The 226,830-nt window shown below is 43.7% G+C and overlaps 2 protein-coding genes and 1 long non-coding RNA gene across 10 annotated transcripts; 2 read left to right on the top strand and 1 right to left on the bottom strand.

The window, feature by feature from the left end:
* The first annotated feature begins 9,207 nt into the window (after positions 1 to 9,207).
* Positions 9,208 to 13,897, top strand: LOC142830559 (uncharacterized). The gene is made up of 2 exons (XR_012905903.1): positions 9,208 to 9,481; positions 10,080 to 13,897. It is a non-coding gene; the product is annotated as an uncharacterized LOC142830559 (long non-coding RNA).
* Positions 13,898 to 38,444: 24,547 nt separating this feature from the next.
* On the top strand, positions 38,445 to 137,120 carry JAK1 (Janus kinase 1). 6 transcript variants are annotated; one of them, XM_075936159.1, is made up of 25 exons: positions 38,445 to 38,534; positions 95,492 to 95,571; positions 96,891 to 97,089; positions 99,481 to 99,604; positions 102,390 to 102,612; positions 105,153 to 105,316; positions 106,550 to 106,892; positions 111,095 to 111,283; positions 112,099 to 112,256; positions 114,448 to 114,571; positions 117,517 to 117,706; positions 120,411 to 120,517; positions 121,980 to 122,126; positions 124,271 to 124,358; positions 124,903 to 125,030; positions 125,414 to 125,549; positions 126,609 to 126,760; positions 128,141 to 128,291; positions 129,089 to 129,183; positions 129,672 to 129,864; positions 131,165 to 131,289; positions 132,536 to 132,708; positions 133,459 to 133,576; positions 134,268 to 134,378; positions 135,424 to 137,120. In XM_075936159.1, the coding sequence occupies exons 2-25, from the start codon at positions 95,566 to 95,568 to the stop codon at positions 135,523 to 135,525; spliced, it is 3,546 nt and encodes a 1,181-aa protein (XP_075792274.1). In that variant the 5' UTR covers positions 38,445 to 38,534; positions 95,492 to 95,565; the 3' UTR covers positions 135,526 to 137,120. The 6 variants fall into 6 exon arrangements, with proteins under 6 accessions (XP_075792274.1, XP_075792276.1, XP_075792273.1 ...); XM_075936161.1 differs by lacking the exon at positions 38,445 to 38,534 and adding an exon at positions 43,504 to 43,736 and having other exon boundaries at positions 95,496 to 95,571; XM_075936158.1 differs by lacking the exon at positions 38,445 to 38,534 and adding an exon at positions 43,504 to 43,736.
* On the bottom strand, positions 136,178 to 210,647 carry RAVER2 (ribonucleoprotein, PTB binding 2). 3 transcript variants are annotated; one of them, XM_075936162.1, is made up of 16 exons: positions 210,342 to 210,647; positions 198,356 to 198,422; positions 192,289 to 192,758; positions 180,866 to 181,057; positions 178,267 to 178,393; positions 174,177 to 174,262; positions 155,019 to 155,123; positions 154,710 to 154,821; positions 152,710 to 152,883; positions 150,695 to 150,945; positions 149,125 to 149,236; positions 143,755 to 143,897; positions 143,044 to 143,133; positions 142,503 to 142,628; positions 141,320 to 141,380; positions 136,178 to 139,483 (listed from the first exon to the last, which is right to left on the bottom strand). In XM_075936162.1, the coding sequence occupies exons 1-16, from the start codon at positions 210,513 to 210,515 to the stop codon at positions 139,464 to 139,466; spliced, it is 2,310 nt and encodes a 769-aa protein (XP_075792277.1). In that variant the 5' UTR covers positions 210,516 to 210,647; the 3' UTR covers positions 136,178 to 139,463. The 3 variants fall into 3 exon arrangements, with proteins under 3 accessions (XP_075792277.1, XP_075792279.1, XP_075792278.1); XM_075936164.1 differs by having other exon boundaries at positions 143,806 to 143,897; XM_075936163.1 differs by having other exon boundaries at positions 174,177 to 174,259; positions 210,342 to 210,646.
* Positions 210,648 to 226,830: the final 16,183 nt, after the last annotated feature.

The raw sequence follows: 226,830 nt of genomic DNA, 5'->3' as shown, positions 1-226,830 counted from the left end.
ACCTCCTTGGTATTCCTGATGTGAGCATAGAACTCTGTCTGCCTCATCCTGAATTCTGTTTGACCACACATGATTGGGGTGCAAAAGAAGATATGGGGTTGGAGAGGGAGTTTGGATGAAGGAGCGGGTTGTGACCTGGGGTAGGGATACTGATCGTACAACATTGAATGGGCCAGGCAAAATCAAGGATATGATGTTTCGTTTCCTGTAAATGAGCAGAACTTACATGTCTCAAGTTCATACTGCAAAAGAGTGCTAAAAAATTGTTAGAAACTATATTGGCATTGGGTAGTTTACCCAAATCAAATGACAAAGTGTTGGGTTTTTGTTGCAAAATATTTCACAAGAATGCCAAATTGCTGTTTGTGCAATTCCTGGCATAACTTAGCTAATGTTCTAAACCAGTATGAAAAGTCACCTGGCCATTTTATGGCCTATTCCAAATGGATGGAGATTGAATCAAAGTGGAAAGGAATTGGCCAGTCCCATGGGTTTCTCACCAGGTGAACACCTTTTATTGATTGTCCCCTCTTCCCCATACGCCAATCCAAACCCGAATGTGACAAAGTCCCTTCAGTCCTTGTAATGGGGAACCCACGCTTTATGGTCCCCATACACACCGTAACCGGATGTGTCTCGGGTTCCACGTCCCCGCCCTGAGCTGCATCCTACTCCGTCCCCCAGGCACCCCTTGACTCTTCCCTCCCAAGGAAGGTCCCACACTCACCCCTTACCCAATTCGGCTGTCCCACCCTTCTCTGGCGCCAGCTGGACGCTCCGTCTTTCCCGGGCAGCTCGCCCCAGTTCTCTGGAGTGCAGCATGGGAGCACCCCGTCACACCACTCCCCCCTCACTTCATCCCCTATACTCGCCCTCTCCCCAGTGTCAAGTTCCAGTATTCTTGAAAGGCAGTCTGCATTCTCAGGGCTCGCTAAGCGGCGGCGAGCCCCACTTCCCAGCCGCGCGGTTCTGCGCTCTGCGCATGCGCAGATCACTCTGCGCCGGCTCTTCCGGGTTGTAATCTACTCGCCATGGGTGAGTAGATTACATTATTTGTCGAGCCCTGCACTTTCTGGTGTTTCGTCCCTGGTCGGTGGACGATTGTAAATTGATAAGGCTGCAAGCTTAGGTACCACCGGAGTATCCTGGGGTTGGTGTCCTTCATGGTATTGAGCCACTGGAGAGGGGCATGGTCAGTTACGAACGTGAAGCTGTCTCCTGCAAGAAAATAGCATAAAGTGTCTATGGCCCACTTAATTGCTAAAGCCTCTTTTTCCATGGTAGTGTATCCCCTTTCCCGGGGAAAGAGCTTACGACTCGAGTACAAGACCGGGTGTTCGGCTCCCTCCATTTCTTGTGCTAAAAGGGCCCCTAACCCTGCCACTGAGGCATCAGTCTGTAACACAAACGGTTTAGAGAAGTCAGGCTGACTCACACCAGTGACTGAGTCTTTTCAGGCTCTTAAAAGCCTGGGCACATTGTCTTGTCCATCGCACCTTTTGGGATTATCCTTTACATGTGAGGTTAGTAAGCAGGGCAGCTAAAGAGGCGAAGTTCGCCATGAACCGCTGATAGTACCCCACGAGGCCCAAAAACTTTCTTACCTGTCTTTTTGTGTGGAGGTGGGATAGTCTTGGACGGCCTGGATTTTATCTATCAGTGGTCTTACCTTCCCCTTCCCCACTGTATATCCCAGGTAGAATACCTTGATTTTGCCAAAGTGACACTTCTTTGGATTGGCCGTTAGGACCGCTTGTTTTAAGGCTTCTAAGACTGCCGTCACCTGCTCCAGATGTCGTTCCCATGATTCACTGAAGATTATAATGTTATCTACATAGGCAGCAGCGTACTCTTGGTGATTTCTCAGGACCTGGTTCATAAGGCACTGGAAGGTTGCGGCAGCTCCATGTAGGCCGAACAGCACGGTCCGGAATTGATAGAGGCTGAAGGGCATGGCGAAGACTGTCTTTTCCCAGGAATCCCACGCCAGAAGGATCTGCCAATAGCCCTTCATCAGATCAATCGTGGACAGGTACCGGGCTCTTCTGAGACGTCCCAGGAGTTCGTTGATGCAGGGCATGGGGTAAGCATCGAACTGGGAGATCGCGTTCACTTTACAGAAGTCAATGCAGAATCTCAGTGATCCATCCGGTTTCAGGACCAACATGATGGGACTCCACCACCCACTGTGCAATTCTTCTATTACCCCCCAGTCCAGCATGGCCTGTAATTCCTTTTTCACCGTGTCCCACAATTTGCAGGGGAGAGGGCAGATGTTATCTAGCACCTGCTTCCCTGGTTCCGTCACGATCTCATGTTGAATCAGTTGCGTCTGTCCCGGCCTGTTGGTCAATACTTGCTGACACCTTTCCAGCCTTTGGCGAAGCTCCCCTCGCTGGGTGTCGGTGAGTTCGTCCCCCATTGGGGCCTCCGTGGCCAGTACCTCCGCGTCTCCCCAGGGTCCAAACTGCACGTCCATCACTTGAGGTTCTATAAGAAATGTCTCGTGGGGAATCCACCGCTTCAAGAGATTTACTTGGTATATTTGGGTGCCTCTTTGGCTTCCACTCAGCTGTATTTCATAGTCCAACTCCCCCACCCTCCTTAACACTCGGAAGGGGCCTTCCCGCCGGGCCAGCAACTTTGACTCCCCGGCTGGGAGCAGTAGGAGTACTTGGTCCCCCTGGTGTGAATTCTCGGACTTTAGCCCTTTGGTTATACTGGTGACACTGGGCCTTCTTTAGGTTCTCCCAGACCCACTCTGCTAGGGAACTCAGCCTTTTCTGAAGCTGCCAGGCTCACCTGAGCCTCCCAGCCTTCCTTGACTAGGTCTAGGATCCCTCTGGGCCAGCGCCTGTAGAGTAACTCAAAGGGGGAGTATCCCACCGAAGCTTGGGGCACCTCCCTGACCGCAAACATAAGTGTGGGCAATAATTTGTCCCAGTCCCGAGTGTCCTCTTGGACAAATTTCTGTAACACACCTTTCAACGTCCTGTTAAATCTTTTGACAAGACCGTCCATCTGCGGGTGGTACACAGAGGTCTGGAACTTTCGGATTTGTAAGAATTTACACAGATCTGTCATTATCCGGGAGGTTAAGTTCAGCCCTGGTCAATTAATAACTCCCTTGGCAACCCCACCCTCGAAAACACCTTTACCACTTCTTCAGCTATCACAGGGACGGTTGCTATCCGCAGGGGTATGGCCTCTGGGTACCAGGTAGCATAATTTAAAATGACCAGTATATATATGTGGCCCCTTCCCGACTTCTCCAAAGGTCCAACTAAGTCCATGGTGATTCATTCGAACAGGACCCACACTATGGGAAGAGGAACTAAGGGCACTGGGGGGTACTTTCTCGCCCCCCTCCCCCGACGTCTTCTGGCACTGAGGGCAAGAGGCGCAGAAGTTCTTAACCTCTTGGTACACCCCCGGCCAGTAAAATCACTGCAGAATGCGTTATTGGGTCTTTTCATTCCCTAGGTGTCCCGCCCAGGGGTGGTCGTGGGCCAGTTCCATGACTTTCCATCTATAGGGTTGGGGAATCAGTAGTTGTGTGTTCTCCTGTTCCCCTGTCCCCGTCGTGACCTTATAGAGATGCTCACCTCGGACCTCGAAGTGCGGCCCCTGCTGCCCAGAACCTGTGTTGTCTATTGACTCTCCCGCCATCGCTTGCACCTGTGCCCATGCCTGTTCCACAGCCCCGCCATGCCTGTTGGTGTGTCAGGAAGTCTCCCTTGTCTAGGTCTAGGTGGGCTGGGGCCTTGAGCTCATCTTGCGTCTCTTCCTCGGCATGTGTCGGTTGGGGGATTTCTTCTCCTTGCGCCACTACAGTGGGACTTCCCCGTACTCCTCGACCTGCAGTCTTGTTTACCTCCTCCCATTCCCGAAGTAAACGTGCCAGCCCAGGCCAGTTTCTCTCCAATAGGGTGGGGTAGGGGAGCTTGGGAGAAACCACCACCTCGCAGGTCACTACCTCCCGCCCATCACTGATCCACAGCTGGGCCGTGAGGTACGAATGTACGTCTCCATGCATGCATCTCATCCATATTTGGAGACCTCGGGGTAGATCGAGTGGGTGGGTGTCCATCCTCACCATTATCTGTCCACATCCGGAATCTACTGCCGCCATCACCGGCCTCCCATTGAGATATACCCATCTCATTACCTGTGCTCGATCCGTTCTCCACCGGACGCCCCCTCCGTCTTCCTTTGTCCGAAGGTGCAATCCATCATCAGACAATCTTTCTTGAAATGCCCCTCCTGGCCACATTGATAGCAGGCCCCCCTTGGGGCAGCTTCAACCTTTGGTTTTGGCTCCCGGGCTTCTCCCTGGATCCATGTCAGACTTCCCCCGTTCTCTGGTTGGTTCCCTATGGGCGCCAGCTTTCGCTCTGTCAGTGGTCCCAAATGTAGCCTGTGGTTGTGTCCTAGGCAGACTGTCTGTTCTGTCCTGAGGGTGGGAGCAGTCAGTTTCCGGGGGGGCGCTCCAGGTGGGGGCTGGGCCCTTCTCTTCTATCCCTTCAGCCGCTACCAAGTGCTCCATTAGTGTGATCGCCTCATCTAGGGAGTCCAGCAAGTGGCAGTGTACCCATTTTTGGCCTTCAGGGGAGAGGATCCTTATATATTGTTCCAGGATCACTTGCTCTGCAACTTGGAGCCCTGATTTGTTTTCGGGCTCCAATCACTTCATGCCGGCCTCCTTCACCCGTTGCCCTATCACCCTTGGCCATTCCTTTGGGTCATAACGGGTTTCTCGAAATCTCTGTTGATAAGTCTCTGGCGAGACGCCCAGCTGATCCAAGATCGCCTCTTTGACCTTGTAGTAACATAGGGCGTCCTTATTCGACATGCCTCTGTATGCCATCTGTGCTGGTCCGGTTAAGTAGGGCGCCACTGTGGCTACCCACTCAAATGTGACCAAGAACGCCTCTGCATCATCTTGGGGTCCTAATTTGGCCACGCGTATGGGGAGTTGAGCGCCCGGGTTCAATCCTCCTTCTCTGATCCCCAGATTGCTGGTTGCCCTGATCTGGGTCCCCGCTACCTGTGGGCTCGCCTCCCGAATTTCCCTTATTAGCTGACGTTGTTGCTCTTGGAATTGTGTCATTATTTGTTGCAACACTTGATTTTGTTGCTGCTATTGCTGCTTTTGGCTGTCCAGTACCTTGTTAACCTCCATCCTGTCCCTTGTGACAAATGAACAGTTATCTAATGACCCATAAACTTAGGGGCGCTAACCCCTCCTCAACCCCTTCCTCTCGGGGTCAGAATTGTACCCACATTCTCCAACATGTGTAAAGTAATTGGCCAGTCCCCTGGGTTTCTCACCAGGTGAATACCTTTTATTCATTGTCCCCTTGTCCCCGTACACCAATCCAAACCCGAGAGCGACAAAAAGTTTCTTCAGTCCTTGTAATGGGGAACCCACACTTTATGGTCCCCAGACACGCCGTAACCTTAATTCACTCCAGGTGGTGGAGTGGGGGGGCTCAGGCCCATCCTCTCTCCGAGCCCCGGCCCAGGGCCCTAAGGCAGGGATAGCGTATCCCTGCACAGCGGCTGGGGTAGTAACCTCTAAACCCACCCGCTCTCGGGTTCCACAGCCCCACCCTGGGCCACTTCCTACTCCATCCCCCGGGCACCCCTTGACACTTCCCTCCCAAGGAGGGTCCTACACTCACCCCTTATCCAATTTGGCTGCCCCCCCGCTTCTCCGGCACCAGTTGGACACTTTTGAATTAACCCGCCGCCCTAGTGGGTGACGTCATCAGCCCACATCCCGGCGGCGCCTCTGATGACGTCATCCTGCCTCACTCCCGGACGTGCACTCTCTCCCGGCTTGGCCTCACCGGCAGACCCCAGCACCCTCTCCGCTTTTCCCGGGCAGCTTGCCCTGGTTCTCCAGAGTGTGGGGCGGGAGCACCCTGTCACACAAAGCTCAAGCTGAATAAATGTGTAGCTGCAGAAAAACAGTGCATTATTAATGTAGAAATCCAGCATTAGAGGGTTGTGCTCAAGCATCTCATCATTACCCTCTTCCTTGCAAAGAATGATTTGGCTTTCCTGGGTTCATCGGATAAGTGGTTCTTTGAACATAACAATAATTTCCTTGGTTTGGTAGTGTTCCTTGGGAAATATGACAGTGTCGTGTGTGAACACCTATGCTGAATAGTTCATAAAGAAAACTATGAGCCATGATGACTGCAGCAAAACAATTCAAAATTAATTGATTGACCTTATGGTAAGGAAGGTGATTGATAACATAGCGATACAGCTTGGAAAAGTGAAATACTGTATTACACCAGCAGTTCTCAAACTGGGATCTGTGGACCCCTGGGGGTGTGCGAGGTACTCAAGGCAGTCCATGAGACACGTTTGGGGTCAGGGCCCTGCTAATCAACTCTTTCCCCTTCCTCACAGTGCCTTGGAACAGCTGTTCAGGGAGGAAGGGCAGGTGGCACCGGGAGGACAGGGAAGGAGGGGGGCATAACATGCTTGAGGGAGGGGGTGGAAAGAGGCACGGAAGAGGAGGAGCAGGGATGGAGAGGGGACAGGAAGAGATGAGGCAGTGGTGGGACCAGGGGAAAAGGAGCAAGGGAGGGCATGGGGCTGAGTGGGAGTTGAGCACTCCTGGGGGAAATTAGAAGCTGGCTTGGGGGCTCAGGATTTTTTTAATCAAATCAGGCCACTAAAGTTTGAGAACTGCTGCACAATACCATAATATTAGACTGCCTTCCTGACATTAGTCATGGTGAAAAGATGTAATTTACAGTAAGATTTGCTGATGAAGAAGATAGCTGTATCCAGGAAAACGAACACTTTATCTTCTTCTGGTCAGCAGACAACTCTCCTGGAAAAGGTCTAATAGACTTGTTTATAAAAGTTGTAAATGAAGATAAAATAAAGCTTCAGGACTGCCATGGCCAAGGCTATGGCAACAGTGAAAACATTAAGGGAAGAAACAGTAGGGTCTAGGCAAAGAACCTTGCATTGAATCCATGAGCTTTCTTGTGATTGCCATTCCCTGAACCTGGTTGTATCAGATGCAGTGTCATTTTCCTTAGATCGAGTATCTCTTGTTGGAGCACTGCAAAGGATGTATACTCTGTTTTCTGCATCAGCTATCAGGTTGAACACAGAAGATCTTCATGGACACTGTTACAAATCTGACCAGGATGCTAAGTGACATTCACATTGACAGCATAAGGCCAGGGAAGTACCCAAGAGACTGAGGTTTATAACACCTGATGGAACTGGCACAGACGAATAAAGCTAAGTCCAGAAACCAACACACGGTGCAAAGCCTGGCAAAGCAGATCACTGACTTCAAATTTCTGGTGTCAGTTGTGGTTTGGCACAATTATCCTTTTCCAAGTAAATCTTGTAAGTGAGGAATTACAAACACAGTTGGTGGATATAGTGGTTGGTATTACTTTAATGAGAAGCTGTCTTGACTTTGCTGTGGCCTACAGAGACAATGGATTTCAAGTTGCTGCGAAAGAAACAGCAAAAAACTTAGAAATTGAGCCTGTCTTCAAGAAGATCTGTATTCACTGGAAGAAGAGACAGTTTAGTTACAATGGCACAGATGCAGTGATGGGAAGCTCAGTATTAAAATTCAAGAGGGAGAGTTTTTGAATGGTCAAAATTTGGCACTGCTCAAGTGTCCACCGAAGAAAGGTTTGGACAAATGAAGTACCGTGAAAAGACAGGGTGAGGAGGGCAGGTAATGACTTTAGTAAGTTGCCCGCAGACAGGAAAATATTCTTGTATGACAACTGTACAGACTCTCACAGATGCTGATACATGGGGAATGTTTGGACATGATAAAGACTTTTATGTGGAACTGGACAACATCTGTCACATATGCAACATAGAAAGCACTCTCCTCCCCAACTTCTCCATTTAATTCATGATACAGGACACTTTTTCTAATGTGTAAGTAACTTTGAAGATTCTGCTGCTGGTCACAGTCATGAGTGGTGAGCACAGCTTTTAATGAGCAGGCTCAATAAAGCATATAGTTGTTCAACAATGGCTGACAAGAGACTGACCATTGCTTGGCATTTGATCAGTTCAAAATGCCAGTGGCCAGTCTTTGGATCTCTCTGACGCTGAGTTTCAGGTTGCAAGGGAAAATGCTTTTGAACTAAAGGACTAGGGTTAACATGCTAAGGTTGTTACATACAGAAACACTATTTAATACTGGTCCACCCAATAAACTGGTCCACCCAAGAAACTGGTGCACACAGTTCAGTTTCTGAAACTGGTGCATTTCAGTTATCCTTAATATTAAAATGGTTCTATAAGTGAAAAAGAACAATTTTATTTGATTATGAATAAATATAGATTTATAGATCCAAGTATGGAAATTTATTGCCATATGTGATAGGGATAAATCATGCATGTAAATTGTGCATCAAAGTCATGAAATGGGCTACAAATATGATAAAAATAAGGTATTCAATGTTTGACAAATTGGGGAAGGAGGCACCATTTGGAATTTGCTTCTTCCTATTGTTATAAATCCTGGTTTTACTAATGTAAATTGGTGCTAGTAAAAAATGGAACAGATTTTTTAATAATGTGATTCCTTGATATCAGTGCCAAACAAAAGACAAAATGGTGTTACCAATTTTAGTTTATAACTGTCTCCTTGGGATACTGTCATGGCTGGTTAGTAGATCCAAGGTTTTATCTACCTTTGCTATTATAGATTAATTTTCAGTCTGTATAATGCTTCCCAAATTAAACTATTTTAAAAAATGCTTTAATTTGTTTACCTCTGTCATAGCAACTTCTGTCAGTAGTTTATGAATAATCTACTATAACAAACCAATGTATGTGTGTATGTATGTATGTATGATTTCAGTTTCACTCGTTCAAATCTTTGCTGTCAATATGGAGCAGCCAAGTCATTTTAAGAATGATTAAAAATGCTTGTACATGGCTAACTTTTTTATTATTATGAAGCATGACCAGAACTCAACGTTGGTATAGCGCAGCAGAAAGCTCCGTGGAAATGGGAGGCATTCGATCAAGCAGAACAAGGAGTGGTCTCATTTTAACTGCTTCTCATCCCGATTATAAATCTGGGGCAGAATATGAGTGGGGGGTGACCCTCCCTACCAGACCATGTCATCCCACAATGCTAGAAGCGGGGCTATCTGGTTGCTTGGGAGTCTATTGCTGACAGCTGCGATGCCTTCCCGGCTCCAAGGAGAGACCAGACACCTGCGTGTGCGTGTGTGTGTGAAGTTGTGTCTTTCTTGCCTCCCTTTTTGTTTTGCTCTGTTCTGGTCATGAGACCCGGAAGTTTTTTTTTTTTTAATCACATGGCAGAGAGATATAATAAAAACAGAAAAATGGCGACAGTCACGTTGTGGCGAGTCTATGCTGCGTCATTAGATAATCTTCATGCAAAGATCGCTAAGAACAAAGACAAGAGGGGGAAAGGAGCCCCGGGCCGCAGAGAAGGGTGAGCAGCGGGCAGGGGAGAGGGGTGCCCGGGCTGTGGGTGAGGGCAGAGCAGGGAGGGGTGTGTGTGTGTGTAAGCATTACAGGGCGTTGCAATCTTTGGCATCACGAGTCCTGCGCTGCCCTCTCCTAATTTACCTTTAGGCAGCGGTGGGAAGGAAAGCCAGTGGTTTGTTTATGTTTGGGGGAGGGGCCTATTTGGAGCCGGGGTGCTGGGGCTGGGGGAACAGCAGGAGTTTTCTAGCTGCAGGGGTGGGGGCCGAAAGGAAGCGGAGTTTGGGTTGGGGAGGGGGTTGCGTTCACTTTACGGAGCCCTCCCTGGAGCGCGGGCAGCTGCCTGGAGCGAGGCTTGGTGGTGTCCGCACGCTGCGCCCCACAGCTGGGTGCGTGGTTAGCAGCTCCGCCTCGCAAGCTGACAGCCCTGCAGCCCGGGGGCAGATTTCGGTGCGGAGGACGGGGCACCGGCCGACTGCCTTTGCCGGATTGTTCTGCATGGGGCTGGGGAGCGGGGCTGGAGCCGGTAGGTCTCCCAGCCGCTGGCCTTTGGGGGGGGGGGGTGCGTGCGGGTTTCCATGTTGCGCACTGTTATTTTCCTTCAGGATCCTGGCACTGGCTCCTTTCCGTCCAGCGATTGTAAATATAGCCTGGATCTTGTTTACATGAAGCATCCAGCGGGAGGAGCCTGGGAAGAGGAGGAGGAAGATGGAGGAGACTCCACGGCTGGCTGGGGTGAGCTTCCCAAACGGGGAGGAGGAGCCAAGACGGGGCTGGAGTCTCTCGCTCAAGCAGCCTGGTAGGTGCGCCTGTCCTTTTCCTATCCGCCCCCCACCCTGGTCCCGGGCAGAGCTTCGCAGCAGCAGCCACCCTTAGGGGCTGGGTACCAAGCCATGGCCGCGCAGCCCTCCCCACTCCCAGACTCGCCACAAACACTTGTTTGATGGTGCATCGGTTCGCACAGTTCTAGTCTCTGCCAGCAGCGGATTCTTTAGTGTCCTCCTGCTCATCCACTTCCCTCTGTTTTGGGGCCACACCTACAGTTCCCTCTAGCTTTGACTTTCCTGCCACCAGTACTTATTTATTGCAAAGAGGACCTGGCAGGGGAAGTGTAGCTGGACAAACAGGGCAAGTCTAGGGCTAGATCACCCACTCGTTTCCTGACCTAGTAAGTTATACTTTAACAGAGCATAGGGGCATTTTCTCCCTGGTGGCTAATAAATGACAAGGGCCAAGGCCCTAGTTCCTGCCATGCCAGCATCTTTCATTTTTAGCAGATGGTTTCAGTGCAGCATGAGCTGAAAACAAAGAGCATCCCTTCCCCCTCCCCACCACCACTATCCTGAGCTCCCCTTACATAGGAGACGTTCTGTAATAAGGTGGTGGTGGTGGTGGTGGGGTAATGAGAAAAAGAATTCTGGGGGAGCCACTCAGGTGGCTGGTGTTATATTTGTTTGAATATTTTTGTGTATTTTTTCAGAAAGGGGCCTCTGGGAGCTCTTGTTTCCAGAAAAGTGACTGAATGCTTGCCCACAGACCGTAGCTGATGAATGATTAATAACATTTTAGAGATTTATTTATTTAATTATTCATACCTTTGGTGCACCAACAACAGCAGTTAGAATTCATCTATTAGACTGTTAACTCAACCACTAATAGATGTTTAAGATGTGAGAGGAATCAAAACAACTAAAAGGGTAAGTATTGGTGGGAGGAGTCAAGCAGAACACAAAGAAAGAAGATTTTATAATACCCATTACTGGAGGTCCCTTGATAGGAGAATCTCATCTTGTTGAATGTAATTGTCTCAAATGAAGATGCAAGTCTTTAAAAGCTAATAAAGAGGAGAAGTTTAAAGCCACAGAAAATATTGCATTGCTTTCATTGTCTTAGCCAACTAGAGCTTTTCACATCTAGGCACTGTAGACAGGACCTCCTGCCATATTAAAATTCCAGTAACTTTCTTGAGTAGCCTAAAAATCAATTATATCCCCATAATTGCTGTTTTCTGCTCTTAGGATCACACACACTGAGGAAAACTATTAATAAAGTTGGATTTTTTTCATTTTCATAGCTTTGATAAGACACACTCCTTCATATTTAGTGTAAGAGTTGGCCTATAGAAATCAGAACTATAATTCCTAATTGTGTGCTAGGAGAAAAGAAAGAAAAGTTACAAATAGCCAATTCAGTTTTTAAACTAATCAAAAAAGAGTGTTTAACTCAAAATGCTCAAGAGACATGGTAAGTTACCAGCCCCAAAAGAATAAAATAGTGGAAGGGAGAAATGGGAAAGCAAGCAAAAATAAAAACAATATGAATAGATTTTTTTTTTTGAAAAGCAAAATTTGACTGCAAAAAAATAGAACATGAAATTTAAAATCAAATTGAAGTATTTGCAGTGTTTTAGAGAGAAGCTAAACAAAAATACACAGAATAATGCATTTGAATAACATTTATGTGTTTCACAGCAAGATTAGAGGAACTACTCCTGTATGCTTTCAGGTTTGGGACCTATTTTATCTGACCATGGATAAAATATTTCTTTTTTATTCTAGAAAACCAGGTGAGTGTTAAAAGGTGAAAAGGCAGAGTAAATATCACTTAAGTGTCCAGCCTTTGTAATGTTAATAGAATGCTCTACTGACATTTTTGTACCTTTATACTGTTTTATTTTTACATTTTAGGAAACTTTTTTTTAAACACAAATCCTTAATAAATGTGTTTTCCGAGGTTACTTCAGGGTTACTTTTTCAGAAAATGTCAGATTATTCTAAGGATGCTTATAGATTTGCAGTTGATGGCAAATATCCTAACATTTTGCACGCATTTGCCTGTTAATATTTGCATTCTAGAACAGTGATGTATAACATATTGACTGGTCCTTGTTTATGTAACACATGTTTGTAATTTGTTTTTAAAATGCACAAATATTTTTGTCCAGGAAGCTTTGTTTCACATTTGTCTCTTTATTGCCCTCTGGTGTTAAAAATATGTAAGAGACCATTTTGGTAGTACTGTACTTGTGCCCAACTGAATGTTAAGCATTTCTGAATTTTAAAAGCATTTTATTTAACTTAAGGAAATATGGTATGTCAGTTTAGTTTGTTGTTATCCATAAAGTTCTTGCTCTGGCTTATTTAAATACTAACTGCACCAATTTAAGCCATCCACAAAGTCCTTACTGTATTTTAAGTACTAATTACACAATTGACACCATTAAATACTTAAATGGAACATCTATGTAACATTTATTCTTTTTTTTAATGGTGAAAACATTTATATTAGTATGCTATCACTACAGAATTGATTTACTAGATTACATGCCTTTATCCAAAGAGAAAGTGCCCTCTCTTTCACAAGTACCTCAAACATAATCCCAAGAAAATATTTTGATAAACTTCTGTCATTATTTGCAGTGTAATCCTTGATTTTTAGCAGTGTTTGCAAAATGGAAGCCTGAGATGATACTGTGAATCCCACAAGGCAAAAAACTTGTCTTATTTTTTCTCAAGATACTAGCACTTTCAGTGTGGAAGATAATACTTTGAACCTTAAAAGGGATTATATCAACATAGTTAACAAAACTATTAGATAACAGACCCAGATCTTCCACCAGTGTAAATTTGTGCAGCTTCATTGTCTTACGTGGAACTACATTAAATTATACTAATTGAGGATTTGGCCCAGTAGTTTATATACGGGAACAGCACTCCAAATGCTGAGTGCAACCAAAACAACCAATGTGAGGGGAAAATACCCTCACATTCCATCAATGATTGTCCCATAGAATGAGTAAATTACTTATCCCTTTGTTAAATACAGGATCAATAGATTTGGATTTTTAAGACTATTATTGATCAAAGATTGTACAGCTCTGAAAAATACTTTAAAGCTGCATTGAATATAACTGTAATGATACAACTTAACCAGGTAATGTTCAAACCGTGGATAAATTAACTAAAATTTCAGAATGCTTTCCACTTGTAATTTATTAAATGTGCCTTAAATCCCTCAATTGTGTCATTGAAGAGCTGGAAGTCAGTATTTTGTGATCTTTATTTTTGAAACGTGCACTAGCAGAAACACTATGTAAGCACACAGTAAATTAAGCACTATTCTCTAAGGATACTAACAGACATAATGACTGACAGGCTGCCCTGGCTCAGTTATCACAGTGCTGATGCTGTCTATTCTAAAGGTACAGTACTGTGATAACTGAAGGATGGCAGCCATCTTAGCTTCACAAGAACTCAACGAGCAGACACCAAAGAAGATGTCATTATTTTATGGATATGCTGTGTTAAAAGTAAAATGTGACTGGGACTAGAGTAGAAAGATGCTTGTGGTAAGAATACTTCTTAACTCATCTGAAGAAAAAAAATCTCTCGTTCTACTGAAATAAAATAGTCACATTTTATCATTTTTGAGTTTGCCTGTTAATTGACTGACATTTTCTACTCAGAAGTTCTTTCAAGAATTATAGCCTGTGAAAGAGTACTACAGACTTTGAAGGAGTGTGTTCTAGGGCTTGAAGAATTATTAATAAAGTACGAGTAAATAGAGGTTCCTATCAATTATGGAACTCATTGCCACAAGAATTAAGAATATATTCAGAGCCAAATAAAGACCATCTCTCTTGGATTAAAGACCACGCCTCTTCTAGGAAGGAGGAAAGAAACACTGTCATTTTAAGTAAAGGAAAGTGCTTGTGTACATACTCAGGGTATGTCTACACTACATAATTTTTTTCAGAAACACGGCCATTTTTCCGAAAAAACTTCACTTACATCCACACTGCAATCATGTTCTTTCAATCAAATCAAAAGAACAAGGGGGTTTTTCCAACATTGGTAAACCTATTTATACAGGGAAGAAGCCTTTTTCTGAAATAGTTCTTTTGGAAAAAGGCGCGTGTGGACAGGGAAGAGGGAGTTGTTTCAAAAGAAGAGGAAAGAGGAAAAAGCACAGGTGCCCTGGTGGCCACTCCATCCTTAGTAATCACAGCTTAAATGTGAGATAGCATCCAGTTAGCGTGGATGCTATCTTTCAAAAAAGCAGAATGCTTTTTTGATGCGCTTTTGCTGTGTAGATGCTCTCTTTTGGAAGTTGTTTTTTCGGAAGATCTCTTCCAAAAAAAGCTTCTTCTGAAAGAAGCCTGCAGTCTAGATGTAGCCCCAGATGGAACAACAGAATACAATAGAAGTTATTAATGCACGTAGTGGTTAGAACATTAATCCCTTCCTTTCTTCGTCGATCTATCATCTTCCCTGTTAAAAAAAATCAATATCTTAGGCCTTATAAATATTTACATTTTCAAAATACTCAGCCTCGGCATCTTTCTATTTAGATAAATAAGTGGTGGTGGGCCAGTGTCCTCATTTCTCAGATTGGGAACTGACCCATAATGCTATAGGAGTATATAGTGGACCCCCAAGCTAGCATTAGAACTCAAGAGCTCCTGGCCCTATCTCATGCTCAGTCAACTATTTCATACTTGCCTCTTCAAAATGTAATGAGATTAAGACTGAAAGACTACACACTGGTAGGTGATTTGATAAAAGGACCACAAAGGATCTATAGAAGAGGCAGTGGAGTAGCTGCTCTTGGTTGAAGCCACAGTCTGATATTTTTATGAGCATTAAAATAAAAATACATGTGGGCTTTTTTAAAGCTGAGATTTTCAATACTCTCATTTTTGGTGTTTTTACTCAGCAAAAACTAGTGTGGTGCCTGTGTCCTATCCAAATGTTATAGATTATGAAGCTGCAATTCTGGAAACTTAACACTAGATGGGGCTATTAGGCCAGTTCTCTTTTGGAAGTGGCGAAGTTTCAAAGTAACTTTTTGACAGATGAATAGACAGTTGCGCACTTGGGCTTTGTGTACACTAGTGTTGTCCTCAAGTCATCACTGTCAAGTCTAAGTTGAGTCTCAAGTCTTAATTTAAAAACTGTCAAGTCACTTTTGTACAAGCCATAATATCGGCATTTTTGGACAATTTTTTCACCAATTCGATTTAACAAAATTAGCAAGTCTCAAGTCGAGTCTCAAGTCACAAATAATGAACCCAAGTTGAGTCTCAAGTCGAGTCACCTAGGCAACTTAAGTCGGACTCGAGTTCAAGTCGTGGGTCTTGACTCAACAACTCTGGTCTGCACTGCAGGGCTTTTGCGCAAGAAGCTTTTTGTGGAAGAGATCTTTCACAAAAACCTCTTGTGCAAAAGCACATCCACACCTCAAAAGTGCATCGCAAAAGCAATGTGCTTTTGCACAAGACTGCATCCACACAGCATGGATGCTCTTGCACAAGAAAGCCCTGATTCCCATTAACAGAATGGCTATCAGAGCACCTGTGCTTTTTCTGATAGGCTCTTTTTGTGCAAGAAACCCCTGCGGAGCATCCACACATGCCTTTTTGCACAAGAGCTATAGCACAAAAAGGAGTTATTCCTCATGGAGAGGAATAACTACTGGCAAAAGCCCTCTGTCCTGTTGATTTACTGTTTTGGGTTTTTTTTTTTTGGTGCACAAAAACGCTTGAGGTGTGGACGCTCCACCAGTTTTTGTGCAAAAACCTTGTCATGTAGACATAGCCTTGATGTCCATTCCCAGCTCCGCATGCTTCCTAAGGAATCAGACATGGGAGACAGCACCCCTTCCCATTACCTATGAAGTTTCATTGGACAGGTGATAATCAACAGTGATGTTCCTTTGTTCTCTGTGCTGCTATTGTTACCTCAGACAGGGGTTAAAATATTTCTATATAGGCACCTTCCATCCAAAACACTGGATACTGCCCCTTTTTGGAAAAAGGACAGTAGGCTAGATGGACCCTGCTATGACCCAATATTGCAATTTCTGTTTTGTTTTACTCTAATCCTTTCTTTAATACAGTCACCACCACAGCTTCTGGTGCCGGACATAAATTTGAGTCTGCATTTACCTTACTACTAGATAGCTACTACAGAACATCTAGCTGGGTTTTATTGCTTACAGGAGAGGAAGGGGTGCAGTACTATTCAAGTAACACCACCTTAGCAGCACCAGGATGCCATCATAGTAGGTGCTGTATATGCATGGAATAAAGAGACAGTTTCCCCTCCCCCCCCCAGATTTTACTTTTTAAATAAAGATAATTAAGTATATTAACTGTCACCTTTCCTTTTCTCATTGGTGGGTGTAGATGTCATTTAATATTTGTGTATGTGTTTAGATATATACATTTTTATACAGGATAATTAAAGTGTTAAAATTGTGTTATAGTACTTTGACTCCAAGTAGGGAAGGATCATCATAGATGGTATTTATTAGCCTTTGTTACTAAATTAGGCCAGCATCAGAGGCGGTGCTGGGAGATGGGAAGAAACCAACGCTACCTCTACACTACGAGTTTTGCCGCAAGAGCCTATGCAAATGAAGCATGGATTACCATTTTCTCACGCTTCATTTGCATACTCTCTTCCAATCTGTTTTTGCGCAAAAACAAGCAGTGTGGATGTTTCCTTTTTGTGCAAAAAACCCTTTTTGCACAAGATCCTTATGCTTCAAAAAAGGAAGTATAAGAATCTTACACAAAAGGTTTTTTTTGAGCAAAACAGACCCGTCTACACGGCTTGTTTTTGCACAAAAACCTCTTGCGCAAAAAGCATCAGCAGAGAATATGCAAATGACAGCGTGACAAATCCTAATGAGCGCTTCATTAGTATACTCTCTGTTGGCAAAAGTCTGCAGCGTAGACATAGCCTTAGAGGCCTGATCCACAGCACAAGCCTCCCACTGACCTGAAGAAGCTTCAGATCAGGCATCAGCTGAGGATGCCACTATCACTGCATAAGCATCCATTTTATGATAGCCTATCAGGCCTTGGTAACTACAGTTAGTCATCAAAGCTTCAGGACGTGTTATGTGGCACATTTCACAGAGCGATGAAGACCCAGCAAAACTGCCCGTGTAAACTCAGAGGCGGGGGCACCACCACAGACACTGGTTTTCATTTCCTGTTTAGAAGATGATAGAGGAGGCTACCAGTGCAGGGCAGGAACTGAGAGCACAATGAGCACTGTTCAGTGGCAGAACTAACCCAGGGGTTATATTCCTTCTAGCTCACTAGAAGTAACCTTCAGATTGCCCTTTCCTCCCCTATCTGAATACTGATCCCATACATAACAGTTAATAGTATTCTAATAAAGCTGTATTGCCATAACTACTGCCATACACAAACACCACAAGTCACTTGGTTTTTTTTGGGGGGGGGGAAGGGAGAGAAACACTTCCTTTCTTCTGTGTGCTACATTTAGGGGGAAAAAAAACCCCCACCACATGCACACATATGTTGCTTTATCTTCCATGTGGAAACAAGCTCTCCAGCACTGCCAATATTGCCCTCAGCATGACCCTGACCTAACCATGCCTTTCTGACACAGTTTGGGTATAGTTCCAAGTTCCTATTCCATGTTGCTCTACTCGGGTGGGCTTTGGATCAGACTGTCTCTTTTTTTCACACTGTGGGCAGGGTAGACTCCTGGACCATTTCATTCAGTGGCAAAACTCCCATTGATTTCAATAGGACCAGTATTTCACCTAATATTTTCAAATGCATAAAGTGGGTCCAGGCCCCTGTGGTATTGGTACAGGTCCAGTTCTAGTACACAAGGAATTGAAGAAGGGGAGATTAATGACTCACGAACAGGTGAGTGCTAACAGGGAGTTTAGAGAGGGAGTTCTCCAGGTAAAGGAGAAGCAGATACAGAACTCTTGAGGAAAGTGTGTGGTGTTATTGGGGCTTTCTTACTGTGTGCTGAGCCTGTGTTTGTGAGTGAAGCTTGGTGTGTGGTACGTTTTTTTTCTCTTTTTTCTCTGTTTGTGAGTAGTGAGGCTTTAAAGAGGGCGTTCTCCAGGTAGAGGAGAAGCAGATACAGAACTCTTGAGGGAAGTATGTGTTGTGGTTGGGGCTTCTTGCTGTGTGCTGAGCTTGTGTTTGTGAGTGAGGGTTGGTGTGTGTTTTTTTGTTTGGTTGGTTTTTGTTTGTTTTTTTCCCCTATATTTGTGAGTGAGACTTTTTTTCCCCCTTCATTTCCCCTCCCCCTCCACTTCATGGAGTGTGTGCTGCGATTGGCAGGTGGAAACTGTTGGCTTCTAATTAAAGTTTGAATTCTAGAAGCCTCTGCTGATTGGCTGAGCGTTGGTAGAGGGCGGGACTTTCAGGCACTCCAGGGTTTTATAAGGCAGTGGGAAAGCCCTCAAGGAGCTTGGGAACAGGCGAGTGCTAACAGGGAGTTTAGAGAGGGCGTTTTGGCCTGGGTCCCTGGATTTTGTACTTACCCTGGATAAATGTACCACTCAGGATTTTGTCCAGAGATCTTTTTTTTTTTTAGACTCATGTTTCTAAACCAGCATATTATGAATATTGCTAAGATTGTATCTGTGAAAACCAAAGAAAGAAAGAAAGAACCAACCAACCAACCAACCTTATGTGGTATCCTTGACACAACAGGGAGCATTGTCAGTGCTATTAGATATCACACCATATACATCTTTAGAGACAATGTTCTGCACGTGCCACATCTCACCCTTTCATTGGGTCCCCTCAATTTTTAAATTCTGGTAGAAACTTTAATAATGTGCACTTAAATAACACTTTTCATCCAGAGATAGTGAAAAATACAAGGAAATTAAGGCATCACCCTCCCCATTTAACAGATGAGAAAATGGAGGCAGAGTGTTAAGCAACTTGACCAATGTTCAACAATTAGGGCTTGTCTATGCTAACCTCCCCATCAATTTAAGCTACGCAAATAGTGTAGCTGAAGTCGATATACTTCCTGAGGTGTCCTCTGTGCAGTAAAGTGGTCAGAGGCTGCTCTCCCATTAACTTCACCTACTCTTCTCATTCTGGTGGGGTACCAGACTCAATGAATCAGAAAATTCATTTATCATGTCTTCAGTAAGCAGTGGACTGACAGTGAAGACAAGCCCTAAGTCACAGAGCTGGGACTAAAATACAGATCCCCTATAGCACATTACTCAATAGATCAGTGGTGCACGACCTGTGGCCTGTAGGTTGTGTACAGCGCACTGGAGGAAGGGCAAATTACCTGATGTGTGCGCGGGCCCCACTCCTCCTTCCTCCAGCTTTGAGAGGATAGGGGAGGAGAGGGTTGGAGTGTGAATCACGGACTCTGAAAGTGCTGGGAGGAAAGGGGAGGAGCAAGTAAGAGAGGGGCTCCAGTGGCCCAGTGCACAAGAACTGTGCATGTGTGGGGGCAGGGGAGGGGGGCAGACAGGGCTGCAGGTAGGACCCCAGTGGGTTGCAGGCTGGTGTGGCCTACTGAGATGAAAGAGGGCCACATCCTATCCCTGCTATAGATTGTGTTCACATCTCTCTTGTTTTAAGAGACGGGTGGGTCATGAGTGAGAGGAGAGGGAGGAATCTTAAGTGACTTGCTCAAGAGGCTACTTAGAGAGCGGGTCAGACCAAGGTTAACGTTCAGGAGTTCTTTGCTTCTAGGCCCAGGCTTCTTCCATTAGGTCACACTCTTGTGCTTAGTTTGATTATGTTTGTAGAGTCCCCGTACTTTTCTAACATCCAGTGGCCAAAGACTGTAGACTTTTTAAGGCAGCCACCATGCCTGTTGATATACTTAAGCAGGGAAATAAATCTTGTATTTCTAATGACTTTGTGTATCTTTTAGACTACAAAATGTACCCTCCTGAGGCAAATCAACATGGGATGTGTCAGTTCTTTAAAGTGTACACAGAGTAGTCTCCTTGCATTAAGACAAGCTACTTATGATCTGGTTTGTAGCTTGTCAGCACTGCTAATAGAGCCCATCAATTACAATCCATCAAGCTAACAGCGTTTCTAGAAGGACAATAAAGGTCAGGTGATTTTCAGCTGTTTCTCTTTCTACAACTCATCCCTTCCCCAGGATGAAAGCTCATGCCCTCTGTTTTAATTAACTATAGAAGCAGGCAGAATATACTGAATAATTCAAAAGGAATGTATGTTTAAACATTTACACAAGCTTCAGATTCTTCCTATTTAAAAATAAGTCAGCACAAATATAAATGATTAATGACAGTTTGCCTTGCATATTTCCTGGCCTTCAGAAACAGGGGAGCTTTGAAGAATTTGAATTCATTCAGGTCACCTGCTTAAAGCAAGGTTAGTGCTTAGAATGTGACAACAGCAGCAAGAGAAACTCAAGTGTCCAATGTATCCATAAGAGGTCTACCAGACACCACCTCTGGGAGGAGCTCAGCCTAGGTATCTACATTAAGCTTTTTATCCCAAAGGGTTCCCACTGACACTGTCACTGGTAACGCAATGACAATGGTAACGCACTTTAGAGAAATAAGCCACGGCTCACACGTACCTTGGCCAACTAACAACTGTGGTGCTGTTTTATAGGACAATGGCATTAGAAATGGGATGGAAGCCACCAATTTGTTTCACTTAATCCACACAGTTATCAGATGCCAGCTATATTCCATTATCATCACTTAGGTTACCCAAACCACATTAGGTACCTTATCATAGCAGCTAATACAGCGCCCCTTATCCCAAGGAATTTACAATCCAATTTCAGACTTGGCATAACAAATTAAAGGAGGGTTGGTGGAGGACATGATCAGTAAAGTAATGCACTAGAATATCAGGGAGCATAAATCAGCAAAATTCAGTTGAAGTCCTACCATCACTTGAAGATCTGGCCCTATGAAGCTACGTAGTAAGAAATAACAGTGAACATTTTAAAATTAAAAATAATGTCAGTGCATTTGACAAGTACCATTTTGGGGTGATGCTTACAAAAAGATGACCACAGAATTGATCCTTAAGGAGGGATTTGAACAAAGAGGTTAGTGGCCTTGCAGATTACCTCTAGAAGGGGGGGTATTGCACATGTATTACAGACTAATTGCTCTAAAGATCTAGATTGGATGTGGACCAGTAAACAAGATCTGAAAGGTTCCATATTACTACAGGTTAAACCTCTCTAGTCTGGTACCTTCAAGACCTGATCAGTTCTGAACCAGAGAATTTTCCAGACCATGGCAGATCAATATTGTCTAGAAGCATTACCAATACTTCCACTGCTTACTGGGTTGTTAGAGGGACATTTATGGGTAAGTTAGATCTAAATAACAGTACAAGCACTGAGAGCTAGAACTGGTGGCTGTAAACAAACTTTATGGGACCGTGAGAAACTTGGCCACATCCATGGAAAGTGGACATCTGACTAACTAAAACCATTCTGGACAATGGATATTTCTGAACTAGGGTGTTCTGGACTAGAGAGGTTCAACCTGTATTTTGTTACCCACTCAGGTCTCACCACACTGCCTTCAGATTTCTGTATAGTTATTGCTTTATGTAGTGTGCCTATTGGAGTCCGGGAGGTGGGCAGGCGTTAGCCCGTCCACATCTAAAGGATCTCCCCACAGCCTATGGGGAGGGTCCACTGAGCCTAGGAAATCAAGTAATTACTTGGGACAAATGAAAAGAAAACAGGGACAGGTGTGAGGGTCAAAGGGTTAAAACAAGGGAACCGGATGGAAACACCGAGCAGAGAACCCTGGACAGCACCCACTGCTCCTCGAAGGTCTCGAGAGAGCCAGCGGACGCTGCGCAGTGGAACTCTGCCCGGATACGTGAGCGGATGCAGGAACGGAAATAGGCCCCACAGTCACAGACCCCTCCCTTGGCCAACCTCTGCTCCCTGGTCTTAAAAATTACCATCTTGGTGATAGCCAGGAGGAGGTTGACCAGGAGGTCCCGCGACTTTGTGGGGCCATGGATGGGGTGTGCGTAAATGAATAAGTGAGGGGAGAAGTGCAGCCAGAACCTCAACAAAAGGTTCTGGAGAAGCTGAAAGAGGGGCTGTAACCTGGCGCACTTGAGGTAGACATGCGCGCCAGGTCTTCCCTCTCGCCACAGAAGAGGCAAGTGTTGGGAATGGGGGTGAACCGTGCCAAATACACGCCAGTGCTCACAGCTCCATCACAGGATTCTCCAGCGGGCCATGGAACCAAGATGGAATAGAGACTGGTCCACCGAGGCTCCCCACCCTCTATTGGTGGTAGGAGGTCCCGCTATTTGGTGTCTGGGCGGGACATGAAGGTGGGGAATTGGAGCGTGTGAATCACGAGCGTGTACAGGTGACTCTTTGGCCCGGTTCAGAAGGGGACCAGCTGCAATGCATGCAGCCAGCTCGGGTGATGAGGGGGAGGCGGTCAGGGAGGTATGTGGGGCTTAGGACTGATGGATAGATCGAGTGGGCCGGGGGCGAGCGGGGTGCATCCTCTCGCAGGACCTTGTCGAGATAAACCCGAGTGGTGGGCGGCAAAGCGTCCTTCACCTCCTGAAGCACGCGCCGGGGAGTACATAGGGTGGAGAGCCTCATGCGCTGGACGAGCACCCGAGGATCCACCCAGTCTCCCCAGTCATAGTCCTGGAGGTCTCCAATTTTTGTGACTTCGGCCAGGACCAACCTCTGGCACACCGAGGGGGACTCCTCTGCCTGCACACATAGATGGGGATTGTGTAGCAGGGGCTCTGCGAGGAGGTCTGCCCCCACGGTGGCTCCCAAAGACCTGGTCATCTCTAGCAGCTTCCAGGCCCAGAGGAGGTCCTGGTAGAAGGCCGGCAGCTCAGAGAAGTCTCGCGGAAGACCGCTCAAATACAGGAGCTGCCAGTCATATCAGAGCCCTCAGAAGCAACAAAGGAAAGTGTGCCGTCCTTAGGCATACGCGGAGTACGCAGTTGCGTAGGGCACCACGCTTTCTGGGGCACCACTCAGCCGGCCTGGCATGGAGGGGAAGCATACGTGTGCTTTTTCGCCCTCCTCTTTTTCTCCCCGTAGAAGGTGCGGGAGCCGCGATCCATCTTCCTAAAGAGGAGGATGCGGGAACGAACAAAGGCACCCCGGGCTCGAAGGTCCTCGAGGGCCCGGAGTTCCTCCTGCTTCTCCCAGTATGCGCTGCAGAGGGATGGATCCTCGGGGCCGGTGGCCAGACGCCTCTCTAGCTCTAAAATCTCCTGTTCCAACTGCTCTATCGCCACATCCCTCCGCTAGCTGGCCCCCTGGGTGTAGTCCTGGCAGAAGAGCCGCGTGCATACCTTCCCCATAACCCACCACTGCCGTGCAGACGGAAAGGTGCACCGCCACCCGCGCCAGGCCAGCCAGAACTCCCGAAAGGACGCTACGAAGCCCACATCCTCCAGAAGGCTGTTATTAAAATGCCAGTAGGCCGGCCCCGGCCTCTCCGAAGAAAGAGAGGCCTTCACGGCCACTAAATGGTGGTCCAAGAACGGGATTGGCCGAATGCTGGAGGAGTGGGCCCGGAAGAGATGATGACGAGATAGATAAATGCGGTCCAACCGGGAGTGGAAAGACCGATGACCCACCACCTGGACGTAGGTAAATACAGTTTCCTCGCCTAGGTGGAGGTCACGCCAGACGTCCACCAGGGAGTGATGGTCTATTATCTCCCTGAGGACGTCCGCGGTGGCCGGGCACTGCTCGAGCCCTGTTCCAACTCCTCTAGGGTGAAATTGAAGTCCCTGCCCAGAACCAGGCACTCGCAAGGATCCAAAGAGCCGAGGAAGGCAGACGCCCGCTGATAAAAGCGGTGCCTCTCTGAGACGGATGACGGGGCGTAGATGTTGACAAGAATTAGTATCAGCCCCCCTTCTGAACCTGGAGATGCAGCAGGCGACCTTGCATGACCTCAGCGGTCCCCAGCACCTCGGGCTGCAGGTTCAGGGAGAACAGGGTAGCCACCCCGGCTTGACGGGCCGACAGGTGGCTGAAATAAACTTTGGGGCCAGACCCCTCCATGAGCCCCGCGACCCATTGACACAGAGATGCAGGGCGTCTGAGGTCCCTGCTGGGAGACCAGCCCCAGATGTGCTGGGAGCAGGAGAAACAAAAACCGCCTCCCGGACGCCAACGTCTGGGCTAAACGTGGCAACCTCAGGGGCGGCAGTAATTGAGTAAGGGGAGGAAAAGAGTTCAGGGAGGGGATCAGGAAAAGGAGGGAGACGAGGAAGGGGAGTAGGGGGAGGAAGAGGTGAGGGATTGGGGAAAAGACAAGGATGGGGGGGAGGGGGAGAAGGAGGAGGGGTGGGAATCTCAGTTGGGAGGGAGTTTCAACAGGGAGCAGGAGAAGGAACAGGGCGAGAAGCCCCAGCAGAGGAGGCACCGAGATGCGGTGCCTCCTTGCAGGGCAGAGAATTGGTGGCAACGGTAGGGTTAGTGAGACAGAAAGTCAGGAGACAGAGCAGGGGTGATACAGCCGGTAAAAGAGCTTGGTGGAAGGGGAAAGAGGCAGCTCTAGCAGAGGAAACAGCAGCAATCCTGGCTAATTAGGGGAAGCTGAGAAAGGGGGCTGCAAATTAACTAAGGGCCACGTGAAGCTGATTGGGGCTGCCCGGGGCCTCTTTAAAAACTCTCCCTGAGGGAGAGGGGAGAGAGAGAGAGAGAGAAGAAGAAGTGTGGAGAGGAGGAAAATGACCCAGTTCCATGGAGACTCAGCCTGGAGGAGCCGGAGGAACCACCAGCCTTGCTAAAGGCTACAGGGGGAGGTGAGGAGTTGAGCAGGGAGTGTTGGAGGGCTCCCTTATTCCCCTCCCTCCCTGTTCGGGGCAAGAAGAGGGCTTTCTGGACAGCTGTGACTAGCCCAGGGCTTCAGCCCAATACAACATCCTTTATGATAAGGGCCAGGAAGGCCCAGGGACAAAAACTCTGCAGGTGAGGGCCCTGCTGCAGCTCTCAAAGTGTGGGACAGTGGTCAGGGTCTCAGGAGGGAGACTGACCCTGCAACAGTAGTCACTTCCCTTAGCCTTAATGGCTTCACTTTCCCAAAAGCAGTGCAGAACACATTTGCTGGCAGAATTTACATGATGTGCAAGCTTTACTCTGGAGATGCCATACTCCTTCTGCACTCCAGTTCTTTTAGACATGCTGAGTTCTAATAGAAAGCACAATGCTCTGGGGAACTTGATTTAGAAATCAGAACTCTCCACAAGCCAATTAGTAAGAGACCTCATATTATCCACATTCATATTTAGATGCAAAATTGACACATTGCTGCTGTACCATTTGCATCCTGCAAAAAGAGGATGAAGCCCAGCTTAATTACAGTCAATAACTGACATTCCACTCAAGAAAAAGGGTAGAGGATCATATTTTCTACATAGCTTTTTCCTTAGTACAAAGGAACTTTCATGATCTCTTTCACAGCAGAACTGACTCCTTGTTCCAGGGGAAAGCAAATGGAATACACCACCATCTTTTCAAATAAGTGGGTGGAGTATGGCAGGCTCTTCCATTCACCAGACTTTAATAGAAGTTTTTTTTTAATATTTTGCACTAACTGAAGAATCCAAGAATTTGCTTTCTTTTAAAAATTTGGTGGAATAAAAACAACAAGGTTGCCTATATTGATAGGAATTTGGACTGTTACCTGGATATCATTAGTCCAATTTAAGTGACATAAAAATGGATCAAGATATATAGTATCAACTGAAATCCATTCACTTTTCATTCTTAACCATTAAATTCTAGAGATCATAGAACCATCCTCTGGGGTGGTCCTGGATTGGTACCTAGCTTATCAGAACAGAGTTTGTGACAGATTGACAAACCTTAGGGAATTAAAGAAAAGTTATTGAACCATATCCTTGGGGTAGATTGTATAAAAATGCAATTTTGTATGTGTTATTATGGAACTATATAACTTCCTCTAGGGTATGTCTATACAACAGGGCTATTTCAGGATATCAGAAGTATCCCAAATTAACTACCCTGTGTCTTTTGAACATGCCTGCTATTTCGAGAGATGTTTTGAAATAGCTCATGTGCTATTTTGACATCCCTGTAACCCTCGTTCTATGAGGGTTAAGCGATGTCTCGAAATAGCGTCACTGTTTCAAAATCTGGCATGGGGTATACATGCCAAATTTCAGTGTTATTTCAAAATTCAATTGAAATAAGATACACAATTTGCTTAGGGCAAACTGTGTATCTTATTTTGAGTTTAGGATGCTGTGTAGCTACACCTGTAGAGACTACATTAGTCAGTATCCAAAAAAGCATTAGGAACATCAAAGGACTTTACAGAGGTGAGTGACAGTAATGCAATCAGTGGAAGTACTTGCATGGGGGACATGATGTCTGAAGTGATTCTCCCCTCGAAAGCCAATCTTTTGAAGCAACACCCTGGGAAGGGGCTCCATTATCTATAATTACCAGTTCCTGAACACTTCAGATCAAGGGCCCTAAGTATATAAAGGGTTCATGAATAGTTCTTGGGGATTCTAGTTCTGAGCTGAAGCTGTTATGGGTTTGTGAACAAAGAAAGAGAGTTTTGGGTACCCGAAGGGGTCCCCGTCAGAATCCAGGGTTGAGACAGCTGAGGGAAGAAGGGGCAGTCTCTGATAAGATAATTAATGTTTTCTCTGTAAAAACTCATACCCTAAGGATAAATAGGCATGCATAGCAATTGAGGTATGGTAACTGATTGGCCTCTGAAGACAAAGCAAGAAGGTCCACTTAGGCAGACTGCTTTTTGATAGGAACATCACAGCAAAGACAATGAGCTCTACATTTTGTGAATTTATCCAAAACAAAGGTTGACATCCCAATTGCTAATAACTTGAAGATTTTTGCCTGCTCTGAGAGACCACTAATCATTTCTTCATGAGTCACCAGTACTGTAAATTCATTCCTTCGCTATTGGGGAATCCTAGACTTCCCATGACACACCACAGATATTTGTAGCCCTTATGGCTTTCCATGCAATGCACATGTCACTTCCCACTTCATTGGTTCTAACTCTAGCAGCTTTTTCAACTTTCTACACCAGTGGTCCCCAACCATTTGAAGCTGCTGGGCGCCAGGGGGCGTGGCCATTCGCCTGCTGGGTGCCAGAGGGCGGGGACACTCGTGCACCCAGGGGCGGGGCCATGCATACGCCACACCCCCACAAGCTACATGCTTGGGGCCAGCAACCCTATGCACCGTGTGGCCACAGGCAGGGCTGCCCATTTGCAGCAAGCCTGGGGCCAGCATCCTGCAGAGCCACGAGCCCAGGGCCAGCACTCCCCCCATAGCCGTGCGCCCAAAGCCAGCACCCCCCCCCATAGCTGCGTGCCTGGGGATGCCAATTTGCCGCTCTCCCGGGGCTAGCGCCCCCCATAGCTGCGTGCCCGGGGGCTGGGGTGGCCAATTTGCCGTGAGCCTGGGGCCGGCACTCCCTATGCCTAGTTTGCAGATTTGTACAGTGGTAGAACAAGTTTTCACAACATCATGAGGGAGCTGCTAAGCTTGGAAAGTACCCAATGGTAAGTGAAACTGCATTAAAGAGGAAATACCAACCTCACCTGTTTGATCTGTACTTGCCAGTTGGCTGATCTCACTGTGTACACTAGTTGGCACAGACACCAATATGTTTTCCCCCACTCAGTACAGAAAGTTGATCTTCAACATATTGTTGAATTCTACACATAGATGGCTTGGTTGAATTCTACACACAGATGGCTTGTGGAACTATTATAAAGCAGAAATAGTAACCTAATTTCTAACACATCACCTGCAGGAAGGAAATCTGTTGGAAGAACACCTCTGAAAGTACTGGAGAACATGAAAAAATTTAAAAAACAAGTGGTCCTGTAGCACCTTAGAGACTAACAAAAAAATGACATTGTATCATGAACTATTGTGGGCACAACCCACTTCTTCAGATGAGTGGAGCAAGAGGCACACAGAGGTACAGAAATCCTAATTTAGGATTAGGAAATTTAGGATTTCTGAACCTCTCTCTGTGCCTCTTGCTCCACTCATCTGAAGAAGTGGGTTTTGCCTATGAGAGCTCATGATATGATATAAATTTTTTGTTAGTCTCTCAGGTGCTACAAGACCATTTGTGGGTTTTTTTTAAAATTTAAGTTATGCATTTACATGGCTATCCCTCTGAGACTTTTGGAGAGCTTGATACACTGCAGGATATTTTGGTAAGCCTCTGGATGTAGACATCCAAGAAAACAAGGACAGAAGTAGTCTGTGGATATTCTTTGGATGGGACATAAAGACAGTTATTAAAACCATGAACATGGTTAACCAATAAGCCTGGGTTTATCAGTTAACCCTCCCAGTTACATGCGCACACATAAATAAATTATTTTAACATCCCTTGTAAAAATATCATACTACTTAGGCTACGTCTAGACTACAGAGTTAAATCAGAAAAAGATATGCAATTTGTGGTATGCAAATTGCATATTTTTTCCAATTTTCTTTCAAAAGAGGCTTTTCCAAAATTTGGCGCATCTATATGGCGCCAAATTTCAGAAAAACCTACTCTTTTGACACATCCCTTATCCCTCGTAGAACGAGGTTTACAGGGATGGAGAAAGAGTGTCCACTTTTTCAAAAAAAAATTCAGAAAAGTGGACACGTTCCTTGGATCCAGCACTGTTTTTGTGGGATACCTCTGGAAAAAACGCTGCAGTCTAGACGTAGCCTTAGTTAATACCCTAGAATAGGCCTGGCCATACCGCCAAGCCACCAGATCCGGCTCGCGGAGGTAACGGGAAGACCCAGGCAGGTCCCCAGCTTGTCCTGCAGCCCTGTGCGCCATGCAGAAACGTGGCTGCAGGGCTCCTTTTCTGTTTTAAAACTAGAAGGGAGGGGGGAAGTTTTAGGAGCCACCGCACCCCAGCACATTCCCATTGGCCAGTTTCTGGCAGAAACCAGCCAATGCGAGCTGCTTGTTGGAATAACAAGCAGCTAAGAAGAATCATGCCCCTTCTCCTTGGCTCAGTTACTCATGAAGCACATGGCCAGGCTAGCAGGAATGTTTTAAGCTCTGCAGGCAGGCAGGGCTAGTTTGGCAGCTGACAAATAAGTCTCTTGGCCACAGCCTGCTTCTGGCACCCCAGCCCTTTCCTGCTCCAATTTTCTACCCCTCCCCTCACTCAACATACCCAAACCCTCTGTCCCCCTCTTACACCTATACCACCTCCCAGATCTTGCACCCCAATCTCCTGCCCCAGACCACAATCCCTTCCAACCCTAAGTCACATCCCAAACCCCTATACTCCAGTCCCCTGCCCTAGGTCACAACCACCTGCTTCATCCCAACTCCCTCCCGGACTCCGGTCTCTCTCCTGCAGCCCAATCCCTTACCCAAAGATCCCTTCTGCATCCAACCTCCATCCCAGTACCCACATCTCCTCCATTAGTATCATGGAAGAGTGCGGCCCTCGACCACTTTCCAAAATCTTGGAGTGGTCCCCTGTCAAAAATTATTGCCCATCCCTGACCCAGAAGAATGTTCAGAATAGCAGATGCTGGAGAAGAGAAACAGGATCTATATAGACTTACCAAGATTTGGAAGTCAGCTCCTCAGTCCACCTCAGGTGGTGACATACAGGCAGTCCCCGACTTACGCGGATCCGACTTACATCAGATCCGCAGTTACGAACGGGGCTCCCCTGGAGGACACGGACTGCGGGACCTCGCGGTCCTGCCGCCCGTGTACTCCGGGGCTTTCTCCGCATCTCCCTGGTCTGCAGACCAGGAAGACGCGGAGCAAAGCCGCGGAGGGGCTCGGGCAGCGAGGCAGCCCAGGTGCGCCTGGGCTGCTCCGCTACCGGCTTCCCCAAGGCTTTGCAAAGGGACAAGCCGGCAGCGGGACAGCCCAGACGCCCCGCGGCTGTCCCGCTGCTGGCGTCCTCAGAGGCTTTGCTCCCCGTCTCCCTGGCAGACCAGGGAGACGGGGAGCAAAGCCGCGGAGGACCCAGGTGGCGGGACCGCGGTGCGTCTCGGTCCGCCGCCCGTGTCTTCCTGGTCTGCTGGGGTGGGGGTGGGGGGCGCAGCTAGTACGTCCCCCCCCCAGCAGACTAGGCTTTTCTCCAGATGCCTGTGGCAGAGCAGCTGGGGCGCTGCCAGTTGGTCTCGCAGCGCCGCTCTGGGCGCTACTGGACCAACCCGGCAGCACCCCAGCTGCTCTGCCCCAGGCGTCCTGATTCAGCCGCTGCTGGTCAGTTTCAGCAGCGGCTGAATCAGGACGCCTGGGGCAGAGCAGTTGGGGTGCTGCTGGGTTGGTCCAGTAGCGCCGAGGAGCCGCGCTACTGGAGCAACCCAGCAGCACCCCAGCTGCTCTGCCCCAGGCGTCCCCAAGTCAGCTTCTGCTGAAACTGACCAGCGCTGACTACAGGAAGCCCGAGGCAGAGTTGCTCTGCCCCGGGCTTCCTGGAATCAGCTGCTGATCAGTTTCAGCAGCAGCTGACTTGTGGACGCCTGGGGTTCTTAAGTTGATTCTGTATGTAAGTCAGAACTGGCGGTCAGTTTCAGCAGCGGCTGAATCTGGACGCCAGTTCCGACTTACATACAGATTCAACTTAAGAACAAACCTACAGTCCCTATCTTGTACGTAACCCGGGGACTGCCTGTATTGCCTTCTTGCTGTCTGCCTTTTTACTGTTCTCTTTGCAAACCTGGAAAGTACAATGAGCTATTTTTTACTTTCTCTTCTGAAACATACACATTGCTTTCTCTTCTGCTGGGCCAGATCCTTGACTTGTGTAAATCAGTCATGGAACTGCAGCAGCAATACAGAGTAATGTTTTCAGATCAGAAATGAGTCAGTGCAACAGCATCTCTGGGCCCCTAAGCCTGATTGAAATAGGTAAACTTCCATACTCACGGCTCAAGGGAATTTAGAAAAAAGAAATGCAACTACATAACTTATTTCCCCCACATGCAGTCCTGCCAGCACTCCTGTCTTGATCAACAGTTAATCCACCAGCTTGGCCTTTACCTTCAATGACTGTCATAACAAAACAATGGTCATATATGGCACTGTGGAACAGCGTATAAGCAAAAAAAGAAAAAAAGTTTATTACTGTTTAAACTAGACCGAAGTGCAGAATTAGTTTCCTTTCTCCCTATTGAACTTGCATTTGGAGAAACTTTGAAGAAGTTGGGGCCTCTCATGGGCCAGAAGGGGGTCTGCCTTCACTATCCCCCTAGGGTTGTATCAAGTACACAAACTAGACTGGTTTAAAATACACACACAAACCTCTCCTAGAGTCTGATGTAAATATGTTTTACAGAAAATAACTCACTTCATTAGTTGCCCCAGTTCTCCCCACTCTGGATCTATATGAGAATCTATAAAGGAGCTCCTTTGCTAGAGCCAAGGCTATAGTTTATACAGCTGCTCTCTCTTAACACAGGAGTGCTCTCCCTAAGTTACACTGCTAGGTGTAACTTAGAGTGGCTGTTTGTCTCTCTTAAGTCAGCTGTCCTCAGATCTCCTCCAAGGTTTCTTCTCATCTTTTCCATTCAGATCTTTTCCACCCAGAATAATTTTATGAGCATCAAGGCATGTTTGAATGTGTACCAACAATAAAAGCACAAAACCTAGCTATGGGCATTCTGCTGATTAGGGGAGCTACATTTGAATCTCTCCTGAGCAGCAGCACAAATGCACAGCTTTCAGGGAGTACAGCTGTCCTCCCTGAACTGGGTTATAACTTAAATCCGCTGTAGGGGTTTAACTGAATTCTTCCTCATCTGGTTCCTTTTCCACAATCACTTTCAGGCTCAGAGCAGCAAGTAAATCTCCTGCTGGTGGCTTCCCTAGATGCAGGAGGAGGCAGCATATATGCATTAAAATGCACTTTAATTGTAATATTTTTGAGGAAAAGAGACAGGGCAGGAGGAACAGGGTCACCTGTAGAAACTTACTGGGCCAAATTCATCTGTGGTGTAATGCCACTGCAATGAATGTTACATCACAGATGGGTTTGGCCCATTACATGGCTGTTTTCCTATGATCTGGACAGCTCAATTGGAAAGAGTTCCTTTATTTGAACCCAGAGGTATTCAGAACTAATGTATTTTGAAAAAACAAACCAACCTGACTGCAGTACGGTGATTGCAAAAAAGTGAAATATTTAACAATAACATTCAGAATTATTTTTCTCAAAAAGTTCCACTGAGTGCTATCACCCCCCTCACACATCCTTTCCTCTCACTTTTAAGTCCCTCCCCCCGCATTTTATTGTAGTGGAACAAACAGGAGAAAAGGGTGTTTCTTGTTAAAACAAATCATATTGACCAAAAATGTTTCATGAACATTTTTATTCTGCTCAAACCCTCATTTTTCATTCAAAAAACTGCATGAAAAATCTCTGGTTTGAAGAGCACTGAACCCTCTCTAAGAGCCCTCTAATAACCTTCCACTTATTACATTTTCATCATGAACAAGCAGATCATAGCACAGTTTTATTCTCATTTGCCCCCAATTTTCTTAGGTTGCAACTCCATTGACTTTTAGAGTTACTCTCAGTTTATACTAGAGATCAGAATCAGGTCCAGAAATCTAATTTGTTACAGATGCAACCACTTAGCTAGTGTTAAATTACATTTATGTAAAAGCCCAATCAATTCTAAACTGATGGTATCAGTGAGCACTTAACAGCTCATAGGACCACTCACCCTAATTTGCAGTGCTATCAAAGGAAGCATTCTAAACATTTATATTATTCTGACCAGCCTGCAAGGGAGAGGGGGTAGGGAATTGACTTTGCGCAGTTTCTCCTTCTTTAAGGAAGTCTGTGGAAAATCAATTTCCTTTAAAATGTCTGCTTGTTTGTTTTTTAACTTAAAAATATCAGGAATGTCAAATGCAGTTTTTGCTATTTTGTCAGAGGTTTTCCTAGAGGATTGGGAAAACAGTGTGTTTCAGTGAATGGGCAGGAAGAATGTATTTTAAGCTAATGAACTATTATTTCAGCTGTTTATAGGCCATTGTGCACTACAGATGTGAAAGTATGCTTAGCTGCAAATACATGTTGTGATACTCTATACATAGTGATAAACACATAGAAAGAACAGCATTTTCTATTAAATTCTGTAGGATTTTAGAATAACTTCTATAAAATCCTATTGAATTAATTCCAATTATATTCCAGAGAGTAAGACACTAATCCAGAAAGCACAAAAGCCCTGAACATAAGAATGTCTTACTTTGTACCAGGCTGTAGAGAGAGATAGACTATGGATAACATTTTCAGATGGGATGAAGGGGAGGGGGTACTACCCTTCTCTGGACATTCCATCTATTCAGTTAACTTGGTTGCCTGAAAGGGTTAAAACCATAGACCATGGGTCCTAGAGAGTCTCCAGAAATGCTAAGGAAGCAGGCAGTGTTGGCAGGAAGCCAGGAAAGCCAATGAAAACAGTGTCATTTTTTTAATTGGAAGCAGTGACCTTCGTGTTCCAGTCTTTGTGTGACCATAGCAGAGCAGGGAGACCCGAACTGAGCCAGGAAAACAGGCATGGAGGGTTCAGCAATATCCATGCCCAAGGAAGGACTAAACCTTCAAATAACAGATATGTGAGTTGAACAGGGAATGTTTAGTCAGAAGCAATCAAGTTATTTTGGGTTTGTTGGACTTCTCTGTGCCAAGCACATGTACAGCCTCTCTCCTCCTTCCACTGTAGCTTTTAAACTGAATCCCAGGGAAGCAATGCTGTGGGTTAATCTTTTCTTTTTCAGTTTCATTGTAACACCTAGCAACGAAGTAATGTTTTATCAAGTATGTCTTCTTTGTTTAGTTAATAAAAATTAATTTTTTAAGATCATGATCTGATTTCTGTGCCTTAAAAGGCAGGAGGTTCTGTGTGCATATGCCTAAGACTGCAAGATCAGCTATTAAGAGAATTACAGTGGGGGTTCAAGCTCTCCCCACAGGCAGGGTTAAAAAGCATAAGGGTACCCCACAGGAAGAATTCCTAAATCTGTCTTCCTGGGCTCTCAGAGGAGTTTTTGCATTTGGGTGGTGGGAGTGTACCATCCAAGGTCAGGTAATCTGTGACCTTGGAGTTTTTAAACAGAAGCCTTAGTGGCATGGTATTTAAAAGTCTCTTGCGAGCCCCCACCTTCTGTACTCAAAGTTCCAGAGTGGGGAACAGCCTTGATAGCACTGATGGCTGTGTCTAGATTGCATCCCTTTTCTCGAAATTGCAAATGAAGCCAGGATTTAAATTTCCCACGTTTCATTTGCATAATGGCATCTGCGGGTTTTTTCCCTAAACGGGGCTTTTCGAAAGCAAAACAGCAGTTTAGATGGGGATCGATTGAAAATAAAACCCTTTTTCAAAAGATCCTGTACTCCTCAGGATCTTTGGAAAAGGGGTTTATTTTTGATCGAGCCCCGTCTAAACTGCCATTTTTCTTTCGAAAAGCCCTGTTTCGAAAAAAACCATGGCTGCCATTATGCAAATGAAGCATGGGAAATTTAAATCCTGGCATCATTTGCAATTTCAAAGTGTCTAATTTACATCCTTTTTTCAAGAAAAGGGATGTAATCTAGACACAGCCTAAGTAATTTCAGAAAATACACCTTGTGCTTCTAAATGATTCAGGAACTTGAGCCCTGATTCTCAATAATATATAGGGGCCTAACTCCCACTAAAATCAATGGGAGTTACATTCTTAAATGGCTTTGAGGATCTGGGCCTAAATTTAAGTGAAAGTCTTGGAGTCCTAAATGACTCTTTAAAATAGGAGTTAAAATAGGAGTTAAGATCCTACATCACTTAGATGCTTTTGATCATTTCACTCTAGAACTCTAAGGCTGTGTCTACATTGGCAAGATTTTGTGCAAAAGCAGCTGCTTTTGCGCAAGATCTTGCTGCCTGTCTACACTGGCCGCGAGTATTTGCACAAGAACACTGATGTTGTAATGTACAAAATCAGTGCTTCTTGAGCAAATACGCTGATGCTCCCGCTCAGGGATAAGCCCTCTTGTGCAAGAGACCAGTGTAGACAGGCAATGTTAATTTCTTGCGCAAGAAAGCCCGATGGCTAAAATGGCCATCGGAGCTTTCTTGCGCAAGAGAGCATCTATACTGGCACGGATACTTTTGTGCAAAAGCACATGCCAGTGTAGACGCTCTCTTGCGCAAATACTTTTAATGGAAAAGTTTTTCCATTAAAAGTATTTGTGCAAAATCATGCCAGTGTAGACGCAGCCAAAGGCACTGTTATACCTGGTCTCGCTTGGGCATTATACAGTAAAAATAAATTCTAGTTGAGGTCCATTATGCACTCTTTCCATTGGAATAATATTCTGTTTTGTCAGATTTTCACCAACCATTTGGCATTCAATGCTCCTTTTTTTGTTCCTTCAACATTCAGGGGCAGATAGGAAATTAACCTGGAAATATTTCTGGGAACAACCACTGATTGCAAAGTGTGAATAATAAATCCAAATGTTAATGAGCACATAGGAAGACTGGTCTCATTACCAATGTGAAACATAATGGGAAAGATTGGTAGGAACAACAGAATTAGCAGTGAAAGCAACTGCAGTGCAGTCAGATAATACAGGGGTGAGTCTGAATACAGGAAGAGAGCTAAAGAGATGTGGTCTGATGGCCTTAACTGGAAACAGGAACTTCTGAGTCCTAATCTGTTTACAGCACAGCTGTGAATGTGTTTGTGTCTCTGCCTCAATTTCCCATTAAAATCTGAATAATGTCTCGGATCAGCTTTACAGGGTTGCTGTGAGCATTAATTAGATAATACTTGGAAAGTGCTTCCAACATGAAAAACCCTGCACAAATATTAATTATTATTTATATCATTTGCCATACTTTGTATTTTATCAATTTAGAAACTAGTCAGTTTCACTGTCTGGGCCTTTTTTATTAGATACCAAAAGACTGCAATCTTTGGGCAGCACACTCTGCGAGGTTGTGTATTGTAAGGTGTGCATGTGTTGAGAGTATTCCACTCACCCTTTCCCCCTATTTGTTCCTTGACTCTGGGAGAGATTAATTTATCAGTTGTGCAGTTACCACACAGAAATTAAAAAGTTTATGATCAAACTACAATAATGCTATTTAACTAAGGAAAATATGAATAATATTTTTAAATGTGCAAAAGTGACACTTTCTGGCTCATTCTCACTGGTGAGAGGAAAGGTATTCATTATTTTTGTAAGAATAAATAAGTACTGCAGAAAGTAAACACTTACATGTGGCTTGTAAAGTGGAATTTACATAATCTTAACTATGCCAGAAATCACTCACCTTCCTCCACCTTCTAGTTCAGGGCCTGGGAGAAAGTGAAGATTTGGTTGCACAGGGGCAAAAAATGAAGCTCAAGGAAGAATGGAGGAGTGAGTTCTGTGAATACTTGGCAGAGGGCTGATCACTGACAAAAACAAAACCACAACAGTCACACCAAAAGTTGTGGACATGCTAATCTCACTAACTGATTTAAGTATTCTCAGCTCATACAGATGGGGGAGTATTGGATAAGAGCATACATATTTCTATTTTGTACTCTGGCAGTGAATTTTTAGGCCCATTCTTGCATTCCTCATCTTGCACATGCAAGCTTATACGGAAACCAATATAATTTCTTTTGCAGTCAGAATGCCAGAATGAAAACATTACTTTGATAGATATTGAGAGGTTTGTAGCACAAGACATACACATAGTAAATTCAATAGTGAAGGTGGGGTATTTGGAGTATTAGCGTCAATTTTTATTTTGTATTTTTCAGTGGCCAGTACAAGTTATAAGGTGATGAAATGTGAAACAAAGATGTACAAAGTCAGAGTGGGAATAATTTATTTTAAAATATACATTTTCTGTAATTGGATTATTTTCAGGCCTTGACAGAATTTTTGAGTACTGTCAGCTCAAAATTTGGCATTTTTCCAAAAGCCAACTTTTACCAAAAAAATTTTTTTTTCAAAAATTTCAGTTGTTAAATTTGTCCACTGAAATTTTTTAAGGAAGAAAAAAGTAACCTGTTGGTAGTTGTAAGAATTATTTTCTGCTTCATTGTATTACTACCTTGTAATATCTGACAAATCAATTTAGCTACAGGGTTTCTTTCTTTCTTTTAAATGGGTTGTTCATTTAAAATTAAAGCATTTTAAGTTGAAAAATCTAGTGGTCAAAATGCAGAAAATTAAACCCAGACCATTGCAAACCAAAACGAGATAAGTGCTTCCAGATTTGTTGACGTTCCCAGACTCTCTCCCTCTCCTTTCTTCCCTCCCTCCCCCCAACCGTATTTTCTATCTAGCTCGAATTAATTATCCTGGGAAGAATGCTTTATCGTCTTAGTTTTGAGGCTATACTCTTTAAGCACCCCAGTGATCGCAGACACTGCTAAACGTTGCTGGAACTTGGGAGGGGGCATGGAGAGGATGTGTGGCCAAAGTTTAGTCCCAGGTTGTCCTTCTATCACCACACAAAACATCGAGCAAAGAATGAAGACAGTGGCATGGATGAAACCTGATCTATCCATTCGGTACCAAATCGATACTTGATGGGAATTCCAAGCTCTTAGGTCAGAGCACAGCCAGCAGCATTCCACTTTCGGTAAAGCCCTTTCTTCCCTGTAGCTGCCCCCGCATACTTTCTGGCAGTTACGTAGCCTTTTAATACAGACTACTGCTCACGACAGCCGGGAACCGCCTAGTGATTAGGCGGCTGCCTCCGCTGGGTCCTACTGTTCATTGTGTTTACTCCTGGAGCTGGGATTTTTATACCCCCGGACCAACATTTGCTGGTTATCAGAGAGAGGGTGCATTTCCGCGAATCTGGATCCAATAACACCGACATCGGGAGGTGGGCACCCCAGGTACATTCCTCTCTCCATGCTAAGGCTCCATGTAGGAGGCACAGACATAAATATTCCTGCAGGAAACTTCAAATGCTGTAGAATAATGTATTGTAGTGCAAACAGCTCTTCTGAAAAGCCAATTTCATGAGGGTTTATTTAACAGAATTTGTGTAGTAACATCCAGAAGAATTAGGGATATCTGAAAGGTAAACCAGGGTGACTAAGTTTACTGAGAGTAACAAGTGTTTGTCAAAGTTATAACACAGCACAATTTTCTTTACAGAAGGGATCTACAATATGTGGGACTCTAGACCTACACTTTCAAAGTTATCCACCATTCTTCAATGCACTCAACATTCAGAATATTTGCAGAGAAAAAAACATACGTGCAAGTAAGTCAGTCAATAATATTTGAGATTAGAAAAGTAGATTCTGAATCCACCTTAAATTTATGTCAGTCATATGCTAAAGCTTTTCCCCCTTTTGTTGTGAAATAAACAAAAATGTTATGAGAAGAATTGTAATTAAATGTATTTAGCATAACTGATTCAATATAGAGGACAAATGTACATATACCCCTGATCCAGATACAAATTCCTCTAACTTGGGGATTGAAAACACACAGTCAAAATTAATTTATTTGATTTTTTTTAAAGATTGCAGTAGAAGACACATAAGAATGATGTCAGAATTAAGTGCTTCTGAGTTCATGAACAGTGTGGTTCTAATTAAAAAGTATATTGATTGCTGGAGTATAAAATATGACTGCTCCAATGACAGTGCAGACTAGTGATGTTTCCCTTATATTGAGTAATCTTCCAGTAATTCTTCTGCAATACATTTATATAAAGGAAGACTATTCCACAGAGTATTCCGTTTGGTAGATGAAGGGCTTTGGGTCATTTACAAAAGTAACAAATCAAGAATCAAGGAGAGAAAGCTAAGGCATGAGAAAGATAAGTTACATGTATTATAAATCAGATATATTTGTCCTGTCATTTAGCATAGTGAATCTTTGTCATTAAAACATGTTTTGTTGAAATACTGGTACATTAAAATGGTTTATCATGAGAGGACCTTGAGAAAGATATTTTATCACTACAGTCTGATTAAACTGAAGTAAGTTACATCAAATTACCACCAAACTTGTTTAATTGTTGGAGTTACTGTAGCCCAAACCCCTGGGGTGCCAAGAGTGTGCCCAGTGTTCTGAATTGTGAAAGCAAGCATCAATATCCTGCAAGTAGCTCTTGCAGGATATTGATGGATCCCAATATCCACTCAGATACATGGCAAAGGAAAAGATTTTTTTTTCACTAGGGCTGACAGGAAAGAGGAAAAGTTGCAAATGCCCTAAGCAGAGTGGCTCAGTTATAGTTCAAGTGAGCAAAAGTGGTTGGCTACGTCTACACTTGCACCCTTTTCTGGAAATGCTTAAAACGGAACAGTTTTCCGTTATAAGTATTCCCGGAAAAAGCGCGTCTACATTGGCAGGATGCTTTTCCGGAAAAGCACTTTTCACGATTGGGGCTTTTTTGTGGAAAAGACTACTGTGCTGTCTACATTGGCCCTTTTCCGGAATAGTTTTTCCAGAAAAGGACTTTTTCCCGAACGGGAGCAGCATAGTTTTTCCGGAAAAACACTGACAATTTTACAGTAAATTGTCATTGCTTTTCCGGAAAAGCAAGCGGCCAGTGTAGACAGCTGGCAAGTTATTCCAGAAAAGCGGCTGATTTTCCGGAATAAGTGGCCCAGTGTAGACACAGCCGTTATGTTTGGGTCTTTGGAGCAGTCCAATTGAGAGCCAAGGTTCTTCAATCCTAGTACCTCAGATTTCCTCTCCTGTACAGTCTAGAAAATGAGCATTTGCAAGTTTCCAGTCCAGGCTCACTTAGTGGCTCTCATTGGAGCCCCAAAGCACTGGCCCTCTGTCTATCTATTGATGTTCCTTCATAAATCCCACACAGATCTGCATCCATCTGTGATGTCCAGCAGTTGCAGCCCATTCTGCATACAGCTCTGTCCATAGTTCCTGGAGCTTCTCTCCAGCTCTTTGCCCCACTCCCAAAGAGAGCTCACTTGCTTCTTGGTTCAGAATTAAGACTTTTTCAATTACCTAGCAATGCACATAGCTAATGGGAATTGTAATTCCTGCTTAGCCAGGAGAGAGCTATAGTGGGGTACAGGGTAAAGGGAGTTTGTCCCCTGCTGTGAAGATCCAGCACACTTGAAAGAAACCAGTCTTATTATAGCATCTACTTCGGGCAGATTTTCAAAATGTCAGGTGTCTGAACCAAGGAAACCAACACACAAATAAACAGCAGTTTGTGGCTTTTTGCAGGATGAGAAAAATTTTTTTTTGATTAAACTACGGCTTCAAACTCTTCCTTATTCAGTGTATTACTTCTATTCATGCTGTTTCACCTGGTTCTGAGAGAATCCGAATCTCCAGTGAAGAGATTAATTAAATTAAAAGTAAGAGGGATATTAAATTCTCTCTTTGGCACATAAATCAACATACAACTGCCACTAACGTTAATGAAACCTATGTGTCTAACTTTTGTAATGAAAGATGAAATAATGCTCTTGTGTATGCTAAAAAACACTTGGAGTTGTAAAAATCATGTTAATTGAGTGACTATTTCACTCTCAGTAAGGTTAGAACTGAAGAACTGCTTTCAGCTACTTATAAATAAGGTACACCAAAAGAGGCATGCTCTATCAATCTCTGCTTCGGGGGGAATATATAAAAGGGGACTACCAATGACCATTCTTCTTTGAGGAAAGGAAAATCATGGAGATCTTTTCTTCCATTTAGAAATGTGAGTATTCCACCTCCCTGAGTTTTCCCTCCAAATATAGTCACCTTTTCTCCCATGCATAAGCTTTCCATGCCCATTTCTGAGATGTTCACTTTGCCCGTCAGTATTTTCCCCAGCTGTATGCATTTTCCTGAGAATTGCAATCTGCCCTGATCCCTCCAGTGTTAGAGGCATATTTTGTCCAATTGAGGGAGCAAAATGTAGGTGTCCTCTTGTAGGCTAATCTCATCCTCTCTTCCCAACCTAAGGACTTCTTGCTGGCTGATCTTTGGGATCTCACCCCAGTGAAGTCGGAGGATATAATAATTGCCCCAGTTTCTGTGAGGTGAGAGTAAAAGGCATGTGTCAACCTCACCCAGACTAATCCTCTCTCTCTTCAAAATGAAAAGCAAGAGGATAGTCTTTAAAGTCAGCAACTATCTCTCCAACAACCCCTCAGACACTCCAACAGCATGCTGTGTCTGCAGCATTTTTTGCCTCTGGTTCAAAGTCATATTTTGTGCTTGTTGAATTTGTTTTGATTTTCTTTAATAGCTTAGTTTTCAGGTTTTGGAGGTTGTTAGGGATTCCCAGTCCTGGTCTCTAATGATAGGGTATTTTTTTTCAAAAGCAGTGATGTTACTTTCTTCAGTTCCTTCAAGAATTTTTTTCAGAAGCTCAAGTAGTACATTCTTCAGTTCCTTCAAGGACTTTAGGATCAATCCATCTAGCCTGGGTGTAGTGAGAAATTAAATGGCTTAATGTGCTCTTTTAACTCCTTGATAAATCTCTTGCTACTAGTGTCTCTACTTAAGTACTACTAATTGTTGGCTGTAGTAAAGACATATGCAACTGTCTGAAATTTCTCTATAATCCCAGTTGTCTTCTATGTTATCTGGTGGATGCACAGACTTGTTTATGAGCATCTTGTTTTTTACTCTTTGCTTATTGATTCTTTTTTAAGTGTTACTTTTATCCTCCATCTTACTTGCCAGAGTTTGTCTTTTATCTTATTAACACCGTTTGGCTGCATTCACATTTAAAAAATATCTTGCTATGGTCCATATAATGTGAGGTGTTCCATGTGGGTCCACCCATTTATCTGCACAGAGACATAATTACTTTGTCTGTACAGAATGTCTTGTAGGATCATAACTTATCAGTCTCAGTCTTTACTCACACCCACCTCTCTGGAATACAGCTCGATTAAATTGAACACCTTTTCATTGTATTTTATGAGTCATATTTTGGAGTGTTGTGTTTGGAATGTAATTTTCCTGTGTGCTCTACTTAACACTGGTGAGCCTGCAGTTAAATTACTGTGTCCAGTATTTGGTACTATACTTTTAGGAAAGATGTGAATAAACTAGAAAGAGTCCAGAGGAAAGAAACAAAAATGATCAAAATATGCTAAAAATGGTTATTAAAAGAATGGTGGTCAGTGGTTTACCTCCACTGAAGGTAAAGAAATGGGTTGGATTTTAGGGAAAACTATAAGGGTAGTTAAGCACTGGAACAGGCTTCCAAGGGAAGTTATGGAATCCCTATGACTGGAGGTTTTAAAGGACAGCTTGGACAAACACCTATCGGGAATGGTCTGGGTTTATTTGGTTCTATCTCACTGCAGATTGCTGAACTAGATGACCTCTGTGGGTCCCTTCCAGACCCACTTTAGTAATTGTTATTACAAAACAGCCTTAAGTAATAAGCTATTTTGAACAACATCAGATCTTATTCTCCTATTACAATCAGACCTTTACTGAGCCTCATTTTCCCCCTTCCCATCTTTCCTTCTTGAAGTAGGGCCAGTGAGCTGGAACAAGTTGCATAGTTGGGGTGCAGAGAACCATTGAACCAGCTATAAACCCTGTACAACAGCGGTGAGCAACCTAGGCTAGTCAATGGGCCCAGATGAGTGACCCTCCTTCCTCTTAGGGGGCCGCAAGATTGTTGTAACCGAGACAGTCTCCCGGGATAGGGTAGTTTTGCTCACACTGCTGGCGTACCTAGAATTTGCGGGGTGTGCCGACTGAGTCATTTGACTGAATGCAGAGGGAGCACATGGCTCTCACGGTCAATATTGTGTTCAGTCGACACCACTTCACAGGCCCTTGCTTTGTGTGTGTGTGTCACTTTAGTAATACCAGCAGGGAAAAAAAAACCCTACATGGATGGAAATCAGTGAAATCTGGCTCCCGAGCAATGTCTCATGGGCCACCCCTAGAACTCAGATGGGCCACAGGTTGCCCACCATGGCTGTATATAATGAAAACCACTTCAAGCCGGGGGGTGCTGCTGCAGCCCCCGCCCTAGATCCAGCCCCCCTGGGTAAGGCTGTCAAAGGACATCGCTCAGCACAGAGGACCCTGTCCCCACTCGGCACACACCACCAGCGCCTCGGCCCTAGGGGGGGGACAGGCCCGGGGACCACCTGCCGGAGTGTCCCGGCTGCGGCTAAGGGGCGGGTAGGTAGCTCGGGGGCCGAGGGCCTTTCCCCCGGCTGAAGAGGCGGGAAGGACCAGTCCACCTTAAGGCCGCGGGGGAAGGGGCCGTGCGCATGCGCATGCGCCGCGGGCCTGAGGAGAGTTGTCTACGCCAGGAGCAGCCACGGGCGCCGCGGAGCCAGCGCTGTTCGCTCTGCCGCCGCGCCAGACTCGCTTCCAGCGCCCAGGGAGCCTCGCCGTGCCGGGGCCATGCGGGGCAGCGAGTGAGCGAAGCGGGGCGGCCGGGCTGCTGCCCCCCCCCCCTCCCACGCACTTTCCCGTCGCCGCCGAGGAGCCGCACGCGGAAGCGGTGAGTGAGCCCGGGGCTCGGAGCGCGGCCGAGGCCGGGTGCGATGAGCGCCCCCCCCCCCCCTCAGCCCCGAAGGCCCCGCTCGCTGCCCCACGTTGGCTGCTGCGCCTTGCAGCCCAGCCCGGGCGGCGTAGGGGGGCTGGAGTGGGGCTGCGCTGGGGCGGAGAAGGGGGGTTGGTGTAGCCTAGATTTTAAAACGTGAGATCAAGGGGTCCCCCCCCCAAAAAAAAGGCTGCCTTCGCAATTTGGATTTTCACAGCCCAGCCAGAAGCGATATGCTGACATCCTGTTTATATCATGCGATTACATCCTGTGTTCTCCAGGCGGTTGTATTTGAGACCATCTTCCCTCCTCTCCCTTTCCGACTAGTTGGGCGAAGTGTTCACACATCCCAGGAACCAGTTAGAAGGAGCGAATTTCGCCTGGTCCCAGGGCTGTTCAGTCACGTTAAATGCACACGGGAGTAATGAGTGCTGGATGTTAAGTACTTACTGCATTTAGTCTTAAAACAGTCGACCTGGACTGGATGTCTATCTGGCAGATGTGTACAGAGGGTACGTTTTGGGTGGGTGGGTAGAAGGCAAGTAAGGTGTAAATCGTGGGAAAGATGAAGTTGAAAGACAAGCCTTCCTAATAAAGGCTAGATGCCTCAAAACAAGGAGGTATACAAGTTGCTACGTTAGGCATGCAGTATGCGAAAGGGAACTGTTTTTCTCAGTAAGGAGTAGATGGTTCAGGTGGAAGCTTATAAGGGACTCAACACTTGGCTGACTGTAAATGCACCCTAAAACATGACCTTTTTACGTTTAGTTTATGTTGTTAAAAAATGCAACCTGTTAAGGTTTCAATATTTACACTTTTTTGGCTACGAAAGAGTTGAGGCTACATAAATTTTCTCGTTACACCCCTTGCACTCAGTTAATTTTTTGTTTGATCCATATTATAGTGATGTTGAAGAAATCTGGTAAATTTGCTGCTTCATGTCACAGCTTATGATAATTTTTTTTGTGTTGAAATTCCATTTAAGAAAACTGTTTATTTTACTTTATGCATAGAAACAATCCAATCATTACGTTTAGAGAGCAAATTTATATCCCACAAAAGTATCAGCATTGTTTATTGTCCTTGGAAGCTACAAAATAGTGCAATTCTGATAAATGCTCATCACTGCTAAAAGTAGTGGTATGGTTGGGGAAAGTGGTGTAAAATGGCATCTTTATGCTCACAAAATCTGTTTCTTGGGATACTCTGGGCTTATCTATAGTTGATTTAATTCAGATTAAGGTAGAATGAATTCAAAAATTATTTTTTAAACGAACTTGTTATCTGAAACATAGCTATAAAAAAGAAGATACAAATGTTTGTAGATGTGAGCTGGAATAGAATGTTACCAAATGTAATAATTTCTTGGTAGAGATATAGAAGCTAGAAAAGACCTACATTGACTAAATTTCAGTATCACAGGTCTTCCACACCATCTTATTTTTTTGCTCAGTTTAAATAAAGTGTGCCTAGTACTTTGAAACATAATTACTTTTAGTTTTGCTTTAACTTGTGCAGACTAGGGCATCGATGTTGGAACCAGGGGTGCTGCATGACACCCACTATAAAAATTGTTCCAGTACCTCTGGACTAGGTGCTGGGTCTGGCAAATGCTCTTACAAAATGTTTGCAGGATTGGGCCATAGTTACAATAGACACTGCCAGTGTTGCACCTCTTTTCTGGTTAAAAAGATGAGATGTTCTCTTGGTATGTTTCATAATCTCAAGTTCAGTGTGCATTTTAAAGAAAGCAAGAATTGAGCTAGAATAGATGAGTTGCTCAACTGGCATGTCACATCTGATCTTCAGCCCAATGCAAGTACCTGCACCCCAAACATCTCTCAGATTTAAGTACTGTATTAGTGTTGGCAGTATCAACACTACAGTCAAGTTAGGAGGAGGCTATTTTAAAAACACATGTACTAGTAGACTAGTGATAGACTATAGATATAGAAAATGATTAATTGTAAAATATTTATTAAAGTATTTGGAGGTCTAGAACAGAAACTACACGGCAGTCTTTGAATATGAAAATGGTTAAACTCAGTCTGGTTTACAGATAGCATCGATCTTATGAAGGTTTCAGTATAAATTAGTATCCTTTGTTTGAAAATTGAGAGTTTGGGTAATAAGGAGATTCAGTCCTGCATAGGTACCATGGAAATAGTACTTCAGGCACTGAAAACATGGAGGTTATCACTAATCTACAACCTAAAGTCAGACAGTTGGCTTTACAGTAAGCTATTTGTTACATTTGACAAAGTATTTTGACTGAGTTTTTCATTTAAAAAAAAAAAAACCTCCAGAGGTGTGCTTGGATAAGTTACATTTTCTGTACCAGAGACTTCATACAGGCGCCTCTATTTTGGGGCAAAATCAAAGTGTAAGTACTCTTGACGGTTGAGTGCCATGGCATATCTTAGATGCGGCTTAATCACTAGTATATAATGTGTTCTATTCTAAGTTCTGTTGTGGCCATATATGGGGAGTGGTAGGCACTTCCTACTGGTACTTGTAAGTTTGCAGGAAATTGCACCTTGAGCTCAGACTTTACATAGCCTCTGTAAATACAAAGCAGATTACCTAGACTTGAGCAGCACATGCATTCATATAATTTTGGAAGATCAGAATAGAGAATTTATGGTTCTAGTGTCATAGATTAGACTAGAATCAAATGTGGAATATTTTGCCATTTTCTAATCTAGACATGGCATTTTAATATAATTTGTGCACACACATACCTATTCTTGCACTTTCTATTTTGCAAATGCCATCTGTTTTCCAGTTGAGATTAACAGTATTTGCAAGGCATTTTATCTGATTCCTGTGAGAGGAGTTTGCTATTGTACAGAGCAAGTTCACAAACATCAGGATTTTTTGGGAGGAGGGGTTAGAAAAAACTGTATTTTGTTTAAACAATCAAAATGTTAAATGTTTAAATAACTTGTTTACATTCTTCAGTAACTTTAAAACTGGAAGGAATTGCTAATTTCATTAAATTCAAGAAGTCTCAGTAATTGATATGATATTAAAATACGGCTTAAAAGAAAATCTGATTCTGAAATTGGAGATAATTCTCTGATAAAAAAATCTGATATTTCTAAATTAACCTATTTATGATCTTTACTAAAATAGTGTTGAAATGAAGGAAGTAAAAACACATCAGGTGTATAATAGGAAAACAAATGGTGTCTAAATTGCAAAATGAAAAACAAAGAGAATTTATTGAGAATTTTCTTGACATACTCTGAAAAGAGGTTACAACTTTGAAGTCAAACCAGTCCTTGTTTTATTAGTGTCATTTACGTAAAAAAGATGAAATCCACAATAAATTTTCTAATACTCTTGCACTTTTACCATTGGAAATGTTTTTTTACATATCTAGTGTGAATGAAACTTAGATACAAAAGGTTGGTTCTTTTATTGGACGAGTGGATGATGCTTAGTGGGCAGGATACTTTCACAAAGAATGTGTTGTGATCAAATGTAATTTGCTAAAGCTATATAAAATGTTAGTGCATATTTTATAGTGCTTCAGAGAGCTTTGATCTCTATGAAGTCCATGTGCAGGCTTCCCTCTTCCTCTGTGGAAGTATAAACTGCTACCACAATACTCTTCTAGGCTTTATTATGAAGGCTGCAGTCTACACAGAGGGAAAGGTAGAAGGGATAGACATACCCTCCCATCTTCTAAGACAATGGTGTCCAACATGCTAGCCACGTGTGCAGGGGCGGATATAGGGCAGGGCGAACGGGGCGGCCGCCCCAGGCCCCGCGCTTAAAAAAGCCCCACGCATGCGCCGTGGCAAAGGGGGGGCCCCGCGGAGTTACGCTGCCCGGGGCCCCGCAAAACAGTCATCTGCCCCTGCACATGTGGCTATTTGGCTAGTTGAATGTGGCTAGTTCGCTATCGCAGTAGCCACTAGTGGCTACTGCGATAGCAAACTGGATGGACACCATGGTTCTAAGACTTTAAGCTGTATTCTTTTTTTTTCTGAAGAGCTCTCCTAAGGGATTCCTTGATTACATTGCTGCCACAGTTGGGTGGAGATGCATGAAGGATGCCATAGGTCAGAACTAATGTGGAACCAAATCTTTAAAATCCATGCAAGTTTTTGGGGATCTGCCAGCTTAGAGGGTGGGCCCTCCAGCTTAATGGAGATAGGACTATTCCCCACTCCTTCCACAGAAACAGTGAAAGTGTACAAGCGAGTCCATGGACATTATTCCTCAGAGGGACAGGAAACTTAACTGTGAAAGTAAAGTCCAGAGTTTGATGTTTACTTATAAATTTAGATTGAAAAATATGACAAATAGGCCTCACGCTCCATGAAGAATACCAGTGAGCTAAAAAAGCAGGTTAACAAACTAAAAATGTTAGTTTATACAGAGGAGCTTGAGCAGCAAAACTTAGATGCTGACTTCAGGAGGAGTTTGGACCATAGTTTTGCTTTCTGGCCCATATCTCATATATTAGTAGTTAATGAACAGTAGGAGGTATATTTGTCATTCAGTATTAAGGAGCTATATGCATGTGGAGGAGAAGACAGTCCTTTGAATGATACATTGGCAGTATTTGTGCTTTTTTTCCCCCTTCTCCAAAAGTCGCAGCTCCTTACAGGAATGATGTAAGGTAATAATAAAATCCTTGGGGTATTCAATATGTAACACAAACAAAATCTGTAGAGCACTCAAGCTGCAGTTTGATTTTTTTCCTGTCTGGGTAATAGAAAACAAACACTTGCTGCATTTATAGCAAGTTGCTTTTAATGTTTGGAACATAGGGTTCAGACAGTAGAAATGTTTTCTGCTTGCTCTCTACAATACTTTTTTTTTTTTTTTTTTTTTTTTTCCAGTGCTGAAGAATAGGACAAACTAAAGAAGTGATAATTTAACATCAGGAGGTAGGATTTGAGAACTCAGGAGTAAAGTAGTGATAGAGACAAAATATTTTAAAAAAATTCAGACCTTTAAATTTGCTTTTACTGTACCAACAGTTTAGAAATGAAAAATTAGAGGAAAAATTATTCTATTAAAATTGTGGTTTTGACAGTAGTTTGTGTATGGTCACTGTCAACATTTCCTTCTGTTTGTCTATATCTATGAGTATTTCATAGAAGAGTAGTATGGCTTTTTTTGTTTTTTGTTTTTTGTTTTTTTAAGAATAACTAGGAAAGTGACAGAAAATCAGATTGACAGTGTGTTTCATAGGCAGATTTGTAGAAGGGAATTACTGGGTTTCAAGTGTGCTGTGTCCCTCAGATGCCAGTTGTATCTCTAAGGACTCTATCAATATCTTTTCCTTGTTTTTCATCACAGTACCTGTGTGCTTTACAGAGGTTCACCAAACAGCATGCTATGTGAAACATCACTTACTTTCTCTAATTATTAGGTAACTTACTACCCTAGTTAACCAAATAACTAACGGAAAAAATTGGTGAACAGAAAGAACAAATTTCATTTAGAGTGATAAGAAAAATGTCCCATTTCACACTTTGCTATTGTCATCCTCATACAGGTTGAACCTGTCTAGTCCAGAATAGGGATGTAAATGACTAGTTGACTATCCAGTAAGCATAAGTTTATTGGACAGTTGACTAGTGATGTGACTAGTCGCTTCTCCCTCCTTGCTGCCTCTATCAAAAAGATGCAGCAAGTGGGGGGAGCAGGAGCCGGTGCTGTGGGGAACTGGCTTAAAAGCCAGCTCCCCACAGCAGGGAAGATAGAGGCACAGCAGGAAACAGCATGAGCAGGGACTGCAGCCATCTCCGCTCCCACTGGTTCTGCTGCAATTCTGCTTTTGAAATATACAAGAGTGGCAGCAGAGTCCAGTAAGCAGTGGAAGTGTTGGTAGTGCTGCTAGACAATATTGACCTCCTGTGGTCCAGAAAATTATCTGGTTTGAAACCCGGTCAGGTCCTGAGGGTAGAGCAGTTCAACCTGTATTCTTGCCACAGTTGGCATTTGTCTGGATATTTCTGATGTCAGCATTGACACAAATCATGTCTCTTTATTCATATGAGTTCCAAGTAATCTGTTAACACTTCCGGATTTTTTTAAGTACAGGCAGTCCCCGGGTTATGTGGATCCGCCTTACATTGGATCCCTACTTACAAACGGGGTGAGGCAACCCCGCACTAGCTGTTTCCCCCCAGCAGACCAGGGAGATGCAAAGCTAGCACCCCGCCCCCAGCAGACCAGGGAGACGTGGAGCGGCTTTTCTCAGCAGACACCTCAGCTTGAGAATAAAGGACTGAGGGAAGTGAGCTGTGGGAGAATAAAACTGAGCTCAGGAGAAAGGTTTGGATAGAGTTTTCCCTACAATATGTAGCAGTTCCGACTTACATACAGATTCAACTTAAGAACAAATCTACAGTCCCTATCTTGTACGTAACCCGGGGACTGCCTGTAAATGTATCCTTTGGACTGTTCATTTTTCTGCAAGAAGTAAAAGCAGATAAAATGGAAAGAAAAAGTGGGAACTTTAATTTTGTCTACTAATGCAACCCTTTAAGTTATTCTAAACTAAGGGAAGCAGAGGCTAGGCCAAGTGAGAAAACAAATGAGGGGTAGAGAGTACAGATTTTTCTTGATAGGAACATATTTGAAACTGGCCCTTAGATCCAAAGGCAATGTTTACGCGTAGTCTGGTGACTCTTAAGAATAATACAAATATATTTTTTTCATCTAAACCCATGGTGTCCAACCAGTTCTGAAGCAGTAGCCACTATAGAGACTACTGCTGTAGCAAATTAGCCACACTCAACCAGCCAAATAACCACATGTGACTCATGTGTTGCACACCATGGATCTAAATTGATTAGTTTTTCCATATTGATAGAAGAGAAATTCACTTTTACTAAAAATTATTATAGCAGAGAAGTCTAGTGATCCAGAATAATAGGTTATGCTTCTCATTAATAATGTTGAGACAGGTAATTGACTAATTGTATAGTTGATGCAATTTGTATCAACTACACGATTAGCTGATAAGGGAAGGGGCTCTGTCCCGGCTCACGCTGGTCCAGGAGCTAACCTTGCTGCTGCTCTGCAGTTTAAATGTAGCAGGAGCCAAGTGCACAGGCAGCCTGGTTCCTACTACGTTTAAACTGCAGAGCCCCAGCAGGGGAAGGTCCTAGATGAGCTTGAGCTGGGACTGCTGCAGCTTTGCATTTTAAATAAAGTAGGAGCCAGGCTGCATTTATGTTTAAAATGCAGAACGGCAGCGGGGGTAGCTCATGGACCTGGCGTAAGCCAGGACTTGCACTGGGTCCTGGACTGCTGCAGCTCCGCATTTTAAATGTAGTAAGAACCGGACAGCTCTTATTATATTTACAATGCAGAGATCCCGTACCGGTGCGAGCTGGGACTGCTCTTTCCCAGCTTGTGCTGGGTCCAACAGTCCCTGTTTGTGGCAGCCTAAGCTGGCTGTGGACAGAGGCTGCTTTGGTAGCTGGCTGCCCCCAGCACCAGCTCCCTCCTCCCCACTTTGCTGCCTGCTGTATCAAATATCTTGTATTATTTTGAGCAAACCATGGAGAATTAGGATAAAATTTAACTTAGTTTATTTAGTTATTAACCCTAACCTTAGTTTGATGCACTGAATTTAAAAAAAAGCAATTGTTTAACTTCTCTAGTGGGAGAGGGGGAGTGCCAATGTACTTTCTCCAATATCAATCCATTGAAGCCAGCCCCCAACTCCCTCAAGAATTTGCTTATACAGTCAACATAGTAAAGATATTTTGGGGTAAATAAAGCTGGGTTTACATTGATTCATGGCCTTCTTCCTCCTCCTCCATAGTGGGCCCCCAGTCCGTAGAGATGTTGGAGGGACTGGGCCTGTTGAGACCTGATAAGACAAGTGTACTTCTTCTGAGCTGAAGCTGTGATGAAGTGATAACCACAAGGGAATGCCTTCTCGGTGGGGGTGTGAAGGAGGCATCCTGCCAAAATCCACTGTAGGGTTGTGGTTAACTCTGGTAAGCTTATTAGCATGCATGTAAGATTTTGTTTTGTCTAATTATTTTAAAATTGAGATTAAAATAGTCTTGCATGGGAAACGCCATGTGGTATCTTGTAACTATGAACAGTCTTTGTAGAGAAAGCATTCGAGTGTTTTTTGGGCAACCTGGCTATGGGAAATGTACAGTAAATGCAGGGAACTGTGCAGCCTGGACATACTTAAGTTAGAACGGAGTGAGATGGGGTCTTGACCGCAGTAACAGAGGAGCTGAAAGCCCAAGAGTTGGGTGCCTTTTGGACCACTGAGGAGAAATACAGGTACAGTTGCCCTGAACTAGGGATATAAAATCCCATGTAATTGGTTAACCAGTTAAATGTAGTGTTTAACTGGCTAACTGATTAAAGGGAGACAGGTGAGGGAGCTGCTTCAGCCTAGCTGGGCTGAAGTGCTCATCCCCACCCTCCATGGCAGGCAGTAGCAGCCCTTCCCTATGCATGGCTGCTTCAGCCCAGCCAGATCAGCCCCTGCCTGTGCCCTTCCTCTTCCCATTGGGAGCCTTCTTTGTTTAGGGCCTGCTCTGGCTGGGCTGGAGTGCTCCTGTCCACAGTGGACCCTGCCTGTAGCGGGCAGGGAGCTGCTCCAGCCCCTAAGCATCACCCTTAATGATGCTTAGTGGTTAACCTTTCACATCCCTACCCTGAACTGTGACATCATGACTATTTGGGGAAAACTTTAGCAAAATCATCTAGTGTTCCTAGGGCCAGGATGTGTCAAGGCTTTATTTTATCCCCTTTTGCTTGTTATCTTTAAATGGTTAGTCACTGCCACTTACCATGTTATAATAATAATAATAATAATCTGTTTATAAGATTTGGTTGTGTGTTCAAGTACTGTACAGGAGAATTATTTTTTCAGTCTTTACTTACTAGAGGAGTAAGTATCCAAATCTTTCCTTTAACTAATCTCCACAAGTGATTGGAAAAAAAAAAATTTAGTTCTGCAGCTTTGTTGCTTAACATACCATGGCTATGTATTGTTACTCACTTTCTAGAAAGACATATGGGGACCATAAATGAGAATTAAGACTGTTCACAAGATTGTTTCATAATTGAGATTCCATTTGCTGCTTCTGTTTCCTCAGTGTTAGTTATTTTAATTTTAAGTATCCTTCAAGGAAATATTGACTGTGGATTGGTACATCCTCCCACGTGAAACTTTTGAAAATGCATATCCAGTTTTGTTAACTTGGAACAAATGGCTCTGACTGGAAAAGTCAGGAGAGACAAATCATTTCAATTTAACTTTTTTTTCCTGCTTGTTAGCATGTCCTTCAAACCTAGACACTCTGCAGAGTTTGTCTGGAGGTGAAACTCTAGTGACTAGCTGGATTAGTCTCACATTTTTAGACATTTTGCAGCACATAGAAACACATTAAAAATAAAATAGCAACTCAAGAACTTGGGTACCTGCATGATTCTAACAACTTACTGATGCTTGTCATCTACAACCTCTTCTGACCGGTTTCCCCTTTCAGCAGAGTTGAAGATTATACTGAAAATAGTTGTTTAGACAAACTCATATTTGATTACAGGGATACTCAGTACTCAAGCTAGATTTGTAACCTTTATGTGAGGCTGCATTGCTTCACATTGTGGTTTGCTTGTTTGTTTGTTCGTTTGTTGCTGCAGTGTTGCCAAGCCACAGAAGTGTCACGGAGCCACTAGCACTGTAATAATTTTTCAGGTATATGTTTATACCTAAGTGGATTGCCTCCTACACAGTGAGGAAAAAGGAAAACTCAGTCCTTCAATATATTTGAATCAGCCCTGATTATAGGCATAGAGATGTAGCCGTGTTAGTCTGGGGTAGTTGAAGCAAAATGCAGGACTTGCCACTTTAACCAGAAAGGACACTCTCTAAATGACTTAGCCACCTGCATTCTGCTACAAAGACCTTTTACATCTGCACTTGAAAGGGAATCCTCTGAACTGTCATTCATGTTAAAATTCGACACTTACCACCAGGGACTTAACAAGACTTTGAACTTTCTCACCCATTACCAAGACAGTTTCCCCAATTATCACCTGTAATACCATTAACTCACAAACATCCCACTCTCCCTACCTTTAATATCAGCAATTCACAGACACTTACCTTCCTTCCTCCCCCTTCCCACCCCCCCGCATCCCCCTTCTGTTCTGCAATGTGATTTGTCCTTTTCATATTTGTTCATTTTTTTTAATTGTATCCTTTGGTATATATGGTTGTGACTATTTTCTTCCACTATTTGATCTGAGGAAGTGGGTCTGGCCCACGAAAGCTCATCATCTAATAAACCATCTTGTTAGTCTTTAAAGTGCTATATTGTCCTGCATTTTGCATAAACCATCAAAGTGCTACATTGTCCTGCTGATTATAGGCAGGCATTTTTCAATCCAAGTTATAAATTTTGCACATGCTTTTTGTCATGTTGACTTAAGAAGGGTTAGCCTCTCATTCCTGGCATGGTTCTGTATTTCTGTTTCAGTATTCTGTACAGTATTCTGTAGGTATTGCCTGTGTTCCAGGTACATGGTTGTATTAAAATGCATGTTTTGCTTCACTCTAACTTACCAAGCAAGTCAGATTACTCCATATGATTACCCTGTCCTCACTTACCATTCCATCAGGTTCTGACATCTGCAAATTTTATCATTAGTTTGTATATTTACTTCCCAGTCTCTGATGAAAGTGTTTAATAGTATCAGACCTAATACCCCTAATACCTCTGTAGAACCCCACTAGACACACTTGTTCCATGATCATTCCCACTGACAGCAACTTATTTTCCAACTCTCACGTAATCCTTCCCAACCCTTTTACTTTGTCCGTGGAATTTTTTGTCCTGATATGGTGGCCTAAGGACTGTAGATGAAGTAGCACAAGTAGAAGCATTTGAATTTGTTAAAAATATACCCATGGGTCTAGAAATATAGCATGACACTTTCTCTCATCCTTTGGTATGATGAGTTCTATGAGAGTTGTTTACATTTCTAATGGACTCAGATTTTTCTGATGTGATTTTTATTACTTTATGGCCTTTCTAAGTCTGTCTGTCTCTCTCTGACAAAAATCCCTGACTCCTCCAGAGGATAGCTTAATTGCTTTTTTTGACTTTTGAAAATATTGATTTTTTTTTAAAAGTCCTAATATCTAAAAATGGCTTTAGTTAGAAGATACTCAAAGTTCATACGTCTTCCAGAAAGTGCAGCTATAGTCAGAGAAATTACTATAAAACATATTCCTATTCAGCATCTTTCTGATCCCTGTTTGACTTCCGGTCATATTTGTTTGTTGACCAAAGGAATTTTTGCCCCTGTTAGTACTGCTGAGCCAATACACTTTGGAGGAAAAATCTGTTTTGGTTTATAGGTCAACAAAATGTTCCTTTATATTCCTGTTACTGAATCTGCTTTTCGTTATATTCCAGGAGACAGCAGAACATAACTTGATATCTTTAGTCTTAGCAATTTGAAAAAAAATCTCTTGACAAAGCAAATTTGAACTAGATGTCCTTTGAGAGGAATAAAATATATAATGCCATGGTATAGCTTGTAAGCTTTCTTGTTCAGTTATCTTTTTCCTGCCTGCTTGTCTGTAAGACATCTGACACTATTTGTGCATTTAAAATAGTTTTCATATTTATATGACAATAAATACACACCATGTATGATGGGGTGCCTAGAGCAAGAAAGCAAGATGAAGTTTATACACCTTTGCAGTGAACTTTACTGTGAAACAGGACATGCTTGCTATTTACCTGTCTCTTCAGTTACCAAACAACTGCAAAAGGGCTTTGCTCATTTAAAGTGTGGCTTGCTTTAGGTAAGTTCCTAAGTGGAGAAATCCTTTTAGTTTCCATCAGCTTCAGTCCTCTTCCTAAAGATCCTTCTTTCATTTGTACAGTGGGTTCTGGGCTAAACACAGAAGTTGCGCTGGTTTAGCTGAAGGTGTTGTGTTGCACTACTTAGCTAACTCTATGCAAACTTGATTTACATGCATCATATACACACAGTTTTCATAACAAGGTCAAATTGAAGTGATGTATGCAACATGTAAACAGATGTACATGTGGACACAAAGTTGCACAGTGTTTAACAAAATAGCTTCAAAACCATGACTTAATTAATCTAGCATTTCTATGTATAGATAAGATTGCAACTCTGTACCTCTGTCTGTTTAGGCAGAACTGGTTCCACAAAACTAACCCAGTCCTCCTAGTTTGTAAAACTCTTCACACCAAGCCATCACTTGTGGTCTTCCCTCCAACAAAATGGCGTGTTAATCCCTTCCCTGCCAACCTGTTGACAGATCTCCATTAATAATGATAGCATTAAATAGAAATCTTAAATTTTCTCTGGTAAATATAATATATACAAGCAGACTATTAGGACCGTTTAATCTCTTATGCGTTACATTGACAACTTCTTCCACAACATGATTTGTAAGACATATATGCAATATTTAGAATTCACCTATAATGTGACACTTGCATCTATATACAAGTGGACATGAACTTCATGTTTTATTAAGTCCCCAGCTAAGTTAGTTATCGGTGTACCAGACCAATATGAATACTAAAATCTGTTCTAAAAGTTGACTAATATTTCTTAGATTGTTTCATTGGCCTCTCCATAAAACACCTGTCAAGCATCTTAAGCTTTTGTAAAATGTCTGAGGTAGAAATACCTATCAAAGGGACGAAACTTTTTTCTGACATTGAATTGAAGGTGACTAATGTGTTTTAGAAAAGGGATTTAAAAAAAGACTTTCAATATTTTTGTTCTCTTCTGGGAAAAGAATTAAGATTAAATAGGTTTGCTAGGCACTTGGACCCAATTTTTAAAAGATATTTAGATGTTGCTCATCATTGCCAGGCACAAGTGAGCAATAGGAGTCCCATTTTGAAAAGATACAACCTTTTTTGGGCTTATGTGACATGGGCTTTTAATGAGGCATAGGTAGGTGCCTAACTGCCTAATTTACTATTGAAAATGGGTCTGTTAGCCTGGATTCATTTCGTAGTCCTCAAGTAATTTGTTAGCAACATTATCAGTTTTGATAGTATGATCTTATTTTTAGAAAGCTATAGGGTCTAAAGCAGGGCTACTCAACTTTGGAAGACCCTGGGGTCCACAAATGATACCCACAGCACATGCCGAGGGCTGCAACTTAAGTGTAGCTGAAAATATATGCAAGTATTTATGCAAATACATGCAAATGCATTAATCTTTGTATTCATGCCCATTAGTAAGAAAGAAGGTAAGACTACACAACATGCAGGCCCCATTTAAGTCAGTTCTGCTGATGTTAATAAAATTCAATGTTTACCGAATTTCCACCCATATGACAGCACTTTTAGTGAGCAATGATAGTTCAGCAATTTAACTACTAAAACACATATCAACAGAAGACCATTATATTGACTACTTTTTGTTTTGGCTTCACAATTTTAACAAATCAAACAACAACTGCCAATACAATATTTACTGAAATAGCCCCTCTCCTTCCCCAGAGTTAGGCACTCCATCCCACTGCTTTATCTCAATGTACCCAGCCCTCCCCCAGAGCCAGGCACCCCCAGTCCCTCCCAACCAAATCCCCCTCTTCCAGAACCAGGCACTAGAGATATGGTGGGTAACCCTACCTTTAAAGTGGCCGCTCCCTCCGTCTGGCCTGGCTGCCTTAGAGACTTGATTGCAGTTTGCACATGGCCTGCTAGGTGCTTCTGGCTCACCCCAATATGTGGGCTGTGTGTGCTGCTCCCACCTCATCCCGGTGTCCCCCATGCATGGTGCCCGGAGCAACTGCCTCCCCTTCCGCTGCGTGCCTCTGCTTGTGGGGAGGCTTCGCTGCCTCTCTTTCCCCCCCCCCCCCCCCCCCGGATCCTCCTGCCAGCCAGTAGCAATGAGGCAGGCAGGCGGCCCAGGAAGTGGGTCAAGGTGGTGCGTGATGAGTAGCCCTGGTCTAAAGCATAGCCCACCATGTTACTAAACTAACTACAGTAAAACTCCATTGGTCCGGCATCCAGTGCTCCGGCACTCCTGATGGTCCGGACAATTGGAGGTGCTCTGCACCCGGCTTCCCCAATTCAGCTCCTGCTGAAACTGACTAGCAGCTGAATCGGGGAAGCAAGGGGAAGAGCAGCTGGGGTGCTGCTGGGTTGGTCCCATAGCGCTGCCCCTCGGCACTGCGGGACCAACCTGGCAGCACCCCAGCTGCTCTTGGGGACGCCTGGGGAAGAGAAGCTGAAGTGCTTCTGGGTTGGTCCCGGAGCACTGAGGGGCAATGCTATGGGACCAACCCGGCAGCACCCCAGCTGCTCTGCCCCAGGTGTTCCCAAGTCAGCTGCTGCTGAAACTGACCAGTGGCTATTCTGGTCAGCCGCTGGTCAGTTTCAGCAGCGGCTGAATCGGGGACGCCTGGGGCAGAGCCGGACTATCTGAAGTGGGGCAGGGGGCTATGAGGAGTCTGAGGTGGCATCCCCCCCACCCCACCCCAGACCCCTCATAGCGCCCCCTTCCGATAGTCTAGCCTATTTGATAATATGGCACCCCCTGGGTCCTAAAGGTGCCGGATTATTGGAAGTTTACTGTAGTAAGCTTCTCCCTCCACTTAAAACTATTAATTGTCCATATAGTGTAAAGCATGTACAGAAGATCATTGTTGAATTGTTTAACTAGATGTAATTTAAAGAAACTTTCAGGATTTGGCCCCCCCCTTTTTTTACAAGACTTAAAAAAATTATCTAGATGCCACAACTATATGCAGTAGTTTCTTTTCAGAATATATACTTGAGCTGTGAGGGCCAGTAAATCCATGGCAGTTTGTTTGCAGGGATTTGAAAGGATTTGGATGTAACTTTGCAAGCTCAAGGTGCAAACCCCATGCTACCTGGGGCTTGGGGCAGCTCTGAATAATCCCTAACTGGCTGTTGAGCATACTGAAAAATTTACACACTGGTACTTAGTTGTAAGTTTAGAAGACTGAAGGTTTTGCATTTTTTAACATAAATCAGCCAGTTAGGACAAAATTACGGATGGCCAAAGTTACGCAAGTCCTCACTCATACTGAAAAATCAAGGGTTTGCTTAATTAAAATGAGAGAGTTCAGGCTATGGCCCCATCCTGTAAACATGCATTTGATTAACTTGGCTCAAGTTGATTTCAGTGGAACCTAATCATTGAGTACAGAAAAAAGCTAAGCACTAATAGGACTTAATTTTAGAAACTTATCTTACTTAGACTGTTTATGTTGGAGTGCACATCTGTGGAATAAAGTATGGGAAAACCATCTTGTTATGGAAGTTTGTAGTTGTTTTGTTTGTGTGTTGGAGAGGACATGTAATTTTTGTAAAGCTCATTCGGGATCAGGCAGAGTAGATGACTGTGTCTGCTCTTAAAGATCCCTTAATCTGTCTCATAATTGGGGAGTAGTTGTAAGAAGACTTTTAAGGGCTTTTATATAGTGAAACATTTTATTTGAGTTTGGCCTGATTGGAGGTACTTGTAGGGACATTAACATGCAATTATTTCTCATAAAACCAAACATAAAAGAGGCAATCACCAAATCAAGTACGTTTCAAAATTGATATAACTGAGTGAATATTGAAAGAGACTGAGGTTGTCTTCATTGTGAAAGTTTGGCCACTAAAGTGCTGTCGCCATTCAAAAGGGAAAACTGGTCAAACTGGTTTTTCTGCCTCCACATTTCAAGGCCACATTGCTAGCTCCTCTGTTGACAGATTGAGCAAAGCATTCCACAGTGCAGTGTTGTCGGAAGGCGGAGCTGATCCCTGTGCTTCTTGAGATTCTCTCTTGAGTTCTCCTACAGTATTCTCAGTTGCTGGCAGCAGCATCTTGAGTATGTGAGTTCTCTTGTGTTGAGGAATGTCAAAATAGCAGTCTCTCTAGCTTTCTGCTTGCAGCAGCAGTCTGCCTGCTACTGTGTTTCTAGCAGGGCAGAATGGGAGCATTCCAATGTTTTGCTTTTTGTTTGTTCCCCAAACTGAGCAGCTCACTCAGCTGTAGGTTATTTCCCTGAGCTTTGAAAGGGGAGGGGCGTATGCCTGGAGGGCAGCAGAGATCAAAAACCACTCAGCAGAAATTAGAAAACACTGAGAGCACAGCCATCAGGGCAGGTATTGTGGGAGTTTTCTTGACAAAACAAACAAACCACAGAGTCTGCACTGTCTCTTTCTCCACAGTAAAGAAAGGGGAAAAGACACAAGCCTTTCCCAGAGGTGGAAGTTTTTTGTCTCCAAAACTGGGTGCCCCCACAAAAGCTGCATTGTAGTGTGTATGCCTTATGGCTGTCATCAACAAAAGACAGTTTTTGGCAACAAAACATGCCAATGTAGACAAGGCCTGAATCAAGACGAGCTCCCCCCCCAAAATAGGATGAACCCGGTATACGATTGCTTCTCAATAAATCTTACAGAAAAGAGTAATTTACAGTAGTACTCTGTTTTGGCACAGCTAAATCCATGCTTAAGGTTTGAAAACTAGAATAAAACGTTGGAAACCAAATTAACTATAGCTCCTTTTTAATCAAAACATAGCAAATCCGAAGAGTTATAGGGAAGAAGAAAAAATACATTTGATGGAATTCCCATTTAAAAATAGCACTGTATTTTTGAAAAATATAATCTTTTAAATAAAGCATGTCCATTTTCCTTTTATTGAAAAAAAATTAATTGAGTTAAGGACTTGAGCAACACTGGGTCAATCTGCTAGTTAGTAATAAAGACAAAAGTGGCAGAGCCAGATTAAGTTCTCAGTTATACCTGTTCTGACCTAGGATTTTCAAATTATGTTCTGTTATAGATATACAATCCCTTTAAACGCCATGCATGTAGAATAGTGATAGAAATGTAGCCGTGTTAGTCTGGTGTGGCTGAAACAAAAAACAGGACTATGTAGCACTTATTAAACCATCTTGTTAGTCTTTAAAGTGCTACATAGTCCTGTTTTTTGTTTAAACGCCAATAGCACTATCCAATTGTAAATAAAAGCATAACTTGACTCGCACAACATTTTTTCATAGGTGATGTGAAAGGAGGAGAGACTCTAGCTTGACTCTGTGATCACAGGGTAGCGTTTCTACAGAGGATCACTAGAAATAAAATGTCAACTGTGTATACTAAGGAAATTTGATATAGAAGTAGTTAAAGCACAACTGAAGTGGAACTTTAGATGCTATGTGTTTTAACTTTTCAGTATGTAAGCCAAAAGAGTAACATTCTGGAGAAAGCCACAAATCTCTTTATTGCTCTTTAGTCAGACATAATGGAGAACTGTGGCCAGTGGAGGCTGTGGGATTGGGGTTGGAATATATCTATAAAGGAAAGAACTATTTCTAATATTTTTTTTCTTCAGTCTGGCTAAAAGAAGGCCTGAAAGAAGTTGCTTTGTTTCCTCTGCTTTGTTGTTGTTGAAGTGCTCCTGGAAGAGCTAGAGAAATTCAATGGGAGTTTAGTCCTCTGGTGAACAGAGAGGGAGCTGAGTGTTTCACCAAAATAAATTTTCTCTGTGTCTGAGTTAATTAGATGTTAACAAAAAATAAAAATCCAATGTTTGAAACAGTTGAGCTAAACTCTGTTCCAGTTTCATTTGCCAGTTTCAACGTCTTGATGTCACAATCCATTAATTTGAGATCTTAAGACAAAAAAACCCCAAACCCTCTACTTTTTCATGAGTTTAAAACAAAACAAGGTAGAGTTTTAAATACATTTTAGAGAAGCAAAGGAGTGCAGAGTATTTTTCATTTGAATGTCATCTTAAATCTTTGAATGTATATATCTAGGTTCTTGTACAGCATTAAGCACAGTGGTATTTAAGGAGGTCTCAAAATAAAGTATGTGCATAAAGATAAAATTGTGTCTGTTCCCTTCAGCTTTCAGTGACTGGGCTCTGTGTGTTATTGTGGGAAAAGTTTTGCATTTTTCTCAGTGTGAGTATTTTTTTTATCCCTTTAAATGCTTTTTAAAAATGTCTTATTTTGTAAGATCTGATCCCCTGGCTTTCTCTAAATTCTTAGGGCCAGATCTTCCAAATATGTAGATTAAGCTGTATACTGGACTCTTGAAAATCTGGCCACAATCATAGGTGTTGGGCACTTGAAAATCTGTCCCGTGCTTTTTTTGAAAGAAAAGTCTTGAATGAGATCTTCACCTTAGCTTTGGATTCTTTATTCAGAGAAGAAGGCAGGAGCTGTAGAAGAGGCCCTAAATATTCTGATTCCAGCTGGGAAGGATCCCATTGGCACAGAAGCTGTGAATGACAACAGTAATGTTGACCTCACAGAACCCCTCCTAATTCTATGTTACAGAATGTTCTGGGATTCATTAGGGCTAGAAGAGGAGCTATTTGTTGGGGGGTGAGCATCAGTAGTGCCTGGATTCTGGGCAGTGCTGCAGCCCACAGGGCAACCTGGAAAGCAGTCTTAATTTAGAGAGGCCCTCAGTGCTTGTTAAGTTACATATGGGATCTCTAGTCTCATGAGCAGTCCAAGATCAGGATGCAAAGTAGCTTAAAATGACATTGGAACCCCCACGTTTGTCCCAGTGTTGTGAGTTGTGCCTCTTTTTTTGAGAGGCTCTACAGAATTTCATTGCGGGGTTTTGGTGCCTGCTAGGAATGTTAAAGTGTAGTCGGCTACAGGATTAATTGATAAATCTGGGCTTATTGGTTAATCATAATGACTACATGCGCACACACCCCTTGCTGCCTCGGTGTGCCCGTGGGGAGTTACCTGTGTGTGCCAGCTCCTGCGGAGCCATCTGCTTCCCTCCCTCCTGCTGCCTCCCACAGAGGGGGAACCAATTTAAAAGCCAATGCTCATGGCTCCCCACTAGCACTGGCTCTCATGGAGCTGCCTGCCCTCACCACATATCTGCCTCTGTTAGGGTACATCTACACAGCAGGGCTAAAATCATAGAACACTAGACCTCTCAAGGTCTCTTCCAGTTCATCAAGTCCAGTTCCCTGCCCTCACGGCAGGACCCAGTGCCGTCTAGACCATCCCTGATAGAGTTCTATCCAACCTGTTCTTAAATATCAATTTAAGAGTTGAATTAAGCTATGCAACTTCAGCTACGTTAATTGCATAGCTGAAGTCGAAATAGCTTAATTTGGCTTTTGGCACTGTCTACATAGCAGGAAGTCGAAGAAAGAACACTCTTCCTTCGACTTCCCTTACTCCTTGTGAAATGAGGGTTACCAGGAGTAAGAAGTCCTCCATCTCGACATTATTCCAAAATAATGGCTTGCTGTGTAGATGTGCGCTATGTTATTTTGGAACAATGTCAGTTACTCTGAAATAACGCTGCTGTGTAGACATACCCTTAGGGAGGCATCAGCACAGGAGAGTAAGGAGGGGCATGTGGGAGCTGGTACACATGGGAAGCTGGCTTTCAAGCTCACTCCCTGTGTGTACTATCTCAGCTCCCGTGAAGCTGCCTGCCTCTTCCTCCTCCTCTCCCCCCATGCTGCTGCCTCTGATACAACTGTTCCCTGCAAGCACTGGCTCCCACATGCCCCCCTTCCCCATTGGCTCTGTGGGAGGCAGCAGGGGAGGTAAAGAAGGCAGCTTGGCCAGAGCCAATACACATGGGGAGTTGGCTTGAAAGGCAGCTTCCTGAATATACCATCTCCCACCTGCCCGAAGCTCCTCCATTGCCCCCGTGTACTTGCCTCAGAGTCTATCAGAGAGGGGCAAGGGAGGGGGCAGCCAGCTCCCCCAATACATGTGTATGAAGCTTGGCAGGAGCCTATCCGCTCCCACTGAGCTACCTTTCCCCCCTCCCTCTTCCGCTGCCTCCCTGGGATGAAAGATGGAGCAGACAGGAGTCAGGGCTTAGGGAGAGCTGGCTTAAAAGCCAGATCTCTGCAAGCATCAGCTCTGTCCTGGCCCTCCCCATGTGTAAACATGCAACTGCTAAAAATCCCAGTGTTTACACAGATATGTTAGTTAACAGTTCTAGTGCCCACTAAGAATGTGTGCTGTTAACATCATTGTAGTGTGAGGAGATGGGGCTGAAAGAACTGCTGACTCCAGCATCAGTGCATACATGTTTATAGCATACTAGAATGCTGGGAGTAAACTTTGTGAATTTCTCTCTTTTTTTTTTAAAGGGAATAAAACTGTTTTACATGTAGTCAGAGTAATATTGTATAGAGAAATTTAGTTAGATTTTTTTTTCTGGTTTGGCGTGCGAACTTGCAGGCTAGATTTAACCATTGCATGTGCATGCGGACCACATTGTTGAAAAAAATTATCTTCTTACTATTCTGAAACGTCAATGCATGTGCAGCCAATCATTTTTAAAATTAAACTCTTACTCGTCAGCTTAAAGTTGAACTCTAAAGCAGTGGTCTCCAACCTTTTTCAAGATCACTTTTTCCATGTAAGTGCAATGGAAGATCTACCTCAAACCTAAATACCCTTGTCCAGCTTCCTTCCCCACCTTCTCTGAGGCCCTGCCCTGGCTCCACCCCTTCTCCAAGGCTTCAACCTGCTCTCTCTATCCCCCTTCCTCCCCAATCTCATTCACTTTCACCAGGCTGGGGTAGGGAGTTGGGGTGCAGGCTCTGGTCTTGGGCCAAAGGGTTCAGAATGTGGGAGGGGACACCCTGAAGGTAGGGAGGTGGGGTGGGTTCTGGAGTGGCATAGAGCATTTGTCTGGAGAGTGCAGGGTTGGGAACTCAAATCCTCCCCTCCCTTCCCCACCCACCCTGGGAGTGGCCGGACAGCCAACACAAGCTGCCCCAGGATTGGAGCTGGCGCCCGCATTAGGAAAGCAGGTTAAGGGATCCTCTGAAGATAGGTTGGTGGGGTGGCCTAGGGGCTAGGGCATTCAGCTGGGGAGCACAGGGTTGTGGGGTTGAGTCTTACCCCCATCTTCGGAGTGGCTGGATCCAGCTGCCTCAGGAATGGAGCGCTAAGGCAGGATTACTCCTGCGCTGGCCCTGCACCACCCTTGGCATGCATAGCAGTGGCTTCATGTGTGCTGCCCCTCATCTACAGGCACCAACCCCACAGCTGCTTCTGGCTACAGTTCTCCATTACTAATCAATGGGAGCTGCAGGAGTGGTGTCTGCAGGCAAGGACAGCAGGTGGAGACCTGCTACTCTGACCTTCTCAGGGACATGCCAGCCACCCCCAGGAGCACAATTACCAGAGGGATAATTACTCCAGACGTGACATTTTAGAACTCACTATTCAAATTAATTACATTTAAGCCTAAGAGAGAAATGAAAGTTATGAAATGCACAGACCAGTCAAAAACCAAAAATAAACCACTTTGCAAGCAGTAAAAGTAATAACAACAACCCCCCACATACGTGTTGGCTCAGGAGATGAGGGAAGGACAGTGTGTGTTTGTGAGAGTGACAGACACACACAGTGTGAGTGACAGATTTGCATTGCCAAGCTCCCTCTGTCCCCTTCTCTGTGTGGAGACAGTACAGAAATGGGGGGAGGAAGGACACCTGGACATCAGCAACCCCACTTCTTCCTCCCACACCCTGCACAGCAAGAAGTAGGCTCCCAAGGGGCAGCTCCAAGGCAGAGGACAGGAGCAGCATAACAGTAGGTGAAGGGGCAACTGAAGTGCCAGCACTTGATAGCTTCCTGGCCAAACCAGGAAGGATCTCCTGTCAGAGGCTCCAAGATCTACTGGTAGATCCCAATCTACCGGTTGGTGACCTCTGCTCTAAAGCATAAAAATGAGAAGAGATAAGCACAGATTTGTAGATCGTGGAGCACACAACACAATTTTGAATGGTTCAGAAAATTATGGCTGCCCTTGCCATCAATGAAATCCTTGTGGTGATGCCTTGCTTATTGAAGCTATTTCTGAAAGAATGAAGCACCTTGACAGATCCTCAGTGAAACCACAAATGGAGTTTATAAAGAACTAAAAAAAAAAAATTGTAAAGATTAGTAAAACTTGTTCCTGTGGTGAACACTCTGTGACCAACCCGTCTTGGTAATATGATATTGCACAAAGAAATCTGTTTTATGTTACTAGTTTTTGCCCTACAGTTGGTCTTTAAAGTGCTTTATGAAAATAGTTTCTTCTGAGATGGGTACAGAGGTACCCAAGAGAGACTAGAGAGCAGTTTTTGTGAAATGTCCTGAGCCATGCTGATGCCAAACACAAGGATTTCAAGGAGTAGAGGGCACAGTAATAGGAGGGAGTGGACGGAGAGCATGCAGCAGCTATTAAGCATTATGGAGCAGCAAGGCGCTACTAGCACTGAAGATGGGTCAGGCACTTGACTGCCTCCCCCTGCAGACCGTGTATCTCAACTTTTTTCAATACACCCATCATCCCTGTCAACACAATTTGGGCACTATTTTGTCCCGAGGACCTCCGACTGCATTCCACACTTGCCTGCCTAGACTCTACTCATGCAGACTCCTGCAGGCTGCTGATGCACTTGAAGCTAATCCAGTTGCAGTTTAGCCCTGAGGAACTACAGCCCCCTTTCCACATCAGACAGTGGGACTGCATATGAACCGTGGACATGCAAACCTGCAACATTCTCAGGCATTCTCAATGCAGATGTTTGTTTTGTGCTTCCTACATTTACTTTGTCTTTAATAAATGAAATTCATGTGTTTTCAAATAAATCTTTATTTCGTTACATGAAAGCAAGCAAGAAAGCATATCCCAGCACAGCTGAGGTCAGTGTAGAGCTAAGTCCAGTTCATGGTCCACTGAGATTAACCCCCTAGCAATGCTGCCACTGCACTCCCATGCAAAGCAATCAGTTTTACTGACTTTCAGCATCAAATTGCTGCTTCAAAGCATCCCTGATCCTTATAGCTCCGTGTTGTGCTCCTCTAATAGACCTGGTCTTGTGCTGTTCAAACTCAGCCTCCTGGTTCAGTGTCTCAGTCAAACCTGAGTAAAGCTTTCACACTTTCCTTTGCAAATATCACGGAGGGTACAGCATGTGGTGATGATAATAAGGATGTTATAATTGGGCAGGTCTAACTGGACATTTCTGTATAAACAACGCCAGCAGGGTTTCAGATGGCCAAAAGCACACTCCACAGTAATTTGGCACCTGCTCCTTGCTGCTGTCGAGGCTCCCCATATATGGTTTCATGAGCCATGGCATTAAGGGGTAGGCAGGGTCTCCCAGAAACACAATGGGCATTTGTTCCCCCCCATGGTGATCTTCTGGTCCAAGAAGAAAGTCCCTACCTACAGCTTCCTGAACAGACCAGGGTTTCCAAAGATGCATGTCACCTTTCTGCACCAACCGGTGTTAATGTCTGTGAAATGCCTGTAGTGATCCACACACATCTTCAGAACCACAGAGAAAAATCACTTGCAGTTAATGTATTCGGAAGCAATATGGTCTGGTGCCAGAATTGGGATGTGCATGCCAGCTATCACTCTTCCACAGGTTGGGAAACCCATCTGTGCAAAGCCATCTGTGGATTTCATGCATGTTGCCCAGAGTCACGGTCTTTGGGAGCAGGATATGATTGATGGTCCTGCACGCTTCCTTCAGCAGAAGTCCAATGGTTGACTTTCTCGCTCCAAAATGATTGGTGACCAAGTGAAAGCTGTCTAGATTAGCCAGCTTCCATGGTGCTATCACCATGTGCTTCTCCACTGGCAGGGCAGCTCTCATTCACATGTCCTTGTGCTACTGAGTGTGGGCGAGCTCAGCACGCATTTCCAGGAAAGTGCCTGTCCTCATCTGAAAGTTTTGCAGTCATTGCTCATCATCCCAGACTTGCATGAGGATGTGATCCCATCACTCAGTGCTTGTGTTTCAAGCCCAAAAGCGGTGTTCCACGATGGTGAGCACCTTGATAAATGCCAGAAGAAATCTCAAGTCATATGAACGCTACTCAGACTCCTCCTGATCACTTTGCAGCTTCAGGAATAGATTAACTGCCATGTGTGATGTGCTAGTGAGACCTATCAATGTTTTTGACCACAGCTGGGGATCCGTTCTCACACACTAGTAGCAGAGCTCACGGCATGGAAGCTGTTGAAAGATGGCACCAAATGTGGACAGAAGCACGGGTTGCTGGTATGTGAAGCAGTGCATCATAGGGAATTGGGACAGGACCCAGAATGCTGTGCACCTCTTCATAAATCTCTGCAGAAGAGGAAGAGTGCTTTATGGGATAGCTGCTCAAAATGCATTGCTCCTAAAGGTGCTGCAAGTGCCATGACTGTGGTCACACTAAGCTGCTGGTGGTGTCCAGTGTGGACACCCAGTAGCATTATCGCTCTGAGCAGGGCTGTAACTGCCAGCGCTTTACATCTGCCAGTGTAGACATGACTCGGGGTGTTTAATTGCCTGTAATTGGAACAGTAGTTTTATTTCCACTTGTATTTAATAGCTTTTATATTAATTAACAGTGTGTAACTGATTTTAGATTATTTTGGATTTATGAAAAAGACAAGAGTAATGTCTTAATCCACATTAGATATACAATATAATCATCAGGAATTGAATACATTTTAGTAATTACTTTTTAAGTTTAGATGTATTTTATAAAATTGACCACATAGAAATTCCCTAAATCTGACTGCTACTTCCTGTAAACTGAAGTGACCAAAATCATTGCCCAAGAAGGGATTTCCTTTTATTTTCTTAAATCATAATGTGCTGAGATGAGATTAAGTGAACTATAGAGTTGATCTAGAAATCCTAGATGTTACATAACACACAAAAATTCTAGAAAGGTGATACTCCTAGAGCAGGCTTAGGCAAAACACCCTCCGCAGGCTGGTTCGGGCCTGCCAAGTCACCAGAGCCAGCCCATGGAGTCGGGGAGTTTTAGGCAGTTTTCCCTGCTTGCCCTGCCCCTGCACGCTGCTCAGAAAAGCATCTGCTGGGCCATTTGTGGAACATAAACTCTGAGCTTGGACGGGGGAAGAGTGATGCTTCCTGGCTAGGGATGTGAACAGCTAGTTGACTATCCGATAAGCAAATGCACATGGTGTCCGCAGGCTGCACATGGCGTTTCAAAGCAGCAGCACCGTGTGGCGCCTGGGATCAGCTGGCCCTGGCCTCTGTGCGGCGCTGCTGCTTTGAAATGCCACACGGAGCCTGATGCTGGGCTCCCCGCTATGTTTCAAAGTGGCAGTGCCGCATGGAGCAAGGGGTCAGCGGCGGAGTCCCCAGCTGATCCCAGGCTCTACACTGTGCTGCTTTGAAATGTCATGGAGAGCACGGGACTGCCCCCCCCCGGCCCTGTGCTCTCCACAGCACTTTCACCTTTGAAGTGTAACAACAGCCATAGAGCTACACAGCTGCAGGGCAGTGGTGCCTTATCAGCTAATTGAATAGTCAATTACTCGAAATTTAACATGCCTATTCATAGCTGTTCTCGCCCCAGGCATGATCCCATTAGGCAGTTTCTGGCCAATGGAAGCTGCCTATTTGAAAAACATGCAGCACGCGAAGCACCACTCCCCTCTCCTCTCAGGCTCTTATTCACAGAGCACATGGCCCTGCAGCCTGTGTGGGGGTGGGTCAGGTTACTGCCTGGGAAATTAGCAGGACTGCTGGCCCTGAGTCTCACTGGTAAGTCTCCCTGCCAGAGCCTGTCTCTGGCATCCCACATACCCCTCCCTCCCAGCCCTCTCCCTCTGCACTTCTTCCCCCTCTGTCCCATATAAGCCAAACCCTCTGCCTCCTCCTGAGCCCATACTCCCTCCCAGACCCTGCATCCAAGTCCCCCGATCACAGTCCCCTTCTGCCCTAGGTCACAACCCAAATCCCTGTACCTCAATCTCATATGCCCTAGGTCACAACTGCCTCCTTCACCCAAACACCCTCCCAGACCTCACAGGCTCTCTTGCACCCGAATCCCTTACCCCAGGGAAGGGCAAGACGGCCTCTGTGGGCTGGATCCAGCCCACTAAGCTGGTTGACCCACTCTCCCACCCCCAAGTCAGTCGAGACCTGGGGACAGGGGAGCTGGTGGTTTTCTTTAGGCACGGGTGGGGAGCAGAGCATACGCAAAGACTTGACATGATTCTCCTCACCCGCAGGCCAATCAGGGTCTGTGAATGGGTGAGCATGGGAAGTCTCCTGGCCCTGCCGAAAGCACCTATTCCAAGGTGGCCCACGACCACTTCAGAAATTTGTGAAGTGACCCCCTTTCAAAAATTATTGCCCACACCATATTAGCAGCTCGGGAAAGGGGACAAGAAGATGTTTTCTGAAGAGAGATGAAATTTTAGGAGTGGTACTACAGTATCAATCTACAGTATTAATTTGTGTAACATCTTCCTTTAACTTCTAGCTTCCTTTTCTTAAATCATTTGCTTATCTCCCAAAGCGACACATTTATATGTGTCTCTGCAGCTCTTGGCTTTATATTTTTTTGGACTCATTCTTTAGCTTTAATTACTGTTCTCTCCATTGTCTCTCAGGGATATTATTTGTTTAAATTTCAGTGGCATTCAACTGACCTCTGCCATGCTCTGCCAAGCATTGCTTTACAGCATTTTACTGAAACCAAAGTACCTCCCTCTATTCCCTGTTGTTCTCTTTAGGAGAGAATTCTGCATGGGCCCCAGAGGATAGGTTGCTGCCTCTTAAGTCTGAGGGTCTAGAACTGAAATGTAGTGTCATTTGTCTTGGTCTGATCCCCAGAATGTTGGAATTCTTATTTATGCAAGGTGTTACCATTATATTGAGCTAAGCATAAATTCTTTTATTAAATCCAAAGGCCACCTTGTATTTATATAATTGCTCTAAATATGCCGAAAAAGCCTACATTCAAACCATAACAAAACCTCTATAAACATTTGATCAAGATAGTTATAAATGGGCAATACATAAGGGTGTTTAGGCGATGGATGTTAGTGTGTAGTTGAATAATTGTGTAACCGCACAAAATGCATGCAAGCTCTCCCGGACAGAGGAGCAGCCTTTGTCCTTGGAGAGCTTGGACCCCCCCATGGACATGGACCCCCCCATGGACAGGGGCTGCTTTGTGGCAGCCTTCTCTCTTCTCTCCCCACCCCAATCCTATGCAGCTGCTTCTGATGGGGGAGAGGAGAGGGAGGCAGCTTTACCAGGTGGTGGAATGAAGTAGTGGAAGCTGGCGGAACCAAGCTTTTAAGCTGGCCTCCCCCAGCACCAGCACCCACTGGCTCTATTGGAGGCAGCAGGAGGGTGGGGGCACTGGTTCCTGCCTCCTCCACCTTTTCCATCTCTGATAGAGGCAGCAAAGGAGAGCCAGGAATGCATGTAGACGACAGGATTAACCAATAAGTGAAGGCTTATCGGTTAATCATGTAGCCATCTATATGTTGGCATCCATAGTTTAGGACAATATTGGTTGGTTCCAACTTGGTAAGACAAATATTAGCAATGATCCCTTCAAGAGTTTACCTGTTTATACACTTTAACAACAAAGGATGTCATTGCCACTTACTTCATCTACAAATTAATGAGACCGTTCACTGCTCTGTCTAGTCTCTATCCAGATAGGCTTTGGGGAGAAGGGAGGTTGTAAATGTTTTCTCCCTCTCTCTCTTCCTTCTTCTTGCTGACCAGCAGTTTTTCCTTTCCGCTTCTGCAAAAGTTTTGAAGTAATACTGGTATGTGGGGTGAGAAGGTTCATGATGACTCTACATTGTCTTATTGAAAAACATCTGCAGTCACCTAGTTGATCAGAAGCCTTTTTTTAGGAATTTATTTTATTAGTTACTCTTTGAACCAGCCATCCTGCCTACTTCATTCCTTCTGGCCTTAACTCATTACTTTTAGGGCTTTTCTTGTACTTGTTGGGGCCTTTCTTTACAACATGCACTTTTTACCAATGATAAGATAATTTTCATCTTTACATTTTATATTTTTATCCTACAAGGACACATGATGTGGTCTGGAGTGTTGGCTGAACAGCGGGCTTTTATGGCAATGAGGAATCAGGATTCCCCCCTTCAGCTGCTTGAGAATTCCCCTGCACATAGCCCAACCACTTGAGCTATATGCTAGTGCCAGAATTGGGGCCTAAATGATTCATGCCAGAAGACTTTTGGCTTGACTGGATGAACAGAGTCAAGTTGAAGTCACTAGGGCTTTTGTCGTTGACCATAATGAGAACAGGCTGGTCGTCTGTGTACACAGAAATATCCTATGAATCATCATTGGTGGGAAAATACTTTTGGGACTTGAACTACAGAAGAGTGGGGTAGTTTGGATAAACCAAGATCTTACTGTAAGAGTAGCTAGGTAGTAGGTATAGAGATCCATCCCTTACCAACACTCCCGTGTTAATTGTCTAGGTGTGTATGCTTCCAGAGGGACTAAAACCAGAACTGTGTTCAGAAGAAAACACAAGTGTTGATAGCTGGTTTTGGCCGAAAGCAGCTTCATAAATATATATGGGTGTGAATTGAGATGTAGAAACAGATTGTAAACCTGTGGAAGTAAAATTACAGAAGCCCTGATGGAAAGCTTTGTCTAGAATTTAGAAAATGAACATAAAAATGCAGAAGTACTAATTGAATGTGAAATACAGGTTTCGCTTCTCATGGGCACCAACCAATAAGTTTGAAGTACCCAGAACATATGTCTCAAATAATGTGCTTTACCTAAAAATGTATAAGTTGAAATGAAAAACACATTATTTCCAACCTTATGAAAATGAGAATAAAGATGAATGGCTAACAGAAAAATCTGTGGCACTACCAGGAATAAAAATGCATTGGGATGCCTGAGGTGAACTTGTTTTACATCATGATGATGATGATGATGTTTTTCTTTGTTCAGACTTGTGCATTGCCATCAGAAGTGAAGTGTGAAACCTTAATAAATATAGGAAGGTGAATGCAAAAGTGCCATTAAAAATAAATGTGATTCCTGGTAATCTTTGGATCAAGGTTGGCACAAATCGAGTGGCCAGATAAAAAGTATGAAAAATTGGGACAGGGTGTTTGGGGGGTAAATAGGTGCCTATTATAAGAAAAAGCTCCAAATAGTGGGATTGCCCTATAAAATCAGGCCATCTGGTCACCTTCAGCACAAATTGCTTTGAAAGGAACAAGAAAGATTAAACTTTAATAGACAGTTATCTTTATTTGCTTAGCACATTGAGTAACCATATAACTGATTGTAAATCTTAGTTCTTTGGACACAGGCTACTATATGAAACAATAGTAGATGCTTCATAATTCACAAGTTCACTACTAGTTGTAATGATTTTTCCATTTTTTCTTTTTAACAGAGCACACTAAGGGTATGTCTACACTAGCCCCCTAGTTCGAACTAGGGAGGCTAATGAGGGCGACCGAAATTGCAAATGAAGCACGGGATTTAAATATCCCACGCTTCATTAGCATGTTCCCATGCGGTTGCCATTTTGGAAACTGACTTGCCCGAAATAACTGCCCACGTCTACAGGCAGCAGCGAAATGGGAGTTCAAAGTAAACCCCTTAACTCGAATTAACTGTTAAACCTCATTCCATGAGGAGTAACAGCTAATTCGAGTTAGGGGTTTACTTTGAACTCCTGTTTCACTGCTGGGTGTAGACGTGGGCAGATATTTCGGGCTAGTCAGTTTCCAAAATGGTGACCACCGGGGAACATGCTAATGAAGCGTGGAATATTTAAATCGCCCTCATTAGCCTCCCTAGTTTGAACTAGGGGTCTAGTTAGACGTACTCTTAGTGTGCTCTGTTAAAAAGAAAAAATAGAAAAAATCATTACAACTAGTAGTGAACTTGGATTCCTTGATTATTCTGTATAGTATTGTTAAATTCACAGTATTTATTGGAATTCAGTTTAGGGATGTTACATTTAGTTTAATCAACTAATTGACTAGTTGATGGAATTTCCATTGACTAATCGATTAGTCAATAAGCGGAGGAGCCACAGCAGGGTTAGCTCCCGGCCATGGGAGCTAACCCTGCTGCGGCTCAGCCTTTTAAATGTATTAAGAGCCAGCAGATTCTAAGTACATTTAGAAAGCTGGTGTACAGTGCTGGGGACAGCTGATTCCTGACTCGCGCAGGTTCCCCTCAACACCCTGTCCCAGTTTTTCATACTTTTCGGCAGGTTCTTAATACATTTAAGAAGCGTGTGAGCTGGGAGTCAGTTGATTCTTGGCTCGTGCCTGGTCCTCACTACCCCTCTGCCTTCCCTGCCCCTTGTGGTGACGGTGCTGGGGGGAACTGGCTTTTACATTTTCTTTGCCCCATTTTTTAGTTGTCAGGCAATGTAAGGATTCATTGAGAATCTCTGCAATTAATTAGTTGAGAACTGAAATATCTGTAATCCAGAAACTGCCCCTCTCTCTTTCCCTTTATTTGGAAAGTGAGTTGGAACTGTGCCCCCCTTTCCAAACAAAAGAAAACAAAATCAACCATTATTTACCTGTAATCAAAATTAGTACGGACCCATACCATGCAGCTGCATTCTGTGTCAGCCTCTGGTTTTGGAGAACAAATAAATATGGGTAACTGTGCTTTCATTTGACTAAAGAAAAGATAACTTTCTATTCCTTTCAGACTCTCTTTGCAAAGTAAAAATAAACTGAACATTAGTTTACTGATTTCTGTAAAGGTCACAGATTATACATCATTTCCCCCTTCCCACCGCCTCCTACGTCCCTCACACGCAACCATGACTGGCCTTTGAGACCTATGAAACCCACAGCTGAAAACCCTCACATTTTGACAGGGACCTGGTCTTCTCTCATAAATAGTGCTATGGATTTCTGAATACTTTCTGCTGAAAAAGTAGTGTGGCCTCTGACCACAAAAGGTGGGGTTAGTAGCCCAAGAGCATGAAGATAGATCCATCGGTTGCCACTAGTCCTGATGGTCAGGGATGAAACCCCATTCACTGTGTCCCTAAGCTTCTGACTGCTAGATACTGGGACTGCATTACAGAGGATGAATCGCTTGATAATTGCCCTGTTGTGTTCATTGCCTTGCAAGCATCTGACAGAGTTCTCTGGGTTTCTGGGCAGCAAAACTCCTTTTGTGTTTGTCTTTCTCTCTCCCATTCTGGGAGTAACATACCCTTCTTTCAAGTTAATGAGCCTCAACATGCTCAAGAGGATCCACACTAAAGCTTGGTGGTGTTAACACCAAGAGAGCTTTAAATATATTACAGGCAGTCCCCGGGTTACGTACAAGATAGGGACTGTAGGTTTGTTCTTAAGTTGAATCTGTATGTAAATCGGAACTAGCATCCAGATTCAGCCGCTGCTGAAACTGACCAGCGGCTGACTACAGGAAGCCCGAGGCAGAGTTGCTCTGCCCCGGGCTTCCTGGAATCAGCCTCTGATCAGTTTCAACAGGCTGAATCTGGACGCCAGTTCCGACTTACATACAGATTCAACTTAAGAACCCCAGGCGTCCCCAAGTCAGCTACTGCTGAAACTGATCAGCGGCTGATTCCAGGAAGCCCAGGGCAGAGCAACTTTGCCTCGGGCTTCCTGTAGTCAGTGCTGGTCAGTTTCAGCAGCGGCTGACTTGGGGAAGCCTGGGGCAGAGCAGCTGGGGTGCTGTTGGGTTGCTCCAGTAACGACGCTGCTCTGCCCCAGGCGTCCTGATTCAGCCGCTGCTGAAACTGACCAGCAGCGGCTGAATCAGGACGCCTGGGGCAGAGCAGCTGGGGTGCTGCCGGGTTGGTCCAGTAGCGCCCAGAGCGGCGCTGCGGGACCAACCGGCAGCACCCCAGCTGCTCTACCACAGGCGTCCGGAGAAAACCCTGGACTGCTGGGGGGGGGGGGGGGGTACTAGCTGTGCCCCCCCCCCCCCCAGCAGACCAGGGAGACGCGGGTGGGGGACTGAGACGCACCACGGTCCCGCCGCCCGGGTCCTCTGCGGCTTTGCTCCGCTTTTCTTCCCGTCTCCCTGGTCTGTTGGTCTCCAGCAAACCAGGGAGACGGGGAGCAAAGCCGTGGAACACGCCGGCAGCGGGACAGCGGCGGCGCGTCTGGGCTGTCCGCTGCCCGCATGCTCTGCAGCTTTGCTCCCGGTGTCCCTGGTCTGCTGGACACGGTCCCCAGCAGACCAGAGGCACCGGAAGCAAAGCCGCAGCGGTGGAGGGGTCCCGCGCCTCTGAGGCTTTGCTAGAGCAAAGCCTCAGAGGCGCGGCACCCCGCCGCCGCTGCCGCTTTGCTCCCGGTGCCTCTGGTCTGCTGGGGACCGTCTCCAGCAGACCAGGGACACCGGGAGCAAAGCCGCAGAGGCGCGGGACCCCTCCGCTTCCCCGGCTTTGCTCCGGGTGTCCCTGGTCTGCTGGAGACGGTCCCCAGGAGACCAGGGGCACCTGGAGCAGCTTTTTTCGCCCCGGAAGTCGAGGTGGCAGGACTGCTGTGCTCTGGGCGGTCCCGCTGCCTGCGATCTCCGGGGCGAGAGAGCCCCGTTTGTAAGTGCGGATCCGACATAAGTCGGATCCACGTAACTCGGGGACTGCCTGTATTAGTAGTGAGAAATTCTTAAATGTTCTTTTTGTGGACCCCCTTTGAATTGGCTGCTGGACCTGGATGCAAATACAAAAATCACCCCTCTAGCCTAGAATTGAGTCTAGTTACTTGACATCAGTTCCCCTTTCATGGCCACAATCTACTACAGCAGCTTATATTCCACTGGGACAGTGAATCCACCAGTCTACAAGGGGAGGGCTGCTAATGCATTACCCGGAACTTTCACAAGAGCTGGGCCTTGCCTATGAAACTCAGGTCAGGCTTGCCCTAGGAGCATTTTGCAGGCATAGCGATACCAGTATGTTGATGCTGTGATTGCTCCTTATGGAAACATAAAACTTGTTTAGAACTGGTGTCTGACTGATGGGCTAGTTACCTGAATATCCTTCCACCCCTCTCTTTAGAAAGTCTAATACAGCGGTTGTCAAACTTTTGGGGCTCCAGAGCCTTTTACATGCGTAAAAACTTATGCGGAGCCCCAGCGGTCCACTAATTGTATGTGTTGTACCTATTGATGTTTCCAGTTGGTCAACCTTGTGGAGCCTCTGGAGATGTCTTGTGGAGCACAGTTTGAGAAACACTAGTCTAATCTATCAACCTAGGTTTGTATATGATTTTTAGCTAAGTACCTACTGTGAGAAGAGACTAAAAATCACTCCTTTCCCTGCTGTCAGGAAAAAGCTCAAAGTTATTGTTATTAAAAATAAAAAGTCAGTGGGTGCTGATGTACTTAGGAGGGTTATTGCAGGAAACCGAAGAGAAGGGTTTTGCATTAAGTTCTGAATATGCTGAAGGTGGTGGCCATTCTTACTGGCAGCAAGTTCCATGGTCTTGTTTTGAGCCCTGTAAAATTTGTCTTCTGCAGATACAGGTCTCTCCCCCCTTTCTAGTGGAGTGCTGCTGGTTGAGGTTATCACCACAAAATGAAAGATGATCTCTTAGGTAGCTAGGGCCAATGCCATATACAGCGTTGAAAAAGTTAGTACAGTGATCTTGATCTTGACTCTGTTCATCAAACTTCCAATATGTGAGAAGTGAATAGAAGTGTCACTACTAATACTCTGGTATGTAGATGAGCTGCTGTATTCTGGACTAGCAGTAGCTTTCTTTGTATAAGAACCTAGAGGTGAAGCTAGAAATTACAAAATGTGGATTTCTATGTTTAGATCAGTGTTTGAAAGTATCAGGCATAATCTTTTTGTCAGCCATGGATGGAAATTGGTATCTTTTACCACCTTGACTAATTGGGTGTCTAACTGCATTGCAGAGTTTATGAAGACTCTGGACTGATCTAGTTATCTGAGAGTTGTGCAGTAGCAGGGTGGATTTATTTAAATCAAGTAGAAAGCCATGGTTTTGTGAGCACTCATCTAGCCTTTAGACCTGATTTTTAGTTCCCAGTTCTGTCATAGTTTTCCTGTGACCTTGGATAAAGCATTTAATCTTTGTATTTCAATTACCCTTTAGTAAATGCTAATACTGTTTCTCAACTATCTTTTTTATTTATTTATTTATTTATTTATTTATTAAATTTTAAGTTCTTTGGGGGAATGCTATGTCACTGTAATGGACCTCCCCTCCCCATTCTTGATTGGGGCCTCATGCTAGTTCAGCATTCCAAATAATAAATTCAGCTTTTCTTAAAATAACAATCTCTATTTTTTTGAAGACTAATATTTGAGATTCCCCTCATTGGAAATAAGCTAGATGAGACGACCTTTGTTTTTCACAACATTTTGGCTGATATGTACCCAATATCATAACAGTGGATGGGAAAAGGGCTACTGTTTGCAAAGTATTGAGGGCTTTAGGGTTGCTTTACAGAGAGGGTACATCTATGCAGCAGTGTTATTTCGGAATAATTTCAGGATGGGGGACTTCTTACTCTGATTCCTTATGCCTCGTGAAATGAAGGTTACAGGAAAGTCAAAGGAAGAGTGTTTTTTTCCTTCAACTTCCTGCTGTGTAAACCATGCCAAGACAAATTAAGCTATTTTGACTTAAACTACACAATTGCCGTCACTGAAGTTGAGTATTTTAATTTGACTTTTGCCCTGCTGTGTACACGTGCCCAGAGAGAATACAAACAGATCCCTGCCCCAGAAAGCTTAAAGTGAAAATAAACATACAAAGGAAGAGAAGAAGGAGCAGTAAAAAGCAGTGCAATTTAAAAGTAATGCACACAACTTGGAATTATAATACTCCCTTTTATACACACACTTGCTTTCTACTCAGTAAATGAAGTTAGTTGACAGAGTAGAAGTGGGTGAGCTAAGGCTAATTGGCATCCCTGAACCAGGTGTGTTTTGAGAGAGCGCTTGAAGGAGGAGAGAGCATGTTTATACCAGGCATTTAGGTGCCCACTGATTGCCCTGGACCTGGCCCATCAAGTCTCACTGCTTCAGCACAATTCCCAGACCTCTCTCTGCTTTTTGGGAAGCAAAATAGCTGCTCCGCCTTTTGGCTAAGATCATCTTTAGTAGTTTCCTGGAGGAGTAGGGAGAAGGAGGGTTTGGGAATAGATTTTAATAGATCTGTTTCCATAGCAATCTCTAACTTCCATTTACCCTCCTCCAGCTTTCTGCTTCCTTTAAAGGTACTGAACCGTGCTTTAACCCTGTAGTTCTGTTATAGTTCTGCTATAGCGAACTAGCCACACTCAACTGGCCAAATAGCATGTGACTAACTTGTTGGACACCACGGTTCTAGCCAGTGCTCATACAGGGGCCTTTCTTAGATAATTGTCCAGTAAAGCATGGATTCTGATGTATATACCATAACAGATAATTCTCCTACTTCCTAATGATCTCTGTAGAGATGAATACTTATGTTATCACCTTCCCTGCTTCTGAAGGAAACTTGAGGAAAACCCTTAAAACAGCAGTCTGCCACTAGGGAGAGCCTGGGTTTCCTAAACAGCTGCTTCATTGCCGGGAAAGTGACATGGCTCGTTGCCACTGTCATTCCGTAACTTGTTGGAAAGGAGAAAAAACAGTGAGGAAGGAGAAGAATAGAAAGGGAAAGGTGACCTAGGTTGAAGGGAAGGAAAGAGACTAAGATACAGAGGGAAATGAACCAATGGCTCCTTCCCTACAGGCTGAAAACGTTTTAATCTTTGTACCTGCAAACCTTTTTGGTCTGCAATCCCCCTTCAATATTAACATACAGCAAGAACAGTAATCTCTGTTTAAAATGTTTGATTTGTGAAAGACTGAATTTAATTCTTTTCCAGAGAGATGCCATGCTCAGGTCTCTTTCAAGCCCTTCCCTCAGGGTACAGTTTATTAATTCATATGAAAACACTACACAAAGTAAAAAAACAAAGCTATTTCCCTGATCTGCATAGTAGCAAGGGCCCAAAGTATTTTTTCATTCAGTATATGTCTCTGCTCCAGGGCTAGTCATAGTAGCCAACCTCCCTCCTGCAGATCTTTTGCTACTCAGCTGGCTCAGTCCTTAACTTGGATCACACCTGTTTTCTCTCCAGCTAGGGCTGATGATTTAAAAAGGGTTGGCTGGCCACTAGTTCCCTGGACGGTGTTTTGGTGCATTGGCTTCTTGGTGAGAATTCAAGTGTACAAATATCTATGATATTTCTAAGACAGCGGTCACAACCAGTTGATCACAATCGACTGGTCGACCATGGAGGCACTGACGATCTCAACGCAGTCAGTGTCGTCTCGTCCCCCCCCGTCCCCCCCCCCCCCCATCCCTTGAAGAATTGGAGCCAGCACTGGCTTCCTGCATGGGGTGGGGAAAGTCCTGAGGCTCTGTGCCAGATCCAGCTTGTTAGGAAGTATGCACATGCTGCCCCGTTGTTGATGTGGGGAGGGGAGGTGGAAGGGATGTCTGGACTTGACTTGGTGGTGGAGGATCTGGACTTTGAGCAGCTGGATTTCTTAAAGGAGTGGCCCATATGCTTCTTCCAGAGTTTCCTGCAGATCCTGCCCAGAGATTCTCATTCCTGGAGACTCTCAGTTACTGGCCAAGCTGCTCCTGTTCCCTGGCCAGATACCTACCAGCACCCTGCTCCTGCCCCCTGGCCAGACATCCTCCTGGGCCTTGAACCACAGTCCTACATACACTCTCAACCATGGGGCTGGAGTGCCAGGAGAGTGAAGTGTCTCAGTTGGGGCTATATCCGTGGAGATTGGGTTTTTTTGGAGGGGTGGATGTGGGTTTGTTTGGTGTGTGTGTGGGGGGGGGAGGGGGCTTTTTTTTTTTTTTTTTGCATATCACTTGTGTGGTCCCTGCCTGATTTTTTTTTTCTGAGAATCAGTGGCCCCTGACCCAAAAAAAGGTTCCTTGCCCCTCCCATAAATAAAGACAATCTTTAAGCGTTTTGTGTTGCACATATTTTATTTAAAAATGAAGTCTGGCCAACAAGCCCCCATCTGGCTGCAGCATCATAATGCTCCTGCACCCCCCCAACCCTGAGCTGATCATACACCTGAATCCCCTGCTTTGAGCCCCTCACATTACCAAATTTCTGTACCCCCCACATCCCCAGTCTTCTGCCACAACACTCCTGCACCACCCTCACACCTGTGCCCTGAGCCTCTCATGCACCCCAACCCAAACTCTTGCACCCTCACATCCACAAGCCTATGGCTTGCTCAGCACCCCAACATTCTCCAGCCTGAAGCCCCTTCCCTGAGCCAGCATCCCCTTCTCCACCTCCTCCCACACCCAGATTCCCTCCCAGAGCTTACACCTCTCACCCTTTCACACCCAAATTCCTCATTCCCACCCTAGAGCCCGTACCTCCTAACTCAATCCAGTGAGAGTGAGTAAGGACTGGGGACAGCAAATGATGGAGAGGAGGAGAATGGAGAGGGTGGGACCTCAAGGAAGAGGTGGGTTCTTGGGGAAGAGATGGGGTAGACCTTGGCTCGCCCTGACATTTAGAAAGTGATTTTGGGTGTAAAGAAAGTTGGAGACCACTGTTCTAAGATTTGTCATCTTGATTTATAAATGTGTGCCTATTTGAATATAAGAAGACTAGTACTAAAGTGCATGTTTCAGTTCATAGCCATAGTGGTTCTCCTAAGCTGCCTAAATGTGGGAAAGTGCTTAATGTTGACTGAACATGTTATGAGAATATTATTTAATTGAATAGTATCTGTCAAGGAATTATGTTATTTGAAATGATAAATTAGATTGTGTGGGTAAGGAAGGGAGGATTCAAATATGGTCTCTCTAAATTTGTCCTATAAACTGGTTATGAAAATTGTTGGTAACTACCCTCTGTTGCTACACTTCAGAGATGAAAGTGCTTGGGGGAGCACGGGGCCAGCAGGGTACTCAAGCAGTCACCCCCGGCCTCGTGCCAGTATCAGGTTTCTCGCATTTCAAAGTGGCAGCGCTGCGTGGAGCCCGGGATCAGCTGGGGAGTTCCCAGGTGCCGCATAGCACTGCTGCTTTGAAGCATCCCCAACTTCTCCCCCCCCCCCTTGCTACCTCTTTCTGATAGAGACAGCGGGGGGAGGGGGAAGGGACCAATTGTTCACATCCCTAACATATACGCACAAGAGGGCTGAATTAAGGCTGCCACTTCCTAACCTTTGGGTGTGTATTTGGCAAGATCAGTGTATTTTAAATGCTTATTTGGGGATGTTGTTAAAAGAAACATCCCCTAATGTACAAATATGAATATACCCCATGGCTGAGTCAAACAACAGGGACGAGGAGTCCTGTGGCACCTTATAGACTAACTGAAGTGTAGGAGCATAAGCTTTCGTGGGCAAAGACCCACTTTGTCAGATGCATGTCACGAAGTGGGTCTTTGCCCACGAAGTGGGTCTTTGCCCACGAAAGCTTATGCTCCTACACTTCAGTTAGTCTATAAGGTGCCACAGGACTCCTCGTCGCTTTTGCAGATTCAGACTAACACGGCTACCCCTCTGATACTCAAACAGGCTATTTCAAATTATTCAGTTACTGAATCTGATAGACCAGCAAAGCTAATAGTGAGCCTGAGACATGGAAGCTGAAACTGTTACACAGTGCCTCTGCTAAGGTTTCAGAAAAGGATTTGGACCATCTGGGTGGGGAGAGGGTCTCTGAACTAATGCTTTTCTCTTTTTTCTGTAATCTCAGAGTTTGGAGCCTAGTTTGACAAGTCTGTGGACTTTTAGACCTGGATATACTCTTAATACCATGAATTTTTGTTTTTTAAAAATGTCCCTTGTTTAGTTGTGGTCTTTGGGGATATTCATATAGAGCCCAGAGGATTAGTAGAGTGGAATTCACTTAGTGATATGAAAGTCTGTTGAGCTGCATTGTGTTTGTTTGGGACTTCAGTGTGTTTCCCCGATAGCAGTTGATTGTAATGAGTTCTATATTGTTTAAAAAAAAAAGAGAAAAGGTAGAGTTTAATAAATAGAACTCCTTGACCTGCTTTGAATGTACAATTCATAACACTGTAACTACTTATGGGAGGTTGTGCTTAGTTAGCTTGTTTATCTCCCTGTTTTGTGCATTAATTGGCTCACAAACTCTGAGTCCAATGTGTATTTTCTGAGACAGTTAAAAACCAGAACAGCTCTGTGTAGCATGGAAGCTTGTCTCTTATACCAACAAAAGTTGGTCCAAAAAAGCCACTTTGTCTCTCTCTCTAGATCCTAGGACCAACACAGCTATAGCACCCAAAACAAATACTCCTTTTGGTGTCTTGGAAATCAGTTTCCTTACAGATAAGTAGCAGTTACAGAAATGATAAATGACATTTATACAAGTAAATTACAGTAAAACCCCTGATGGTCCGGCACAATCAGGAACCCGGAAGTGCTCCAGGCAGCCGGACCATTGGAGCTGCTCTGCCCCCAGCTTCCCCTATTCAGCCGCCGCTAAAACTGACCAGCGGCTGAATCGGGAAAGCTGGGGGCAGAGCAGCTGGAGTGCTGCCGGGTAGGTCCCTAGCGCTGTCCCTCGGGGCTGCAGGACCAACCCGGCAGCACCCCAGGTGTCCCCAGTTCAGCCGCTGCTGAAACTGATCAGCGGCTGACTACAGGAAGCCGGAGACAGAGCTGCTCTGCCCTGGCTTCCTGGAATCAGCCCCTGATCAGTTTCAGCAGCAGCTGACTTGGGTACACCTGGGACAGAGCAGCTGGGGGGCTGCCAGGTTGGTCCAGTAGCACCGAGGAGCAGCGCTGCCGGACCAACCCGGTAGCATCCTAGCTACTCTGCCCCAGGCGTCCCCAAGAGCAGCTGGGGTGCTGCCGGGTTGGTCTCACCGCGCCAAGGGTCGGCGCTACTGGACAAACCCTGCAGCATTCCAGCTGCTGTGCTGCAGGCGTCCCTGATTCAGCCGCTGCTGAAACTGACCAGCAGCGGCTGAATCAGGGACGCTTGGGGCAGAGCCAGACTATCGGAAGGGGGAGGGGGGACTATGAGGGGTCTGGGGCCAGACCCCTCATAGCCCCCCCTTCCGATAGTCCGGCATATTTGATAATCCGGCACCCCCTCGGTCCTAAAGGTGCCGGATTATCGGAAGTTTACTGTACCATGTTACCACCACCTCCACAATTACGTTGGCTGGTAACCAAACACAAACATGCCCTACTGCCCTTAGGTTAAAAAAGAAGATAGGAGGAAAATGTTAAATACCTCCTTAGAAACAAGACTATCTCTGTCAAATTACCTGGGATGTTATTTCTTCCTTCATTTTAGTGCCTTTTGCCCATGAAAATGGGCTCTCTCTTTCTGAAGAATTTCTTACTGCTTAATTCTCCATTTGTACTCTGTCCTGTTTGATTGTATAGTAACATTCCCTGCAACCAGCTGATCAGGACATTAGGTAAGGAGTCATTAGCAGGATCATTTGATTGTTTGTATAAAAATACTACTACTTATTTTCATGCCATTGCCTTTAGTGATAAAACAAGGGAAGCAGAATTCACAACAAAAATCACAACACAATATAAAGCACTGTAGTCATTTCCAGTGAGATCACAGTAGACTGATCCACATACCATAAACAGTAGAGTCAAGCTAAGGTGACCATTTTTCCATTCTGTTTATGGGATACCTGGTAAAACTACTCATATTCAAGTAGGGATGTAAGAGTTTAACTGGTTAATCATTAAGCATCAACTTATCAGTTCTGGTTGTGGTTAAACTCTTCTGAGGGTGTGTGCTGGCTCCTGGCTGCTGACCCCACTCCCAGGAATTGGCTGCTATCTGGCATGGCAAACTCTGCAGTATTGGAGCTTGCAGTGTGAGGTAGCAGCTGGCTCCCCGGGAGTGGAGCCAGTAGCCAGTGTGTGTAAGCTGGCTCCTGGCACACACTGGCTTCTGGCCACACTCTGAGAGCTGGTTGCACTGTGGGCTCTGCAGTATAAGCCTTATACTGCAGAGTCTGCAGCGTGTGTAACCACTAAGATTTTTAACAGTTACACGGTTATTTTTAAACACTTTTTTACATCCCTATATTTAAGCAAGTTCAGTGGCAAGTAATCTGAACTATGCAGTACAAACACTCAAATTAAAATCAAATTCACTGAATCCAAGTTAAAAAAGAAATATTGCGATGACATAAACTCTCTCTCTCACCTAGGGGGTGTGATCACCTAACCCAATCCTCCCTGCCTGCTGCTCTCTGCTCTATGCTTGGATGGGCTCTAGGACAGACCAATCTCTCCTGTTACCTCATGTGCCTTCTTCCAGAGGCAATATGTGAAGAGGCCCGTATGAAGTTATGCACCCTCCCTGGTACTTTCTGTAACTCTGAACAAAACATTCTGGTGTTTCTTTCAAAAGTTTACAACTGAACATTGACTTAAAGGGCTTTGAATCGTTACTATCCAGAAGACAAATGTTGCTTGTAACCATCACAGTTTAAATGAAGCAAGTACCAAAACAACTTCCTTATGTCAAATCTTTTTTTAAACTTTCCCTTAATTTTTAAGTTGTTTACATTTAACACCGTACATTTGCTGTTTACTTTTTTTTCTCTCTTCTATATGATTGTATATGTCTGGTTCCAAGTGAGGTGTGTGGTTGAGCTAAGAACTAAATGGTCAGAGGTTGTAATGTATCACACCTCTACAGATGGGAAACCTGAGGTATAGAGAGATTAAGCAGCTTATCCTGCATCACACAGAAAATTAGCAGTAGATCCAGAGCTTTGTCTAGATGGCCTAATTTCCATATTTGTTTGAGCCATAAACTGGGAATTTCATTAGTGCTTACAGGGAGTTAGGGAACAGGTCCCATTGACTTCCAAAATATTGAAAATCTCTCCCAAAATCTTTCTTCCTATTTCCCAGATACATCTCAGATCTGTATTTCCTTAATTAGAGAAAATACTTTTTGAACTTTATGGGAATGTTGCCTTAGTAAGGATTGCAGGATCAGCCTGCTGTCTTTTTCCCCTGAAGGAGGTATCTAAAACAGGGTGGGCAAAATTAGGTTTGGGGGCTAGATTCGGCCCGCCAAGCATTTCTCTTTGGCCTGCCCAGCTGATCAGCAGTGTGTGCAAGCTTACAGCTGGCAATGTGTGTTTGGCTCTCTCTCCACACCTTGCTCCATCCTGTAGCCAACCTGTTCCCAGGATTCTCCTGCCAGCTGTGCAAACCGGGCAAGGGAGGAAGGTCGAGGGGAGAGGGTAGTGCTGAAATCAGGGTGTCACCCTACCCCTGCATTCCATCTCTGTAGAGCATGGGTCCGAGAGAGGTGGAGACACAGCGGAGCTGCTTCAGTCGGGAGCCTGGATGGTAAGTGACTGAGAGGACTGGCTGTTAAGAGGTGTGTAACTTGCTAATTGTGTAGTCAATAGAATATTTATTGACTACGTGATTAGTCGATAAGGGAAGATGCTCAGTCCTGGCTTTTGCTGGGTCCAGGAGCTACTCCCACTGCGACTCTGCAGTTTAAATGTAGTCAGAGCCAGGTGCACAGGCAAAGGTGCAGCAGGAGCAGGTCCCACACCTGGCATGAGTCGGGACTGAGCCGGGCTTCCTTCCTGACTGGAGCAGCCCCTGTCGGTGGCAGACTGAGCTGGCTGAGGGCAGAGGCTGCTTTGTGGCAGCACCTCCTGTCTGCAGGGGCTCCCAGTGCGAAGTTGGGACCACCCCCACAGACAGGGGCTCTGCCCGTGGCCATCCTGGGTCCTCTGTGGGCAGATACTGCTTCACAGCAGCCTCCTCTGCCCACTTCTTTCTCTGCTGCCTATAGGGGGGAGCAGGTGGCACCGTGGAGAACCGGCTTAAGCTGGCTCCCCCAAACATCCGCTCCTGTCCCCCACTTTGCTACCTCTGATACAGAGGCAGGGGGAATGTGAGTAGTTGACTACTTGATAAGTCGACTAGTCAACTACTCGCTTACAACCCTAATGGCTATCTTAAGAGTCAGTGCACTGTTTCTAAAATTTCAGTAATGTCTGCAGTGTGAGGGATGGGGGTACCACTTTCCTACCACAGATCAGGCAGCTTTCCTGTCTTAGAGATAGAGTGTGGCTTCTCCTAGAAACTTACCCAGCAGCAGCCAGCGCACACACTCTTTGTGTCATTGTCACCCACACACTGCCAAACACACCCTTCCATCTTTGTGCCACACTCACTCTGTCACAAAGTCTGTCTCTTACGCACAGTGTGTCTGTCTCTCTCACTTTTTTTCCTCTCTCTCTGTAGTCCTCAACCCCACCTCTTCTGCCCGCGACCTGCCCCTTCAGGAGTGGTGAGGGGAAGACAGAGCCAGCTCATGACCCCATTCCAAAAGTCATAAAGTGCCGCGCCAACTCCTCTCCCCCTCCCCCCGTGAAAATGATTGACCATCCCTCGTCTAAGACCATGGCTACAAGAGGAGCTCTTTATTGGACTAGGAATGCTAGTATAATATTCTGACAAAGAGCTCCTAGTATTGTTTTTATGGTGACTTTTTAAAAAAAGTATAGCATATTCCATCATTCTCTTATTCCATCATTCCCTAAACAAAAAACACACATGCATTAGGGATATGAAAAATAACCACTTAACCAGCAAGTGTCACCCTTAATCGGCCACCCAGTGCAGCCCCTTTCCACGGTGGGACCAGGAGAGGGGAGCTGCAGGCAGGAGCTGTTCTAGCCTGCAGATCTGGGGTTCCTTCAGCCCTTTGGCAGTTGGTGGAGTGGGTCCACTCCGGCCCTGCAGCTTTAAACTGGTTAACCAGCTTCCCCGCCTGCCTTCCCTTTAATCAGTTACCTAGTTAAACATTGTGTTTAACCAGTTAAATGGGATTTTATATCGCTAATACTGATAAAGGGCAATTTTGCTGGTATAACTGAATTTACAGTACAGACTTCTGCCAGGACAGCTATATCAGTCAGGGATCAACATCACTTCATACTCCTGATCAACGTAGCTGTGCTAGTGTATAACATAGGCAAGGCTTAAGCTTTCCATTCATTTCCAGCTTGTTTCTGATACAAAGAGAGATCTGCAAAGAACTTTAAATGCATTGGTGTTTTGTCCTTTTGGTATACAGAAGGCTTGAAAGGCTTTTCAAAAACAAAAACCAGTGGGCAGTATGGTGGGTGTCATTTTTTACCTTAGAAATGTGTCCAGTCTGATCTTCCCTAGGTTTAGTGATGGACTTCTTGATGGGAGCTCTCACAACTCAATTGAAGATGTGGGAGGGGTTAAATCTTTAACTAGTAGACTGTGTTCATTAATCATTAGAGTTAAGGAAGGACCCCATGGACCTTAGGGTAAAACTCCTTTGAAGTTCAAAAACCACAAACAAAGAAGTTTTAACGGTCTGGCATTTTGAATTCCTCTGCTTTCCATCTCTTGGATGTCGTCATTTCACTAGGGCCTTGTCTGTACAAGAAAAGTTGCATGAGTAGACTAACCAGATGTGGTTAAACTGGTGCAGTCTGCTCATGTAGACCAACTTAAGGGGTGTGTGTGTTTTAACTAAGTAATGAGCACATATTTAGATTAATCTTTCTTGAAGTAACTCTACTTCTTGCAATTTCTAATTTAGGAGCAAGCAACATAGTTGCAGGAAACAATAAATTCTGTAAGAAATTTTGAATATATTTAAACTTTATAGAATGCATGTGGTAATCAGAATATTGTCATTAAAATTCTTCAAGATAACCCAAAATGTAATGGCTATACGTTAGGCTGGAATTGAGTGGTCAGGTAATAGGACTTGTTGAACATTTCCCATCAAAAGTTCCTTTTGAAAGAAATTTCAGTTTTTAATTAAATAGTTTTCCACAAGTAGAGTCTCTTCATGGAAAAAATGTGACTTCTATATTAAAAAAATGTTTAACAAAAAGGTTAAACTTTTGGCAGGGAAATCCATTTTACCACCAGTTCTACTTTGTCACCCCTTTTCATCAAAAATCTGTCAAACAACACTGCTAAAAGTATTACATAAATAGTTAAGTTCTCTGTATTTCTTTTCCACTGATTGTACTGTTGCACAAAGAAATGACTTCTGTTTTTCAAAATATTTCTGCTTCTCATGCTTATTGCACACCTGTAGTCTTTTAGTCAGATTTTGCTCTGTTTACACCTATGGAATCCATTGGAAACAGTGGCTTTACACACATGTAACTGCAGCTGAGTAGAACATAGCCAGTTATCTACTGTTTGTGACTTAAACAGCTAGTCTGTGAAAATGATGATGAGATCACAGAAGAAATAAGACTTTTCAGATAGGGACAAAATAATGAGCACCAGCTAATGAATTCTTGAGCAACAATTTTCATACAAGTTTTTGTAGTAATAAAAAATTGGGAATCAGAAGTGCAGAAAAGTTTGACAGTCAGATTTTGATTCTCAGTGGAATGTTTCTTGGACTTTTCCAGCAGACATTAATGGATCTGGTTGAAAGGCTATATGTTTTTTTTACTCCTTAAGGTTCTATTCTGCAGAAATCTCAAGGCTTACTACCGGGCCGGTATGCACTCCTCCTGCATGTGTTGCTGGTAGTCAGGGTTATAACATTTATTGTTGTTGCTCAAATATTACTTTGGGTGTTTCCTTGGCTTTAGGTTTTTAATCTGGCAGGACTTATTTCAAATATTTAAATAAAGTTTTTTAACAGATGGTAGAAATACCATAGAAGAAATCTTAATATAAAATTGTGAAGCCTTCATGAGGCTAATAATTAAAAAACCACAAAACTCTAAAAATATTCGGGAAATTTACACTGACAGCATGGCTGGCTTCTGTTGTTTATAATGATAGCAATCTACTCTTTGGATATAAATAGTTGAAAAGGTTGGACTTTGAGCTGGTCTTTGGCTGACTCAAGCCCTGTTTTGGTTCAGACAAGCTGTGAAAAGCAAAGCAAGTGGATCATGTGGTTTGAGGAATTGCTCCAAACAACCAGTCTAATTAAAAACAAAATACCAGGTGGTCTATTCCAAAGGTGGTATTACAAGTACATCTGGATGGATCTCCAGGCAAAACCACTGTTTCCAGTGGCCATACCCCATTTAATCTTTGAAACTCTCTTAGGCTGACAAAGTAGCAGCTGCTTTCTCAATAAACATGATTGCTCTGTTATCTTGAGACTTGCCAATGAAAATACTCTATCACTGAACATCACAAATGTCTGATGTGAACATCACATTACAGTCACTAGGCATAGCAAGTTTTGGGGGGGAGCAGACTGAGGCAGTCATTAAAATAGCTGGGCCATAGTCAGTTCAGTGTTTAAAAGGTTGAGGGAGGACTTTGGAATAGACCTTGAGTTTGACAGGCACCACGTGTGTGATTTGTTTTTCTTCTTAGTCTGCACTGTTTAAAAGGTGGGCCTCTGCATTCTGCCCCAGCATGCAGCTTGCGAGGAACCTTTCAGGGGCCAACTTCTGGTGGGGTTGCGACTTCTTTGGAGGATAGGGACATAATTCAAAATGACCTTAGCAAGTTAGAGAAATGGTCAGAGGTAAACAGGATGAAGTTTAATAAAGAGAAATGCAAAGTGCTCCACTTAGGAAGGAACAATCAGTTCCATACATACAAGATGGGAAGCGACTGTCTAGGAAGGAGCATGGCAGAAAGGGATCTAGGGGTCATAGTGGACCACAAGTTGAATATGAGTCAACAGTGTGATGCTGTTGCCAAAAAAGCAAATATGATTCTAGGTTGTATCAACAGGTGTGTTGTAAGCAAAACTCGTGAAGTCATTCTGCCGCTCTACTCTGCACTAGTTAGGCCTCAGCTGGAGTACTGTGTCCAGTTCTGGGCGCCACATTTCAAGAAAGATGTGGAGAAATTGGAAAGGGTACAGAGAAGAGAGACAAGAATGATTAAAGGTCTAGAGAACATGACCTATGAAGCCAGGCTTCATGAACTGGGCTTGTTTAGTTTGGAAAAAAGAAGATTAAGGGGGGACATGATAGCGGTTTTCAAATATCTAAAAGGGTGTCACAAGGAGGAAGGAGAAAACTTGTTCCTCTTGGTTTCTGAGGACAGGACAAGGAGTAATGGGCTTAAAGTGCAGCAGGGGAGGTTTAGATTGGACATTAGGAAAAAATGCCTAACTGTCAGGGTGGTCAAATATTGGAATAAATTGCCAAGGGAGGTGGTGGAATCTCCCTCTCTGGAGATATTTAAGAACAGGTTAGATAGACATCTGTCAGGGATGGTGTAGGTGGAGCTTGGTCCTGCCTTGAGGGCGGGGGGCTGGACTTGATGACCTCTTGAGGTCCCTTCCAGTCCTATTATTCTATGATTCTATGATAGTAGTCCAGTCTGGAGGGGACAACTGCCATCCTACTACACTTGCTATGGGCCTCAGAGCTGTTTAGTGCCATTTCCTTGGTTCAAAAGAATTACTCTAGAATCTGAAAGTCACAGAAGCACAACAGTTGTGCATGTGCATATATATTATTGTAAACTGCATTGAATTATAAGATCTTTAGGGCTGGAGCTGGGTTGTTTTTTGGTTTACACTGCACCTAGTACAATAGGGTCTTGATCTGTGATTGTACAGATCATTAATAATGTTAGTCTTTGCCCCCCCCCCCCCTTGTGATGGTTCCTCCCCATGCTTTTTGAAATTGGCTTATGAATGTAAATATGCTTAGCACGAAGATGCTTTGGACAAAACATCTCATGTGATAAGGATGTTAAAATTAGATTAACCAGCTAATTGACTAGTGGATGCCATTTGCATTGGCTATTCAATTAGTTGAAAAGGGCACCTCTGCCTTTGAAATGTAGCAAGAGCCCTGCCAGCTCTTGCTATAGTTCGTAAGCGAAGAGCACACAGAGAGTCCCCCAAGCAGTCCCGCACTGGCCCAATGCTCCCTGCTTTTGAAATGTACAAAAGCCTGGGGCTCTTGGACATTTCAAAAGCAAGGTGCACAGGGCCAGTGGGAGACTGCTTAAGTTCCCCTCTTGCCCTGTGCTCACCCTTTGTGCTTAGCTTTTTAAATGTACAAGAGCCCTGGGGGTGCGTGCCTGTACATTTCAAAAGCAGGGAAAAGGGACTGGGGGGGGACTGCTTGAGTCCCCTACTCGCCCTCTTCTCCCACAGTGCTTCTGCTTTTCAAAGGTGGAAGCGCTGTCAGTTCCCCACTGAGCCCCTGCCTCCCCCTGTCCGCCCTGGAGACAGTGCCGGGGGGAACTGGCTTTTAAGCCAGCTCCCTCCAGGACAGGCTCCTGCTCCTCGCCTTGCTGCCTCTCTTTTATAGAGGCAGCAGGTCGGGGCGGCGGAGGGGATTAGTCGAGTTGACTCTCCGATGCACACAGGCTTGTCGGATAGTCAACTAGTCGCTTACATCCCTATCATGTAATAACCTATCAATTTTAATGTTACAATCTGCTGGATCTGTAGATCTTATTTTGGGGCACGTATCATTCTTATATGTAAAGTTAGAAATGTAAAGTATGAGATGAGCATATTTAAAAATATAAACAATGAGCACATCAGTGGTGGTCCCGAATCCATAATGACTGAGCAGTCAACTTAATGACTTATAAACAGCCTTGATTGTCCTGTAAGTCCAAGGGTGATTGGATTGGTAAGACATGTGACCATCCCACTTAGTACTGGATTCCATTTTGGACAGGTAATTTTCCATGGAAAGGGGGATGTAGAATAAAGGATTTCTGCCCAGGAAAGTCTATTTAAGCAATGGAAGGCTATCAGTCCCTTTGTCCTCGGCTGGCTGGGGAACAAAGACAACTGGAGACCCAAGTCAGAATAGATTCTTTGACCTGAAGGTTTGCCTGAAATAAGAACAGTTTTAGGGTAAGAAATGATTTGAAAAATATATTAACATATTAGACCTGGCTAGGCATTTTCTTTTCATTTTAATTCTGTAACTTACTTTGATCTGATAGTTTTCACCTGCAAACACTTAAATTCTACTCTTTGTACTTATTAAAAATACTTTTGTTTACTATCAACTCCAGTGTAGATAATTGTTACCTGGGGGGAATAGTGTGCATATCCTTCCTCCTGATAAAGTTTGCCTGAATGAGCTTTCATTGTGTAAAACTCTTACACACAGAGAGATGGATTTATTTGGGGTTTTGATCCAATTTGGGGGTTGGTTTACTGGGTGCTGTGCCCTAGAACTGTATTCTCCCAGAGTTGAAGTGGTTCAGTATGTATATTGCTTTTCCGCATGGGCGGTTATGCCAGTTCTGTGCCCTATCTGGGCTGCGGGGAACCAGAGAATCAGCAGGACAGAGTGGTAAGGAGCCCCAGAGAGCAAGAAAGCAAATATCAGTGGCATAATCAGCACAATGGAGAACAATCTTAAGGGTCATCTGTGACTGCAAGCTGTCACACCCCTCTAGTGGTGGGTTTACATAGAGTCTAGAATTTACTATACCTTTTGGCTAATGGAGGTTTGTTTTTTGTTTTTTAGCTTAAATGGAAGATGCTTATAATGGAAAAGTTATGGGGATGGGGTTATAAAACATGTTGTTTATCCTTTAGAACTCGGATGCATTGGAGGTGCTTCTCCAGTCAATGGATTATATTGAAAGTTTCTTCAGTCAGACTGAAAGTAAAATGGAGTAGTGACAGCTCAACTTGGGTCTTTACTCAGAGCTCTCTACCAATTATGGTGTACTGTAACTAGAACAGTCACATCTACACAGCTGTAAGGCAGCAGAAGATGGAATGAAAGAGGGCTGCCACTACCAGTAGATAGTCAGTCATAATTACAGGGCTGGCTATTAGCGAGTCCTAGGTCTACAATTACCGGTAGCAACAACCGTTAACAAAAAGTGTGCACTGTTGGCTAGAGAAAGTATTGGGCCTCTAGTCCATATCCCTAGTGACCTAGCACTGTGTGTTAGGGGAGGCATTTCATTAGTCTGAACTGGATCCCAAAAGTGTGTTAATCCTTGCATTATATTAATGTACATAACATAAATGTTGTAGCAATGATGGTAAATATTCTTAACAAAGATGTACAAAAGAAGCTTGACGTGTACAGTGTGAATTTTAGGTGATTTTATTCCATTCTTATTTCACAACACTCATTTTAAAAATGAATTTTGGTACTGAATGAAATACTATCAAGAAGACTGGGTAATAAATGCTGAGTTATTGAACAGACATTGATTGTCCCCAGAAGTTAATTGTAAATAGCACTTACTGTTCTTTGTTATTCCTGGAATTGTTACTATAATTGGAAACAAGAGTTATGAGTTAAGTGTAGCAGAAGAGCAGTATGTTGAAAAGCAATAGTTCTGACTTATTATGAGATTTACAAGAAGCCAGACTAGACTTTTTATTTTCCTTTTGCATTTTAAAGTTTCAGTATAATTTGTATGATTCGTTATATATATATATATGCTTGTCAGAACTTTTAATGTTTTGGCTTCGTAAGCATGTTAAAATAGAGTATGCCATGGTTATGAAGGACTCTTACCATAAAGGGAGCTTTTTTCATTAGTTAACTTGCCATATTAAAATCCTTGTATTTAAATTCTATCTTTCCACACAGAAATAATTATTGGCTTCTTTGCATGTCTAGTAATCTTCTCTATTTATTTTCCTTATCAAAGCCTTGTTGTTAGTCAGGGATTTGTCTGGAAACTCTAATTAGGAATTATCAGGGTTTGTGAGTGGAAGGTGCATGTGTACTAAATTGCCATCTTGTATATTTATACTGTATTTGGTAGTATTCACAATTTGCTAGCCACTTCTAAAACAAAGGAAGAGATAGAATGTCTGGCTTGCTCTCTCAGATGTGCATTGGAACTAAGCTGAAAGGAATTCCAAACTACATTAAAGTTTGTGGTGTAGGCTTGAGCTCTAATACTCCTGCAGCAAAAATAATGATCTTTTAGCTCAAGCGCGCATTTAGAGGAAATGCAGGACACAAGTGGGAGGATCCGCTTATGGCCAGCACTCTGGTTATTGGTGTGAGATGGGAAACAGAAGTCGGTTACTTTGAGGAGGGGAGTTGTTTTGTTCAAATGCTGAAGTTGCCTTTGGAGATGGGCACAGGAAAGAGCAGCTCCATGATCTATAGGACTGTTCACATTAGGGGAGAGGATTCCAGATTCCATTGGAAGAAAGGGTGTCAGGAGTCCAGCGTTTTCATGAAAAGAATAACTTGATAAGAAGGAAAGGAGAATGGGGGGAGGAAAACTGCAGGGAGTGGAGAGAAGGAAAACAGGAGAAGTGAATAAGAACTAAAATTAGATAGAAAGAAGGCCAAATTTGGAGAAATGGGAGAAAAATTAATCTGGAAATGTTTGCAAATCTTTTTGGGTCAGTATTTGGTTAAAGGTAGAGGAGGTTTCAGTGGAAGGGAATGTTTAAAAAACAAAGGCAAGAAATGACAAAATCCAAACACCCTAAAGAAGGAAAAGAGAGATAAGAATGGAGTTGAAATCTGCTGTGTAGAGATCAAAAACAGAAAACTCTTAGATGCACTGAGGTGGAGCATAGGAGAAAATGCTACTTGCATATTAGAGTCTTCATAGCAAAGAATATGACTTCCTCTGTGAATGGAGTGCACTAAACATTTTGGGTGCTACTAAAATACAAATAAAAAATAAGAAATGAGGCTGTGTCCCCCGCTTTTTGGTTTTGTAAATAGGCAGTGAGCGTACCCTGAACTTCCACGAGCACTCTATGGGAGTGCCAAATTCGCAACACGTGCTCCTAGTGGGGGGTTTTTTCAGTAGTTATATTTGAGATCAGACTGCCATTCTAAAGGCTTGATGCAAAGTACAGTGAAGTCAGTGGAAAGATTCCTATTGACTGCAGTTGGTTATATGTCTATATATTATGTGGCTTAGAAAACCTCAACACGGCTCCCTTTTGAGTTAACATTTTTCTTCTTGTTCACAGATAGGGTTGAATCACTTCTGGAAAGTTTGAAGACAATTCATTCTACTGTTTTGGAAGACCAGACATTCAGATAAATGCAGGTGTGGTTTTTTTTTAAACAAAATACTTATGGAAGCTATATTCTTTTGGTTTTCATTTGTAATGGAATTAGATGTCAGAAGAAGCATTCATTTAGAAACCCCCCTGTACAACAAAGCTTGGATTCTGTGTCCGCCTGACTCCACTATTCATGTTTCCTTCCAAAGAGTGTTTATAATACAATAAGGAGTAGCACCTTGTATCCAGTTCACATATGTAGCACATTTCAGTCTTAAGGACATTGCATTAAAACTGTATAGTGCTAATGATATGTTTTGAGGGGTGAATAAAAGCAAATGCTCGTCTTGGTATGACACATCAAGTATGAGAAGAAGAAAAATGTGTTCAGTGATTTAGTTCTAGCTTTGGGCTTGTAAGAGAGGGGCCACGTAATTTTGGTTCAGAGTCATGGGCCAGCTCCACCCCCTGCCTCAAACGGTGAAGCCTGGGGCCCTTTAAATAGCTGCAGAAACCCTGGGCAGCAGTGATCAATGCGGTAGTGGCAGGACTGTGAGCTTCAAGCCCTTTAAATATCAGCCCCTTTGCTACCTGTGCTGTAATTGGCAGCCATCTGGGGGTTGCTGCAGCTATTTAAAGGGCTCATGGCTCTGGCCCCTCTCAGGGTAACATTGTGACTGGGAGCCATGAGCCATTTAAATGGAATCCTGCTGTCTGAGCCACTGCCTGGGAATTCGGTGGCACAGGCAGCAAGGTATTAATAGAAAGCGGTTGGATGCTGTCCATGGGCTGGATCAAAGTTTTAGGCGGGCCAGATTGGGCCCCCAGCCCACATCTTGCCCAGCCCTGCTCTAGATGCTTTTAATATTCTTGGCTGAAAAAGCAAATTAGTGAATTTCTTTTAACACATCTAAAAATTAATCTATGTAGGGTTTTTTTTTAGCCTGTGGGTTGTCATCTCATGGTGTATTATCAAAGTTAATTGGGAATGGAGGCATTGCAAGACATTGAAAATTTTATTACAGTTCTAAAGCAAAGAAAATAAAATTCAATAATAATTTTGTGGTGGCCAAAACTTAAATGTGGGGGACAGGGTTGTGTGGGGCAGGAGCATTGCTACCATTGACAGATTATTTTGCTTTTACTTGCATTTTAATAAGGGATCATCAGACTGAAAAAGCCTGAGAAACTATAATTATATTCAGAAGCCTACTTAAGTGAAGAGTTACTGAAATAATTTTCACTTGTTGGACCTGAACAAAAACCCCGGCTTGAGCCCTGAATGTGGCTTTGGCTTTGAGTGAAATATCAAACTTGTCATCACATTTTTTTTTCTGTGAATTTGTTTCCTCTCTGAATGCAGTATCTAAATGTAAAAGAGGATTGCAAAGCCATGGCTTTCTGTGCAAAACTGAGAAACTCAAAAAAAAGTGAAGTGACCACAGAAGCACGAGAGCAGGGATTGGAAATCGTATTCTATTTGCAAGAGAAGCCTCCCATTTGGTATACCAGTGGCGAGTACACAGCAGAAGACCTGTGTATTGAAGCTGCCCAGAAGTGCGGTGAGTGTTGCAGGAGACAGCTATGTTCTGAATTACATTTTGTCTTTGTATCCTAAATAAATCCATCCCTTTCTGGTCATGCAAAATGCTGACGGGGTAGGTTCTGGGGTAGAAAACTGTAAGAGTCCTTTTGGAGAATTCTTTCTATATTTCATGGGGAGAAGGAGGAATGAGACTTTCCTCTGCAGAAGAACTTCTCCTTCTCTCCCTACAATTGCAAAAAGCCATGAGCCTCCACTCCAGCACTGACACTTCATTTTTTCCAGTGACTTTTATGTGAGCAGGATTAGGCTGTCTTTCAAGATGTGTCTTAGTCTATAGTTAAATGAAGCTGTTTTCACTGCAGCATACCAGTTGGCAAATGTATTAAGAAACCCTTTCTGCAGGACCATAGGAGATAGATTCAGAAGATGGCAATTGGACTACCTGGCAAAATAATGATTCCCTACTCTCCCTGATACTTATCTAATCGTGCTACTTGTTTTTCCCCACTCTCATTTCTTGCTTTCAATATATTGTCACTGGTGTGTACAGTACTAGTATATTGTAAAGTGAGATGAGAATTAAACACAATTCAACTTGCATGGAAATTTAGAACAAAAGTGCATCAGCAACATCCGTTTGTTCAGTTCAGCAAAATACTGAAATGCACGAGTAAGCCACAGAAGTCAATGAAATTTAAGCCCGAGTTTTAGTGCTTTCCTATGTAACTAGGGCCTGATTATCTTTTTTGCTTACACTGGTTTTAAACTCTATCTCCAGCTCAGTTACTTCTGATGTATTTGATATGAGGTAGGGATGTAAACAAGTAGTTGACCAACTGACAAGCCAAGGCTTATTGGTTAGCTGAATCAACTACTTGCACCCCCTCCCCCATTGCTGCCTCAGTATCAGAGGCAGCAAGGAAGTGGCGAGCTGGCTTAAAAGCCAGTTCCCCGCAGCACAGTCTCTGTGGTGCTGCCTACCCGCCCTCCTGCCTCTATCAGGGGCAGCAGTGCGTGGGGGCTGCCGTGAAGCAGCCTCTGCCTATGGCGAGCCCAGGCTTGCTGTGGGCCCTGTCTGCAGAGGATCCTGGCTCTTGGCACACTTAAACTGCTGAGCTGCAGTGGGGGTAGTTCCTGGACCCAGCATAAGCTGGGACTGAGCGCTTCTTATAATTAGGTAGTCAATAAAAATTCTATCTACTACACGATTAGTGAATTATTTGCCTCTTAACATTCTTGATACAAAGGAAGATGCAGATCTTTTGATCAGGTGTTTGTTTATGACTATGTACTGAAGATTTAAAATAAAGTTTAGTTTTCCACTCCCTCAATGGGTTGCAACATCAAGTGATCACCCAGTTACCCTACCCTTTCTTCAGTGTGAAGTAGGGGAAATCTCATGGTCAAATTTCATTCAATACACATTCAAGTTGGCTGCTAATGAAAACCATTTATGATAAATTACAGCAAATATTAAATGCATCTATTATTTGTTAACAGTTTAAAAATTGTCAAATGCCTATCTCTGTATTTATACTAACACACACACTGTCCATTGCCAGTCAGTTCTGAAGTCTAATTTCTAACCACATCTAGTTAGATGATTAGATTTTGCAACTCTTCAAAGCGTGACTGATGGAGCTAGGCTTATACGAGACACCTGATTGATAGGTCCAAAAATCCTGTATGTTTCAATTTCTTTTTGCTGTTGTCAGCTTGTCATTTTGTGAAATGCTAAATTTTCACTAAGGCCCTGAAATTAGTCTGTTGTAAATGACTTTCTAATGGTGATATGCCATGTATACCTGTCCTCTGCCGCTAGATTGAGAGAACAAGTATCCTGCCCTGCATTATATCATTGTACAGTTAATATAGCATTTATTTTCCTCAACATTTTTGGAGTTAAGAATACATTTATTTGAGAATGGATTCAGTAAAAACTGAGCGAGAAGCTGAGGGTTTGCATCAATTCAGGAGTGTGTCCTAAATAGAGATGCTTTCCTGATGTACAGAGGGCCTCTGTGAGGTACATGCTGTGGATAGTGCTCTCCTTTTATTGACAAGGAAACCCAAAAGAGAAATTAGATGGCTTCATCCCGTATGGAGACAACTGTAATCTGTTTTGTTGTATTTTAAGGTGGGGTTTGGTCATCATTCAAAATAAATCACCTGTAGTGTTTTGTTGGAAAAGTCTGTTGTGGATTAGTAAACTCAAATGGGACAGTGACATCATTTGTTTTCCAATTTTAACTGAAGGAGAAGGGGTTTTTTTGCTTTTAGCAAAACAAACCTAAGAATCAAGTCACAGAATTTTGGACAGTTTTAGTGGTACATATCTCTCCTGTGAGCTGTGAAAAGGGCAGCTCGGGTTTCAGTTTGTGAGTTCATTTTTTTTTCTTTTTAATAGCTGTATCTCCATTGTGCCACAATCTCTTTGCGCTATTTGAGGAGAGTAGAAAACTCTGGTATGCACCGAACCATGTTTTCAAAATAGATGACAAGACAGCCCTCCGACTCTATTATCGCATGAGGTATGTTGGGTACAACCGAAAGATGGATTATTTCTAGAATCCAGTGTATGTTTTTTCAAGAATTGTGTGGCTAGTGTAACACTTAGAGCTGAACTCAGTTTAAAGAAGCAAAAACCCTTTATTAACATGAAAGGTGAAAAGGTCTTCAGAATATATGCATTTGCTATATCACCTTAAAACAACCCCAAACCACAAAAGCTGTAACTAACTGGACTAACTAAAGAGTCACAGTGCAAATGGCTGAGAACTATTGTCTAATCATAATAGTCTCTATTTCTTTAGCAGTTTCCATGTGTGCAACCATTAGTGAATTTAACTTCACAAAATATCCCTGAGAGATAGGCAAATCCTGTTGTTTATTCCTATTGTACACATTGGAGACTTGAAAGCACTAAACAGTGAAGAGCCCAATTTTGTGTCTCCCCCTCCACAGGGTGGGATTTCCAGAATTGTTCAGCATTGGCTTAGTTTGGCTCCCATTGGATTCCCATCAACTTAAATGAGAGCATTCCAGAAAAACCTTGATTTTTTTCGGGAAATAGGAACTCAGGGCAGTTTCTGCCAATAGTGTTCTGTTATACTTCTGGGTAGTTGTTTCTTCTTTTTAAAGAAGTGCTTAATTTATATTTATTTGTATCATATTACAGATAGGAAAAATGCAATTGTGGGAATTTTAATCACTGAGTCAAAGTATAATATTTTTAACTAACCACATTACACGAGTCTGTTCCTAATTCTTAAAAAAAAAAAAAAAAAAAAAAAACTTCGTCATATAATCAGATTATATTTGTATGTTTCTACTTTAATAAGCCAGTGGTGAAAATTCCCAGAATTTTATAATTATTCCTGTTATATAGAATTGAGGTTGCTTGGAAGCTTCCATTGGAAGACCCTGTTTTAAGTTGCTTGTAGCTTTGCCAGACTTTAAGGTACCATATTTTCCGGCGTATAAGGCGACTGGGCGTATAAGACGACCCCCTAATTTTCTAGTTAAAAGATAGGTTTTCGTCTTATACTCGCCGTATAAGACTACCCCCCCTTAAGAGGCCAACCGGCAGCGCCCCAGCGCCCCTCCGCCTCTCCGGCTTTGCTCCCGGTGTCCCTGGTCTGCTGGAGACGGTCCCCGGCAGACCAGGGACACCGGGAGCAAAGCCTCTGAGGATGCTGGCAGCGGGACAGCCGCGGCGCGTTTGGGCTGCCGCCTCTGCCGGCTTCCCTCGAGGCTTTGCAAAGCCGTGGAGGGGCTCAGGCAGCGGGGCAGCCCAGACGTGCCTGGGCTGCCCCACTGCTGGAGCCCCTCTGCGGCTTTGCTCCGCGTCTTCCTGGTCTACAGACCAGGGAGATGCGGAGCAGCTTTTCTCGCCCCGGAGTACACGGGCGGCGGGACTGCGAGGTCCCGCAGTCTGTGTCCTCTGGGGCGAGAAAAGCCCCGTTCATACCTGCAAGTCGGGGACTGCCTGTATACCCGGCGTATACGACGACCCCCGATTTTTGGGCGATGTTTTTTAGCATAAAAAGTCGTCTTATACGCCGGAAAATACGGTATTTGTGCTGAAATTTTCCATGCCAAACGTGTACCTCAGGCTGTTTTTAATTTCAGCCAAAATTGTTCCACCATTCCTGTTTTTTTCCCACTTGAAGGTACTTTGCACATTTTGAACATTTTAAATTAATAATCCATAATAAGTAGTTCCTTTGAGTATTTTTGTGAATAGTTTTTAGCTTTGTTCCACTGCTTGATTTACTGAGACTGTGCACTAGCTTTTTTCACCAAAAGAAACTCTTACCTTTATTTTAATGTAGCTTTATGCATATGGCCTTCTCTTCTGTACGTGCAGTAGCTATTGTAGTTTTCCATGTTCATTTGACCTTTAAATACATTAAGGTATCGAATCTTACCTCATTTCAACCACAAAATAACATTTTGAGGTCACTTATCACATGGGTTTAGACAGACAAATGCTGTTTAAGATTCTAAAGGTTGTGAAGGGTTTGCAGAAGTTATACTTAACTGAAAAAGTTAATATGGATTTTTAAAATGATCATATAAACTGAGGTGGTTTTAGAGGAGCTTGAGGTTGAGGGAGGAAAGGCAAAGAGAGGGAGGTACACCACTCTCATTCAAGTACAGCGGATTTAAATACCTCATTCTTTTCAGCTTCTTTGAAGATTTCAGCCTGAAGATAATTATTATTAGTAATATTTCAGCAGGCTATGAAGTTTATTTCCAATATATTTTGTAAATTGACTGCATCCCTTTAAAAATGAATTATTCAGATTTGTCTTGCTCCTTCAATTCTGGCCTTATTTTTAGTAGCCATATTTTCATGAGTGCCAAGAGCTGGAGTTTTAGGGGTTGGAATCCTCAGAAATGCCAAGATATCGTGATTAAAAACTAGTCCTTGTTCAAGCAAATCTTTAGATAATAGATTAAACAATGTTAAAATTGGCCTGTGTTCATGTGGCTAGCTGCACGAGGAGGAGACAGAATAGTGACTCAGGCTATCGTGATGGCTATAATACCTACCCAGGCATAGCATGAATACTATATGAAAGTCAAAACTACTAGAGTTTAATAATATCACTTTTCATTGGACCATTTGACTGGCATCCTGTTTTTGGCAGTGGTCCATGATTTGGGACCAATGTATATTTTTACATAAGAGTAGAAAGGTGAAGAGTATTAACTTACTGCTAGACTTTTATTTTAAACAGTTCAGAATAGATACCCAAAATATACTGAGGCTCCCCATAATTTTTAAGATTCATTACTCTTTTTCGTAAGGTTTTATTTTACAAACTGGCATGGGACAAGTGAAAACGAGCCATCAGTCTGGAGGCATTCTCCAAAAAAACCAAAGAATTCCTATGAGAAGAAATTAGTGCCATATGGAGCTCCTATCCTTGACACATCTCCAAAGAAACAAAAGAATTCTTATGAGAAGAAACTAGTGCCAGATGGAACCCCTATCCTTGATGCAAATTCATTAGAATATCTCTTTGCACAGGTAAGATATTATATTTTAAAAACTCAAAACTTTAGCCATTTCTTCTGGGGTTGGAATACAGGCAGTCCCCGAGTTACGCGGATCCGACTTATGTCGGATCCGCAGTTACGAACGGGGCCGTTCCTCTCCCTGGTCTCTAGCAGACCAGGGAGAGGAAGCAAAGCGGCGGAACACGTGGGCAGCGGACAGGGCTGTCCGCTGCCCACACGCTCCGAGGCTTGGCTCTGCTTCCCCCCCCCCCTCCCCCCCGTCCCCCTGGTCTGCAGACCAGGGGGACGGGGGGGAGGGGGGGGGGGGAAGCAGAGCCAAGCCTCGGAGCACGTGGGCAGCGGACAGCCACGGCGCGTCTGGGCTGTCCCGCTGCCCCCGTGCTCCATGGCTTTGCTCTGGACACCTGTGGTACAGCAGCTGGGGCGCTGCCAGTTGGTCCCGTAGCGCCGCTCTGGGCACTACTGGACCAACCGGGCAGCACCCCAGCTGTTCTGCCCTAGGCGTCCTGATTCAGCCACTGCTGGTCAGATTCAGCAGCGGCTGAATCAGGACGCCTGGGGCAGAGCAGCTTGGGTGCTGCTGGGTTGGTCCAGTAGCGCCGAGGAGCGGCGGCGCTACTGGACCAACCCAGCAGCACCCCAGCTGCTCTGTCCCAGGCGTCCCCAAGTCAGCCGCTGCTGAAACTGACCAGTGGCTGACTACAGGAAGCCTCTGCCCTGGGCTTCCTGGAATCAGCTGCTGATCAGTTTCAGCAGCAGCTGACTTGGGGATGCCTGGGGTTCTTAAGTTGAATCTGTATGTAAGTCAGAACTGGCGTCCAGATTCAGCCGCTGTTGAAACTGATCAGTTTCAGCAGCGGCTGAATCTGGACGCCAGTTCCGACGTACATACAGATTCAACTTAAGAACAAACCTACAGTCCCTATCTTGTACGTAACCCGGGGACTGCCTGTAGTTTGTTTTCTTTATATGTGCTTGAATAAAATTGTCCCTTTCTCATCTTTTAAAGAACAGTCTGCCCATATAAGGCAGACCCTTCATTTCTATGTCAGTGTATGAATAAAACTTATGGTGTATTTTCAGGTGCTCTGTCCAGTCTGTCTTCAAAATGTCCACATTTTTTTTTCTTGAAAACCTCAGTCTAAATGTGCAACCTCTGCTTGCCAACAGATTACATCAGGATAATTTGGAAAAGCCTGTATATCTTAATTATAAAAAATTGTGTAGAGTTTAAACTTCGGCTGAGTCTGGTTTACAGAATTGCTCAATTTCCTGTTGGCTTTCTTCACTTGTAGTTCCCTTTTCCCTTCCCTTTTCCGTGTGCGTGTGAGATACGAGCATTTTGAGTGCAGGATCTTGCTTCCTTACATTACCTAATGAATTTCAGGTATTGCTAGAAAAGAATACAGAGTGTTGGTGGGGAGAAATACACAGAGGAAAGGGGGGGGGGGGGAAGAGAATAGACCATTCCTATAAACCTGTGAATTTGTGGAGTGCTGTGGAATGCACAAAGTAAACAAGCGAGGGGGGGGGGGAGACGGAGACAAAGAATGTTTTTTTGTTGCTTACATTTTTATAGTAATCTTAGGCGTTAATTGTAACTATAGTGGCCACAAAATTTTCACACAGAAGTGTGACTTTCACACAGTTAACTGTCCCTTTTTAGAAGCAAGGTAAGTCTGAAGAGAGATGTTAACATGGCAGAGTGTTGCTTTGTTGTGAAACCACAATAAAGAAAAATGTAAAATTAACGACAGCAGAATATGAACATTTGAGAAATCACTTTTCAAGGAAGTAAGAGAACTGCAAAAAATATATGGGGCAGAGATTTTTTTTAAAGGGGGCATTACCCCAAAATATTTTGTTCATTAAACAATCATATATATGTCATAGTGTATCATAGTCTGTGTTACTATTGCTTGAAAACCTTGATGCTTAGGGTTTTTTTTAATGGCACTTTATTTGGTCATTGTGGGGGCGGGGAGGAAGGAGAAGGGATGTGCATTAAACTATAGGATGGGTTGTTACCCCACGGAACCTTATCTGACAGTGTTACTGTGTTAACAAAAATTGTGTTTTGGGGGACTACCATTTTTAAAAAAAAGTAGAGTCTAAAAATCCCAACTCCCATAAAAGTCAGAAAAAGTATCACTGCCCTGAAGAGTTCAATCTGATCTTTAAGATGTGACTAAAAGAATAGCAAACAGGAATGGGGCGAGGAAGGACAAAGTTATTGAAATAACATCAGTGAGTGTCACTGAAGTCACTGGGGCACTGGCACATGTCTCAGTGGACGTGATCTCTTTTCTGTGCTACAGAAACTGCCACTGAAAAAACGTTTTTTTGTCAGGCTGTAGAGTGAGGTTGGTCTGGATGCATTTTTGTTTGTTCCATTTTATGTGTCTGTGTGAAGGAGAAGGCAGCACTTCCTGTTTTGTAAGGCTCTGCTGCTGCTTGTGTACGGCTATGATTTTGTTGCACCTGTTGGTATGCAAAAGATAGATTATTGCAATAATTTTTTAAAGCAACTTTTCTTCACTTCCCATTAAGGGACAGTATGATTTGGTGAAGTGCCTGGCACCAGTTCGAGACCCTAAAAATGATCAGGAGGTTCATGAAATTGAAAATGAATGTCTGGGAATGGCTGTCCTTGCAATCTCGCACTATGCCATCAAGAAAAATATGAAGCTACCAGAGCTTCCCAAGGATATCAGGTTAGTCAGGGTAACGCTACACTTAGTACTGTATATGCTTCTGCCCTCTTCTAGGTAGAATACTAGTCCTGCTGAATGTGTGTGGACATGGTGCTCTCTCCCAGCTAATCTGTCAGCGAATATAAGCCCTGATGTTACTACTGCTAAGCAATTCTCTTTTAGCTCTTGTGGTAAGGATATGCAGTTGGAAGATACTCTTGAGTTCTGTTACCTACTGGTTACAGTGACTTTTATGAAGCTACAGCAAAATGGACAATCATGAAGTCTTGAATATTGATGGAATTCATATAACTTCAGTGTGTCAGTTTGTTATAGCAATAGATGATTTAGAAGTGTCAACTTGATTAACTAGTAACACCTGTTCTTGTTAGTCTGCCATTGGTAAATTGAACAAAATAACCTTTTAAATCTAGTTTAGAATCATAGAACACTAGAACTGGAAGGTACACTGAGAGGTCATCGAGTCCAGTCCCCTGCCCTCACGGCAGGATCCATATCATCTAGACCATCCCTGATAGATGTTTATCTAACCTGCTTTTATATATCTTCATAGATGGAGATTCCACAGCCTCCCTATTAACATTTTAGTTTTATGTACTGTAGTAAAAATAAAATTTGCTTTTCTCACCACTGCTTGTTAATTAATGGTATATTATGGTTTTAATTTCACAGTTTGCAGTATAATTAAATACATTTACTTGATTATGATTACTGCTTTATTAGCTTATTGCCCAAGTAAATATACATTTCTCAAAGGCTATAGCAAAAGTTAAGGACAAAATTCTCAAAAGTGTAAGGCCATATATAGGCGCCTAAAGATAGTGAGTACCCATGATTCTTCTTGATTTGATTTAGTGACTTAGGACACACAGGTCAGAATTTTTTGTCTAAAGTAATGGCAAAAATAACTTCAGCTTTAAATGCTTTCTTATAACATATTTTAATTAACTGTCCCATAAATGCTTTATTATTATGTGTCTTAATGAGCTTGATCCCTACAACTTACTACATCTGAATGAGGTATTCAGCTAAGTTTACACATTATCTATATCAAGAATAAAATTGGCAGTTGTCATGTGTGTTATGAAACTGTTTTTGTGGCATTAGTATTAAATGTACTATGAAACTCTGCGTATATTTTCACTAAGTTGTTTTTACAGTACACCAACTGCAGTCTTATAACAGTAAATTGAAGTAACAATATTAACATTCCATTGGGGTTTTTTTTTCCAGTTACAAACGCTATATTCCTGAAACTTTGAATAAGACCATCAGACAAAGGAATATCTTAACGAGAATTCGGATAAATAATGTTTTCAAGGATTTCCTTAAGGAGTTCAATAATAAAACCATTTGTGACAGCAGTGTCTCTCCGCATGATCTGAAGGTTAAATACTTATCAACAATGGAGACTTTAACTAAGCATTATGGAGCAGAAATTTTTGAGACTTCATCATTGCAGATTTCAACAGAGAATGAAAAACATGGATTTAATTTGGGAGACAATGGGATCATGCCACAATATGAAGTGATGGTGACAGGAAACAATGGAATACAGTGGAGGCGCAAACCAAATGTGAGTGTCCATTCACGGACAGAAAGACTGAGGATTAATTTGGGACATAACAAAAATTATACGCTGCAAAAACTTGAACCTTATTTAGAAAATTAGTTAATTGAGAAGTTTCAACTTCAGACTCTTTGTTTAGTAGGATTCTTGGCATTGTTTTAAAAGGTTAACAGAACTCTGTAGTCCTTTGCAGATGGCTGCACTAGCTTTTACTTCTAGGAAAACCTTGTCATAAACTTTTGTTTAGATCATAAGAAGAAGAAGAAAAAGTGCAGTGGTCACAAACATTTTTCTGTGTTGTGAAACCTTGTGGTTTGAGCAATTAGTAGTTTTTGGACAAGATGATGTCATTACTAATTTGGAAAGGAAGGGCGTGGTAGGTTGGTGGCAGAATTGCATTAGGAAACTGACAGACTGCTTTTGGTCAGCACTAGTTCTTTGCTTTTGTGAGTGCTAAAAGTCACAATGAAAATTAATACTTGCACCAAATCAGCCACGCCAGGTATTGCTCTCTAGGATTTCAAAAGTGGGATTTGTATAGATATTCTGGGCTTATCCAAGTTAGGGATGTGAATGACTAGTCGACTATCCGATAAGCAAATGCTTATCGGATAGTCAACAGGTTAGTTGACTAATCATTTCCCTATCCCTTGCTGCCTCTCAAAAAGAAGCTGCAAAAGTGGAGGGGGGGGGGAGGAGGAGATGTGGAAGAGGTGCTTCAAAGCGGCAGTGCTGTGTGGAGCCTGGGGCCAGACCCCAGGCTTCACGCAGCGCTGCTGCTTTGTTACACCACACACAGCCCAGGGCCAGCTGGTGTGTCCCCAGGCAGCACACAGCATTTCAAAGCGGCAGTGCTGCATGGAATTTGGGGTCAGCTGACTCCAGGCTCCACGCGGTGCTGCCGCTTTGAAACGCTGCGTGCAACCTGACGCCGAGCTCCCTGCAGTGTTTCAAAGCAACAGTGCCACACTGAGCGCAGGATCAGCACAGGAGTCCCCAGCTGACCCCGGGCTCCCCATGGTGCTGCTGCTTTGAAATGCCATGGGGAGCACGGGGCCCACTGGCTGTGTGCTCCCTGCAACGCTTTCACCTTTAAAAGGGTTGTTGCTGCATTTCAAAGATGGATGCACCCTATTGACTAATTGAATAGTCGATATAAATTGCGTCGACTATTTAATTAGTTAATTTAAATTTAACATCCCTAATCCAAGTGATAAAAGATGTGTATGCTGACATGTATGGAAACAATTCAAACTGTAAATTGTGTTCCTGAAATTAGTTCTATTTAAATGCTGCTCTCAAATACAGTATTCCTAAATAGGCCCCCTAGGAAAATCACATCTGTCCTAAGGATGTTAAGGACTAGTTAACTAGTTGCCCCCCCTCCCTGCCATGCCCTTCCCCCCGCTGTCTCTCTCAGCCTGGGGTACGGGCTCCAGGCGGCGCTGCTGCTTTGAAATGCCACAGCACTTCATAGCTGACCTCGGGCTCCATACAACGCTGCCCCTCTGAAATGCCTCAGAGCCCTTGTACATTTTCACAAGGGCACAAGAGGCCTTGTGCGTTTCAAAGGGGACATGCCCGTGTGGAGCCTGGAGTCAGAGGGACTTCCTATTGGCCCCAGGCAGCATGCGAAGTTCCAACTCTGAAATGCACAAAAGCCCCTACTGTGCCTCTTGTACATTTCAAAGGAAGAATGTGTAAGTGCCTATCAATTAGTTGAGTAGTCGATGGAAATTCCATTGGCTACTTGACTAGTAAATTAATTGATATTTAACATCCTTAATCTGTCCTATAACCTCACACAGCTTCACAGTTAAAAAAGGGGTCCAATGGAGAGCAAAGGGCTATGGCAAACTGCCTTATAGGTCTGCATTTTTGGCCTGTTCTTTGGGTTTGGAAAGTACTTGGCACAGTCTGGGAACTACAACCTCAACACTAATAATAATTGAAAAAAGTTATATAAAATATAACTAAGTGGGAAGATACATGTGCAGGAGTGCAGAGGACAGGGAATGTGCTCCTTCCTTTTGGCAAGTGAGCCATGAAAAACCTGTCACTTGATGGCATAAAAACACGGTGGGTTAGTAATGGTCTTTAAAATGATTTTTATAATATTGTCCACATGTATGTTACATGTAACTCTCACACAGAATTGCAATAGATAACAATGAAGACCTTGTGCTTTGAGACGAGAGTGTGGCTCTTGAGTTTTGAACTGAGTTTTTGTAATGTTTGTTAATTACTTTTCAGGCATGAGCTAACCTTTGTTGCCCTTAGATAGCATTATTTCTGCCTTACTGATGGAGGAAGAGAGGTTGACATGCCAAATATTGCACAATTAATTGTGGGCAATACTAGTTAGAATGTATGACACACCACCTGGAATCCGAGCTGTGAATCACTTTCTTACCACTTTTCTCCATAGCAAGGGAGTCTTGCCTGTACAGCTGGATATTTAAGTCCCTAACACAGGGGTGGGCAATAATTTTTGATGGGGGGCCACTCCAAGACTTTGGAAAGTGGTTGAGGGCTGTACTCCTTCATGATATTAATGGAGTTTGGAGTAAGGGACTGGGGTAAGGGAGAGAGACTGGAATCTGGGAGGGAGTTGGGATGAAGCAGGTGGTTGTGACCTAGGGCAGGGAAGTGGAGTGTAGGGGTTTGGGATGTCACCTAGGGCAGGAGGGGATTGTGATCTGGGGCAGGAGACTGGGGTGCTTAGGGGTTATGGGTATAAGAGGGGGACAGAGGGTTTGGCTATGGTGGGGGGGGGCAGAGTTGGGGCAGGAAAGGACTGGGGTGCCAGAAGCAGGCTGTGGCCAAGAGATGTACCTGTCAGCTGCCAAACTTGCCTGCCTGTTCTGCAGAGCTTACAATGTTTCCCAGTCTGCCTGCCTGCCTGCCTGGCTGGCCATGTGCTTGATGAATAACTGAGCACAGAAGGGGGCATGATTCTTCTTAGCTGCCGATTATTCTAACAAGCAGCTCGCATTGGCTGGTTTCTGCCAGTAACCGGCCAGGGGGAATGTGCTGGAGGCGGGGCGGCTCCTAAAACTTCCTTCCTCCCCTCCAATTTCAAAACAGAAACGGAGCCCTGCAGTCTGTCTGGGGCTCCCTGCTGCCTCTGCGGGCTGGATCCAGTGGCTTGGCAGGCCTGTCCTAACACAACCAGCCTGTCAGCCACTTAAGCACTCTGTCCTGGACTACACAGGCCTATCTTTGCCTTGCAGGTTGACAACAGAAGGACTTAGGCCCTGAGTCCTTTCAGAGTTAACCCCCTATAGAATCCAACCCCTGATCACAGGATCCCAGATCCCCTGTTCTCAAAGGAACAGTGTACCTCAATTTATATGTTTTATCTTAGACCACTTGCCCCTGTATTGAACATAGTACGTGAGTGCAATAATAAAACAAAGTCAAAATCATAACATGTTTTTGAGAGGCTAACCTAACAGGTTAATCTCTTGTGTAAATAAGCATATCTCACCCAAAGCTTACTCCAGCATTTTCAGTCAAGTAGCTTACTTCCTCCTGTTACTTTTTCTCTCTGAAGTTTTAACAGCCCTATATTAGCATTTGGTTCAGATTGAAATACAAAATACAGTATTTACATGTAAACAGCCATCTAGATAAATGTATTCTGTTTGTCAGAAAATCTGTTTTTCATCTTTGCTGTTGGCCAGTCCTTTGATACAAATCTTAAAAACGTAATTTCTAACATTAATGCATTACTCCTTTGCATAGCATCTTTACATGCATTTCACAGTGATTTTGATACCCAGAGTGTCAGGGGCTTTTAAGAGACATATGACACTCTTTAATGAACTTTGATGTAAATATCAGACTTGAGGTTCTTGTACCCATATGTGCTCCCTCTTCCAGTTAGAATCAAGAGATTTCTCAGACACAATGTATGAGTTATTTGCTCTTATTTGCCTGTGTTTCACTAAATAGCCTCTTTGAGAATTAATGTCTTTATGATGTATACATAAAAGATATGACTGATCTAGGCAGTGCTTTTTTGTGTTTAAAAAAAAAAAAAAAAGGTGCTGGTACTCCAGAGGAAAAAGTGTTGAGCTCTGACTAGAGGTGCCGGGAAGTACCGTCACAAAAAAAGCACTGGATCTAGGGTTTGAGAAATCCCTAAGATTAATTTGTCATGAAATTTATATTCATCTGGTACTTTCATTCCAAAATGTTTGCAGGTTATACAGCCTGAAAGAGAGAAACATAATAAACTGAAGAGGAAAAAAATGGACAGCAAAAACAGGAAAGGTGAAGAAAAAAACAAAAGCCGAGAGGAGTGGAACAGTTTTTCATATTTTCCTGAAATCACACTACTTGTCATAAAGGAGTCCACAATCAATATTAACAAGCAGAATCATGAAAAGATGGTAAGGGCTTAGCTGTGGTGAGCTCTTTTCCTGTGAAAGCTTGAGCTTGTGAGAAAGTATTAATATTGGTGGGCAGACATGGTGTCATTAAACAATCACTCCTGTTAATTATCTAATGGGTAACAAACATTGGCATATCAACAGTTTGTGCCTAAAAAAGATGAGTGCACTGTTTTGCAGAACAAATCGATCGACACCAGCTTGCTCCCCCAAAGTGATGTAGCCATGTATGTGTCACTCTCCACATCATACTTGTTATCTCTATCCAAGCTCCCAGTATGTGCCCACCACACTTCTAGTTAACTGTTTGTGACATTGTCTGAATCTTGACACAGTAAAAGCAGCGTGAAGAAAGAAGAGAAACAGCAATGAGCATGGAGGGAGAGGAGGTCAAGAGAAAGATCACATAGGGAAAGGCAGGAGAAGCGCATCAGTAAGCATAGAAATAATGGCACTCCTAAGTGGGAGTGCATGACTTTTTCCTGGTGTGGATGCCAGAATTTAAAAAGGAATTATTAAAACCTGTGTTACTCTAAATCCAATTTGGCCTTTCCGCATTCTCATCTTTTTGACTCAGAGGGACCCACATGGGTGCCAGACTCTGCTCACCCATGGTAACTTCTGGGGATATATAATGATCACTGTTGTCCTCCTAAATATGTCCTTATGCCGTGGTTACTTGGATAACTTTTTGTCGATCCCACTGAAAAATCCTGGGTAAAAACAATCGCATATGTTTCCCCAGACTTTAACCCTCTCCTTCCCTCCTTTATTAATTTTTTTAACCAAATTGTAATAATTCTTTTTTGTTCTAGGAAATAAAACTTTCTTCACACGAGGAGGCCTTGTCATTTGCATCTTTAGTAGATGGATACTTCAGACTTACTGCAGATGCCCACCTCTATCTCTGCACTGATGTAGCTCCACCTTTGATAGTGCACAACATAAGAAATGGCTGTCATGGACCCATTTGGTTAGTTTAAGTGCTTTTATCTTGATTTTTGTAGATATTTAGCCTCCTTAAAACCAAAACCTCATCCTGATTTAAGTGAGAAATTCTGAGAAGTTTAGGAGTTGTTCTTGAGTAGCAGGGATTTGCTTGCAAAGGATTTTAGGATGACTTAATTGATAACCAACAAGACTGCTGAAAACAGCATTTATTTTTCCAGTTCCCAAACTGTTTCCCTGCGTGTTGAGTTTGAGATTTTTTTTTAAATGTTGATGAGATGGGAGAGACAGAAAACAGCATATGGTGTACATCCTTTGAAACTATAGGGTAGGATTTACAGAAGCATTTACTGTTAGCCTAACTCTTCTGTTATTGAAAGGAACAATAAAATGGCAGTACTCCCAACACCTCAAGTGGAGCAGAGTAAGGCCACTGCATAGTGCTTGTAAGTATCTTGCTCGCAGTGCCTTTGTCATCTGCATAGAGCCCTTCTTGTCTGCAGAGATGGCAGACATTTTATTTTCATAGTTCCGCAGGCCATTACAGGTGACATGCACATTTTGTTCTTATGTGTAGATTGTACTTTCGTTTTGTGCTATTTTCTTAATCTAAAATATTTTTTTAAACTATAAACCCAGGAATCCTGATTTCCTGTCCAAACTAACACTTCTTCCTGGGTTCTACTTCTTGCTTTGCCACTGACTGCATGAGGTAACTAGGAACTGATTCTCTGAATCTCATTTTACTCATCTGTAAAATGAAAATGTTTATCCATTTCACAGGACCAGGTTAAGGCTTGATTCATTAATGTTTGCAGAGCACTTTAGCGGTGTCTGCAGTAGAGCAGAACTATTACTAATTGAACTGCCCTAGTTTAACAAATTGTGAAGTGAATCAGTCCACCTCAGCCAGGAAATCCTTGTATGCAAATGCAAGGTTGTATTTTTTTCACTTTTATTGTAGTTGAAGGAATTATCACATTTCTTATTTTTGCCATCCCATTGTTTTTTCCTCTTATGTTCCCAGTCACAAAGCATACTTTTATTTTAGATTTAAAAGTGTCAATAAGTGCCCATAATACATACGCATCACTTGTAGTAAAGCTACAACTACATATGAAAATATAACGGAAGCCGTGTCTCTGCAGTTAGGCGTAGTCCTTTGAGATTTGAAGGTGCAACAAACAGACAACAAAGGTATTACCTGCATACAGTTCTGGAAGCTTGCTTACAAATTAAGCTGTATACCAGAGTTGGGGAACCTCAGGCATGGGGGATGGATGTGGCCCCTGGCTTGCCTGGATCTGGATCCTGAGGTTCAGAATTGGGGAGCCTGCACTGGCGTTCTAGCCCACCCACCTGCAGGGCTGAGGCACACAAAATCTACTAGCTGGGGATCCCTAGGTGAATGTGGGAAGTGTGTTTCTCCTTCTCAGGCTGGAGCTTTTCACTTTGCTTCTCACTTCTGAGAGACCCCCCAACTGATTTTTCTGTGGGTCAGCAGCTCCCAACACAAACTGTTCTCCACGCCTGCTGTATACACAGTGGCTACGTCTACACTGGCATGATTTTCCGGAAATGCTTTTAACGGAAAAGTTTTCTGTTAAAAGCATTTTAGGAAAAGCGCGTCTAGATTGGCAGGACGCTTTTCCGCAAAAGTACTTTTTGTGGAAAAGCATCCGTGGCCAATCTAGACGCACTTTTCCGCAAAAAAGCCCCGATCGCCATTTTCGCGATTGGGGCTTTTTTGCGGAAAATAAATCTCTGCTGTCTACACTGGCCCTTTTGCGCAAAAGTTTTTCAGAAAAAGACTTTTGCCCGAATGAGAGCAGCATAGTATTTCCGCAAAAGCACTGACAATCTTACATGAGATCGTCAGTGCTTTTGCGGAAATTCAAGCGGATGATTTTCCGGAAAAACTGGCCAGTCTAGCCACAGCCAGTATGTAGCATAAAGCCGTGGCATCCAACCAGTTCTGAAGCAGTAGCCATTATTGTGACTAATTTGCTACAGCAGTAGCCACTCTCAACCAGTCAAATAGTCACATGTGGCTACAGTGTTGAACACCATGGGTATAAAGTATGTTTTATTAGTACAACTGTTTGTATAATGCAGTTGCTCATTCTTGTTCCAAAGACAAAGTAGCTTTTAAGAGGACATTTGGAATGTAACTACTCATTTGCCCATTATTCTCATTCTTGTATTCACTGTTTCAGCACAGAGTATGCCATCAACAAATTAAGACAAGAAGGGAATGAGGAGGGGATGTATGTGCTGAGGTGGAGCTGTACAGACTTTAATCACATCCTCATGACAGTGACATGTTCTGAAATCTCTCAGGTATGTTGGGACATATCAGTAATGAAGTTACCAGCCTCACACAAGATGTTGGAGTCAAGTAAAGGCTATAAACTCCCGAGGATCCATATACATGTAATTTGGTAGCTTAGTGCATGTGGTCCTATGTGACTAACAACTAGCCCCAGTAGCCATGACAGCCTACTTACTCACAGGTAAAATTTCCAGGGGTACCTATGGTATCTTTATGAGATTGGTCCCATTGATACAAAATTCCCACTGGGACTCCAAGCAGAAAGGTATGTGTGTGTCAGATCCAAATCGTCAATTGCTTTTGTTGGATTAAATATGTGCTCAAAGGTCTGTAGACAGAAGAGTGACTGTCAATGTTCCTCACTTTATTGAAAAGGTTTCTTTAGGTGGATTTCTGGACAAGAGATAAGGACATTAAATGGGGGTTGTTTCCTGTAACTATAGATGAGACATTGGACATGGCATCGCACAGGAAGTTAACACCCTACAGTATTTTGGAGGAAGTTAACCGTGTGATAAACTGTATAGAAAATCGGTTGTAGACTTTCAATCATTAAGTGGGTCCTCCAAGGGTTATTGCTCAGCTCATTTTTGTAACATTTAAAAATCTGAGAGAAAAATAAGTTAAACTTGAGCCCAAAGCTATGCATGTACAACTCCCTCTAACTTCAGTAATAATTGTGTGGATGAATCTCAAAGCAGAAGTGGTCCAGAATTGTTAAATTAACTACAGAAAGGAACGGTACTGTGTGCAGGAGATAATGGTGCTAAAATGCTACAGTGGTGGGTAACTATATAAGTAAGTGGATGGATGGAACACTTAAAAGTACTGAACTGGGAAGTGTTGTCCAAAACCACTCAAGAATATGAGCTATCTAGGAAATTGGGAGGAAAATGGCAAATGGAATTCTACAATATAAAATAACTTAAGTCTGGTACATACAGGAGATTGAATGGGGCAAGTAAATGTTCATACAGTAACCTCTTCTGCAGGGTTTATCTTCAGATTGGAGTAAGCAATGCTGCAGTGGAGGGCATATCCTTAAATAACAAAAGTAGCCAAAACTAATGGTAGGAGAAGTAAGGACATCAGTGAGTAATACTTGAAAATAGAAATGGAGGATGTAACAGCTGCAAGGATGGTAAAATTATTGATAATTCCCATAGCAGTTTTACATTCCGTAAGAAAAACTTTGTCTATGAACAGCCATCGGTACAAGGATGACTTCCCAATAATCCAACCACATCATAGGCTATCTTGAAGAAGAATTTCTGGACACGTGCATCATAAAATCACTTTATACCTGAGATACATTGATATTTTTGTCCTCTGGATAGATGACAAACTCCCTGAGACTTCCACCACAATTTCAACAATCACTAACCATCCATTACATTCTTTCTAAAACACTGTTATACTAGCAGCAGCTTCTTGAACACCAATATCAGCTTCAAGAATAGAACCCTACAGGCAAGTAATATATAAGAAACCCAGAGATCATCACACCTACTTTCATAGAGCTAGAAACCATCTCAGACACACCAAAAAGTCTGTTATATTCAGTCTGGCTTTTAACTATATCAGATATATTACATATATATGGGGATAACTGGCTAGGGATGTAATAGAGTAGTCAATTAACTGATAAGCAAAAGCTTATAGGTTAGTGCTATAGACTACATGCTTTTCCTCACTTCTCTCCTCCTTGCTAGTAAATTTTTTAGCAGGCTGGCCAGCAGTCCAGCTCAGTCCTGGCTTGTTAAGGGTCCAGAATCTACCTCTTCTGTGGCTCTGCATTTTAAAGTGTAATAGGAGGTGGGCAGGCAGGCAGCCTGGCTCAGTTTTGACTCCTGCTGAGTCGGAGAGCTTAGACCCTCCCCCTTCCTCTACCCACCCCACATTGCTGTCTCTGAGAAGTGGCCACTCCATGAGGAAAGCAGGTTTTTAAACTGGCTCCCCTTGCAGATCAGCTCCCACCTGGCACCCTACACTGCTACCTCTGATACAGGGGCAGCAGTGTGGAGTGGTAGGGGGTTCCTTGGGAGTGTGGCTGAAGCACACTGGCTGTCGGCCCCACTTCCGGGGACTATAGAATAGTCAACTAACCAATAAGAATTAAAGATTTATGATCTTGTGTGCACCAGTCGCATGTGGTGTACCTCATTGAGTGCACGAAATATGCCAGTTACTACATTGGTGAAATCAGACCATAATGACCCTCTCTAATGAACTTTTAGTGAAAAATAAGACACAAACATGAAATCACCTGTGGGTGAGCACTTATTACAATGCGGTTACTGTGGATCTGACGTATCAGTCCTCATCTTCAGTTGAAACCTGTGAAACACTTTAAAAAGATGGGGCTGGGAGCTCAAATTCATAACTTTCTAGTTACTAAAAATCAGGTACTGAATAGAAACATTGGATTTATGCTCATTACAAGTCTATAACCATGTATTGTGGCAACCCTTTCAATCCCTGTAACTGGAGAGGTGTTAACTGGGTTGAATGGCCTGTTAGGGATAACTATGCTAAACAATCTGTTCCACTCTGTCTCTCTCTCTCTCTCTCTCCAAGAAGTTATCCCAGACCTGAAGAAGAGCTGTATGTAAGCTCAAAAGTTTGTCTGTCTCTCCGACAGAAAAAGATAAACCTTGTGTCTCTACTATCCTGTGACCAGTGCAGCTACATCACTACACATGACATTAGCAGATCACATTTCCTCCATTAAGGACTGCGGAAATGTTTTTACTAAATGTAACTTTAAAAGCAGGGGCTTTAATTTTACATTGGTAGATTTATGATACTAAATTGGTTTAATTCCCTTGTTTAATTTCATTGGCTTCTTTGAACTTTTATCAGGGATGAATTTGGCTTCAGATGTGCTTAGCAGCGCTATGTACTATTGTTTCATTTTTGTGATTAACATTTCGCTTCCCTCCCCCTTAAATAGCAAAGACTAAATGAGTCAGTCCAGTACAAGAACTTCCAGATCGAGGTGACAAAAGATGGTTGCTTCCTTCATGGTCCAAATAAGTTTTTCCCATCTTTAAAAGAACTGATGGATCACTTGAAGGGACAGACCCTTAGAACGGATAACATAAGCTTTACGCTGAAGAGATGCTGCCAGCCAAAACCAAAAGGTAACGACTCTCGCGTCAGCCTTAGTTTTGGAGAAGGTGAAGGCATTTGTGACCACAGGGGGACTTTGCATTTTGTTCTGTGTTGTTAAATTAATATTTGACAGACAAATATAAAAAAAAAACCCTATTTGTTTCAGGGGGAAAAAAAACCCTTTTAATAAAAAAGACTTATGTATAGTGTAATACTGCAGGGACTATGAACAAATTATTTTTGGGAACTGTTATCTCAGCACAAGATGTTCAAGAGCTGTTGTTAATTACTAGTATAATTTGTGCAGAGTTTTAAAACTAAGTAGCACATTGCCTTCAGCATGTAAATAACCAGCCCTGTAGTATCAACAGTAGATGACTAATTTTAATATAGCTCCTTGAGGTTTAAAAAGTCACAACTGACTCATTGAGTTATGTGTTTAAATACCTCTTAAATTGTAAAAAGTAAGTAGTAATCATTTAGGGGCTTCCCTCCACCCCCGAAAGACACATGCATCAAGTAAAGGTGCTGCATCCACTGTGATCTTTGTTTTGTCAAAGAAAGAGTGCTGGGTGAAATATTATGGTAATATTATGACCTTTTTGTTTAAATATCACTTGCTCTTGAGATCTAGTGTTAGTAATAATAATTAAGAGAGAAAGAGAGGGGCAAACCCTGAAGTCATTACTCAGATAGAACACACTTTGAAGTCAGTGGGAATTTGTCTTAGCAAGGATTTCAGACTTTGCTTTCAGATTGGTTGTGGGAGTAGAACAGCAGTTGAAGTATTGTTGTGAATTTCATTAAAATCGTTTTATAAAAAAGCATACAAATTACTTGTAGCTAAACTTTATGAAAGAGGAAGGACGTGGTAAAGTCCTGTTGATCAGATAATGGCTTCCTGTTAGAATAAGGGGAATAACTAAGATAAAGTAGCTACGTGTTTAGTTCGTGAAAAGTTGAGAGAAGCATAATTAGTACATATAAGCAGCATGTTGCACTGCTTATGTAACATTGACAATGCTTCATAAACTAAAGTAACAATAATTGTCTTGAGCACTGAGAGATTAAAATAATTAAAGATTTAACTGTTAAACATGTAAGTTACTTCCTGCAGTTGTAATAATTCTAATATGAGAGTCAACTTGTGTCTCATGCTCATCTGAGATTTCCAATGACATAATCAGAATTGCCTCAGTTTACACAAATGTAAATTTGTATTTTGACCTTAATAGGAACTCTGGTTGCACAATGAGGCAAGATTCCTTAGGTTCACTGTTCTCTCTCTACCACATTATTGCCTTTTTAAAAATAAAAAAATTTAGGTTGATAAAGAAATGAAATTAAAATAATTTTTCAGTCTTCCATCTGTAGACCTCTCCGAAAGTATTGTAAGAATGCAGAGTCATAATATGGCCTTGAGACCACTCCCTGTAGTGCGGTGAAAAAGGGGGGACGTGCATCTGACACCCACATCCTGGTGTTTTATACTTGCATACTTTTAAGAAGACCACATATGTAGATATATTTTATGAATCAGATTGTAGCCTTTTTGTGTACAGATGCATGAGGGAGAAAGAGGGTATACTGAGCCTGGATTTCTCCCCTCCTTTCAAGGACAAGTCACATTTTTGCAGTCTGGGTATTGGGACTGCTAGCATTCCCTACAATGCAAGACATTCTGATTGGTGAGGGGAAGGAGCAGCTCTGGCTTTATCTCGCCATCTAGGTATAGGCCAGCAAATCTGTCTGCCTTCAGAATGGAGTGCAGGTTGTATCCACTTGATGGGTGGCCAGAGAGCACAAAGAAAACACCAGGAAACATTTTGCACAGGTTGAACTCTCTGGTCCGGAAACATCCATTGTCCAGAATGGTTTGTTTGCCTGATGTCCACTTTTCAAGAGTGTGGCTTAGAGATGTTAAGGACTGGTCGACAGGATAGAGGTCAACTTAGATAGAGGCAGCAAGGTGGGGGAGAGGGGAAGAGGTGGGTACTTCAAAGTGGCAGTGCCGCTTGGAGCCCAGAGTTAGTGGGGGAGTCCCCAGATGATCCTGGGCTTCAGCACTTTTGCTTTTGAAGTGTAGCAATAGCCCCTTCAAAGGCAGAGGCACCCTATTGGCTAATCAAATAGTTGATGCAAAAATGCGTTGACTATTCGATTAGTCATTTACACAATACTTAATAACCTTAGTGTGGCCAAGTTTCCTGCGGTCCCATAAAGTTTGTTTATAACCACCAGACCTAGTCTTCAGTGTTCTGTGCTGTTAGTTAGCTCTAATTTTCCCATAAATATCCTCTAACAGCTCAGTAAGCAGTAGAAGTGTTGGTTCAACCTGTACTTGCTTTCCAGAGCTCTGCTTGAGCTATTGTCGAGTTGTAACCCCAATGTAAGTCAGTGCTTAACAGGCACATTTGTATCCTGTATATTTTTCAGTGCAGTGCTATACAGAGCAACAGTGCCTAATGTTGTGATGGAGAAATTTAAAAAAGGGTGTTTTTTATTGGATTCTCTTCCAAGTGATAAATGCTAGGATAAGTCATCTGACCGAATAATCACATTTTAAGATTTTTCCCTAAAACTATCTAGGAATATTAGCTTGCAGATTGCATATGGAAGATAAAAACTCCATTATTGGATGAATATTAGAAGTAAGGAATTGCAAATTTAAGATTTTTTTAAAAAGTAAACCACATCAAAGAATGTTTTCTCCCTTTCCTGTCCACTCTCCAGAAATCTCAAACTTGTTAGTGGCAACAAAGAAAGGCCAGGAATGGCATCCTGTTTGCCCTCTAGGTCAACTGAGTTTCCATCGAATCCTCAAAGAAGAAATTCTGCAGGTAGGTAGCTGCTGAATGTCAGTTTGCTTAGCTGATCCTTTCAGTTGCTGAGTATAATCAAGCAAGAAGATAAGTCTTCATTGCTAGAGAAATAACATGAAATTTCAACAATGACAGAGTTTTCTCTTCCCCAAAAGAGACTTTTTAAAAATACTATTAGTTTGAAAGGTATATTAAGCCACCCGCTGTGAACTCAAGCATTTTTTCAGTGATATGCTATATGTACTAGCATAGCAGGAGGGAAATACCCTATGTACATGTTTTTCAATCAGTAAAGAAAAACACATTTCCTGGACTGATTTTTGGAAAGAAAACTTAATTTTATCACCTGTATACTCTAACCCATGTCATTTTGTAAAGGCCCTATATTTTTAAAGGCCGGATTCTGTAGAGAATTCCGGATCCAAGACCCAAGATCTTGCCCAGTAAGAAATAAGGGGAGCATTTAAGTGATTCAGGAGTAGAAGTGACATAGAGGTTGGGTCTAGAAGTGTAAGTTTGTTGGAAAGTCAATGGGATTTATTTGACTAATGGAATATGTCTGTACAGCCAAAGGGGGGGGGGGGGGGAGAACCCCTACACCTAATCCACCAAAAAAATACAAAGTGACATAGTGTCCAGCTCAGATCAACAAATAGCAGTGTCGTTGTTCCTGCCAGAGCTCTAACTGGAGAAGAAACATCACCCCTGTTATTTTGTAGCCACAGAACACATACACCATGAGCCCAAATCTATAGACCTGACCTTCAAGACTCACTACTTTATAGGTTGTTGGGTTTTTTTTTTCTTTGTGTCACATGGATGCTCTGGAAAATTTTATTAAAGATGCTTTTTTTTTTTTTTAAATGAAATTTTCAGGTGGTCTCAGGGACCACAGAAGATAGTGGTTGGTATACTGTAATTTGTGGGGAGGGAGGAGGAGGAGGATAGAGATCAGCACATGCATACTTTCCACTAAAGAACTAAGGTGAATCCTCTGTAAATTTGAGGGAACATGTCGTCTGTTTTTTCTAATATCCCTGAGAATGAGTTCCACCCAGATATTACTTTCTTTCTTGGTAACATTTTAAAGTTACACATACATGTCATCCCGTTCTTAAACAAGAGGCTAGTCATCATTAATTCATTTGTTATTCATTCTAATAACACATCATGGGGGACTTGTTTGGTTTTAGAGTAGATCTAATATCTGACAGCTCATTAATGGTAAACTAGTTCAGCATGGTAAAAATACCCTTTTCAGAGAATATCAAAAGGAGGAATAATGATTTGGGACTTACTGTAAAATGTTACTAGTTTCTCTTTGGTGATAGATTGACAATGGTGAAATATGCATATATTAACGCAAATGGAATAGAAAATGTTGAGGGGTTGCAAGGACCGTTTTTCAGTATTTTTGTAGCTCTGTGCCTGTTTGCTTGATGTCTTGGTTTGACAGTTCTGGTTATGCATTACATCTTAGGAAGAACACCTTGGAAGAGGAACAAGAACACAAATTTACTCTGGGATTCTCAATTATAAGGCAGATGAGAATGACGGGTACCAGGATGAAAAAGAGAAAAAAGTCCTCCTCAAAGTCTTGGACCCCAGTCACAGAGACATTTCTTTGGCAAGTTCTTCCTCTTCTCAGTTTATAGTATATAGACAAATAGCTAATGCCACATTATTCATGCTCAGATTTCACTATTTAAGTAATATTAGTTTGCACACAAAACTGAGGGAATTGAAAAGTTAAGGCTATCATTTTGCATGCAAAATGCTACCTATAGCATTCGCTGGCAATACTCATGCACCTGACAAGATCAACATAACTCAATCAGAAGTTCAGTTTTTTCAGATGAATCACAAATCCAGGCCCTGTTCCCCATAAACAAGTAATTTCTCAAAATAGCAGTCTAAATTTTAGCCTTTCTTTGATTTCAGAAAGCCTTTGACAAGGTCCCTCATCAAAAGCTCTTGAGCAAAGTAAGCTGGGATGCTTGAGCAGGTCCTGTTTTGGATTGGTAACTGTTTGTTTAAAAGTTAGGAAACAAGGAGTTGGAATAAATGGTCAATTTTCAAAATGGAGAGAGATAACTAATTGTGTGCAGATGATACAAAATTGCTCAAGATAGTTAAGTCCACAGCAGACTGCGAAAAGTTTCAAAAGGCTTACAAAATTGGGTGAGTGGGCAACAAAATGACAAACACAATTCAGTGTTGTGATAAATGCAAAGTAATATGTATTGGAAGACACAATACCAAGTATACATACAAAATGACAGTCTAAATTAGCTGTTAACAATCAAGAGAGAGATCTTGGAGTCACTATAGATGGGTGGTCCCCAACCTTTTGGGGCTGCCGTGCACCCGGGGCAGGGGCTGTGCATGTCCTGCGTGTCCGGGGGTGGCACCGCGCATGCGCCGCGTGTCCGGGGCGGAGGCTGTGCACGCACTGGGCGCCCGGGATGCAAGAATGGCTCGGGCTGGCCCTGGTCACTAGGTGGGCGCACATAAATGACCTGGCAGGCCCGCTTTGGGAACCACTGCTATAGATAGTTCTTTGAAAAAGCCAATTCAATGTGCAATAGTAGTTTTTAAAAAAGCAAAAAACAACAACAAAAACCAGAATGTTGGGAATCCTTAAGAAAGGGATAGAGAATAAGACGGAAAATATCATATTGCCTCTCTAAATCCATGGCATCTTGCCCACTGTGTGCAGACGTGGTTGCCTCATCTCAAAAAAGATATATTGGAGTTGGAAAAGAAAAGGACAACAAAAATTATTAGGGTTATGAAGCAGCTTCCATATAAGGAGAGATTGATAAGACTGGGGCTCTTCATCTTGTAAAAGAGATGACTAAGAGGGGATATGATAGAAGTCTATAAAATCATAACTGCTGTGGAGAAAATAAATAAGGAAAAGTTATTTATTCTCTCCCAGAATACAAGAACTAGGGGTCACCAAATGAAATTAATAGGCAGCAGGTCTAAAACAAAAGGAAGTATTTCTTCACACAACTTATAGTCAGCCCATGGAACTCCCTGCCAGAGGAAGTTGTGAAGGCAAAGACAGTAAAAAAGAACTAAATATATTCAAGGAGGTTAGGTCCATCAATGGCTGTTAGCCAGGATGGGCAGGAATTGTGTCCCTAGCCTCAGTTTGTCAGGTCTGGGAATGAGTGATGGGGTTTATCACTTGATGATTATCTGTTTTGTTTATTCCCTCAAGGCACTTGGCATTGGCCACTGTTAGATGACAGGATATTGGACTCGGTGGACCTTTGGTCTGACCCATATGGCTATTCTTATGTAGTCCCAGTGAACTGCACTGGGATACATATTTTTTTTAACCACTATATTAGGCCCTGGTCCTGTATGCAGTAGGTTGGGAGTCAGAATGCTAGGATCCATCACCAACTCTTGACACTGATTCACTGTGTAGCCCCAGGAAATCAATTAACCTCTTTGTGCTTCAGTTTATTGCTTGTGAAGAGGAACCACTGTTTTATAGGAGGATGGTGAGGCTTAATATCGATAAGACGTTTTAAAAACCTTGGCTAAAGAGTTGGGACAGTACATTCAGTTTAAATGATAGCACCTTTGCTGCAGTGGTATTTATGTAGCACTCTTATTCTATGTTGATCCTGCATGTTACTAGGGACATATTGGTCTTTCCTGAATTTTATCACATTCAGTTGTTTCCATACATGCCTTGCTTTAGGATAGCCCTGAAATGCTGGTATTCACTCTTAATATTTCATTTTCTAACAGGCATTTTTTGAGACAGCAAGCATGATGAGGCAAATTTGCCACAAACACATCGTCTTCCTTCATGGGGTCTGTGTCCGTGATGTAGAAAGTGAGTTCATTTAGCATCTATCAGTTGCTCTTGTGATGTGAAAACATAAGCGATTGTAGGAAAGGCTGGTCTTTTTGGTCAGTGCTTAGCACAACAGGGTCCTAGTCCGTGACTGGAAGCCTGAGGCACTACTGCAATACATAAAAGTGGTGGCAGAATTGGAATGAGGAGCCTTTTCCTCAGTTTTGTATCATAGCAGAGAATTTCTCCTAATGGCACCTATCTTCAAACCCTGTTTATAAGAATGGTTTCCTTGGAGACCAGACTAGGCACTGCCTCCCCATTCATTGGCTGGGTTACCTCCCAAGTCAGGGATGATGGGGATATGGAATGTTGAAACTATTATGTAGCCAGTGGAACACTTTAATTCAGATTCTTCACAAGCAGTGATTTTGCTTAAGATGCATTAATACGGACACACTGGTTTGGTGCTGAAGCTCCAAACATGCATCTCTCCCATGAAAGATCCAGTTTTGCCCTGTGGCTTATTTCAGACATAGTACTGTTGTTGCTACATACTGAACACAGGACTCTATTTCTGTAGATATCATGGTTGAAGAGTTTGTTGAATTTGGACCACTGGATCTCTTTATGCACCGGAAAAGTGATGTTCTTACAACTCCTTGGAAATTCAAAGTAGCCAAACAGCTGGCAAGTGCATTAAGCTACTTGGTAAGTAGGTAGCATGCTAGTTAAGGAAAAGTACTCCTGTATTTTTTTGGGGGGAGGTTCTAAATTGCAAAACTAGTGTGCAGCAGCTGCCAGTGGAATTCACTCTGACTTGGCCAAATCACTTAATGCCCTGTCCCCTCATTTACATTCCTCATAAAAGAGATGGTTTTTACAAAGTGCATTAAGATATGTGGGTGGAAGTGCCATGTAAGTGTGAAGTATACCCCTTTCTCATGCTTCAGGAGCATTTCTCCCAAGCTATATTTTGGAGCTTGGCCTGCAACTTTGGATACTTTACATCTCACTCTTGAACTATATAAACACACGTACTTGCATAACCTGGTTGAACCGTTGTATTTACTGTATCCCTCTTTTGCATATAGGAGGATAAAGAGTTGGTACACGGGAATGTTTGCACAAAAAATATACTGTTGGCAAGAGAGGGAATTGACCATGAATATGGTCCTTTCATTAAACTGAGTGACCCAGGAATTCCAATAACTGTGCTATCCAGACAAGGTACTGTATAAAACCAGATTACTCATTTTACTATGTTTGGGAAGGAAGAGAGAAAACATTAATTTACCAGATAGTTCCTTCCAGTTCAGAGTAAGGATGTTAAAATACAGTTAATGGACTAGTCAACGGAATTTCCATCGACTAGTCGATAGGCACTTCTGCATTCCTCCTTTGAAATGTACAAGAGCCCCAGCAAGGGCCAGCGGGAAGTCCCGTGACTCCGGGCTGCACGCGGCGTGCCTGCTTTGAAATGCACAAGAATCCCCAGTGGGGGCTCTTGTGCATTTTCAAAGCCATGGAGTCGATGATCATCGGGGGACTCCCCACCTGACTCTGGGCTCCATGGCTGCCCTTTTGAATTGCGTGGAGATGGTGTTTTAAAGGGGCAGCCTGCCGTACAGCTGATCCATGGATCAGCTGTGCAGCGTCCACTTTGGGGTTTCCAAGTGGCAGCACTGCTGTGCAGTGCTGGAACTTTGAAGTCCCCACCCACCGTTTCCTCTGTCTGTTTCACAGAGGCAGCAAAGGGGAGGGGAGGATGTCGACTAGTCAAAAGACTATCTGATAAGCAAATGCTTATTGGATAGTCAACTAGTCTTTAACATCCTTAGTTCAGAGCCCGGTATCACTCTCTCCCATTGTGTACAGTTTTGTGGATGCATGTAGTAATGTGAACTGTTGCCTATGTTGCATGCATGCTAGATTTTGCTAGCTTTGCATTCTGCATGCACATACAATTTATAACAAGCAACACCGAGTTTAATGAGCTAGTGAAAGAGGCATCCCAGTTTTGAGAAGTTCTTAGGGCACATCCAAAACTTCCCAAAATCATAGGGATATACTGTGAATTGGGTGTGGGCGGAGGGGAAAAGAAGGATTGCAGATTAAACAATTCTCCAAAGCCAGGTTTCTGCTCCAGAAGGGTAACAGTTACTTTTTGTGAAAACTATTGATTTATTAAATGGCTGTAGTGCACTACTGTGCTGAATAAATTGGCAATTTTTCTAGCCCTTAGTTAAACTGAACTCCAGCTCATGTAAACTCTATCTTTTATGTAAGAATGTGTTGAACGAATCCCTTGGATTGCACCTGAATGTGTTGAAGATTCAAAAAATTTAAGTGTTGCAGCAGATAAGTGGAGTTTTGGCACAACACTGTGGGAAATCTGCTACAATGGAGAAGCACCCCTGAAAGATAAGACGTTAGCAGAGGTAAAAGTCTGTTTCCTAAGTCTGACCTTGATGTGTGAAATGCATCTTCTTTTGTGCACTTACTGTTTCCATACTAGAGTTGACAGTAGTTGAGTATTTTCTGTTCATCCAACTATTTAAATCCCATGTAGAAATTCAGTATAGGAGAGTTTGCTGAGGAGGAGGAGGATGCTTAGAATATTTCAAGTGTAAAGTAGGAAGTGGGCTTTGCCTGACGACAAAGAGAAATAACTAATGCTTAACTACTGACCCTGTATCAGCTTTTTGAAGGTGGGATTTCTGTCATGAGTGATTAGTGCTAATGGAGGAGCTTTTGAGGCACCCATGTCAAAGGGTTGCATATATGACATTTAAATCACAGTTTATCCTGAAGCACTGGACAAGTAAGACACAAAGTTTCAATTAAGTTTAGTTACCTCTGGGGAGGAGGGCAAGACCCAGCCAGCACACTGCATGTGAGAGAGAGAAGGGCATGCAGCAGAGCAGAGCACTGCATTCACTGATTCTGCCAGATGGAAATTTCACCCTCCATTTTGTCTTTCACAGGTTTCATTGATTTAAATGTTTTTTAAAGCCACTCCCAAGATTCAAACAGAAGCCCCTATGATCAGTAGTCACCTCTGTGTCTGGATTTAATTGAAATAACACAGCTTCTTTTTTGAATAGCTGATTGCAATCACTGACTCTCCCATGTTAATTAACACACAGCCCCCTCCTTACTCCCAACCATTTATCCCTTCAGTCAGAGCTCTTCCAGTAACACTGGTTTCCTGTAGTCTGAAACTAGGGATGTTAAACTGTTAACCAGTAGGCATACCGGAAGTATGAGGCTTACCAGTATGTGAACTGGTTAACTAGCCCTTGTTAGTTAACTTCCGCAGCTGTGCTGGGTTGGAGCAGCCCCAGCTGCAGAAGGGCCAACGGACTGGGCCCCAGGGCTATGGTGTGGTAATGGGATCTAAGTTAAATCGGTTAAGCACTTTCATTCAGTCAGTTAACTGTTCTATCATTCCTATCTGAAACAATTCACTGAGGTAGACAGGGTTCCCTCCCCTTCCCAACAATACCCTGCTGGGGTCTCTTCATTTGTCATAGTTCTCTTTCATGCTGGGATTTCTCCTTTCTTTCTTCCACCCTCCCTTAATGCCTGGTGACCCATTCCTATTTCCTTTCCCCATTCCTCCCAGCCATACGTTAGGACTGGTTGCTCCCTCTGCCCTGCTCCTCTTCTCTCACCAGCCTGGGGTTCCTAAAAAGTTTCTGAGAGAGATCAAAATCCGATTTATCCTGGAAAGTGTCTTATGATAGGTGTGTAGTTAAATTATGGTTCTGTAATTTAAGGTCTACAATACATAGAGGAGTTTCTGTCTTGCCTTACAGAAGGAGAGATTCTATGAAGGGCATTTCATGTTGGTAACACCATCCTGTAAGGAACTAGCTGATCTCATGAAGCAGTGCATGAACTATGACCCCAATCAGAGGCCATTTTTCAGAGCCATTATGAGAGACATCAATAAAGTGGAAGAACAAAGTAAGAAATGATTTTGCCTGTTGGTGTGATATTAAAGGAAGGTTGATTTATTTGGCTAAGTTGGATGCTTCAGTGCATGAAGTTATACTAATTCACTGTGACAACATGTACTGGTAGCAGAAATTCGATGTGGGGAGGGAGTTTTATACTGTTGAAACAATTGGAGTAAAACATGGCTGTGAATATGTGCAAAGACGGTGCAATTTCTATGTTGCATGTGGGTTAAGTCAGTTGAAAGATTGCAGCCAGTTTTGATGGTGGGAATGTCCAGCTATGTCATATTCCAGTTTTGAGACTGGAATAATCTGGGAGTCTTAATCGGGGCACAGATGTTGGCACAGCAGTTACTAAAGGGCATTATTCAAAGGAAACTTGTATGTGTGGCCTTACCATTAGTCTGTTAAATGTTCTGTTCAGAGTGCTCTAACACTAAAAAAAACTAGTCCTCATATCATCACTGGAAAGGGTGTGTGGGACTACCTAAAATAATCTTCCCCTTCTGTAGGTAGGGAAACTGGGAATCTAAATCTGAATCTTGGAGAAGACCCCACAAGGAGCCAGCAGTTTAGCAGAGCAAGGGGTGGAGACAAGTAGCAGAAAAGATGGGCAAACAACAGGACGTTATCAGTGAGGGCTCCAGGGAAGAAGTGGCCACTTGAAGTAGGGATAGACGTGAATCAAGAGTTTTTACTGGGAGATTTGGACATGAGTAAAGATGGTCCTAAAATCCGAAAAATAAGGGGACTGTGTAGGACCTTGTTTAACTTGGAGTGTGTTGATGCTGTTTTCCATGTCAGATCCTGATATTGTCTCTGAGAAGACACCATTTGCTGAAGTTGATCCTACTCTCTTTGAAAAACGGTTTTTGAAAAGAATCCGAGATTTGGGAGAGGTAAGTAAAGTGGCGTATTCAGGCCATGACATCAAGAAGCAGGGATATAACTGAGCCTTGTCTCTCTCTGACACTGCTTCCTAGCAGCATTACCTGCCAACCAAGGAATTGTCCCAGGGCAGAGAAGTCTTTGTGGAAGAAGAGGTGTTCTGCCCTTTTAAGCAGATTGTTGGAGGGGTGGAGAAAGGAATTATTTGCAGGCACCTGCATTGCACAGGAGCTGGGATAGCATAAGTTCAATAATCAAGGATAAAGCCAAGCATGGTGCACTCCACATTCAGATTTGAGGCAAAATCTAGCCATGGGAGATCAAAATTCACTGTCAATTTGTTACCAGAGGAGCAACATCTTCATTCTGCATCTTTTGAAGTACCCTTTCTGTAGCATGATGAGAGAACCTGAATTGTAAATGCCTGAAGTACTGCACTGACCATTATCTGGCTTGTGATCACAGTCCAAAATGGTTTCCTTTTTTCTTTTAAAATCAGGGTCACTTTGGCAAAGTTGAACTCTGCAGGTATGATCCAGAAGGTGATAATACAGGAGAGCAGGTGGCAGTCAAGTCTCTGAAACCTGAGAGTGGTGGAAATCATATCGCTGATCTGAAGAAAGAAATTGAAATCTTGAGGAATCTTTATCATGAAAACATTGTCAAATACAAAGGAATTTGCATAGAAGATGGTAAGTTTTTGAGTAGAAGATTAAAAATATAAAATTTTAACTTCTGGGTTACAGAAGTTAAAATCCCTCTGAAGTTTCTCCTCTTCAGTTCTTATACTCTTAAAACTGTCAAGTGCCCACACTAGGAATGTTAAATTTAGATTAATTGGCTAATCAAATAGTTGATCCAATTTGCATCAACTGTTTGATTAGTAGATAAGGACTCCTCTGCCTTTGAAGTGTAGCAACAGCCCCATGGCTGTTACTACACTTCAAAGGCAAAAGCACTGCTGGGAGCACAGGGCCACCTGGGGACTCAAGCAGTCCCTCGCTGGCCCCATCTCCCTGCAGCGTTTCAAAGCAGCAGTGCCACATAGATCCCGGGGTCAGCAGGAGAGTCCGCAGCTGAGCCTGGGCTCCATGTGGTGCTGCCACTTTGAAGCACTCCCTTCTCTCTCTCTCTCTCCTCCCCCTCCCCCTTTGCTGCCCCTTTCTGATAGATGCAGCAAGGGGTGGGAAGGGAGGGGAGAGTGACTAGTTGACTAGTGTGTCAACTATCCGATAAGCATTTGCAAAAAGGAAATGTGCAATTAACTGTCTCAATTACAATCCCATGAAAAATAGGGCCTTTATTTTGAAAACATAGACATAATGATAACTGTACCTCATATCCAAAGCAATTGTGTTGCCCTGCTGTTCCTGAGATCTCATTTACATTGAGTTCTTCACTTGGCTTTGTCATATTAAATATTTCTGCATTCTTCAGCTGTCACAACGATCACTAGTTTAAAAAGTCAGCATTTGGCAACAGAAACCAGTTATCTTCCTATAATTGTGTACAGCGTCCAGCACCAAGTGTGCTGACAATGCTGATTGTAGCCTTTGGATAATACAGCCAGGAATATAAATGTTAATTCCAAGTATAGGAACCTCCCTGGTACCTTAGGACTTGTCTACATTATGCCGGGGATCAACGCTGCAGCGATTGATCCACCAGCCCTCAATAGAGTACATCTACTTAGACATGATAAATCAATCTGTTATTACTCTCCCATCGACACTGGTAGCTCATCAAGACGAGAAGAGTAGCTGACATCGATGGGAGAGCAGCCCACACCTACCTTACCGCATGCAAGATGCTGCAGTGAGTATATCGACTTCAGCTATGCTATTTGCATAGCTGAAGTAGATCGGCTGTGGGGTTTAGTGTAGACAAGGCCTTAGATACCACTAAGGTGCCAATTATAGAGCAAGCCTGGTAGGATCAGTATTTGAGCTGAAGTTTTGGGAAATGAGCATTCTTACTCATTCTTGTTTTCAGGAGGAAGTGGGATCAAACTCATAATGGAGTTTCTTCCATCTGGAAGCCTAAAGGAATATCTCCCACGAAATAAGAGCAAAATCACTCTCAAACATCAGCTCCGTTATGCAGTTCAGATCTGCAAGGTAAGCCTGGAAATAGTCTTTCAGTGCTCTGTGTCTGTTTAATTTGTACGTATTTAGAAAGCATGGGCTGGGATTGGTGGGGAATGGGAAGGCTCTGTAAATGAACAAGTTCCCTGCTTCTAGTAGCTAGTGTTTCTTACCAAGTATCCAGCAGCTGAAACATAATGGAGATACCGCTACAGAGCAAGCGGCTGGAAAATGAGTGGTTTTGAAGACTGAAAGAAGGGCGCTTGGCATGTGAAAAGCTGGTGGCAGTTCCAGCAAAGAGGGTTGGAGGGTCAAGTTGCTAAGCAGAGATGTGGCAGGACAAAAAAGTAGCATTCAAGAGGGAGACCATGGGAGGTGCACAGAGGAGCTGAAACAAGAGCTAAGCAGTAGGCAAGAGGCAAGCTGTGTGGGCTTTCAGAAGTGAGGACAAGGATTGTGCACTTGAGGCAGAAAATGAGGGAGTAAGTGGAATGATGAGGTCACAACTCCAGGAGTGGAAGAGTATGGTTAGGCAAGTGAGGAGTGGAGGGGACAGCCAGGTCGTGAGCTTGGGAGAACGATAGAGTAGGCATTGGTGATGTGGGATTAGATACAATTTCAGATGCATTTAGATGGGTCATTAGGGAATAGATGCTGGAAAGAAGCTAGGTGCGACACTAAACATAGGCCAGAAAAGCAGATCAGGCTACCAAAGGAGGCCAAGGGCAGAGTTTAGGCAGGGGAGGGGAACCTAAGGCCCAGGGGCTGAATGCAGCCCATGGATTACCTGGATTCAGCCCTGAGGCTTGGGGCTCTCCCCGCCCCCAGCATTGTGGAGCCTGCACTGGCAGTCCAGACCTCCCATTATCCCCCCCTTCCCCTCTGCGGGGCTGGAGCACACAAAATCTACTAGCCTGGGCCTCCCTAGGCTCTGGGGAGTGTCTTTCTCCTCAGTCAGGGGGTCACATCAGTGTGAGGGTTTGGGGTTTTTTGGGGTTTTTTTTGCTTTTCAGTTGGGTGTTGCCCCCAACTGATTTTTCTGTGCGTCAGGAGCCCCTAACCCAAAAAGGTTCCCCAGCCCGGTTTAGAAGGAGGAGCAGCTGAAGACAGACTTACATAGTGGAGGAGGGGGAAGAGAGAAGAGCTCACCAGTAGACATGAGCAAGTGAGTGAGGTAGCAGAGAAGCTGGTGAGCTGATTTATGAAAGGAGGTGGGGAAAACATGGCTCTGAGCACCTGGAGAGTTAGTGTAACTGTTTTTTTTTTTTTCCTTCTTCAGGGAATGGATTATTTGGGCTCTCGTCAGTATGTTCACCGGGATTTAGCAGCAAGAAATGTCCTAGTTGAAAGTGAGAACCGAGTGAAGATTGGGGACTTTGGCCTCACCAAAGTAATTGAAACCAATAAGGAGTACTACACGGTCAAAGATGATCTCGACAGTCCTGTGTTTTGGTAATGGGATACAACAACTTAACTTTGTTAAATAGCCTGTGTAATCCTAGAATCATAGTATGGAAGGGATCTTGAGAAGTCATGTAGTTCAGTGCCCTGCACACAGGGAGGAATAAGTATTTAGACCATCTCTGAAAAGTGTTTTTCCAACCTTCTCTGGAAAAACTCCAATATAATGTAGTCATTTAACCTGCTCCAGGCAATGAACACTTTCTCAATCTGTCTTTCTGGTTTGATAAGTCGTGTTTTCCCAAGTTAAGTAAAGCACAACACACAAATTTCATATTGCCATCCACACTTCTTTATTTCCAATTACACTTTATATTTCTTCTTTGACTTGTATGCCAAAGCAGAGGATGGATCACTTGATTGCCTATTTTGTTCATTTACCCCCTGAAACACCTAACATTGGCCACTGTTAGAAGACAGGATACTGGGTTAGACAGCCTTTTGGTCTGACTTAGTATGGCCACTTTTATGATGTGCTTCATAAGGGCTTTACTTGGATGGTATATTTTAGTGGCTTGTGCAACAGCTTGAGCCTTGTGGTGAGAAGGACTAGGTGCATATAATTCCTTTTACATACTCATATGTTCCTGAATTCCACACTCATGGTACCATAGGCAAATTATTTTACATGCATGTTGGTTAAGCTATCAGTTTTACCTTTACAGCTGACGTGTATGTATGTATTTGAGTGAACTTGTGCAGCACTTACTGAAATGTAATAGAGCAACATTATATTTATAGGTATGCTCCAGAATGTCTGCTTCAGAGCAAGTTTTATATTGCTTCAGATGTCTGGTCATTTGGAGTGACGCTATACGAACTACTGACCTACTGTGATTCAGAGTCCAGTCCAATGGCGGTGAGTGATTGTGAAAGGAAATGTTAATTCAATATTTAGTGATTGATTTTTAATTCAGCACTAATTCTGCTCATGAATATCTTTACAAAAATTAGTCTCAGAGGGGTAGCCACGTTAGTCTGTATCTGTAAAAACAAGGTGTCCTTTGGCACCTTAAAGACTAACAGGAATCTGAGGAAGTGTTTTGACCCATGAAATGTTTTTTATGCCCCAAAAAATCTGTTGGTCTTACAGGACTCCTCATTGATTTTAGAGGGAAAAAAAGCAACTCGAGCTTTGTTTAAAAAGACTGGACCTAAGTCATTATGTTATGGCTTATTCAAAATCAATCAAGAGGTGGAATGAATTTCTCTAGCATAGGAAAACAAAAGGCCCAGATGGTTCTTTTCAACCATGAACTCTCCCATCTCGATGCTCAAACCATCACTAAACATTCTTGTTTAAGAACAAATGTGCATGTCTACACGTGGGTATTAAGTGCCACATTAAAGAAGCCATGTTTAAAAAATTGGGTTTTCTGTAGTCTCACAATGGGATGGTGAAGTAATGAGAATACTCCATGCTACTCTCTGAATGCAGGTTGATTATTGGTCTTCATTTTGAGAGGGAGTATTTTTCATGTCAAGTTAAACTTGTATTCATTTGTTGAGAATTGTAAATAAATGATCCATGTGGCTTTTACTTGTTACAGGAATTTTTGAAAATGATTGGCCCAACTCAAGGCCAGATGACAGTAACAAGGCTTGTGCGTGTATTAGGAGAAGGAAAACGCTTGCCACGTCCGCCAAACTGCCCAGAAGAGGTAAATACTAGACTGTTAAGCAAATACACACATACTTTCCTTCAAGTTTTTAAAGCTTTATTTTAAATGTTTTGCTAATGAAATTCCAAAGTCTGACACTCCATGATAGCAGAAACTTCTTTAAGATCTGAATTCCATATAATTTGTTATATATTCCTTTGATTTCTGAAGTATAGAACTGATGCATGTGTATTGCACTCAGGCTCATATAGACACCCCATTAACCAGAAGGTCAAAGTGGGACCATCAGTAACTTAACCAAAGGCCTTTTCCATGTGAGCTAAAGGATAACTCTTTTCCCCTTTAAGTAACTAACAATTAGTGCCTGAGGCTAGGTCTACACTATAGCCTTTTTCCGGAAAAAGCTATGCAAATTGCACTCCGCAATTTGCGTAGCTTTTTCCGGAAGAGGCTTTTCCCCCATTTCACCCTGTCTAGATGGGGTAAAATGGCGGAAAAGCCTAGTCTTTCAGAGGAGCCCTTATTCCTTGTAGAACGAGGTAGACAGGGCTCCCAGAAAGAGCTCGTTTGCTCTTCCACTTTTTTTTGTGGAAGAGCAAATGCGTTTCCTGGATGCGGTGAAGTTTTTCTGGAAAACCCCTGCAGTCTAGACATACCCTGAGCCAACTCCCACTGGAGTTCTTTGCTTCCTATTGATGTTAGAGAGAAGTGGATCAAGCTTTTAGTCACTAGATCCCAGAGCTAGTGTTACACTTCAATACTTTATGGCTGTCTTGTTCTGTACAGCATATAGCCTGCAATGCTAAAAGGACCCTTAGCTAAAGGTGATGTGGTTTTTCTACCTGTTCTCATATAACATTATACCTGATACTTTTTTTTTTTTAAAGTTAAAGGTAGCTGCCCATCTGGGTAGAGAAAAAGCAATGAAAGTTCACTTTGGTGCAGGTCCTCAGCTAGTGTAAATCCTCCTGGCTTTGTTGTCTTGAGTGGAACTACTCTAGTTTACACCGGCTGAGGAGCTGGTCCTTTAATGAAAATGAATAATCTATTCTTCACCCTTTTAAAAAACATTTCTCATTGCTAGGTGGACCAACTGATGAGGAAATGTTGGATAAACAATCCAGGTGACCGGACGACCTTTCAAAATCTTATTCAAGGATTTGAGGCTCTTATAAATAAATTATAATTAACATTTTTGTATTGTCAGTGCTTTAAATGTATGTTACATAGAAATGCCCAGGTCCTTTTAACTGCCATAGTTTGTACTCTGCCTATGCTAATCTATATTTAAGGTTTTTTTTTTTCCCAGCAGTTATTTTTTGGCATAATGAACATTTGCATCAACATATAAATCCTCCAGCAGAAAATCTTTAAGCACTCTGCGTCTGTTAGAGTTTTACTTATTAGAAAAGGTTTATTCATTGATCCATCATTCAGATTTTACTGGACTAACACAAATCAGAAAGAACTGTGAAGAAAGGGGATTTATGATGGCCATAGGCAATGTTCCCTCTAATTTGTTCTATCAAGGTGGAGAATAAATTTTATGTGCACCACCAGTAGAAACGCATGCTGTGAGTGCTCTTCTAATCAGCTGGAAGCACATTGATTAGAACTATCCATAGCAATTTAATTGCTTTTTCAAATATGGAATTAATTTTTAGGAGAGTAGAAAGGAGATTGGGGGTAGGGGAAGGGAGGTGGCTGAGCAAAAAAAGTCCTCTCCTTTAGATGCACCAGTATTTTTTAAAATTCCTGGTACATAAAATTCAGTTCAGACACTATCTACATCAATGGTGTCTAATCACACAGCTTTAACCTACAATTTGAAGTCTTGAGTATTAAAAATTAAATAAAACATATGCATGTAAATATTCCAAAAAAGCATTTGCCAGCTTTTGAGAGTTTGCATTACAGTGCAGGAAGCCCAGTTTCTTCTTATAGCTGCTTTTTTTTTTAACTAAAACAAAACCTCCTAAGATAAATACCTTCCATCATTTTTATAGCATCCTATAAACTCAATTACAGTTATTCTAGAATATGCAGGAGAGCTGCACCATAGGAAAGTGGCGAAGGGAAATTAAATACCTTATTTTCTTAACACACCTCCCAAATGTGTACACTAGGCCATTACTATGACGAGCCATGGGAAGCATTCTCCACTGATGTGTGGGTTAGCTTTGACATAAGAGGAGTTAAGAGTAATTCTGAGGATTTTCCTGGATGCTACATTTTTTTGGGCCAGACATTTTCTGTTCTGCACTTCCTTGAATTTCTTAACATCTGTTTAAAAAAACAGAAATTAAATAGGGCTGTAGAAACTTATCCCCAAGTTTCTGCAATAGAAACAGTATTTGGAACTCAACTTGCTGTGCAGTCATCTACCACATATACAATTAACCAGTGGGGCCAGTCTGGGACTGTTTGTTACATACACCAAAACAGATCTTTCAGTTGACTCAAGGGCACTGAAGTCACATTATGTAAACGTGGCAAGCTTTTATCGATGGGAGCTTATTCAAACTGGAACCCTTTTGTGTTTGAATTTAGACAATATTATCTCCCCAAACCTGGATTCTGAAAATTCTTAGAGGGCACATTGTGTTGGCAATAACTGATAAAATGTCTTTAAAGTATAAATGTAATTAACTGAACCCCAAACAGGCAGGATTAATTTTTACAGTATTATTTGTTTATTTCTCTGTGTTACTTAAACTCAGCAGAATCTATATGCACTTTGTTACTCTTTATACAAATTAATAAAGATTTTTTCCCCCTTCATGTGTGTGTGAATTATAAATTACTCTGCAAAGCTGGTACTCTTTTAGGGAAGATAAAATTGAAACTTTGTAACAGCACATTACTGTAAAATGATCTGTTACCATGACTTCTACCGAGTGGAAGTAGGCTAGGGATGTTGTCCTTTCAGACACATTCCACTTCAATTTCAGCAGTAATTTATTTTGTTGAAAAGGATGATGTTCTTAAATATTGCAGATACAATAATTTTAACGAAGTACTGCAGATGAATTTGACACCACTCAATACATATATATGTATAATCTCAACAAAGTCAATAATTCTCATATCAAATGCATTGCTGTTTTGTCTTAAGGAAGGTGTGCAGAGCAACTGGGTTTTCTAAAAAAGTTCTGCATCTGATTTGAAACATTTTAAACTTTAAAAATGACTTAAGATAACTTCAGAATTCTATAAAGAGATTACATTACATTTAAGCCATTACATAGCTGCAGCATTATATCAATTACACTGCCATTGAAACTCAATTTTCCCATCTGTGAAATGAAAAAGGGATTGCAAGAAAGTTAATTCTCATGGTCAGTTGCAAGTATCTTATTTCATAATTTAACATCTTAACGAAAACATAGATTTCCACCTCTGAATATACAAAAGTTGTAGACAAAAATAGCATTTAAGGCAATTTGGTGATAGACTTGGAGCTGGTAAATCAGATTGAATATAAACAAAGACAGAGAAAAATAAAAGCTTTGACAAGGAATGAACCTCTCAGTCCAGTGCACAAATCTGGGAGGGGAAAAAAAACCAAAGAAAAGCACTAGGCAAAGGCAAAAGACTACTTAATCTAGCACTCTATTTCATTTCTGGCTGACAGTTACCACTAGGAGAGGTAATTCCTTGGAGAAAATGACCCTCTGTATAAAAAAATAAGAGAATGGGGCTTAGCAGGAAGTGGTGACAGGAGGAGTCGACAATGAAAAACTTCTGAAGGGAGAGGTTCAAAAGGGATGGACGTGTTTATTTATATATACACCTATGTATAAATAAGAAACCTAGCTGCTTCTATGCTATGCATATGTACCATACTCATAAATGCCAGTGACACTGAATGATCAGCGATTAGGCCTATCTAAAAAGACTAGCTGATGCAAAAAAGACCTATTCCTGCAGTCAATGAACACTCAGAACTTTGGGTCTCAAAAGAGCTGTGGGGATGGCTGAAGCAAATTGTAAAAGTAAATTTGACACCTGGAGACCGCATGGATTAACAAAACCAGTTGGGATAGGTGTTTTAGTACTAGGCAGCATTTTCTCCTCTACCTAAACAATCCAAAAATTAGAGAAAACAAAATTGGCTGTTTAATTTATAGCTTCTTTTTGATTGTATACTGCTCCACTTACAAAATGGTTGCATTTATTTTAGTTAGTTTTACTGTTGCTGCACTTTGAATTTTTGTCAGTAAGTATAGGGTGGCTTTTGATTCTTAGGAGACTCACCCTAGTTCAAATCCAATGCTTAGCAAGAGCTAGTATTTTTCACAGATTAAAGAAGCAGATTAGGGCAGAAACAAATTCATTCACAAAGAGTAAAACTGTTTATAACAATGACCACCATCTCTTGAAAAAGAGTATCAATAGCTAAGATTACACTTTTGTTCCAACAAGCACCAATGTATTCTTGATCGATGCTGGTAAGTTCACAATATAACAAACCATTTACTGAAACACTTGTTAATACTCTGTTAATACATCTGGTATCCAGTGTTTTTGGGAAATTTTTAAAATGTAAAGGCTGTAAATGCATCTGGCTCAATGCTGAAAAAGTTGCAACTGAAAAGCACATGCAGGGAGTTTTTTTTAAACTATAGTTAAGACTCAATCTCAACTTCCGCATCTAAGGAAGAAGTGAAAAGTTCCCCTTGCCACTATTTTCATTGCTTTTGACATCACCAAAGGAAACTTCTTTGCAAGCTTAAGATAAACATTGTCAATTTCAACAGTTTACACTAAGACAATATAATTAAGGGAGACACCTCTGTATTATTTAACAAAAAATTAGCCAAAAATGTCCAACTAGTTGTCTTTATTGCTATATTTATTTGGAAAATTTTGCCTGAATTGTTTCTTTTAGAAATTTGTCACCCTATATAAAGATGAAGTTAAGGCAGTAATAAACACTGAGGTACAAAAAAAAAATCACCTGTTGGCTTTAAAGGCCGGTTTTGTTAATTGGATCTCAGTAAACACTTTATTTTTTTTAGATAGGATTTTGCTTAATTTGATGCTGTGCCCTGAGAGTGCTGGTCAATATATTCAACTGAGCCAGCTTCCAAGGAAGAAGTGAAGTGTGAAGAACTTCGCTTTTCACTCTTTACTGGTACCACCTGTGCAAAAAAGAAAATAAGTAACAACCCTAACCAAGTGGCCAGAGAAAACAGCATTATTTATATTTTTAGAGTTTCAAACTGAAGATGGTGGCTTATGTTATAGGTGTGCTATAAACAGATGCACCTACACTGACTTTAGTTTTCTGTATCAATGGTCCAACTACAGGTCCAGCTAACTCAGTATCCTGTCTCTTGAATAAATAGTGCCAGATAATTGAGAAGGAATGAAGGGAACAGAGCAATGATGAGTTAACCCTCCCTTGTCCACCACTTCCAATTTCTGGCAGTCAGAGGCTTCAGACCACAGACCAGGATGGGCAAATATCAGCCAATGAGCCGGATGTGGTTTGCCAGGGTTAGTCCCAAGTGGACCAACAAAACTATATTTACCTGCACCTCTGCACGTATGGGCAATCACAGCTCCTGATGGCCTCGGATCGCTGTTCCCAGTCAATGGGAATTGTGGGAAGCAGTGTCCCAGTCTTCACTGCTTCCCGCAGCTTCTATTGGCTGGGAATGGGGATCCATAGCCAATGAGAACTGTGATCGTCTGTGGAGATTCAGATACATATAGTGGTGCTGGCTGCCAGGGGCTAATACTCAAAATCACCACTGTTTTACCCCCTGTCCCTGTCCCAGACCATGGGGTTGCGCATCCCTGACTGTCTTAGCTAATAGCAATTGCTTGTCTTCGCTAACAGCCTGTCTTCCATTCACTTATGAGTCTTTCTTTTTTTAACTCAATGTCCCCATATTCCTCATGGCTTAATGTACAGGCATATGTAGCTACTGAGACACTTGAGAGTTTGAACCATTTTCAGAAAGTCCAGCTACATGTGCAGTGATACACTTGTTTGTGTGCATTCACATAATTTTATTTTGGGCAACAGAGCCATCATCATCTAGTGCTGGGATTCAGGCAAGTGTATGAAAGGTTCATGGAAGTAGTTGCACTCAGTAGTTTAAACTAAATATTTTTTTTTTATATATAATTGGACAAATCTTGCTGCAATTACTGCACTATTCTCTGATACTTAATGTATTGTCACAGTACACTAACAGCTCCAAAAGTCATTTTAAAGAATATCTACAGCACTATTTAATTGTGTCTTCTGTCTTGGAAAGATGATTAAATTGAATTATTACTGCTATTTAAAATGTGATTTGAAGGTGTAGCTTTTCAGTCATGCTGAGACTTAGCTTTTTTACTGGGAAGGTAAGTTGCTTCTTCAAAGTGAACTGCTGGCAGAAATCTAGATACCTAACTCATGCCTGCAATGTGGTATTTTAATTAAAGATGCACAGAAGTATTCAGCTATGTCTACACTGTGTTCTTTTTCCAGAAAAAGATATGCAAATTGTGAGCCACAATTTGTGTACCACCTTCTTTTTTTGGACAGGTAGATTTGGCCTGTCTACACCTCCTCTTTCAGAAGATCCCTTATTCCTCATAAAATTAACACACCTGCTTTTTTTGGAAGCTGTTCCAAAAAAGCAGACACATTCCCTAGATATGCAGCAGAGTTTTTCCAGGAAATGGTATCCCGGAAAAACTCTGCAGTTTAGACATACCCTGTGAAATTCAACTACAGTGCAAATTACACTCACCAGAGGAAGGCCCCCTTACTGAAAATAAACCTCGAGCTACAAATATAATGGCAAACCCATCCCATCTTAACTTCAGAAGACCCTGCCAACTTAAAAAGTTCACTTCTGTCTGAAAAATTCTACCAACTATTGATTCAGAGAGAACACCCACAATTCCTAAAACAAGCACATTGCAGAAAGTAATTTATATTTTTTCAGTATGTATATTTAAGTAGCACTACATACATAGTTTCGCTGACTGACTTGGGGGAGTAACAGATTTTCCTGTTTGAGTGGGTCTTTCACGCTGCAAGAGGAGACAAAAAAACAGGAATATTTTGTAATATTACAGAGCACTCAATAATTGAAACTACTTTTTTTTTTTAAATTGACAAAAGTTTTCCTTTAGTGGTAATGAGACACAACTCAATGACAATGATGACCATACGATCCTCTCTTTCTTTACAGTAAAGAAAACAAGAATAAAGAAAACCTTTCCATGTATGAGAAGAATATACAGGATTTGTTGTGATGCTATATTACCCAAAGCCTTCCTTAGAAGATGTGTTCTATGTTATACATAAATGCCATTAGATATTTAGTATAGAAATTCTAATAGTTATCACTAAGAGCATTATCCTGATTTATTTTTACATACCACATCCTGAGCTGTGTGTGTGTGTCTGAAATTCTGGCTTGAAACATGATTTAAAGATGCTGGGAAAAAAGTAGTGCAGGGCTTGCATGTCGAAATAAAGAGCTTTCTTTATTTCAAGGGATGGAATCATCATCTAGTACCAGGATTCAGACAAGTATGAGTGCCCAGCACACTGTATATTTGTTTAGTCCATGCCAAGGAAATGATCCCCAAGTGCCTTCTATGGAATGTGGCATTAATACAAGCTTGGGAGCAAGTTGTCTAACATCAGCTCCATGTAGGAGTTTTCCTGCTTTAACTAGAAAACAGAATATTGAAGAGCAGCTCCCCCCCTCCCACTATTATAATTATCTGGATGGAACCTAATGACAAAGTTTCCAGTCCTATGTTTGGAAACTTAAAAATGAAATCTTATGCTATGCAAACAACACACAAAATACATAATCCATGGCCAGATTTGTTACAAGGTAATCTAAGATAGGGCTTGCTATACTAACACTACATCAGCATCTAGATTTGATCCTACACAAAGCTAGGGCTACCCTGAGACTTTCCCAAACAAGTTGTAAATGGAAAAGCTTTGGAATTAACTTGCTAGGAGCCACAAACTGGAATAAACCCGAACTTTACCAAACATTTTTGCAGGTGGCACAATATTAATTTAGATCTTCAAAAGTCCTATTTATCTTTTAGCCACTTGGTGGCAGCAAGGGACAAGATGTACAGTCACCTAAATCAAGATTCAGCAGTGTCTAAAATCACTCCTCTCACCTTGTTTATTGGAATCTGTGAAGTAAGCTGAAAGCTGCCTGGCTGATACGATCCCTGGGCTCCAGTGTAGTACGAAGGCATAACCGGCAAATAAGTATTGTAGTCTGCATATGATATAACAGGTTCCTAAACGGAGAAGAGGATCCATGATAAACCAAAGGCCAAAACAAAATTATTTATTTTTAAGAAAATTACATTTACTTGACTACAGTAGCTATTAAGTGAACACAGATGGAACTAACTAGAGTCCAAGTTTCTAAGAAACTTGATAATTTCTTGTTCACATATCTTGAGCTATGGCTGCAAAGGGTGCGCGTTTGTAATGCACCCCTGTTGTATTTTACAGCATCTGGTGAAAACTTTAGGTTACAGAACCTAGGTACAGGAAAACTTAGGGAATGCCAAAGACTGTGTTTGGGACAACACCATTTTGCCCACCCAATCTGGTTCTTTCTGTTTACTGTAGTGTCGAAACATATGTAGCATCCTAATGCTAAAGGAGAAGAGGAGACAATGGAGACGTGAAGGAAAATCATTTTACCTGAGAAGCTTCATTTACGCATTCACCTACTCTTGCTTGAGTAGTATTGTATGATTGTACATAATGCTGATGCCACTGCTGGACAGCCTCCTATAAATGAAAAAAAATCTTCACTTCATCTGCTTACTAAGGTACTTTTACTTCATAGCAATTTCCCATGACCTGCACAGGGCCCTAGATTTAATTAAAAATAAAGCTCACACATTTAAAACCAATAATAAACATTCAAGAGAACACTTAAAATATGTTTTAAGTGGTTTTGTGACAGATGTCAGATTAACCACACTAAAATCTACTCACCCAGAAGATACATAGTAATTACATTGCTGAACCTCAACTAGTATGGCATATGTTTGTGATGCCCACTACACATTAAGAAACTTGATTTATTGGTTTGGATTTATTTTTTTACAGCATGTGAAAAGACTTCATTCTCCACTTGTCCTCTAAATTGACACCAGGATCTGAGTGAGAATATCCTGTTTCCTAATGTTATAAAAAGTGGTCTAAATGCACTATCATTTATAGTACCATTGAGTCAAGTAACCACCTTCTTCACAGATGTCTTGGGATATCTTTATCACAGGCCCTAGTCCAAGAACACAATCACCACATGGAACTCTGGTGTAACCAGTTATCTGGAAGTAATAAAGCAATAAAAATATGCCAACCCCCCCATTACAGGAAGGAGAGTACTATTCGCTAACATACCGGTGTGTAATCCCCATACTGTTGAGAATAATTAAAATAGTTTTCCATTACATGTTGCGTTGTTCCCTGAGAGACTGCAGCATCCGCCATGTTGCTTGAAAGCCCCATCTGCTGCTGAGTACTAGCTGCTTTGCTGCCAACTGCTGCTCAAAACAAAATTAATACATTCAGTTTTCATATGCTGTGGAACCAGTAAGGGCCACACACTGATCTTGGACACATTTGTGTCAACCCAGAATAGTGTGTCAGAACTGAATTTTTTATTCTTCCTTGAGGGCTTGCTCATACCTATTCCAATTAGGTGTCCGTGTGTTGTGTACATGGCTGCCGGAAAGTTTTACCTTAGCTGCTACCCTTTGGATTCGCTGTGGAGCCCCTTGGCGTGGTGCCTGTGTGATGCCTATATATATGACCCTGCCGACCCAACCGCCCCTCAGTTCCTGCTTACCACTAGAGACGGCTGTTGGAACTGTGGCTCTCTTGCAATGGCAAGTGCCACACATCCCTAGCATTTAGCGTTTGTTTCATAAAAATGATTGGTTAGCAGTTAGTTAGCATGTATAGCAGCAGAGCTTTCCCTTCTTGCCTGTGTTCCCTCTGGAACCTGGGGCATGCTAAGGTCCCATGGATTCAAACCCTGCAGCTCTTGCTTGAGTTGAAGCATGCCAAGCGCCTCAACTTATTTGGTCTGAAGGTTCACTCTACAGGGGGACTGCTACTCTAGATAGCGAACCAACAGGCCCCTTTATGGGGCTTTCCTCTGAGCTGTTATCATTTCTGGGACTCTTTGCTGAAGTTGAAGTACTTGCTGCTCCAGGAATCTTGAGATGAGTTTGTTGCCCTGGGCCAGGATGGTAAAATATTTTCCCAAACCTGCCTCCAGGCTTCTCTGGAAGCTGGAGACTCAGCAGCATGGGTTATCTCCTCTGGCATGGCCATGCGCCAGGCTGTCTGGCTCCAACTATCAGGCCTTCCTCCTGAGGTCCAACAAACCCTGCAGGACCAGCCCTTTGATGGGGTGGGGCCTTTTTACAAAGCAAACCAACTCAACTCAAGATTTGTACACCATGAAGTCCCTGGGTATGCAGACACCCTCTATGCACCATAAGGCCTTTAAACCACAGTCCTTGGAAAGGCCCTTCCATCCTCATCCCCGGACTGATTTCTTGCATCGGTGGTCTTGATATCCCCATTGCAAGCTGTCCAGGCATTGCTCTGCGAAAAACCAGGGACAGCACAAGCCCTCCTCGGGTTCTAAGTAGGCCTTTTGAAGGTACGTCTGTGAACAGAGTACTGAATCTAACAGATCCTTATCCCTTCCTGGATCGACTTTCCTGTTTCCACTCAGCCTGGGCCAGCATCACCTCAGACCACTGGGTCCTTTGGACAGTGGAAATGGACTGTTCTATCCTATTCTACTTTTTCCCACCATCTGGGAACCCTCTCATGAGCAACTCCTCCTTCAGGAGGTGCACAAGCTCCTGAAACTTGGGGCTTCAGCCCTCAGGGGCAGGAGTTTTTGTTCCTGCTACTTCCTTCCCGAGGCAAAGGGAGGGTCCTCCAGTCCATCCTGACCCTCAGAGAATTCAACAAGTTTATAGCCACCCACAAATTTTGGATGGTTTCCTTGAGCTCCATTTTCACTTTCCTGAATTTGGAGGTTTGGTATGCTGCCCTCAACTTAAAGGATGCCTACTTCCATGTAGAAATCAAACTATCACATAGGTGCTACCTCCATTTTTCTGGCAAGCAACAACCATTTTCAGTTTACTGCCCTTTCCTTTGGGCTTACTAAATGCATTGCAGTGGTGGCAGTCTTCCTCAGGCACCATGTAGTTCAAGTCTACCCCAACCAGGACAACTGGCTCTTACAGGGCCATTCCTACCAACAGCTGGAGATGCATGTTGCCTTCACTTAGGCTACTCTGCAAAGACTGAGCCTGCTCTTCAACCCTGACAAGTCAACTCTTGTGCCCATGCAAAGGATTGAGTTCCATCAAGGTATCAACTTTTCTGCTAGAATGACTCATGGTGCTAATCCAGCTGTTGTAGTCACTTGCTGACTTTCTGGTTACTGCAGCCAGGACATGTCTCAAGCTCACGAGAGACATGGTAGCATGTACATATGTAGTTCTGTTTACCAGACTCCGCATGTGATCTCTCCAGACTTGGCTTGCGTTAACGTATCAACCAGGACATGACAGCATCAATGTAGTCGTCATGGTGCCTTGCCACATGATTCACACTCTCCAGTGGTGGCTGGATCCTTGTGATGATCGCCAGTCCATTTCACGCTCCACAACCAGTCTCTCTTATTACAGATGCTTCTGCTTTGGGTTGGGGCACTCACCTCTGGGACCTCATCACCCAAGCTATGTGACCGATGGATGAACTGTCACTCCATATCGTCTGCAAGCTCTCAGCCCTCTAGCTTTTCTACCATAACTTCTGGGGTGGTGTGTGGTGGTCATAACAGACAATATGAAGCCCATCATCCCCTCTGCGGGAATTGCGCATAGCCCATTCTATTCACCTTGAGGTGTTGTACCTCCTGGAGGTCCAGAGCCAGCTGGTGGATCACCTCAGCTGCTGCTTCTTTGCTCATGAATGGTTGATCCATCTAGACATCCTCCACACCATTTTCCAGAAGTGGGGGGTTCCCCAGCTCGACCTCTTCACCACTAGGGCTAAGTGGAAGTGCTTTCACTTCTGCTTATTTTGAAACCTCAGTCTGGGGTTCATAGCAGATGTGTTGTTGATCACCTGGCATACTGGCCTGATGTATACCTTTCCCCTGTTCCTGTTGGTTCATAAGGTGCTCCTGAAGCTCCACGGAGATAGGATGAATGTTAACCTGATGGCTCCTGATGGCTCCAGCATGGGCCTCTCAGCACTGATACCCCACTCTCTTGGAGCTGTCAGTACAACCACCCATCCCACTTCCACACCGGGCAGAACATTTTTCTCCCAAAGCTTATGGGAACAAAGACCTCCCTTGATATGAGGTGCACACCCCAGACCTCATTTTGCAGGACTACGGGTTTCTTTGCCACCTAGACCTCTGCTCCCTTCACCTCACGAAATGGCAAATTTGTGTTTAAACCCAGTCAAGCTGGCCTGCTTGGAACAGGTCTGACAAGTCCTCCTTAGTAGCAGAAAGCCCTCTACCAGGCACACATACTTGGCCAAATGGAAGCATTTCTCATATTGGTGTCTGCGGCATAACCTGGATCCTTTGATTACCTCCATTCCTCGGCTACTGTAGTAGTTGGTGTCCCTGAAGCAGCAAGGCTTAGCAACTTCATCACTTAAGATGCACCTGGCGGCCATGTTGGCTTTTCAACCAAGGGAGGTGAGTCATTCTGTCTTCTCGAGCCCCTTGGTAGGGTTCTTCCTCAAGGGTATGGACAGACTTCACCTTCCAGCTTGGTGCCCTGTCCTTGCTTAGGACCTCAACCTGGTCCTCTCAGAGCTCATGGGTCCTTCCTTTGAGCCCCTGGCCACACGCTCCCTGCTTTACCGTCTCCCTGATGTCAGAACCCCTGTACACCATCTTTCATAAGTACAACGTCCAGAATCACCCTAATCCAGCTTTTTTTCTGAAAGTGGTTTCCAGCTTTTTCCTTCCATGTTATACCCTAAGCACCACAAGAGCTTATGGCAACATCATTTGTATTCCCTTGATGTGAGGCACACACTCGCCTTCTACATCGACCGGACCTAGCTCTTCCACAAGTCCTTGCAGCTGTTCACGGCAGTGGAAGATTGTGTAAAGAGATTACTTCTATCATTGCCATGCATCTCTTCCTGGATCAAGGCATGTATCTGTGCATGTTATGATCTGGCCAATGTCTCTCCACCACCTCCCACAGTGCATTCCATGCAAGCGCAAGTCGGTGGTGTTTCTGGCTCATGTACCACTCCAGGAAATCTGCAGAGCAGCAACTTGGTCTTTGGTACATACCCACACACCACACTATGCCATCGTGTAACAATCCTAACCGAAAGCGGCCTTCAGTCAGCCACGCTCTGACTCTGACCCATTCTCCTGGGCAAGGCTTGTGAATCATCCAACTGGAATAGATATGAGAAAGCACTTGCAGAAAAAAAATGTTACTTATCTTTGTAACTATTTTTTGCTCATATTTATTCAATGCCCACCCTCCTTCCCCAGTGTCAGAGTAGTTGGCAAAAGGAACTGAGGGGCAGTTGGGTTGGCAGGGTCATATTTAGTGCATCACACTGGCACCACTAGGGGGTTCCACAGTTGACCCCACAGGTAGCAGCTAGGGTAAAACTTTCCGGAAGCCGTGCACATGATGCATTCACACCTGATTGGAATAGATATGAGCAACACATGTTGAAGAACAAGAATTACAAAGTTGAGTAAAAGCGACAAGGAGTCCTGTGGCACCTTATAGACTAACAGATGTATTGGAGCATAAGCTTTCGTGGGCAAAGACCCACTTAGTCAGATGCACAAAAGCTTATGCTCCAATATATCTGTTAGTCTATAAGGTGCCACAGGACTCCTTGTCACTTTTGCAGATTCAGACTAACACGACTACCCCTCTGAAAGTTGAGTAACTATTTCCTCCAGACTTACACATTTAACACATTACACATTTAAACTGCCATCAAAATCTAGTCCAAAATATAAAAGGTCTTACATTTGATGAGGCCATCAGGGTTCTGTTAGCCCTGTGAGACATTTTGTTTACCATCGCCCATGTGCAGGATTGCCAAATTCTGCTGAGCTTCGTCTGCATAGGGTTTTTTTTCCCTACCAGTATAGTCAAGTAACATGCATATAAAGCAAGGGCACATGAAGTGAGGTGCATGCTGATGGCACACAATCTTGACTGAGAGAGCCATACAGGCCCTTTGCATCCCATCAAAGTGTTGCTATGGTTCAGTTGGCACACACAGTTAATTCTAGGTGTGTAAGTGCAGCTAGAAAAACTACTCTGTCCCAGAAGAGTTGGTTACAACAATCTTGCAGCCCACTGAGATTGAGGAGGGCCACTATGTGGCCCACTCACTAGTTTAGGTTGCCCATTGCCTTTCTAGAATATACATGAATTTTGGCAAATATGATAATTCTGAACATTTGTATTAGGATTACTGCAGTACAGAATATTTCTTTAGAGATAAATACTCATATAAACTGTATTGTTCAACTAGAAAATTATGAGAGTTGATTATATCAATTTACTTTTGTATTGAGTTCAAGTTCTTTGAAAGAGAGAATCCAAGGATTTATTAATGACAGATGCTCTGATTGTTTAGTAAGCAGAGAAACAACTGAACCACACTCTGCTCCAGAAAGCTTTAAATTGAATCACAAGCTGTTAGACAAACGTTGCTTACCCGAAAGACACACACCACGTAACACGCTTGCCAAATTCAAGTAGGGATTGGTACTAAGACGGATTTCTTTTGGTGGTTCCCCCAGGAGCGAGGTCTGTTTTTTTGAGGGAATCTGTAACAATGTTATATACTGTCATTCATTCCATTCTCCAGCTATCACACAAGTCACAAGTAAAACCAAAGCAACAACATGTGCTTGTCTCTACATGCCTTTAAGAATGTGCAGATTTCATAGGTCTTGCAGCACAGGTCTTAAAATTGACACCAAAAAGCTGAATAGAAATGCTCAGATTTTAGATATTTTTTCTTGCCAGTCAGATTGTCAGCCAAGAAGGGATGGGGAAGGAGGGAAATTGCAAACTAAGTTTACCCGAGTATATTTAGAACCCCACGGAAAGCCATCAGATTAAAAAAGCTAACAGTAAGCATGTGACAGAAGACTAGCATCAACTCAAGTCTGGCAAACCAAGGATTGATGAACTCTGACTTAGAAAGGTAGAATTTTCTGTGATATACTAATGTAAAATGCCATTCTGTGCTAGCAGTGCTTGTTAAAGGTGAAACTACTTAGAAGTTTGGGCTCCTGGAACTGTGGTGGACTGAGTCTATTGTTCTAGTTTTTGCCTCTCTGTGGTGCTATGGGGTCCTTAACAGGGGCAAGCTGTTTATAGAGGAGAGCAAGAGGTGTAGAGCCCAAAGGCCACCTTATGTATGTGGTATGGCCACGCTGCATTGGATATGAGCACCTTGCCTAAGTCTGCAGGGCTAGCAGGGCTCTCACTAGCATGCTATACAATAGTTGTGAAATGTGGCAGCTCAAGACCAGTGGGGGAAGAGAGAAAGAACAGCATCTACACAGTTATTCCGAACATGCTAAGGAGCACTCTGCTAGCCTGAAAATGTAGAACTATGTACAGAATGCAGCCAAAGCCACTGCTGAGATACTAGTAATCAGAAAACAAAGAAAACTTACATCAAAACATAATAATCTAAGAGATTTCTATAAAAATCAAATATGTTTTGACATAAATACATGTACAGAACCCAGTTAGTGGCTGGGAATCTCTAATGGTTTTTAATAGAGCATTCCAATTTTTTCTTTTGCATCCACAAGCTTTGAAAGAATAAATACTAAACCTGACCTGTGTTTTAAGAGGATGCAGACTAGAAACAATCATACACATACACTGGGGCATCCTGAACCAGAGGCACTGTTCTAGTTTACAGACAGTGAATTTCAACAAGAGTTCAATTTTTAACTCTTAAAAAGGGCATGTCCTGCAGCTAATTTAATCATTACATATAAAGTGGCATGTACAAGAAGACAAATGCTACTGTATTAATTGCTTTGTTAATTCATTTTGACAGTCAAAAGACATTAATATTTCCTTCCCGTAATTCATAACTGAAATGACCTTACAATGATTTATAAAATCATTCTATGATTCAGCAAATATTACAGCGGAGATACTGCAAAAAGCAACTGCAGTTAACTTGTAACTTGAAGAACAACAACAATAAAGGGGGCTGGGAATATGGAAATGCAAAATCTATGTCTAGTTTTTCTTACCCTTGCACTTGTATCAGTGCTTTTTGGTTGACTTGGCTGTTGGGGATGTCCTGTGTGCAAGCCTCCGGCAGTAAAATTTGTTAAGCTCTGAAGATGAGCCTGTGACCCTGAGCCAGCTCCTTCTGTTGATTGTTTATCTTCAGTATTATTTTGCCCTGGCACAGCTTGTCCAGCAAAGGGTTGATTTGGAAAGACTGGCAACATGCCCATCCCTGTTGCTGCCATTGTTTGATTTGGAGTCACATTAGGTGCTGCAGTCAACCATAAATGGAGAAACATTTCTGTTAGACAAGAGTTATCAGAACATCTTGTTTGTGGTTTTTATTAAGTGACGAGAAAAACACTGAGAAGTCTATTTCAGAATTGTCATGGAAGAGATGATACTGGTGGTCAGAAATATTGCAGTAATAAAAACCTGGAGTTTAATTTACAACTAAAACTAGAAAAGAAAACTGTAACTATATTTAATGCTATTTTTAATTTAAACAGCTGCTATGCTAATAAGTGAAACCGACCAGGGTCAGATTCCTTTCTGTTGCCTGAGACTTAAGAAAGTTATGAACAGCAGCAGCAGATGCACCTGAGTGATTTGTCTGTGAGCTCAGGAAAACAACACATTAGTTCACATTAGGAAGATTTTCTTCACAACCAAAAGGGCTAGAAATTCTTTTTATTAAATGAAGGTTCAAATTCTGCAGAAATTGGTGGCCTATATCTTACTGCTCACCTGGGAAACTCTTCTTACCAGCAGTAAGAGCATTATTCAAACCTTGTTCAGGAATATTGTAAAATGAGGTAACTGTGTCTGAAATTATTTATTTAACAAGACTTGAGTGGGACTGATAGTAGTCCCAAAAAAGTGGGAGGAAAATAAAGTTATACTAATCAGAGACCTCTCAGACAGCTCTAAGGCATCTCTATGTGAAGTAATTTGCAACCAAAAGTCACATTCATTAACACTTAGACATGAAACCTCTAATGTTTAATAGAGTGAGTACAAACAAATCGTAGCGCTCCTCAACTAGAGGGATTTATTCACCTTGGAATAACGAATCTAAAAACTCAGACCCTAATTTTAAAAAACAGTTCCAAAAATAGGTAATATCTGTAAAAATAGAGTTCAGGGTTGAACCTTTTTAGTCTAGCACCTTTAGGACATGACTAGTGCCAAACCAGATAATTTGTCAAATCACGGTACTTCAATATTGTCTAGTAGCATTACGAACACTTCCACTGCTTACTGGGCTCTTAGAAGACATTTAGAGGTAAATCAGAGCTAAATAATAGCACAGTACACCGGGAGCCAGTACTTGTAGCTGTAAACAAACTTTATAGGACCACGGGAATGAACATCCGGCTAACTAAAATCATATTGGACCATGGATGTTGTCAGACCACAGAGTGCCAGGCTAGAGAGGTTCAACCTGTATTAGTATTCTGAAAATATTCAAACAATTCCAGAATGTATTCTGCTCTATGAGAATGGCAAGAGAGAAGATACTGGTTTAAGCAAGAAATTCTGCAGAAATTTTTGTGAATCATCAATCTGATGAAATACCAAGGGGGTTTGCAGGCTAACTACCATTCACCTGGCACATAAAAATCTATGAAATGAGAAACCCTTTGTGCCAAACCCCAAAGAAAGATGGTGGAGAGACGCACAAGTATAAGAACCCTGAATGCACCAGAGGGCACAGGATAGTTTCTTTGAAATATATAGAAATAATTCATGAAAGAATTCCTACCAAATAGTCCACTTAGAGCTCAAACATTTAAGAGCTGCCATCTGGATTCATGTCATTCCCTTGTCAAATGTTGGAACCAGGAGGGAGGGAAGATGCTATGGCAAGATTGATCTTAGATGCACATAGCAATTTACAAGTGTTTCCTTAAGAGGCCTGTGCTTCTTGCTCATGTGTTATGAAAGGGGCATTTCAGGCACAAGCCATGTTTTACCACGTTCAGACAGAAACAATGAAGACAAGCAGGCTCAAGATTCCCCAACTGCCACTCACCTACAATTCTATGAAACTGATTGTGTGGAACTTGCCCATCTGCTCCCAATGAAGAATTCCTGCTCAATTTTTTCATCATCCGGGAATAGGGCAGATGTTTGGTTATCCTTCTCCTTCTATTGACTAGCTGTTGAGAAGTCCCGGGGTGCACGCACAACACTTCAGGGGGAACACCTGTGGTACAGCACATTGCACAAAAGGATTACAAAATCAGATTGCTACCAAGGCCTGAATGTGCAGTTACACATAAGAAACATTATGCACAAGCAATACAGAACAAATCCAACAGCCAGTCCTTCAGGTTACCTCAGCATACACTCCGTCTGAAGCCTTTTAGAAAAAATGGAGATATACCAACTTTGCACTGCAATCACCTCAGCTCTCAAGAGAGGTTGGCGTTATGCCAGTCTATATATTTCTGCAGGAGAGACTCTTCCTATAAACATCTACGTGCCTCAGAGTGTGGAATTAGAGATTTAGTAGCTGTCACAGCCTTTTGAATAAGGACTGAAACACACTGCAGAGTAGCATCACATAGCAATGTGCTTAAAGCACACACCTACAAAAAAATAAAGTGAACCACAGCTGGCACTTCTCACCGGAGACCAAGGCGCTAACCCCATTGTCCTGGCCGAATTCAAATATTTATGTTCTGTGTATCTACCTGCTCCCTGCAGTTCTACTTGGCTTGGTCATTTATCTTCATGTCTTGTCACAAACTGTTGCTTAATGTGTAAGACATGTATTCAGTTCCACCTTGCGTGGTCATATTTGAGAGTGAATAAAGTGACTTCTATGTCAAATTTGTATATCTGATAAATTTAAAATAAAAAAATCACACTTTTCTGAACAATTTACCTCTGAGTTACAATATACAGAATAACAAAGATTAGAGAAGAAAGTATTTCTATTTTGTTTAGTTTGTGCATTCAGAACATAAATTTTTGTACAATCAGTTTTGTCGTCTTTCTTGCATAGTCAGTCATTGTCCTCAGTTGTTTGGAAGGGTCTTTCACACAGTAACATGTAGAACACAAGAAAACATGATAAAAATACAAAAATTGACAAAGGAACTCGGACAGGCATAGTACATGACACTAATTTAAATTCTTTCTTTTAAATTAATTCAATTGATTTCAAATTGAGAGAATCTCTCCAGAGCCTGTAAAGTGGCCTATAAAATGCTCTGTGTGAGCCTATTTGGTCATGAAAATAAAACGATCATGTAAAAATAATTCCATGATTTTAGAGGCTGCTGTTCAAAATTTGGCTTGCCTGAGGAAAAGATTATTCCTAGCATAAAGGGGTTAATCAGCAAGTATGTTATATTTAGCCTCTCCTTGGAATATGTGTCCTGTTCCCGTTTACATTTTTTCTATTTTGCTCACTCTTGACTCTTCAGTTATATCCTTGTTTGATTTAAATGATAAACTTTGTAATCGGCTTGAATTAGCAACAAGATGTACGCAACTGTGTGTGTGGGGAGGGGGATATGTGATACCCTGTTAATTATTGGGAATTTGTTTGGATTTTGATGTTTAAGCCACAAAAAGACAGTGGTCTTATGGAGATTTAGATACTGAAATGGATGCCTGGCAAATACAGACCAGGGAAAACAAAAATATGGGAAGCTTCTGGAAGAGAAGGCAATGAAGTCAAGATGTTTGGGACTGAATTCTCATTAATTCTCATCTATGCATGCTTTAGAAGCTAAATGGACACATACCCTATGTTTCCACTTCTGTTTTTTTTCCATAAAAGTTTGCCCACGGGAAAGTCTCTGACTTTGTGCCAGGTAGTGAAAGCAGCCAATGCAAATTGACCAATTCAGCAATAGTCAACAGATTTCTTTTGTTCAATGCTCTTGTATTGCACATTTCAGGGTACAGTGGCTTCCTTATAGTATAAGGTTAACATTATTGATTATCACTTTTGCAAAAAAAGTGAGTCAACTGCAAATTTTTAAAAACGGATACAGTATGCAATAAAATGTAATTTACATGTATGAACTTCTCCATGGTTCCCCATGTCTGCACTCAATGATGGTACTGGCCCCGTTCCCAATACCGTCTGAAGTAACATTGGTAGAGGCTCTCCAAGTAAACCAGGTTTCTATAAAGAAGAACAAGAAGTACTGTAAATGACTTAAGCCATCTTTCCTTAGCTATTCCATAGACTTTCAAATATAGGAAACCTTTTCTATCTATGCTAGATGGTTAAAGTTTTAACAGGCTAAGAATGTCCTGTTTTAGAAAATAGTTAATGAAAGACAGACAGACAGATAACTGAAATTAAAATGATGAACTTACACTGTTAGTTTGAACATTTTGAATTTTCATTAGTTGCTTCTGTGCAAGTTGTAGATGGGAGAGATTCTGCAGCAGTAAATTAGATGTATTGCCCAGAACCGAATTCTGTCAAATTGACACCATATGCATTAGTTGAAGAATACAAAAAAATGATAACTTTGGCACAAGATTTCTAACTGATGTGATATAGGCCAGATACTTTACAATTAACTTATGAATAAACACAACCAAGGAAAACCATTTTCCATATTTATGTTTCTCTGACTCAGTGATTTCCCTTCCACAAAACCAAATCCTGACTTCATTTGCAATCAAAGCTTCCAGAAGATTCCGAATTCCTTCTATCCTTCCTTTTCTCTAGGTTGATTTTCTGGAAAACAAGGGTAGTTTATTGTATTGTGCTTTACAATGTTTTTATTTCTTACATTTTATTAGGTTACGTTGGGATAGCTAGGGGGCTATTATATGCTGCTTTACAGTCTCTAACCATTAATGCTACCTATACAGAGCGGCACTAGACCCTGAACATTCATAACATGTCTAATTATTTAGGCTATGTTCACATTGTGGCTCGTAATGGTTTTTGAAATGGTTTTCATGCACCGTTACACTAAAAGACTGTTGAAATAACAGTCACTTAACAAACCTATTCTATGTTTTTTTGGCTTGCATGATGGTTTAAAAAGAAATGCTTGTCCACGTCAGAGCCTTCAAACCATGCTATAATTTGTGCTAACTACATGAATGCTTGAAAATGTTTAGTCAGACATCACTCTGCACTGGCAGAAGTTCTTGAACATGGTTTGCCACCTAAAACATATGTTTGCTCCAAGTCTCAAAACCCTTTTTCTATAGAACTTGGTCACTTAAAGAATACACTCTGTAGTGTAAGAACAGAATATGGAATAAAGATTATTCACTGTGTGATCACAGTCTTGCTCCCTTTTCAAAAGACTCTATGCTGGACAGACACCCACTAAGGATTGAAAACTGAAGAAGCAGCTGAGCACAGCAAGTAGGGCTTTGCATGCTTTATGGCTGTCATAAGTCTGCCTCAAAAATGTTTCCATATATTTATAGCCAGTATGGTTTGTGTCCCAGTGTGGCAGAGTTGCAGATTCTTTAGGAACTGAACTCAGCACACCTAGTATACAGACATTTATGTCACAGTACAGTCCTTTGTATTTTGGAAATTATTGACAATATCAATACACAAAACAAGGGATCTCTTAAAACCTGCAATGTAGACCGTAGACTCAAAACCCAAATTCTGCAAAACAAACGGGCCAAATCTGGATTAACTGCATCGGGTTTGTTTACTGAGTCCATGCAACTACCCTAAGCATCTCAAGTAGCAATGACCAGCGGTCATCTGTTGTTGCCAGTATCTGCATTTTTTATCATTTTATTTGAATATATTGAGTTACATCAAAAAGAAAAAGTACTGTTCAAATGACACTTTTAGGAACACAAAAAAGTCAAATTTTGTTTGTCTGAATCTTCAAAACAGACTGTCTGGATTAATCCTAGGGAGGAGGATCTATTAAACAAACCATTCAGTTAACATATAACTCTAAATGTTTAAAATATGTTATGTTGGCACATGTCTATCATTAAGAACTACCAAGAGTAGCGAAGTTAAAAAAAGTGTTTAGTGATTCATCTAAACCAGGCATGTCCAAAGTCCGGCCCGCCGTCCAATTGCGGCCCGTGTTCCGGTTTAATACGGCCCCAGAGGTAATTTGGCAATATCTATCTTTTATGGCCCCCAACGAATCCATATGTATTGAGATGAATACATTGTAAAATCTCAGTTAATGTCAGTTGGTCTAAATCAGTTATAAATATATTTGGACACAACATGTATACTTGGTGTTATGTTCCTGTTCATATTTTTTGAACTTAAAAGTTGACAGACAACCTTTATTACCAATAATATGTAATGTACTTTACAATGTTCCTGACATATATTTCAGCTTCCTGGATTTTTTTTTCATCTGGCCTTCAGAAATGAAAGGCAGAGTGATTTAACTCCTGTTTAGATTTGTCATCCATGTGACGAAATGAAAAGTATGCCGTTTGCAATAAACTTTGCATAAAATAGTTAATTTGCATTTAATTTTAATGGTTCAAAGAATGTCAGGCAAAATGGTCGGCCCTCACGCATGTTCACTTCATCAAATCTGGCCCTTTTTGAAAAAAGTTTGGACACTCCTGATCTAAACAGTTCAAATTCTCATCTGTTATATCCTCCTATTTATCTATAACGTAATTATTCCATAAGCAATATATTAGCATCATCATATTTTTAAAAGTGTTTATTCTCAATGTATCATTTAACAAAACCTTGCACCTTCAATTCCATGCAGTAAAAATAATGTGCACAGAATGGAATATAGAGATAGGCTGAACTAGTGCTCTTTTGTCACACCAACAAAAAGCTAGAGAGTAACATAGCTTTTTTTCCCAGTACATCAAAACAACGAATTCCAAAAAAGAAATAGTGACCAGAATCTCCGGCATTGAAGAGTACTCCAGAAAGATAGAATATGGACACAGAAGGGCCAATGAAAGGAACTTAGCTAATTAAATTATGGTCAGTAAATTCAGCTTACTAGGCCAGATTTAGTGACTAATTAAAAGCAGGTGCTTTCATGAAATAATATTAAACACGTGAGTATCCAAAGTGACAGCACGGACTTGTTTGGCTGTAGCAGACTTAAACCAAAGAGCAGTGGATCATCATTAATCACACTGCAACTATGTACAACATGCCTCGTTCCAGCTGTAATTAAAAAGCATTCATGTTGCCTTCCAAGGAAGATCAAAATGTACAAGACCATAGAAAGAGCAGTAGTAACTAAATATATCAGAGGAAAATGTCATATATCTAGTTTAGAAACAGAAGCAAATAACCTCTGTGTTCAATTACCTTTACACTATATGGCACACGTATTTCATTTTATGGTGCACTGCAGATCTAAACAACATAGCCAACATTTTAAAAGAAGTTTAAAAAAATGATGAATAGTTCTTAAAGTTTTTTCAGTTAGGGTATGTCTAAACTACATTCTATTTTCGAAAGAGGATATGCAAATTCTGCGGGAATTTGCATATCTTCTTTCGATCTCATTTTTGAAAGCAGAGTCTGGATGCGTTTTTTTCGGGAAAAAACCCTTTTTCCAAAAAAAAAGCATAACCCCTCCCTCAACGTCCACTACTTTCCCTTTCGAAAGACCCACTTTTGAAAGTGAGATCGGAAATATGCAAATCCCGTGGAATTTGCTTATCCTTTTTCAAAAACAGAACGTAGTCTAGACATAGCCTTACAGACTAACACAGCTACTCCTCTGAAACATTTGAAAAGAATAAATGCATATAGACAACTCATAACAAAAAAATGAGAGAAAGCAAAATCTCTTTACTATGAAGAAAACCTTGTCTATTTTAATTCAGTGTCTTAGATATGGCTATACAGATATTTAAAATGTAGTAGAAATAGAAACTATTTTTTTTTAATTTTGATTAGGAATTTCAAAAGTACAGATTAAAGTAAGGCACAAAAGTCTAATTTAACTCAATGGGCTTAGATAGAGCTTCCGAACTTCTCTAAGTACCCCTGAAAACCTCACCCATATTTTTCCTAAGGGTAGAATTCACCCTTTGGCAGAATTCACACTGTGGAAACCCCTACAGTAGTCCTTATGTGGAAAGCAGAAGTGGAAACAGGATGGCCTGTTGACTCAATAGATTGGTGGGGAAGTGATACTGATTCATTCCAAATCTCCTTACAAGACACCCCTATGAAAAGGAGGTTACTCACCTTGGCTGTAATTGATGTTCTTCGAGATGAGCATCCCTGGGGGTGCTCCATAGCAGGTGTCGGTGCATCCCAGCACCGCAGAGCGGATTCTTCTTAGCAGTGCATTGGGGTCATGCATGCGCGGCAACTTTCCCTTCAGTTGCTTCTCTATCTGGAACCCAGCTTGGTGGAAAAGATTTTTTTTCCAAAGTAGAGGTGAGGAAGGGAGGGTTAGTGGAGTACCCCCAGGGCCACTCATCTTGAAGAACGTGAATTACAGCCAAGATTAATAACCGCCTCTTCTTTGAAATAGACATCCCTGGGGCTGTTCCAGAGCAGGTGACTGCAAAGCAATTTGTCTTATGGAGATAGGGACTTTGGATCAGAAAGGTAAGCTGTCATTAGTGCAGTCTTGTAGGGTGAAGAGGGCCGGTAAAAAGTGCATAGTGCTGGTGAAAGTTTGTTCTGATGTCCATGTAGCAGCAGCACATTATGTGGAGCGATTGGACTAGCTCACACATCCTCAGGAACCTATCAGGAAGCAGGGAAGTGATGGCTGAGGCAGAGTTGAGGTACACCCAATGAACTGTATTGACTGAGCTGGTGTAAGGACTAACTTGCTCTCACTGATTAGGAGTCTCAGTGATTGGAAGCACTGTTGTACCAGATGGGCGCAGCAATAGGTTCTGTCTCAACTTCTTGCCTTGATAAGGCAATTGTCAAGGTATGGATAAATGGTAATGCCCTATTATCTGAGGTGGGCCGTAACCACTAACATCTTGGAGAAAACCCTTAATGCTGTGGAAAGTCCAAAGGGTAACACCGTATATTGATAGTGTTGCATATCTGTCAGCCAACGGTCGGTGTCCTTTTGTTTTAGTGCATGCATAGAATAGAGCTCTTTAAAGATTAAGCTGTCATTTGGTACCATTATTTCTATTTTCTATCTTTATTTTCTTTGTAACAATTTTTTGAGATCTATATTTGCTAGCAGTTAAGAAATAGAGCAATAGCCATTGTAACCATATGATTTATAAGCTTCCTTAATAAACCTGTAACTGTTTAAGCTTCAACCTGACTCCTTCAGTTGCTGTGACAGAACCAAGCACAATTTAAAAGAACTTCAGCCGGTCATAAGGGACAGGTATAGGAAGAGCTTGAGCGTTTGGATTGTGTCACTCCCAGGTGACAGATCCGTTGGGGCATCGCTCAGTCTTCCCTAGACTGACCGCTGCGAAGGGATCCTGTATCCTACCAGCTAAAATCTGAGATGTAATAAGCTCTTCTTATTAATTCGGGGCATCTGTCAGCCTGTTGGCTGCCCTCTGCGACAGGACCCCGGTCCTAGCAGTAAAGGCATGGATGTTAAACTTTCGGGGCGGCCTTCAGCCTCTTAGGCTGCCCGCTGCGACGGGACCTTGTATCTTAGCAGTTAAAGACTTGGGTGTCACACACACACACACACTACCCTGACTGTTGGCTGACAGAATCTAGGGTGAAACGGATAAATAGTCTATGAGTAGGTCGAATGGACACATGGAAGTATGCATGAATGGACACATAAAAATATGTAGGTTGAGAGACAAAAACCAGTCACCAAACTCCAGAGAGGGAATAATGGTGGACAATGTAACTATTTTGAACTCTTGCCTCTTTACAAATTTGTTCAGGGCTCTCAAATCAAGAATTGGGCACCAGCCCCTGATTTTTTTCTGGGTAAGGCAGTAATGAGAATAAAATCTGGTCTTCTGAAATGCTGGGGGAACAGGTTCTATAGCACCCAATTGTAACAGATGATCTACTTCTTGTTGTAATATAGTCTTGTGAGAGGCGTCCCTGAAGAGGGACGGGGTGGGTGTGTGGGTTAGGGGGATGGACAGGAATGGGATGGTGTATCTGAATGAAATTGTCTATAGCACCCATTTCTCAGATATAACGTTGCGTCATTTGTCATAAAATGGCAAAAAAAAAAAGGGGTAAGTGAAAGGTTTCCTAGTATTTGGGAGCTCTGGAGAAGGTAAGATGGTTTTCAATTTCTCGACAGATGCCTCAAATTTGCTTATTGGGCTGAGGCAGATGGTTAGAAGCAGTGCCCTGATTGTGTCTACACAGCTGCATTGATGGTATGGTGGATGGTCTTGTCTTTGGTATTAGTATGTGGATTGCAGGTATCTTAGACTCTGGTGTGGTTGGTATCTGCACTGCCTTCTCTTTGTTGCAGGTATCTGAATGCCAAGGGAGCATAATATGGCCTAGGAGTCTTTCATGGAATGGAAGACCTCGCTGGCTTTCAATGAAAAGAGCTTTTTGCCCTCAAACGGTAGATCTCCCACGGACAATTGGATTTTGCAAGGAAAAGTGGAGGAATTGAACCACAAGGCCTGTCTCATGATGTTGTTCTTGTGGCCGTGGCTACTACGACTAGGGCAGCTTGAAGGGCTGTCCTTGATATTGCCTGGCCCTCTGCTCTAAACTGCATCCTTTTCATCTCTTGTATATTGTCAACAAAGGCGTTGAACTTTGCATAACTGTTGAAGTAATATTTACTGAGGAGCACTGCGTGATTGGCCATTCTTATTTGTAATGTGGCTGAGGTGTACACCTTTTTGCTGAGCATGTCAAGTCTTTTATTATCCCTGTCAAATGATGTGGAACAGTTTTGCTGTTGTTTGTTTCTTTGCCGAGCCATGTCAACTATCAAGGAGTTTGGTGGCGAATGAGTAAATAAAAACTCCGACCCCTTTGGTGGGACATAATACTTGCCTTTGTGCAGATGGGAGAGATCGAGGCAGGGGTTTTCCAAAGGATTTTGGCAGGTTCCATGATGGCTGAGTTAATAGGAAAGGCAATTTTTGAAGACGGCATAGCCTGCAGGATGTTTGTAAGCTTGTGTTGTGTGTCCTGCACTTCCTCCATTGCAATGTTTAGTTCAGCTGCAACTCTCTTAAAAAGTTACTAGAAAGAGGTGAAGTCTTCAGTGGTTGCCAAGGGTGGTGGCATGAGTACCTCGCCTGTCACAGATGGTGAGTTTGTGTCTAATAATGCACCCGGACCTAAACTGGTGGACTACTGCTCATCGATTTCATTCTGTTCCCTCTGTATTAGAGGGGATTTGGATAGGGAAAAGAACGGTTACTTACCTGTAACTGTTGTTCTTCGAGATGTGTTGCTCATGTCCATTCGAAGTAGGTGTGTGCACCGCGTCTTCCGGAGTGTTTTCCCTAGCGGTACCCGCAGCGCCGGCAGGGTGCCCTCTGGAGTGGCGCCGCCATGGCAGGGCATAAGTACCCCTGCCGGCGCTGCCCCACCTCAGTTCCTTCTTGCCGGATATTCCGACAAAGGGGAGGTAGGGTGGGAGTCGAATGGACATGAGCAACACATCTCGAAGAACAACAGTTACAGGTAAGTAACCGTTCTTTTCTTCTTCGAGTGGTTGCTCATGTCCATTCGAAGTAGGTGACTACCAAGCTAACCCCAAGGAGGAGGGGTCGGAACAGTCATAGCACCAGAGTCATAAAGGAAGGTGAACAATAAACAGATTTATTTGAACAATAAACAGTGACAAGTCACCAACCCAGAACAAGACAACCAGATCTATATATTTACATATTTACATCACAGATTCAAGGACTGCGGAGCCCACCCTTGCATCCTCCCATGGCCTGTTGAGGTAGCGCATAATGTGTTGTAAACGTGTGAAGGGAAGACCAGGTGGCTGCCCTGCAAATTTCTGTGATCGGTACCTAGGCACCAAAGGCCACCGAGGATGCCTGCGCCCTGGTGGAGTGTGCCTTCACCTTGGGTGGGGTTTTATCAGCCAGGTGGTAGCATTCTGTGATGCATTGCACCACCCATCTTGATAGCCTCTGCGTGGAAATAGGCGACCCTTTGACCCTGTCCCCAAAAGCAATAAACAACTGTTATGATTTACGGAACGGCCTGGTCCTATCAATGTAGAATGCCAGCACCCGCTTAGCGTCCAAGGAGTGCAGCGCCCGCTCCTTAGAGGAGGCATGGGGCTTTGGGAAAAACACCGGGAGATAAATCTCCTGGGACAGGTGGAATGGTGATACTACCTTCGGAAGGAAGGCTGGATGAGGCCGTAGTTGTTACTGGAAAAGACAAGGAAGGGCGGGTCTATAGTTAACGCCCTTAGTTCCGACACCCTTCGAGCCGATGTAATGGCCACCTTCAATGAAAGGTGCAGCAGGGAACACGTGGCCAGTGGTTCAAAGGGAGGTAGCATAAGTCTGTGGAGGACCATGTTAAGGTCCCAGATGGGAAGCGGGGCCCTCACCGAGGGGTACAGCTTTTCCAAGCCAGTAAGAAACCGTTTAACCACTGGGTTAGAAAAAAGGGAGACTCCTGCTGTACCAACATGGAAGGCGGAGAGAGATGCCACAGGGACTTTGATAGAAGAGAAAGATAGGCCACTAGACCGAAGCTGGAAAAGGTAGTCAAGAATAGTTGGGATAGAAGCCGAGGACGGGTGCACTCCTCTCCGGGACACCCAAGACAAGAAGCGCCGCCACTTGGCTGCATACGACCATCTAGTAGAGGGTTTCCTACTACTGAGGATAACCATCTGAACCTGTCGGGAACATTCCCTTTCCGGTTGGTTCAACCACGGATAAACCATGCCGTTAGATGGAGAGACTGGAGATCCGGGTGAACCATGACCCCCTCGCTCCAGGGTTGAGTTAGCAGATCCCAGACTGGAGGGAGTGCTATTGGGTCCTGGACAAGCATGTCCACCAGGATGGGGAACCAGAATTGTCTGGGCCACCTGGAGGTTATGAGGATGATCGAGGACCGAAACGTCCTCGCCCTGGTCAATACCCTGGAGATGAGGGCGAACGGGGGAAAAGCATAGAGAATGCCCTCTGGCCACACAGTTGTCAGGGCATCCCCCCGAGAATATTTCCCCAGCCGGGAACAGTAGTTTCTGCATTTGGCATTGCTTGCCGAGGCGAACAGGTCTAGGCGGGGATAACCCCATCTGCAGAAAACCTGGCGGAGAGCAGAGTCCTTGAGGGTCCACTCGTGGGCTCCAAAGGATCTGCTCAGCGTGTCCTCTAACAGGTTTTTGCACCCCGGAGGTATTCCGCTTGAGATGTGATGTCATGCATGACACACAAATGCCAAAGTTGTAGGGCCTCTTTGCAGACGGGAGGTGAACGCGCTCCACCCTGCTTATTGAGGTAAAAGACAGCCACTGTGTTGTCCATACGAACCAGGATCGAGCGGTGGGTGAGCCTTGGCAGGAAGGCTTCGCAGGCTCGCCTCACTGCCCGCAATTCCCAGACATTTATGTGTAGGGCTCTCTCGGAGGGGGACCAAAGGCCCTGAGTTCTTTGTCGCCCCAGGTGCGCTCCCCAGCCCAGGTCGGACGCATCAGTGACCAGCGTCAGGGAGGGGGGAGGGGTATTGAACGGGACCTCACTGCGAACCACAGGTTCCTGGGTCCACCATAGGAGGGAGTCCAGAATTACTTTGGGCACTGTAATTATCGAGTCCCAAAGACCCCTGGACTGGTTGAAGGCCTTCGCCAACCACGCCTGCATGGGTCTCATCTGCAACCTGGCATAGAGGACCGTGTACGTACACGCCGCCATATGGCCCAGGAGCCTGGAGCAGACCCGAGGGGTCGTTATAGGGGACTGAGTTAGCCCCGAGATCAGCTCCACTATGGAGAGGAACCTGCTCTTGGGCAGGAACGCCCTTGCCACCCTAGAATCGAGGAGGGCCCCCACGAATTCTATCTGTTGCGAGGGGATCAGGGACACAACTTCTCGATATTTATCAGGAGTCCTAACCTTAGGAAAAGGGCTCTTGTGAGTGCCACGTGAGCTTCTACATGCCCGTACGAGTGACCTCGGATCAGCCAATCGTCGAGGTACGGAAACACGTGCACCCCTTGTTTGCGGAGATATGCAGCAACCACTGCCATGCATTTTGTGAATACCCTCGGTGCCGTACATAAACCAAAAGGGAGCACCGTAAATTGAAAATGGTGTTGGCCCACCATAAACCTGAGGAACCTCCTGTGGCTGGGTCTGATTGCCACGTGGAAGTACGCATCCCTTAGGTCGAGAGTCGCGTACCAGTCTCCTAACTGTAGCACTGGGATGACCGATGCCAGGGTCACCATTCTGAATTTGTGTTTTACTACTGCCCTGTTTAGATCTCGGAGGTCCAAGATGGGACGGACCCCTCCCTTCGGTTTAGGGACAACAAAATAACGGGAGTAAAAACCCCTTCCTCGCAGCTGCAGAGGAACCTCCTCTATTGCTCCTTTTTCGAGGAGCACAGACACCTCCTGGCACAGGATGTGTTCGTAAGGGGTGTCCCTTACTAAGGACGGAGAAGAGGGTTTTGAGGGCGGTGGGCCTAGGAATGGGATAGAATACCCTCCATTTACTATGTTGATAACCCAGGTATCCGATGTTATTATGGTCCATGCATGGGCAAAAAGGGATAGCCTGGACCCAAACAGGGGCCCAGGGTAGGAGATTGGTACGAGACTCTCAAGCAAGGCGTCAAAACTGAGGCTTGCCCTGATGGGAAGGACCGTGAGGACCTCCACACTGGGTATCAGTCCTGGGGCGACGACGTCGACCCCTAGCCCCCTGAGGGTGCGCGGCCGCCCCGGAACCTCCACCGGAGGTCCAGGGACAGCACCTCCAATAATCCCCACGGGGAACCTGGGGCTGCACCCTTCCCTGCTGCCTATAGGACAGCTGTCGCCGCTGCAGAGCCGGCGTGTGAATGCCCAAGGACTTCAGGGTGGACCTAGTGTCCTTCAGAGTATGGAGCCTAGAGTCGGTGTGCTCCGAGAACAGAGCTTTGCCCTCGAAAGGCAAGTCCTGAATAGTATGCTGCACGTCCGGGGGAATTCCCGAGATGTGGAGCCATGCCCCCTGACGCATAACGACACCAGTCGCCATCGTGCAGGCCGCTGAATCCACCGAGTCTAGGGCCGCCTGGAGAGCGGTTCGCGAAATGACTTTGCCCTCTGAGGTAACAGCCGCAAACTCCTGACGGTCCTCCACAGGGAGTCTGTCACGGAAGTTTTCGACGGCCTGCCAGGTGTTAAAGGCATACCTACTCAGCATCGCCTGCTGGTTTGCGATGCAGAGCTGTACGCCCCCGTGGCGTAAACCTTACGGCCCAATAGGTCCAGCCTCTTAGGCTCCCTAGCCTTTGGAGAGGGCCCCGGCTGAGGGAGTCTTTCCTTTTGGGCCGCGGTCTGCACAACCAAGGACCCATGGGTGGGTTGTGAGTACAGGTGATCATGCCCCGAGTTTGGGACGTAGTAACGCCTCTCGACCCCTTTTAAGGTAGGGGTCAAGGTTGCCGGCATTTGCCACAGGGCGTTGGTAATCTTTGATAGCGTTTTGTTGAGCGGTAAGGCTAATCGCTCAGGTGCGTCGTCCGTGAGGATGTCCACCATTGGATCTGTGTCCTCAATAACAGGTTCCACCGGCACGGCCAAATTGGCAGCCATGAGGCAGAGGAGGTCTTGCTGTGTGCGGGCATCCATTGAGGGCAGACCCAGTGCAGGGTCTGCTAGTGCCTTGTCCGGGGATGATGACGACGATGACTCCTGAAGTGGCACAGGAACAGTTGTCGCCAGCTGCAGGGCCGTCTGCGTAGCTTGTGCTCCCGATGGGTCCACCTGCGGTGCCGACGGTTGCGGTGCCGCTGGATCGGGTTGGGGTGCCCAAAGAGGGGAGGGAGGGGCTCGAGACAGGTATGCAGACGGACGGGAACGGTGCCCTGATGTCCCTGACCCCAAAGAAGGAGGCAGCTGACCTTGCCTCTGGTGGTAGGCCCAGGGGGTCCAGAAAGGCCACTGTGGGTGTGGAGGCTACGTTTGTTGAGTGTGGTCCCTCCTATGCCTGGACCTTGATCTGTGTGTCAAGGATGCCTTCGAGGAGCCCAAACAGACGGAGGAAGCATCCGAGTCCGAGGAATAATCGGACTCCGGCCAGGGTGGAGCCGATGAAGAGAGCGGGGCAAACCTTGCCATTGACTCGGGCTTGCCCGCATGAGTACATCGTGGCCGCACTATCTGTGGGGCCGGGGGACCCAGGGCTTGTGCCGGAAGGCCCACCGGCGGTTGCGGCACCGGGGTGCCCAGGCCTGGTGCTGGCTGAGGCGCCAGCAGTTGCGGCACCGGGGTGCCTAGGCCCGGTGCCGGCTGAGTCGCCAGCAGTTGTGGCACCGGGGTGCCCAGGCCCGGTGCCAGCTGAGTCGCCAGCAGTTGTGGCACCAGGGTGCCCAGGCTCGGTGCCGGTTGAAACGGTGCCCAAGGTTGCGGCACCTGGGTGCTCAGGCCCGGTGCCAGTTGAGTTGTGTCCGGCGGTTGCGGCACTGGGGTACCCAGGCCCGGTGCCTGGCGAGACCACTGGGTCAATGCCGGTGCAGATGAAGGCACGGAGACAGACACCGGCCCCTTGGTGACCTCCACGGAGGAGAGAGATGTCTGAGTAGACGCTACATGGCTACTCAGATACGACACCGGCACTGCCATGCGGGGAGCTGGCAAGGAGCTCAGCTGCATCTCAGGTTGCGCATGGATGGAAACTCCCTGGGAGTGATGGCTCGGCGATGATAGGGGAGCCAAGGTAGTGATCGGTACTGACCCCACATGGGATGGTCCCGACAGAAAAGCCACTGTAGCATGCCGACCTGGGCCATGCTGGGGCGAAGCCGCAGTCAGCCGAGCCTCCGACGATGGTGACCTCGACCCTTCCGAGTCCACCGAGGATGGCGGGGAGGTTGTGAGGCTAATAAGGTCCTGCGCCGCCTCGAACGTATCCAGCGTGGATGGGCGGTGCGGAGGTAGGCGACCAGGACTACCTAGGCCTCCTCGGTGCCGACGGTGCGGAGGGGACGATAGGCACACCGGAGAGCCCACAATGCGGTGCCCCACCGACATTGTCTTCTTCGAAGGGGACCTTCCCTGGGATTTCTTCACTCTCTTAGTTGGAGGAGAGTGCAATCGTTGCCGGGACGTCGATGCCGACGCGCGGTACCTGTGAGGGGCGTCCCGCGTAGAAGCCGGTGCGCTGCGCACCGCAGGCTGATCCAGCGGCACCGGCTGAAGCGCTGTCTCCATGAGGAGAAGTTTCAGGCAGGAAACCCTTTCTTTTCTGGTACGGGGCTTAAAGGACTTACAGATTTTACAGGCAATAGCCAGATGAGCCTCACCCAAGCACCTAAGACAGTTGTCGTGAGGGTCGCCCCTGGACATAAACTACCCGCAGTCAGCACACGTCTTAAAGCCTTACGGCCCTGGCATTCCTTACCCCCAAGGGGGAAGGAACAAAGCAAATAACCTAACTATCTAAGGGTACGTCTACACTACAGCACTAATTTGAATTAACTTAGTTCGAATTAGTTAATTCGAACTAAGCTAATTCAAACTAACACATCTAGAACTAAAAACTAGTTCGAATTAGAGTTTTTCTAATTCGAACTAGCGCGTCCACACTGATTGGACGCAGGGGGGCATTTAAGGGCGGCTGAAACAGGTTCTGGCAGGGCATCAGGTCAGTAGTTGCTTTGTGTGGCTGCTGTCTGAGGCTTGTGCTTAAAGGGACCCCCCCGGACAGCCGGTTCTCAGCTTTTCCTGCTTGCTTGCCAACCTCACCGAGGGACAGCAAAGCGTTGGTCTCTGCGCCCGTCTGTGTCGGTGCTTCCCTTCGGGGACGCTGCCGCAGGTGGCAACATGGAGCCAGAGCTCGCCCTGCATCTTTTGGTGCACTTTCTGGACTTGCTGCTGCAAGCCTGCCAGCAATGGCTCGAGGCTGCCTGGCACCACCTGGTGCACGTCAGCCCCCTGCCTCTCCACCTGGCCGCCCTGGGGGCCGCGGAGGAGCTGCGGTGGCGCCCCGGCACCGGCATGCCCCGCCGCATCTGGCGTCTGGACACCAGCAGCGACTGGTGGGACCGCATCGTCCTGGAGCGCTGGGAAGACCGACAGTGGACCCAGAACTTCAGGATGAGGAGGGACACCTTCCTGGAGCTCTGCGAGTGGCTCGCCCCTGCTCTGCGCAGAAGGGACACTCGCATGAGGCCCGCCATCCCCCTCCAGAAGCGGGTGGCCATCGCCCTCTGGAAGCTCTCCACGCCGGACAGCTACCGATCCGTCGGGAACCAGTTCGGCGTGGGGAGATCCACCGTCGGAGCGGTGCTCATGCAGGTATGGCACTCGTCGGCCACTGCACCGGGGGGGGAGGGGGGCGGCAAGGAAGGGATGGGCCGCCCCAGGGACAAAGGGGGGGAGGGAGGAGGTGAAAGCGCACCACACCGGAGGGGTCGGTCTGTCCCAGCCGTACTACACGCCGCCAGGGGGGTTGCTTCCGGGAGTGGGGCGTGGGGCACTGCCAGGGCATCAATGCTCCCAGCCACCCGGGCGCCCCACTGATTGGCGCTTTGCTGTGTCTCTCTCCACAGGTGGTCAAGGCCATCAAACCGGGTGCTGCTCCGCAGGGTGGTCCGCCTCGCCGACCCGGACGCCGTCATCCGGGGATTCGGCGCCCTCGGCTTCCCCAACTGCAGGGGGGCCATCGACGGGACGCACATCCCCATCCGTGCCCCGGAACACCAGGCGTCCCGTTATGTGAACCGCAAGGGGTACTTCTCCATCCTCCTGCAGGCCATGTGTGACCACCGGGGACAGTTCACGGACATTAATGTGGGCTGGCCGGCAAAGCACACGACGCCCGGGTGTACCGCAACTCCTCCATGTGCCAGCGGCTGCAGGACGGGACCTTCTTCCCCGACCGCCACATCAGGGTCAGGGACGTGGACATGCCCGTGTGCCTGGTGGGGGATGCCACCTACCCACTGCAGCCATGGCTGATGAAGCCCTACACGGGGCACCTCAATCCCTCCCGCCAGGCCTTCAATGCCAGGCTGACCAGGGCCTGCATCGTGGTGGAGGGGGCCTTCGGGCAACTGAAAGCCCGCTTTCGATGCCTCCTCACCCGAGCACAACATCCCACCCGTGGTGGCAGCATGTTGTGTGCTCCACAATTTATGTGAGAGAAAGGGGGAGGCTTTCCTGCCAGCCTGGATGGCTGAGGCTGAGCGCATGGCTGGCCACTACGGTCAGCCCTGCACCGCCGCCGTCCGGGAAGCCCAGCGGGGGGCCGTCCGGATCCGGGAAGCCCTGCGGGAGAGCTTCCTGGTGGAGGAGGAGGACTGACCTCTTCCTTGCATGCCCCACTGGGGCCTTCTTCCACCCTACCTCCCTTCCCCTTTCCCCTCCCTACCTACTGTCAAATAAAGACACCTGTTTTTCAAACAAAAACATCTTTTTATTTTACATAACTGGGGTGGGGGGAGGGAGGAAGAAGGGTGGGAGAGGGGAGGGGGAAACCTAGGACGAGGGAGCAGGAAGGGGAGGGAAGGGAGGAAGGGAAAGGAAAGCTCAGGGGTGGGGGTCCGGCTGCCTCTCCAGTCTCGCAACACTGCGGGTCCGGGGGCGTTGGTGGGGAATGGTTGTGGAGGGTGGGGCAGGAGGGACGGGGGGTGTGGAGGAAGCGGGAGCAAGAGGGGGAGCCGGAGCAGGAGGAATTGGGAAGCGGTTGAGCAGGTTCTGGAGGTGGCCTCGCAGAGCACGGCCCTGCTCCTCCAGGGCCTCCAAACTCCTCCAGCGCAGCCTCAGGTCCTCCTGGACCCAGTGGTCCTGGATACGGATCTGTTGCTCCAGGAACCGGAGGTGCCACCTCTGGTACTCCTCTTGGTTCCTGGCTCTCCTGATGGCCCAGGCGCGGACGGCTGCTGCAGGCCCAGGTGCTGCGGCTGTGGTGAAACAAGAACAGCGGTCAATTACCCCAGGGGCCCAGGTATGTGAAACCCAGCTCCCCTCTGCAAGGCCAGGGCCCCTGCAGGATCCCCAGCTGCTGCTCTGTGGTGGGCAAGGCCCAGGCGCACGGTCCCGGGGCTCCCTCTCGCCCCAGCCCTCCGTACACATAAGGGGAGAACGATGGTACTCACAGGTGGACGCCTCCCCGGCCTCGGACGACACACGTGAGCGATTCTGTGGGGTGCCTCGGGGGTCCCAGGTCCTGGGCAGGCTGCCGGAAGGCTCCTGGCTCTCGGAGCCCTCCTCCTCCGTCTCCTGGAGCGGTCCCTCTGCCCCGGGGTCTATCACGTCCCGGGGGGCAGGGACGGCATGAGCCCCCAGGAGGCGGTCCAGAGCCTGGAAGTGGGGGCAGGCCTCCGGGTCGGCCCCTGGCAGGCAGGCCCAGGAGTAGGACTGCTGCAGGTCCTTGATTTTGCAGCGCACCTGCTCCCGGCTGCGCTGGTGGCCCCTGGCGGCCAGGCTGGCAGCCATGCGGCCGTAGACTGCCGCGTTCCTGTGGCTAGTGTGGAGATCGTGGACATTGGAGGCTTCCCCCCAAACCTCGATGAGGTCCACGATCTCCGCACTAGACCACGCGGACGCCCGCCTCTTGCGGCCCTGGGCAGAGTCCTGGGAGCCGCCAGGCTGGTCCCGGGAAGAGGGGGAGGGCTGGGTGTCATCGGGTGGCTGGCTCATGGGTGTTAGCTGCTGGGTGTGCTGGCACGGGTGCTGGCAGCCTTGCAACTGGCACAAACTGTGTAGCCAGCCCGTGGCCCTTTAAGGGCTCCGGGGCCGGGAGGGGGGCAGTAGAGTTTGCCTGGTGTTGGCCAGAGTGGCCACCAGGGCAAGCTGGGAAGGGCTAGCCTCCCACTAGTTCGAATTAAGGGTCTACACACCCCTTAATTCGAACTAGTAAGTTCGAACTAGGCTTAATCCTCGTGGAATGAGGTTTACCTAGTTCGAACTAAGCGCTCCGTTAGTTCGATTTAAATTCGAACTAATGGAGCGCTAGTGTAGCGCCTATGAAAGTTAGTTCGAACTAACGGATGTTAGTTCGAACTAACTTTGTAGTGTAGACATACCCTAACTATGAGAACTATTTACAACGAATGTGAAAAACGGGAACCATTAACTAACTAAGTAGGCTGGGAGATATGGAGACGCTCCAACGACCGTCGCTGCGGTAAGAAGGAACTGAGGTGGGGCAGCGCCGGCAGGGGTACTTATGCCCCGCCATGGCGGCGCCACTCCAGAGAGCGCCCTGCCGGCGCTACAGGTACCGCTAGGGAAAACACTCCGGAAGACGCGGTGCACGCAGTGCACACACCTACTTCGAATGGACATGAGCAACCACTCGAAGAAGAACAAAGTGCTTTTGTAGGTGTGCTCTGTCTTATATGGCCTTTTTTTGTGATGTTAAGGCCATGGGCTCCAATATTGCCATTGCAGTAGATAAGGCATAGGTGGTGGTATCCACGAGTATGGAGCCCAGGGGCCAGGGTGGCAAAATCAGCATGGGACGAATGTCCTGATGTTTTTGTGCGTGGTGACAGCTGTGGTGAGAAAACCTGTGGCTCCTCCTCATCATCATCACTTGATAACGAAGTAGGTGATCACATGTATTTTGATGGTGTCGAGTAAAATAGTTTGTCAGTGCTTAAAAATGGAGAGTTAAAAGTTGAGACCGCAAGGTCTCTCTGATGCCGGTAGCTAATGGTAGGAGTGAAAGGCATTGAGGCTAATGATTTTGCAAGTGGCACTGGCACTTGTGGTATTCTACGTGCAGAGCACACAGTGTGAGAACTTGCTGTGGTCAGCAAAGGCAGGAGGGTGCCAATAGGCTGCTCTGTCAGCTGTTGTGGTAACGTAGTAACCACTCTCGGTGCCATGATCTCAAGAACTGTGCTTTTTGGTGCCGTACTCGGTGCCAAGTTCTGTGAGGCAGGTAGCCTCTGTACAGGCACCATGTGAGGCACGTTGGTGGGGAGCTCGGTCAGCATCAGAGGTGCCCAGCTTATTGTATGTGCTGAGGTGTGATTTACAGCTTTAGTCACCTGCCACTTCGTCAAATGCCATTTAGGTGAGTGCAAATGTTGTGGCAGAGAGGTGGCACAGTTCTTCAGTGATTTCTTTGGTTTGTCCCTCTTATCATTGGCAGTCTGCTGAGAGCCCGATCTGAGGAAGGGTGTTTGCCCTTCTCAATCATGAGCATTTTTAAATGGAGGTCTCTGTCTTTCCGCATTCGTGCCTTAAGTTTAGCACAGTGTGGGCAGTCCCTTTGAACGTGGGAGTGCCTAAGGCACCTGACGCATTTTATGTGGCAGTCTGAGGGTGGCATTGCGTTGTTGCAGTCTATGCAGCATTTGGACCCTGGTGAGCCCACTGTTCCGGGTGATCTTAAACAGCGGGAGAACCAATTTGGGGTCAACAGTGATTTTTGTTTTGTTTTGTTTTTTGAAGAACTTGATGAACAACCAGGGAGAAGAATTTGCAGTTAATCTATCTATCTACAGAGAACTACTGAGGAACGAAGAGCACTGCAATGATCCATCTTGAGCTGGGGACAATGAAGGGAGGGTGGCTGTGCATGCACAGCAGTGCTGGATGGTACTGCGTAGCACCGTGCATGCGTGGCCCCAATAAACTGCTAGGAAGAATCCGCTCTACAGTGCTGGGATGCACCAACACATGCCGTGGAGTACCCTCAGGGACGTCTCTCAAAGAAAATCTTCTGTATTCCAGAATCTCTCTTTTTACTTTTTTTTAATTTTTTACTCTTTGTTGGGCTTATAGTGGCTTGGAAGTTGTAGTAGCCTTATAATACACTCCAAGAACATTTTATTAATACACAGCCTTGGTTTATTTCTACCCATCAACTAACATCTTTAAATTATTGTTGTTATATTATTGCTATGATGTATATAGTAAACATTACAGACTTGACAAAGCCCTGGCTGGGTTGATTTAGTTGGGATTGGTCCTGCCTAGAGCAAGGGGCTGGACTTGATGACCTTCTGAGGTCTTTTCCAGCTCTATGGTTCTATGATACTATGACTTTACAATCCAAGATAACGATAACACACTTTCAGCCTCGAATCAGACTTATTTTCCAAAAAGTCTTTGTTCTTGAATGAGCTATTTAGAAAATGAATCAACAGTACATATTACTCAACCTGTTACTTGGAAACGGATGCTTTTTCTAGAAACATTAAGGTCTCTCTGACATGACAGAATCAGGTAACAGTGAATCAAAAATTCAGAAAAAATATAACGATAATTTGCATCTAGACACTAAGCACTCTTCAATGTTGATAGGTCAGATCTGACTATCTTATTTAAAAAGCCCTTTGAAATCATCTTATATAGTATATGTTAAACACAAAGTAATTTTAAGACCGTATTAGTTGTAAATTCTTGAGATCTATTTCACATTTTAATGCAAAATACTTCATAAATATACAATTTGATATAACTGATTTCACACTGATAAACATACCTGGGGAACTTTATTCAAATGCAAAAATCCTGGACTGACTATGGTATTTATGAGTGGAGGTAAACCAGCAGATACTCCAAAAACTGCTTGAGAAAACACAAGGCATTATGTTTGACAAAGTTATAGAACTTTTAAAAGTTAGGCAAAGAATTATATTTATCAGTTATATACACTTTATATAGTTGCCTTTTTCTAAATGTTTCTATAGGGTTTAACATTTAATTGATTGACAAAAAATCAGCACAGTGAACCCTTTTAATACACATCTGGCTGAAACTTATTATTCATAGAGACATTTATCTTGTAATTAATAATACACAGGAGAACATCTTTATTTGCCTGCAGCTCCACTGAAGTCAACAGGGTTCCTCAAAGGAACACAGGTCTTCTCACTCACTTTACACTGCTGGATTAAGGTCTTTAAGTGCATTGACAGACAGTCATTAAACATACAATTTTTGCATAGTCAACTGTAAATAGGCAATAACTTAACATGTCATCTACTGTCCCTTAGAAGTTAATGGCAAAATCCCTGTGTTTTCAGTGAGAACATGAGGACTTTGGGATGCAGGAGGTTTCTCAGGGCTGGGGGGCTCAAGGTAGAACAAGGGGGCCAGAGCTCAGGCTTATCTGGGTAACTCCCTGCTGGGGACAGTGAAGAGGAGCCCCTTTCTCTCAGTCATGGCAGCTCGCTGATGGAGCCAGTGGGGAGAGGCTCCTCCCCACCATTCCTGGCAACTTTGCAGCTTAGAAGAGATTTCTCTCCCCACTGCAGCCCTGATCCCCGGCATGGGACTTAATGGGAAGCTGCACATCTGCATGGCCATGCAGCTTAGAGGGAACTTAGGTCCTAGGAGCAGGAGAGTTGTGCTGGGGAGACCCACAGTATACAGTACTGTAGCCCACAGTGCAGCCCAGGAAAGCTGCTCTAACTTGAGTTATCTTTATACTGCAAAAACAGTGTGTTTTAATCCATGGTAATGAACACAATTTTGTTAACTTCACTTAAGAACAAGGTAGACATACCCATAGACAGACCCTGAAGGCTAAGTTAAATGAGGAGCCTCTCTGTCCCCCAAAGCAACCCAGGATGGTAAGGGTGTTAAAGTGGCTTAAAGCTACCTCATCTCTCCCAGCTGTCTTAGAAGCACTGTGTAGATTTTCATCCATAGATTTATAGAACAATCATTCATTTTCAGGGCTGGTGGGTCTAGGCTACAGTCTAAGACAGGGGTCCCCAACACAGTGCCCGCGAGCGCCATGGTGCCCACCGGGGCATTTCTGTGCGCCCACCTAGTGAACAGGGCCAGCCCAAGCCATTCTTGCGCCCTGGGTGTCCGGCAGATGCACAGCCCCCACCCCGGGCACACGGCACATGCACGGTGCCACCCCCAGGCACGCGGCACATGTGCAGCCCCGCACCCGGGCACTCGGCAGTCCCAAAAGATTGGGGACCACTGGTCTAAGTCAATACAACTTACATCACTCAGGTGTGTGAAAAAGACCCGTCTCCCAAGGTAACATCAGTTTTATGTTGTCAACATCAGTACTATGTCAGCAGCAGATGTGCTTCTGCTGCTCACCAAAGTGGAGTAATGATGCTGACAAGAGAGCGCTCTCGCAGTGCAACTGCACCAATGTTACATTGTAGTAAAGACTTGCTCCTAGTCTTCCCTCACTGATCTCCTCAGACGGAGTGTTCCCTTATTCCTGACCTAACATTAATTCTTTGATACACGATACATTACTTTGGAAGAAAGACCTCATCTAATAGCATCTTTGTAAAATGTTATTTACATCTATGGTTGTGACTAAAGTTCTCTCTAAGATGTGCAATGGTACAGCCCCATAGATGCTTAATGAGCCCCACCCAATGGCTCAAGGCAGAGATGCAGGGAGAGGACATGGCTGGAAGAGGCTCACTGCTTTGTCCTCAGCAGGGAGCTGCTGCAGTAGCAGAGGGAGAAGTGCCCCTCCCCCAGCCAAGCAGCTCCACGCCCAGAGTCCTGAGTCCCTGGGTGGGGTCAAGCTGCCACACACCTTAGAGGGAACTTGAGTTGTAACCCTGTTTTAATGGGATTGACAGGACTGGCTTACACTTGCTGCAGCTCAGGACTGAAGCCCGAATCGAACCTCTTGGGCTTCAGCTTAAGACCCCTTGTCCAGGGCAGTGAGGCTCAGGTTTTAACCCCCTCATCCAGGGTGGAGGACTGGAGTTTCAGTCTTCCACCCTCTCCCACCCTGAGATTATGTCATCGTTTCTGTTGTCAGAAGGGGGCTGTGGGGCGATGAAGTTTGAGAATCCTTGATGTATGGTAACATGTAAGTAAGAAATAATTTTAGAACAGTATGAACTGCGGAGGGACTTGAGTTTCAAATTCAGATCTGGAACCAAATCCTTAAAGTCTAAGGGTGTTTGGATCAGAGGTTTTGCTTTTGGCCAATTTCTAATATAAATATACATAGATTGGAGAGTTAGCATAAGGGTGCTTAAAAGGAACAATGATATTTAAATTCACTGTTTGCAAAGTTGTAGACACATTGATACCATATAAGATACCCAAAGCAGGTGAGGTAATATCTTTTGTTGGAGCAACTTCTGTTAGGGTATGTCTACACTTGCACCCTAGTTCGAACTAGGGATGCAAATGCAGGCATTTGAAATAGTCAATGAAGCGGGGATTTAAATATCCCACACTTCATTAGCATGAAGTCGCCAACGCGTTACTCTGAATGCCAGCTGTTTCGAAAATGAAAGTGCGCGCCGGGACGCATTAGTTCGAACCAAACCCCTTGTGTGACGGGGTGCACCCGTCCCTTTGTCCTCCCGCGGATGACCCCGAGACCCTAGGGATCGGAAGGGAAGCTGGCGCCCCCCCCCCCCGGCGGTGTGGCGCATGCGCCAAGGGCCGCACGCCACGTTTAAACGCAAGGCGGGATCAGCTGGGGAGGGGCGGAATCAGCTGGGGAGGGGCGGAATCGGCTGGAGACGCCGGGGCGGCGGAATCAGCCAGAGACGCTGGGGCGGCGGAATCGGCCGGAAATGCCGGGGTGACAGGAAGGGCAGAAGTGGCTGGCGAGGCTGGGGAGAGGGGAGGACGGGGGAGGAGAGACCGCAGACCAGTGGGGAGCCGAGACGCCGGAGGAACAGGGCAGCGGCTGGAGTGAAGGACCGGGGAGCCCAGACTATAGGCCCCACGTAGAACCCACGTCCGGGGTTGCCGGTGATGACACCCCTTGGCGACGTTCACAACAACCCCCAGGAGGGGCCGTGAGTAACCCCGTGACGGGCGGCAAGACCTCCCCCGCCCAAACGACTGGTGACTATTGCCCAACTGTGGGGAGTTATACGGCTTGCAGCGTGGTAGGTTGGCCTCCCAGGAGCTCACTGGCGTGGGCCAATACCTAACCCCCTTCACTTTACAAGCCCAGAAAAAAGGTAGGGACCGGGGCCTCTGTGCAGTCAATGTGAGGACTCGCTCCCACATGAGCTCAGGGGAGTGGGGGGACAGGGGAGATACGTGACACCTTGGTTCAAACTAACGTTACTAGGAGTTTGCTAATGAAGTGCGGGATATTTAAATCCTGCTTCATTGACTATTTCGAATGCTTGCATTTGCATCCCTAGTTCAAACTAGGGTGCAAGTGTAGACATACCCTTACAGAAAGATATGTGCTTCTGAGTTATACCTCTGCAGAGGTATTAATTGCCCGTTTCATCAGGAATGCTATCTTGCAACACGTGGTAATTCCTAATGCTTCCCAATCTTTTCAATCATGCATTTAGCTGTGACACTGATTACTTTTTTCCATGCCTGAAGATGAGCTCTGTGTAGCTTGAAAACTTGTCTCTTTGACCAACAGAATTTGGTCCAATAAAAGATATTACCTCACCTAGCTTGTCTCTCATGACAGTTTGTTGTCCATATGTTTTCTGTCAGTTGTATAAAGATGACTATTTAGAGGCAATTATAAAAATATGTATTTTAAAAGGTTGCTCCTGCTTATTTTAAGCTAACGATTGCTATACTAAGTGCACTAAGTACACTAAGAATTCTTTTCTTATGTATCTATTTTTTCAAAGGCTTACCATGTTTTCGAGTACGTCTATGCAATTGTGGCTGCAGTAACATTTGCAACATGGCTGGGTTATTTAAACTCTTCATGATCTGCACTGGGTTTGGTTCTGGAAGCAATCCTTTTCTATTGTTTCTCATCTGGAATTAATAGAAATACAGAAACATTAGACTCCGGATTAAATAAAAAACACATTCTATAGTCATGACTACCTTAAACAAATTTATTGGTGCAAACCCTTGATTTATAAAACAAATATGTTTAGAGCCATATTTGGATATTATTTCCATATGTTGCACACCAGAGTTCAAAGATCAGTGTTCCTGCTATTTCCATTCATCAAATATATGTAATTAACCCTTTCGTTGTAAAGCTCATTAGAAACATAGTCCAGCATTTCCTTTACATTGAAATTATCAAGGTTACTGCATTTTCCTCTTTAGGTTTCTAGATCAGAAACATAAGAAAAGTATAAATCTAATACGCATAACAGAATCTTAATAGTCTCATTACTTCTCACTCAACCTTTTAAACCATTCATTCAGAGACTGAAATTATAATGTAACGTTTGTAGCATCAAAAAGATTTCAAATGTACAGGCAGTCCCTGAGTCACGCGGATCCAACTTATGTCGGATCCGTAGTTACGAACGGGGCTTTTCTCGCCCCGGAGGATGCGGGCAGCGGGACCGCCCAGACGCGCCGCGGTCCCACCGCCCGGGTCCTCCGCAGCTTTGCTCCGTGTCTCCCTAGTCTGCTGGTGGGGGGCCCCCCCAGCAGACCAGAGAGACGCGGAGCAAAGCTGCGGAGGACCCGGGCGGTGGGACCGCGGCGCGTCTCGGTCCCGCCGCCCGCGTCTCCATGGTCTGCTGGGGGAGGGGAGCGCAGCTAATGCGCCCCCTCCCAGCAGACCAGGCTTTTCTCGAGGACGCCTGTGATAGAGTAGCTGGGGCACTGCCGGTTGGTCCCGCAGCACCGCTCCTCGGCGCCACTGGACCAACCCGGCAGCACCCCAGCTGCTGTGCCCCAGGCGTCCTGATCTGTAGTCAGCCACTGGTCAGTTTCAGCAGCGGCTGAATCTGGACGCCAGTTCCGACTTAAGTACAAATTTGACTTAAGTACAAACCTACAGTCCTTATCTTGTACGTAACCTGGGTTCTGCCTGTATGTTCCTTTTATGGAAATATTTCAGCATGAAAGAGAAGCTCAAAAATGTGCCCTACAGCAACATGCACCCTCAAACTATCACCTTATTCCTCCCAGAACACAAAACATAGACATAAAATCTATTAGGAAGTTTTTTCCCCTGAAAAAAACATTTTTTCCACAACTCTAAAAAATAAAGAAGGAGATGTGGTCCACAGTTAAGATCAATAAAATATGTCACATTTAATAACACTAAACTCAGCTTCTCTTCTATATAGTTGAGATGAGTAACTCTATAGAAAAGTAGCTGAGTTTACTCTGATCTATCAAAAGTAATGAGAATGTTCTGCTACAATCTTCAAGCCAGCTTCATGTGCCACTTACTTTCACATCCAATTCTCTAGGAAATAATTTGATATGACATGTCGGGCATAAAAGCTTCATTCTATACCAAACATGAAATTAAGTCATTCCTACTATACTGAAATTTATTTTTACATGACATTTACTTCTCATAGTAAGCCAACTTATAGCTATTTAAAAGTATTCTTTCTTAGTTTAGTTTTGAACTGAAACAGTCTCTTATTCCGAACCCCTGCTGTTTATTGTTTATGTGCTTGTCTTAAGTAGAAAGAAAGTTGAGTTTGCTCATTAACTAATGTGAGTTGGCCAACTCAAATCTAAACTCAATCACTTTTCTAGTGAAGACACAAAATAACACTTTAAACAGACTGAGTTATAACTTCAGATCTTGTTTAGAGGAAGGTTAAAAAAATCATCTTTTCATTTGTAAACCAAGCATTTTGATATGTATCCACAACATTTTACAGAAACGTTAGACTCTGGATTGTCTGTTACTTGTCAGAGCAGAACTACAGTTTAAATATTAACATTTAATTTAGTTTGGAAAAAAGAAGATTAAGAGGGGACATGATAGCGGTTTTCAAATATCTAAAAGGGTGTCACAAGGAGGAAGGAGAAAATTTGTTCCTCTTGGTTTCTGAGGACAGGACAAGGAGTAATGGGCTTAAAGTGCAGCAAGGGAGGTTTAGATTGGACATTAGGAAAAAATGCCTAACTGTCAGGGTGGTCAAATATTGGAATAAATTGCCAAGGGAGGTGGTGGAATCTCCCTCTCTGGAGATATTTAAGAACAGGTTAGATAGACATCTGTCAGGGATGGTGTAGACAGAGCTTGGTCCTGCCTTGAGGGCAGGGGGCTGGACTCGATGACCTCTTGAGGTCCCTTCCAGTCCTATGATTCTATGATTTAATCAAGCCAAATGGCTTTCTCCTGTTCAAAAAGAATTTTCATTTGTCTGAGCAATAATTTGATTTAAATAGTAATTTGATTATAAAAGCACTTTTGGACTTCTCTTCCAATGGATTTTATAAATTCTTACATATGTACAATTTATAATGTAAACTTTTCAAGTATTTTCTCTTTGAAAATGGAAGGTCCCTTACCATCCGTTGAGCTGCAATAAGTGCAGCTAATGTGCTTCGCCCGGGTGCTCCAGGAGCACAGTACGATACCTGGACTTTATTTCCTCTGACAGTCATGCCATTTGTGACTTCTTGCACTTCCTCAGCCTGTTCTGCAGTCTCATACTCAATCACTGCTAAGCCACAAATATAATTGCCTTCGTCCTCAGCAAACTGAAATAGCATTTCATAATACACTGAACAAATTACAAACATTCAATAATTATTTTAAAGCATTTTCTCTCCCCTTGCATTGAGCATAAATTACCACTGCAAAATCTTTAACATTTCTAAGACAAAACTATCTTTTAATAGGTTAGAGGCACACATTCCTTTCTCATGCATGTTAAATAAAATCATATAATGTTTTGCAGATGACTATCATGCTTTGTCTTCTTGAGTATCCATTGTCTTTACAGATAATCTCATTGAAAAATCTCAGCTATGTAATATTTGTGACAGTTATTTTATAGAGTATAAAGATACAGAATTAAATTTTGAATGTAAAGTTTTAGCACATATGGCGAGGAGTCCTGTGGCACCTTATAGACTAACTGAAGTGTTGAAGCATAAGCTTTCATGGGCAAAGACCCACTTCGTCAGATGCATGTAGTGGAAATTTCCAGAGGCGGGTATAAATATGCAGGCCAGAATCAGGCTGGAGAGGACGAGGTGGCTGATCAGGTTAGGTCCTGTGATGGCGTTGTGGGCAGAGTTGGCACCGAGGCTTTCACAGGTCTTGGGAGGCAGGCCAGTCCTTGCCTACAGACAACCCACCAATCTGAAGCATATTCTCATCAGCAACTACACACCGCACCATAATAACTAACTCAGGAACCAATCCATGCAACAAACCTCGGTGCCAACTCTGCCCACATATATACACCAGCAACACCATCACAGGACCTAACCAGATCAGCCATACTGTCACTGGTTCATTCTCCTGAACATCTACTAACGTAATATATGCCATCATGTGTCAACAATGCCCCACTGCTATATACATTGGCCAAACTGGATAGTCCCTACGTAAAAGAATCAATGGACACAAATCAGATATTAGGAATGGCAACATACAAAAACCTGTAGGGGAACACTTCAGTCTCCCTGGACACACAATTGCAGATCTAAAGGTAGCCATCCTGCAGCAAAAAAACTCCAGGACCAGACTTCAAAGAGAAACTGCTGAGCTACAGTTCATCTTCAAGATTGACACAATCAACTCAGGATTAAACAAAGACTGTGAATGGCTCGCTAACTACAAAAGCAGCTTCTCCTCTCTTGGAATTCACAGCTCCAGATCAGCTACTAGAAGTGGGCCTCATCCTCCCTGATTGGATCCACCTCGTCATCTCCAGCCTGATTCTGGCCTGCATATTTATACCTGCCTCTGGAAATTTCCACTACATGCATCTGACGAAGTGGGTCTTTGCCCACGAAAGCTTATGCTCCAACACTTCAGTTAGTCTATAAGGTACCACAGGACTCCTCGCCGCTTTTGCAGATTCAGACTAACATGGCTACCCCTCTGATACTTTTAGCACATAGGTATTTTTACATTCACCTTTATTTTCCACAGTAAGAAAATTATAATGTTTTTTATATTTGGTTTGAACGTACTTAAGAACTATGGATTGGTTGGTTTGCAAAGCCACTTGAAAAACAGAAATATGAAGAACATGTAACGATACAGATTACTGATATCTCATGCTTTTTTTGAGCAAGAGACAGAATGGAGGTTGTAGTTGAAGAGTGTTCAAGAAAAATGTACCTAATCAATCAATCTGCTTAAAATACCTATGTGGATTGGAAAAAGGCAGGGATTATTTGTTTGAAACCATTTCATCCTTAGTTCACAGTGTTTCTCATCAGAGTAAATGGATTTTTTTTAAAGAGAAAAGTTGAAATATGCACTACACTCTTAGGCAGAAGCATCCATTCCCAAAATGAATGGAATTAATGTGAGAAACACAAAGTGGGTGAAGTAATATATTTTATTGGACCGACTTCTGTTGGTATAAGAGATAAGCTTTTGAGTCAAATAGCTCTTCTATTGGTCTGGGAAAGGTACTCCCGTATCACAGCAAAATGCAAAGTGGAACAAGTTGTTTAGCATAAATAATTATCACAAATTGTAAAGGACCATTCAAATTGTATAGTGGCCCATTAACATTAATGCAAGTCATAGGACAAAAAGAGTGGGTGACAGGTCGTTGTAATAAGCCATAAATCCACTGGCTAGAAGTTGGTCCATTAAAAGATATTACCTTGCCCACCTATTCTCTCTAATATCCTGGGACTGACATGTCAGAATTACATTTAATAGGGATGTTAGATACCATGTAATTGGGTAATCATGTAATTACATTAAATTTTAGTGAGCCTGGGCCCATCATGAACACAGGCTGCTTTGCGGTAGGCTCTCATGCTCCCCCTGCCTCTTTGGGAGGCAGCAAGGGAGGGGACAGGCAGCTCTGTGGAGCCAGCACATGTGGGGAGCCAGCTTTTGGCACCGGGAGCTAGCTTGAAAGATGGCTTCCCACGTGTACCAGCTCCCGCCAGCCTCTCTCACCTTCCACGCTGCTGCTCTTTCTATCAGAAGGCAGCCCCATGGGATTCAGTGCTCATGGACAGCCAGCTTGATACAGAGGCAGCAAAGCAGGGGGGAGTGCATGTAGCTGACGGGATTAACCGATAAGCCCAGGTTAATTGGTTAATCATGTAATCAACTACATACTGACATCCTTAATACTTAATATAACAAAGAAATTACTATAAAGTCACTGAAAGTCCTGATGTGAAAAAGACACAGCTTCCATTAAATCTAAATAGAAAATCTACATCTAATCCTCAATTATTTAGTATTGGAATATACTGGCCTATAAAAGGGATGTGTTTACAGCCTCTTAATGATACTGAAATAGAGGAAGGGAGTTTAGTACTAACAGTTTTATACAGTAGTTTAGAAATAACTTTCAAGAACTCTTATAAGGAAAGAGGCTGGAAAACCCAAGGATTCATCTATGATGGGTTTCATTTTACACCAAGGTAGCTGCACTGTACAATTATTGGTATAGAGATGCTGCACTTCAGTAAAAAGTGGCTTGCACCAATGCAGCTTACTTTGGTTTCAATCCTGGGCAAAGAAAACTGCTTTGAACATGCAATGATTCCAGTCTTTGTGTAAATAAATTAGGAAATTAAACACTCCAAATAAGAGCATGCTAGAAAAAACCCCTCAAAATTGAACAAAAGTGAATACTTCCTAGAAAAAAAACTGCAAGGTGAAGTAGAAAAAGATACAATGTCTGCCTTTTTCTCTCTTATGCAGAGGTGGGAAACCTTTTTTGGGTTGGGAACCGCACACAAGAGAGAAGCAAAAAAAACCCAAAACCAAAACACACCCTCTTCCCACCCACCGCAAAAAAAAAAACCTCACTGATGTGGCTCCTGACTGAGAAGGAGAAAGACACTCCCCACTTTCCCCTCCCAAACCAGACCCTAGGGAGGTTTTTGCGTGCTCAAGCCTGCAGTGGGGTGTTGGGGGGAGGGGAGATTAGAGTGCCTGCGCAGGTTCCCCAATTCTGGGGGAGGCTGAGCCTCAGGGGCCAGATCCAGGCAAGTTGGGGTTCACATCCAATCCCCAGGTCTGAGGTTCCCTACCCCTGCTCTAATGTAAGCTAAAATTGGTTAAACAAAAGCATGTTTATAAATAGGGCCCTACCAAATTCACAGTCCATTTTGGTCAATTTCATGGTCATAGGATTTTAAAAATGGTAAATTTCATGGTGTTGCAACTGTAGGGGTCCTGACTCAAAAAGGAGTGGGGAGGGGGGAATCACAAGGTAAAAGTAGGGGGAGGTTGTGGTATTGCTACACTTGCTTATTTCTGCACTTGCTGCTGGCAGTGTTGCTTCAGAGCTGGGCAGCTGGAGATTGGTGGCTGCTGGCTGGGAGCCCAAATCAGAAGGCAGAACTGCCAGCAGCAGCAGCAGCACCACAGAAGTAAGGATGGTATGCAATGGTATTGCCACCTTTACATCTGCACTGCTGCTTCCAGAGCTGGGGCTTCAATTAGCAGTTACTATTCTCTGGCTGCCCAGTCCTAAGGCAGTAGCAAAATAAGGGTGGCAATACCATATCTCCTCTAAAATAACCCTGTGACTCCTGCACAACTTTCTCTTTTGTCAGGACCTCCAATTTGAGAAATTACAGTCTCCCTACACCATTCCCCCACCCCATGAAATCTTTATAGTATAGAGAAAAAGTACACAGTAAAAGTCTAGATTTCACATGAGGAGACCAGATTTCACGATCCGTGATGCATTTCTCATGGCTGTGAATTTGATAGCACTCTATTTATAGGACAAACACATAGGGAATGTGGGTATTTTTAGGAACTATTTATAAACATCTGGATTCAGCTCTTACTGAAAAAACAGCCTGTATTTCCAACACATAAGGAGGCAATGGAAAAAGAATGACTTAAAGAGAGTAAAGTTAAGGATAAAAAGAAAGAAATACAGAAAAAGAAATAAGTTCCCAAGCAGAATTCTCCACTGACTTCACAATTCATATGATGAAATGTGTGTGAGCAGCAGAACTAATATACTCCAAGAGTGATGTAATGGGACATCTGATATGGAAGTGTTTAAAGCAGGCAAGAGAGGCTGTGCAGAAACCTAGCCAATCAAGGAAGGGCTTATTGGGAGCCAGTCTGGAGAAGGCTTGTTGGAGCAACCTGACCTTCAAGGGAGAAGGATGGGCTGCCTAGGAAAACACCTTACATAGAACAGGACTGGGTAGGGTAGCAGGACTGAGGGAGCTCTTTGCTGACCACTGCCAGACGGAGGGCCTTGTTGGAAGGGCTGAGAAGGGACTAAGGCTATGGGGAAGGGTGACCCAGAGAAACAGGCAGCTGATTGCACTTCACTGGTCGATGATGAAAATGGTTAGTATCCAGATTGTGGTTTGCCCCTGAGACAACGGGCTAAATGAGAGCCAGCAATTGGCCGCTGAGACCAGTAGTTGGATGAAGGTCCCCTGAAAGTGAAGAGACAGTGGGCTAAGGCACGGCCAGAAGGCTATTCCCTAAAGAGGACATCATGGTCCAGAGCTGATGTGGCTCTGAACTGGTAGATACAGAGATTGATGGTGGGTGACACCATCTGAAGAGAGCTAATTCCTAGAGCAGGGCTACTCAACTTTGGAAGCTGTGGGGGCCACAATATTACAGCACATGCTAAGGGCCGCAACTTAAGTGTGGTTGCATATAAGTGCAAATATATGCAAATAGCTTCTTTCACACAATGGCCTGGGGCTCACGATACCTCCTCCCTGGGGACTAGAAATGCCAACATCCTGTACCCATCTGTTTCAGCCAGCCTGTCCGCTTGCATTTTTCAATGCTCAGCCTGTCTGGGAAACACCTCGCTGTTGTGGAGCATATTCCCATTGGAGGCCATGTTTAAAGGATCCCATCATTTCAAACATGCCAGGAAAGTCTTTATAACGCACTTACACGTGTGGCGGTGTGTTGAGCCCCGCGTAAACCCAAACTGCACCATGGACTGCAAACAAAAGGGCTGTGGGCCACATGCAGCCCACAGGCCACATGTTGAGTAGCTCTGTCCTAGAGTAACCAGCAGAAGGCACCATGGCGGTGAGTCAAAAGGAGCCATAATAAAAGGAAGCATGTTTTTTTTCTCAGATGGTCTCTTCTTTGCCAATATTCAAAATCAGTACAGGATGGACCTCCCAAAACTGGGACACTCTGTTCCAGCAACATCCAGCAAGACCATGGATGTTCCTGGACCAAGGGGTCCTGGCTGGAAGTCCCAGCGGCAAGATAGCTGGCAGCTGAGAGCCCAGTGGAGCTTAGTTAGCGGGGCTGAAGACACGGTAGCTGTGGCAGTCTGAGCTAATGGGGCTGCAGAAAAGTGGCAGCCCAGAAGGGGTCTGGCTGGGGCCATCAGTGGGAAGGAGCAGTGGGCTGGGGGGCCAGTAGCAGGGGACCTCCCTTAGTCTGGTAAATTCCCTCATTCATGACCAGTCAGGTCCCGAGGATGCCTGACTAGAGAGGTCCAACCTGTACTCCATTCTTATTCCCTTTTGCCTGTCAATTACCTTTTATGCAGTCAAACATGCTCCTCTAAAAATTTTCTCCTCCCTTTGCTGATTTCATCCTCTCCTGTTTTTCAGAGCACCTCTTTAATTGCTCCATTAAGACAGGGTTCCTACCTTAGTTCCCTTCTCTCTTTATAAACCTTAGAGATGGGTAATCTCATCTGCAAACACAAATTCAATTACCATCGCTATGCTAACAATTCACAAATTTACCTCTTTATTCCAGCCCCATCTATTTCTGTTCAAACTCATGTCTCATCTTCTCTTTAACATCTCCTTGTGTACAGGCAGTCCCCGGTTTACGTACAAGATAGGGACTGTAGGTTTGTTCTTAAGTTGAATCTGTATGTAAGTCGGAACTGGCGTCAGCCGCTGCTGAAACTGATCAGTTTCAACCGCGGCTGAATCTGGATGCCAGTTCTGACTTACATACAGATTCAACTTAAGAAACCCAGGCGTCCCCAAGTCAGCTGCTGCTGAAACTGATCAGCGGCTGATTCCAGGAAGCCTGGGGCAGAGCAACTCTGCCTCGGGCTTCCTGTAGTCAGCCGCTGGTCAGTTTCAGCAGCGGCTGACTTGGGGATGCCTGGGGCAGAGCAGCTGGGGTGCTGCTGGGTTGCTCCAGTAGCGCGGCTCCTCGGTGCTACTGGAGCAACCCGGCAGCCCCCAGCTGCTCTACCCCAGGGGTAGGCAAGAAAAGCCTGGTCTGCTGAGGGGGGCACAGCTAGTTCGGATTAGGAAGCCTAATCCGAACTAGCTACTCCGTGCCGCGTGTAGCCGCGTGGCACGGGGTTCGAACTAGCCGGGATTTAAAAATGGCGGCGCCCAGCTTATGCAAATGAAGCCCGGGAAATTCAAATCCCGGGCTTCATTTGCAAGTGCAGTATGCCTACATTATCCCGCTAGTTTGAACTAGTGGGGTAGTGTAGACATACCCTTATAGAACTAGAAGGGACCTTGAAAGGTCATCAAGTCCAGTCTCCTACCCTTACAGCAGGACCAAGTACCATCCCTGACAGGTTTGCCTCAGATCTCTAAATGGCCCCCTCAAGGATTGAACTCACAACCCTGGGTTTAGCAGGCCAATGCTCAAAATACTGAGCCATCCTGCCCCGCCCCTATGTGCTTTGTCCCATGCCGGCCACACACATGGGAGGCGTTCCTAGTAAACATCTTAACAGCTAGTCCATTTTCCTCCTTAAATATCACCTTTTTTCATGATGTGTATAAAAATCTTGGCTAGGCTGCTGATGTGCTGAGACCACTGCTGATCATACTGACCAATACTGCCTCAGTGTTTCCTTATATTCAACAGTCTGCCTATACTGCCTGTATCTGTTTGTTGTCTAGTATTATATACTTAGATTACAAAGGCCAAATTTTCAAAAATATGTCAACATGTAACACCCTTTGATTTGCATGAGCTAGTTACCTAAATACCTTTAAATTCAGCCCTAAAACCCTAGTACAGACTGTCTTTTGCACAGTGCTTAGTACAGTGGGATCCTGGTCTATGACTAGGTAGTATTGTAATATAAAAGTATGCTCTATGATTATTAATAAATGAGAGAATACATGAAAGTGTGTTATAAAGACTTTCCTGGCATGAGTCTGAAATGGCTAAATTACATGTTTTATCATAATGTTTTAGAATCATAGAGCTGGAAGAGACCTCAGGAGGTCATCGAGTCCAGCCCCCAGCCCAAAGTAGGACCAATCCAAACTAAATCATCCCAGTCAGAGCTTTGTCAAGCTGAGACTTAAAAACCTCTTGGGATGGAGATTCCATCTCTCCCTAGGTAACCCATTCCAGTACTTCACCGCCCGCCCAGTGAAATAGTTTTGCTAATATCCAACCTAGATCTCTCCCACTGTAACTTGAGACCATTGCTTCTTGTTCTGCCATCTGTCAGTACTGAGAACAGCCTCTTTCCATCCTCTTTGGAACCTCCCTTCAGGAAGTTGAAGGCTGCTATCAAATCCCCCCTCACTCTTCTCTTCTGCAGACTAAATAAGCCCAAATCCCTCAGCTTTTCCTTGTAGGTCAAGTGCTCCAGCCCCCTAACCATTTTGGTTGCCCTCCACTGGACCTTCTCCAATGCATGCATATTCTTTCTGTAGTGGGGGGCCCAGAATTGGACGCAATATTCCGGATGTGGCCTCACTAGTGCAAAATAAAGAGGAATAATCACTTTTCTAGATCTGCTGGCTATGCTCCTCCTAATGAACCTTAATATGCCATTAGTCGTCTTGGATACAAGCGCACACTGTTGATTCATATCCAGCTTCTCATCCACTGTAATCTCCAGGTCCCTTTCTGCTGAACTGCTATCTAGCCAGTCAGTCCCCAGCAGGTAACAATGTTTTGGATTCTTCCATCCCAAGTGCAGGACTCTGCACTTGTCCTTGTTGACCCTCATCAGATTTCTTTTGGCCCAATCCTCTAATCTGTGTAGGTCACTCTGGATCCTGTCCCTGCCCTCCAAAGTATCTATCTCTTTCCCTAGCTTAGTGTCATCCGCAAACTTGCTGAGGGTGCAATCCATCCCCTCATTCAGGTCATTAATTAAAACGTTGAATAAAACCAGCCCTACAACCGATCCCTTGGGGCACTCCACTTGAAACCGACCGCCAATCAGATATCGAGCCATTGATCACTACCCATTGGGCCCAACAATTAGCCAGCTTTCTGTCCACCTTACAGTCCATTTATCCAATCCATACTTCCTTAACTTGCTGGCAAGAATATTGTGGGAGGTCGTATAAAAAGCTTTGCTAAAGTCAAGGTATATCACATCCACTGACTTCCCCATGTCCACAGAGCCACAGAATTTATATTATGTATAGGTCACAGAATTTACAGAAAAATACAGGTTGAACCTCTCTAGTCTGACATCCTTGGGACCTGACTGATGCTGAACTATGGGAGGTCAATATTGTCTAGCAGCATTACCAATATTTTCACTGCTTACTGGATTCTTAAAAGACATGTAGGGGGCAAATTAGAGCTAAAGAACAGCACAGAACACCGCAAGAAAGGACTGGTAGCTGTAAACAAACTTTATGGGACCGTGGAAAACAGCCACACCCTTAATAAGTGGACTTCTGTCTAAAATTTTGCTGGACCACGGTTGTTGCCAGACCAGAGACTGCTGGACTAGAGAGGTTCAACCTGTATCACATGATTCTGCCATTATACTCATGGATGTAATCAATATCCATAATACAACAAAACATCCATTTATCATTGCAATTAAAGGTTCAAAAATGTACTTTTAACTACCTGAAATTGTATAGGCAACATGATTTTATGGAAAATAGGTCTTGTCAAACAACTCTAATTTCATTCTTTCATGAGATTACAAGTTTGACTGAAAAAGGCAATGGCACAGATACAACAAAACTTTTATAAGACATCTGACTTAGTACTAAATGATATTATGATTTAAAAATTAGCACTATACAATATCATCGGAGCATAAATTAAATGGATGAAGAACTGGTTAACTGACAAATATCAAAGTAGGTGTCCATGAGGAATTATCTCTGAATGGTGGTGTTTCTGTTGGCAGAGATTAGTCCTAAGCTTAATGTTGTTGAGCACTTTCAAGAATGATATAAATATAAAATAAATAGGAAGTAAATATAAAATCACTGGTGAGAATTTACAGATGACACACAGACTGATAAAATGGTAAATGAAGATGAAGATAAGGCAGTCATTCAGAGCTATCTTGGTCATGCAGCAACCTGAAACCATTCAAACAAAATACAGCCAAATTCAAAGTTACCAAACAAGGAACGAGAACTGCAGGTCATACCTACAGAATGAAGGCCCATATCCTGGAAAGCAGTGACTCCGAAAAGGATTAGGAGGTAATAGTGGACAAGTAATTAAACATGAGCTCCCATTGTAATGGCATGGCAAAAAGAGTTAATGGGATGCTTGAAGACAGAAACAGAGGAATAGCTTTGGTATCCACATTTTAAAACAGATGTTGAAAAATTAGAGAGGGTAGTTAAAAGAGACACAAAAGTTATCAAGGGTTGGAGAAAATGCCCTATAATGGGAGACTTACTAAATCAAACTCTTTAGCTTATCAAAAAGAAAAGTGAGAAGTGAATTGATTAGTGTATCAGAACCTTCACATGGAGAAAAACAGCTTATTTGGAGAAAAGCAAAATAAGAACCAGGCTGAAACCAGACAAATTCAAATTATAAGTTGGGCACAAATTGTTAATGATAGGTATGAACCATTGGAACAAATCACTAAGGGAAGTGGTGGACTCCCCATCTCTTGATATCTTCAAATCAAGACTGGATGCCTTTAGTCAAATCCAGGTTATTGGGTTCAATTCAGGGCAACGGGATGAAATCTAATAGCCTTTGATATACAGGTGAGACTAGATCGTCTAAAGGTCCCTTCTAGCTTTATACTCTAGGAATGACTCTGCTCATTAATCCATCACCACCACTAAGAACACTAGCAATACAAATCTTTGAGCAACTTTTCAACAAACATTTAAAAATAAACAAACATCCACAATCACCCATGACTTCAGCGAAGGTGGTTTTTTTTGCTTCCCTTCCTAGTTACACTAGTCTTAGTTGTTTAATAAAAAATTATAAGTCCTGGACCAATGGCTAGTTTAGGTTCCAATATCTTGGCAATCATCAGTGCTAGCAAGAAATCTTTTATGCAACTGGATAGTTTTAAGACTCACTTTTCCAAATATAGCCCTTATTTCTTGTGCTGGCACCTCAGAAATTATTAGGTTCTGAAGATATAACTTTATGACTTATGGAAGAACTATTTTAGACATTTTTAGAGGTTTCAAAGATGTATTAAATGTATTTTAATCTCTCTAGCTGATCTACAATTAGACTCAAAATACGAATACAATCTGAATATATGATTGAGGAATACATAAAATATTACTAATATCAATTATTTACAAAATTCTTTTAAACATTTCTGAAATAATCCTTCCATAAAATACATGGGAAAAGAATGTATGATAAATGTATTATTAGCATTCATTTGGGATGTCTTCCTGCATAATTCTCCACTGACATATGCCAGTGACTCCAAACTCATGTCAATCAAACATTTATATCAGATATTATATTGCTTACATATAATTAGTCACTAGGTTTCATAAATTAAGCCAATCACTGGTTTACATAAAAACAAAGCAAGCAATAGAATCTGTTAACATAATGCTATATACATCTTCATATTCAGCTTGCAAAAGACACCAATTCATAGGATACCTACCTGGCAGAACACAGGTTTATATTTAAATGAGAACATTTGCATTAGTTCTTCTGAATCAGTGTAGTCATTAGGGATTTTATCTACACAAAGGCACTTAGAATGAACAAGATCAGTAGTCAACTGATTAACATCTGTCCACTGTGCAAAGAGGGTGTTTTCACATAATTTCTTCCCCAGAAGTTCCATTCTGGCCTTTGCAGCAGAGTCCTTTTTCATGTACTCCACAAACCCGTAGCCCTTGGAAAGGCCAGTAACTTCATTATAGACCAGAAAACATCTCTCTATATTGCCATATGCACACACTAGTTCCTCAAACTCTTGTAATGTAAATGAAGTAGGCAAATTGGTAATGCACAATAAAGCATCTGTTGGCTGGAGCTGCACTGATATTTCTTTTCCACGAAGAGAGTATCGGTGAAACATCCTAATTGCATTTTGAGCCTGCTCTCCATTCTGCAGAGTAACAAATGCTGTAAGAGAAGAAAGCAAGTTGCTGGAAGACACACGCTCTTGATTGTACACAAAATTTTTCAGTCTGATGGGGATAACAGACATGAAGGTACAAATTTCTGAGCTTTTAGAGGCAGAGGCAAATGTGCAGACAACTCAGATCTGTGTGTTAAATTGTCATTTAAAATACAGATGATAGATTCACCAGACTACAGTAATCACCATTATTAATACTGACACTTGACTTCAAAGCAGCATAGTTATTAAAATGACTTGGTTCACTATGGCACTGCATAAATCACCATTTTCCAGGCCCATGGTTCTCAACCAGGAGTACGCAGAGGTCTTGTAGGGATAAATCAACTCATCCAGATACTTGCTTAATTTTACAACAGGCTACATAAAAAGCATTAGTGAAGTTAGTACAGGTTGGACCTCCATAGACTGGCACCCTCTGACTGCTGGACAAGGGGAGATCAATTGTGGTGCCCTGCCTGACTCTGATCCTGACCCCGACCCCAGCTGCACCCCCTGCCCTGGCCTCTGCCCCCACTCGAGCTGTCCTGCTGCTGCCGCCAGCCCCATCTGGGTGGCCAGCCTCGAGCTGACCACACCAGCTGGGTTCTGAGCCCCAGTCAGATGCCACCACCAGCCCCAGCCAGGATCTGGGTCCTGCTGCCAACACTGGCCCAGGCCAGGATGCTGCCGTCAGCTCCAGCCAGAGCGCTGGTTCTGCTACTGCCACCAGCCCTTGATCAGACTCCTAGTTGCAAGCCCTCTTGCCACTCGATGCCCAGCCATCAGGGCTCTCTGACCCATGGCTGTTGCCAGACCAGAGTCCTAGATTTTAGAGATTCAGCCTGCATAAGCCAACATTTCATACAATGACTTGTTTATACTGCTCTATGTTATACAATGAAATGTAAGTACAATATTTATATTCCAATTGATTTATTGTTGTATGGTAAAAATCAGAACATAAATCAATTTTTAAGTAATCGTATGCTGCAACACTTTTGTATTTTTATGTCTGTTTCTGTAAGGAAGTAGTTTTTAAGTGAGGTGAAAATTGGGGGATATGCAAGACCAGTTAAATTCCTAAAGGGTGTCCAGTAGCTTCCTCTCCTCTCCTCCCCTCACTGTGGTGGTGGTGATGGGGGGCTCAGCAGAGGGGACGGAGATGTAGGGGCTGGGGGAGGCAGGCTGCACCTAGCTGCACCGACCACTCATGCTGAAGGGGAAACAGTAGTCTGGAAAGGTTGAGAACCACTGTCCTAGACCACTTTTTGAGTTTGAAGGAAAAGGAGAGAGACATATATCCGTGTTGTATCTAAAATTACTCTTCAATGCACAACATATGACAATACACATACCTGTTTACCCAAGCTTTTATCCACTATTCTTTTGGTAAATCCTGGTTATGTCTTGTAGCACTTCAGAATGTGAGTTTTCCATAATGAATTTAATCTAAAAAAACCCACATAGCAAGGCATATGAAATCCCTGCTGCAGATACAGCTGAATTGCTCAAGTGTAGTTACATTCCAGGCCCATTACACTATTCTTTAATGGAAGATAGAATATATCCATGGACACAGTCAGATTAAGTACTCAAAGGAAATAGTAAGTGCTACTAGAAGACTAGGTATCATTCTGCATGATCAGATATAGATTTCAGATTTAATGGGAATTTTGAATAATATCTCATTTCACATTTTTTGTTTGAATTTAAAATGAAGTGTGGCAATCTCAGAAAAACAGCTAGTGGTATTTTAATTTAAGTTAGTCATCACACTCAGGGTGAACCGTTATTTTGAGATAACTAATGCTATTTCAAAATAACAATGTTAGCGTCTACACAACTGTTCCATTATTTCAAAATAATTTTGAAATAACAGAAGGCTTATTCCAAAATCTGTAAACCTCATTCTATGAGGAATAATGCCTATTCCGAAATAGCTATTTCGAAATAAGGTGTGTGTAGATGCTCCACTGTTGCTATTTCAAAATAGCCCCTCACAAGGTTATTCCTTCCCAGTGCCTCCTGGGGCTCTAAATCAAGATAGCATGTCTACACTAGGGAAGCCTGCCTCAGGCTAATTTTGAGGCTTCCCTGCTGTGTAGACGTTCTATTTCGAAATAAGCTATTTTCGAATAAGTATTCCGGAATAGCTTATTTCGAAATAGCCATGCAGTGTAGATGTACCCTTAAATGAGTGACACACTAAAAAAGAAAGAATAAAATTTGTCACAATGGTCAAAAGGCAAAAGGAGATAAGTGTCTTTAAACCACAGCCTGAAATGCAGGACAACCATGTTTTCCTAACACCCAACAAAATTTGCCCATCAACAAGCAATGAGAATGCTCTTTCCTCAGTCTGTATCTATTTAGTCTGTAAGAAGAGTTTAGGGACAAAAAAAATGCAATATTGGCTATTCTGAAGTTTAAATAGTATGGAATTCATTGCTATAAAGCATATGTCCCATCGCTGTTACTTACAAAATTTTCACAGCAGTTTTGGCAACACTCTGTCATCTGATGAATCATCATATTGCATCTCTTGGCAAATTTGTTGTCAAGTGTACCATAACGACTTTTTTTTTTTTGCTGATTCATCACATTTCAATACAATCCTTTCATGAAATTGAACTCCAGGTTGCAAGCTTACTATTTAAATCAGAAAATATATTTTTTCCAGATAACCTATTAATCATCTGTTTCTAATACCAATGCATAGGCAAGAGAGCAAGGTGAGTACAGGTGACTGCATATTTGCTCCTGAATAGTAGTATTTTCTTTCTTTCTTGAAAAATCAGAGGTTAAAAAATAGACTAAAGTAAAGTTTCTAAGTAAAATATGAGTATCCACACAACATTTTAAAGTTAATTTTAAATCATGTCATGGCTGTCTTATTCAGTTTATAAAGCCAACAGCACAGAGCACACATTTTATCAACAAACATTAAAACAGCTAAGGCCTCAGTTCTGCTCCTTTGCAAGGTATACATTACCAGATCTCTTGTATACAATTATCCTGTGTGTTTGTGTGAGTATATATAGAATATATATCCTAGCTGATTTAACAAACAGTAACAATTCAAAATATATGGTGATTCACAAATGAAAATGACAAATGAAAAAGAGGTCATTTAGGTTCTGAAAGAGATAGCATGGCTAAGCTAGACTATTGCACAGCCTCCGTATTTACGACCTTTTTCCAGAAGAATGATATTTGATATTAGAAATAATAGCTCAGAAAACATAGACAAATGGAATATGAGTCTGTGGAATTCTAGAGCACAAAATAGTGTTCAATTATTTTTTGTTCACTTGGTTATTCTTCTGTTATCTGACTAAACAAACAAATTTGAAACTGAATAGAAAATAGGCAATATAAAGAAAAACCAAGGCAGAAATTTGAAGATTAATTGTAATTATAGTTTTCACGCAGAGAAGGAAAGCTCTTACAGGACAGAGCTTATGATTTAAATGGTTATATAACTCCACAGAACTCCATTTGTCTGAATTAAACTGAGAACATTCAATTCATCTGGACAAAAATGATTTTGGATAAATGGGATTTTTACCATACAAATAATGCACATGTTGGTATACTCCAATTTTGAATAATTTTGGAGAGAGAGGAAATACTAATGATTTAGATGAAGGTTCTCTGATGTGCCAATACTCATTTAGTTGCACAATTAAAGGTGAGTAAACATAAAACCCTATGGATGTTAACAACTATGTGTCCTGGGGGAATTCTGCAATTTTACTATGGCTCCAAATGCAACAATTTCAGAATATTCCCAGGACCGAACTACTTGCTGATTCTGCAAGCTAAAGTTACTGACATGAGCAAAATATTCTGCAATTTAAGAAACCTGACCCTGAAAGAGTCAAGTAACTCAGGCTATGTCTAGACTATAGAGTTTTATCAGAAAAAGGTACGCAAATTGCACTCTGCAATAGTTTTGTCCAATGAGGCTTTTCTGAAATTTGGCCCATCTACACTGGGCCAAATGTCAGAAAAACCTCCTCTTTTGGAAAAGCCCTTCTTCCTCATAAAAGGCAAGAGGAAGAAGGGGCTTCCGAAACAGCGTGTCTGCTCTTTCACAAAAAATGTCAGAAGAGTAGATGCATTCCCTGGATGCGGCAGTTTTTCTGGGATACCTCAGGTCTAGTCATAGCCTTAGAAAGAGTGTTTAGCCCTACAAAGGACAAAAAAAAAATGACTCCCAAGGGCCAACATTTTCTAAGAGGTATGTGATAAACTTCACAAAGGCCCAAGTGTACATAAGAGTGTTGACAAATGCAAATACTGCTCATATAAGCAAATGTAAGTTTTTTTGGATTTTATGCCTTTAAAAATAGCCCTTACAGAAATGCTGAAGGAGTTTATTTAGGGGAAAACTAATTTTTAACTGATTTTTGTGTACATTAAGCTCATTTATATCTCACTGCAATGATCATCTTCTAAACTCGTGGTGGGTTGGCTTGCACAATGTGGCTATTTGGCTGGTTGAGTGTGACTAGTTTGCTATAGCAGTAGCCACTAGCAGAACTGGTTGGATACCATGGTTCTAAATGGTAAAAATACGAGATCTCTTCAAAAATTCCATACAACAAGACACAAAAGAGCTATTAAAGAAGAGCTCAAGATAGCTGGAAAAGAGAGTCCTGCTGGCTGCCAATCCTCCACTTAAACTTTAGTAAGAATTACAGTCAGAGGGGGGGAAATCAGCAGCTAAAACTAACTAGATTATCTGGCTGCAGAAGTGCAGAGGAAAAATATTCTTCTGATTGGTAATTCTGAGCTGACATAGGATTTGGAGGAACCAGAATGAATAGTAAGATGAAAGAGTTCTTTCCATAACAGCTTCAACAAGTAGGATTTCAAAACAATGCCTAGAAAATAAAACAGTGAAAGACAGGACTACTGACACTCAAGCGTTCTGCAGCACTTGTTCTCAAATCTGGCAATCCTGAAGTAGTGCAAACAAGCAAATAATTAAGAGAATGCTGCACAAACACACACCATACTTGCTAAGAGCAGCAGCCAAAAACACCATTATTTAGCAAAGATCCCTGGGAGATGTAAAGCAAAGCCAGCACTGACAGAGTTTTCAAAATGAATATCACCCTTAAAAGCTTTATAATTCCCCTCAGTTCTTTGATTGAGAATATCTGTTCTCTGTTTTATTGAATCTGGAAACCCTAACTCTAGACCTGGAATAGCCCCTCTGTTGCACAGTGATTCTGGTACGAGGGGCTTTTCCTAGCAGAGACCAATGTATCAGTCATTCTGTGAATTAAGCAACCATCTCAGAAGGGTGCATTTCTTATGGGGCCATACATATAAATTCACAGATAATGAATCCAAACTACCTCCCATTGAAAGCCATATGAAGCTTTCCATTTTACATTAATTGACATTAATGGAGAGTTAGAAATGGCCAAAATTTATGCAGCCAAAAAACAAGTCTAGGAATAGTGAAGGTAGAGAGCAATCTGACTTCATATGTGACAGAAGAAATTCACTATCAGTTCTATCAGAATTCAAATATGTTACCGTTAAACATACAATCTTAGTTACTGGAATATTTCTAAATTCTTACCTGTTCTTTTATTTTTGTCCACATAACAGTACTTTATTTCATAATCTTTGAACAGTTCATGGATGTCCTGGAAAAGACAAACATCACAAAGTAATTCATGAAACCAAAAGCAAAACAACAATGATGAAATTCAACTTATTTTTCCAGTTTTGTTACAGTGAAACTTTCCCAACAAGCAAGTAGTTGCAAGTAGCAAGTAGTTACACATTAGACCAGTCATCACCAATCTGTAGACTGGGATCTATTGGTAGATCCTGGAGCCTCTGACAGGAGATTCTAACTGGTTTGGCCAGGTGGCTACCAAGTGCTGGCACGTCAGCTCTGCCTCCCCGCACTGCTGTGCTACTCCTGCCTTCTGCCTTGGAGCTGCCCTCAGGAGCCTCCTGCTTGCTGTTCAGGGTGGGAAAGGGAGAGGAAAGGGTCACTGATGTCAGAGGGGTCTCACATCCCCTACCCCTGTACCCCATCTGCACAAAGAGGGGAGACACGACAGGGATCAGGATGCAAGGAGCTTGTTGGCAGCTGCTCCTATGTCTGAACGTGCTCATCACACTTAAAGGAGCTATGTGAATCTGTCATTCTCCTGGAAGTGGCTGGCACATCTCTGCGGCCCCTGGGAGAGATGGTTGCATAGTCACCACATGATGCCCTTTCCTGCCAGCATCAATTCCATAGTTCCCATTAGTTGGGAACAGGGAACCATGGCAAATGAGACGTGTGATATCTGTGAATGGGGGACAGCGCACAGAGCCACCTGCCTTTTCCTTCCCCCCGGAGCCACTTCTGGACATGCCAGTCACTTTCAGGAGTGGTGGAGGGACGGCATGAGCCTGCCTTAGTCCCATTGCACCACTGCCCAGGAGCCACCTGAGGTAAACAGTGCTCAGCCAGAAAATGAATCCTGAACTTGCCCTCCAGCCCTGAGCCCCACCTGTATACAAATTCCCTCCTAGAGCCTGCAGCCCAAACTCTTGCCCCAGGCTCAGCCTGGAGCCCCTACCACATTCCAAACCCTTCAGCCAAAGACCAGAGTCTGCAACTCACTGCATGCCACTCCCTTTCCCCAACTCATGAAAGTAAATGGGGATGGAGTGAGCAGGGCATGACCTCAGAGAGACAGTGCCTCAGAGAAGGGGTAGGACGTGGGGGGTGGGGGCAAGTGTATTTTGTTTGAGGTAGATGCTGGATTGCAATTAAATTCAAGAAGTGATTTTGTGCTTTAAAAGGTTGGAGACCACTTCATTAGACATATTATCAAAGATTGGTTTATAAAGGAGTTAAGACTCACAATACTGGAACAACCTCTTATCCTATATGAGGGAATCGAGTTCAATAAAGTAATTCTCCACATTTCAGTCTGAAAGTAGGTGCAGCAAAGGTATGACATGATGACTCCATTTTTATAAAGAGAACCAACATAACAGTTAAAGAAAACTAACATGAAATGCATTTCTGATGGAATTAGGAACAAATAATGGAAGAACTCACTCTTTCAGTGAACTCTTTTACTATGAAACCCTACTCACTGAGAAGAACGGCCATACTGGGTCAGACCAAAGGTCCATCTAGTCTAATATCCTGTCTTCCAATAGTGGCCAATGCCAGGTGTCCCAGAGAGAATGAACAGAACAGTAATCAAGGGATCAATCCCTTGTTTCCCATTCCCAGCTTCAGACAAATAGTCTAGGGACACCATTTCTGCCCATCCTGGCTAATAGGGGCCTATCCTTCATGCATTTATCTCTTTTTTGAACACTTTTCAAGTCCTGATAATCATAACATCCTTTGGCAAGGAGTTCCACAGGTTGACTGCCCATTGTGTGAAGAAATACTTTCGTTTGTTTTAAACCTGCTATCTGCTAATTTTATTTGGTGATCCATTAGTTCTTGTGTTATGGGAAGGAGAAAATCACTCTTCTTTATTCCCCCTTTTCCCACACCTTATCATATCCTCCTTTAGTAGTCTCTTTTCAAGCTGAAAAGTGTCAGTCTTATTAATATTCCATACCCCTTTGTTGCTCTTTCCTGAACTTTTTCTAGTGCCAAGATATCTTTTTTTGAGGTGAAGTGATCACATCTGCATGCAATATTCAAAATGTGGGTGTATCATGAATTTATATAGAAGCAATAAGATATTCTCTGTCTTATTCTCTATCCCTTTCTTAATGATTCCAAGCATTTTTTTACTGCTGCTGCACATTGAGTGGATGTTTTCAGAGAACTATCTACAATGACTCCAAGAGCTTTCGCCTGAGTTGTTTTCCAATATGCATTACTTTGCATTTACCAATGTTAAAATTAATCTTCCATTTTGTTACCCAGTCACCTAGTTTTATGAGATCCTTTTGAAGCTCTTCACAGTCTGCTTTGGACTTAGCTATCTTGAGCACTTTAGTATCTTCAAATTTTGCCACCTCACTGTTTACCCCATTCTCAAGATAATTTATGAATGTTAAATAGAATTGGTCCCTGTATTGACCCTTGGGAGAAACCACAAGTTACCTCTCTCCATTCTGAAAACTGTCTTTTAACCAGTTATCAATTCATGAGATGACCGTCCCTCTTATTACATGACAGCGTACTTTGCTTAAGAGCCTTTGGTGCAGAACCTTGTGAAAGGTTTTCTGGAAATCGATATCCACTGGTTCTCCTTCTCCACATGCTTGTTGACCCCCCCACCCCCGCTCAAAGAATTCTAATAGATTAGTGGGGCATGATTTCCATTTACAGAAAATGATGTTTATATGTGTCAGACAATTTTGTTCTTTACTACAATTTCAATCAATTTGCTGAAGCAAAATGCAGGACAATGTAGCACTTTAAAGACTAACAAGATGGTTTATTAGATGATGAGCTTTCGTGGGCCAGACCCACTTCCTCAGATCAAATAGTGGAAGAAAGTAGTCACAACCATATATACCAAAGGATACAATTAAAAAAAATGAACAAATATGAAAAGGACAAATCACATTTCAGAACAGAAGGGGGATGTCATCACCTACAACCCCCAATTTAAACCTGTCCAACACATTATCAATAAACTACAGCCTATATTGGAACAGGATACCATACTCAAAGAGGCTCTGGGAGACAGACCCATAGTCTCCTATAGACAACCACCTAACCTCAAGATGATTCTTACCAACCACCACAGGACATACCACACTAATACCAACCCTGGTACCTTCCCTTGCAACAAACCCCGTTGCCAGCTTTGTCCACATATTCATTCTGCTGATACCATTATTGGACCTAACCAAGTGAGTTATAAGATCAAGAACACATATTCCTGCGCATCCAGAAATATAATCTATGCTATCATGTGCCGAAAGTGTCCGTCTGCTATGTACATTGGACAAACATCTCAGACACTTCGCCAAAAGATTAATGCCCACAAAACAGATATCAGACAAGATCACAAAGAGAAAACAGTTTCTTGCCACTTTAACCAGAAAGGACACTCTCTAAATGACTTAGCCACCTGCATTCTGCTACAAAGACCTTTTACATCTGCACTTGAAAGGGAATCCTCTGAACTGTCATTCATGTTAAAATTCGACACTTGCCAACAAGGACTTAACAAGACTTTGAACTTTCTCACCCATTACCAAGACAGTTTCCCCAATTATCACCTGCAATACCATTAACTCACAAACATCCCACTCTCCCTACCTTAATATCAGCAATTCACAGACACTTACCTTCCTTCCTCCCCCTTCCCACCCCCCCGCATCCCTCTTCTGTTCTGCAATGTGATTTGTCCTTTTCATATTTGTTCATTTTTTTTAATTGTATCCTTTGGTATATATGGTTGTGACTACTTTCTTCCTCTATTTGATCTGAGGAAGTGGGTCTGGCCCACGAAAGCTCATCATCTAATAAACCATCTTGTTAGTCTTTAAAGTGCTACATTGTCCTGCATTTTGCTTCAACTACCCCAGACTAACACGGCTACATTTCTATCACTAATCAATTTGCTGTCACTGAAGTTAGACTTACAAGCCTGTAATTTCCCGGATCAGCTGTAGAGGCATTTTTAAAAATTGGCATCACATTAGCTATCCTCCAGTCATTTGATATAGAAGATTATTTAAAGGATGGGTTACAAACTTCAGTTAATATTTCTGAAATTTCACATCTGAATTCTTTCAGAACTCTTGAGTGAATACCATCTGGCCCTGGTGACTTATTACTGTTTAGTTTATCAGTTTGTTCCAAAATCTCCCCTACTGACACCTCATTTGGAACAGTTTCTCAGATTTGTCACCTAAAAGAATGGCTCAGGTTTGGGAATCTCCCTCACATCCTTAGCCGTGAAAGAATTAATTCATTTTGTTTCTCCTCAATGACTGTCCTTGAGTATCGTCCTTGAGTTCTCCTCTAGCATCTCAATTGTCCAGTGGTTCACTGGTTGCTTAGCAGGCTTCCTGATTCTGATATAATTCCAGTGGCACTTTTTTGGTTCTCTTACTATGTTTTTTTAATTTGGGGTGTACATTTAAGTTAAGCCTCTATTATAATATCTTTAAAAAGTTTCCATGCTATTTGCATTAATTTTACTTTTGGCACCATAACTTTTAATTTCTGTTTAACTCACCTCTTTATTTTTTAGTAGTTCATCTTTCTGAAATTAAATGACACAGTGTTGGGCTGCTGTGGTGTTTTTCCCACCATAGGGATATTCAATTTAATGATATTATGGTCACTATTTCCAGGCAGTCCAGCTATACTCACTTCTTGGACCAGATTCTATGCTTCACTTATGACTAAATCAAGAATTGCTTCTCCTTTTGTGGATTCCAGAACAAGCGGCTCCAAGAAGCAAAACTTTATCTCTGCATCCTGTCCTGAGGTGACATATATCCAGTCAATGTGGGGATAGTTGAAATCCCCCATTATTATCGAGTTTTTTAAGGTTTACAGCCTCTCCAATCTCCCTTAGTACTTCACAGTCACTATCACCTGGTCAGGTGGTCAGTAATATATCCCTACTGATATATTCATATTATTAGAGCATGGAATTACTATCCATAGAGATTCTATGGAACACTTCACTTTATTTGATTCTACTCTTTCTTTCATACATAGTGCCACTCCCACACCAGCACAACCTGTTCTAACCTTCTGATATATTTTGTACCCTGGTATAACTATGTCCCATTGATTATCCTCATTCCACCAATGTATCAAGTTTCTGTGATACCTATTATAACAATATCCTCATTCAATACGAGGCACTCTAGCTCCCCTATCTAAGGTTAGCTGTGAGCATCATGTTATTTCCTACAATTCCTCAATCTCCTGTTCTTACACAATGTAATTTCTCAGTATAGGCAAAGCTATAATGAAAGCCCCCAAATTACTCAAGTGCAATTCAGTGGAGTCTTACTCCTCCCTCTTGTGGCAATTATTCCATCCGCTATAATTGATTTCCACTCTGAAAGTCTCCCTTGTAATGCAGCCATTATCAACTACTACTCAAGTATCCAATACTGCATTCCAAGCAGATTATCATGACTCCTTCCTCTGCTATTCTACCAAGTAGAGAAGAAGGGGAAGGAAGTAACCATTATCTCCTTATGAGAGTAGGGGGGAGGAAGCAGTAGTTAGAGTGTATCCTTGGTTCCCAAACTTGTATCTCTATTCCCCACTATAAGTGAAGATGAGGTCACAGACAAAACACTAACCAGTGTCCCTTCCACAGCAGTGGCTAAAGAAAGGACCAGCCTACCAGTCCAAAGGTGAAAGGGGTTGGAAGTGACAGGAACATACTAAATCTTTATGTAGGTCAACACTCTAGTCCAGTGGTCCCCAACACGGTGCCCGCGGGTGCCATGGCGCCCGTGGGGGCATTTGTATACGCCCGCCAAGTGCTCGGGGCTGGCCTGGCCCCGGGCACGTGGTGCATGCATGGTGCCAGAGCCGGCCCCGGGCGCACGGTGCACGGTGAGCGCCGGCCCTGGGAGCGCCGCAGATTGGCCGCCCGCGCCGGCCTTGGGTGTGCGGCACTTGAAGAGGGCGCCGGGCCCGGGCGCGCACCGCTTGGGAGGGCGTGCCAGTCCCGGGCGCGCAGCAAATTGGCCGCCCGCGCTCTGGACGTGCGGCGCTTGGGGGGGGGGTGCCAGCCCCAGGTGTGCGGTGCTTGGAGGGGGCACCGGCCCCAGGCGCACAGCGCATGGGGGGCCCTGCCCCCGGGCACGTGGCTATGGGGGGGCCCCGCCCCTGGACGCGCAAGTGTCCCCGCCCTCTGGCGCCTGGCGGGCGAACGGCCATACCCTCTGGCACCCAGCAACCTCAAATGGTTGGGGACCACTGCTCTAGTCAGTGTTATAATGAAACTTCATTCAACTGAAGAAAATAATCCACATATGCCATTAGAAAAGTGTTCCACTTATAGGGAAAGAGGAATTCCAGGAGCACAGCCTACTTTCATTTTTGCCAGTCTGTTTATTCAATATACATGGCTTACAGGTTAATAGGTTTCATTTTAGCAGGATCAAGTGTATCCTTTTAGTCAAACTGAATACCAGTCTCACATTTCACCGGTTAACAGCTGTCAAATGTTACATTAATAAAATATAACACAGCTCCTCTGACAATGAACCATTCCATACTCGGATGTGATGTGAATGTGGTTTCTAAATAACAAAATACACTAGGAACAGGGCAAAGATTTAGAACCTATAGGTTATTTGAATGTAACCCAGAATAGGACACTCTAGTCAAGAGTTGTGATGCTAGCTTCTCATCCATGAGATGCAGATTAGTTGAGGATGCAGTTTTCTTTGCTTTTTTGTACTTACTAGGAACAAGCTAGAGAGAAATCTTGTAGAATCCAAGGAAGTTATTGGCTGTTCCGCTTACACAAAGTGGACAAGGGCTACAGCTATTATGTTTAATCTTTAACAAAAATCATGTAACAAGATTTACCAAAGTTGTACTTTATGTTGGAGTAACAGCTAAATATTACTAATAGAATAATAAGAATATTGTTTCCTGAAAATAATTTCTCAAACAAATCTTCATTCAGCAATAATAATCTGCATTCATGCTGGAAATTTAATTGAGGGGGGAAATAGAATATGATGAATAGAATGTAATAGAATGATTAAATTGAGATAAGAGCATGAATGGATTTTAAAGAGTAATTTTTTAAAAAGTAAAGCAGTTTTAAAGAACATTGTCAACATTTTATTCATAATTTTTTAAAAATCATTTGCGACAATGCTATGAAACCTTGAGGCTAAAATCTCAACAAAATGATGTGTTCTACTATGTCATTCATACACAAGTACATTATTGTACAGCTGCTCACAAGTGAGGGGCTAACAGCATGAGGATTTATTTTAATGGCAAAACTTAAGAACTGAACTATTTCTTTGGGGAAAAGGCACCAAATATTACTTAGAATTTACAAACAAAAATAAGGGGGGAAAAAGGTGTAGCCTTTCAACCTTGAAACTACTTCTTTTAAGAGTTAGCCCAGTGATATGTAACACATGGAAAATTAACAAAAGAAACAGTTGTTCAGAAGAAAAACCATCCACCGGGTTAATGGGTTCTGGGCAGGCAGTTCCCTAAGCCTGTATAAACTCCCTTTCTCTTCGGAGATCTGCATGGAGCTAGGTGCAGAATAGAGGTTTTTATCTGAGCATTTGATCGTATATACCTCTGTGGTTCAGGACTCTCTGGTCCAGAAATGTTCTGGACTAGAGAGCCCCAGCACAGAGACTGCCAGCGACTTGGAGCAGAGCTGGCTAGAGGGGCAGCAGAGCTTACGGTGCAACAAAGCCTGCAGCCAGTTGGGCTGGGAAGCTGGTGGGGGTGCCGGAGTCCACGAGGTGGGGAGGTAGCAGAGCTTGGAGTGGGCTGGGAAGCCAGTGGGGTCGTCGGAATCTGTGGAGCAGAGAGGTAGGGGGGTTGTTGACCCTCAGCTGGCAGGGCCAGGAATGCTAGCAGAGTTGCTGCCAGAGCCAGGGGGCCATGGGCAGTGATACCAGGTAGTAGGGAGAGGAGCCCAGCAGAGAAGCTGGCATCCCCCTCCCCCTGACCTTCCCTAGTCCAGAAAACGCCTTCATCTGGGACTGGTCAGGTCATGAGAGAGCTAGACCAGGGAGGTTCACTCTGCAGTATTTTAGTGGCAGCATCATTTACATAAACAAGCTCATTAACAAATACAATTAAACACATCATACTTTTCAAATACATTTAAAATCTGTACTAACTCTTTAGTGGTTATGTAATTATCTGTCTATATATAAATATTTTAAGTATCGGTAAAATTTTCAGAAGTACTTCTGTGATTTGGGTGTTTAAGTTTCACTTCCAAAAGTGAATTTCGAGTGCTTTTTGAAAATGTTACCCTGTTTTTCTACTGGTGCGTCAGTAAAGAAGAATTAAAACTACAAAGGCTGCAGAGGGTTTCCCCACAATGGCTGACCGTGGCCCCACAAACCATGGCATGGCTGACCTAGGAGCTCCCAGCCCCACCACAGCTGAACGCTGCCCTGGTGCCAGGGCTCCTGGACCCACCAGGGCAGACCACTGCCCCACTGGAGCCCGCTGATGCTGGCCTACTGCCAGCTCAGCCGACTCCCGGGGTAGGGGTCCAGGCCACTGGTCTACATGCAGCCAGCCTGGCTTGGCTGCTGGCCCCTGCAGGGCTCCTGCCTCTGGCCCTCCACCAGGACTCTTTGGTTCACTAACATCCATGGTTCTGCTGGACCACAGATGTTGCCATATCAGAGAGTTCTGGTAGCAGAGTTTCAATCTGTACATAAATCCATTATATGCCCACATATTGAATATGCTAGCAGTTACAGTCTCCTCATCTCAAAAAAAAATATATTAGAATTGGAAAAAGTACAGAGAAGGGCAACAATAATGATTGGGAGTATGGAACAGCCTGCACACAAGGGAAGATTAAAAAGACAAAATGTTCATCTTAGGTTATCACTACACTGCACTTTATAGCCCTAAAAAATCTCAGATGCGTAGCCATGTTAGCCTGTAACTTTAAAAATGAGTAGTCCTGTGGCACCTTAGGGACAAACTAGGGATGTTAGCGATTAATCGACTAGTCGACTATCCGATAAGCAAAAAGCAATAGCAAGATGGGGAAGAAGAGGGGATACTGGCAGGAGGCAACTTAAAAGCCAGTTCCCCCCAGCTCCAGCTCCGGGGGATGGGGCAGGAGCGCAGCAGCGGTGCTTCCTCTTTGAAAGGTACAAGAGTCCCAGCAGGGGCTCTTGTACATTTCAAAGATTGAAAAACCTTGTCGAGCTCGGGGCCAGGAGGGAGTCCCCCGCTGACTCCAGGTTTCATGCAGGCTCTTCCTCTTTGAAATGTATAAGAGCCCCAATGGGGACTCTTGTACATTTCAAAGTGGAAGCGCCACATGCAGCACAGGGTCAGCAGGGGACTTTGGAGGTTCATGTACATTTCAAAGGCAGAACGCGCACTAGTCCTTATTGACTAATCAAATAGTCGATGAAAATCCCATTGACTATTTGATTAGTTAATTAATTGATATTTAACATCCCTAGGACTAACTGAAACAGAATCATGAGCTTTTGTGGATAGCTTTATAGTCCTGTAACTTTCTGGTTCGGGGTGTGAACCCCCCCCCCCTCCAAGTGCAGCAAGTTAGCGTTGCAAAGCACCAGAGTGAAGCAGGCTACCATGCTAAGAGCTATTCCCCTCGTGGATGTGATTTACATAGAATGCTGGGAGATCTTTCTCCCAGTGCTTGTGCTGTGGCCCTGCTGCAGCTGTGCTTTAAACTTTTAAGTGTAGATGAAGCCTTAGAAAAGAGATTACTAAAGGAGAAATAGAGGTCTATAAAAACATGAATGGAGAAAGTGAATAGGGAAATGTCTCTGCATAGAACACACAAACCAGGAATGAAATTAACAGGCAAGAGGTTTAAAACAAATATAAAAAAGAACTTGACACAATACCCAGCCATCCCAGGGAATGTTGTGATGGTCAAAACCATAATTTGGCTCAAAAAAGAATTAGCTAAATTCTTGGAAGGCAATTTGTGGCTATTAAGGAAGATGGTCAGGGTCATTATACTGTAATATTAAATGTTCCTAAACCTCTGACTGTCAATACTGGGATTGGATGAAGAAAGAGATCACTCCATAAACTGCCCTATTTTGGCATTACTCAGTGGTTCTCAAAATGTGGTCCACAGTCCATTAATGGTCTGCCATCATCTTGCAGGTAAACCACAGGCTCAGGGCTTGCTCCCCCCTGTGTTGATGCTCCAATCCTGCAGCATCTCCCTCCCCACCCTATGAGGTTGAAGTGACAGCGGGGGAGAGGGAAATGAGCTGTGCATGCTGGATCTGGCTTGCGGAGGGTGGGGTGGGGAGGGTGAAGGAAGCAGTTTTGAATTATGCCACTCCCCCTTTCTTTCCCTCCCTCCCCCGGCTGGGGGAACTTTAAAACAGAAAACCACTCGCCTGGAGGTTTTCCGTGCTGCTCCCATTGACTAGAATCATGGCCAAAGGGAGAAGCAAGGAATGGTTCCTGGAAGTGGTGGGAGTCATGGAGCCAGGTAAGTGCTCCTGACCCCCTCATGCCCAGATCCTGTACCCTCAATCTCCTCCTGCACCCTCCCTCCCAGACCCCCACATGCCCTGCCCACTCCTGCACCCCCAAACCCTCCTGCACCCACTTTGTTATCATGGGTGGTTGGCTGGTGATCCACAGAAAGGTCTGTGTTGATCAGAGTGGGCCACAGACCAAAAAGTTTGAGAACCTCAGCACTAGAGATATCAGAAAACAGGATACTGAACTAGACAGACCATTGGTCTGACCCAGCGCATTGTTAAGTTCTTATTCAGTCTGGGATGCTGTGCGATGGAGCATGGGGGAGTTTGGCAGGATCCCCCAGGGAGCTGTCACTGTGGATGGAGAGACTATCATTGGCACTGTGGGGACCCTCTGAATGTGACCTGGTGGAAGAGGGAAGAACCTGGAATGGGACCTCTGCAGGATGCTGTGCAGAAAAGGGGGAGCTTGGAGCAGGACCTCCTGGAGTGGGAGCAGGGACCCCATGGGATGCTGTGTGCAGGGTGGGAGCGGGATTCCCGGGGGGCTCTGTGCGTGGGATGGGAGCCGGACCCCCGTGGGGCGCTGCCCAGGGGGTGGGAAACGGACCCCCGTGGGGCGCTGCGCGGGGGGGGGGGGGGAGGGGGATCCCCGTGAGGCGCTGTGCGGGGGAGGGGGGAGCGGGATCCCCGTGGGGCGCTGTGCGGGGGAGGGGGGAGCGGGATCCCCGTGGGGCGCTGTGCGGGGGAGGGGGGAGCGGGATCCCCGTGGGGCGCTGTGTGTGGGGGGGTGACTGCGGGATCCCCGTGGGGCACTGTGCGGGGAGGGAGGGGGGAGCGGGATTCCCGTGGGGCGCTGTGCGGGGGGGGTGGCTGCTGGAGCCCCGTGGGGCGCTGTGCGGGGGGGGGTGGCTGCGGGATCCCCGTGGGGCGCTGTGCGGGGGGTGGGAGAGCGGGGCCCCGTGGGGCGCTGTGCGGGGGGTGGGAGAGCGGGATCCCCGTGGGGCGCTGTGCGGGGGGTGGGAGAGCGGGGCCCCGTGGGGCGCTGTGCGGGGGGTGGGAGAGCGGGGCCCCGTGCGGGGGGGGTGGCTGCGGGATCCCCGTGGGGCGCTGTGCGGGGGGTGGGAGAGCGGGATCCCCGTGGGGCGCTGTGCGAGGGGGGGTGGCTGCGGGATCCCCGTGGGGCGCTGTGCGAGGGGGGGTGGCTGCGGGATCCCCGTGGGGCGCTGTGCCGGGGGGGAGGGGGGAGCGGGAGCCCCGTGGGGCGCTGTGCGGGGGGGGGTGGCTGCGGGATCCCCGTGGGGCGCTGTGCGGGGGGTGGGAGAGCGGGGCCCCGTGGGGCGGGACCGAGACTGGGCGATGCCGGGGCCCCCTCAACCTCTCCCGGGCTCCCCGGCCGCGAGCGGTCCCGAGCGGCCGCGCGGTACCTGGGCGCTGCTCTCCTCAGGCAGGTTTCTCAGCAGGACCTTGCGCCGGTTGCTCAGCCCGCGGCGCGCGCTCTCCAGCCGCCTGGCGACCTCGGGCGGGCTGAGGGCCGCCCCCCGCCCCGGCTCCCGCGGGACCCCGCACAGCTCCGCGCCCGGCTCCGCTGCTGCCGCCATCTTGCAACCGGAGAGACTCCCGTGTGGCCGCCGGCGAGCCCGCAGGGGGCGGGAGCCGGGTAGGGGGCGGGGGCCAGACCGCAGCAGCGGGACCCAGCGCGGGGACTAGAACCAGGCATCACTGTGCCCCTCCCCCCCATACACACACGCACTCACTCTGGGACGCCAGTGCTCCGCCCCCCATTGCTCCCTGCCCATGTGCACTCTTCGCCCCCCCCCCCCCCAGCTCGGGGCGCCTCTGCGTCCCGACCCCCACTGCACCCCACAGCCGGTGATCCCCATTGTTTCCCCAACTGCTCAGTGTAACCGGCCCCTTACTGCACCCTCCCTGTATTTCAAATCTCCCTCCACTATACACTCCCTCACTGCAGGAATCCACGGACCTTTCCTCTTCTAAATCCCTCCCCAGGTCTTCCCTGGAAAACAGTAAAAAGCCAGATGCAGCTGAGTTTTGTATGTAGATAAACAGCTAGTGCTATTACATCCATAACATCTAGACCTTGGTAGAGCCAGTGACATCTTGTGCTGGAGAACCAGGAGAAACAGCATCAGATATACTTGTTCTGCCCTACTCACACACTTTTTATCTCCATATACATCTCCTCTGGCTCTAGGATACCACTGCAGTCTGCTTCCTCCAGTATCCTTTCAAACTCTGTATCCTGTAACTCAAAATCCCACCCTGCCCAGTCTTCCACTTTCCCCCAAAATATACATTTCATTATGTACATGCCCTCAGGTCCAACTGAAATGCAATCACTTGCAGGGTGGCAGCTGCTTGACAGCACATGAATAATACACCAGTTTAGGAGAGGAAATTAGCGAGGATACTGTACCTTATTGAAAGGGCAGAGCGGATTTTAGATAGGCAAAATATTGTTACTTAAGATGGCATTTAGCCGTCTCCTTAACATTTCCATTTTTGTGTAAAGTATTATGGAAATATGGCAAACAGATGGTCAGACTTTTGGACTATATCTCATTTGATAGATGCAACCTCCAAGAGAAAAGTCAGGTTATTCTATTTTTAATGGCACATCTGTACATTCTCTAGTGACGCTAGAACTAGCTGAAAAACGGGACACATTTTTGAGAAAAATATTAAGAATTTTTTAACCAAATCTAATAGAAAGATTTTAATTGCTTTCTCTACTGTCCTTGCCTTTTTTGCTGAACTGACAAATCCTTTGCAACACGATACACTTTTAATTACTTCTAGTCTTTTAACAATGATTTTTATAGAATTTCTACTACAAAACAAATAAAGTTCTCTGTAAAAGGTAGGAGTCAAATTCCAATACAAATTCGGTAAAGAGACTCAGATATGAATGAATGATCAGAGCATGTTAATTGACTGATTATTCCCAATAATTTATCCCCTCCCCCCCCATACCTTGTTTATCAGGTTTAAGTAATCTCACAGTGGAATGGTTTGGTGTATTTATTTGCCTGTCAGGACTGAATTCTTATATCCTATTTATTCATCTCTCTTTTAAGGATGTTGTGTGCTCTGATAGTATAAAGAAAGGAATAGAAGCTAGAGGGCTCTTTGTGGAGGGGGGTTATTTCCTTGTTAAATCTCCTTTCTCTTAGACCATGTCTACAGGTCTAGCACAGCAGCTGCACAACTGTACTGATGCAGCTATGCCACTGCATGTGCCTGAGGAAGACACTCTCTGCAAATGGCAGAATAGGAATACTTATAGCAGTGTGACTTATGCTAAGTGTGGGGGAGGTTTTATTTACACTACCAAGCAAGGTAAGTTATGCCAACATAGGCTGTAGTATACACATAGCCCTAGTCATCAAAAATGAATACATCTGATCTGAATAAATGAAGTATCAGTAGATCAAAGCCAGGACAAACAGAATTATCAGAGGAACAGCAGTGTTACTATATAAGGCATTTATTAGACTCTCCCTCCATCTTGAGTATTATTGCAGTGGTCATGGCATAATAGGAAGAATGTTAGTGGAAAGAAGCTATAGCACAAAGGCAACAACACAGTAATAGGTTTGAAGGATGTAAGAGAGATGGGAGGGTAGGGGATTTTCATTGGGCTGTATTTTTAAGGTGACAAGACTTCCAAGAGGTAGTATAAACTTGGGTGTCACACTAATGATGGTTTCAAGCATTTGCCAGTTATCTACGGTAAGAATAAAGGGAATCCACATAAAGCACATTTTCATACAAAGGGTAATAAATATTCAATTATTGGAGAAGGGCAGAAATGTAAGCACAGAGAGGGTATGTCTACACTACAAAGTTAATTCGAACTAACGGACGTTAGTTCGAATTAACTTTCATAGGCGCTACACTAGCGCTCCGCTTAGTTCGAACTAGGTAAACCTCATTTTACGAGGACTAAGCCTAGTTTGAACTTACTAGTTTGAATTAAGGGGTGTGTAGCCCCTTAATTCAAACTAGTGGGAGGCTACCCCTCCCTAGCTTTCCCTGGTGGCCACTCTGGGCACCACCAGGGAAACTCGTATGCCCCCCTCCCGGCCCCGGACCCCTTAAAGGGGCACGGGCTGGCTACGATGCCCGTGCCAGGTGCAAGCCTGCCAGCACCCAGCTAGCAGACCCTGCACCTGGCACGGCTTGAGCCAGCCACCCGATGCCCCCCAGCCCTCCCCCTCTTACTGGGACCAGGCTGGCGGCTCCCGGGAGCTTGCCCGGGTCCGCAAGAGGCGGGCACCTGCCTGGTCTAGTGCGGACATCGTGGACCTCGTCCACGACCTCCACACTAGGCACAGGAAAGTGGCCGGCTAGGGCAGGAGAGCTGCCAGCCTGGCCACCCAGGAACAGGTGTGCATGAAAATCAAGGTGGTCCACTGAGACCCCCGACCCTGAGCCCTGAGCTTACAATGGCCGTACTGGGTCAGACCAAAGGTCCATCTAGCCCAGTTGCCTGTCTTCCGACAGCGGCCAACCCTAGGATCCCTGGAGGGAATGGACCGAAGACAGTGACCAAGCCATTTGTCTCGTGCCATCCCTCTCCAGCCTTCCACAAACTTTGGGTAGGGACACCATTCCTACCCCCTGGCTAATACCACTCCATGGACCCAACCTCCATCACTTTATCTCACTTCTCTTTAAACTCTGTTCTAGTTCTAGCCTTCACAGCCTCCTGCAACAAGGAGTTCCACAGATTGACTCTTTGCTTTGTGAAGAACAACTTTCTGTTACTAGTTTGAAGCCTGCTACCCATTCCTTTCCTTTGGTGTCCTCTAGTCCTTCTATTATGGGAACTAATGAAGAACTTTTCTTGATGCACCCTCTCCACCCCACTCAAGCTTTTAATGTTTTAACCTTTATCCTATCCCCCCTCAAGCTCCTCTTTTCTAAACTGAAAAGTCCCAGTCTCTTTAGCCTCTCTTCATATGGGACCTGTTCCAAACCTCTGATCATTTTAGTTGCCCTCCCCTCTTCCCACCCTCTCTCTTCCCCTCTCCCACCTCCTTTTCCCAGTCTCCCCGAGTTTTGTTCAATAAAGAGAGATTCTATTTTTGACCACACATTTTCTTTATTTTGTACATCAGGAAGAGGGGCTAGGGAAGGGTAAGTGGAAGGAGGTGAGGGAGGAATGGGGTACGAGCCCCCGATGGGGAGGACTGGGCTGGCTCTGCGGGCTTCTGGGGGTGGAAGCTCTCCTGCAGCCCCCCAATTGCCCCTTCTCCCCAGATGGCAGCCTGCAGCAAGTGCAGCCGGTCTGATGGCCGAGTGCTGTGATGTGCCCAGTGTGGGTACTCCGGGCAATCCAAGCCAGGACTGCTTTGCAAGCGGGGCACCCCTGAGAACTGTCTGTCCGGGGTGGGGGTCGGGTCCCTTTAAGCACAGCCCTCGGCTAGCCTGAGACAGCAGCTCCACACTCTAAGTCCTCATCTGATGCCCTGCTGGCACTGCTTCCGGCCATCCTTAACCCCGGTTCAGGGTCTACTTAATGTGGACATGCTAGTTCGAATTAGCAAAACGCTAATTCGAACTAGTTTTTTAGTCTGGATGCGTTAATTCGAACTAAGCTAATTCGAACTAACTAATTCAAACTAAGTTAGTTCGAATTAGCGCTGTAGTGTAGTCATACCCAGAGATATTTGAGCCTCAGTTGCATTAGGGAATTCCAACTGGTACCATCCATTCAGATTAATAGAAATATTGTGGGACCTCTGTTGTAGCCAGTGTTTCAACTACTCTGGCATATTTACCATTTTGTTAGTTAAACCTTCCAACTGCTAGGTTTTTAGGCCTAACACCTCTTCATTGTTTTTTCTAGAATTTCCTTACGTAAAACACATTCTTAGGTTTTTAAAGGGGAGTGAAATTAATGGTGAGAAAAAATGGTAAACAAGACATTAAAAGAAAATTAAAGGTGTGAAATGGCAGGCCTCAGCCAAGATGTTCTTTTCTCTTTTTTTAAATCTTATTTTTCATCAGCAACAGACAAAACCGATTATAGGAAAATTAAATCAGATGGACAAACCCTAATGCTAGCAGAAGTCACCCTCTTTTGGTAAAATACAAACTGGACAGTGGAAAAGTCATCTAGTTATACATACATGAAGTTTTGCCCAAATTTTGCTTTGGTACAGTGCAATTTCTCAAATTTTAGACACCAATTTGGCTAAATTTGAAATAAAGGGTTTAGCAAACCCTAGTAAGTAAAGATTCCTAAGAATCCATGGGCCTTTGTTACTTCTACAATTAGTTTCAGATTCATTAAATTCATTTTAAAACACTAGGAATTAAAAAAAAAAAGCTGTTGTCTTTTGGCATATTAATCTGAAAGAGTTCAATGAGGCAAAACATTCATGGGGTTACCATACCTTAATCTCATAATATGGACTTTACTTCACCTCTAGTCCTTTACATATTTTTAGAAAGTTAAGAAATCACAAATCCAAAAGAGGAGTATAAATCTATTTTCTTAGAGTCTCAGAGCTGATATTTCCCAAATCTCCCATGGAGACTTTTACATATCTCTGACATTTTTAAAGCAATGAAAGTTTTGTCTGTCAGCTTTGTGGTACAGATTTTGCACATATTGCATTGTTAATGGTAGAGGATTTACAAATTATTAGTTATATTACAGTAGTACTTTGCGGCCTCAATCACTGATAGAAAAAATACTTTTAACACTATTCTAGCAGCAGTTCAGTTCTTAGTGGTGATAGATACACCAAGAAAGCTATAGTTACAACATGGATAATATATTGAATGTTATAAAAATCAATGGGAAAGATAACATCTGCCAATTAAAAGTCTTAATTTCTTTTAATTAAGTAATTTTGCCATATCAAGGATTTTCATATCTATTATCATTTGGAATATTGATGTTAAAGCCTCAAATCAAGTACACAAGCAAATCATGTGGCTGTCTATTTAGAAAATGTATTTCTTGATCCATGAAAAATTGATAGGTTTAGTAAAAGTACTGAAACACATTTGTAGTCTGTTAGATTCATTTCCAGATTAAATTATCATGTATTCATGGCTTTGCTTTTTCATTTTTCAACAAACAAGAATCATATAACCGAATAAAATAATCAGATTTTGAGAGCTCACAAGAAGTTTTCCTCCTTTTAGAAAGTCTTTTTGGTTTTAATTAGAGGTTATTGATAATTAATTTCCTTAAAATTATTACTGTCAAAAATTGTTTACTTTATTGGCTTTTTAATGTGCTGCAGAGTACATGAATACTGATAATGAAAAGTTAACGTGCCATGCTAAGAGAAATGCCTCAGAAACCAAATAGTTTTATTTCATTACTGAAATAAAACTTGTGTCAAGACCTGTAGCACTGAGCACTTAACAATTCAGTTTATGCATTTTTTTCTTTAGACGCATTTAAAGAACTAAATCTTACAGATAAAGATTAATGAAGTATTTATTAATTTGATCATGTGAAGCCAATTGCATTGTGAGATAGGACTACTGAATTATTATGTGAATATTGCATTATTTCAAGTTTCACTCTATAAAGTGTTAAATTCTCAGTGGAGACCCAAATTAAGTACTTGGATTCATAGTCCGTTCCCAACCAGGGGAGAGGTGTGAATAGGCCAGCTGATAGGGGATTAGGTGGACAAAGGAGGCAACTGACGCAGGGCCCGCGACTCAAGAGGGCCCAGGGCTCCTGGTCACCATTACTGCTGCTGCAATACTAGTGGCAACTGGAGCACCGGGCCCTTTATATAGCTGCTAGAGTCCTAGGCAGAATGCTCCAGAGTGCCAGATGGCACTGATATCTGGGGAGAGAGGGGATGTGCAGTAGTACAGTCCAGGCAGCACTAAGTCTCAGCTGTCCTCATCCCCTGCCCTTTCCTGCTGGAGGATGAAGCCCCCTCCACCTTGCCCAGGAGCCTGGTGAGTTTGTTAACTCCCGTGGGTGTGAGCTACACCCCCATATTTTTAATGGAAATATGCTTTTGAAGATGAATATGCATATGAATATGCTTTATGCAAAAGAGATGAAGTAACATATCATTCAAAAGCCTATTATCTCATGATCTATTCTATTTGTGTGCATGTATCATTCTTGCATGTAAAGTTACATATATGAAGTGTAAATCTGTTTATTAATCTAGAATGTCTAGTGAGAGCCATTAGTGATACTTAAGGAACTTAATAATCCGGTGCTCAAGGCAATAGTCTGTAAATGGTTGTGTTTTTCCTGTAAGCCCAAACTGTGGATGGTTCTACAAAGACATGTTACCGTGCCACTTGGTGCTGGCATCTATTTAGAATTTGGTAGTTTTCCTTTGAGATAGGGAGAATTAAAAGATTCCTGCTCCAGGGAAATTCTATTTAAGAGATTGAAAGCAATCAATAATAGTCTTCAGTTGGCCTTTGAAACCACCTTCCCACCTATTAGGTTGAATTTAATAGAACACAAATATTCATGGTTAAAAGTAATGCATCAAGAAATCAGGTCCCCATGATAGACTTTTGTCTGCATAGTTAAGGGTACGTCTAGACTACAGGCTTCTGTCAACAGAAATTTTGTCGACAGACACTGTCAACAAAACTTCTGTCGACAAAGAGCATCTAGAAATCATTGAGTTCTGTCGACAAAGCAAGCTGCTTTGTCGACATGGTAGTGTGGACGCAAAGGACAGTTTACATGCAATAACACCTTCTGTCGACAGAAACTCTGTCGACAGAAGGCGTTATGCCTCGTAGAATGAGGTTTACCAGCGTCGACAGAACTCAGCGGTAGTGTGGACGCAGGTATAGTTTTGTCGACAAAAGTCCACTTTTGTCGACAAAACCCTGTAGTCTAGACACACCCTATGGCAGCAAGTGGCATAAAATATGATCCTAGGTGGACACAGCTGTTCCAGCCAAAGTCCCTAATACACAGCTATATTGGCAAAGCTGCTCTTTTATCAATATAGCTTGTTTCACTTGAGGATGGGGGATTACTGTAGCAGTACAAAGATGGCTTTGTGGGGATAGCTGTGTCCACACAAGTTCTTTGACAGTACAGTATACCAGCATCCCTATACAAATATATCATACACATGGCTTCAATAGAAAGAAGTGGTTGGTTTACTGCAAGAATTCAGTTTCCAGTTTTATAGCATAGAAATAAAAGATATCTGTAAATAAATAACAATTTTATTCCCAGCAACAATAGCCATTTACATTAAATACAGAGCATTAAAAGTTAACTACTGATATGTCTTATCTATTGTAGGGCTGTTGTAGAGTTTTATGTACGTATAGTGTACTTGGTTTAGAGCATACATTCATATAACTTGTAATCTAAATAGTCGTTCAAAGAAAATCAATGCAGTGCAACAATGTAACATGTGTCTGTTTTCAGTACTGCAGTATTTATGATGGGATGTATAACCTTTGTTGGTCAGGACATATCTTTACCAGATCAGTTTGAAGGCTGTATTTAAACTCAGCAGGAATTTCCTAACAAACCAGCACAAAAGAATCCCATCTCTTTGAGTCGTAATTCAAGACCAGAGAAACTGAGACTGAGCAGAAATATTACCCCTTCAAGCTGTAAGGATAATTATACCTTTCTTCAGTATATTGCACTGAAGGCTACTATTGTCAAGATGAGAATTCAGGCTCCATCAACACAAAGTCATACTCCATTCTAGCAGTTTCCACCCTGCTTCAGAATAAATCATTCTCCTTTATCTGTCTAAAGCCAGCTCTACACTACAGCCAAAGATCTGTGTAAGGTACACAATTCTAGCTATGTAAAAAACATAGATGGAGTCGATGTACCTTAAGCCGAGCTTTAGTGCCATCCTCACAGTGGGAGGTCAATGGGAGAAATGCTTCTATCGACTTCCCTTACTCCTTGCAAGGAGTAAGAGTTCCAGAGTCAAAGGGGGCAACCTCAGCATTTGTTTTAGAGGGTCTTTACTAGACCCACTAAATCAAACTCCGGAAGATCAATTACCACAGCACTGATCTTCCGGGAAGTGAAGACGTGGCCTTAGTCAAATTCAATGAGACTTTACTAGCCTGGCAAGCTATGCTTCGGCAATATTTGTATAAGAAAAAGACTCCTCAGGAATCTGTCAAAGGTGGATAGGGTAACAATGTGTTTGGAGTTTGATCCTCTGTGTATCTTTGTCATTTGCATTCATTCCTTATCCAGTGGCAGGTTGTTAGGTAGTTGCTGTCCTGCTCTTCAGCATGCTGCACAACTGGGTTGCAGGCCAAGAAGTCCTTCTTCTCAGCCTCTTCTGTGCATATGTGCTACTTTGTGCACTGTAAAGGGAGGGACTGGAGCACCATAGTATTGGGAGGTGCCAGCTCTCACTTAAAAGGTTATTGGAGGCAAGAGTTGAGTTCACAGCAAAGAGGAATTGGGACAGGGCGGAAACACAGGAATTGCTTGGATCAGACCCAAGGTCCACCTAGGCCAGTATTCCGTTTCAGACTGCAGCAAGTACCAAATGTTTCAGAGAAAGGTGTAAGAACCTTTCAATGGCAAGAGGCCAATATGAAAGTCGGTCTCCACATTAGATCTTCTTCCCATCTCTTGTTGTTAGAAATTAGCTTAAGCATGAGGTTTAATATCCCTTCCAAAATTTTAATTAATTATAACGAGAATATCCAAAATTATCTGCACAAATGTCCAGTTTCTTTTTGCTAAATTCTTGGCTTCACTAGTGTGTGTACACACACACACACACACTAGGGGTGTGAATTTTTAACTGGCTAACCGATAAGCCTTACCACTTAAGGCCGTGGTCCCCAACACGGTGCCCACCATGGCGCCCGCGGGGGCACTTGCATGTGCCCGCCAGGTGCTTGGGGCTGGCCTGGCCCCAGGCACATGGCGCAGCGCTTGTGGGGAGCGTCGGCCCCGGGCATGGAGCGCTTGCGGGGGGAGTGCCGGCCCCGGGCACGTGGCGCTTGCGGGGGGGTGGGGGAGTGCTGGCCCCGGGCGCGCGGCGCTTGCGAGGGGGAAGCGCCGGCCCAGCCCTGGGAGCGCGGCGCTTGCAAGGGGGAGGGGGAAGCGCCGGCCCCGGGCGCGCAGCGCTTGCAGGGGGGAGGTGGAAGCGCTGGCTCCGGGCGCGCGGCGCTTGCGGGGTGCTTGCGGGGGGCCCCCCGGGCGCATGGCTATGGGGGGGCCCCGGCCCCCCGGCAAGCGGCTATGGGGGGGGCCGCCCCCGGGCGCGCAAGTGTCCCCGCCCTCTGGCGCCCGGCGGCGAACAGCCACGCCCCCTGGCGCCGGACAACCTCAAAAGGTTGGGGACCACTGACTTAAGGTAACTGCCCCAGGCAGGGAGTTGATCTATCCTACCAGGACAATGAGGGCCTCTGCTTGCTGTGTGCCTGGGCACTCCACAAGCAGGAGCTGCTCCAGCCCAGCCGATGCAGCACCTGCCTGCAGTGAAAGTTCGGGGGAGACTGCTCCAGGCCAACAATGGATGGGGGGTGCTCTAGCAGGGTTGGAGTGACAACTCCCTGGACCCACCCTCCCCTTTAATCAGTTAACCAGTTAAACAATGCTTTAACTGGTTAACCAATTTAAAAGGATTTTGCATCCCTAGTGTACGCGCAAACACACACTGTTGATGCTTTAAAAAAACAATTAAGTGCCAATTTAACAAGGCCAAAAACATTAATGAGCCAAATCATTTGAGAGAAGGAATCTAAACATATCAGTGTTAATGAGGAACTATTTGAGAATATTTTACTAGATTCCCAAAAAAGCCACAATCAAGAAGGAAAGCTACATTGGCATTTAAAAAAAATACTCTCACACACCGTGGCTTAGAAGGAAATTAAAAGCAGCTCTACAAATATGATATATATAAAACAAATGGAAAAAAAGACGTTGATAACATTGAATAAATTAGAAGCTAGGTTTTGTAGAACATAGAATTCTAAAGGAAGTAAATGGACACCAGGAGAAATTTATGAACAGCAAAGTTAGGGTCAAGAAGGCATTTAAGACCACTACTAGATAGAAATAAAAGAACTGTCAATAATAACGCAAAAAAAGGAGAATGTTCAATAAATATTTCTCTATCTGGGAAGACACATGTTTCCATATCTTGATGATGAAATACTTTCCATTCAGACAGTAACTAAGGAGAATGTTAAAAAGCAGTTACTAAAGTTAGACATTTTTAGATCAGCAAGTCTGGATAACCTTTACCCAAGAGTTTTAAAAGAGCTGGTTGAGGAGCTCTTAATACTATAAATGTTAGTTCTCTTTAATTCTTGAAACACTAGTAACATTCCAGAGGACAGGAAGAAAACTAATATGCTAATGTATAAAAAGTTTAAATGGGTTGATATCTGATTATGAACTTGGTAATTCAGGGCGTCTCACCGCAGCAAGGATTTAGGCCAGTTGTAATAAGATCACACAAATTTACCCACACAGGTAAAATTAAGACGTATTTTACCACTCACACAGCTACACCACTGACAGCAATGTTGACAATGCAAGGTAGACAGGGATCAGACACTTTTATTACAGGGCTATCTAACTTAGAATCTGTCAATGCATCTTCAGCTTTCACCATTGTTTCACCAGTGGGAAATTACAGATTCTAATATTCCTAGTATAGACAACCATGCTATTAAGGGCAACATGGTGGAAAGAATATTGTAATATCAGAAAGGGAGACTTTTGGGAAACTGGGAAGAGATTAGGAAAAGAATGTCAAAATTATTTCCAGGGAGAAAAAAACAAAGTAATAGACTGAATAGTCATCAAAGAGAAGAAGAAACTAAACAAAAAAAAAACAAACCAAACCAAACCACAAAAAGTTACCACAAAAACTGAAATCAAACCATTGGGCCAGATGTTCTGTGTAAATCAGCATATCCCCATTACTACTCTCACTGAGAATCTGGGTCTCTGTGGAAAGAACTTGACAAAAGTCCAGAAAAGGGTTGAAAATTGTGGGTGTTTTGTTCTGTCCCTCTGTAATGCATTCCCACTCAAATTACAGAGTAAGTGATTGAATAACTGTCACATTCATTTTACAAGTCATTGGTTTTCAGTCTGACAACTAGCTTGTAATTTACCACTTTGAAAGATACTAGAGAGGTTAGATTGGATGCTTCACAATAATCCATAGTATTCTGTCTCTAAAAAAAAGTAATAATTCATTAAAATGTGGAAAATTGGCAACAAGGAAACCTTCCCACAGACATTTTAAATTTATGTGAGTTTCAACTAGTTTGCTATACAATAATAAAATGGAATAGTTTCCACAGAAACTGCCATAATGTCACTTTTTTGCTGCTTATGAGATACAGAAACAGTGATGTCTCAGAATGACTTCTATATATTTTTTCTGTTCATGAGGAGGGGAAAACAATCCCACTTACCCAGTTTTCTGGATGAGGTTACAACAATAACTCACTTGGGTTTATATTTTCACAAACATTTTTTCCAGTCTGGCTGCAATTAAAATAAACAGATTTTGAGGTGTTATTAATATTATGCAAGAATTACATCACATAGAATAATTACTAGAACTTGCAAATCTACAAACTGTGTGTGATTCAAACAGAAATTCAACGTTACGCCATTGAAATTCATAGAATTCAACTGAATAAAGTTTCTCAAGGAGAGAAAGTTGAAAATGTAATATACATTTGGACCATAATTATTTCATAGACTTTCCATTTTCCTGCTACTGGCAGTGCCAAATTATTTCAGCACATGTCTGATTTTATTACCTACGGGTATGGTGGAAGAGTTTTAATTTATCATTTAGTCCATCAATTAAAATCAAGCAGGAAATGTTTAATATTCTAATACAAGACCAGTCCATTACTCAACTTCTATCACACCACAAGATGCAAAATAATGAACAAAGACAGGCATGCTTTTAAGGACTGCTACATGACATGGTGTAATAACCACCACCATCTATGTTTTTGAATTTCAAAACACCATATTTTATTTTTATTTTAAACATGTTTTATTCCTTATCAATTATTCTTATGTCACCAGTTTTACAACAATTCAAACATGTTTCTTTTATCATCTTTTTTGTTTCTCCTCTTGTAACAGAACCCTGAAACCTCTGAAATCAAATCACTATCATCCATTGAACCCATACTGCTGCTTTTGTGACTACTTCATGGATTATCTTCTGCTCCCACTCTCAATTTGAATAGAAAAGGTTCAGATAACGTTGCATGATTTAAGTGCCTGATAAAATTGCTCTAGTCAACTCATAAACAACTTTCCTTTCAAAATCATGTTGCCAAAGCCATAATTCCTACAAGTAAAAGTAATCTCCTTTGATCCATTATGAAAGTATAAATTCTGAACATGAAAAGTTTCACTGACCTAAATAGGTTAGCTGTGTAACTTAAGTGTAAGCCACAACTCACACAATCGCCATTAAAATAAACACCACATTTAGGATCAACGAACAAATATATAATGAAGCTCATCATATCTTTAGTATCTTTACCAGGCTTTTATTACATTTTCATTTTCCTGGAAGAATGAAGAAAAAATACGTGTAATGAGGCTGACAAATTGATAGTTTCAGAAATCAAAGCGAGTAAAATTAATTAAAGGCCACATGGTCTACTGGTTAGAACTAAGATCCCAGCAGGATTTTGGGAACTCATGTGAGCAAACAGTTCATTGTGTGGCCATGTACCTCACTCAGCACAGTGGAATAGCTGGTGGGGAGGGCACGGCAGCGAGGCCCTCACTAAAAAGAAAAACGTTCACCTTTCTCCACTCACCTTTCTCTGGGTATTTATTTTTTTCCTCTCACTCCACTAGGGCACTACCTGTAGACACACACTCACACCTCTTTATATATTGGACTTCTTTTGGTCAGTCCAATAAATGTCTCATATTGAAGCAGATTTGCCAAGTGCATGTCCCTGCTCATGGGCACGGCCAGCCTTCAGCTGTCAAGGTGCTTGGAAGTGGGATTCTACACCTGCTATACATTCTGTGGATTATGGAACTGTGTCCTTGCTTTGTACTCTTCAATAAGACACAATTAGTAAGGCAGAGATTGAAGTCCCCCAGTATCAATAGAACCCTCCCATGTTCAGTTGCATCTAGAAGTAGCTAAAATTGAATGGGCAAAACAGAAAAAGGTTTCAGGGTGGCTGATTTAAAGGTTGGGGCAAAGAACTGAGCATTGTTGACAATGTTTGTCCTTATGGAAACCTAGGAAAAAAATATATGTGACACAGGACTAAGAACTTCACCATTCACCTGTGAGAGTGACAATCACTGTACAATTACTTTGATTGCCAGGGAAGGGCCTTATATGGAGCTGCTCACAGGCTCACTAATAGTACCTCGTTGTTTCAGACTTGTACCACCACTCAGCTAAGGGTTTTAAGATGGCTACAGATCTAGAAATTCTCAGAATAAAGAGTTAATAGTCTGCCAACATGCCTCTTCTTATTCCTAAGGTTATGTAACAGCAAAAGCTCTGGGTGTTCTCATTATTACAAGCACGTATCAGGTATCCCTCTCCATAGAAATTGGGCATACTGCACACCGTTAATAATAAAAACAAAACAGGGACTAAATATGCACACCATGACCCCTTTCCATTTAGACTGAATGCTGGGGTTTTAGATTAAGCAGAAACCCGGGACAAAGAGGTGTATCAAACAATGCTGCTTAAATACAGCTTAGATATATATCTGACAGAAGCAACTTCCAGAAATGAAGGCTTGCTACTGAGAACACACTGCTGTCTGTTCCTACCCACATGCTAGCAGTCAATGTTTTACCTTAAAAACACAAGTAGGAAAAAATATCTCAGATAAAAAAAATCAAAGCAATTTACTCTTCACAAAGTGGTTTAAGTATTATTGTTTTCCATTAAGCTGTCTGCTTTCACACACACCAGTTGAAACTATTCAAAAGTTGCAGTGAATACACTGGCGTAACACATTGATTTCTAGCTCACACATAATATGACATAACAAGCTTAACTAATTTGTATATACAATCTGTAAATAATATTGTTAGTTTTAATTAGAGTTTTGCTTAGTGGACTCTTTCTGATTGTGAACAAGGGCCACAACCTCAGTTGGTGTAAATCAGAATGAGCTTCAGTAGAACTGTACTAATTACACCAGGTGTGAATCTAGCCTTTATTTTTTCCCTTTATTTCCATTTATACTACACTGCACTGTAGCTCAAAATAAGACACTCAATTTGAACTACGCAAATTGTGTATCTTATTCCGATCTTATTTCAAAACAGCTTATTTCATAATTTGGCACAAAATAACCTGCTATTCTGAAATGTCCCTCACTCCTTGTGGTATGAGGTTTACAAGGATGTCAGAATAGCGAGCCTGAAATAACGGGCTTGCTGTGAAGATGTGGGATAGCTATTTCGGGATACTCTGGGATCCTATGTAGCCAACATGTAAAGAAAGATATTCTGGTGTATCTAAAAGTAAAGGACAGGAGGCAAAGAGTAGTACGCTATCCTTAGTTCAAGAACCTCTACTACATGCTGGTTTACACGGGGAAATTAGTGTGGCATAAGCCAGCATGTGAATGTGAAGTGCCATAACTGTTCTGCACTACCCCCCTACATTGACACTTTTATGCTGCACCTTTTCGTGACTCACAGTAATTCACTTTAATGTGCACTAAAATGGGAAATCTATAAGGGTACTACAGGATTTGATAATTACTTATGAGTTACTACAGGATTGTGCTGGATATTTATATCAAACTTTTAACAAAGCCTTCTGCAATGTTTATTAGGGCTGTCAAGCAATTAAAAATTTAATCGTGATTAATTGCATGCGCCGCCCCTTTAAAATGTGTTTCAACGGGGCAGCACTGCATGGACCCCAGGATCAGTTAGAATCCCCAGCTAACCCCGGGCTCCATGCAGCACTGTCCCTTTGAAGCACTGGGGCAGCATTTCCAAGGGCAGCACAAGGCGGAGCCTGGGCTCAGCTGGCTGACTCCAGCTGGCTCCAGCTGACCCCAGGCACCATGCACTGCTGTCCCTTTGAAGCGCTGTGGTAGCGCATCAAAGGGGCAGTGCAACACAGAGCTAGGAGTGCCCAGCTGATCCTGTGCCTCAAAGAGGCAGCACATTAGGAGCAGAGGATCAGCTGGGCACTCCAGCTGATCCTTGGTAGGGAAGTTAAATGCTTATCAGATAGTCAGTCGATTAGTGGACTAGTCGATTCCCCCCCCTTTGCTGCCTCTATTAGGTAGAGGCAGCAAAGGCGGGGGGGGAGGGGGGTGCTTCAAAGGCAGCATCGCACAGCTATACAGCACTGCCGCTTTGAAACCTGAAGGCGGCGTTTCAAATGGGCAGCCGTGGAGCCTGGAGTCAGCTGGGAACTCCAGAACCCGGGGTCAGCTGGGGAAGTCCCCTGGGTTTCGCTGCCATGTAGAGCCCAGGATCAGCTGGGAGTCCCTAGCTGACCCCGGGCTCCATGGCTGCCCCTTTAAAATGCCACTTCTGCCAGTTCAAAGGGGCAGCTGCCATGGAGACCTGGGTCAGCTGGGGACTGCCCAGCTAATCCTGGGCTTTGCGTGGCAGTGGAACCTGGGGTCAGCTGGGGGCTCAGGGGACTCCCCACCTGACCCCGGGTTCTGGGGAAATGCTGTGCAGAGCCCAGGATCAGCTGGGGAGTCCCCAGCTGACCCCAGGCTCCAGGGCTGCCCCTTTAAAATGCTGCCTCTGCACGAGTTTCAAAGGGGCAGCTCTGAAGCCCAGTATCAGCTGGGGACTCCCTAGCTGATCCCAGGCTCTGCATGGCATTTACCCAGAACCCGGGGTCAGCTGAGGAGTCCCCAGTTGACACCAGGTCCCTCGCACTTCTCTGAGGATCAGCT

Source organism: Pelodiscus sinensis, chromosome 9, assembly GCF_049634645.1.
Source record: "Pelodiscus sinensis isolate JC-2024 chromosome 9, ASM4963464v1, whole genome shotgun sequence".
NCBI classification, from domain to species: domain Eukaryota; kingdom Metazoa; phylum Chordata; order Testudines; family Trionychidae; genus Pelodiscus; species Pelodiscus sinensis.
The sequence above is the reverse complement of the archived record's forward strand: the minus strand, read 5'-3'. Positions and strand labels throughout refer to the sequence as shown.

Coding starts and splice junctions, on each gene's coding strand:
- RAVER2 (XM_075936162.1), bottom strand. CDS start 210,515: ATGGCGGCAGCAGCGGAGCCGGGCGCGGAGCTGTGCGGGGTCCCGCGG. Junction 178,394..180,865: donor TTATTGCAGCTCAACGGATG/GTAAGGGACCTT, acceptor TATTAATTCCAG/ATGAGAAACAATAGAAAAGG. Junction 150,946..152,709: donor TCAGTTTCATAGAATTGTAG/GTGAGTGGCAGT, acceptor GGTTGACTGCAG/CACCTAATGTGACTCCAAAT.
- JAK1 (XM_075936159.1), top strand. Junction 99,605..102,389: donor CGACTCTATTATCGCATGAG/GTATGTTGGGTA, acceptor CTTTTTCGTAAG/GTTTTATTTTACAAACTGGC. Junction 120,518..121,979: donor TCAAAGAAGAAATTCTGCAG/GTAGGTAGCTGC, acceptor ATTACATCTTAG/GAAGAACACCTTGGAAGAGG.